At 51.5% G+C, this 270,225-nt stretch overlaps 82 protein-coding genes across 82 annotated transcripts in view; 39 read left to right on the forward strand and 43 right to left on the reverse strand.

The window, feature by feature from the left end:
- Positions 1 to 321: 321 nt before the first annotated feature.
- Positions 322 to 2,329, forward strand: KD926_010284 (putative mucin; the record flags this gene model as incomplete). Its single annotated transcript, XM_053095755.1, has 3 exons — positions 322 to 783; positions 841 to 1,114; positions 1,176 to 2,329. 3 exons carry the CDS (start codon positions 322 to 324, stop codon positions 2,327 to 2,329), a joined length of 1,890 nt encoding a protein of 629 aa, XP_052959942.1.
- Positions 2,330 to 3,068: 739 nt separating this feature from the next.
- On the forward strand, positions 3,069 to 4,284 carry KD926_010285 (mitochondrial 54S ribosomal protein uL15m; the record flags this gene model as incomplete). The annotated part of the gene is made up of 2 exons (XM_053095757.1): positions 3,069 to 3,403; positions 3,570 to 4,284. 2 exons carry the CDS (start codon positions 3,069 to 3,071, stop codon positions 4,282 to 4,284), a joined length of 1,050 nt encoding a protein of 349 aa, XP_052959943.1.
- Positions 4,285 to 5,264: 980 nt separating this feature from the next.
- Positions 5,265 to 7,202, reverse strand: KD926_010286 (serine/threonine-protein kinase; the record flags this gene model as incomplete). The annotated part of the gene is made up of 1 exon (XM_053095758.1): positions 5,265 to 7,202. The coding sequence occupies one exon, from the start codon at positions 7,200 to 7,202 to the stop codon at positions 5,265 to 5,267; it is 1,938 nt and encodes a 645-aa protein (XP_052959944.1).
- Positions 7,203 to 8,381: 1,179 nt separating this feature from the next.
- Positions 8,382 to 11,018, forward strand: KD926_010287 (SH3 domain protein; the record flags this gene model as incomplete). Its single annotated transcript, XM_053095759.1, has 7 exons — positions 8,382 to 8,409; positions 8,468 to 8,809; positions 8,938 to 9,090; positions 9,144 to 9,217; positions 9,269 to 9,635; positions 9,699 to 9,853; positions 9,915 to 11,018. The coding sequence occupies 7 exons, from the start codon at positions 8,382 to 8,384 to the stop codon at positions 11,016 to 11,018; spliced, it is 2,223 nt and encodes a 740-aa protein (XP_052959945.1).
- Positions 11,019 to 11,827: 809 nt separating this feature from the next.
- KD926_010288 (uncharacterized protein) lies at positions 11,828 to 12,892 on the forward strand (the record flags this gene model as incomplete). The annotated part of the gene is made up of 3 exons (XM_053095760.1): positions 11,828 to 12,192; positions 12,327 to 12,619; positions 12,684 to 12,892. 3 exons carry the CDS (start codon positions 11,828 to 11,830, stop codon positions 12,890 to 12,892), a joined length of 867 nt encoding a protein of 288 aa, XP_052959946.1.
- A 433-nt stretch (positions 12,893 to 13,325) lies between these two features.
- On the reverse strand, positions 13,326 to 14,282 carry KD926_010289 (NAD(P)-binding protein; the record flags this gene model as incomplete). Its single annotated transcript, XM_053095761.1, has 1 exon — positions 13,326 to 14,282. The coding sequence occupies one exon, from the start codon at positions 14,280 to 14,282 to the stop codon at positions 13,326 to 13,328; it is 957 nt and encodes a 318-aa protein (XP_052959947.1).
- Positions 14,283 to 15,056: 774 nt separating this feature from the next.
- KD926_010290 (uncharacterized protein) lies at positions 15,057 to 16,006 on the forward strand (the record flags this gene model as incomplete). Its single annotated transcript, XM_053095762.1, has 2 exons — positions 15,057 to 15,377; positions 15,437 to 16,006. The coding sequence occupies 2 exons, from the start codon at positions 15,057 to 15,059 to the stop codon at positions 16,004 to 16,006; spliced, it is 891 nt and encodes a 296-aa protein (XP_052959948.1).
- Positions 16,007 to 17,173: 1,167 nt separating this feature from the next.
- Positions 17,174 to 18,460, forward strand: KD926_010291 (PQ loop repeat protein; the record flags this gene model as incomplete). The annotated part of the gene is made up of 1 exon (XM_053095763.1): positions 17,174 to 18,460. The coding sequence occupies one exon, from the start codon at positions 17,174 to 17,176 to the stop codon at positions 18,458 to 18,460; it is 1,287 nt and encodes a 428-aa protein (XP_052959949.1).
- Positions 18,461 to 19,836: 1,376 nt separating this feature from the next.
- lcb2 (putative serine palmitoyltransferase 2) lies at positions 19,837 to 21,858 on the reverse strand (the record flags this gene model as incomplete). The annotated part of the gene is made up of 1 exon (XM_053095764.1): positions 19,837 to 21,858. The coding sequence occupies one exon, from the start codon at positions 21,856 to 21,858 to the stop codon at positions 19,837 to 19,839; it is 2,022 nt and encodes a 673-aa protein (XP_052959950.1).
- Positions 21,859 to 23,291: 1,433 nt separating this feature from the next.
- KD926_010293 (acetoacetate--CoA ligase family protein) lies at positions 23,292 to 25,452 on the forward strand (the record flags this gene model as incomplete). The annotated part of the gene is made up of 2 exons (XM_053095765.1): positions 23,292 to 23,513; positions 23,593 to 25,452. The coding sequence occupies 2 exons, from the start codon at positions 23,292 to 23,294 to the stop codon at positions 25,450 to 25,452; spliced, it is 2,082 nt and encodes a 693-aa protein (XP_052959951.1).
- A 466-nt stretch (positions 25,453 to 25,918) lies between these two features.
- Positions 25,919 to 27,688, forward strand: KD926_010294 (mitochondrial-processing protease subunit alpha; the record flags this gene model as incomplete). Its single annotated transcript, XM_053095766.1, has 2 exons — positions 25,919 to 26,017; positions 26,093 to 27,688. The coding sequence occupies 2 exons, from the start codon at positions 25,919 to 25,921 to the stop codon at positions 27,686 to 27,688; spliced, it is 1,695 nt and encodes a 564-aa protein (XP_052959952.1).
- Positions 27,689 to 28,057: 369 nt separating this feature from the next.
- KD926_010295 (mitochondrial import receptor subunit TOM22) lies at positions 28,058 to 28,976 on the forward strand (the record flags this gene model as incomplete). The annotated part of the gene is made up of 3 exons (XM_053095768.1): positions 28,058 to 28,169; positions 28,381 to 28,670; positions 28,923 to 28,976. The coding sequence occupies 3 exons, from the start codon at positions 28,058 to 28,060 to the stop codon at positions 28,974 to 28,976; spliced, it is 456 nt and encodes a 151-aa protein (XP_052959953.1).
- A 2,482-nt stretch (positions 28,977 to 31,458) lies between these two features.
- Positions 31,459 to 32,232, forward strand: KD926_010296 (uncharacterized protein; the record flags this gene model as incomplete). Its single annotated transcript, XM_053095769.1, has 1 exon — positions 31,459 to 32,232. The coding sequence occupies one exon, from the start codon at positions 31,459 to 31,461 to the stop codon at positions 32,230 to 32,232; it is 774 nt and encodes a 257-aa protein (XP_052959954.1).
- A 171-nt stretch (positions 32,233 to 32,403) lies between these two features.
- KD926_010297 (uncharacterized protein) lies at positions 32,404 to 34,570 on the reverse strand (the record flags this gene model as incomplete). Its single annotated transcript, XM_053095770.1, has 5 exons — positions 32,404 to 32,415; positions 32,487 to 32,739; positions 32,803 to 33,625; positions 33,679 to 34,101; positions 34,174 to 34,570. The coding sequence occupies 5 exons, from the start codon at positions 34,568 to 34,570 to the stop codon at positions 32,404 to 32,406; spliced, it is 1,908 nt and encodes a 635-aa protein (XP_052959955.1).
- Positions 34,571 to 37,231: 2,661 nt separating this feature from the next.
- On the forward strand, positions 37,232 to 38,990 carry KD926_010298 (putative MFS sugar transporter; the record flags this gene model as incomplete). The annotated part of the gene is made up of 5 exons (XM_053095771.1): positions 37,232 to 37,266; positions 37,325 to 37,665; positions 37,722 to 37,959; positions 38,011 to 38,531; positions 38,590 to 38,990. The coding sequence occupies 5 exons, from the start codon at positions 37,232 to 37,234 to the stop codon at positions 38,988 to 38,990; spliced, it is 1,536 nt and encodes a 511-aa protein (XP_052959956.1).
- Positions 38,991 to 40,168: 1,178 nt separating this feature from the next.
- Positions 40,169 to 42,118, forward strand: KD926_010299 (allantoate permease family MFS transporter; the record flags this gene model as incomplete). Its single annotated transcript, XM_053095772.1, has 5 exons — positions 40,169 to 40,553; positions 40,647 to 40,742; positions 40,817 to 40,917; positions 41,071 to 41,342; positions 41,476 to 42,118. The coding sequence occupies 5 exons, from the start codon at positions 40,169 to 40,171 to the stop codon at positions 42,116 to 42,118; spliced, it is 1,497 nt and encodes a 498-aa protein (XP_052959957.1).
- A 73-nt stretch (positions 42,119 to 42,191) lies between these two features.
- Positions 42,192 to 44,806, reverse strand: KD926_010300 (uncharacterized protein; the record flags this gene model as incomplete). The annotated part of the gene is made up of 3 exons (XM_053095773.1): positions 42,192 to 44,028; positions 44,233 to 44,578; positions 44,683 to 44,806. The coding sequence occupies 3 exons, from the start codon at positions 44,804 to 44,806 to the stop codon at positions 42,192 to 42,194; spliced, it is 2,307 nt and encodes a 768-aa protein (XP_052959958.1).
- Positions 44,807 to 46,026: 1,220 nt separating this feature from the next.
- Positions 46,027 to 47,596, reverse strand: KD926_010301 (uncharacterized protein; the record flags this gene model as incomplete). Its single annotated transcript, XM_053095774.1, has 6 exons — positions 46,027 to 46,124; positions 46,189 to 46,393; positions 46,468 to 46,635; positions 46,687 to 46,706; positions 46,788 to 47,241; positions 47,318 to 47,596. The coding sequence occupies 6 exons, from the start codon at positions 47,594 to 47,596 to the stop codon at positions 46,027 to 46,029; spliced, it is 1,224 nt and encodes a 407-aa protein (XP_052959959.1).
- A 1,279-nt stretch (positions 47,597 to 48,875) lies between these two features.
- On the forward strand, positions 48,876 to 51,027 carry KD926_010302 (uncharacterized protein; the record flags this gene model as incomplete). The annotated part of the gene is made up of 8 exons (XM_053095775.1): positions 48,876 to 49,055; positions 49,106 to 49,147; positions 49,204 to 49,230; positions 49,290 to 49,362; positions 49,428 to 49,720; positions 49,787 to 49,856; positions 49,916 to 50,053; positions 50,609 to 51,027. 8 exons carry the CDS (start codon positions 48,876 to 48,878, stop codon positions 51,025 to 51,027), a joined length of 1,242 nt encoding a protein of 413 aa, XP_052959960.1.
- Positions 51,028 to 52,362: 1,335 nt separating this feature from the next.
- Positions 52,363 to 53,675, forward strand: KD926_010303 (ribonuclease H family protein; the record flags this gene model as incomplete). The annotated part of the gene is made up of 3 exons (XM_053095776.1): positions 52,363 to 52,567; positions 52,736 to 53,107; positions 53,188 to 53,675. The coding sequence occupies 3 exons, from the start codon at positions 52,363 to 52,365 to the stop codon at positions 53,673 to 53,675; spliced, it is 1,065 nt and encodes a 354-aa protein (XP_052959961.1).
- A 3,298-nt stretch (positions 53,676 to 56,973) lies between these two features.
- On the reverse strand, positions 56,974 to 57,330 carry KD926_010304 (uncharacterized protein; the record flags this gene model as incomplete). Its single annotated transcript, XM_053095777.1, has 1 exon — positions 56,974 to 57,330. The coding sequence occupies one exon, from the start codon at positions 57,328 to 57,330 to the stop codon at positions 56,974 to 56,976; it is 357 nt and encodes a 118-aa protein (XP_052959962.1).
- A 1,250-nt stretch (positions 57,331 to 58,580) lies between these two features.
- On the reverse strand, positions 58,581 to 60,271 carry KD926_010305 (basic helix-loop-helix domain-containing protein; the record flags this gene model as incomplete). Its single annotated transcript, XM_053095779.1, has 3 exons — positions 58,581 to 58,833; positions 59,087 to 59,607; positions 59,672 to 60,271. 3 exons carry the CDS (start codon positions 60,269 to 60,271, stop codon positions 58,581 to 58,583), a joined length of 1,374 nt encoding a protein of 457 aa, XP_052959963.1.
- A 1,225-nt stretch (positions 60,272 to 61,496) lies between these two features.
- KD926_010306 (uncharacterized protein) lies at positions 61,497 to 61,900 on the reverse strand (the record flags this gene model as incomplete). Its single annotated transcript, XM_053095780.1, has 2 exons — positions 61,497 to 61,533; positions 61,593 to 61,900. The coding sequence occupies 2 exons, from the start codon at positions 61,898 to 61,900 to the stop codon at positions 61,497 to 61,499; spliced, it is 345 nt and encodes a 114-aa protein (XP_052959964.1).
- A 1,153-nt stretch (positions 61,901 to 63,053) lies between these two features.
- KD926_010307 (putative nucleoside hydrolase) lies at positions 63,054 to 64,748 on the reverse strand (the record flags this gene model as incomplete). Its single annotated transcript, XM_053095781.1, has 6 exons — positions 63,054 to 63,680; positions 63,743 to 64,039; positions 64,119 to 64,153; positions 64,222 to 64,391; positions 64,476 to 64,579; positions 64,713 to 64,748. The coding sequence occupies 6 exons, from the start codon at positions 64,746 to 64,748 to the stop codon at positions 63,054 to 63,056; spliced, it is 1,269 nt and encodes a 422-aa protein (XP_052959965.1).
- A 265-nt stretch (positions 64,749 to 65,013) lies between these two features.
- Positions 65,014 to 66,072, reverse strand: KD926_010308 (aldo/keto reductase family protein; the record flags this gene model as incomplete). The annotated part of the gene is made up of 2 exons (XM_053095782.1): positions 65,014 to 65,307; positions 65,368 to 66,072. 2 exons carry the CDS (start codon positions 66,070 to 66,072, stop codon positions 65,014 to 65,016), a joined length of 999 nt encoding a protein of 332 aa, XP_052959966.1.
- A 336-nt stretch (positions 66,073 to 66,408) lies between these two features.
- Positions 66,409 to 66,636, forward strand: KD926_010309 (uncharacterized protein; the record flags this gene model as incomplete). Its single annotated transcript, XM_053095783.1, has 1 exon — positions 66,409 to 66,636. One exon carries the CDS (start codon positions 66,409 to 66,411, stop codon positions 66,634 to 66,636), a length of 228 nt encoding a protein of 75 aa, XP_052959967.1.
- A 553-nt stretch (positions 66,637 to 67,189) lies between these two features.
- KD926_010310 (uncharacterized protein) lies at positions 67,190 to 68,439 on the reverse strand (the record flags this gene model as incomplete). The annotated part of the gene is made up of 5 exons (XM_053095784.1): positions 67,190 to 67,248; positions 67,325 to 67,471; positions 67,534 to 67,815; positions 67,879 to 68,043; positions 68,109 to 68,439. The coding sequence occupies 5 exons, from the start codon at positions 68,437 to 68,439 to the stop codon at positions 67,190 to 67,192; spliced, it is 984 nt and encodes a 327-aa protein (XP_052959968.1).
- Positions 68,440 to 69,706: 1,267 nt separating this feature from the next.
- On the forward strand, positions 69,707 to 72,153 carry KD926_010311 (uncharacterized protein; the record flags this gene model as incomplete). Its single annotated transcript, XM_053095785.1, has 2 exons — positions 69,707 to 69,892; positions 69,952 to 72,153. The coding sequence occupies 2 exons, from the start codon at positions 69,707 to 69,709 to the stop codon at positions 72,151 to 72,153; spliced, it is 2,388 nt and encodes a 795-aa protein (XP_052959969.1).
- A 289-nt stretch (positions 72,154 to 72,442) lies between these two features.
- Positions 72,443 to 73,475, reverse strand: KD926_010312 (uncharacterized protein; the record flags this gene model as incomplete). Its single annotated transcript, XM_053095786.1, has 2 exons — positions 72,443 to 73,026; positions 73,160 to 73,475. The coding sequence occupies 2 exons, from the start codon at positions 73,473 to 73,475 to the stop codon at positions 72,443 to 72,445; spliced, it is 900 nt and encodes a 299-aa protein (XP_052959970.1).
- A 667-nt stretch (positions 73,476 to 74,142) lies between these two features.
- On the reverse strand, positions 74,143 to 76,107 carry KD926_010313 (fungal specific transcription factor domain-containing protein; the record flags this gene model as incomplete). Its single annotated transcript, XM_053095787.1, has 1 exon — positions 74,143 to 76,107. One exon carries the CDS (start codon positions 76,105 to 76,107, stop codon positions 74,143 to 74,145), a length of 1,965 nt encoding a protein of 654 aa, XP_052959971.1.
- A 765-nt stretch (positions 76,108 to 76,872) lies between these two features.
- Positions 76,873 to 78,045, reverse strand: KD926_010314 (Aldo/keto reductase; the record flags this gene model as incomplete). Its single annotated transcript, XM_053095788.1, has 1 exon — positions 76,873 to 78,045. One exon carries the CDS (start codon positions 78,043 to 78,045, stop codon positions 76,873 to 76,875), a length of 1,173 nt encoding a protein of 390 aa, XP_052959972.1.
- A 2,364-nt stretch (positions 78,046 to 80,409) lies between these two features.
- KD926_010315 (fungal specific transcription factor domain-containing protein) lies at positions 80,410 to 82,409 on the reverse strand (the record flags this gene model as incomplete). The annotated part of the gene is made up of 5 exons (XM_053095790.1): positions 80,410 to 80,665; positions 80,726 to 81,301; positions 81,363 to 81,541; positions 81,609 to 82,078; positions 82,130 to 82,409. The coding sequence occupies 5 exons, from the start codon at positions 82,407 to 82,409 to the stop codon at positions 80,410 to 80,412; spliced, it is 1,761 nt and encodes a 586-aa protein (XP_052959973.1).
- A 1,193-nt stretch (positions 82,410 to 83,602) lies between these two features.
- On the forward strand, positions 83,603 to 88,152 carry KD926_010316 (ABC transporter CDR4; the record flags this gene model as incomplete). Its single annotated transcript, XM_053095791.1, has 3 exons — positions 83,603 to 83,905; positions 84,035 to 84,263; positions 84,341 to 88,152. 3 exons carry the CDS (start codon positions 83,603 to 83,605, stop codon positions 88,150 to 88,152), a joined length of 4,344 nt encoding a protein of 1,447 aa, XP_052959974.1.
- A 1,691-nt stretch (positions 88,153 to 89,843) lies between these two features.
- KD926_010317 (HIG1 domain-containing protein) lies at positions 89,844 to 90,750 on the reverse strand (the record flags this gene model as incomplete). Its single annotated transcript, XM_053095792.1, has 2 exons — positions 89,844 to 90,627; positions 90,710 to 90,750. 2 exons carry the CDS (start codon positions 90,748 to 90,750, stop codon positions 89,844 to 89,846), a joined length of 825 nt encoding a protein of 274 aa, XP_052959975.1.
- A 670-nt stretch (positions 90,751 to 91,420) lies between these two features.
- KD926_010318 (transcription factor SPN1) lies at positions 91,421 to 92,924 on the reverse strand (the record flags this gene model as incomplete). The annotated part of the gene is made up of 4 exons (XM_053095793.1): positions 91,421 to 91,673; positions 91,732 to 92,210; positions 92,267 to 92,349; positions 92,399 to 92,924. 4 exons carry the CDS (start codon positions 92,922 to 92,924, stop codon positions 91,421 to 91,423), a joined length of 1,341 nt encoding a protein of 446 aa, XP_052959976.1.
- Positions 92,925 to 94,089: 1,165 nt separating this feature from the next.
- Positions 94,090 to 95,572, reverse strand: KD926_010319 (putative nucleoporin; the record flags this gene model as incomplete). The annotated part of the gene is made up of 3 exons (XM_053095794.1): positions 94,090 to 94,197; positions 94,260 to 94,915; positions 94,978 to 95,572. 3 exons carry the CDS (start codon positions 95,570 to 95,572, stop codon positions 94,090 to 94,092), a joined length of 1,359 nt encoding a protein of 452 aa, XP_052959977.1.
- Positions 95,573 to 96,714: 1,142 nt separating this feature from the next.
- On the forward strand, positions 96,715 to 97,714 carry KD926_010320 (coiled-coil-helix-coiled-coil-helix domain-containing protein; the record flags this gene model as incomplete). The annotated part of the gene is made up of 4 exons (XM_053095795.1): positions 96,715 to 96,734; positions 96,990 to 97,217; positions 97,336 to 97,468; positions 97,616 to 97,714. The coding sequence occupies 4 exons, from the start codon at positions 96,715 to 96,717 to the stop codon at positions 97,712 to 97,714; spliced, it is 480 nt and encodes a 159-aa protein (XP_052959978.1).
- A 797-nt stretch (positions 97,715 to 98,511) lies between these two features.
- On the reverse strand, positions 98,512 to 99,880 carry KD926_010321 (acyl-CoA-binding domain-containing protein; the record flags this gene model as incomplete). Its single annotated transcript, XM_053095796.1, has 4 exons — positions 98,512 to 99,460; positions 99,531 to 99,603; positions 99,689 to 99,802; positions 99,865 to 99,880. The coding sequence occupies 4 exons, from the start codon at positions 99,878 to 99,880 to the stop codon at positions 98,512 to 98,514; spliced, it is 1,152 nt and encodes a 383-aa protein (XP_052959979.1).
- A 2,183-nt stretch (positions 99,881 to 102,063) lies between these two features.
- Positions 102,064 to 102,702, forward strand: KD926_010322 (uncharacterized protein; the record flags this gene model as incomplete). Its single annotated transcript, XM_053095797.1, has 1 exon — positions 102,064 to 102,702. One exon carries the CDS (start codon positions 102,064 to 102,066, stop codon positions 102,700 to 102,702), a length of 639 nt encoding a protein of 212 aa, XP_052959980.1.
- A 362-nt stretch (positions 102,703 to 103,064) lies between these two features.
- Positions 103,065 to 104,839, reverse strand: KD926_010323 (putative GABA permease; the record flags this gene model as incomplete). The annotated part of the gene is made up of 3 exons (XM_053095798.1): positions 103,065 to 103,983; positions 104,051 to 104,611; positions 104,736 to 104,839. 3 exons carry the CDS (start codon positions 104,837 to 104,839, stop codon positions 103,065 to 103,067), a joined length of 1,584 nt encoding a protein of 527 aa, XP_052959981.1.
- Positions 104,840 to 106,736: 1,897 nt separating this feature from the next.
- On the reverse strand, positions 106,737 to 111,352 carry KD926_010324 (putative jumonji family transcription factor; the record flags this gene model as incomplete). Its single annotated transcript, XM_053095799.1, has 5 exons — positions 106,737 to 108,696; positions 108,822 to 109,875; positions 109,946 to 110,865; positions 110,927 to 111,024; positions 111,095 to 111,352. 5 exons carry the CDS (start codon positions 111,350 to 111,352, stop codon positions 106,737 to 106,739), a joined length of 4,290 nt encoding a protein of 1,429 aa, XP_052959982.1.
- A 3,746-nt stretch (positions 111,353 to 115,098) lies between these two features.
- KD926_010325 (carnitine acetyl transferase) lies at positions 115,099 to 120,785 on the reverse strand (the record flags this gene model as incomplete). The annotated part of the gene is made up of 9 exons (XM_053095802.1): positions 115,099 to 115,226; positions 115,296 to 117,227; positions 117,292 to 117,321; positions 117,387 to 117,743; positions 118,660 to 119,054; positions 119,507 to 119,685; positions 119,730 to 119,785; positions 119,843 to 120,138; positions 120,202 to 120,785. 9 exons carry the CDS (start codon positions 120,783 to 120,785, stop codon positions 115,099 to 115,101), a joined length of 3,957 nt encoding a protein of 1,318 aa, XP_052959983.1.
- Positions 120,786 to 125,458: 4,673 nt separating this feature from the next.
- Positions 125,459 to 127,215, forward strand: KD926_010326 (carboxypeptidase cpdS precursor; the record flags this gene model as incomplete). Its single annotated transcript, XM_053095803.1, has 5 exons — positions 125,459 to 125,534; positions 125,590 to 125,735; positions 125,795 to 126,215; positions 126,273 to 127,013; positions 127,106 to 127,215. The coding sequence occupies 5 exons, from the start codon at positions 125,459 to 125,461 to the stop codon at positions 127,213 to 127,215; spliced, it is 1,494 nt and encodes a 497-aa protein (XP_052959984.1).
- Positions 127,216 to 127,933: 718 nt separating this feature from the next.
- KD926_010327 (uncharacterized protein) lies at positions 127,934 to 129,508 on the forward strand (the record flags this gene model as incomplete). The annotated part of the gene is made up of 4 exons (XM_053095804.1): positions 127,934 to 128,057; positions 128,141 to 128,244; positions 128,310 to 129,188; positions 129,254 to 129,508. 4 exons carry the CDS (start codon positions 127,934 to 127,936, stop codon positions 129,506 to 129,508), a joined length of 1,362 nt encoding a protein of 453 aa, XP_052959985.1.
- A 202-nt stretch (positions 129,509 to 129,710) lies between these two features.
- On the reverse strand, positions 129,711 to 130,154 carry KD926_010328 (uncharacterized protein; the record flags this gene model as incomplete). The annotated part of the gene is made up of 1 exon (XM_053095805.1): positions 129,711 to 130,154. One exon carries the CDS (start codon positions 130,152 to 130,154, stop codon positions 129,711 to 129,713), a length of 444 nt encoding a protein of 147 aa, XP_052959986.1.
- Positions 130,155 to 131,499: 1,345 nt separating this feature from the next.
- Positions 131,500 to 138,002, reverse strand: KD926_010329 (uncharacterized protein; the record flags this gene model as incomplete). Its single annotated transcript, XM_053095806.1, has 12 exons — positions 131,500 to 131,945; positions 132,000 to 132,489; positions 132,585 to 132,909; positions 133,780 to 134,332; positions 134,394 to 135,899; positions 135,985 to 136,102; positions 136,161 to 136,518; positions 136,750 to 136,789; positions 136,845 to 136,938; positions 136,989 to 137,417; positions 137,563 to 137,856; positions 137,910 to 138,002. 12 exons carry the CDS (start codon positions 138,000 to 138,002, stop codon positions 131,500 to 131,502), a joined length of 4,746 nt encoding a protein of 1,581 aa, XP_052959987.1.
- Positions 138,003 to 138,563: 561 nt separating this feature from the next.
- KD926_010330 (MBL fold metallo-hydrolase) lies at positions 138,564 to 139,412 on the forward strand (the record flags this gene model as incomplete). Its single annotated transcript, XM_053095807.1, has 1 exon — positions 138,564 to 139,412. The coding sequence occupies one exon, from the start codon at positions 138,564 to 138,566 to the stop codon at positions 139,410 to 139,412; it is 849 nt and encodes a 282-aa protein (XP_052959988.1).
- Positions 139,413 to 139,541: 129 nt separating this feature from the next.
- KD926_010331 (transcription factor with C2H2 and Zn(2)-Cys(6) DNA binding domain) lies at positions 139,542 to 140,795 on the reverse strand (the record flags this gene model as incomplete). The annotated part of the gene is made up of 5 exons (XM_053095808.1): positions 139,542 to 139,748; positions 139,911 to 140,090; positions 140,154 to 140,479; positions 140,532 to 140,631; positions 140,697 to 140,795. 5 exons carry the CDS (start codon positions 140,793 to 140,795, stop codon positions 139,542 to 139,544), a joined length of 912 nt encoding a protein of 303 aa, XP_052959989.1.
- Positions 140,796 to 141,137: 342 nt separating this feature from the next.
- On the forward strand, positions 141,138 to 141,734 carry KD926_010332 (putative isochorismatase family hydrolase; the record flags this gene model as incomplete). Its single annotated transcript, XM_053095809.1, has 1 exon — positions 141,138 to 141,734. One exon carries the CDS (start codon positions 141,138 to 141,140, stop codon positions 141,732 to 141,734), a length of 597 nt encoding a protein of 198 aa, XP_052959990.1.
- An 86-nt stretch (positions 141,735 to 141,820) lies between these two features.
- Positions 141,821 to 143,326, reverse strand: KD926_010333 (uncharacterized protein; the record flags this gene model as incomplete). The annotated part of the gene is made up of 1 exon (XM_053095810.1): positions 141,821 to 143,326. One exon carries the CDS (start codon positions 143,324 to 143,326, stop codon positions 141,821 to 141,823), a length of 1,506 nt encoding a protein of 501 aa, XP_052959991.1.
- Positions 143,327 to 144,533: 1,207 nt separating this feature from the next.
- KD926_010334 (WD40 repeat domain-containing protein) lies at positions 144,534 to 145,755 on the forward strand (the record flags this gene model as incomplete). Its single annotated transcript, XM_053095811.1, has 4 exons — positions 144,534 to 144,787; positions 144,868 to 145,245; positions 145,308 to 145,659; positions 145,720 to 145,755. The coding sequence occupies 4 exons, from the start codon at positions 144,534 to 144,536 to the stop codon at positions 145,753 to 145,755; spliced, it is 1,020 nt and encodes a 339-aa protein (XP_052959992.1).
- Positions 145,756 to 145,978: 223 nt separating this feature from the next.
- On the reverse strand, positions 145,979 to 146,945 carry KD926_010335 (SDR family oxidoreductase; the record flags this gene model as incomplete). The annotated part of the gene is made up of 2 exons (XM_053095813.1): positions 145,979 to 146,379; positions 146,507 to 146,945. 2 exons carry the CDS (start codon positions 146,943 to 146,945, stop codon positions 145,979 to 145,981), a joined length of 840 nt encoding a protein of 279 aa, XP_052959993.1.
- A 509-nt stretch (positions 146,946 to 147,454) lies between these two features.
- Positions 147,455 to 148,814, reverse strand: KD926_010336 (WD40 repeat domain-containing protein; the record flags this gene model as incomplete). The annotated part of the gene is made up of 4 exons (XM_053095814.1): positions 147,455 to 147,709; positions 147,778 to 148,443; positions 148,537 to 148,702; positions 148,774 to 148,814. The coding sequence occupies 4 exons, from the start codon at positions 148,812 to 148,814 to the stop codon at positions 147,455 to 147,457; spliced, it is 1,128 nt and encodes a 375-aa protein (XP_052959994.1).
- A 381-nt stretch (positions 148,815 to 149,195) lies between these two features.
- On the forward strand, positions 149,196 to 151,327 carry KD926_010337 (putative G2/M phase checkpoint control protein Sum2; the record flags this gene model as incomplete). The annotated part of the gene is made up of 4 exons (XM_053095815.1): positions 149,196 to 149,218; positions 149,285 to 149,320; positions 149,408 to 149,648; positions 149,927 to 151,327. The coding sequence occupies 4 exons, from the start codon at positions 149,196 to 149,198 to the stop codon at positions 151,325 to 151,327; spliced, it is 1,701 nt and encodes a 566-aa protein (XP_052959995.1).
- A 1,298-nt stretch (positions 151,328 to 152,625) lies between these two features.
- Positions 152,626 to 154,192, forward strand: KD926_010338 (uncharacterized protein; the record flags this gene model as incomplete). Its single annotated transcript, XM_053095816.1, has 5 exons — positions 152,626 to 152,838; positions 152,983 to 153,065; positions 153,136 to 153,280; positions 153,346 to 153,381; positions 153,446 to 154,192. 5 exons carry the CDS (start codon positions 152,626 to 152,628, stop codon positions 154,190 to 154,192), a joined length of 1,224 nt encoding a protein of 407 aa, XP_052959996.1.
- Positions 154,193 to 154,916: 724 nt separating this feature from the next.
- KD926_010339 (putative nuclear RNA binding protein) lies at positions 154,917 to 157,148 on the reverse strand (the record flags this gene model as incomplete). Its single annotated transcript, XM_053095817.1, has 1 exon — positions 154,917 to 157,148. One exon carries the CDS (start codon positions 157,146 to 157,148, stop codon positions 154,917 to 154,919), a length of 2,232 nt encoding a protein of 743 aa, XP_052959997.1.
- A 1,348-nt stretch (positions 157,149 to 158,496) lies between these two features.
- Positions 158,497 to 160,279, reverse strand: veA (sexual development activator VeA; the record flags this gene model as incomplete). The annotated part of the gene is made up of 2 exons (XM_053095818.1): positions 158,497 to 160,073; positions 160,132 to 160,279. 2 exons carry the CDS (start codon positions 160,277 to 160,279, stop codon positions 158,497 to 158,499), a joined length of 1,725 nt encoding a protein of 574 aa, XP_052959998.1.
- Positions 160,280 to 166,367: 6,088 nt separating this feature from the next.
- KD926_010341 (putative DNA repair protein (Rad57)) lies at positions 166,368 to 169,728 on the forward strand (the record flags this gene model as incomplete). Its single annotated transcript, XM_053095819.1, has 4 exons — positions 166,368 to 166,394; positions 166,458 to 167,568; positions 167,683 to 168,160; positions 168,231 to 169,728. 4 exons carry the CDS (start codon positions 166,368 to 166,370, stop codon positions 169,726 to 169,728), a joined length of 3,114 nt encoding a protein of 1,037 aa, XP_052959999.1.
- Positions 169,729 to 170,850: 1,122 nt separating this feature from the next.
- Positions 170,851 to 172,339, reverse strand: KD926_010342 (oleate delta-12 desaturase odeA; the record flags this gene model as incomplete). Its single annotated transcript, XM_053095820.1, has 2 exons — positions 170,851 to 171,260; positions 171,340 to 172,339. The coding sequence occupies 2 exons, from the start codon at positions 172,337 to 172,339 to the stop codon at positions 170,851 to 170,853; spliced, it is 1,410 nt and encodes a 469-aa protein (XP_052960000.1).
- Positions 172,340 to 174,415: 2,076 nt separating this feature from the next.
- On the reverse strand, positions 174,416 to 178,994 carry KD926_010343 (putative TMEM1 family protein; the record flags this gene model as incomplete). The annotated part of the gene is made up of 4 exons (XM_053095821.1): positions 174,416 to 175,081; positions 175,205 to 176,278; positions 176,333 to 178,881; positions 178,955 to 178,994. 4 exons carry the CDS (start codon positions 178,992 to 178,994, stop codon positions 174,416 to 174,418), a joined length of 4,329 nt encoding a protein of 1,442 aa, XP_052960001.1.
- A 660-nt stretch (positions 178,995 to 179,654) lies between these two features.
- Positions 179,655 to 184,084, reverse strand: KD926_010344 (putative membrane-tethered transcription factor (SPT23); the record flags this gene model as incomplete). Its single annotated transcript, XM_053095822.1, has 4 exons — positions 179,655 to 179,786; positions 179,842 to 182,338; positions 182,416 to 183,314; positions 183,383 to 184,084. The coding sequence occupies 4 exons, from the start codon at positions 184,082 to 184,084 to the stop codon at positions 179,655 to 179,657; spliced, it is 4,230 nt and encodes a 1,409-aa protein (XP_052960002.1).
- A 4,719-nt stretch (positions 184,085 to 188,803) lies between these two features.
- On the forward strand, positions 188,804 to 189,940 carry KD926_010345 (lytic polysaccharide monooxygenase auxiliary activity family 9 protein; the record flags this gene model as incomplete). The annotated part of the gene is made up of 1 exon (XM_053095824.1): positions 188,804 to 189,940. One exon carries the CDS (start codon positions 188,804 to 188,806, stop codon positions 189,938 to 189,940), a length of 1,137 nt encoding a protein of 378 aa, XP_052960003.1.
- Positions 189,941 to 190,420: 480 nt separating this feature from the next.
- KD926_010346 (putative RNA binding protein Ligatin/Tma64) lies at positions 190,421 to 192,541 on the forward strand (the record flags this gene model as incomplete). The annotated part of the gene is made up of 3 exons (XM_053095825.1): positions 190,421 to 190,441; positions 190,541 to 191,399; positions 191,454 to 192,541. 3 exons carry the CDS (start codon positions 190,421 to 190,423, stop codon positions 192,539 to 192,541), a joined length of 1,968 nt encoding a protein of 655 aa, XP_052960004.1.
- Positions 192,542 to 192,958: 417 nt separating this feature from the next.
- On the forward strand, positions 192,959 to 193,321 carry KD926_010347 (uncharacterized protein; the record flags this gene model as incomplete). Its single annotated transcript, XM_053095826.1, has 2 exons — positions 192,959 to 192,977; positions 193,095 to 193,321. The coding sequence occupies 2 exons, from the start codon at positions 192,959 to 192,961 to the stop codon at positions 193,319 to 193,321; spliced, it is 246 nt and encodes an 81-aa protein (XP_052960005.1).
- Positions 193,322 to 193,827: 506 nt separating this feature from the next.
- Positions 193,828 to 195,069, reverse strand: KD926_010348 (tRNA maturation protein LHP1; the record flags this gene model as incomplete). Its single annotated transcript, XM_053095827.1, has 2 exons — positions 193,828 to 193,939; positions 193,994 to 195,069. The coding sequence occupies 2 exons, from the start codon at positions 195,067 to 195,069 to the stop codon at positions 193,828 to 193,830; spliced, it is 1,188 nt and encodes a 395-aa protein (XP_052960006.1).
- A 1,966-nt stretch (positions 195,070 to 197,035) lies between these two features.
- Positions 197,036 to 199,426, forward strand: chsD (chitin synthase D; the record flags this gene model as incomplete). Its single annotated transcript, XM_053095828.1, has 3 exons — positions 197,036 to 197,062; positions 197,114 to 197,280; positions 197,350 to 199,426. The coding sequence occupies 3 exons, from the start codon at positions 197,036 to 197,038 to the stop codon at positions 199,424 to 199,426; spliced, it is 2,271 nt and encodes a 756-aa protein (XP_052960007.1).
- A 1,182-nt stretch (positions 199,427 to 200,608) lies between these two features.
- hsp88 (Hsp70 chaperone Hsp88) lies at positions 200,609 to 203,143 on the forward strand (the record flags this gene model as incomplete). Its single annotated transcript, XM_053095829.1, has 5 exons — positions 200,609 to 200,683; positions 200,808 to 200,839; positions 200,961 to 202,398; positions 202,459 to 202,770; positions 202,832 to 203,143. The coding sequence occupies 5 exons, from the start codon at positions 200,609 to 200,611 to the stop codon at positions 203,141 to 203,143; spliced, it is 2,169 nt and encodes a 722-aa protein (XP_052960008.1).
- Positions 203,144 to 206,575: 3,432 nt separating this feature from the next.
- On the forward strand, positions 206,576 to 213,983 carry KD926_010351 (nonribosomal peptide synthetase 1; the record flags this gene model as incomplete). The annotated part of the gene is made up of 2 exons (XM_053095830.1): positions 206,576 to 207,007; positions 207,072 to 213,983. The coding sequence occupies 2 exons, from the start codon at positions 206,576 to 206,578 to the stop codon at positions 213,981 to 213,983; spliced, it is 7,344 nt and encodes a 2,447-aa protein (XP_052960009.1).
- Positions 213,984 to 214,853: 870 nt separating this feature from the next.
- KD926_010352 (MFS transporter) lies at positions 214,854 to 216,418 on the forward strand (the record flags this gene model as incomplete). The annotated part of the gene is made up of 3 exons (XM_053095831.1): positions 214,854 to 214,946; positions 215,007 to 215,416; positions 215,491 to 216,418. The coding sequence occupies 3 exons, from the start codon at positions 214,854 to 214,856 to the stop codon at positions 216,416 to 216,418; spliced, it is 1,431 nt and encodes a 476-aa protein (XP_052960010.1).
- Positions 216,419 to 217,869: 1,451 nt separating this feature from the next.
- On the forward strand, positions 217,870 to 218,922 carry KD926_010353 (aldo/keto reductase family protein; the record flags this gene model as incomplete). Its single annotated transcript, XM_053095832.1, has 2 exons — positions 217,870 to 217,927; positions 217,982 to 218,922. 2 exons carry the CDS (start codon positions 217,870 to 217,872, stop codon positions 218,920 to 218,922), a joined length of 999 nt encoding a protein of 332 aa, XP_052960011.1.
- Positions 218,923 to 219,046: 124 nt separating this feature from the next.
- KD926_010354 (uncharacterized protein) lies at positions 219,047 to 219,655 on the reverse strand (the record flags this gene model as incomplete). The annotated part of the gene is made up of 1 exon (XM_053095833.1): positions 219,047 to 219,655. The coding sequence occupies one exon, from the start codon at positions 219,653 to 219,655 to the stop codon at positions 219,047 to 219,049; it is 609 nt and encodes a 202-aa protein (XP_052960012.1).
- A 1,859-nt stretch (positions 219,656 to 221,514) lies between these two features.
- On the forward strand, positions 221,515 to 223,538 carry KD926_010355 (Zn(II)2Cys6 transcription factor domain-containing protein; the record flags this gene model as incomplete). Its single annotated transcript, XM_053095835.1, has 3 exons — positions 221,515 to 221,659; positions 221,747 to 223,044; positions 223,107 to 223,538. The coding sequence occupies 3 exons, from the start codon at positions 221,515 to 221,517 to the stop codon at positions 223,536 to 223,538; spliced, it is 1,875 nt and encodes a 624-aa protein (XP_052960013.1).
- Positions 223,539 to 223,751: 213 nt separating this feature from the next.
- KD926_010356 (gelsolin family protein) lies at positions 223,752 to 224,942 on the forward strand (the record flags this gene model as incomplete). The annotated part of the gene is made up of 1 exon (XM_053095836.1): positions 223,752 to 224,942. The coding sequence occupies one exon, from the start codon at positions 223,752 to 223,754 to the stop codon at positions 224,940 to 224,942; it is 1,191 nt and encodes a 396-aa protein (XP_052960014.1).
- Positions 224,943 to 225,264: 322 nt separating this feature from the next.
- Positions 225,265 to 225,621, reverse strand: KD926_010357 (uncharacterized protein; the record flags this gene model as incomplete). The annotated part of the gene is made up of 1 exon (XM_053095837.1): positions 225,265 to 225,621. The coding sequence occupies one exon, from the start codon at positions 225,619 to 225,621 to the stop codon at positions 225,265 to 225,267; it is 357 nt and encodes a 118-aa protein (XP_052960015.1).
- A 4,490-nt stretch (positions 225,622 to 230,111) lies between these two features.
- KD926_010358 (MFS sugar transporter) lies at positions 230,112 to 231,757 on the reverse strand (the record flags this gene model as incomplete). Its single annotated transcript, XM_053095838.1, has 2 exons — positions 230,112 to 230,785; positions 230,839 to 231,757. 2 exons carry the CDS (start codon positions 231,755 to 231,757, stop codon positions 230,112 to 230,114), a joined length of 1,593 nt encoding a protein of 530 aa, XP_052960016.1.
- Positions 231,758 to 233,307: 1,550 nt separating this feature from the next.
- KD926_010359 (uncharacterized protein) lies at positions 233,308 to 236,058 on the reverse strand (the record flags this gene model as incomplete). The annotated part of the gene is made up of 4 exons (XM_053095839.1): positions 233,308 to 233,570; positions 234,054 to 234,217; positions 234,599 to 234,663; positions 235,813 to 236,058. The coding sequence occupies 4 exons, from the start codon at positions 236,056 to 236,058 to the stop codon at positions 233,308 to 233,310; spliced, it is 738 nt and encodes a 245-aa protein (XP_052960017.1).
- Positions 236,059 to 237,154: 1,096 nt separating this feature from the next.
- Positions 237,155 to 240,956, reverse strand: KD926_010360 (fungal specific transcription factor domain-containing protein; the record flags this gene model as incomplete). Its single annotated transcript, XM_053095840.1, has 8 exons — positions 237,155 to 238,047; positions 238,150 to 238,427; positions 238,483 to 238,692; positions 238,762 to 239,121; positions 239,178 to 239,347; positions 239,423 to 239,777; positions 240,272 to 240,371; positions 240,713 to 240,956. The coding sequence occupies 8 exons, from the start codon at positions 240,954 to 240,956 to the stop codon at positions 237,155 to 237,157; spliced, it is 2,610 nt and encodes an 869-aa protein (XP_052960018.1).
- Positions 240,957 to 246,876: 5,920 nt separating this feature from the next.
- KD926_010361 (putative C6 transcription factor) lies at positions 246,877 to 249,524 on the forward strand (the record flags this gene model as incomplete). The annotated part of the gene is made up of 4 exons (XM_053095841.1): positions 246,877 to 247,277; positions 247,340 to 247,451; positions 247,651 to 248,372; positions 248,435 to 249,524. The coding sequence occupies 4 exons, from the start codon at positions 246,877 to 246,879 to the stop codon at positions 249,522 to 249,524; spliced, it is 2,325 nt and encodes a 774-aa protein (XP_052960019.1).
- Positions 249,525 to 252,582: 3,058 nt separating this feature from the next.
- Positions 252,583 to 261,330, forward strand: iml1 (GTPase-activating protein IML1; the record flags this gene model as incomplete). Its single annotated transcript, XM_053095842.1, has 6 exons — positions 252,583 to 258,075; positions 258,785 to 258,926; positions 258,973 to 259,036; positions 259,134 to 259,783; positions 259,860 to 260,137; positions 260,194 to 261,330. 6 exons carry the CDS (start codon positions 252,583 to 252,585, stop codon positions 261,328 to 261,330), a joined length of 7,764 nt encoding a protein of 2,587 aa, XP_052960020.1.
- A 600-nt stretch (positions 261,331 to 261,930) lies between these two features.
- On the reverse strand, positions 261,931 to 265,548 carry KD926_010363 (uncharacterized protein; the record flags this gene model as incomplete). The annotated part of the gene is made up of 1 exon (XM_053095843.1): positions 261,931 to 265,548. One exon carries the CDS (start codon positions 265,546 to 265,548, stop codon positions 261,931 to 261,933), a length of 3,618 nt encoding a protein of 1,205 aa, XP_052960021.1.
- Positions 265,549 to 266,217: 669 nt separating this feature from the next.
- KD926_010364 (pre-rRNA-processing protein ESF1) lies at positions 266,218 to 268,482 on the reverse strand (the record flags this gene model as incomplete). Its single annotated transcript, XM_053095844.1, has 2 exons — positions 266,218 to 268,346; positions 268,419 to 268,482. 2 exons carry the CDS (start codon positions 268,480 to 268,482, stop codon positions 266,218 to 266,220), a joined length of 2,193 nt encoding a protein of 730 aa, XP_052960022.1.
- Positions 268,483 to 268,885: 403 nt separating this feature from the next.
- Positions 268,886 to 270,225, reverse strand: part of KD926_010365 (uridine kinase family protein) — a gene marked incomplete at both ends in the record, with an annotated part of 1,854 nt that continues 514 nt past the window's right edge. Inside the window, 6 exons of the mRNA XM_053095846.1 lie at positions 268,886 to 269,369; positions 269,427 to 269,658; positions 269,712 to 269,753; positions 269,803 to 269,916; positions 269,970 to 270,012; positions 270,111 to 270,225. The exon at positions 270,111 to 270,225 is cut by the window's right edge and continues 30 nt beyond it. Coding sequence (XP_052960023.1) covers positions 268,886 to 269,369; positions 269,427 to 269,658; positions 269,712 to 269,753; positions 269,803 to 269,916; positions 269,970 to 270,012; positions 270,111 to 270,225 — 1,030 coding nt within the window. The remainder of the gene's footprint in view (positions 269,370 to 269,426; positions 269,659 to 269,711; positions 269,754 to 269,802; positions 269,917 to 269,969; positions 270,013 to 270,110) is intronic.

A 270,225-nucleotide genomic window follows, 5' to 3' on the forward strand; every position in this document is an offset into this window, starting at 1 on the left:
TTGCTATCCTACCGCAATCTTCCCTCAACTTTTGTGATATTAACTGCCTCCCCGTCGAACATCGACCTATCCTGTGCTCCCAACTTTACTCTGGACAGGCCTTTCTTCTTTCACTTGGCGGTTTCTTGTTGCAGATACTGGCTGGTGTATTGAATTGCGACTTCTACTACACAGAACTTGAGTGGTGATAATCGATTTGTACACAAGTTGCGCCTTCACAGTGATCGAACCCAATGGGAATACAGTGACAACTTTATCGATCCTACAATTAGATCTCTCTTTTGGAAGGATATCTACCGGAATTCTTTGACATCCTGCCATATGTCTCTCCCGGTCCTCACCTCGCAACCATTTCCTTCTGCCCCTCACCCGATCACCCCCACCATCCCTCTCTACTCGCGGACAGAAGGTTCGACCTGTGCACGAAAGCCGTATCGACAGGAGGTCCCTGATCGGAACTGGACCGCGCCTCTGAGGGACGGTCTGCCAACGCCTCCCAGCGACATGAACGGGGTAGCTTCTTACAACAACATCCCCTCGACCAACTATGGAATCACACTTCCCCCATACGCAAAACAACCCGCATACCCCCGTATGAACTCTTCGAATTCTATGATATCTTCAGCCTCGGCAGCTCAGCCCAAGAGCCAGCCTTCGATCCACGATGCCCCGGCTTCCGAGCCTAACAACCAGAAAAAGGGATCGAGCTCGGTGGCTTCCTATCTGAAGGTTCCACCCTCCATCAGCAACAGCAAAGGAAGTCTGACCGAATTTGCGGCTCAGGTAAGAGGATTCCCTCTACGATATTATGCGGGCAGGGATTCTTAACATATCAAACAGATGACTTGTCTTTTCTGGTTTGAAAGCACGGCTAAGTTGAGGGCCATTGAAGAGCGCTTGAACCCGGTCTATTCTCTCGTTCCCGAAGCAACCCCTTCCGCTGGTTTCCAGAAATGGGTGACGAACATCCTCTCCACGACGCAAGTGAGCCAAAATGTCATCTTGCTGGCTTTGCTTTTCATCTATCGCCTGAAGAAGTTCAACTCTGGCGTGCGAGGAAAGAAGGGCAGTGAATACCGGCTGATGACCATTGCGCTTATGCTGGGCAACAAATGTTAGTTTTCGAAGTATCTCTCCAAATGGTACCCAGGAACGATGAGCTGACCGGTTGACAGTTCTGGACGACAACACTTACACGAACAAGACCTGGGCTGAAGTATCTGGAATTTCCGTGCAAGAAATTCACATCATGGAAGTTGAATTCCTTAGCAACGTCCGATACAACCTTTTTGTCTCCGAGAAGGAATGGAGTCAGTGGCACGCTAAGCTTGGTCTATTCGCCGACTTTTTCCACAACGCACCTTTGGTCCCCGAGAAGAACGAACTGGGACCTACACCTCCAGTTCTTCACATCTCCCCCAACTTGGGCCCGTCGCCTCAGAAACAGCCTTCACCTTGCTCGAAATTGCCATCCCCGCCTGCCCTGGACTCTCTGCGTGCTCCGAACTGGAATATGCCAACCAACACCCCGACGTACACCAATGGACCCCAGCTCAGCAGCCATATCCCTCCGCCGATTTCACGGAAACGAACCCGCGAGGACCCCGTCGAAGAGACTCCATCAAAGAAGATGGCAATGCCAAACGCCAACCCTGCGTCTTCATCGGCACTTCTGCCGTCGTCCGCCTTGACTGGAATGTCGACGTTGCCCCCGGTGATGACGCCAACTTCCGCTCCCACCGCAGGCTCGTCGACTGGAGCCGTTTCTCGCCTTCCTCGTCCTAACTTCCCCCCTTTCTCTCATTCCTTCAACCCAAGCGTGCCCACCTCCATGCCTCAGGTCCCTTCGACCACCGGACGAGCGATGCCACCGATCTACAACACAACCACCAACTGGGTTCCGCAGGTGGCCCCTTCAACCGGAGTCCCTCCTGTCACTAGTGGCATGTACAACTCGTCACTGGCTCTCCCCGACCCTGCAAGACAACACAACAGTCCGTTTGGCGTCTCTTCCGCCGGCGTCTCGCCAGCAGTGTCCGCCTATTCGGTTCACACGCCCCAGACCAACTTGTCCCCATCCTTCTTCTTGGCAAACCGTAACTCTCCGTACCGGCCTGTTCGAAATGTCAACACTCTCCTGATCCCGCCACCGTCGACCTCTCTTCAGCAGCAGCGCAATATTCCATTTGAGCACATGCACTACCAACCCCTCGGCAAAACAGCGGCGGAGCGCAAGACGGGCCTATTGCCATATCTTCACCAGGACGCTTGGCCTCAGGGACCGTTCTTCCCTCCTACCTTCCACTCGAACCCCAACTACTCGACTTAAGAAAGTTGACAACATTTCCAATTCTTACGATCTTGTCTTATGACCGTCCACACGAGCTCGATGCCCATTGATATTTTCTTCAACCTACTGTTTTACCACCATTGTATTATGTACATTTCTTCCCCTTTCTTTTTTATTATTCAACCATTCTACGACATGGCATTCATATGGCGTTTGTTATCATAGACGTGTTCACCCGAAGGACTACTGTTATCTTTCCGGACATTGGGTGGGAATTTCCTGAGACTCGCTCTTTGTGGAGCATAGCTAAGGCGTTGTTTTCTGTTTTCATATATACTTCTGTCCATCTTATACTTGCATTGGCATGTTTAGGTGTTAAATGCCGCTTTCAGGAGCATGGATGGCACTGGCATAAACAATGAGATTTGCATGACCTGATGGTCTGCGCTAGATGACGTTTCTGATAAACAATAATTATTGTGTAAGAGTAGCACTTCAAATTGTCATGATGAGGTAGATGACTTGTCTAAGCACACAAGTCACAGGTTTGTTCAATTTGCAACCACCGCAAACAGCGCAAACATTCTGCCGGATCATAGAGCGGTGAGACATTCCTGTGGCACGCCTCAGGCATAAAAACTGCTCAACCGGCCCGACGTTCCTCCGCCCGAGCATCCAGCGCCAAACAACCCGAAAAGATCCTGTCCCCGTAACTCGAGCCAGTCCAGCGCCGTCCGTCGTCTCCCCGAACCCTTCCACGCAGGACTCGCCCACCAACATGCCTCCCAGGCCTCAGATCCTGTCTTTGCTGCAATGGCAGGGGGCAGCGGTCCTTTCGAAGCCCACCGCCGCGGCGGCCTCTCCGCTGTCGTTCCTCCTCCCTCAATTCCAGCAGCAACAAAGCCGCAACGCTCACATCCTGGCCTCGCTCTCCGATAACCCGAGCGCCTATAACAAGAGGATTAGAAGAGGTCGCGGTCCCGCCTCCGGTAAGGGTAAGACCTCCGGACGCGGTCACAAGGGTCAGAAGCAGCATGGTAAAGTGCCCACGGGGTTTGCGGGTGGTCAGACGCCCGAGATCGTGGTGCATGGTGAACGGGGGTTTAATAATGTGTATGTTTTTTTATCCGCGGGGTTTTCTTGTTTAAAATGGGTCAATTGGATTGGATTGGATTTGGTGGTCTGAATGGAGCGAAGAGACCACAAAAAGACAAGCAAAAGACAAGCCAATTTCTGGAAAAACCACCTTTTGCTGATAGTGATTTTTTTATGACAACAGCCACTCCCTCGACCTCGCAACCGTCAACCTCGAGCGTATCCAGCAATGGATCGACCAAGGCCGAATTGATCCCGCGCGGCCCATCACGATCCGCGAACTGGCTCAATCGCGCTGTATCCACCAGCCCAAGGAAGGCGTGAAAGTGCTGAGCAGCGGCACCATCACCCCCGAGACTGAGACCGAGACCACCTCCGCCACCAGCACCACCACCACTGCTACCAATACCCCGAACCCGACTGAATCCTCGCCCTCCACCTCCACCCCCGTCCTCAAACAACCCATCCACCTCGTCGTCTCGCGCGCCTCGGCGTCCGCCATCTCCGCCGTCGAAGCCGCCGGCGGCTCCGTGACGGCCCGGTTCTACACGCGGACCGCCATCGCCCGCATCATGCGCCGCGAGATGCACCCGTTCGTCTCGATGGCGTGGACCGCCGAGTCCGGCGCCGAAGGCCTCAACCTGGCCGAGGGCCTCGAGGCCAAGGACAAGCTCACCGAGTCGAAGATCATGAAGGAGATGGGCTTCCGCTACCGACTGCCCGACCCCACCAAGCGTCGCGATATCGAGTATTACCGTGACCCTGCGCACCGGGGATATCTAAGCCATCTGCTCAAGCCGATGGAGGGACCCAGTTTGTTCTTCCGGTCGCCGGCAGAGCGGAAGTCTTCGGCGGGTGTCAAGAAGGAGAAGGTCTTGCCTCCGAATCGGGTTTGGTAAGAGGGAACGTGAGAGTGTGTCTTTTTGCATTCTCGTCTGCCTTCCAACGACTACTCGTCCTTCTTCATGGTCTGATGAGGACGTTGATCTTGCTGTGGGAAAGAACTACATGTATAAATATTGTTTTGTTTAGGTTTCTAGTACATGAATGAGTGATTTTCGCGATATCAGATTATCCTTCTTTCTATCTTCTGTCCTCTTGAATGGTATATATCGTTGGTGCTACGGTAAGACTTCTAATTTTTGCTACGTACGTTCTTTCTAGAAACCCAGAGGGAATCAGTAGCTTCGTATACTAGAAAATGAATGGAACCCGAGAGTTGCTGATGGAAACTGTAAGACTCGCAAGGAAGTACGTAGAGGTGAGAAATATAGCATGAGTCGTCTTCGTAGCTAGATACCTAGAGTCGGGCTCAAATAGGTTTGGGGAGCATTGATAGATAGATAGATAGATAAATAGATTGACGGTTTGGTATAGTATGAGCGTATTCGCTCATATAGCCCCTGAGGGCTTAGAAGTATATAGATACATGTGGTTATGAGAAAAGAACAGTAACAAAACACCCCAAAAAAACCCAAACTAAACGCCACGCTGTAGTAATAGTCGTATAAACTAGGTCGTCTCACGCGAATTCGCTCGTTATCCTTGCAAAACAAACCATTGAAAATCCCGAAATAGAAAATGAAACGCCCAAATCTTTATCAAATCCCATCCCCATAGTCATAATAAGTAATGGAAGACCAGTGATAGAGAAAGGAAAAACAAAGACAAAAGAAAGGGTATCATAGATGACCAATAATCCCGAACACCGAGCGCTGATCCATATCGTGATAGTAATAGCGCCAGTCGTGATCACCGTTGGACCAGATTTTGGGTCTCAAAAATTCATCCGAAAAAAGGTAGTTATGCCGTCACTCAACATAACGACGAACCAGAAAGAAAAAGAAAAGAAAAGAGAAGCATTTTAGTGTGAAGCCACTTATAACTTCCAGGCCGATTCGGCCGCGGCATCGTACATAGGATCCGCAAAGTCTCGCATCCAGCGTGAACACAGGATATCTCGAACGGTCCAACGCTTTTCGACATCCATTTCTAAGCAGCCGGTGATCAATTCAAGGGCGGCTTCTCTATCTTGAAGACTTTGAGGGTCCTTTTCGACATCCAACACACTCTCTTTATCCCAAGTGCCGTTGATGATGCGTGTTTGAACTCGAGGCATGAAAGGATCTTGGAAAGGCCGGGAGCCGACGATGGTAGCGTAAACGATCACGCCGAATGCCCAGATATCTACTGAGGGATCCATGACACCATCAGTGGAGAGAAGCAACTCGGGAGAAGCATATTCCAAGCTACCAGCAACGCTGGTGCTGGAGCCAGCAGGACCTATTGATTTGGGAGGTGGTCGGTCTGCCACGTTGTCGTAAGGATCGGGAGATTCGCCCCCGTTGTCCGTTGTCATCCACTCTGACATTCCAAAATCACAAAGAACGAGGTTAGATGCCTTTGTGCCATCTGGCAGCTCGATAGGGTCCAATAGGCAATTCTCGAGCTTGATATCTCGATGAACCACACGAGCGTCCTCATGCAAATACCGAAGGGCACATGCAAGCTGATAGGTATACTTCTTTGCGAGGTTCAAGTTCAGACCTTGGCGGTTCTGACGAACGAGATCAAAAAGTGTGCCGCCAATAGCCAGCTTGGTAAAGCAAAAGGTAGCATAGTCGGTTTCATAGACGGCGTCCAGAGTGAGGACGTTTGGGTGGCTAAGATATCGCCATACTCGAACTTCGTGGTCGAACTCTGCTTGTACTTCGTCGTTTTCCTTCTCGGATTTGCCAGAGATCTGTTTTCGCACAACTTTCACAGCCAAATGCTTAGTTCCGCCACTCTCATCGACTTTGAAAGCCTCCTTCACGGTGCTAAATCCTCCAAAGCCAATCTGCTTTCCGAGGACGTAGTCGGTTCCGACCATCTGACCCTCGTCATCTGGTTGAGGTGCGGGCTCTTCGGCATTTCCCCACATGGAAAGAAACATGCTGGCCGGGGATTTGCCGCTGGAGGCAGTAGAACGGCGAGAGCTATGGCGAGCACGGGGTCCCCTGACCTTGCTTCCAAAGGGGGTTATGGCACTGCCTGACCAGGAGTTGCGATCATCCGGGGACGTAAACGCCTGCATGGGCGATGTCATGCATATGGGCGATGGCAATGCCCCTCGCGAGCCTTCGGGAGGAGTACGCAATTCTTCGGTTACGGGTGACGCAGTCGAAACGGACGTTAAGGAGGTCGGATGATCAATCTCTGAGGTCATACGTAGGTCGTCCTCAGGGCTGGTGGGTAGACTGTCTCGAGCACCAAAGCCCCGCTGAGTCTGGTACCGTCGAAGAGAAGCATTGATTCCCATGGGCCTGGGACCGTGGATTTCATGATCGTCGGGAGATAGTGCGTTTTTCAGGCTCGAGCCCTTGGCCTGAAATCGTTGAGCACGAGTCCTTGAATCTGACCTTGCCAGGGGCTCCTCTAGCGCCCGCGGCCGGCCAGAATCAAGAGTAACGGTAGGGTCAAAACTGACCGAGGGGCGGCGATTTTGGATGAAACTGTCAAGAGGTGACGCGGGGATTGAGTCGGGTTTATGTGGAAAGTCAACATCATCTTCCTCCTCCAGACGGTCCACATCTTGTCGGGGTACCGAGATGGGGGGTGTCGCTGAATGCAAACCCTTCATTTCACTGTTGTCTTCATCAGTACCGCAACGGGGTGCGTGGTAATCGTGAAAGATGCTTGTACGGTCGCCCTCGATGCCATCTCTATCGCCCGACGCTCTCCTGCCTCCATTTTCGTTTAACCATCGATGTCGATTCTCAAACGACGTCTCAATCTTCAAGCCTGCCAACGCGCTGTTCCTCTCTGGACGAGCCATGCCCTCACAAAGAGCACACAGAGTACCTCTCAGTGAAAGGTGGCAAGGAGAAGTTTACGATCTCAATGTGAGGTCGCCAAGCTGACGCATAAACATGGATGAAGATGGATGAAGCGGGGGTTGAAGGGGGGGGTGGTATGATGAGGTGGATGGGTGATGGCGGCAATGGTGGTTGTTAGAGGGTGGAGGTGAGTGGTGGTAGGAGTGATGAGAGAGGGCCGTTTGACGGCCGTAAGAAGCGGACAGAGGTCAAAGATGAAGATAAAGGTCAAGAGAACAAAATTATTTAGGGTGACCGTTGGGTGGAAGCAAAAAGAGTTTGGTTCACGGTGGATCAGAGCGATGTGGGTAGAGGAAAGAAAAGAAAAATTGCCAGAGGAAGTCAGGAAATGAGCAGAGAAGGGCATATCGGGAGAATCCGGAGGCAGTGAAAGGGAAAGGATCGGAAGGGCAGCGGGCGGGGAAGAGCAGATCGGCGTCACGACTGACTAATGGGCAATTAGGCACATGCAGAATGGAGTCACCATGATGCCCCTTGTCCCTTCCGGTATAGCGCGGCGGCGAATGACGGAGCCGACCCACATTATCACCTGATCAGCGGGCCCTCAACCCTCTACCCTGAGCCCTAATTGCTTAGACAAGTGACGCTAGTCCTGGGTGGGGTTAGTGGCACCAGGGACAGTTACCCGCCGGCTCAGGCACGAGACGTTTTAGGAATGGCCTGCACAGACGCGCGCAAGGGGCGCTTGTTTTGGAGTCTCTCTGGAGACCTCCTTTTTTTGGATGTCTCAGAAGTCTGGGGAACTCGTTCTCGCTGTGTTATGGTCGTCGAGCTCTACCCTTCTCCTTTCCGCTTTGGACTCTTTGTTTTTCTTTCCCTTCTTGTTCTGTGAAATTGCTCTGGCAGTATTTCTCCTTCGCCTGGTGGCCTTGCCCTGGCCAACCCACCTATCTTTTTTCTCCCCTAACACGGTCGCCCCCCCCGCCGTCGCCGCTCGTGGCCTTCCCTTCCTTTGTCTGGTGTCTCCGTACCAATCGCGCTTGAGAGCTCGCGACATTCCGCTCGTTTTATTTTCTCTGACGTCGCCTATTTGCCCCCTGTACGATCTGATCATCTGTCGCGGAATTCCACGCCGTTTTGAACAGTCCGACCGGAGCCGATAATTCGTGACCTTCAACATGACTCGGCCCGGGATTGTACGAGCCGGTATGTATACGCTTGGAGGATTGAGATGAGTTTCCTGACGCTAATGTGCCTCCGATAGATACCCTTGACCTCCAAGACCAAAACGCTCCCTCGGCGAAAGACCATTCCAAACACCCCGACACCACCCAGGCCGGCCTAGCTCCCCACCAGGAGAAAACCCTTCGTCATGCCGACCATGATGCGCAATCAGAGATGAAGCACGGTCCTGGCGCCGATGCAAGACCGGTTGACGACCACGCCGACGGCATCGACATATACGACGACGACGACGACGATGACGACGACGATCTAGACGGACATCGGGGTGATATGGAAGATGATTTAGCGGATGGGGAGAGCGATGATCTAATGGATGATGATATGATGGACAAGATTTCAAGCTCCCCGTCAATCGACGATGGTGCGTTACATTTATTTGGCCCTGCTCTTTAGGCTCTGGGTTCTCGACTCCGTGCTTGCCTAGCGACATGAGATGATTTGCGGTGATTTATCGCGAGCTCCTGAACAGCCAAGGCTAATCTATCGCAGAGGATATCAACTTCGAGTTCGTTTATGCGCTCCATAATTTCGTCGCAACGGTGGATGGTCAAGCCAACGCGGCAAAGGGGGACACAATGGTTCTACTGGATGACAGTAACAGCTACTGGTGGCTGGTCCGAATCGTTAAAGATGGCAGCATTGGTAAGAGGGACTCTTTTGATCAAAAGCAAATTGAAGTCACTGACAACCAAAAGGATATCTACCTGCCGAGCATATCGAAACCCCAACCGAACGACTCGCCAGACTAAATAAGCATCGAAACGTCGATGTATGTCTCTTTCTTCCTCTTTTATCAAATCCACAGGTCTAATTTGAACAGCTTTCCGCGACGATGCTAGGGGATAACTCGGAGAAGTCGAAAAATCCGCTTAAAAAAGCCATGCGCCGCAGAAATGCTAAGACTGTTACCTTCACGAGCCCGACCTATATTGAAGCATCAGATATTGAATTCTCCACCGACGACGAATTGGACGATGGTGAATCATTCAATGATGAGGATATGGCGCGTGAGGACGCGGACGAATTACAAGACGGTCACACCGAAGACATTGTGGTTGAGCCTCTTAGGACCAAGTCGCAACGGGACAAGGAATCGGACGACGCCGAAGATGACCATGAGACACAAGATTCTGAACGAGTCAGCCCGGAGAAGCAACGCTCTAGTCAGGAGTTACTTGATGTTGAAAGTAAGGGTCTTTTTTTATTTTTTATCTTTTGCTGCGCTTTGCGAAATATCTAACCGCTTTTAGATGACAATGTCAGTCGATCAAGGAACGGAACCGTACGGAATACCGACTCATTCTTCAAAGACGACTCCGTCGAGACAAAGAAAATATCGCTTACCCCCAATCTCCTTCGCGACGAGGTCAACAACAATGCTGGATCGCCGACCGAAGCCAAGGAGGTAAGAACAGCCTGTGTCTCAGTGAACTGGGGACCTCGTGTACTAATGCTTGTCTTCAAAGAGCCGTGGCAGTATGGAAGCCATCGACAAAGCGCTCAGCGCATACGACAAACAAGGCAAAGACGACAAGAAACGCAAAGACAAGAAGGGCGGAATGCTTAGCGGTCTATTCAAACGAAAAGACAAAAAGACCAGGACAGGCGAAGATGACGGTGAAGAGGCCGAAAAGACCTCTAGTGAGCTGTCTCGAACATCGCCCCAGCCGAAGACATCCTCGGAGTCTGTATCCTCGCCAGAATCCCGGGCTCCCAAATCTTTGGTCGTCCAAAGACAGTCGAGTAAGCTCCAGAAACAACCACCAGCGGTTACTTCGCCCACAAAGCAGAATTCACCACAAGATTCGGTGGCGCAAGAGCCCGTTGAAAGCGTAAAAGGAGGATCGCTCATGGAAAAACCTAAAGCAGATCAAACAATTCGACAAGTCGCGCCCGAAGACGACTCCCCACAATCTCCCGTCTCGAAGCCTTTTCGACCAGACGTTCGCAGCCTTTCTTCACCTATCGGCTCGTCCAGTCTTATCAAGAGGCCTAGTCCTACTCAAACTAGTACGAACGATGTCGTGGAATCACCAATTGAGCCCTATGGAGGGCGACAAGAGGTGACACGTTCCGTGGCCTCTCCGCCGCAGAGATTCCCACCCACTCAGAGTATGGGTTATCGAGACCAGCGAATGGAATCTCCCGTGGCTGTCTCTCCATTGGATGCCCAAGCTTCGCCTCACGCCCCCGGGTTGACGACGGATCTTTCTTCTCCTGGTGGACATTCTTTCTCCCCAGTATCCCCGCCTTTATCACCCACCTCCAACCTCCGCAGTAGTAAATCGATCGATGCACCTTCGTCCCCAGCTTTTGAAACGATGTCTGTCGGCACCCCAACCTGGAGTGACGCCAGTTTGCGCTCATACTTGGATGACGACAACGATATCCGCGATCTGTTCTACATTGTCCATGATAACACGAATGTTCCCCCTGCCGGCCCCGACCACCCCATAACCGGTAGTCTTTTCAAAGACGAGAGCAAGAGACTGAAGGAAATGAGTGCCCAGTTGGATTCGCTGCTGTCTGAATGGGTGGGTCGGAGAGGACAAATCCCGGTTAGCAAGTGAAAACGGCGCCTCTTGGGGGTCTAATTCCTTCGGTATATAGCAGGCTCTTCCCCTTCGACATCGTACAATAGCGGTTGGAATTGACTCGGAATCTTTATATTGGCCAGGAGCTAACGATGTGCTGGACGCATGACATTGGATGGACCAAAGGGTGAACCCTTTTGCCTCTTTTCCTCTGTGCTTATGATTTTCATACATACACCATTTGTTTCGTTCGCTTTTCTTGCCTGCATTTTTTTTTTCTTTACTTTTTCTTTTCTTTTATTGTGCCCGAGTTGCAACCGCAGTTCTCAAGCCTTGCACATTCTTTATGCAAGTCGAAACTGTCTTGGTCGGCTCCTGACAGCCTTGAGGTTTCAGGTCTCGCGCAACGGTTCGCTCGAAGGCATTGCGAACAGTCTCTGTTCTCTTATGTCAGTTCATATCTCCCGGTCAGATATACACCTCCTGTATACCCCCCTTGTCACATATACTTGCAGTCGTGTTCATTATTTTTTCTTCTCTTTCTCACTCTTCATTTGGATTGTTTTCTTTCTTCGTTTCATGGAGACATGTTAAATTCGTGTGAATGTGATCTGTTTCTCACATAGTATTTTAACCAGAAAGAAATACACAGGAATCCATGATTCAATAAATCCGTGCCAATTCCAGTCTGATGTAATCGAGGGGTTGTCGTGCGGGCTGGTCAGCTGCTTCCCCCCTGGCAAGTCATGCACCGAGTCATTAGACAAGACGATCCCGACTATATAACCCACACCCTTCTCTTCACCTCCCATCCACACATCCTCACCCCCTCTTTCACCCTCACCATGTCCGACCCATATCTCCAACAGCCTCCATACCCGGGAGCTCCAGCCCCAGCAGCTCCCGGTGGCGGGAACGCCGCATACTATGCGCCCCCGGACAGCGTCTACCAGAACCCGCCGTACGACTACGATCCCCACCAGCAGCCCTACGCGCAGCAGGAGGGCCCACCCTACGACTACAATAACCATCACCAGTACGGCTCGCAGTACGATCTGTCGCAGAACAGCGCCGTCCCCAGATCCTATCCTCCGCCTGTCCTCCCGCCTCCCCCGATGCCCCAGCCAACGGAGTATCTGAGCCCCGTGTCAGCAGAGTATCCGCCGCCGCCGGGTAGTCTTCATCGAACGGGAAGTAATGCGGATTATTAGTACGTTTTCATCTTGTCTTTCTTTTCCTTCTTTTTCTGTCTTTTATTGTCACTACCATTTAGTGCTGGATTCGACTCCCCTTGCCCAATTCATTCACTAGGTACTTATCCAACTAACTCCAAAACACAAAAAGCGACCAGCACCCTTCCGATCCCAACTTAACCAACCAAGAGCACAACGGCAACAACAAGCCCGAAGACGCAGACCGAAGCGCCGCCCCCGACGGGGCCGACGAAAGCGAACGTAACCTCAGCGGCGCATTACTCGGTGGCGCGACGGGCTACTACCTCGGCCATAAGAAGAGCCATGGGTTCTTAGGCGCCGTGGGCGGGGCCTTGTTAGGCAATTATCTTGGCGATAAGATGAGTGAAAGTGGTGGTGGAGAGGGTGATGATGACGATGCGCGCTCATCGCAGCATTCTGATGGTCGGCGCAGGAGGAGAAGACATCGTCATTCTCATTCGCATGGCAGTCATAGCCACAGCCATAGTAGCCATGGACATCATCATCACCACCATCACCATCATCATGATGGACACCATGGACATCAGCGACATCGGAGTCGGTCGAGACATAGTAGTCATAGTCATGGGGGGAGTGATGCGTGGTAAGGGATGTTGGGATCGGGTTGGGTTGACAGTTACAAGGGTGGACACTAATTTGAATGATGGTGGAAGGGTTATGATGACGACTTTATGACTGACTTATTTTCACATTTATGATTCTACGATTTAGATGGCCTCTGATTTTTTGATCTTGTTGTTGGTTTCGGGAGTTTTTTGTGACTTTCGGGCTCACTGTTAATATGCTTCGTTTACATGATGACATCCATTTGCACTTTGTTTAATACTACATATCCAGATTGCTGCTTTCTTTCCCTACGCTTACTTGAGATAGCGTCTGTTCCAACTCAGCCGTGGGACACTCAGGCAAAGCCGAGTAAAGTAGCAGTCCAAGGGAATAACAAATCAAACACCAAATCTGAAATATTCAAAGGTTTATTTTGAGCCTTCCAGATGAAGATTGGTTGGTAAATCATGTATCTGATTCTGTTCCTATCTAATGTAAATTCCAAAATAGTAGTTGGACAGTATATTCGCCCTTCAGTCACGGCTGAAAATACACGGGTTCTTTACTCCTTCAACATATCCTCCAACGCCTCAGCAGGAGTACGCTTGGGCGCAGCGAGCGCCAGTACTTCCTCACTAGTAGTAGAAACGGAGCACTTTCCCTCCCAGCACGTCTCCAAAGCATTTTTGATAGAGGACACAACGTTCCTAGACTCATTGGTTCCCGCGAGCCGGAGGTCCACGTGCGACTGGATTAGCGATATGTCCTTGAAGCTAACATCCTCGACCCGTGTTCCGATGTGCTGCTCAACCAAGTCCACAATTTGAGCCCCGGTGAGATCTTTCGGTCCATTCAGCACATATCGGGCCTTGTTGTGTGCAACAGTATCATCCTGAGCTAGGAGATGAGCCGCAAAGATACCGACTTCCGCGGGATCAATGATGCCAATGGGCGCATCTTCGGTGGCCAACAACCTCAAGGTGCTCTGCTTTCTGGTCTTGCGGAAGTTTTTGATCATCTCGGCCGCGGAATAGAGCCAGAGTTGGGAAAAGACGTTCGGCTGAAGGGAGGTCCACTGCAAGGCGCTGAATTCCGGTGAGTCTAGAAGAGCCTCGATGGCCCAGTGGGAACGGGGATAGTAGGCATTACAGTCCGGACGGACGTTCGCGGCGGTGGTCGAGATGCGTATAACGTACTTGACGCCAGCTTTGAGGGCGGCATGGTGGAATGTGGATTCTTCTGCGAACTGGTTCGGTTTGTGGTGTGGTGCGATGAATGCTCTGGTGACGTTGTGCTCGCGCAGCCAGTCGGCGGTGATTTCAACCCAGTTTTGCTCGATCACCTCCACTCCGGGCAATTTGGTGAATTCGCGCGCTACTGGACCATCTAGAGAACGGGTAAGAGCAATGACCCGGTGGTCAGATAAAGTACTGCTGGATTCTAGCAGTTTTGGCAGTGTTTCCACCACGCTTCGGCCGGTGTTGCCGGTTGCGCCGGCGATGAGGATGGTGGGAGCCATGACTGAATTGGAGAGGCAAGAATGCTGTTCTAGCAAGAAATTGTATGGTAAGATGATCAACTATCTAGAGGTCGTAGAAGGCCCTTTTATCTTCAATATTCACGTGATATTCATGGCCGATTCATGGAGTATTCCGCTTCGATAGAGATCTTCGGGCATCTAGATCTTCTGCGAAGACCATTGGTAAAGCCGTCGGATATCCCAGATGTCGCAATCCTACTCCATACTTGTGAACTAATCAAAATTCATAAGCCGTGATCGATAGTAATCTAATCCCATTCATACTTCCATTTTACTCACCATCGGACCCTCCCACCGGACCCTCCCGCCGTAGTCTCCCACCGCTGCCACTCCGCCACCCACACCACTGGGCAGTAAGTAGTTCATGTTGATGCGAGGTATGGATACCAGAAGTCGCCGTATGATATCGCCTGAGACATTCGATTGTTCCTTTCCGGGCTGCAACGCAAGTTATCGACGCAAGGAACATCTACTATGTCATCGAATGCAACACAATCAGCCCCAGTCTTTCGAATGTTCAGTCTGCAATCGGACCTTTGGGTGTAAGTAATTGTTGACTACTCCTAGTTGCGTCTAAACAGTATTTCTAACGTTGACTTTCCTGCATTAAGTGATACCCTTCGCCGACACATGCGGCGGGCTCATGCGGTCGACGAACTGCCTTCTCAGATAAAACGTTCCTGTTCACAATGCCGAAGCCTGAAGTCTCGTCGTGAAGGTGGGCCGCCATGTCGCGAATGCATTCGCCGTAAAATGCTCTGTTCCTTCGACAGCCCAAGGTGTACGAATCACCAAGAATCGCGCCGTCACTTGGCTGACAGAGTACTGGAGCCGTCGCACGCCGCATTTGCCCGGCCTGAGAGGAGAGATCGACACTTCGTCGATCTCTATTTTGAACGATTCTACCCCTACTGGCCATTCGTTCATCGCGTATCATTCAATGTATCTCGTGAAACGCCTTTACTCACGCAGTCAATGATGGACATCGGCCTGTGGGCGAGCGGAGAGCAGAGCGCGCAGCGCGCCACACTCGATCTCCACAGGACGTTGGACTTGGCCAATCATCAACAAAGAGTAAGTGGGTATTACTCATGCCAACTGAAGTCCGCCTCCACTAACAGCCAAGTCTGTAGGAAGTATGGGATGCTTCTATTGCAGAAGACGCCGGCAGCACATGTTCCTGGCCAATCGCGACGTACCAGGCGATCCTATTGCACGTTATGTTCGCTATAATGCGTCAGGGCGGTTCCTCCGTGGGGTTTGACTTGAAGCTTGCACTTCCCCCTGCTGATAGCCAACTCCTAGATTCCCTTGTAGGGAGTTGCAAGCAACTAGGCATGTTCTACTATCCAAACATCGTTGCCCAGCATCTTCCAGTGTCGGTGACTGAAATTGCCTGGGTTGGTATCGAAGAGGTAAAACGATTCAACCTGACCCTTTACAAAGTCCACAAGATGTTGAGCAGGTGGGAACCAGGAGCTGGCCTTGCAGAAGGCGACACTGTGCCCGAAGCATCAGGCAGAGGCCTCGCTGCGATCGATCTACAGTTCCCAATGCCCACGAATAACCGGTTATGGAACGCCGCGAACAAGAATGGATGTCTGCGCCCAAATATGTGGGCCATTTCACGTTGGAAGACGCCAAGGAAGACGAATGGATCTCCAACTCGGCAGAACTTGTTGCACTATTGGCCTAGTACATAGAATCATGCCGAATTGCAGAAAATATGCCAGAATTTGGGCAGGGACCAGGTAGCTCAAATCCACCGGACTGCTGCTTATGAGATTTGATCATGGTAGAAAATCAGCCAACCATGGCGTTAAGTGCCTCACGACTGTCAAGGCAAACTGGTTTTCTATCGAGCATGGACTGGGCCGGTGGGATACATCCTGGTTGTACTGTTATCGGGTGGTTGTAGTCGCAAACACGAACATACTATGACATCACGATGTATTAATAGTCATCATATCATGTTGTTGGATTTCAGAATTTTTTTTCTGGCAAACACGGCCTACTCTCTGAACCTGTTTGGCTCGCCCAAGTTAGGCGAAGGTCCAATAGCAACCATGCCACGAAGCCACAATCCCTATTATTTGCGTAACGACGCGTTCCTCGGAGATACCACTCTGGTATCACCGCCTCATGTAGGGAGCGAAAAAGGGGAATGCCTGGCAAAACCCCTTAGATGATTGGCTACCAATACTAAGCAGGAAAGTGGTATGTGATAGGTAGTAAGACATTCATCAGACTGGTTCCGCAACATGGACCAAGAAATTCTCAACACTGGACACATTCTAGGATGATGGGAGTGTAACTGTATTCACCGTTAAGAATTGAGGAACAGAACATGAAGCATCCAAGGAGTGATGCAGGTACGTTGAGGCTTGAGACTCAAGTCTTTTAGGTAGGACCCTAAGGCACGTGATCGATAGCGACGATCCGCCGGCAATCGGAGCGGGAACCCACCGAAGCCAATCAGGCGGCGCGGATAGGGAGGAACTGCTTATCAGCCCCAGATGACTTATCGGGCGATCCTGAGGATGGCACTCGTGACCCGAACCCATGGGGTGTGACTCCTTCCTCCCTCCCTCCCTCCGTCTCGCTCTCTTCTTACTAACTTGTTCCCTTTCTTATAGTCTTTGTATCTTCTTCCTTGTTCTGACTTTCTTTAGACTTTCTTCTCATCGTCTTCCTTCTTTGCCATTCTCTAGAGAGTTGCCTTCGCCGTTGTATAGAGTGGACTTCCGTCTAAGTATCACCAGTCAGCCGCTCTTCGACGTGTTCGTTCTGCTTTCTATAACTTGATAATTAACTATACCCTCCGCTTGCCTCCTATTGAAGACGACCATTCAGACAATATCCCGAGAAAGATGCCTCCTCCTTTGTTAGACCAGATCGTTCAGACCGCTCTTCCGCAACATTGTGAACCGTCATCGCCATTGCTGGCCGCCCTTTCTTCGCACCTGCATATCTGCATTCCGACGCCCTTGGCGCTCATATCGTCGATCCTAGGGACATTGAGTATTGTCTCGTGGCTATTTGCCCAGCTGCCTCAGATCTACAAGAACTTCCAATTGCAATCAACGTCAGGCCTGTCTTTGTTCTTCCTCGTTGAATGGTGCCTCGGTGACGCCAGCAACCTCGTGGGCGCCTTGCTTACCCGCCAAGCGGGCTGGCAAGTCATCGTTGCTGGATACTACGTGCTGGTCGACGTGACTCTGGTGTTCCAGTACTTTTGGTATACACACTATAAACGGCGGGGGGATGATTATGGCGAGCTGTCATATTCACATCATGATGACGGATCTGGCAGTGTCTTAGACGGGGTCTCCTTCTCCGAGGACTACTCGAGCGCTGGTGCACGTCTCTCAGCAGCAGCCCGCCCGACAGACATTAAAGATGCGAAGGATCTGAAGGCATCTGGGCTGACGGGCGGCCAGTCGCCTTCCTATTCCAACGAGAAAATGAGCTCTTCCCGTCGATCGGTTACTCGCACTGGTAGTGGCCGCAGCCTCCCAACGAGCTCCACTCGCACAGTCTTACTGGCATCTATGCTGTGTGCCGTGCTAGCAAATGCAGCTCCGACGGAACCGGAAACCGGCTCGACATCCAATCGGATTGACCTTGAATTCATCGGCCGCATCATTTCGTGGATGTCGACGGTCCTTTATCTCGGTTCCCGGCCGCCCCAACTATACAAGAACTACTGCCGGAAGAGCACATCCGGCCTGTCTCCTCTCCTCTTCATGGCTGCATTTGGCGGCAACTTCTTCTACTCCGCTTCTCTCCTAACCAACCCGAACGCCTGGTATGACTTTCCTGCCTATGGCGGTGGCGGATGGGCGGACGCCGACGGCAACGATCGCCTCGAGTGGGTAGGCCGTGCCATCCCCTTCTTCCTTGGAGCGTTCGGGGTCCTTGGTCTTGACGGATTCATGGGAGTACAATTCCTCATATACGGCTCCAATGATGGAGAATCCATCATCGAAGTTGAGGATCCCAAGCGCGGCCGCAGTCACTGGACACGCGTCCGTGGATGGATGAGGGGCTGGATTCCCTCCGTCTCCCCCGAACGCGAGATCCATCATAGTAACAGCACTACTCACGAAAGACGAGCTCTTCTAGACGAAGATCGTGAAAGATACGGCACTGTTTAACCTGCTTTACATTATTCTTTTTTTTGTTTTTTTGCCTCTGCCCTTAGCAGAGAAATGACTATCTCATGACGTAATGACTCTCACCCACGGAGGTCTTGTTTGCCTCTGACGTTTTCGGTTTACTATACATATACTGTTCTCTTGTTCATTTACTGGTCTAATCGGTTTTGGTTATCACCACTTGCTTGGAAGAGGAGACGTCTCATCTAGAGATCGAGATCAAGCATTCTCAAGTCCACCAAGACAATTGGCAATTTGCATCAAGGTTTTCGTGTCTCGATACATACATACATAGTTCGGCGTTCGCTTCGGTGTCACACTGACTGTGACTTTCTGTCTTCAACCTTTGGAAATTTCTCATCTTCGTGTGCTTTTTTTTTTTTTTTTTTTCTCTTTCTTTCGCCTTGTTGCATGCCTACATAGCCCGTGCGGTTTCGGTTTTCGGGAAGACGGTTTCTTCTGGGGGGTCTCGTGTCGGTAGAATCAGGATCTTTTATTTATACTTATCTTATACATACGATAAAGATGGTTTCCTAATACACTGGAGAGAAATGTGTACGGATAATCTCATTCATATCTCCATTGCTGTATTCAACCGTCTGGCAGACAAATTAAAAATCTTGTTCATAATCTGATAAGCGATAAGCCTAACCTGATCAACGGATAAGGACACTGACTGGGCAGGGAAAGAAAAATCAAAGGTCAATATTAACAAATCATCTAAATTAATTATAAACGCTTGAATGCAACTCTGACAACCTTATGTGCCGTCAGATGTCAGGTCCCGTTCCATTTCCACACTTTCATCAGACTCATTCATTAGGATACAATATCAAAAAGAAACAGAAAGAAAAGAAGAAAAAAAGCAGCCCCGAGACTTTTGGTTTAAACAATAAGAGACTGGCTCTAATCGCAGCCCTCCAGCACTTGGTGGGGTAGAATAGCCAGCAGTATGTGTCTATAAAGTAACAGTGAAGGGCAGGGGCTGAATATGAAGAAGGGAAAGGATAAAGACGGAGCACGACTGAAATCTAGTGGTAGAACGCCAAGAGAGATCGGTGAGCTTCGGGATGAGAAAAAAAAAGCCAGCCAAGTTAAAAATCGCTCGAAAGGCATGTATTGCATGTTCAATGGTCCATGATTGCTTGAACTCTGGGTAACCCTCTCACGGCATCAGTAAAATGAAGTAAAACAGGTAGGAAGGGAAACCACAGAACAATCAGAAACTGATCGTCAAAAAGGTACATAAAATGGCGAAGATATGGAAGAATATGCGACGCGGCATGACCAGCATCAACCGAGTCCTTTGGGAAGTGATGTGAAAAGCGAATCTCCTTCCAAACACAGGTACAAGCAAGCACCAGATGGACTAGGCCCTAAAACAGTGGAACCTTGACATCCTGCACACCGCGCTTGATGACATCCTCGACTTGCCATCGGGGAGGGTGCACAGTCGCAATCTGTTGGCGATGCCATTCTTTCTCCATCTCTGGCGGCGGTGCCGAGCCCTCGCTGGAGGGCAGAGCGCCACCAGCGACGCCCGTTGAGAATTTCAGCTGCAGAACATTTCCGATTTCGTCACACGCCGTAAGAATGCGATCGAGATCCTCTTTAGTGTGTGCTGCCGAAACGCAGAAACGGGCTCGAGACGAGACCAAAGGCGTAGCAGGATAGCCCACCACGACAACAGAAATCTTCCGCTTCAACATCTCGTGGGAGAAAGCGGGCATCTTGGCAGGATTGAAAAGCAGGACCGGAATAATGGGAGAATCGTCGTGCCCGTAAACAATGAATCCGAGACGCTTCAATCCAAGACGAAGATACCGAGAGTTGAAAGCCAAGCGCTGTAACCGCTCCTCACCCTGACCTGGCACGATCTCCCCACTGATGAGGCGAAGTGCGGACGAGATCTGGGCCAGGACCGCAGGGGAGGGGGATTCGCCATACACAACTCCGGAGTTGGTTGAACGGAGAGTATCAATCATCGCCTTATCGGCTGCAATGTAGCCTCCGTTGGCGCCAAAGGATTTGGTGAGGGTACCCATGAGAATATCAACTTCACTGGTGTCAATGCCAAAATAGTCACAGACGCCACGTCCATTCGGTCCAATGGCTCCGATAGAGTGCGCCTCATCGACAAACAGGTTGAATTTGTAACGTCGCTTCAAGGCAATCAAACCAGGTAGATTGCACATGGACCCTTCCATGGAGTATAGACCCTCAACGACGACCAAGATATTCTTCCAGGGACGGTGAGTACGCGGCTGTCCTTGGCTGATGGCCTCCCGGAGCCTGTTCTCCAGGTCTTTCATGTCATTGTGCTTAAACATGCCGATGGATGCTCCGGAAAGACGCGCTCCAAAGCGGATAGATGCGTGGTTCAGCTCATCGGAAATGATGAGACAGCCCTTGCTCACCAAGGCAGGGAAGACATTGGCGTTGGTACCGAAACCCATGGAGAACACCATAGAAGCCTCTTTACCGACAAATCTAGCGATTAAATCCTCGAGCTCGTTGTGGAGATCCTGCGTTCCGGCTTCGGCACGGGTACTGGGTGCAACGATGCCATATTTCCTAACGGCCTCTTCGGCATCATCGGCACACGGGCCTTCCGACTGAGCAAATCCCAGATAATTGTACGAGCTGAGGTTAAGCGTGTCAGTGGTCGTTCCGGTGAAGTGGAAATTCCTGTTATGGTCATCGGTGGTGCGATCAATCAAGGTGATATATCTTCCGGGAACACCGGTGACCGGGCGCTCAAAGCAATCATTGATACGCAGCTTCAGTCGGCGAACGTAGAAGTTGTCGAAATCACTGTTCAGCGCAGCGTATCCATTCCGGGGCTTCAAGTGACGGTAGTTTTCTTCGCGGAAGCGTTTTCCGAAGAAGTCGCGAACGTGTCCGAAGGCAATTAGGATTAAATAACTGATGTAGGTGGTAAGGAGGTAGTAATACGGAGGTTCGTCCATGATGGGTTCGGGGAAGTCCCCGCCGGGATGTTGACTCGAGTAACGGTGACTTGGATGACCGATCGGTCCGAATTGAGCGTGCTGCTTCGCCAGGCGGCGAGCCTCCTCCGGCGAGGGAGGCTGAAAGAGAGTGGTGGGCGGTTCGTCCATGTTGGGATTATCTGCCGTCGCAGTAGAGAGAGAAATGGTTGGCAACGAAAGAGACGCCGAGCTGATCGGAGGCGCAGCAGCAGTTCCACCGGTTGTTTGCAGAGCCGCTTGGGCAGGCGACAATTCAACTTTCGACTTAGGCGAGGTCGAAAAGAATTGGGTCAAGCGGTTCGGTTTGGAAGACGCTTTGATGGCGATACCGCCCTTTCCGGAGGCGGAGGAAAAGGACGGCGAGGTGGAGGAGTCGTTGGTGGAAGAATTGGCAGATCGACGAGGCATCGCAAGAAACCGGCCGAACGGGGGAAAAGGATGAAGGTCGCGCGACACCGACGTGATAGACAGAGCGAGACTCCTGGGTTTTCGGAAGGACAGGAATAGCAGGAACTACTCGAGAGGGCACGAAGCAAGGCTTTTTATGTTTTCCAACACAAAAAAAAACAGCGATTTTTGTTATTGTTTCGGGCCTCTTCTCAATGGTGCCAGATCAACGTCAATCTGAACGAGGCGCAGGCAACGGGTCAGTCAATCAATTCCGATGAACATGTGGATCAGGATCAAGGAAGCCGATCGATAAACACCGCGTGAAGATAAAAATAAAATGCAGAATAACAATCAAAACAAGGCGAGGGTGGGGGGGGAAAGAAAAGGAGGGAAGGAAGTAGCGAAGGGGAAGGCAATAATGGGGGAGACGAACAGACGAGGGAGCGAGAGCGAGAGGGAGACACAGGAGGGACTCCGAGAAATCCGGATTGGATTGGTACTGGTAATTTGCCCGGCACGTGGAGGGACGTTGGGGAGGGCACAGAGCCCTGCAACGAAGAATGGGTCGCAACCGACGGGCGAACCTCGATGGTACTAAATTGAAGGACGCAGCCTGCGTTTGAAGCAGCAATTGAGGTTCAGGGAAGAAGGAAGAAAGAAAGAACGGAAGAAATTAATGTTTGAATGAAATCGAGCCCGGATCCGGATCGTGACATGGAACTGGGTCCGAGAGAGCAGAAGCAAGAAAAAGAGAAAAGAGAGAAAAAAAAGAGTGGAGCGGGCGACCCATGCGGTATTTTAATGGTATGATGTGGTATCCACCTCCCGTGTGTCCGTATTTTAGCGGCTGATCAGCTGTGGGAAGTGGTCACAGAACGGTAAGATTACCACCCCCTGGACCGGTCCAGCATAAAACTTGTGAGCGGACCTCCATGCAAGGTACCCTGCCCCTGATCAGGCAGCTTTTTTGATTCCTGAGGCATGACTTCTGAAGTCATGCCTCAGGCCATCTTCGAGTGCCTTCCATTCGAACGGATTGTGGTCCTGACAGGCCCGCCCTTGCCTCCCATGTCCCTGCCTTGATACCTTAACTTCCCCAGTTCCCAACTCCCAACAAACGCCATCTCGGAATTTTCCGCTCCAGAGTCGGGGAACTCGCCTTGCTGGATTCCCGCGCTGACTACCGCGCTGACTAGTTGATAGTTCAAATTTAAAAATGCGTCGGCACCTGCAATTCGGGCCCTCATTAGTTTAGTGTGCTTTTTTTCTTCAAATATTCCTGGAAGGTCCATCACGTTGCCTCGGCGTCGGTCACTGACAACGGAAGTATATATTCTCGGCCCGTGCCCCTCAATCCCTGCTTTAAGGGGGCAAATTGACCGATTATCTTCCGATCTGTTAGTTAAATTAAGAAAGAAGCCGATTGATAAAACGACCAGACAGTCGTGACAATGCCATTCATTGATACCTCTCCCAGTTCGAAAGAACTGTGGCGCCACTCCGCTCCGCATACCACGCAAATCTATGACTTCCTACAAAAGTCCAACCAAACCTACGGAACGTCGCTGACCAGCTACGACGACCTGTGGCAGTGGAGCGTGTCGGAGCCTGCCAAGTTCTGGGAGCATGTGTGGCATTATACTGCTATTAAGGCTCACAGTCAGTATAATGCAGTGAGTAGTCCCCACAGAGGGGCAGCATTCGGGCCGTGGTTGCAAGATTAGGTCAAGGATTCATCTAATGTCCCTGCAGGTGCTGGATTCGGAACAGGTTCTCTTTCCCAGGCCTAACTTCTTCGCCGGCAGCACACTCAATTTCGCCGAGAATCTACTTTACCCAGCCTCATCGCCCGATGAAAATGCCATCGCGATCATCGCCGCTACCGAGGTTGATCGGGAATCCATCTCGTGGAAAGAATTACGGGATCGCGTGCGGCGATGCGCCAATTCACTAAAGGAAGCCGGTCTGCAACCCGGGGATCGAGTGGCGGGATTTTTAGGAAATCATGCGAACACGGTCATTGCAATGCTAGCGACCACTTCCATCGGAGCTTTTTGGACAGGCGTGTCCCCTGATACGGGCGTCCATGCAGTATTGGAGCGTTTGGGTCAGATAGAGCCCAAAATCTTGTTCGCAGACAATGCGTCTCTATATAACGGCAAAGTGCACGGGACAAATACCAAAATCCAGCAGATCATTCCCGAGCTTCCAAAGCTGCAAGTGTTGGTCATTTTCGAGACCGTGAAGTCTCATGGATTCAACCTTGAGGAAGTCCCCCAGACGCAGGCGAAAGTGTCTACTTACGACACTTTTCTCTCCTCAGCTAGCAATCCTTCCGCTCCTCTTGAATTTACAAGTCTTCCCCCTGACCATCCAGTCTATATTCTCTACTCATCTGGTACAACGGGGGCACCCAAACCCATCGTGCACGGCTCTCTCGGAACGTTGTTGCAGCATAAGAAGGAGCACGTGCTTCATTGCGATATACGCCCGGGAGACCGTCTGTTTTATTTCACGACAGTCACTTGGATGATGTGGCACTGGCTGGTTTCGGCACTCGCCAGTGGCGCTACCATCGTTCTTTATGACGGCTCCCCGTTCCGACCTTTCGACGCGGAAGGAGGAAACGGAGAGATGGCTATGCCACGACTGATAGATGAGTTGCGAATTACCCACTTTGGAACGTCGGCAAAATACCTGTCTGTTCTAGAACAAGCGTCCCTCAATCCCAGGACGCACCCGCATCGCCCAGTAACACTGAAGTCCCTGAGGGCAATTTTCAGCACGGGTTCTCCTCTCGCCCCATCCACATTCGAGTACATTTACTCCTCCATCCATCCCGATATCATGCTGGGATCGATCACTGGAGGCACAGATATCCTGTCATTGTTCTGTGGCAGTTGCCCCATTCTTCCCGTCTGCAAAGGCGAGATCCAGTGCCGTTGCCTCGCAATGGCTGTCTCTGTGTATGACTACGCTGGCAATGATATAAGCGCCTCCGGCGAACCCGGCGACCTTGTCTGCACGAAGCCTTTCACTGCGCAGCCGGTGATGTTCTGGCCCCCCGGTCCTGTCGGAGCAGAAAAATACCGCAAAAGCTATTTCGACGTCTTTGGACCGTCAATCTGGCACCACGGCGATTTCGTGCGCCTGAACCCGCAAACTGGGGGTGTGACCATGCTGGGCCGAAGTGATGGTGTCCTGAAACCGGCCGGTGTCAGATTCGGAAGTGCAGAAATATACAATATCCTTCTAAAGCACTTTGCGGATGAGGTTGAGGATTCCCTCTGTGTGGGAAGAAGACGTGATGGAATTGATACAGATGAAACCGTTGTCTTGTTTGTAAAACTGGCTTCGCCTGCTGGATCATCTACTTCTATCTCTTCGGACCTAGTAGCGCGGATCCAAGCAACAATCCGCAAGGAGCTTAGTCCTCGCCATGTCCCCGGCATAGTGGATGCCTGCCCCGAGATCCCGGTGACGTCCAATGGCAAAAAGGTGGAAAATTCCGTGAAGCAGATCGTGTGTGGTTTGAATATCAAGATTGGAGCGAGTGTCGCCAATGCCTCTTGTCTTGACTGGTATCGTTCCTGGGCGGCAGAGCATCTGTAGAGTACAATTTTGGATTTTCCTTATCTTGTTATTACTGAGATTACATTTTGGCGTGTAGAGTCCTGACAGATTGATAGATAGGTTGGTATGGGATAGAAGTTGGTTTCCAAATGGTAGATTTGGGGAGAATTAGTCAACGGCGATTCTAGATCTCGGATTATTAAAGAATGCACTACTCTTGTTGCCACCGCAGGATAATCAAAATTGATTCTGATGATTTTTCAAACCATTGGTCTACATCTGATTACATTTATTATTAGTTAATTAGCTCTCCAAAGCCCAGAAACCACTGGCCAAAAACCAGAGCTCCCATTCACGCGCGGACACCTGATTAGATAAGCGAACTCCGAGTCTCCGGGCCAAATCCTTGCGACCAAAACCTCCAAGAACCAGCTTCTTCTCGCCAGACGGGGATGACCAATTTGATTTGAACCTACCTGTACATTTCATATATCAAACCATCACAATGCGTCGCTCTGTCTTACGGGCCGTGGAGTCCGCAAAGCCACTTGCTCGCGTGCCTCGTTCGGTGTCGAGAGGCTTTGCTACTGAGGCCGGCTCCAAGGTAAACCAAACCGAACACCCAGGCCATGATTTGTTGGGGTTTCTCTTGATCTAACAAAAGATTTACCTCTGGTAGGATCCCGCCGAGCTTGAACAGATCACTACGCTGCCAAACGGCATTCGCGTCGCCACCGAATCTTTGCCCGGACCCTTCTCCGGCGTCGGCGTTTACATCGATGCTGGATCCCGATATGAGGACGAGAGTCTGCGGGGTGTGAGCCACATCATGGATCGACTGGCTTTCAAGTCGACAAAGACGCGCTCCAGTGATGAGATGCTTGAGACTCTCGAGAATCTGGGCGGCAACATTCAGTGCGCTTCTTCCCGCGAGTCGCTGATGTATCAGTCCGCTAGCTTTAACTCCGCCGTTCCTACAACCCTCGGCCTGTTGGCGGAAACGATCCGTGATCCGCTCATAACTGAGGAGGAAGTCCTTCAGCAATTGGCCACGGCCGAATATGAGATCGGAGAGATTTGGGCCAAACCGGAGCTTATCCTGCCCGAGCTGGTCCACATGGCGGCTTACAAGGATAACACACTGGGCAACCCTCTGCTATGTCCGGAAGAGAGGCTGGGAGCAATCAACAAGGCCGTTGTCGAAAAGTATCGCGAGACTTTCTTCAACCCCGAGCGGATGGTCGTTGCGTTTGCCGGCGTGCCTCACCAGACGGCTGTTGGCCTCACGGAGCAGCTTTTCGGCGACATGAAGAGTCATCAAGGCCCTAGCTTGTCCGGCAGCGGCGTTGACACCACTTTGTCAGAAGGCCAGGAGCCCACTGTTCCGCAGTTTACTCCCACATCCACTATCTCGACTCCTGCTGCCTCCCAGAAGGCGCAGCCTAGTCTCTTCTCTAAGCTACCCTTCCTGAAGAACCTTTCCACATCTGGCTCCAACGAGGCCGTCACGCCATCGGAATCAGACTTGACGAGTCCTTCGCGCTACACCGGTGGCTTCCTTTCTCTTCCGCCGATCCCTCCGCCCGCGAACCCCATGCTTCCTCGGTTGAGCCATATCCACCTCGCCTTCGAAGCTTTGCCTATCTCCAACCCCGATATCTATGCTCTTGCCACTCTTCAAACCCTTCTCGGAGGAGGCGGATCGTTCTCTGCTGGCGGTCCCGGCAAGGGAATGTATTCTCGTCTTTACACAAACGTGCTCAACCAGCACGGATGGGTTGAGAGCTGCATTGCGTTCAACCACAGTTATACCGACAGCGGAATCTTCGGAATCTCTGCATCCTGCAGCCCGACCCGCACTACGGAGATGCTTGAGGTTATGTGCCGCGAACTCCAGTCGCTGACCATCGACTCCGGATTTGCGTCCTTGCAACCTCAGGAGGTTAACCGGGCGAAGAACCAGCTGCGCTCCTCCCTCCTTATGAATCTGGAGTCGCGTATGGTTGAGCTGGAAGATCTCGGCCGTCAGGTCCAGGTCCACGGTCGCAAGGTCGGCGTGAAGGAGATGTGCGAGCAAATCGAGGCACTGACCGTGGAAGATCTGCGCCGGGTGGCACGACAAGTCTTCGGAGGCAATGTTCAGAACAAGGGACAGGGTACCGGTAAGCCGACTGTGGTGCTGCAGGAAGGTGAACTGGAAGGCTACAAGCTTCGTTCATTCCCTTGGGAGGAAATTCAGGAGCGCATTGCGCGGTGGAAGTTGGGCCGGAGATAAATCTTGGAGATGGAAGCGTCGCAGATAGACACACGATTGTACTTGTTGGAATGTATACTATAGAATTGGGGAGGACGACTGGCGTGAGAATCTTTAATTTTCTCCTCTCCCTGTAATTAAGCGGATTTATTATGATATTAGATCTGAGATATTATTGAGGTATGAGGCGGTCGCAATGACGCTCTGTAGTTGGCCGAAGCTCCTTGCCGCTTTAGGCGCGTTTGGGTCGGGAAAAAAGTTGGAACGAACTTCAAATCCGCCGTCACCCATCATTCTCCGTCCTCTCGACTTCCATTTCCACCACGACCCCCGATCACCCCAACCCTCTCGTCGACCCTCCACCTCCCGTTTTAATTCACCACCGTCACAATGGTCAAGCTTACCGAAGTCGAGGATGAGCATTTCGCTCAGGAGAAGCCCCAGACCACCAAGAACAACGTCCTCTTGGACTCGGATGACGAGGAAGACTACACTGACACCGGTTAGTATCCTGGCAGTCCTGGAGCGATGGAATTACCTAGGGCAATCATATCGCCTTTCATTCATTTTCGATTCACGTCCCAACATCGCTATTCCTATCCGCGACATATCATGCTTTTCCAACATCCGATCCATGCCTACCTATACATACCCTCAATTACGTTGATGAAATCATAAAAGTTTCTTTTTCTGACAATCGCTATGAACTGCAGAGTCCGAGATCTCGAACGATGAAGAGATCGAGCTTGAGAACGAGGGCCTGTACGAACGTTTGTCGGCCTTGAAAGATATCATCCCCCCCTCCGCCCGTCGCTCAGTCAACAACACCGTCTCCTCCGTCACTTCCTTCACAAAGTCCACAGTCTCCTTCAGCGGCAAGGCGCTGTGGATCATCAGCACCAGTGCTTTCCTCCTCGGTGTCCCATGGGCCCTCGCCTATGCCGAGGAAGAGCAGTACATCCAGATGGAGCGTGAGCAGGGCATGATTAAGGGTGCCAACGAGGTATGTTCACAGACAATGTGTTATTTCGCGTCATCACTATTGGCATTACTCGGCTGCTCCGGTATCATTGGCGGTGGCTATCATCGTGCGCCCGATGATGGGGATGACGTGAAAAAAACTTTTCCGTCAACAACACCGCGCCAAGAAACCGGAACACGCGACTTTCAGCGCTGCCAATGCAGTTCTATGCCATCTGTGCCGTGTTTTCGTTAAATAGGTCGCGGTTGGAGTCTAACAAATATGTCGTTGCAGATGCTCACGCCCGGCGCTCCCACGGAAGAGAAGCCGGCCCAGCCTACTTTGTAAATGAACTTTCCTATCGAAGATGAAGATCGCAACAGGTGAAGAAGATCAACCTTTATACCTCGCCATCACCTACTGTCTTTGTCCGAAGCCGCCTGTTGCTTTTGTTGTCTCGCATACGACGTCATCATCTGCCTAAAGCAGATCTGTACTAGTCGACTGGGACCAATACTCAACGAACCGAAGATTAATCATATTAAAAGAATAACAAAATCCCAAAAAAGCACCAACGAGCATTTGTCTTACTGCAGCGTTGCATGGTAGTCTGGTTGGGGAAACAAAAAGGATGTACAAGAAAATTTTCGGGTGGGATGTTCCTGCGTCTTTCTCGGGCAATGGCAGGTTGGACACGATGGTCATGGATATGGTATCCCCGCCCACCTGTTTCTTTCGGAGTCTTTGGTCTATCTGACTTGCTTCTTTCCTCTCATGCCTTCTGGTTTGGCTGGCGTGTTGGACCTCGGGCAATGGCTGTATTTGTATAAGTGATTTCCTATTTCTTTCAATTCGTTTCGTTATGTCCATTGTTTATCTACTCTATATTGATCTCAATCTCTCTGAATAATGGAATGTGAATGATTCTAGAGACGATACATTCCACCTCAAGGTCCCGTGCTGGTCGGAGCCTGTCGTTTTGGCTGGAGTCTTCCGTTTGATGATCTTTTGGTTTTTGGTTTGGGTGGTATTTCATTCACCGGCCCTTCCTCTCTTCCTCTTCTTTCCTATCTCCCTCTCTCTCTTTCAATACGACCAAACGCGACGACATTAACTTCCTTACGCCTTGAAAATAGCCTTTTTGGGGCGTACGAGCTTAAGGTACTTCTTTCCGCTACCCCGAACCTCCAATTACTCTTCTATGAATTCATCCCCGCCTACAAGACCCTCTCCATGTATGCATGGGTTCAACCGCTTCAGGGAATTGAATATTATCAATTTGATTTTTCGATTCTAGCGTCTGCATTGCACCAGGTGCCTGCCCTTCAGGAGCTTCATATCTGCCACCATACTTCATGGCCAGTATATACTCACCCACCGGCGCTGAAGTTGTCCCTAGCGTTGTTGACAAGATTACGGAAATTGGCCATTCAGCTTCCACTTCTAATATGGGGAATGTTTTACAAAGACCCCTCCAAAGACCCCTCTAACTTAGATTCGTTCCCACCGAGTTTAGAATCCTTGACAATTCTAGACTGGGAAGATGAATGCGACGATTATTATGCTCCAGAGATCGTGGATAGGATGAGGCCGTTTTTAGAAAGTAGGGGGAATTGAAAGTCGGCATTGAAAGAGGTATTCATGGCGCCAGTGTATGGATTCGTAACCGAGGAAACTACACCGGGTGAAGGTTTTGCAACGGCGTGGGAAGAGTGGGAGGACCTGGGGAGGAGAAATGGGGTTTTGTGCGGCAAGATGAAGAAATGAGAAAGGGGACTTTTGGTGGCATATTAATTGAATGGTTGGACAGGCCTTAGTATTGTTGGTCTGGGTCTTGATGGGTATGTTAAGAATGGGTTTGGCTATGTCTAAAGAGATACAAATTGGACTACCTGCAACCAACCGAGTCCTATTTCTTTCAGTTCGATTCGTCATGTCCATTGTTTATCTACTTTATATTGATCTCTGAATAATGGAATGTGAATGATTATAGAGACACGGTATTATCTATTCTGGAGATCTGCTGGTCGGAAGGCAGCCGTTTTGGCCTGAGTCATCAATTTGATCATTTTGATTTTTCTATATAACTTGCTCTCCACGCTTTCGGGTTGATAACTCCGTCAACATGAATCTTCCATTAGAATTGTTCTACGAAATAGCTGATTATGTCTCTTCTAATGACTTGAAAAACGTTGCTTGCACCTGTCGTTGTCTGTACCCGGTTTATATCAATCGGTTATATCGTGACATCCGATTCGTCAAACACGAAGAGTCTCCTATATATCTATACCGGCGCATTTGCCTTCTCGTGCGGACTCTTGTGTTAGATTGATCTTGACGAACCCTCGTCCACATATTTGAGATTCACTGGGAAGTCAGAGAAGGCGATCGACAAATTTACTGGGGTCTGTGTCCTCAGTTCAGCCAGGACGACCTCCGGCAGTTAAAGGCGCAAATTCTCAAGGAGCGACTACCAAATGCGCACATTCCAGGTGCGAGCACATGGCGTAGTAACCTGGACGATGGAGATGTAACATCTATCATTGACCTGGCTCTATCAATTATGCCAAACCTCAAATCCCTCTACCTGGACGTTGACTTCCACGCCTCAAACTTCGGCCTCTTTCATTTGACTCAGTGTGCTATCTCCTATCTCCAATCCTAATCCCACTTACCACCTCCCGAGCGGTCCCCCATCGTCTTCACCAATCTCAAACATGTCACCTACGCTCCCATTGTCGTAGACGTCTTCGCCAAACATCGCTGGTTTGACCGCAACCTCATCCCCACACTTTTCTACCTCCCTCGCATTGAGTCCATCACCGACATAATGCCCTACCACCCCGGCTTCAAATGGGACCAGCATGCTGGCTTAAATTCTGCCTTCCAGTCCCGACCAAACGCCACAACTCTGACCTCTCTACGTCTCGAAAACAGCCTCATTGACAGCAACACCCTTGCGGAGCTTCTCTCCGCCACTCCGAACCTTCAATCCCTCTACTACGAATTCAGCCCCCCCTTCAAAAGCTTGACTGTTATTGAGAGGTGGCAGAACCCTGCTCCAGAGCCTTGGAGGTTCGATTTCCATGCACTAGCGCTTGCTTTGCACCAGGTGCCTACGCTTCAAGAGCTCTGTATAACAATTAATTGGCATGCCAATTTCACCGGGCCGAGGGAGTCGATGCTCGAAATCTCTTCTGAGTTCTCGTCTCTGGCACCGTTGACGAGATTGCGGAAATTGGCCATCCAGTATGAATTACTATTGGGAACGGGGCCGTCCGTTCACTCGACTTGCTTGGAATCGTTGCCGTGGAGTTTAGAATCTTTGGCGATTCTATACTCGTTTGACACGGACCATCAGCTGGGCGAGGACTGGAAGTTTGCAGAGTATATGGATAAGATAAGGCTGTTTTCAGAAAATAGAGGGGATGGGAAGTCAAAATTAAAAGAGGTATTGTTGGAGCCAATATTTGAATTTATAGACAGCGATACGCCGGATGAGGATTTTGAAGAGGCATTGGAAGGGTGGCAGTATTTGGGGAAGCGCAATCGGGTGCGATGTGTCGAGGCGGACCCCTTTGATTGGGATGATTGGATTAGCTGATCTTGATTATATGCGGATAAAACAAGAATTGAATTACGCGCCAATAGACCAAGCCCCCATATCAAAGCATGCAATCGCCAAATGAACCACAAAAAGAGACTTCGGTAGGGTATCACGCAACGCAGTTTAAACAAAAGTAAACGAAACCAAAATCCTCAATATGCAGGTAACTCATCCAAGAGTCTAGATAGCACGGATTGACATTAGCACCTGGATGAAATCACGCATATTGAGTAGAAGGAATGTATACATACCGTAGATTCTCTCGCCGTTCTCAAGTTGATATGGAAGTCTCGCCAGAGCTTCTTGACCTCGCCGCCCTCGACCATATCACGAAACGCCTCGCTGGCGTATTTGGCTTTGCGTTTCTGGCTCCAGTGGCCGCGTTCGAGGACTTTTTCGTCGGAGACGTGTCCTACACGCGCGAGGTGGTCGACGACCCATTCGTTGAGGTGGAAACGCCAGTGCGTGAGCGTGTGAGCCATTGTGGCTCGGCCTTTGCAGTGTCTGGGGGTTTGAACATGTAAGTGTAAGTAAGAGTGAGAAGTATAGGTAGGGAAACGAAGTTACCTTCCGAGATAGAAGCGGGTGTTTTCGTCTGGTAGGACGTGGCCGTCCCTGTCTCTTTCTAAACCGTCGTCTTCTTCCTCTTCATCGTCGGACTGTTCCTTATCGCTGTCTGAATCTGCGAGCGGTTCCAAAGTGTCGAGGGAATACACTTTGCCGTAGAATTTGAGATCCGCAGATGCGGGATGACCGGATCGTTTGCATGCGTCACAGGGATGGTTCTCGGTGGTAGGGAAGGTGGTTTCTTCGAGATGCGGCCGCGCCATGAGGGCCCGACAGAAGTCGGCGTTCCAGACAGAAGAGATGAGTTGGGAGCCGGTACGACCCTTGACCTCGTCCTCCAATTTATCGAACGCAACTTTGTAAATGGCGCTGGAGCGAGGGAACGCGGGGAAGAGCTGATTCAGCACCATCCACTCCACCGCGTCTTGGAAGTAATCCTTCAATTGCTTATAGGAGTGTCGAGAGAACTCGATGGGCATTTCGTCGAGGCCGGCGGGGACACCGAGTTTGTCGTCGTCATCGTCATCGAGAACAAAGTCTTTGTCATAGCGGTCGAGGTCTTCGTTGCTGGCGATCTCGGACTCGACGTCGCTGTCTTCTCTCGCGAAAGGGATTTGGGGTTGTCGAACAGCTTCTTCCTCTTCGTCTTCGGCTTCGCTCGAGTCATCTTCGGATGATTCCGTCTCATCTGGCTTCGGTTCTGATTGCTCTTCATCTGTCTCTGTCTGACCGGCTCTGCGTCGACGCAGTGCTTCTAAGTGCTTTTGTCTCTGTGCCCTAGCCGAATTTGCGACTCGGCCTCGAGTGCGAGATTGTGTGACAACTTCGACAAGTCAGGTTTGAGCACAATCGTTGCCAGAGATTATAGTTACTCACCGGAATCCTGAAGGTCCTCCAAATCCTCCTCTAGATCAAGTTGATCTTGGTTCCTGTTGCGACGCGGAGTCTGAGGCTCTTCCACGCTCATGTTGCGGCGACGCCGTTTTACCGGGGACGAAACAATAGGCTCATCCGACTCGTCCGAGCTATCATCAAGAACGATCGTTGCGGGCTGAGCTGGACCTCTTCGCAACTTCCGACGAGGCCGGGCCACCACACCCTCCTCATCATTGTCCTCTTGTGCCGAAGGGCCCGCACGGGTCGGAGATTGAGGGCTCGAACTTTCCGGGGAAGGCGACCTTTTCCGCTTGACGGCTCTGTTTTTGCGCACGCTTGATTGTATCTCCAGGTCGCTATCGCTGCTTTCTTTGGCCGGGGATATAACTTCGGGCGTTTCACTTGGGGGCGGAGAAGGATTGCCTGTCGAGTTTTGGTGGCTTAGCAAGCGCTTCTCGTTTCCTGAAATAAAAGAATGTATTGTAGCACACGTACGGCTCTTTTTTTCCTTCTTTTCCCTCCGCTTCTTTTTCTTGTCCTTTTTCTTATCGCCTTTCTCACTTTTCTCCTTCACCTTCACTTCGTCTTTCACCTTCTCCTTCTCCGCCTCTTTCGCTTTCTTGTCCTTCTTGCGCCGAGGTTTCCGAGACTCATCTGTCGGAACCTCACCGTTCTCTGTAGACTTATCCACCACAAACGGATCAGGAGAAGCCTTGCGCGCAGAACCCATATTCACTTTCGAGCGCGTAGCCGGAACCGTAGGCCTGGACGGATGCCCATATTTCAAAGTCGCCTCGCGCGCCATTTCGTCATTTTCATCGTCATCGGTCGGTAAGGCTATCGGCGCGAAGGAAAGCCGAGTTTGTTTCGCTTTGCCGTATGTGCGGGGCATCTGTGGGGTGGAATGTATGAACACGGGTTTTGCTGTAAGATAAGAGAGTGATTGCGTCTGATTCTATGTCAAGTGTAAATTGAGGATTGGGTTGGGGAGGATTGATGAGGAATGTAGGTAGAGAGGGGCACGGATGAAAATCGCGGTGCGGAAGATCAGATCGCGATAAGATCGCGTTCCAGTGTCACGAAGGCACGTGATGTCATAGTATCCTCAGTGGACTGGGGGGTGTCACTTAGAGGTCTTATCATTTATTCAGAGAGTAGATGAAATTATTTGAGAAGATGGAAATTCTTGACGTTCTGTCTAGGAGGAGTGAGGATCTGATTGTCTCCTGGTTGCTGTGGATTGCGATTATTATTCACATCGGTCTCATAGACTGGTTTAATGAGCCATATGAGTGATAGTAAGGAAGAGACAACGGTTTCTTGTTCGTTATTTCCGATTACCCTTAGACAAATTTATTGGACTCGTTTGTCTTTCAATTCCCCCTCATAAGTTGGCTGTATCGTGTCGATTCTTCTAGTCCCGTGCGTCGTGGATGTTATGGATTTTGACAATGTGGATGATGCCCATCAAGGTTCCTTCTATCATGGATATTATCAGCTAGATAGCGAGGTCAATTTTTCAAATTACATCTAGAATGGCTTCATAGGATTCAGTCCATAGAATTATTGAGAAAATGACACTTTAGTCTCCTATAGCTGAATGCCACAATCTCGACACTCCCTACCCCTCGATTGCTACGTATTAGCATATCGCATGCACCAAAAAAAAAGCCTACTACACTCGGGTGTGATGCTCTCTCAACTGAAATAGCCCACTAAATCCCGATTATCTGGAGACTTGGTGCTCACTTTAAATCGAATTCGCGATGGTGAATGATACAGGTAGCAAAGCGTAGGAGTATAAGTGTAAATTGATCAAATAGTTTGTTCTCCGTGCGGAATTGCCTGGAATGAATAAGTTCTACGAGAAAGTGGTCATCTCGTAGGGGTTTGTGGCGTATGGTTCCATCGGATCTTGTTTTGACCACTCAGGTTTGATAATGAACCTGACGGCCCTGGAGCTGGGAAGTTTCAAGGGCAGGCTCCTGCAGTACTATCTGTCCGTTTTTGAACACTTGGGAACAAAAAAGAGAATAAGAAAAGGGATCTCGCTCCTATCTCTAATATCTGCTTGTTTGTCTCGATTCCTGCCACTTCTGTGATTTCCTGAGAGGACAAGTCCAGCAACAGAGCCATATATTGCGGTGCGGAGAGCCTGTCGGTTCGCCCAGAGACGTGTTACCAAGCGAACGGAACACTTAGCGTCATCGCAAAAGAGGGATTAGGCTAGGATGCTTTCTGGTGGCCAACTATTCGCAACAATCATTGAGAACACTGATGAATCTCTCAACACGATGAATTCCTGAAACTGTATGCGCATGGTCCTCGGAGGTCAATCAAATTGGCCTGGGAGATGAACTCGCACAGATGCCCTGCAGGAAGTGGCGAGACTCACGTCGGTTAAAACCGAACAATTAGCGTGCAGATTTTAGGCTAAAGAAAGCCTAGTCTCTTGGCCCCTTTTGAAATTGTACGGTGTACAAACATGTAGGTGAGTGGCAAGTCCTTCGTATTGTCACTGACGATAAGATCAAGTTTTCTGGCTAGACCTTGAGCTGATATATTCCTTCCGAAATCTGGACAGGGCGAGACAAACCGAGAGAAGATGAAAAAAAGATGTAGTGAAATGAAAAGAGGGAAAAGAAGCGGTCAGCCAGTCATCATTCGGAGCACTCTAACAGCCCTATCCAAAAGCTGGGCGACAAAATTTCCGATGACCTGAAAATATCGCGTGTAATTGCTTAGAAGGCGTCCTTGGCGGCGAAGAAGCACACGGCAAAGAAGACGACTCGGCGAGGCTTGTCCGCGGACATGTGATCCCATCCCGTGACTCTCCTCGACAGTAGGTAACTAACTATTCTAAAGTCCTGATCCTCTTTTCTCTCCCCATTCTTCCCCGGCCCCCCAGACTTTCTCACCCCAGGAAACTAATTGGATTCTAGGCTCGACTCCACCTTCCTTTTCCATTGGTGGATTCGGCCTTATCTTTGCATCCTGTGATATCTGCCTTTGATTCGTGGAAACCGTCAAGTGGGCTCCTGTCGCCGGGCCAGAATTTCCTCGAATCTCCACCCCAGGTTACCCCATGGCACCACGATGCCCTGCAATGGCCCCCGTAATGGAGGTCCCAATATCTGGCTTGGTTCGGTTCACCCCAGATACCCCACCAGTCAGAAATGTTGGAGCCGAAAGCTCGACCGCTACCACGAACAAGCTAGGATGTTAGTGCCACCGGGGAGGCAAGTCCTTGGTGTCTCTTGGCTTTCAGCGTGGCTGGATGACTGAAATTGTAGCGAACGCTCGCTTAGCTTTAATATACGGTTGCTCCCTCGTGAATGTCTCGTACTGCTCGCATCTTTTGGGGTTTATTGATACCCATCTATTCCTAGACATCGCAGCACTGGTGTCTCTTTGGCCCATTTTGTGCCCATTTCCCTCGTTGCGCTTGCTTTTTTCTTTTTTAAGCTATAATACGGTTGAACATTCTGCTATAATCTTTTTTCTGTGTTGTTAGGTCTGACTGTACAGTTAAGGCACGAGTAAAGCGCACATAATGGGATTTCTAACATCCAAGAGAGCCTATAACTGGTTTGTACACCGTTCATTTCATATTCCCCGCATTCAGGTCTGATTCGATCTTGTATAGGTTCATCTCGCTGGTTGCGGCATCATGCATGGTGCTCTATGGGTACGATGCGTCCGTATACAACTCGGTGCAAGGGTCGGATAACTGGGTGGAGTACTTCAATAACCCTGGTCCAAATATGATTGGTGGTGTGAACACGGCCTACACCGTGGGTGCCATTTTCGGTGGATTCTTCCTGGGAGGACCCATCGCCGATTTTCTTGGTCGCAAGTTCGGTATGGGAACAGGATGTGTCCTGGTGATCGCTGCCACTTTCATGCAAACCTGGGCTCCTCGTGGTAACATCGCATGCTTCCTTGCCGGGCGATGCATCATTGGTGTGGGTCAAGGAATTGCCTTGAGTAAGTCAAGTTGCCTTTTTACGCTTTGGAGCTACCAGCTAACTTGGCGGTTGCAGCTGCGGGTCCGATTTACATCGGTGAACTGGCGCCAGCGGAAATTCGTGGAAAGATCATGACCTTTTGGCAGATGTTCTACTCCGTTGGATCATTCATCTGCTTCTGGGTAGCCTATGGGTGTACTGAGCATAAGGAAAATCTAGGAGAATGGGATTGGAAGATGGTTGTGATTTTCCAGCTCCTTGTCCCGGTTTTGATTCTTGCTCTATTGCCCACTATTCCTGGCTCCCCTCGATGGTAAGAATGAAAACATTATGTTGATCGAATCAACTATTGACAACTTTCTAGGTTTATCCAACGCGGTAACAACATTGAAAAGGCCCGTGCTGCTCTTATGAGAGTCCGAGAAACCGAAGAGGAGGTTGAGGATGAGCTTCTCAAAATCCGAGAGGCCATTGAGTACGAGAAAGAAGCTATTTCTAGCGGCTATTCCGCGCTCTGGAAGGATGGGTCTTTGCGGAAGCGAATGGCCCTGGCTCTTGTGTTGAATGCCGGCCAGCAGATTACCGGACAAGGCACCTTGAACACCTACTCGACCAAGATCTACCAAAAGGTGTTCGACAGCGCCGGCCAGATCGCTCTGATTAATGCTCTCAACGCTACCTTTGGTATTATTTTCACGCTCAACGCCGTTTGGATCATCGATCGATTTGGACGCAAGTTCCTTCTCATTGTCGGTGGTATCGGTATGGGTATTTGTATGATCATCGTTGCGGCTGTCGAGACGGAAACCCCTTCACCGGATGGAGCCAAAACGCAACCAGTCGGGATATCCATCGTGTTCTTACTCTTCTTGTTTATTTTCTTCTGTAAGTCTGCTCGATATCTGACATTCCCCCTGAGAGCAACCTACTAACAGAGCTACAGATAAGCCTTCCTGGGGTGCGACCGTGTGGATCTGGACCTCGGAGATCTTCTCCATGAACGTCCGAGCCCAGGCAGTGGGCATGGCCTCGCAGACGCAGAACGTCGCCAACGCCATCTTCCAGCAATTCTTCCCCATCTTCCTCGACAACGAGGGATTCTATGCCTTCTACATGTTTGCCGGTATCAACTTCCTCCTGGCGGTGTTCGTGTTCTTCTTGATCCCGGAAACCAAGCAGGTCCCTCTGGAGGAAATCGATGCCCTGTTCGGCGGCGCCAACCACGCCACGCAAGGTCAAGACTATATCCTGAACGAGAAGCAAATGGCTGTCCACCAGCAAGAAGCGGGTGGTGAGAAAGCGGATGCCGTCAACGTTGAGGATGCGTCTCAGCGGTACAAGTGAGTTTGGGGTCCCTGTGGCATGTAATCGATACCAGACGCAAGGGTGCGTTGTATGTGTTCAAAGTAGTGAGCATATAGTGCTGCAAGTGCTATATAATATGAAGTCTATCAATAATATTATCCTGGTTCACTTACAAATGTGTAGGTCTGTAGGGGCCAGTGTAAAGTGGAGTCTACCCCGGATTCTAATGTTCTTGCGGAGAAATGCGGGGAACGTGGAGCCCGAGCACGCTGACTTGTTCCATCGCGAAAGTCCAGCCTAGAAATTCAATTTAACATACCATACTTGACTCGTATGCTAGACAGGGTCCTTGCATTCGAAGAACCTCCAGACAAGTGAGCCAATCTAACCAACCCCAGCCTCCTTTCTTCCTCCTACAGAGAACAGCATGAACCTACGAGGCGGAACCTCTTCCGCCCTCGCCAAGGAAAGTGTCCTGACTCGCTAGCTTCCTGCATCCTTCCACATACTAGCATAGGATCGACATCCTCAGGTATGACAGGACGTGGAATTCCTCCGCACCGGGAGGTCCGGGAACTCTCCTTGCTATACGAGATGAAAACGGACTGACGGGGTCGAGATCCTAGAGTTGTATATTGAGTTATGTTTTTAACTGGTTTGTGATTCAATGTATGGCTTGTTTGGTGGTCCTTGTGGGCACGTTTGTGTGCATCTTCACAGCACGCGTGTACAGAGCTCCATTTGTAGGGTGCCCTCCAGCTGGGCCTGACTATTTAATAGAACTCGAGCGGGCAAATGCTTGACAGATGCATTCCTTTTAACTTATGCTGGGTCATGCGTACCTTCAGATACCACTGCACGCAAACTCGATCAACTCTCCCCGCCGCCACAACGAAACTCAATCCTTTATACCCGGTAACTACCACTCGACACGGACTGTAAGCGCGGAAACTCGGCTTTCAAGGCGGAATTGATGTAGATCGCGGGGACAGTCCCTTCCAAGGCTTTATCCAAAGAGGGGATGGGGTGAATTTATGCAGGAGAGTAAGGCCAGAAATATATAAGAACCTGTTAATTGAACCTCTTAAGTTACACAAGGCGGGGCAGGCAAAAGTTAGTACTTAATATAGTTATTACCAGATCTTTTCTCTCAGAAGATTCGGCTTCTCCTCTACCTCCATCTGCTGCATTTATCTAAACATCCCATACTACTAACGATGCCTCTATTACCCACCACCAACCCCAACCACACCAAAGACCCCCCCGAATCCTCCACCATCGAAGACATCGCCCTCACCCTCAAGCCGTCACACAACAACGATCCCATCGACCCTGTCGCCGAAAAGCGCCTTCTCTGGAAATGCGACCTCCATGTCGTCCCGATCCTCACGCTCCTCTTCATGTTCGCCTTCCTCGACCGCATCAACATCGGGAACGCCAGATTGATGGGCCTCGAAGCGGATCTGGGCATGTCTGGCCACCAGTACAACGTGGCGCTGTTTGTCTTCTTTATTCCGTACATCCTCTTCGAGGTGCCGAGTAATATGCTGCTGAAGAGGATGAGGCCGTCGTGGTGGTTGAGTGGGATTATTTGTGGATGGGGTGGGTTTTGCTTACTTTCATTCATTCATGCTCCGTGTTCCGGGGTTGCTTGCCTGCCTGCTTTTTAACTACGAACTGACTCGGGGGACTTAGGCATTGTGACGATCTGTCAAGGTGTCACGCGTAGTTTTGCCGGTCTGGTTGTCTGTCGGGTTATTATTGGGTTATTGGAGGCTGGGTTCATGCCGGGTATGATACTCACCTTTCACTATACCATATTCATTTATGTTTGATCTACTAACTGACTGTTTGGAATGACTCAGGCTGCGTCTATCTCATCAACATGTACTACCGTCGTCATGAACTCCAATGGCGTCTGAACGTCTTCTTCAGCGCAAGTATCTGTGCTGGTGCGGTTAGCGGCGTACGTCTTGCCCTGTCCGTCTTGGTTGCCTATCACTACCACTACCACTACCTATCACTACATCTAAGGAGGATCCTCTATCCAACCCCAAACCCAACCCTAGCAATATAAACCCCTCTAGCTAACATCCCCACCCAAAAAAAAATAAAACAGCTCCTCGCCTACGCCATCAACAACATGGACGGCATAGCCGGATACAGCGGCTGGCGCTGGATCTTCATCATCGAAGGCCTCGCCACCGTCGTCCTCGCCATCACCGCCAAGTTCATCATCGTCGATTGGCCCGAGTCAGCCACGTTCTTGACAGAGACTGAGCGTGCTCTCCTGATTCGTCGTTTGGCGGAGGATCAGGGCGCGGCGAGGATGAATCGGTTGGATCGGAAGTCGTTGAAGAGGGTGTTTTCGGATCCGAAGGTGTATCTTGGGTAATTAACTTTCCTTTTCCTTTACTCCCCCTTCGTTTTCTATTGGGGATTTATATTCAGGGGGTGATGAGGGGGCTAAATAGAAGGAGGAAGGGAGTTGAAGATGAAAGACTAATCTGTTTGCTCAATGCAGTCCCATCATGTATTTCGGCATCGTCAACACCGGCTACGCAGTCTCGTTCTTCGCACCCACTATCCTCCACCAGATGGGTTGGACAGCCGTCCGCGCTCAAGTCATGAGCATCCCGATCTACGCCATCGCGATGGTAACCACGCTAACAGCCGCATGGGTCAGCGACCGCCTCCGCCACCGATACGCCTTCACACTCGCGGGCTGTCTCGTCGCCACGACAGGCTACGTGATCCTGCTCTGCCAGACCCGCGTACCCGTCGGGGCGCGGTACTTCGCATTGGTAGCCATCACGGGTGGCGGGTACCTGACGCAACCAATCCTGATGGGCTGGTTGAGCAATAATATGGCGGGTCACTATAAGCAGTCGGTGGCGTCGGCGATGCAGATCGGGCTTGGGAACTGTGGGGGTCTCGTTGCGAGTAATATCTTCTATCAGGAGGAGGCGCCGGCGTATACCACTGGGTATGGGGTCAGTTTGGGGATGACGTGGATTTGTGGGATCGCGTGTGCGGTGTTTTTGGCGTATTTGGTGAGGGAGAATCGGTTGAGGATGGGTGGGGGGAGGGATTATCGGTATAGTTTGCCGAGGGAAGAGGTGGAGAATTTGGGTGATGGGTATCCGGCGTTTCGGTTTACTTATTAGGGATATTTGGAGGGGGGGTGTGGGTTGTTTTGGGGGCTGTTGGTTCGGTATGATTGAGTTTGATGTATTTATTTCACTGTCGAGTATAGACGGTCGTGGTCTTGGTAGATCCGTTCGTGCCAATCACCGTACACGTCCAAGATGAGATAGTCACGCCCTCCAGTTGGAAGGCATACTCGTATCGAGGACCCTGGTCATCTGCATCTGCAGTGGCATGCACCACATATTTCTCGCTGTCTTTGTCCAGCTGTGCCGGTGCGAGACAAAATCCATGGGAGAACTGAGATGCCGAGTGGGGATCTACAGTTAGATCGACATCCCATATGCCGATATGCGGGTTTGAGCCCTCCCTAGCGAGTCGATAAACTGACCTAGCTATCTCATCTGAGCTCTGCAGGCGTTCCTCGCTGATGTACTCTTTTTCGTACTCTTGACTCGACGGATACCGGGGATGGAAGGTCGTTGTTCCAGAAATACGATCCTCGTTGATGGAAGTCCGAGTGAACCGCCAGGTCCCATGAAGCGCTCTGAATGTCGCCGATGCCATAGCCAAGCTAGACGATCCGGGTTCGGGAAAAAGTGTTCCTCGTAGTGAGTTGATCGTGGTTGCTGCCTCCCTATGCATGCTCTTGTCCTCTTTGCAGTTCTCGTTCGTATAACGAGCCGGGATCACCGGACCAGGCCACTCCCCAGTGTCCAGCGGAGATCGAGACACTCGCACGTCCCTAGCAAACGACTCCATCAACCCGACATAGTCACCCATGGGAAATTGCAGGGTCGATCCGGCTCTGCGAAAGTCACGAACTGTCTGTCTTTCCTGCCTCTTTTTCTCCACCATCTCGGCTGAAGAGAGTTCCGGTTCTGACTCTGATCGAAACCAACCCTCTGCGACGTTTCGCGCTTGCATTTCCATCACGCCCCAATAGGGTCCTCTGTAGAACCCTACAAACCCAATGTCTGGTAGCTGGGCATTCGTGCTTCCTTTCCCGTCAAGAACGACTGGGAAGAATGCATCAGTTGCCGAGTACTCCAGCGTCGCGAGCACATCAGCAGGTAGGAAATCGAGGGATGAGAACGGCGCGAATCCCGTCGCCGTTATAATTGCAGCGACATCATCTAAGGAGGTGGTGTTACCGTCTGCAGATTGTATATTGATTCTCGCCTTGCCGGTCTCAGAGACATGAGCGGCACTGACTCGACCGATGGTCGTACGGATAGACTCTGAGCGCACATATTCCGCATAGTCGTCTCCGATTCCGATCCATGATGGCTGGATTGGTTCACTCGCCCCATTATCTAAACTGAACACCTTCTCTCCGACGTTCTTGTAGTCGCTTCCCAGCAGAGCCTGGAAATATTGATTCACCTTGGTCACTTGCTGTGCCGAGGCAGGACCGAACCCATACTCAATCGGTCCAGGAGGGCGTCTCGACAAATCATAGAAGACTAGATCCAGGGGCAGGAACTGCATGCTGCCATCTTGCGTATCTGTCTGTGGCGTTGTGTGCGGGAGATAATACGGCACTGTCCAGAATGGCCGCGAGCATATATGGTGCACTTCGTATGCCCTTCCAGCCTGGGAAGATACCCCCGGCGTGAAGTTCATCGATGACAAGTGCGTTGCTAGCGCAGACGCCGTCTCGACACCTGACATACTCCCTCCGATGACGATTAACTTGCCCCCTTGGGAGCCTGCTCGCTCGAGAAGCCGCTGCATGTCGCCTTCATTGTGCAGAGATGAGCTATGGACAGTCTGGGCAGAGAAGTCGGATAGTCCGGGAATGTCGGGGATATGCGGTCTCGAGAAGTATCCCGACGCGACGAGGAGGTAGTCAAATTCTTCCGAATGCAGTTCTTGCTCTTCAGTCTCAGCCGAGCTACCCTTCTCTTCCTTTTCCTTTTGATGTTCCCTAGACTCGACAGTTAGCCAACATCCTCTCTCTCCCCTCTACCTCAAGTCCCATCAACTAACCCAACACAAATCACCTTAAACTACTTACCTCTCACAAACCCACTGCACAATCCACCTCGCCCTATCCCCTTCCATCTCCCTCACCGTCCCAACAACTCTACACCCCAGCCTCACCTCCCCATCCCTCTGCCCCTTAACATACCGCCCCGCATAACCCCCAAGATACCTCGCCACCTGCCACGCCTGCGGAAACATTGGAACCACACCCCCTCCCTCCTCACGAAGCACAGACTCCCAGGCCCAATCCGAGAACCCCACCGTAAACCGGCTCAGATTCGTCCGCATCATCGGATCGATCAACCCGCGAGCCGCTGCTAAATCCCCATCCTGATTCGTCCGTCGAGTGCTGCTGCTGCTGCTGCTACTGCTGGTAGAAGGCCATAATCCGCCGATCGATCGCGCTTTGTCGAAGATCGTCGCGGAGAAAGTGCCTTCGGGGTAATTATGGAGGAGGGTTTTTAGGGCGACGAGGCCGGAGGGTCCCGCGCCTATAATTATCTTAATTTTTCTGAGGGAAGGGGGTGGGGGTTGTCTGTTTATGTAGGTAGGTAGATAGTACCTAGGTAGGTGAGGGAGGGAGGGGTACACGTACCAATTATGGCAACTTTTTTGGGTCGGAGCATCGCATCTATCGAGCTGGACTGTAGACGGACGGGTGAATTGAATTTGATGGTGCTCAGAGTTGGGACTTGATATGGAGTGGTGGGATGGATCATGGATGGTTGTCAAGTGCTGGGCGGCTTGCAGATGGACGGACTGACCCCTCATTCGCTCGAGGGACACACATCCCTGCACTTTTTCGTGACTCCACATGGAATGTCTATAGAAAGTACAAGGCACGTTGTTGGGTGCTGCCTAGAATAAGCAGAATGTCAAAAGAAATAAAAATACATTAGGCAGCTATTATCTTGTTCTGAGAAAGAAGGCCTTTTTGGAACCCGTACGTAATATTAGCGAGTGTTGGTGCACAAAAAGATATATTTATGCACGTATACAGACTTGATTTTCTAGAATTAATGACTTTAGCGCTTTAAATAGCTGCTGCAGTCAAAAAGCAGAGCCTGTGGATCAGGCAGAAGTTAATGCCATCTGCAGAGGTCCTGCTAATCTCCATGACCTATCCTATCAATTTGTGTGTGACCGGGAACCCAGCAGACCCGTACAGAGCCACCGTTAGTGTAGGTACGGGAATCTCTCCCGTGGGTATCACGAAGGTCACAATCCGTGACAGTGGGATAAAAATCACATGACTGCGAAGCGCTTACATAGCCTGTTTCAAGACGCCCGACCGAAAAATTAACCTCAGCTCATCTGCAACCACCAGCGACGCGTCGTGGCGCGCGGGTAGTGGCCGGCAGTGGGCGGTCGTCCCTGATCCCGGGCACGGTGCCCGGAATAAGAACATGGTATGAGTATTCGAGAGAGCACTTGTAAATCTATCCTAAGCACGGTGCTTAGAATCGCCCGTTGGCGAGGATGGAATCTGAAGTGAAGCTTGAAGCTTCTCTGTTGGTCCGGGTTGGAGGAGATAGGATGAGCACGTGATCTACTGGAGTATTATGCCACCGGATTTATGCGCGTGGATTAGTCACCTATCTACTTCCACAACAACAACAATCCTACAGAGTAAAATCAACTATTATATAAAAAATGCCATTGACAATCTGTGAGCATTAACTAGGTGCAATCAGTTGCACGCCACGACATGACAATACATAAAGAGCGTGGGCACTATGGAACGATAAAGACAAGAACGCATTTCAACCAGTGACATGAAAACCCTGGAATACTACCTTTGGCCTCTTTACGAGATGAACAAAAATACGTACTAATATATTCCGAACGCCCGTTCTAGCGTCAATGATCACAATTGTGTGGGGGGCTGGCAAAAGACAAATGACGAACAGCCCAAGTTCAGAATCACCCGAGAGTCGATTTATTTTTTCGAGTTCGCTTTCAACTCATCGTAATAACTCTGGAGATCGGTCTCCTTGGGCGCGTCGGTCAGGTATGCGACCTCCTGGTATTGCCGTGCTGTGGCGTGTTAATGATCCTGGTTTCCATAGGATTCGGATGTCAACACTAATGGTCTACTTACTATACTCTCGGAGGTCATTCCACTTCCGCCGGATCTTATCCAGTTCGTTCTTTGCTATGCTGGGATAGTCGATCTCATCATTTTCCTTGTTGAAGGCGTCGTTCAGTGCCTGGAGCATGGTCCCCATGGTTTTCCATGCTCCTTTCAACTTCCCGAGCGTCGTGATTGCAGGTGTAAGAACGTCACTGAGGTCATGGACTTCGGTCTGGAAAGTACAGTTAGCACATAAAAGGGAGAGCGTCAGCAGGTCGGGTTCGGGGATGAAAGGTAATGACCAACCTTCATGTTGGTGACATGTCCTTGCACCGACCCTACAATTCGAATCTTTTCCTCGTCCGAGTTGATGATATCCTGCAACTTCTGGATCGCGTCCATTAAATCGGCAATCTCCCCTTCCATTACCGCAGTTACGATGGCAGCGGCGATGGCACCGACGAAAGGGCTTTCCTTGAATTTCAGCCACGTTCAACTCCAGGGATAGCACAGGATAATACGTACATCCACTCGTAATACACCTCCTGCCTTTCTATGAGGCGGTCTAGATCCGGGGTAAGTACGGGGCATCGATTCTCAAATAAACCATCCCGATATAAGCTTACCTGCATCAATCTTGCCCTGCTTTGACTTGATGATCGCCGCCTGCTTTTCGATGTCCGCCTTCAGACTCTCGATATCTCCATATTCCTTCGTCAATATATTTTCCAGCATTCTCTCATGACCGCTCAGGTCTGTGCTGTATTTCGAGCACCGCGTCTGGAACGCACCGAGCTCGGTCTCGACCGTCCCGGCGGCATCTGCGAGTTTGGTGCAATCTTTCATCTGCATGCTCGTGTACTCTTTGACCAACTCCTTCTGGCTATTCTTTTCTTCGTCGCTCGTCGCCTCATTGTAGGTATTGACGGCCGCCAGCATCGCCTCGTAGAACGAATCACCCGCGTCACCGCCGGCGTTGTCGCAATACGCCCAAATTTGGCCCGCAACATCAACTGTCTTGGCCCAGGTGCCCTTGTTGCCGCTTTCTTCGCGCAAGAAATCGTTGCAGTCACTGTTGATCTGAGATGTTCAAAAGCAGGGTCAGAGGGTCTTGCTCGAATACCGCGTCTACCCTCGTCCTGAATGTACAACGTACGGTTTTAAAGCTCGCGAGCAGACTGTCCACTGCAGTCCAGACGTCTGCGGTGAGTTCAGACTCATTGGTGAGACCCATCTGAACCTGGTAGTCAGGGCGCGTTAGAGGAAGCTTCCGGCCTGTCTGGGTGAATCGGTTCAGCGCCGCCATGTCGCTGCGAGCCAGGGTAAAGGTCTTGGTGCCGTCATCGTCGTCGGTTGCGCTATAGTTATCCTCGTCCTCGAGGTACTGACCGAGGGGATACCAGCGGGTTGGGTCATCGGCAGGTTTGTCGGACATCTTGAGACAGGGGAGGGTAAGGTACTCTTGATTCTCGAGATCAGGGCTTGGGAATCTCAGGCAATTGAATTGGAGACTTGGTTGGTGTTGAAGAAGATGATGAGTAGAGAGAATGGCGCCCTTTTATGCCTAAATTGCACACCCTAGCCCCCTCCTACTCAGTACAATGCCACCGACAATGACGTGTATGAGGTGTAAGATGTGCGTCAGGCAAGCCACGAACTGAGATAAACCTTGCGATTATAGAATAGCCCAGGCCCTTAATTCAACAGATGGTGGCGACACCACAAAAGGGCGCAATTGACTCCTTTGGTGGCTATACATTACTCCTATGATACTCTGAATCTTTTGATTAGAACAAGGTCAAGCCTCTTTCAATCTTGTTTCCAATAGCTGTCTGGATAGTCGAGCAATTTCATGTTCATCTGCGTATATCAATTGACAACACAGCCTGAATACACCCCCAGTACAAACACAACTCATAAGATCATAGAAAACAAGTCTCCCCGCCCGAGTTGCATTTTGTTACATTGCATCATGTATGCTGCTCTATGAGATTGCACCAGTCCATGCAACGTATTCCGGTTTTCTCTTTCCTATGCGCAAGCCACAGGCCGGGGTTTTGTTTGCCAGCTGGCAAGGTGACAAGGTGGACAGAGCCGAAGACGAAAATATTGAAGATAGCTGCAGCGATAGGGTGACATTGCAGGCTCGGTACCTTGTTTCCGCCATCAGGATTGCGCAGCCCATGCTCGTCGTGTCTAGGATAAAGGGGCGAGCTGGCGATATGGGTCCTGCATAGGCATGAGACTAGTATAAGCGCAGGGATTATCTGTAGCTATGCGGGGTACTATTCTCAAGTGGAGAAAGCGATTGGCAATAGCATAAGTCCCACACAGTGGAATAGCCGTAGGAAAGCTGAAAGCCTTGGAAACTCAATGCTATGGATCTCTGGATACCGCACGCCTCCCACCTTAGACTCGGATAGAGGGCGTCTGCAGGGCATGGCTCGAGAATATCAGGACCACTCACGAGGTTTCCCGAACGCCCCGAGTGACGCAGCTATTATTGACCTGTATGGGATGTTCGGGAGTGGCGCTCATGTTTCCTTGGAGATGCAATGCCCATGACGTAAATTGCCGGAGTGGTGGGATGAAAGCAAGTTCATTTGACCGTCGCGCATATCAGGGTAGCCCATCTATGTAAACTCCAGCAGTTTGTTGAAACTAAATCGCCTAATTCGAAAAAGAAAAAAGCTGCGTTCAATTCTTCCACCAAAATGTCTACAAACGACGAAGACTTCCTCACCCCTCGGGGTCTGCTCGTCCAGGGCAGTTTCGTCTGCGATGGACCCTCTTTCAAGGAGTTCCAGGCAGCCGTTGACGCAAGTCTCAATCTGCCATATGATCAGCAGGGATTTATGCGCTGGTGCGGAATATCACTGATGGGTTGGAGCATTGTATGACCTCTACCACACCCCTGTTTTACTTCGTGCTCAACAATGAGAAGCTCGTCACCCAATTGAATCCAATAGTGGATACCTGTTATACAGTAAGTAAATCTAGTTCTGCTCAGATCCATTGTCTGTTTTGACCTCGGGATATTAGGCTGTGCAAGCCATTCAGTTGCTCGGAGTGAGTTGCAATGCCTTGTTTCATTCAAGAGAGAAAAGACCTCATATTGGTTGTCCTAGTACGCATACAGGGAAGTAGGCACAGTCTGTGACCGTATACTCGATACTTCATCCACGGCGGAGCATGATTACGGTAGGAAGGAACATGGCTATCCACTACCATGCTCGAACACCACCTGCTGATCAAAAAAATGATAGACGCGATGTTCCAGGGTCTGAACGACCTTACAGATGACCCCGACAATGGGGATCTGCGGCAAAAAGTGCAGAAATTGACTGCTGACCGTCTGGACGGTGTCACAGCTCTGGAGAGCAAGACAGATGCTACCTTCGGTCAGTTGAACGAAGGCACGGATGGGGTGAAGAACTGCGAAGACCAGCTCAAAACAATTCTTAAGAACCTCAACGGCTCGGAGTTGGAAGACGAACTCCGGGAGAGAGATCCTGCGGATGACCTGGAGGATGACCTCACTGCATTGGGTGTGATTCGAGTATGACCTTGTTCTTTATCTGTCGATCACTTGAAGTGTATTCATAAGCTGAGGATCTACTTTCAGGAAAAGGTGGCAGCCATGAACATGGAAGACCAGTCAGGAGAAGCCATACACAACATGCAACTAGTTCTAGGTAAGGCCAGTCCATCATCCATTGGCCTAAAGCGGGACTAAGCTGCGTGTAATATGAAGGCTCGGTTCGTGTTATTATAACCGATCTCACGGCTATCGAGGATTCGATCGAGAAAGCCAATGCCCCTGCGAATGAGATTATTCTCGGGCATGAAAAAGCTAAGATCATTAGAAAGTGGAATGATCTTGCAGTGGAAGGTAGGATGCGCATTCTTCAGTGAGAAATAACACTAGGCTGATGAAAACCCATGAAGTTCAAAAATTCAAGGACAAATATCTCTCATAAATCCCCTCACCGTGAAGCAAAGATGATCGCAGAGACATTATGGGTGTATGAGGCTAGTGATGTTTGAAGTGATAGGATCCAACTAGTATGTCTGATCGACGAGTGGGTATATTGAAAGAGATGCGATTCATTATCATCCTGGGCTGTTGGGCCTTCTTGAGAATAATTTCAGTTTTCCTTTTTTGCTCTTCTTTTCCTCTTCTCTCCTTTGTTTTTGCCTTACAACTACCTACTATAAGCAGAGCCAGAATTATCCTCCCTTATCTACGGTCGAGAATCCAAGATTGGTCAAGCGCCAAGTCAGTAGAATGGAAAAATCAAATACTTTTTATAGCTTTCTCGATCCTATAAAAATACCTCAGACCCTGTACAAATGAAAGATGCAAACCCTAGAACCTAAACAGTATTAAGGAAAATATTCTCAGCTTGCACATTCCCGAAAAGACACAAAACCAAGCCTCTATCAGGTGAACTAGATCTTCTCAAGCAACAGCTTCGCACCGCTGCTGGCAGGCCCAGCCTTCTTGTTATCCTTCCCAGAGTCCACGGCCTTCTGCAGTGCCTTCTTGTTCTTCTTCAGCGTCTTCAACAACTCGTCCTTCGTTTTGAACTCATCCGACTTCGCCAGAGCCGCCACCACGAAGGTGTTGGAGCCGGTGGCCCACGACATGATCTCATCTTCGATCTGCTAGTACAGGAGCCCGTGGATGTTCAAGACCGGCTGCACCTTCTCCACGGCCTTCTCGGCGGGCTTGAATCGTCCACCCTGGACCAGAGACTTCAACAACCGGCCCACGAACGGCGAGTCCTTGGTGTCGGCTCTGGATTTGGCGGCAGCGGCAACGGCCGACAGAGTGGCGCTCTTGTCTCCATCGGCGTCGAATAGAACCTCCGAGGTGAATTGGCAGTCAAAGCTGGTCTCAAGCAACGCGTCTGCACGGGCAGCAATGAGCTCGAGAAGGTTGGTAATTTATGTAGGATGGTTGACCAGGGAGGGTAGGAGGAAACAAGCCTCATCCCTCGTCGTGGAATTTACCACGAAATATCACGCGAACCGGGCTATTCGGGAGGGGCTGGTACTGAACGCGATTCACCACGAGTGTGTCCTGTATGACAGGACGTGTAGGCTCAAGCAGTGTTATAGATGCCACGAATACGGTTACATCAGACCTCAGTGCGACGCCGAAGAGCGATGCGGATATTGTGCAGGAAAGCACAATACCAAAGAATGCATGGTGAAGGAAACCGACCCCAAGCCGGCACCGATGTGTGTGCTATGCAAAGGACAACACAGGGCATGGAGCGACGCTTGTCCACGGAAAAGGAAGGAAATGACTAGGATAGAGCAAGCGCGACAGAATCGACCCGTCTTTTATCACGAAACGGACGATTCCGGAAGATCAGCGGTAGGAGCCCGCGTGGGAACCCAGACGCATGGCTCGATACGGACGTCAAGTCCAGCGGGAACACAGAATGACCCTAGCACACCAGTGGACCAACAGAGCATAGCCTCCAGTCAACCGCACTCATACGGCCTCAGGAAAGGCATACAGCCACCTACACGGATAACGGGAGAGGAGTGGCAGACGGCGCATAAGAGACGACGCACTATCGCACGCCGAGCTCTTGCCGAAAGCTCCACGAACACTAGAAGAGAAAAAGTTACGATACAGTCCGATAAATTATCTCCAGGGGAAAACATGCAGCCGATCTCAAACTTCTTCGAAGCCACACCTCCCAGCCAGCAATGAACAGGTGAACCACACTGTCAATACTACAGTACAATGTCATGAAGTCACGAGACAAGGTGATGGCGACCCTGTTGAGAGACAGGAAGGTTACCAGCTACGATGTGTTAGCAATACAAGAACCCTGGAGAAACCCGTTTATGCATACAACTTATCATCCTATTCCACAACACTTCGAACTGGCGTACCACGATCACGAGAAAACGCGGGTCTGCTTCTTCGTCAATAAGAGGATTGACAGCAGCCGTTTGTCAGTCACACACCATACTCCAGACCTAAGCTCGCTACGTCTACGCCGGGGAGAAGAAGAGAGCGAGGAGACCGTTATTCATAATATATACAACCCAGTCCCTACCGTAGAGCCGACGAACAGTGCCCTCCCCGCGCTCCATTTAGCGATGGGGCAATGGCAGCAGGCAGAGCAGATCGTCGTAGGAGATTTCAACCTACATCATCCGCATTAGGGCGGCTTGATGGCGCAAAGAGCAGACCCGGAGGCAGAAGAAACACTCCGGTTGATTGAGGAATACGATCTCGCTCTCCTCTATGAAGCAGGAACGGTCACTTACCGAGCCCGAGGCGCAGAATCGACCATCGACCTCTCCCTAGCCACGCCCAGGCTCGAATTGCTATGGATTGCAGCCAGCAGAGCCAGAGACCAGGTACGGGAAGCACGTGGTGGAGAGGCCATAGGACGGGGCCATACTCGGCTAGGCTGGCGCCCCTGGGAGTGGAGCCCGCTCCAGAGGATTGACGAACTCGCCATTTAGAGGCTAGGACAGGCCAATTTAGAGAATCTGGAATACATCTAACCATACATCGCGGCGCCCTACTGGGAACCACCAGACGTGACGATCGATGAGAGCGCGGAACAAGCAATAACAGGCCACAACAACCTCACAGGCTACGGCCAGTCGGCTATAGCGTTGTACACAGATGGGAGCGGGATCAGCGGCAGGGTAGGAGCGGCAGCAGTATGTCCGCAATACCAAGAGACACGGACAGCCTACATGGGCGAACAGCTGGAAGCCACAGTAAATGCCGCAGAACTGCAAGGGATCTTCCTTGCCTTGATTATCATCCTAAGGCATCGAAGCTACCAGGCAGTGGTCTTTACCGACAACCAGGTGACTTTGCAAGCTCTGCAAAACCCGGGAAGACAGTTTGAACAGTACCTTGTAGAAGCAATTATAGTGGCTCTGAACATAGCAAGGGAAGGTGGGCTCACTGTACGTTTTTGATAGATACCGTCACACAGCGGCGTAGGCGGCAATGAGCTGGCTGATAAAGCGGCAAAGGAAGCCACGGAATGGCGGCAGATTCGCGGACATCGTGGCAGGATGAAAGAAGCAATGACCGCAGTAACAGTGCCTCGTCCGATCCAGTAGAGACTTCTTCGTTCGGCGGTAAAATTCAGGATCCGGGAGATAACAAATACCCAGTGGGAAAAGGAGTGGCAGACGAGCCTGCACGGGCGGACAATATACGAGCTGACACCGACCCCAACCAGACGGGTTTTGAGAATATACCGAAATTTTCCTCGCTCCCTGAGCACGGTGATCGTGCTGATGCGCACGGGAAAAATTGGGCTCCGACACTATCTATACTAACGCGGGATACCGGAGATGCAGGACGGAGACTGCCGCTGCGGGAGGGCTACCCAGACCGTACAGCACGTCCTCCTCACCTGCCCACTCTTCAGGAACTTACGCGAACGATACCTGGCGAAACCGGGAGGAGGATTCGAAGGAGGAGGAAACGTGAAAACGATACTGAACACGCCTAGGCTGGCGGTCCGGGCGGCCAAATTTATGCTACAAACGGGGCTTTTTGGGCAATTTGGGGCCGTACAACAGGAAGAAATAGAGGAGGCAGAGCACTGAGGTCAATGGGTATATAGATGTTGAAGAGGACTTGGGGAACCCTGGGCAAATGCCCAAGTGGAGCCAAGCCCTCGATTTATGCAGACATCATCATTATTATTATTTATTCATACCCTGACCCCTCGCCTTAGGCGATATGCAGGATGCTACTATCACTATACTATTTATTGCGTCTTATTTACAGTGAACTATTACTTTCCTGACGAACTTGGAGCCTCGTCAAGGCCTCTGTTGGCCGTTGCCTGGTGTTCTGTTCTGCGCCCTCGTGGCGTGCGACTTCGAAATCTCTGCGATGCCTCTGCAAAGTCCAGTACTGCCCCTAGGACGCTGACACTCTACGCAGTATCCCCTAACTTACCTTCCTTACCTTGACCTGCTCCTCCCAGCATATCTGAAATGTTGTTAAACGCCTCTCCGATCTTCCGTCACAATTCTTGGCGTAGCCCTCTCAACCGTAGGCAGTCAATCAGTACATAAACTACCGTTTCTGTTGCTCCAAATTCACACTGCTCGTTATCGCGGAAGTCGTGTTGCTTGGCGTATGTGGCAAGCCACGAGTGGCCGGTCCGAAGTTGGGTAAGCAGGTAAGCTCGATTGCGAGGAAGCGAGTTATACAGGCGGCGCGTGCGGCTTGCAGGTAGGGTCCGATTCATGCGCTGGAGGTGCCCTCCGTTCTTAGAGGTCTTCCATTCATGTTCCCATTCACTTTTAATCTTGTTGCAGATGAAAACCTTCTCTCGCGATAGAAGATGCTGAAAGGGATAGTTTTTTTTCGCACCTACCGTTTCCTTAACCAGACGGTCCGCTGTTTCATTCCCAGGGTTACCGCAGTGTCCCGGGACCCATTGTAATCGCAGTGGGATTCCTCGCGCCTTTAGCTCTGCGGCAGACTGATGAACAGCTTGGATGATTCGCTGGCCCGATTCGTTCTATGAGTTTGCGATTACTTGCAGCGCGGACATACTATCGCTGAGTATTGTCGCTGGGCCTTAAGTCGCAGTTGTAGTAGCATATTTCTTCCGTATTAGTTGAAAAACCAGCCCGATTGCATAATAGATTGCTATGAGCTCGGCCGCGTAAACCGACCAGTATTCCATTGAGCCGATACTGATTTGTCGGGACTCCGTTATCTGCCGGTTGTGGTTAAGAGCTACTGCTGCGGCCCTTAGTTGATTCCCTTTTCCTGAAGCGTGTGACGTCCTGAGCATGTAGCAACCGCCCTATACCAGGGTGTTCGCATAGTTTGCACGGTCTGGTTCGTTTGTCCCACGCAGTGGGTTTGTTTACTGCTTCATGCAGTAAATCGCTGTTTTCTTCTTCTTCTTTCCTCAACCTAGTGTTTCGTAACTAGCCTACAATAAAGATCATTTCTTCATTCCTGAAGTTGTCACACCGAGAGCCAGTTTGGGTTTCCTAAAATCTACGATTCCTCTATACTACCATGCGTAAGCTATGATATCATATCAGTGATTTCCGTGCGAAATTTTGTATGACGTCTACTTACATGTACTACGTATCGACTATTATGCCAGCCATGCCTACATGTTGCTTGTCCATCGTAGTATTCTAAATCAAGGCTTAGACAAGAAAGAATAATGCTTCATATAAGGGATTTACTCCGATTAGAATCAATCTGTTAACCCTCCGTACTGTAGATATCAAACCATCCAGGCCAAGATAGCTACAAATAATCAACACTGCGTCATAATATTCGAATCTTAGTCTTTTACTTGGTATTGTTAATCCTCAGCATTATGCGTTCTAATGGGGAAACATTAGCATGTCATTCTACCCGGTAGGTATTCAGGATCGAAATTCAGAAAATGTCTATACTAGACTAGCGCTATTTGGTGTTCCGAGGATTTCTTGACTCTCGAGATATCCTGGGCTGCTCCCATGAATATCTGGGCTTGTGCTGTCTTTCGATGGAGAAAGCCCACAAAAATGTTTGCCATATTGGTGCAGCGCGGTAACTATAACATTTCCCTACTGGGGAGAAGGCCGTGGGCATCAGAAGGGATAATAGCTTCACTTATTCGTCATTTTCGTGATGGCAGTGCTGGGTTTTTAAAGAGTGTAGCGGGCAAAAGTAAACTAGGAGTAAAGAAACTGGTAAAGGGAAGGTCGCTAGTTGGGGTACAGTTTATTGAGGTTACTCGGTTAGGGCACTCAGTCTTTCGCTCACCCCGTGCTCAGTGGTCGCCTCAGGCCACTCAGGGCGTGCTCAGGTCTACTCAGTGAGCAAAAAGCGGCGAGGGGTGAGAACTAAAACAGAAAGGGAAAGCTTTCAACCTGACTAGAAAATCAAGTCTGTATGTCTATGGTAAACTCAAATAACCACCTAGGGAACCTTGATCCTAGAATTACGGCTGCAACAGCACTTAATAAATCAAATAAGCCTTTCGAATGCTTAATTGATAAGTAGGTAATTGAGACTGCAAACAGGAATTAATTTAAGGGATTCCCCATGTAATGGATTCAGTTCGAAACCACCCCTAAATTACTGCCCGTAGCACACAAGAAGTTTCATTGCCAATTCTTTTTCTCGCACCAACTCCGGCAGAATAGACAGAAGAAAGCTCCTCTCCCAGCCAACGGAGTGGAGGGAAAAAATCAAAAAGTGATGGCCCGAGCCGCGGATCGAACGCGGGACCTCTCGCAGATATGCTTGGGTGTAACCCCTGGAATTGTTGTTAGTAAGGTCATTATTTGGATGGTTGATATTGTGGATAACATACTAAGCGAGAATCATACCACTAGACCACCCGGGCAATGGATTCTTTTGCTTTCCATATTGGGACTCTTGAAAGATACAGGAGTCGCGAGGCCGGTCGTTGGTTTGTTGATGACTGGCATGCATGATTAGCCGTGTCGTCCTTGCAGGCTCAGCCAGGCCCGCATGCGAAACAATGCATGCCAATGGCGGCTGTGTTCAGCCTGATGACGTGACTATCCAGGACAAGAATGACTGTTTATCTTGGATCCGGATTGAAGTGAGACATAAGCTGCCTGTCTTGGCAGTTTAGTCCATACTCCGTATGTATAGTCATGCACGTTGGATGTCCGATCTCGGGTAGAATATGTTATGTTGTCTGAGACTGACTGTTTCGAGTATCTCGATGCAGATGAAGTTGGTAAGGCGGTCGGTCCCCTTCCCCCCTTAATACCATCAACGGTACATCCCACATCGCATCCACATGATCAATTCGAAACCTGTTCCAGCCAAGCAGACACCGATAACTCCCTGCTATGTTCGTTGGGGTGGCAGGCGTCAGTGAACTCCTGTTCGGTGACGAGGGTATCCACATTCCGCTCCGTCAAGGGGATCTTGTATCGACTCTTCTGCTTGAGGAGTTGTCGCTCGGCGCGAGCGGACGATGACAGTTTCGAGAGGGTATTGCGGATGCGACGAATGCCTCCGCCCGGGAAGTAGGAGATGCGAGGCGGGCCGAACGGCGTGTCGACTTTCCAGGGATCCTCGGAGACGAGGGAGCGGGTGTTTTTCTTGCGTTGTTGCGAGCGAACCTTAGAAGGCATGCTGGCGTTGGATGATTCCATTTAGGGTACGAGGGGGGAGAAGATCATAGTTTTTTTTGTTGTTTTTTGATCAGGTAAGGAGAGAAAGGGGAGAGAAGGAAAGGAAGGCAGGATGGGAAAGGGGGATAATATATCATACGTCAGGATACGGGCGGGTCCCAAGTCCCAAATGAACATGCGGTGCGGGGCCAGAACTGGTCTGGGTCGCATTTCATTTCCTTTCATTTCCTTTCAGAAAACAGAGGCTCTCCCACGGAACTAACGTGCCGAGAAGGGTAAACGGCATGGGTACTTCACTCAACACGGTAATCGCTGCTAAAGTACCGCTTGCTTGGCGCCATCCCGGGGTAGGGCCCATGCGTGGGTCTACGCGGAGGTCTCGCAATAATCCACCGGTCGATTGTTTCGTTCAATGAGTCTGGTCTTTGGTTGAACCAGCTGACTTGTCACTTACCCAAACTGTGTATGTGGCTGCTCACAGAAAAAGGCGAAAAATGTGGCCCCCAAAAGAAAACAGCAACCAAAAAAAAAGTTCAAAGTGAAGCGAGAACCGGGGAGGAGGATGAGGTGGGCGGCCATCCTACGTCATTGGCCCGTCGGACTAGTTTACTAATGGCTAGTCGACCATGAGGTGCTGATCATCGAACAATATGATTTGGCTCGAAGGGATAGGACTGCCTACGAATGCTTGGTGGAGATGTGTCGCTTGGCAGTTGATCTGGCGTATTTTGAGATTAAAGCACCGTAGGTAGCTACGGAGTATACGTACTCCGGTCTCAGGTTACACGCACCGGCATGCCCGCGCATCTGGATTGGTTTCTTGTATGCTTACTCCTCGAGTCGCACCGGTGGCGCATTTTACCTTCGTCTTTCACGCGAGGCAATCGATTATCGATGTACATCCACCGTACATCCTACTCCGATGTACCCCATGGAGTTAACGCAGAAAGGTCATTCTTGGCGACAATGGATCGACAAACCGGACTGGACTAGTTGCCTTAATGCCTTCTTTTCTTTTCTATTTTCTGACCGTCGCAAATCTCAAGAATTCCACGTATGCTTGCCCGTTCTAGCTCTAGATCAGCAAATAGAAATTGACCAGTCCTCCCTGCTCAATCACCTAACCTACCGATAGCTAGACTCATTCATACTCACCAACCACTCACCTCCGCGGGCCTCAATGCTAAGCCGGCGACCAAGGCGGGCTGGAAGGCGGCCAGAAGGAAATGGAAGACGGCGGGACTGCGGGGTCTGCGATTGGTGATTTCCCCTCATTGGCGCATGCCCTCGATCCCCTGCTCCTCCTCGCGGTGCCGATAGGGTCGAGCGTCCGTCGCAGCTGACATCAGGTGGTCACACGTCGATGATGCAGCCTGCATGACTGGGAATGGTCCGTCGGATGCCTCGGCTTGGGATGTGGACGGGCCATCGTTGCGAGGTGGTGGGCTCGGCCGGTGGTGCGCCCGTGTGTGATTTCCGGACCAGGAGATGCCACCGTAGGTTTTTGTCATCGGGGGAAGTTGCCTGTTCGATTGGAACTTTACTCGGTGTAAGCATTACGAGGGAAGGGTATTCTGGTCCGAAGCGATTTGGGTTTATTGCTGGAGCTTAAAAGTCTCTTGATTATGGTGTATTTAACATCAGGAAAGGAAGCGTCCAGGAAAACAGAGAACTATTAATTTTGTCCGAGATAACCCCACCAAACAACCATAGGCTAATTCATCAGAAAAGGAAACAAAAGAAAAAGAAAAAGAAAAAGATAGACTAAGAGATCAACAGATCGCGGACACTCATACCCATTCGTCTCCGGGGGTCGTGGACGGAGTACTCCCGATTCTCGAGCGGACCGGAAATGGAACCGGACCGCTCGCCCTCTACCAAGCTCGTGGTCTGTCGACAGTCCCGATTCAGCATGAGCAGCGCGGCAGATGCTTCGTGATCCACGTCGGCTGAGGATGGGTTGCGGTATTGTGGCTCGATCGAAGGCGAAGATTGCATGGGCCCCAATGCGGGACTGGGAAGAACCGACGGAGCTACCTCCGAGGGGAGGCCCGTCGACGGCACATGGCTCCGAGGAGAGAAGACCGGCGACGTTTCGGTCATCTGATTACTGACGGGACTTAGCTCTGGAGACACCGAAGCCGAGTATGTGCTACCAGCGAATTCCGGGAGAACTTCGGGAGACGTTGGCGAAGGAGGCCCGGGCGGCATGTGCTGGCGGATGGGCGATTGCTGACCACCTGCCATTTTGAGATCCTGAATACATTGCTCTAGATAGGTGACATATTCAATGCTAGCCTGGATGCAGGAATCAGTTAGCAATGACGGGGACTAAGCAACTAACATCCAAGATCCAACGTACCTGTAGAATGGAGAGTTTATGCATATCCTGGCCTTTACAAGCCGGGATCATGTCTTTCAGAGTGCCGAATTCCTCGTTCATTTTCGATCGTCGTCGCCGCTCGATCAAACTGTGAGCGGTCTTTCGGGCAATCTTGCGACCGGCGGCGCTGGTGGCCGTGGGCTGTTTCTTTTTGGACGCCGCCGGTGACGCATTGCCGGAATTGTTGGCAGCGTTCTTGGTGCCCTCCTTGGCCGATGATTTGTTGGAGGCGGACGTCGTCTTGGGCGTACTTTGGGCTTTGGGCTTCATCTGAATGATCTTGCGAGTGCGAGTGGGAGGCGGGGGGAGTTCAAAATCCTCCAGGGGTCTCTTGACCCCGGCCTGACGAGTCAACGGTGCCGTGCGCCCCGGACCGAACTCGGGCGAAGTTGGCGATGCAGGCAGGTAAGCGGAGGAGTCGGTCTTGGACGACCTCCGACTGGCAGCGTTCGGTAGCTTGGACGGACTCATTGCAGCCGGAGGCAGAACAAACGGATCTGACCCGTCGACAGAGACTTGTTCCTTGATGATGAGCTCCCCGGACATGGAGGGAGTGGGCGGGAGACGAGAACGTGACATGGTTTGGCGAGTGTGCGACAGCCTCTGGATCTCGATGCGTCGTCGGGACGATTTTAGAAAGAAGAGGTAGTATTGATTCCCAGCAGGTCGAGTGTTGTCATCCAATGAAGGCAGCAGGTAGCACAGATGCTTAGAAGGATGTACGTTGTACAGGATTGGCTAGGTAGTAGGTAGTAGATAGGGTAGTCGAATAGAGCGGATAAGAACAGCCGCTTAGGGCGAGACCAATGACTCTATAAGAAGGGGAGAGAAATGAACGGGGTGTAGGGTGACGAAAGACCTAATTAAAGGGCATCCAAGAAATGGATGAGGCATAGTGGAGAGAGGGCGAGAAAGAGTCGGGAAGTTATTATGTATGCAGGAAGTGGATGATCGACGGGGGGGGTGGAAGGTGCCTCCAGGTGCAAGACATTTACTCCGTAGCTAGTATGGAGTAGTGACACTAACATCGAGCTCCCAGTCCGGCAGAGGGTTCTCAGTGTCGCGTGCTGGACGAGCCCACGCGGTGACAGGGTGGTCCCTGATTGGCGGGCAGGCCGAAGCACGAGACCGAGGCCGTGCCTGCCTGAGGTATCCAAAGGGGGCGCGTGCTCAGCCGGGCGCTTCTTACGGGCGGACCCGATCCAGCCCTTGCCGACTCCCTCAACCCTTTCCAACCTTCTCGACCTGCTCGAGTCTTCGGCACGAACATCATGTCCCCGTCGCCCGCCCTGATTGGTATCCGGTATACTGCGCAATGGACCATGGAATGAGTCCCTAGTCCCTACTGCTGAGGACGGCCCTTTTTCGTGCCATTTCGTGTCTTTTTCCGGAAATCTCGACTTGGCTTCACATTCAGTCCTATTTTAGCCGAATTCAAATACACAAAAAAATAGTCAATTCAACCATGATCACCGCTGGGCATAACTAATCAATAAATCAGATACAATACAATGCATGGCCTCCGGTCCAACGCCAGGCTGATTCCGTGGGCTTTATCTATTTGCCGCCGTAGCTTTTGTTCCATTTCCAACCCCCCTTTTCCCACCCCCTAGTTCTTCCGTTGGATGTCCCGTCCAGACGGGCATCCGAGCACGTGCTCCTCCTCCCCCCCGACACTGGATCCTGGGCGGTCCCTGATGGATTCCTTTTGCCACCCAGGCTGGTGTACTCCGCTTGATGCGGAAATAAACCAAGTGCCCCGTGAAACGTGCGCGGCTTTTTTTTTTTTTTTTTTTTTTTTTTTTTAGCAGCGGTCGGTGCATCCGATGTAGGTGTCCCAGCTATGTCTTTGGTCAGCAAATGGCTCGCTCGTTGATGTCACGTGTGGTGGTTTACTTACCAAAAGTCTTCGTCCTCCGGAAGAGCAACGACGCATGCTTGGGCTGCGACGGCACAAACTGAAGGGCAGCGGTCGATCCGGGGATCAAGGCTCTGGTCCTCGTTGGATCCGTGTCGGGCGCCCCCGGAGCCGTTGTTGGGCGACATGATCTTAGGCCAGTGTCTCATCGGCGCGTTCGCCGTCGTGTTGGTCTTGGCGGTCTCGATCTGAGTCTCCCGATGAGGCCCGGCTTGGTCTCCGGTTGGCCTGGCAATGCTGACGCCCGCAAGAGCGGCGATAGTGGCGACGATGAAGGTGTTGAATTGCATGGTTGCTTTGGAGGTGATTGGAGGAAGATAAAGAAAGGTTCCTAGAGAGGATCTGAATGGAGTGGAAAGAGATGTTTGTATAAGAGGGTTGGTTTTTGATTGGTCTGTTGATGAACTGTGAAGAGTGATTGTTGCTGATGAAGAACAGAACCTACTTCATTTGGCCTCCTTATATAGCCGTCATCGCAGCAGCACAATCGCGGTGGATGCGGTTCACGATGGCGGGGATCTCAACCCCAGCCTCGTTTCTCTTACATTTAATGTCAGAGAAAACCACGATCATTCATGCAGCATTCCTCGCGCCCCTCTTGGTTCCCTCTGAACGGGTACAGAGCATGCTCATTGGACCGGGAGCATTCCATATGTGTGGCAAGGGCCAATCATAATATACTGGCCATTCAGATCCCACACCTACGTCGCTCTCAAGGGCTGGCACATTCCAATTGGTGTTCAAGTTCAGCGTGAACTGTGGCAAATGGCAATTGTGGTTGTGGCCGGGAGTATCTGGTTTCCGTTTTGAGGCTGGAGTCAACGTCGTGTACTTCATTGAACGATTGCTTTGCATTGCACTCTTGCACATGTCTCCAACACGTGTTAAAGGCCTAATAAGTCTACAAAGGTACCGCGTCAAGAGGCATGGTGTCCACACAGTACGGTTTTTTTAGATTAGCGGAACAGCCACATTGAGGCCTTCTCAACAGCCCCTGAAGTAATTCTAAGGGATTGAAATGTTGTAGAATAGGTACTTCGTACTCCGCATATACAAGTGGATACCTTCCCCATATTCCGCGTGTAACAGACTAACAGCAACAGAGATGTAGCCTCCCCCAAGCCCGCTGAAGGGATGACATTCCAGGTCTTGCCAATTACTGGGGGTGGGTCCCTACGATGTCGATCATCTCCGTCGTCTCCATCCCAGGACCGCTGAGGAATGAAACCCGCCCCTTATCAACATGCTCATTTCTTCAATGCATTAATCTAATACATCATATGTTATGCTATGCATAACTCTTCATACCAACCATGGAAACCATGACGTCTCTATGACTGAATCTATATACGTTGAAATCAAAAACTCATGTATGTTTCCTTTTCTCCGAAGGGATATGTTCCAATCTCCCGGAAACTCAGCAAAAGAAACCCCCTTCTATGCCTAAGTGAACAACTTCGTCAGGAGAACCTCTCCAAAGTTGTGCTCCACGGGCGACTGATCCATCCGCCAGATGCGGTTTCCATGCTTCGAGCTCAGCCAGAGTCCATGGTCACTGGGGTTTTCCTCCTCTCCTTCCATGCGGTGACGGTCCCGTCGGTCGACAACACACAGGCCTCGCGTCCACTGTCCGGTAGTCTCAACTCGAATGTCTTCCGGCGACGTGACAGAAGGCTTCCAGCCGTCGTGGTCCGCCGTAAGAGCGTACCACACGCACACGGGATCGTGTAGACTGAGTTCAACGTCGTCTCCAACCTGTCCCTGATGCAGTCTTTCAACGGTGCTAAAGGTATGGGCCATGAAAGCGGCAGACCACTCAGCCAATGGAGAGCCCTTCTCCAAAAGAGGGGTGACAGTCTGGCGGAACTGCCCACGCTTGATTCCGTGACGGTGGGTGATGTCCAAAGGGAACATCTTCACGGTAAGCTGTCTGCTTAGACTAGCAGGGTAGCCGGCCAGACTGGCGCTGGCCATGGGCATTGCGGTCCGGGGAGTCGGAGACGTAAGGGCGTAGACTCGGGCCGCGGCGAACGCATCGGCATATGCGTTGAATTCGGCACCAGGGGTGACCTGATCAATTATGTCAGCTTTCTCCTTCCGCCCCCTACATATCTCTGTAGAAAGTAACCTACATTACCAGGCTCATTGATGGCGCCTCCCATCACCACGACCTCCTTGACGCGCAAGAAAGCCTCGGGGTCAGCGGCAGAGGCCAACGCCAAGTTCGTCAACGGGCCCACAGCCACCAGCGTCACCGTGTCGGGGTCATTCTCGCGCAAGACGCGAAGGATCTCCTCGTGCGCTGGGCGCTTCGATGGAATGAACGACTTGTGCGCGCCATCGCCCGCAGGAACGGGCTTGATATCCGACGAGTCCGTCGACGGGTCGAACATATGCTCCCACGTCTCCCGGGGAGTCAAATGCGGGTGCTACAGTCTTGTTAATTATCCGGCTCAACGCACAAACAAACCAGAAATCAAGACGCAAGGGTGGAACTGTGAAACATACGCTGGCATGAATACCTCCCAATCCATCCGTTCCATCTACTAGGCATTAGCATTGCGCGGGAATAAGAACCTTAGAACACAGGGGCGTTGGGGGCAAGGCTTACGAAAGTAATCCGCCAACATTTTCTGATCCTCCAAAGGATCCTCGGCACCTACCGCCACGATAGGAGGGTGGGCTCGGAGAGCTCCGAAGCCCTCAGGCCGACCCTGTTCGCGACGCCACTGCATCTCGCGCTCTAGGATATGGAACATAGAGACCGCATTACGGAGACAGCTATATTTGACGGCGTTAGTTAAGCGTGCGTTCAACATAGACAGGCTCTAGGTATCAACTTCTCCGCCCTTGACACTCACTCACCTTTTCACTTCGATGTTTCCGAAAGTCAATGAGATCAAGAGCACCTCGACCTCCTCAGGCGTAGCAGATAGCGCGAGCAAAAGACCCAGGATATCATCAATTCCCTGAAAGAAACGTCAGTAATTGCCATTTGCATATAACCCGGGGTAAATGGTAAGACGCGGGGTGGATTTGCATGGCGGGGAAAGGAAAACACGTGGGTACGACTGTTCTATTTCAAGATCCAAAGCAACTTACCGGGTCAGTGTCGATGATGATCTTCTTGGGTGCCATGGCGAATGCTGAGGTAGATATTGGGTTTCCAGAGACTGAGTAGGATTCTGTACAAGCAGAGGGGAGAATAACTGGGATGAAAGAGAAAAGAGGAGATGGGTTTATATCTTGGAAAAAAGTGGGATGTCTTGGCGGTTGCTGATAAGGCTGCTTAGTCAGGGTTAGTTACATTAGATCTGATGACAATACAAGCCCTACATTGATCTATATTTGACTTCATTCACAGACAGTATATCAGTCTACTACTTAACTGACAGAGTAGGGTTTACGTCCAGAGGGTCTCATCGCTCATTCCGATGATCTGACGATCTCCCACAATCTCGATCGATGCAATAACCGCGTCCAGCGCCGCCTTCTCTGCGGCCGACAGCTCTATAACGCCACAGTTTTCCTCCACTCGCGAAGTAGCCGTGGCTCCCGGGATAGGAATAATCTTGCCACAGTTGCCCTGGTTTGAGTGCGAGCGGATCCAGGCAAGAGCTAATTGCGCCGGTGTAACGCCACGCTCTTTGGCAATGATCTTGACCTTGTCGACCAGTTCGAGGTTTTTATCGAAATTCTGTCTCTCATTAGTTCCTCTACGTTGAATTGAACTGGGTGCTATTCAAACTCGACATACCTCTGGCTGGAATCTACCAAACAGATGTCGCACGTCACCCTTGGGAATATCCTCCAGCTTGGTGACCTCTCCCGTTAGGAACCCATAACCCAGCGGAGCGTATGTGAGAATCGTCACACCATGCTGCTTGCACGCATCTGCCACGCCGTTGGTGAGCATCTCAGTACTCCACAGCGAAAACTCGATCTCCACAAAACTGACCTGGCACACAGCAGCTGCACGATGAAGCGTCTTGGCCCCGACTTCTGACAGGCCCACGGCATCGATTTTCCCCTCCTTCACGAGCTCGTTCAGAGCGCCCACGGTCTCCTCGACTGGCACCTCCTTGTCTATACGCGCAGGGCCAAAGACGTTGATTTTCTTGAACTCGCCGAGGATGGTCTGGCTTTCTTCGTAGCTGGCGCGCACACCTGCCCGGTCTGTCTGCGGTTTAAAGGTGACGGGGTCGAAACAGGCGCGGATGAAAAGCTGGACCTTGGGTGCGTCCTCAGGATACTTCTCAAAGTATCGACGCAGCAGCCGCAGCCCTACCGTGGGAGGCTCCGGGTCCATGCCGTAGATAGAGGAGCTAGACCAAATAGTGGCGCCTCCCGCAATGGCGGCTTTCATGGCGGCAAAGGCTTGCTCATCGGGGGTAACCTTGGGGCGCCAGGTCATGCCTAAGAGGCTGAAGCCAGTGGGAGGGATGGAGTAGGAGATAGTCATGTTGTCTATGATAAGCTTGATTTCACAGTGTTTGGGCTTTGGAAATAAGAGCTCACTTGATTACCTCACAGCGACACCCAGCGGCCATGTTTATAGCTCCACCAGGCACAAGGCAGGGTTGGACCGGATTTAGCCCGGGGTTTACTCGTAGTCCGTGGCCGTAGTCCGGATGAAAAGCCATAGTTCCTCGGCATGGAATGCTATTGGAGCTGAGTAGCCAGGGCCGAATAGTGCAGCGCTCAGGCCGTGGCTGTGGCGTTTCCAGACAAAGAAAACGCACACCCCAGCTGGTCGGAAATCACAGCTCAGTTCGTTGAATATACTAGATCCGCAACGATGACCACTCCTGAGATTGCCACTTTAATCCAGCAGATTGACGCCGTGCTGCAAGCGCAGCCTAAGCTGCCGGATGAGAAGCAATGCCAGTTGCGCGAGGCCGGCACCACGCATATCCCAAAACAGATCCAGATGAGAGTCCACATTAACATTGATGATGGTGCCATTCCAAAGGGCCAGACGAATATCACGCACATCATCACTTGCCAGGGCGTACAAATCTTGTAGTCGACCAACGCCACCCCCAAGCAGCAACTGTCAATTCCTGGAGCAGCCCCCCCACCCCCCGCCCACTGTTAGACCGTTGTCGGCGTTCAGCGCGGCGTGGTTGAAATTCTCCATACTTATCATAACTGCATCCTGGACGGCCTCCAGGGTCGCCGAGTAGCCATGTCCATCTGCTTTGGTCTTCTACATGAATTGAAGCTGAATTCGTGCGTTATCAGTCTCTTCCTCTGGTTTAAACGGTCTATACAGGTACTGGAGTAGCCTCACTCGGCTATGTTTGAACGCATGGCAACTTATTTGAGGCTGTTGTTTTGGCTGATCGCGGACCTGAGTGGGTTGAATAAGGAATAATGTCCGAGAGATAAGAAAGAAGGAAGTGGTTCTTGACACCAGATATCCCGACTAGACACTGCACTACCAAGCGCTACTTACTACTTACTATACATGTTTAAAAGCCAAATTAAAATACCATGGAACCCAATCGAGCTCAACTAGATGCGTTCAACGTCATCTACCAAAACCAATCACTGCCTGCCATCTACCCTGAGTCCATTTAGCTGTCCTTGCCCCTTGCACGGCCGGAGCTCCAGTTATTCTCTTTCATGAAGAGGGCTGTAGAAACGACGTTAGTAAAACGTGAACCTTTGATTCCCGAGCAAGAGAGAAATAGAATGCCAGAGAAACATACACAGTGCCAGCATGCCTAGACTATCAACATTGGTCGCGGTTTTGTCAACATTATCTGAGACCAACTTAACGGCGCCGTTAAACTTGTAGGCCTTGTTGACAGTGCCGCCAAGCCAGCTGACGGGTTCCGAGATCGGATGGTCGTCATCTATCCCATAAAGTTAGTCGTCTGGGTCAAGAAGCGAGGGGGTCATTTTTAAGAACACATACAACCGAGCAAGAAGTGTGTCAGCTCATGGAACATGCTATAACTGAGAGGAGTGGCCCAATAGTCCAGCGATTGACTATAGTCACCCGCGTATTTACTGTCGCTCCAATCTTTTGAGGAGTCGTCGTGCTCGTCGATCGTAGACCGAGGCTCCGTCATCTGTGCAAAAGAGAAGGCTGACGAACAGACTTGAATGTATTTGCCCATGTGAGTGATGGCGATAGTCCCCAAGTCATCCTGGCAGGCGGGCTCGCCGACTGGCCACCATTCTTGGGCGAAGGTGTCTAGTTTGTTTGAGGCATGAGCATCTAGAGAGAACTGAAGGGAAGGATAATGGAGCAACTTACCGTAATACATATATGAGTCGGCAGCAGTTCCATCTGTATAGGGAATCTGGATTCGGTTCCCGTTCTCATAGTGCGTGAACCTGGTCAAGTGCCCATCACCGCATAAGAACGGAGGATCACGTGTGTTTCGATTGTCCACATAGTCCTTGAGTGTCTCGAGGCTTTCTAGCGGCAATATGTGAGGAATTCGACAGTCAATAATATAGGGGAAAGAAAGGAGCACTACTCACTTATGACCTTATTCCAGCGGTCTTGCGAGGTCGACTTATCCCCGTCGTTCTGGCCCTGGAAAGTGTTGAATGACTGGACAGTTCGGGTGATATCAAAGTTGTCACCGCTCTGGTCCGCCGCCTTATTCATATAATCGCGAGCTCTCTCGGCTATAGCCCCGACTTCCTGGATAGCCATGGCGATTTCTCCTCGCTTGTCGCCATAGTTGGTCTCCACGCCTTCCGAGTTCAGTCCCCTGAGCGCACCGCATGACTCAGAGAGTTTCTGCGCGTTGACGAATGATGTGCCGAGGCCTAGAATAAGGACAAGGCAACGACGTATGACTGCCATGGGTCGGACTTGGTTTGGTATGAAGCGAATTATTCAAAAGAGTGACAAAGTTAGGAAATCAGATTTGATCAAAAATCAATAGTCATGAAAACAAAAAGAATGCAATGCGTTGGTTAATAGATAAAGATAAAGAACGGAAAGAGGACTCAACGGGCGCTCATGATTCCGGCAAGCATACCTCAAGAGAAGTAATCTAGCATATAAGATTTGATGTTTCGGGGCTGCCCCAGGATCAACAGGGGCTGCTTTGCACCCTGGCCCCCAAATTGACCCGTCATGGCCGTGCTTCGAATCAAGCCTCTTAGGTGCAGTTGGTCCTGGCATTAGTCTGGGAGTCGTTTCCGGTCTCGACAGGACCGGAGTCCGTTCCAACTCCACACGTCGTACTCGAAATGGCCCGTGTGGTTGGTGGCCTGGCAGGATTTGTTGTCATAGATCGTTCCACCATGCCTTTTCCGCCGTTATCCGGGTTGATCTCTGAGGTGTTCGCCCCATCCTGATACACTTCGAACGGGATGAAATGAGGTCATAAGAGCGGGCTGTGCCTATAATGTAAAACACAAGATCTTCAGTTGGATGAGAATGAGGCTGAGGATGACGACGATGGTATAGATCCAAGCATTCAGGCACAGTCAGCCCTAATCCTGATCGGGACTAGCCTCGACCGACGGCGTTTCGTTCCTGACCTTCCATTCTTCTCTCTATTCTCTCTATCTCAACAGCATCGTCATTTCCGCTGTGTGGCACCACGGCCAAGGCTGTCAATCTTACGTCCCACGACAAGCAATCCAAAGTGTTGGGACAATCCGTCTAGACTTGCATCCGTCTTGACATGCGATACTCCACACTCCGCTTGCTCGCAGATTGGGATCGACCCACCCAGTCTGACTGGCGATTTCACTGTAAAGCTTTTACTTTCGACCCCAAATTGATCGCCGAAATTACGATTGCGGGCTGCGCCATTTCCAGGGGTTGAAACAATTCCCCAGTCTGCTATAATGATACATCCTGTTTGATTCCAGTTGAAAATAGCGCTCTATGAGGAACCCCTTATATTATTGATCGACCTGAAGAGATGGTCTTCTCTTGGGAAGCCTGATGGACAGCCATTTTCTATTATAAGAATACTAGGTCCAACTCACTCCTTACCTGGGTTCTCCATTGCATAGGTACTGGATACCGTCATTCGTTAAATTCAGTTTGTTACTACCCTCGTTCCCTTTAAGCCCAGTCTCTCCTTTCCCCGGTGGATATATCCCTATGAAGTATGTCGTTCTTTGGGAGTCTACTGGGCCTTAGTCTTGTGGTCGGCAGCAATGCCATCCCAGGACTGCCCCATGGCTATACTCTCGTTCAGTCCACCGATTTGGCCAAATCTACAACTTATGACGAAATCGGATTCTACTCAACTGCAACAATCCCCGGAGCCTCTCCTACATTTGTTTCAAGATATGTATGCATCCCCCCTGCCCCCAATGGCAATGATAATTAAATACTAATCCTGTTATGCAGGATGCCACGGTCGTTAGTGGTAAAACGCTCCCTCTCGTCACAACGACTGATGACGCAGGAGCACCTGCCACTTGGATCGGAGACTGGAATACGAATTCAGCTGGCTCTTCAGCCCTAGTACCTGTCCAGGTTTGCTCAGAGGTTGCGCAACCGTTGGACGGTAGATCGAAGCTGGTACAGAAACGCGATTTGGTCTGCGCAGACGTGTCTGCTTCTACTTCTACCCCCGTGCAAACTACTACCCCCCAGTCTCCGACCTCGACGGGACCTACTAGTACAAGCTCTGCACTCACCCCAACAAGCCCTTCGTCAAAGCCAAGTTCTCCGACAACCAGCTCTCCGACTACCAGTTCTGCGACCACCAGCTCTTCGCAGACTACTACAGAACAGTCAACTTCATCGAGACCGACCCCGTCGTCGACCCCTTCGTCGCCCGCAAAGAGCCCAACCTCGAATGGCTCCGTGCAGAGCTCTGCTACCGAGAATAGCTCTGAAAGCACTACTCAAGATTCGACGGCGACTGCACAGTCAACTTCGACAACTTCGGGTAGTAGTTCTCTCATAAGCAGCAGTACCACACCGACTTCCCCTTCTAGTACCCCGGGTAAAAGTACGGAAAACTCAAGCTCGAATCAATCCAATACCGCATCGACACAAAGCACTGGCGACTCGACTGCTACCACTGGTGATTCAGCCGCTACGACTGACGCATCCACTACTACTGCTGAGAACACGGGTACTGCAACAGACAGCGATTCCACAACCCAGTCGGCCACTAGTGATGACAAGGTCACCACAACAATGACCTCCGAGCCCACTGGCTTCAAGGCTTCTACAGTAACCCACAGTGGCTGGACCGACGACTTCATCCTGACCACTACCGTTGGCGGCCATGAGACTGAAGTGCCAGTTCTTACTGATTGTGGTGACGATTGCGGCGGCGATGACGATGACGATGACGATGACGATGACGGCTCTATCATCTTGTGGGGAATACCGATAAAGACCGGAATCCAGTACTCGCTGCCTAAGCTTCCAAAATTCCACTTCCCATGTATCATTAACTGCGGCAGTGGTGGCGGTGACGGGGAGCCTGGAGCCCCTGAACAAGGTGATCCAGATGACGACGACGACGACGACGACGACGACGATGACGATGATCACTCGTCAACCAAATCGAGCGAGCAGTCTACCACTTCTGAAGCTACTACCTCCGATGCTACTACCTCCGACGCTACTACAACCTCCGAAGCTACAACCTCGTCCTCATCATGCACATCGGTGATGACAGTGAGTGATTGCATAGTGTCATGTCCTGCCACGGAGAGTTGCAGCCAGACATGCTTCAGTACCATGACGGGCTGTGATGTGACAGGCACAACCTCTACTGCTACCGCAGACGTGTGTTCTTTCACAAACTCCGACTACCGATGCCGCAACACGACGGCTCCCACCCTAACCGCTGGAATTGACGAGGTAGTCACCTATACTAGCGTAGGCTACGACACTGCCCTAGCCGAGAGCATCGAGGAAGCCCAAGAGACTCAGCCTACCACCCTACCCTGGGCGAGTGATGCTGGGACCGCTACAAATTCGGCCTCACCCTCGCAGAGTGCGACTGCGACTACAGCGACACAGACGCCTGAGTCGACGGGCTTTACTACCCTTGTTTCTCCGTCCCGTTCGCCCTCTTCTAGCCCAAGCAATTCCCCCACGTCAGCTTCATCGACCATCCCACCCACCACGACCGACGAGCCGACCACGACCGACGAGCCAACCACGACCGACGAGCCAACCACGACCGAAGAGCCGACCACGACATCGCTGGACCCCAGTCCCACCGAGTCAGCCAGCTGCTTCCCGACGCATGGCGAGCATGATGAAGACAAAATCCTCGAAGTCGTGCAGCCTGACGGATCATACTGGTGTAACCAGCCGAACGAGACATTCTTCGATCACACGGATCCGACCTCCCCCGCCGGTAATAACATCATTAGCGCCGGATGGACCCTGGCGGACGATGCACCGGAGGAGTGTCAGAATCTGGGTGATGATGCTAATCAATCGCTGTGTGCGGACCCGTTGAATCAGATTGTGAGTGACTGTCCGTGGAATGGTGGGTCGATTAAGAATGTTTGTGGCGAGTTCTGGATGCAGACTTGTACTTTGAGGTTGACTTGTGATGTGGGAGATCCGCAGTAGTTTTTGTATAGTATGCTTTGATTATGTAGGGGGGATGTAAATGGTTGCGAGTGCGAATGTGAATATTTGACTTTTCTGTTTGGATATGAGATTATTGCTATACTCATGTTTAGGGTTCGACTCTACTAGATAAAGAAACAGATACATGTGTCTGGATTCCCACGTTTAGGGGTTGACTCGACGAGATATACAAACAGATATAAACCCCTGTATTCCTAGTCAACCCCTCTAGAAAAAAATAGCTCAACTAGAAAACACCACCAACCAGGCCTTCATAAATAAATCATCCTTACAAACTCCCCTTCCCCGTCTTCCACATCCTCAACTTCCCAAACCACGTCTCCATCCCCTCCGTCGCTCTCTCCTCCCACTTTTCCTTCAATAACTCTGCCTCCTCTCTCCGCGCCCACTCCTCCCGTCTCTCCTTCCCTTCCCAAATATCCAGCATGACGTACCACCCTCCCGTTCCCGTTCCTGTTTCAGCCCCAGCCCCCAATCCATCTCCCCCTTCTCCACTCCCATCGCCACCCGACCCTTCCGATACAATGGTCCCCCATCCCCCAGCCGCGCCCAAACATCCATATCTCAGCTGCTCGCCCCTCGGAAACAAATCCTGGCGCGTGTATTGCCACAACGAAGGAATCTGGGCCTTCTCGGCGGGGTCCATGGTGGTGGGGAACTTTGCGATGGTGAGAGCTGTCACTGGGTAGGGTGGGGTAGAAATGCTTGTGGCTGTGAGGGGTGGGTGGGTGGTGAATTTCACGGAGATGGAGCTGCGGATGAGAGAGAGGAGGATAGGAGAGAGGGTTTTTGTGATTGATGAGAGGGCGGATGGGGATTGGGATTTGGTGTGGAGGGTTAGGTCGTCCCAGTCTGGTTTTGGTGGGTTAGATCATATTATGTTAGATTTGTTTTGCTGGGTAATGGAGTTGAGAAGAAAGTAGGTAGACATAGGTATAGATACCCAGGGACAGAAAGGAAAGAAGGAAGGAAGAAATAATCTCACCGATTATTAGAAGAACCACATCATCATCACCACCTTTAACACCACTTCCCCCCTCAGCTCTACCCCAATAGAACCTCCCAAGCCCAGGAGAAGGCTGAATCCCCTGTTTCTCGGACCCGCGGATCAAATCAAGAGCCTGCGCCCAGAGTTTCCCTGCGGAGGTTGACGGATCTTCAATGGGCGTGTTGGGTCGGAAACGCAGGAAGATGATCTCCGTGATGGCGTTACGGTCTTGGATATAATCTGCCTGAGTGGGAAGGGCTGATGCAGGCACTGGTGGTATGGGGAACGGGTGGATTGGGTATTTGTATGGCATTGTGGTTGGATGGTGGATATTAGAGAAATGAAGGTTGATGGTAGGACTGTTTTCGGGGTATTGATTTTCGAGTTGGAATGGATGATTTCTCAGGATCAGGATCAATGGCATCGTATGCTATTGCTGGGCTATATATGCTCGGTCCAGGAATAATGTAATCGTGTCAGACGGTTTCAGGTCCCTGGTTTAGGTTGTTAGCGCAAGGCTGTGGCTTATTTTGGGTGAGATCTACCTGTGGAGTACCGCTAGGATACCTGGGTGAGACGATGACGTCGGAATTGTAGACAGTGGGTCGATCTTGATATTTGCAGAGGATGAAAAACAAAGAGAGAAAGAGAGCGGAGGATCATTGAGAACAAGTGATAGTCCACGTGATTGTCGTATGGCCAGCCACCTGCCTTTTTGTGTTATCTGTTAACAATTTGGGGCCATAATGAAGTTGAACCTGGTAGGTGAGGGGATTTTAAAAGCTCATTGGCATAGGTAGGTACTGTCGAATATCCTTTATTTCCGAATACTACACAGTATGCATGCACACTACACTTGGAAACACCACATTGGATATAGTTCACAGAGAACTTCCAGGTATAATTGATCGCAGATGCATGGATCTGGGAGAGTACTACTTCATGCTATGATTGTTTGCAAAATTCACAAACAGAGACCCTTATGTCCCATTGTCCATCGATACATAGAAAGCACCTCTTTCCGAAGAACCTGAAACTCGGGATCGAATGAGTCCGGCCGCCTGACGCGATACAGAATGGACCTGAAGGCTTTGCGGAAGGTTTTCTACAGCATCTTCTGTGTTAGTTTCGAACCGAGGTTTTGTGTGCAAAACGTCAAATTGACTAACCTGGAAGTCCGTGCTCAGCGTCACGATAGCAACCTCGTGTGCGCGAATGATCACCTCGCAGGCCTGCTCGACTGACTCATTGGGTCCGATCTGGGGCATTCTCTCCGCGAATAACAAGAGCACAAAGCTGCCGTGGAAAAGATATATGCCGAAGAGATACGGCATGAAGGAAAGCTCCGAGTCGACGCTCAGAATGTCACTGATGCATTGGGCCGCGGCGATGGAGCTTGAAGCACACTCCGAGAAACTGGGCGAGGCGATCCAATTACCTGTGTCCTCAAGCATGGAGATGGCGTCCCATTCGCCGTGGAGGAGGACATAGAGAACTTTGATGATGTACGTTGAGTAGGCGATTACGAGCTGCGCTCGCGTGTTGGTGGGAGACCCTGGGAGGGTGTTGTCTGCAAAGTCTGCGAGACTGGATTCGCAGTGGGAGAGGGTTTGTTTGATGGCGTCGAGGTAGGATGAGTTGTCGATCGGAAGACGAGGGTGGTGGTGCCGCAGTCGGAGGTCGATGATGTCTCCAAGGATGGCCATGAGTGGAAGGAAGTATTCGAACAGCCCGGGTCCGGATATAGTCGTGGATGGGCCGTAGGTGCGACGTGGGAGTAAATCGAGAGGGATGGTATCGAGGTCTTGCCAGATGTCCTCGGGCAGGGGACCAAGGACATGACATTCGGCGTCGAGAATGTGTAGTGATCCGTTGAATGATAGTGCCAGGTGCCTGTCTAGGGCGTATACTAGCCAGAAGGCTCGCCGTCGTTCTTCTTGATCTTCAATGGTGCTGGAGGAATGTTCGGAGATGTCGCTATTTCCAGCTATGCCCGGTTCGGTATTGTATCCGAGGAATTTGACTAGACCAACGGCTTTGTTCCACCATTTGAGACAGTCAGCCTTGAAAACGCCTCCGGAAATGACTACAGTCAGCAGAGTAAAGGTCAACACGTCGTCTACCGTCGGCTGTGGACCAGTACTGAATGTTCGTCGTGCCTTTTCCCCTTCATAGCTGCCCACACTCAGCATACAGTCCTCCTCGAGCTGCCAGCCTCCTGCCACCCGGTGCCAGTTGTCCGTGTCCCTTAGGCGCAAATGGGACATGGCGAGAGAATATAGATGGTTGGTAATACGCTCCCGAGCCCCGGGCACGTAGTAGATACGACTGTCAGCAGTCTGGGCAACGCACCAGAGCATGGTTGCCAGCAATGCGGGTGATGTAGGACGCGGTTTAGTTCTATGCAGCAGCGACTTTTTCCGCAGAACGGTAGTGAGAACGTAGGGGCTGTGGGTACTCGAGAGAGAGTTCCCGGGCCCCGAAAAAAAGGTATCCAACAAGTCGCAGGCCTCATTTGCAGACATGAACCCTTTCAGGCCTGGCAAGATCCTTTCAAGGCACGGGTAGCGACATGGAATAGGCTGCTGCTGCCCATTCTCGTTGCTATTAGTAGCACTGGGTGAAATAGGAAACGCGACAGGAGAAAAGGAATCTGCTTGCCGGAACCCGAATGTTGAGCGCGAGTCTGGCCCGTTGGGTAAACCAGTCCGCTCATCATGAGCTGTTCCTGGTTCTGTCGGCGGAAGTTGTAGCTGCCTGAACCTGTCGTCTTCAGTGGCAGCTAGGTGTGATGATAGCGGTGCCATGCCCATTGAAGTGATGGACTGGGAGCGATGTCGCACCATGTCGCCATGCGCACCATAGCTATCGGAAGATAGTATTGCGCCCACTGTGGATCTTTGGCTCTGTTTCGATGCATTGCTTCTGCGACCGCGCTTTTTCATTTCACGGTTGTATTGACATGACAAGCTCAAGCCTGCTAGAGTTAGGTATTCACTTCTGGGTCCAGGGCAAAGAACTGTTATAGCTCACCAACACAACGTGTACTAATGACATAAGGACAGGTTGGTCAGAACTAAAGAATATGCGAGAAGGATCTGATCGTACCACGGCGCATGGCCATCGCAGCGCATGCGCGAGAAATTACACTGATCGCAAGCGCGCCCGATCCTCCTTCGGTTGTTTTGAGCGTTCTCTGACGAAGACAAAGATGGGTCCATATTCCCCACGACGCGATCGAGATCGTTGATTAAGCAGTATCAAGCACCTGCCGTACGCTAGGCAGTTGTCTTAGGTAGGTCCCGGAGAAACAAAAAGACGGGCGAATGGGTGGGTTAGCGTTCAATGGAAATGAAATCAACCACGCCAGAGATGAAAATGTGGGGGAAAGAGAGGAGACGCATACCAAGCATTCGAGTCCGGGGGAAGCGTACCGCCGAAGATGAGGAGTCCCCAGTGCAATTAGCCTGAAGAACCTCGTCTTAGCGTGATCCTCGCCTTGGCAGAGAGGGGGCTGGTGGACTTTGGCGGAATAATGCGAAAGATGGGAAGATGTGAGAACAGAAGGAAAGCCAAAATCTAAATTCTAGGGCAAATATGATATGTACCAAAATAACATGAAGTATGTCCAGTGCGGTCGATCTTGAAGGGTCCTGATCCATAGCATCTCCGCACATAAAACAACCAGAAGGTAGCAAAAATATGTCGGATTATTTATTCCACCAAGCAACAGGATTGAAACCAATGGACCAGACCAGCATAGGCAGAGATAGTATCAAAACTGCGAAGAACTCGCGACGCCGCCACAGGGACACTTTCGACTCCTTCTTGCCCGTCTCAAAGTCGTATTCCACCCATTCCCCCAAAATTTCGCGGACTTTGTGGCAGAGCCCATGATCGACTCGTTCGATTTCTTCGTTAATATCCTGCAGGACAGAAATGTCCGGTTCATCTGATTCGTGTTTGCTTTGGAAAATGGTCTGCGCAGCGTGTACATTGCTTTCAATGTCACTGAGCGAGCAGATTCCCAGAATAGTGTGGACGGAAACCCCATTATTGGACGCTCTGTTTGCCCTGGCAAGGGAGAACCGAAGTGCAAGGCCAGCCAAAGTCGAACCTTGCTTTTCAACCCAGTTTGAAGACTGCTTCACCACGCTGCGAAGCCCATCGGGCGCCGGGTGCCAATCCCCAAGCTTGCCGGAGGGCACGTCGCCAGCTCGCAATAGACCCGATGCCAGCGGACTCGAACTGCATATCGTAGAGACTCCGGCACCACGCAAGGCAGGGATACCATACCGCTCCAATCGGGTGTTCTGCAGGGTCATTTGCGCCCAATTCTGTACAATGTCGAGGGGTCGATTGTATTGTTTCTGGACGGTATGTGCAATGCGCACCAGACGGTCTATGGAATAGCCGGAAATACCCACACATCTCACTTGGCCTTTTTCGGATAACTCGAAAAGGGCACCAACGGCCTGGATGGCTTCCTCCATCGAGACAAATTCAACGTCGTGGCAAAAAACAACATCCAGGTAGGAGGTGCCCAGTCGATCTAATGACCTTTGGACCGACTTTTGAATACACTCCGCGGAGTAATCAAACTGGTCGGCGGATATTCTGCCGGCTTTGGTCATCAAGATATAATCGCTGCGGGAGTATTTGCCGGTCACTTCGGGGCTGGCAAGTGCTTCACCTAGTAGTTGCTCGGATGGCTCGTAGTACGGTGACGTATCAATTGCTTTCATTCCCACGTCGAACGCCCGACGAATAATCTGCGGAATTGGAATGCTCTTTGGATCTGGATGGATTTGGTAACTAAACCCAGCACCACCGAGAATAATCGGGGGAAGCTTCAGTAGGCGGGAATGGTCTGGCGCGTCCATCGTGCGATCGGGCTGGTCGATTTCCATGATTCCTCGGCGTGTATCCCTGACCCGAAAGGTGATTTCTGAGGTGTTATAAAAGCTGGAAAAAGTTCAACCTTTGCAAGTGAGCGCCGGTGTTGTTTATCACACTGCCGGACCGAAAACGACCCCGCCTGCAGGGATTGCCTGGAATTGACCGATTCGTGGTGGATCAGGAAATGTAGGTCCGAGATAGCGGTGTTTCCTGCCGCACTAGATGTGACTGCTCAGGAGTACTTGATTAGCGTGCTGGAGGTGGATGGATGAAGACCGGATGAATTACAGAAGGCTGAAGAGCGCGAAAGTCGCCGAAGGATCGGGGAAATGCGCCAATCCTGCCTAAATTGCACGAGTTGAGGCAATTAAGCCGAGAAATCACCCTATTGGTCCCCGCATCCCCTCCCCGCCCCATTTGGGGTTGACGCCATTCATACCTTTATAGTATACAAGGTACTCTTAAGGTGGATGTCTATAAGCCCCACAATGATCATAGTCTCGATAGTTCGCTCGACAGAATGTAGATTGCCGAGCTAATACCAGGAACGGACCGTTTTTTCGTGTTCACAACTCGCCATTTCTCTTGGGCAGATTTCAGTCACTTATTACAAGACTGGATGACTGGGTCTATCCTTCGATTCGGGTGTGTGTTCGAAAACTCTTAAACCTACTTCCAAAACCTGACGGTCTCGAACTCAACAATCGTCTTCGGCATGATCTCTGTCAGGTAGTGGTGGGGCTTCAGGGCATACCACCTGATCGGATTTCTTTCGACTGGAGAAGATTAGGCTGGTTTAATCGTTTCCAGGGCCTGGTCCAAGGATGGACCGGGGAAAAATGGGGATTGGTGGCCATTCACACCATATATGCGACCCTTATCAGATGGAGAAGTCAGGGTTTTTTGGACTTGCGTAGGTTTTAAAGCCGGCAAAAAGACCCATGCATCCTTGCTGACAGTTTTCAGACGTGCGGTGAAAGCCGATCGGCTGCAGTGCCCTTGCCCTTTGCAAATAAGCTTTCGCGAATAATCAAGAATCCCATGCCAGCGGGTGAGACGCCTGGCAGGCATCAAAGTATGCGAAGTCAGGGCTCTAGCAGCTCGTCACCGTCGACTGCGAGGAAACGTGCGAGCCTTGCTCAGCGTGTGGAGATTCTCACACTGCGAGTTCTACCAAGTAAGTAGCAAATAGGTCATGGCCATACGACGCCACACTGATCAACCACAATGCGAAAAGTTTGATGACTCGGAATATGCTCTCCGAAAGAGAGATGAGTGTCCTGACATACACAACCATGACTATGACTACAATCCAAAGCCGATGCATGGTATTCCCCCCATATCCGCTCACGAGTTCTACTCGCGATTCTATGCATGCTACCGACCAGACCCATGGTCGGTCCACTTCTTCCATCGATGTAAAAGAGCCAGTTCACACTCATGTGAAATTCTCGATATGCTGCCCAAAAAAAAAAAAAAATACGAGCTGGAAGAGGGTGGTGATCAGCGAGAGGCTTTTTGGGGGATATATGCGCGCGAGATGCCCTGCTTTCGGGTGGTGGTCATCTATAACGTTCTCTGCATACTTTCTCTCTTGATATTTTTCTTTTTGTGGCTGTTCCCACTGGGTCACGGTGGAGACTTGGAAAGCGCTGCTGTGCCGTTGTCAAGCATGCTGGGGATGGAGTATCTTTCTTGGAAGCCTGCATGGCGGTAGAGCGGGTATCATGCCGTAGTTGGTTGAAGGCTGGAGATGTCAGGCACTAGATTCATCATTCTTCTTCTTTTTACCACCGAGAAGGAAAAGCGATAAGCATTAAGCATTAAGACTCGACCGGAGTATCTTCTTTGCTAAACATAACAAACATTGTATACTGTTTTACACCCCTTGTCCTACACGAAATATGTTCCGTACCTGATATCAAACGTGGAATCTTACAGTGCAGGAAATAAACAGCGGTAATTTCTGGAGTCTAATTAGGAGAAGCAATACATGTCTAGATTTCTCTGTAGTAATGCAGACATTAACAGCGTCGTCGAGAGATATTTATATATTGGACTTGGGCTGTTGCCTTCTTCAAACTAAGAGTCTTCTTTTAATTACAAGAGGGCTTTCGGGTGATTTGTGACTGCATATCATTCTATACAAGTAGAATATAAAGAAGATTGCGAAGCTACCGGAAGTGGAAAAGTTTGAAGAAGACTGGGAGGAATTTATATCCCGGTACAAACAAGATGGGATGTTGACCAAAAGTTAATGTCAATTGAAATGGCATTCAACACACAGTACACTGAATATTATTGGATATCAACTCCTATACAAGTTTCAGGATGATGCATGATGAGAATTATATTGTCATTGATTGGTGTTGAGGGTCCTTCGCGGCCTGCTTGATTGCCGCCTCCGCGACGGAGCGGTACCGAGCGCAGTACTGAACTAACCGCTTGACTCCTTCATTAGGAGTGCTAAGAATTAGAGATGAGAGAAACTCTTCCACCTGTGATATTAGTTTCATGTCGTAGACTCGAGAAGCCTCATTGGGATTGCGCAGGATGCCGAAAGAGAGGGTTTTCGACGCGACCATCGCATAATGGATGAGAATTCTTCAATCACGTTTTTGATTAGCATGCTAAACCTATTTGATAAACTGGGCGTTGCTTTACCCGGTTGTAAAGATGTTCCCTGTCGGCATGTACTTCATCAGATGGATCGAATCTCTCGCTGCTCGAGCGCAGAGTGACGCCGACATGAATACGTTTGAATTCGATGGTGGAGTTGTTGACGTGAAGAGGCCGATTTTCTGCGTCAAATCCATTCCCTTGATAAGTTCTTGAGTGACGATTAGGCGATGCATTGAAATTATGCAATTGAAGTATGAGTAATGCGCTAGGAGAAGGAGCCCAAGCTCTGGTGACTCGGGTAATAGCGAAGGGAGCCGAGAGTCTGGTTGATATTGGGATGGAATATCTGCTTTCCATCGTTGGAGCTCCTCATCTAGCGAGGAAATCGCAGCTACTGTCTGGGCGAGAGGTCTGTCTGTGGCTGCAGCCGAATAGAGGCGCTTGTAAACATGGCCTTTGATCACGGCAAGTTTGCAACAGGATCGGAATACGTTGAAACTCTCTTGGCCATCCTTAGTGGGTATCAGGCCAACTTTATCGGCGGGGAATTCAGCCGGTAGGTTTACCGCAATGTCTTCGTCCCTCTGTGAAGGAACACATCCAAATCGAAGTGAAATCCTAGAGTATATATTAATGTGGATCTTCGGTTTAGAGTGAAGGAAACCTGATTTTGGCATACTCTCGATCAATACTGTAAGAAATCCAGAAAATTCTCCGTCTTTGCTCCAGTTCTTCAGGATCCAATGCCAAGCTGTTTTCATCGGTTCTCTCTAGCCCAATCTGATGACCGATATTAATGGCAGTCGAGATCAAGAAGCTGCAAGGTCGAGCGCTTGGAGTGCCCAGGAGGAAGAATGTCTAAAAAGAATAACACAACTTAGAGGGTGGTTTTGATAGGGTAACAGTAATGCCGAACGAACTGTACCATTCCGATAAGCGCCTGAACAGCCCACAGATCAGGTGCACCGAGGCAAATCTCGGTCAAAGCCCCCAGGGCATTCTTAATGAAATGCCAGCTTTTTTGGTGATCTGGCTGTGCCACACTTTTATCTTTGATACGCAGGATGTACCCCATAGCGAGAACAACGTTGATGCACGCCCAGCGGCTGGGAAATTGAAGCATAGCGTTTAAATCTTCACTTTCGAACATTGATAGAAGCACCAAAGGCTGAAACAGCGGGCAAAGGACATTTACGGTTTGTAAATAGTCATGAAGTAAAGACATGGCTTCATCTTTTCGGGGCAGGGGATGGAAAGCTTTCCTGGGACATGTCTCGGCGAGCGGGCTGCTTAATGCGCTGTGGCAATGATGATCTAACAGTTCCAAAGATTCCAACATCTCGGGGTTTTCTTGGACATGGCTGGCTTCGTCTCGCGAGAGTATTGTCGGCAGATCTGTCTGGGATCTTAGTTGGTCGTTCTCGCCCAGATTAGTGAATCACCCACCTACAAGGGTTGGCTTGTGAGCGAGATATTGTGGAACAAGATAAGATGCTAGAGAATCTAATAGGGAGTTTTCTATCTCGGGTGAGCTCGTCATGTTTGATTCGGTATATTCAGCTGGAATGGCAGGGGTGCGCTGTCGATGCATTTCTTCTGCGGACCCTTCAAGGTTCAAGGCATGCGTGGCGTGATTCAAATAATTTCCGCCATCGGAATACGAAGAACCCGACCCATTTTCTAAAACAGAGAGATCAAGCCCCAGATGTTGTAGACATGTTTCCATTCGTTGCAGGTTTGATTCGAGACGATTGATCAAAGACAGACTGCATGGCACAAGCGAATCATGTTAACATTCCTCGGGATAAAAGCAATTGGATCGGCGATCGTATTTCTATAGTTACTTTTGTCTTGTTTGTCTGACCCTTCTATTCTTTCCGACTGAACGTGGGTTCACGCCTCTCTCGCAATGAGAGCATCTCGGCCTGCCGTCGGCGTCGCATTTTGGTTTCCTGCGTTGACATACATCACAAGTCTCCAAATAATCACTGTTAGTAATGATAGGGAAAAAAATCTGCCTGGGTAAGAGAGTAGCTTACATTTGGCTTTCCGGGGCTCATCTTGCCGCATGAATGAGATAGATGAGGTGGAAGTGGGCTGTTGCAGGCACTAGGGGGACATTTGACAGCTGATCTCCCGTCTAGTCTATACCTTGGGAGGAGTGCTGGTGGACCCGAGATGACCATACACGTATCGGATACCGGATGCTTTTTGGAAATGATCGGGATAGTTGTATTAACACAGTAAGATACATGGCAATTGCGGATAATCTTAATACATACGTGACAATGTTTGACGGCAGTACGCTGGGGGCACTGTATCTTACCACGTGAGGTACCTCAACCTTAAGATGGCACTAGACCTGATGGGTATCATTCATGGAGTCGGGGGAAGTTTGAATGAATGCCTGAGGTGTTTCTGACTTCACCGGGTCCCTCATCTCCCGATGCCCCGGGGAGGTACAGACATCCTATCCCAGGATGCACCTGCTATGTCATTTTCATTTCACCCGAGCTTTTCGGCCAGAACAATCCGTCAACATACGAATTCTCATGCATTCTCTCCTCCGGGAAGCCGGAGCCATGCATATCTTGTGTACGGAAGAAGAAAGGTTATCCAAGCCAGCCCAGCCCTCATTAGGAAGTCTCAGCCCTGGTATGAATCTGAACTTTTTCTTTTTCTTTGTTGACAGCCGTCGGTCCTTTTCTTCCTTTCCTGCTCCTAAGAGTGGCCCATATCTTACATGCCAGTCTAGGATTTAAAGATCTCGACAGGAAGACCTCGAGTTGCACCTTCTCCCTTTCGCTTAGTATCTCCTATGTGAAGTACATGGACAAATACACCGTCGTTCTCGACACCTCCCTAGTCCTTCTAACTCCTAATTTACACATCTAAAAAGACCAAATACCACGTACCACCATGTCGCTATTGGGCACTATCAACCCGAATCCTCGTCGGTCCCAATCGGTGGTTAGCCATAATCTTCCCCCTTCACCTCACGATGACAATCCAGCCCATGCCTTACCGGAGGATCGAAGTCAGGAAAAATGTGATATCGAGACTCTACAAACGGAGGAGGTCGGGAGAATGTCTATTGTCAGCCATCTAGCAAGGCAGCTCACGCGTCACTCCACTCAATTCTCTGAAAAGGTCATCATCGACAATCCATTCACGGTTAAGGACCCGGAGTCTACGGTCAACCCGCACAATCCAAATTTCAGAGTCAAAGACTGGCTGAAAATGTTGTTGGCGGTCAGACATAACGAGCCAGAAAAGTATCCGGAGCGGACGGCTGGTGTTGCGTTCAAAAACCTCAGTGTCCATGGATTCGGCTCTCTAACGGAATACTAGAAAAATGCACTGAACATCCTGCTCGAGATTGGAACCGTTTTCCGCCGGCTAGTTGGACTCAAGATGCCAAAGATTCAGATCATTCGCGATTTTGAGGGGCTAGTCAGAAGTGGTGAAATGCTAGTTGTCTTGGGAAGACCCGGTAGCGGTTGCTCAACTTTTCTCAAAACGATTGCTGGGGAAATGAATGGGATCCAGATGTCAGACGCATCGGTGCTGAACTACCAAGGTACGTATTCCTTTATATCTTGGATCTCCTCTCACGTGGAATAGTACCCCAAAGAATTAGCTGACAAGGTACGAAAGGTATATCTTCTAAGCAAATGCAGAAAAACTTCAAAGGCGAAGCGATCTACTCTGCCGAGACAGAGATTCACTTTCCCCAGCTCTCGGTTGGTGACACCTTAACCTTTGCCGCCCTTGCAAGAGCCCCTAAGAATCGGCTTGGTGGCGTGAGTGCCAAAAAGTACGCAGAGCACATGAGAGATGTGGTTATGACTATGCTTGGGCTGAATCACACTATCAACACCCGTGTTGGCAATGACTTCATTCGGGGAATCAGTGGCGGCGAGAGAAAACGCGTTAGCATCGCAGAGGCAACTCTAAGCCAAAGCCCGGTTCAATGTTGGGATAACAGCACGAGGGGTCTTGATAGCGCCAACGCATTGGAGTTCTGTAAGAACCTTGCTCTGATGAGTCGGTATTCAGGCACAACCGTCTGTCTCGCTATATACCAAGCATCGCAAAGTGCCTACGACGTTTTTGACAAGGTGACTGTGCTCTACGAGGGACGCCAAATATATTTTGGACCGGCATCCGAGGCTAAGAAGTTCTTTTTTGAGACGGGATTCGACTGTCCAGAGCGCCAGACCACTGCAGACTTTCTCACGTCGCTCACTAGTCCTACGGAGCGTTTAGTTCGACCAGGGTTCGAAGGATACGTGCCTCGTACCCCGGACGAATTCGCGGCAATGTGGAAGAAAAGCAGTTCTCGTGCTCGACTTCTTAGAGAAATCGAGCACTTCGAGGCCCAGTATCCCATCGGAGGCTCTTCTTATGATACATTCGTGAAAGCTCGCCAAGTGGTACAAGCGAACTCACAACGAGCCAAGTCTCCATACACCATTTCAATCTGGAATCAGATCAACCTCTGCATCAGCCGTTGTTTCCAGCGTCTTCGTGGAGATTTCAGCTTGACTGCAAGCTCTCTGATCGGAAACCTTATTATGGCACTGATTCTTGGCTCGATTTTCTTTGATCTCCCAAACAACACCCTCAGCTTCTACTCTCGCTCAGCTTTGCTTTTCTTCGCAGTGCTTTTAAACGCATTCTCCACCTCCCTTGAAATTCTCACCCTGTATGCGCAGCGGCCAATTGTGGAGAAGCATGCGAGGTACGCTTTTTATCATCCTTGCGTGGAAGCTATCTCGTCTATAATCTGTGATGTACCCTACAAATTGATCAACTCAGTTACTTTCAATGTACCACTCTACTTTATTACAAACCTACGACGTGATGCCGGGGCTTTCTTCACCTTCTGGATTTTTTCTATTGTCACATGTTTCACCATGTCAATGGTTTTTCGCACCATCGCCGCCTCATCGCGCTCACTCTCGTCGGCCCTCGTCCCTGCCGCTATACTAATATTAGGCCTGGTTCTCTACACAGGATTCACTATACCCACAAGAAATATGCTTGGCTGGTCCCGCTGGATGAACTATGTCAACCCAATTGCCTATTCGTTCGAGAGTTTTATGGTTAACGAATTTGCTGGCAGACAGTTCCCATGCACAACCATTATTCCATCAGGAGGGCAATATAATGCAGTTCCGTTGAACCATCGGATTTGTTCTACCGTTGGTGCCGAGCCTGGTTCCATGGTGGTGGATGGGACACGGTTTCTCGAGCTAAGCTATCATTATAGCCCGGCGCACTTATGGAGAAACATGGGGATTATTCTGGGGTTCATGGTCTTCTTCTTCTTTACATATGTCCTGGCGACTGAGCTCATATCGGAGCAGAAGTCAAAAGGGGAGGTTCTTCTGTTCCGCCGTGGCCACCAGTTGAAGCATCCTGATAGCGAGGATTTGGAGATCTCCTCGCAGCCCTCGGGGACGGCGGAATCCGCCTCGTCCACTCCTTCTGAGTCTGCGGACATTCAAAAGCAAACCTCAATCTTCCAGTGGGAGGACGTCTGCTATGACATCAAGATCAAAGGAACCCCGAGAAGAATCCTGGACAACGTGGACGGTTGGGTTAAACCTGGCACCTGCACCGCATTGATGGGTGTCTCGGGGGCTGGTAAAACCACATTGCTTGATGTTCTTGCAACCAGAGTGACGATGGGAGTAGTCACTGGCCAGATGCTTGTTGATGGGCACCCTCGTGATAGTTCTTTTCAACGGAAGACGGGCTATGTACAGCAGCAGGACCTCCATCTAGCAACGTCGAATGTTCGCGAAGCCCTTGAATTCAGCGCTTTGCTGCGCCAACCTGCCCATCTCAGCCGCAAACAGAAAATTGACTACGTTGAGGAAGTGATCAAGCTTCTGGGTATGGAGGCTTATGCGGATGCAGTGATAGGTGTTCCTGGGGTAGGACTGAATGTTGAACAGCGCAAGCGGTTGACTATCGGCGTCGAGCTTGCTGCGAAGCCGCAGCTTCTGCTTTTCCTAGACGAACCTACTTCGGGTTTGGATAGTCAGACATCCTGGTCCATCTTGGATCTGATCGATACATTGGCAAAACACGGCCAAGCAATCCTCTGTACCATACATCAGCCTTCCGCAATGCTGTTCCAGCGATTTGACCGTCTTCTTTTCCTTGATACAGGGGGCAAGACCATCTACTTTGGTGAGATAGGCGAGAATTCATCCACATTATCAAGCTACTTTGAGCGCAACAATGCCAAAGCACTCCAAATGGGAGAGAATCCGGCAGAGTGGATGCTAGAGGTCATTGGGGCGGCTCCTGGATCTCACAGTGATATTGACTGGTTCAAGGTGTGGCGAGAGAGTCCGGAATACGTTCAGATGAAAGAGCATCTCGCGGAATTGAAATCTTCTCTGTCTACCAGACCACGGGAGAAACTTGACTCAGAAGTTTTTCGAGAATTCGCTGCACCATTTCACGCTCAACTATGGGAATGCTTGGTCCGCATCTTTGCTCAGTATTATCGCTCGCCCACTTATATTTGGTCCAAAGCCGCTCTATGTATTTTCACCGCCCTTTACATCGGATTTTCATTCTTTCAAGCGAAGACATCTATGCAAGGCTTGCAGAACCAAATGCTCTGCATGTTCATGTTATTAACTATCTTTGGGAATTTGACCCAAATGATAATGCCCAACTTTGTGACTCAAAGATCGTTATATGAGGCTCGCGAGCGTCAATCCAAGGCCTATTCATGGCAAGCCTTCATAACCGCCAACATTATTGTTGAACTACCTTGGAACAGCCTCATGGCGCTTCTCATTTTCGTGTGCTGGTATTATCCGATTGGGCTCTATAACAATGCGAAGCCAACCGATGCCGTCTCGGAAAGGGGAGCCTTGATGTTTTTGCTGATCTTGACATTCCTCCTTTTCACCTCTACGTTCGCCCACATGGTGATAGCAGGGATTGAACTGGCCGAAACCGGCAGCAATGTTGCCTCTCTATTGTTCTCCCTTTGTCTTCTCTTCTGCGGTGTACTCGCTACAAAAGAGGCATTACCAGGATTCTGGGTATTTATGTACCGCGTTTCGCCGTTTACCTATCTAATCTCTGGGATGCTTTCAACTGGTCTCTCTGGGACAAAGGTCACTTGCGAAGAGGTTGAGTATTTGAAGTTCCAACCGCCGGCGAACCAAACCTGTCAGGAATATATGAATCCCTTCCTCGAAATTACTCATAATGGCTACCTGAAGGATCCGCAAGCCACGTCCGAATGTGCCTTTTGCCCGATCAGCGAGACCGATGCTTTCCTACGGGGTATATCGAGTGAGTCCTCAGATGCGTGGCGGAACTTCGGCCTGATGTGGGCATATATTGCGTTCAACGTTGTCGGGACAGTCTTTATCTATTGGTTGGCTCGCGTGCCCAAAAGTCAGAGGGTTTCGGATCCGCATAAGAGTTGAGATGCCTTCGTTCAAACTTGATTTTCCGTCCCATTTACGGATTCCCGATATCACGCGTGTTTCCGCATGTTACATGGTTTTATCCATTTTTGCTGCAATTCTATCTACTATCTCTTTATTTATCTTTTCGGTCATCTATATCCTTCTAAATTTGAATTGTCTTTGTTAACCAAAAAATTCTCAATCGATTGCTAGTCAGCAAAGTAGTCCTATGTAGATGTAGCAGGCGAATTGATCTAGAAAGACTCTTCCAAATATGGAGATCATGAATACTTTGCTTTGGACTAACACCTGACTAAATCTTCTATTAATAATGACTAACATAATTAACTACATTTTTCCTTACTTAACAATGCTCATCTAGCCCCTCCACTGATAGCTACGAAAATTGCGTATGAGGAAATGCCCAACAATCGACTTAACCATTATGCACGCTCAACACCGGCTACTACTAGTGTTACATCCGAGACAACGGCAAAGACCGAAGCAGAAGACGAAGGCCGAAGAAGAAACACACACCGAAGAAGACAAACACCGAAGTGGATATAATCGAAGAAGGTAACCACCGAAAAATGAGGTTCTGTAGAAAAAGGTTAGCCCTACTTCCTTATCTTTCTTCCCTTAACCTTTAAAAGCATAAATACAGATCGATCTCAAGCCATTTATTATCATCATGGCTAGATGCCCTGGCATCACGGTCTGGTACGAAGGACATATCTTGTGGGTGGGCGTTGAAAGGAGATAAAAAAAGGATTAGGGATGACTGCTAGTCAAGTGGACGTAGATTTTTTTTCTGTGAATATATGCAGGTAGAGGTAGGCAAAGACATGATCATTCGGTGATTGCGATGGTGAATCTATTGGAGGTGAGATGCTTGGCTGGCCGGAGACCCATGATGTGCACTAAGCCATTCTGGGGCTAGTGGACCTAACTGCAATCCTAATTTTTGCCATCAATCATATCCTGGTCCAGGCATCCTGTCTGTCGATCTTGGTAGATCTTTAACCTATTTTTATCACTCGATTTAACTGCTATGCATCTGGACATGTAAAACATAACGCACGTGCCGCTCTCAATGTGGAGTGAAGTCCTTCTCTAATAAAGATTTTATCGTGCTTTGATCGGGATCTGGCGTTGCGTTTCTATCTCTATTGTAAGTTTTGTAACTAGGATGGCAATGTACGCAATATTGAGGAACGTCATAGCATAGCCCCCCCAAAACAATTGAATATAAAGAGGATGGAATGCGTGGGTTGAAAAGAAAATGCGCTCAGTGAATAATGAACGAGCCATTCGATTGTGGAGATGAGGAGAGACAGAGAAGAGAGAAGATGGATAGATATAGAAAAAAGGCATATACAGAAATCGTATAAGATGTACACCACACCGTACATCCAGTGTACGTATACAATACCACCTATACATGCAAAAGAATCCAGGAAATGAAGGAAAGAGAAAACGCCATTTCGCCACGCAACTGATGGGACGTGAAAAGAAAAGAAAAATAGATGTCACGATGTATATCCCAAGAGAATCCCAAGTGGAAAGCGAGCACTTTTCCCTGAAAACTAAACAATAATCATCAACATAAGGAGTATTGGGGTTGGACATTCTCCGCTGGTGACGGATATGCAGAATAGAAGAAGTTTGCAGGAAAGGAAAAGCTCAAAAAGCACAATTAAAGCAGAGCTCTAGTTCTCCTTCTTCTCCTCGGTCGCCGGCGCCGGCGATTGGGCCTCCTCCTTGGCAGGAGCAGGAGCAGGAGTAGAAGCCGGAGCGGATTCCTTAGCGTCGGCATGGTCATGGCCGTGGTGGCCATGCTCGCCGTGCTTCTCATACAACGACACGTGCTTCTTCTTCAATCGCTCCTCCTCGGCGGCAACCATATCCTTCCATAGGTCGCCACTCTCGGCGGACTCCTCCTGTTGAGCCTTCTCCATAGCCACCTGTTTCTTCTTCTGCTCCTTCGACGCTTCCAGGAGGCCCTTGCCCCTGCGCTGGTCAGAGATCTCGAAACCGGCAGACGCGACCAGCACGGCGAGGGTCAAGCCCTGGGCGTAGACACGCGCCTGGACGATCTTCTGCTGCCCCGAGAGGTAAGGGTTGCGGCCGACGAGGGCGAAGGAGCCGATCATGGAGGCGATCCAGGTGACGCCGACGATCTTGTACTTCTCGCGGCGGGCCCAGAGCATCGCGCGATCGAGCATGGTCAGCTGGGAGAGCTCCTCGGAGCGCAGCCGCTGCTCGCGGTTCTCGTACCATTGCATCTGCTGGTTGCGCTCAGCCTCGAAGGACCGCGAGGCGTGGTCGGCGGCGATAATTCCCACGAAGGTACCTGACGAGGTCACCAGGAAGGCCTTCATAGGGAGGGTGAGGTTGCGGATGGTGTGGTAACGGCGCGACGCGAGCATGACACCCGCGGCACCGGCGGCAAGACCGCAGACGGTACCGATACTGCCGCCTTTGACGACGGAGCTGTGAAGTGATTGTTATGTTAGTCTTGAGGGGGGAAAGAGCGTGGAGGAGGCGATAATTGAGGCGAGGAGGGGCGACGAACCTGTAGTGGGCATTCTCTTCTTCCTTAGTGAGAAGCTTCATGGTGGGTTGACGAAGGTGGAGTTAACGAAATTGAACGGTGATGATGAGTTGAGAGAAATATTAACAGTGACAATTCGAAGGAGCACTGGCGATAATATATCCAGATAGGATGCGGTGAGATGAGGATGAGAAAAAGAAAAAAATCTCGAAGGCAGGAGATATTCGGAACTTAAGGTGAGCAAAGCCCGGTGACGTACGATGCACGGGATTCCCGACCTCGGGGACTCGCGGCAATAACTCGGAGTGGCTGCTGACAAACATCTCGCACGAGAAGCGCTGACTCAGACGGCAACGTTCCTCCGCGGTGTCGTTCTGGTGACTTTTTCAACTCAACAGAGGTCAGGAAACACCCTTACCGAGCTGCAACCTGGTCGGTCGGGACTTGTTAACCATGACCATTCTTACTCTCGTTCGTAAATCTAGATCGACTGGAATTTTGTCGGAGATCAGGTCCGAACTACTACTGAAAAAAAATTCACTTATCGATGATAACATTATTTCACGACCAATTCACCCAGAGCGCCTTCACTTTCATAACGTGACAAAGGAACAAAAATACAGTGCAGATTTGGAATTCAGAAGGGAGAAAAAAGAAAGAAAAATATAGGGAAGGGACAAAAAAGAGGAAAATATGAAGTAAGGAGCGAATGCGATGCCCAGTTCAACCGAATCACCGCCGCGATCCTGATCCCTTGGATGCAGCAATCTGGCGCGCCCGCATCTTTCGGAATCGGTCCTCTCCGCTGGCTCCCAAGGGACGAGCGAATTTGCTTTCCTGCACCATTGTAGGACGGGGTACCACGGTGTAACTGGTATGTGTGATATCGGCGCGCGCACGGTTGGCCAGTCGAGGAGGAAGCAATTCTCGAGCTCGTGCTTCGGCCGCAGTGGCCTGTGCCGACGGGGCACGAGAGGTAAGTTTCCTGTAATCGTAAGTCAGTATTGGGCTGGAGTCTCCGTCGTCGGGCAATGAAGACATACCTGGGGTCGAATGCAGCTTCCTGGTATACTCGCTTGGAGTAATCATCACTGCGCTGGAGGATAGGACGGGTCCATTCCGCAAGAAGACGCTCGGCCATACGTTTGATACCAGGCTCGGCGCGCTTGCTCTTGGTGTAGAAAACAATCACTTTTCCGATTCCACTGGCAATCAGGGCTTCCTTGTTGATAGGGAGTTTGGCTAGCGAGTTCATCAAGTCACGTTGGATGTTGTAGGCAGGCAGAGAGCCGTCATCGAGCGGTTCCAGGAAGAACTTGACAGCCTCCAGCAAGTTGATTTCGGGGTCGACCAAACTGTTGACGTATTGATTGCGGTTGAGAAGCGACACCACCTCTGGTAGCATCTTGAGCTTGTGCATGGCCGGGTTGCCTTCACGTCGGCTGGTCGCATCCATCTGTGCAGCGTGGGTCATGCGCTTGCGCATGTCCTCGATCTCAGCATCGGCCATTTGCTCCAGGTCCTAGATGATCATTAGTACCAAGTATGCGTTTGCAGGAAATGAATGTAACGACATACAATGCCGTCTTGCTTTTTGAACCGTCTCTTGGTGGGCTTTTTCATTGCTTCATCCATAGCACGATCAAGGGCTCGTCGACGACCTGTTACCGTTAGACATCACATCGGATAATCTTCCCAGACAAAACCTACGGGTCGCCGGGTCCAAAAGTTCCTCATCTTCCACCACCGCCTCTTTCTTCTTCCGCTCTCTTCTTCTCGAGGATGACCCCTCTCCATCACTGCCCTCCTCCAGCTCCTTCATCCGTCGAGTCTTCTTCTCTCGCCGACCTTCCCTCTTCCGCTGGGATCTCTCGCCGCCGCCTTCCCCATCACGCTTGCGCTTATGCCGACCGATCAGTTTCAGATTATCTTCGTCGATCGCTAACTGGGGACGGTCTTCGATATCAACATTCTCGGGGTCGAAGTCTTCGAACTGCGCCTCGTCGACTTCGGAGAGGATCGACTCGTCATCGGAGCCACCGCCCGCTCTCTCATCCGCGTCGTCATCATCCAGGGCATCGTCCGCGTCGGGACTAGCTGGCGCAGCGGGCTTGTCTTCGTCCTCGTCGCCGGCGTCAGGAGTAGGCGCCTTAGCATCCTCGGCGTGATCGTCTGCGCGCCCGGGACTGGGAGCCGCGGTCGGAGAGTCGGGCTTTACTTCAGGACTGGCCGACATTTTTGTTTAGGTGTGTATGGTTAAAACCGTCAATTTGGAACTGAGGCGTCGGCGCTAAAAGGCGCTCCGTGTGTGCTTTGCGCTAACACGGAGCAGAGATGATTGAGTAGAGAGATCGAAGTGAATCGATCGAGCGAGAATTCTAGGATGTATAAACTTTTTAGAATATGCAAGAATGCGTATGAAACAGGGAGGAAGACGGAATAAACAAAGTGAAAGGTGGGAGAAAACAGAGAAGAACGTCGAAGAGCAAGCAGGCAAGTCGCAGCCGCAACGACGACGACAAAGGCAGAGAGGCCGCCGCAGAAATTCCGCCTCCGCGGTGGTCCGTGCCCGGCAGAATCTCAGCCGCTGAAAGTTCGCAAAGGCAAGACAGCAACGTCCGCTCTCATCCTTCAACCTTCCTCTCTCACATTTTCGTGTCTTTTTCACTCATCCCTACACCTCTCCATACACAATGTTTGCCCCGGGTAAGCTTTCTCGCTGATTTACTTGGGATTCAGAATAAACCCGAGCTTGTTTGGCACGGTGTACTAATGCTTCGTTTCTAGGACAAGAACAGCTCTCCAAGGAGCAGATCAAGGTAATTATACCTCGTCGCTTGTCTTTCCTAATACAGTTCAATCCGGGCTCTTAAGTTTCATGATATTTTACGGCTTGTACTGATGGTTTCCAGGCCGGTGAGGCTGAGGCGTGCCAGACGGTCAACATGGCCATTACCGGCGCCGTCTTTCTGTACCTCTGTAAGTCCGACTGTCATGGAGATCACTGCTTTCTTCTTTCCTCCACAACAAGAGCTGACAAGTTATTTCAATAGCTCCCTTCGCCGTTGACTTCGTCAAGAAGTTCCTTTAAACGCTCCATAAACGGGTTGGCAACATGATGACGGAGGTTAGATGGTTTTGTTTGGTCTATTCTCTTGCATAGATCGTGGCAGGTGTATTAATATTGTACATTCGGATTTCTTTATGATGGGATATTAAGTGGGAAAATGACAAAGTGCCACTTATGGTCTTTCTTTTCTACTCTAGTAATGAGGTCTCCAACGCGGGTGAATTTGCAAATCCCAGCTCCAATAACTCCTTGCTCCGGACATCAACCATAAGCCAAAGACCACCTCGCCAAAGTTCGAAAGATTATCATGTATTTGCAATAGCGACAAGGACTAGGAACCGACCCGACCCTGAAGCTTCTGTGCTTCCTCGAGGTCCTTCTTGACCGACTCCATTTCCTTGTGCAGATGCTGGATCTGGGTATGATAATCGTCCAATATCTATAAAATCAGTTAACAAGACGCACAATCTCGAGACACTGAGGAGTGGAATCAATGCGTACCTTCTTTGCAGCCTTCATCGTATTCTCGTCCAGTTCGTCCTCCGCCTGAGATGCGGCACTCGGGCCGGCCCTCTCGATCTCTGCCTGTAAACGTTTCGACTGTTCCCGGATGGCGAGCATCCTTGCCCAGATTTCCTCGGCACGTCCATTCAACGAGGGGTCGAAAACCGAGCGTTCCAGCTGAGCAAGCTTCTTCTTCAATTCCTCCTCCGCGTCGTCCATCGCGTAGCCTCTGTTTCGTAGGACTTGGGTCTTGGCCGCAAGGGCCAAGCAACGCTTGCTCAGCACAAGATGTTTGCGACGGCAGTCGGCGATTTTCACGGAGATCTTCAGGTCATGTCGGGAGAGTAAATCGGTGAGACAATTGTTGATTTCGTGGAGACGGGTCTGCATCATGGTGAGGAAGTCCTTCTGTCTCTGAGCTCGCTTGCCCAGTTCAAAGAAACCCTTCACAAGCACAGGTACGTAGCCCGACCCGGGTCTCTGTCGCAAGGCATCCTCCCACTTCGTATCGTCGTCATCTGCGCTTGGCTGGTAGAAAGGCGCCGCCTCCTCGCCGACATTGTTATACAAGTAGGTTCGGAAGGGGGAAGAGCGAGCGTTGGCGTCCCATTTCTCCCTGACAATTTGCATCTGCATCGGAACAGTTCGGTGTACTACCATAAGTCAGTATGCCACATCTCCCTGTGCGAGTATTGAACGAGACCGAGTCGCTTACCTCCGGTAACCGCACGACCCGGGGACCAGAGACTGGATCCTTGCTGCTGTTGCTGCTGCTGTCCTATCGTCTGTCCTAACTGAGGCTGTTGCTGTTGCTGCTGTGCTTGGGGTTGTTGCTGTTGCTGCTGTTGCTGCTGTTGCTGACCGGCCTGCTGCTGACCTCCAAGCAATGACCCCCCGAACAAACTCGATTGCGGGGGCTGCTGTTGCGCGGTACTTCCGCCCAAGGTTCCGAACGGACTCGAATTCTGTTGTTGCTGACCTCCTAGGCCACCGAACAGAGATCCCGCGGGTTTCGGTGGCTGGGTCACCGCCGATCCGAAAATGGTGCCGGTGCTCTGCTGTTGCTGCTGGGGTTGTTGCTGGGTTGTGGTAGAACCGAAAAGACCACCTCCTGTCGAGCCCTGCTGGTTCTGCGTCTGTCCTCCCAGAAGACCCCCGCCCTGTTGATTCCCAGTGGTGTTCGAGCCGAAGAGACCGCCGGTTCCAGAAGTGCCAGTGCTGCCGAAGGGGCTAGGTTTAGCGACGGCAGCTCCGAATGGGCTGGGGTTGGCGCCCGCCTGAGGCTGAGCTGCATTTCCAAAGATCGACATTGGCGCAGATGATATAAAGTCCCGGCAGTGACTAAGTTCTTCTAGGTAACGTGGTTAACGGCAAAATTTCGTCCAGTCAGTCGCTCGAGCAACAAATGTCGAGAATTTAAATGCTGATGTCGGCGACGGGCTGTGAGGAAATATGGCCGAAGGCGGTCGCTCAAAGTCGGGTTATTGACTCTGCACCAAGTTCAAGTTCGGGGTTATGCAATTGCTCAAATGGATATCGCGGGGCAGCAAGGCCGTTTGGTTTGGGGGAGGGAGCAATTGCGCTGTCGCACCGGGACTGTTGTGATGGACGGCCGCTGCTTTGTTTTTCGCCGTCACGTGAGAGCTATCAAGGTGCTTACCAGAAGGGCTTAGCGCGGGTTCTTCCATCTTATCTAATGCGTCTATGGCCTCATCCTTCTAACAGGAATAGCAACTATTTCATGCCTTCATCGGGTCAGTAACCATTGCTGCCTTCTCTTATTGACTTTTGGGAGAGCTCTTTGGGAGTCGATACGGACTGGAGATCTAATGAGGCCTCCTACATACTAACTAACATGTATCTCGATCCAGTACTAACTGGGTTAACTAGCCAAGGCCTCGCAGCCTCAAGGCTGGCTCTTTATCCCGTTTTTTCTTCCGTTAAGCACTGGAAATCTCCCTTATGAAAGTTTTTCATTATGAAATCTCTTAAATGCGCTTGGCCCCAACTGTTCCCTGCAAAGGCTACACTCACAGCTATCAATATCCCCGTCCCAGAGCGGCAAAGGTCATTATCGAATGTCCTCCACAACGATCGCTCGTTTGACGATTCCAAAACCCAAGTCTTTACTATCATCTAGTCATTCTGCAACCTCACATCTTCGACTCACTTCGTAACCCCACAAATCCCCTTGTAACATACATAGATACCCGTATACTTCCCACCGACATTATGCACCAGGATAATTACATAATCCAGCATAATGAGCATTCCCGCCTCAGGCATAAACCTGTATCTTACCTAATCCCCAGACCATCAGCCAATCACAAGAAAGCAAAAACCGACCACGGCCGACCAGTCAATTCCCATCCGTCACTCCTCCTCACGACCTCATCCACCCCCAATTCCTCCAACGCAATCCCTCCTCCTCAATTGGCCCTAATCAGCAACCATGGCGACCCGGGAGCCCCAGTACGTTCACCCTCTGTCCCTCTTCTTGCACCTCCCTCCCCAACCCGCTTCCCCGGGCGGGGAAGGGGCCCTAGGGAAACAAACCTCGGTGTCGGAAGTTCATGGAACAAGAAAGCGAAAGCTGGAATTGCAGCTGCAGCTCCGAAGCAGACCGTCCCAATGACTTCGAACCGACACCGAAATGAAAACGAGCAGGAAATAAGCGAATCGGGAACAGGAAACAGCTGGCTAACGTATCTCGGACAATGAAAACAGGTTCAACCAGCAAGTCCTCGTGGACACCACGCCCATGCCGGCGCATATCCCCAAGGTGGACGAGATCGGGGCCACGAGTGCGCCGCTGACCAGCGCGGCTTATTTCATCGGGGACCGGTGCAAGGCATATAACGATGACTTCATGAAGTGCAAGATGGAGGCCAACGGGAAGGGCGAGACGGAGTGCTTGAAGGAGGGGAGGAAGGTGACGAGGTGTGCGGCTAGTGTGTATGTGCTCAATCTTTCCACTTTGTTCCCTGTGGTTGTTTTCTGCTCTGGAGGAGATGCGGTTACTTCACTTGGGAGGCTGGAGCAGATCGGAAAGCTAACCTCTACAAACAAACAGGATCAAGGATATCAACACTCACTGCTTGAAGCAGTTCTCAGCTCACTGGGAGTGTCTGGAGCAACACAACCACCACCTGTGGGACTGCCGAAAGGCCGAGCAGGATCTGAATTCGTGTGTTTTCGACAAACTGGTACGTTTCCTCCGACTCAGCGGGCTCTCCGGTCCCTGTCCTCTGTTCGAATATCACATAACAGAACGGATATGAGCTTCAATTCCCCTGCCAATACATCTATCCGAACGGCAACAATTGACTAATCCACCTTCCTCTCACAAACAGGGCCTCAAGAAAACCATCCCCGGCGCCCCCGAGAACCAAGTCCCCGTGCACCTGCGCCCCAAGCAGATCTTCTCCAAATACCCTGGTCCTCAGTTCTAAGCTTGCAATGTGATTGTATTCTGTAATTCGCAATGTATTCAAGGGAAGGGGGATCACAAAATGAGAAAGAGAGCTACCGAGGCCTCTTATGTAACTTTTCCTTTTCTATTTTTTTATAAACTATGGTTTTGATGTTCATCTGCTCTCGTCTTGCTTATCGGGTTTGAACTGGTATTATGTGGTGCCTTAACTGATGATATTGGATGTACCTGTACCTGTACCAGTCTTTGCTCATGTCTTACATTACCTTGATGGTATTGAATTCAAAGGACTGGATTGGACTGGGCTGGCTTCGATGAACTCGTCCGTTTTGTTGTTGTTGTTGCTGTTGCTGTTGCTGTTGTTTGTGTATATATGATTAGCATTTGTCTAGGTAGGTTCAATTGGTTTAGTAGGATGGAATTTCTAGAGATTCTTCTCTCCTCTTTTGTGCTTACTGTTGTCTTTGCTGGAGGGCTCATTCAATCCATGATAGGACGGTTTCATTGATCTAGGTACTGGAACAGGATGGTCTATTCCTAGAATACAGTGTCTAGTAGGTAGCCAACAAAGGAAATGAACTCGATCATGCATGCACAGTTGAATGATACAGGCGGTGTATCGGGCCAAAAAAGGGAGCAGGAACCAAGCGAATGCAAAGGGATATTAAGGGGAACCAAGAATGGAGGTGGAAGTGAAATGTAAATATATATACTTGAATGGAAAAAGAAATGTGGAAGATATATATCCCAAAAAGATCGAATCGCCCTGAACAGACCAAAAAGAATAAAAGAAAGAAGAGGATAGGAAATCTAAAGCTAAACCAATGTATGCACCGGTACTCGTCGGAAGAATTTAAACTTGGCCAATCGACTCTTCACTTCGGTCCAACCGACCCGAAGCTTCTGTTCTAATCGTCGATCGCCGCGCAGTCGCATCCAGATCAGGGCCATCCCCAGGATGGCCAGATCCCAGATGATTTGGCGGAGAGACACCCAGACCAGCCACTTGAGCCACGCCCAGACGCCGGTGCGCCGGCGATGTGCCAGCGCCCGCGTCTCCATCTGTTCGCGCACAGCGGCAATCTCAGCCGTCATACTAGTCAAGGCCTGCTCGACTCGACGGCGCCATCGGCGGTCATTGTCCGGCGGGCCGCGTGGTCGTCGTTGCGGGTGCCGTTGGTCGGGCTCACTGGTTTGGTCGGAGATGGCGCGGTGATCGTATGATTGATTCCCGTCGGGGTCATGATCGTGGTCATGGTCATGGTCGTCGTCATTGTCATCATCATGGTCGTCGGCGTAGATATTATCCTGCGCCTCCGCATACTCCTCGTCCTCGTCGTCGTCCAGGTCATCGTCCACCTCCCGCGTCTGCGAATGCGTCCCCGACCCGGGGCCCAGGTTGGACCCTCGTCGCCGATATACATCATCCGGCTGGCTGACCGGACTCATAACGCGGAGTCTCGAGTCCCCGCGAGCCGTCGCAGTAATTAGGTTCTCGTACTCGGACCGTGCCAATCGCCCTCCTATACTGGCGTAACTAGGCTGCATCAAGGGCGGCACGCCCACCGCATTGACGGGCGACGACGTAGAGGAAATTGAGGACGTGTTGGATTTGATCTGGTCCCAGACGAACTCGAGCTCGGAGACAAGTTCGCGCGCCTCGGGGGTCTGTGATGCGTATCGGTGCATGGTGTCGATTAACGTGGAGATGTAGCGTCGTTTAGCCTCGGTTCGGGAGAGACCTCGTTGGGCGAACCATGCGTCCCTGTGTATTTGTTTTGAATGATCAGATTTCTGGGGTATTCGTCTGCGAAGAGGAATGGAGGTGCAAGTACCATTTCTCGCACTCGGCGTATACATCGGCAGTGTTTCCGATCGGTCGGTCCATCACCCCCTCAACGTCGCCCTCTAGATGTGTGAAAACCAAGTCAGCGGCCATGTCCGGACAGCGAGTGATGTAGAAAATAATTAGAGTGAGGGTGGAGGAACGCACCCATGCTCTGTTTATACAATCCATAGAGCTTCAGTCGCTCCGAAGCAGGGGGTCGAGCGGTACCGGTGCGCGGAATGCGTTTGACGGTATTCAGGGCGTGCACGAAAACTCGATCTGGATCGCGGGTTGAGTTAGAGCCGTACGCACAGCAGAGCAGAGACCGGAAGAGCACACACCCACAGAGTCCGACATCTTGATCGAAAGATTTGGCTGAGCGCGTGCCTCATGAGAGCAGGATCGGGATCGGGCGACATGCGCGGGGCTCCTTCATCGAGACCGCCGGCGCGACGGGAACCAGAGCGATAAGGGGGAAGAAGGAGACGGAAGGGATCGATGGAATCGGCGCATGCAATGTAGGGAGAGGATGGATGGGTGCCTGGATCGGTGGACTGGAATCTGGAATCCGAATGGAGCAACTTCCCCGGATTTCTGCGAGCTGAGACACGCGATGTCGGCGAAGGATTGACGGGTTGGAGTCGGGCGGGGAGGAGGATAAGATGGACTACTGAGCACTGAGGATCCAAGGGAAACGGATGAAGTAAGAGACGAAGGTGGACCAGACAGCAAGGAATTGAGGGGGCGGAAGGGAGGATGACAGGCAGTCGGAGATGATGTGGAGAGGGCGAAGGAGATTTGGTTGATGGATTGATTGATGATTGATGGAGAGTGACAGATGGACCGCGGCTGTCGGACTTGTCGCGTTGACCCTGTGATTGTCGGGTACTCCTCTCTTCTCTCTCGTCCACGCCCCTTCCATCTATCGCATGATGGTTTCTCACGGGATATAATAATCTGCACATGGATCCACCATCTCCACCGTTCGATTTTCTTTCATTTTTCTTTTCCGATGATTTTCAAAGGCGAACCGCCGAATGAGCAATAGACAACAACATTCTATGCTTCGCCCCCGTTCTTAATGCTCCTGCCACCCTGGACCTTCGATTCGACGCAATCATCTGGCCACGGAAACGTGCGAATGAAAAAAAAAACTCGCTTCCGAAAATACTCGAGATAATGCAGATCGTACTCTTGCGCCCCGAGCACGATAGCAGCCGTGTCCGACGCCATCATACCCCCAGGGCTGATAGACCGAGCTAAGACGTTCAAATCGTCACGCCGCTAAACTATTTTATGATGCAGATTTACGCGGAAAGACAACTCGTCACGAAACCTCTGGCGATTTAGCGGACCGAGGCACCGACCTCATGGCTGGGATCAAAGTGAGGACGATCCACCTGAACGCGGATCGCGAGTTAATATCCATGCTGAGACCGTGTGACCGGATACCAACGAGGTCAAAAGAGGACAGAACTAAAGCACCAGCTGGCGGCCGTCAAGGCGCCAATGTCGGAGTGGTTCCCTTTCGCGATGATAAGTGTCTAGTTATTGCTCTCGCGCTGACTAAATTCTCGATTAGTTGGTTTAGAGAAAAGAGAGAAGGGGAAGAACGTCGTCTTGGAATGAATTGTAAAAAACGGATGGAACAGAAAGAAGATCTCTGTCATTTGTTCGTAACAAAGCAAACGGGGGTTTTTGCGAAGGCAAAGTATGTCTAGGGAGCTTTTCTTATTCCTTGTAACAGGCCTGTCCGCTTTGCTCGATAGAACCAGGATATAAAAAGAACGACAAGTGGTAAGGAGGCAAATAAGGCAATTGCGCAAAGTACTCATCGTACTCAAGAAGGTATATAGAAGTATCAGATATGCAATTAGCCGAAGAGCAATCTGCCCATAGCATATATATTATATTATCTTTTCTTTCCCCCCTACCTTAGATAGATTTGCCTTCTGTCTACCACTAGATCTGCGCATCTTGCCTGACAGATCTTGGCATGCCAATCAGCAATCAACATAAGGCGAAACCCGAACACGAAACGGCAATCATTCGATCAAAGCACCGCAAGGATGACCCATGGAAACGTCGTTCGTGTCCCTGAAGGACAGGAATCGGTTGCCGCCAATCAACCAACGCAACAAACAGACGGAGGGGAAGCCATGCGGTGTGAATGACGTAAATCCAACCGGGCAGAGAGGGAACTTCAAACAAAGAAGGAGAATTCCAGAGGGTCAACCAGGAAATTGTAAGGAGGTATATATAATTGCATTGGAGACTAGACGTGATCAATTGATTGTGTCTTCATGATCTCCTAGGATTTTATGACTTTATGACTCGACTTTATCTGCAGACGTGGTTGTGAGGACTTGGGTTTACAATTAGGTTTCTGAGTGAAAGTATGTCTTATCTTCATCTATACTATCTATCTCGATCTATAGGTACATCTATACTAACCATATACACTGTCCTTCTTCAGATCACCTCCCCCAATTCCACCTTCGAACTCAAACTTCAACGCTTGAAAAACAACTCCAACAAAAATGTCAACAATCCAACCACCCCCTCTAACCACCACCACCACCACCACCACCAACAAAAAACCACACACCATCCGTTTCCCCATCTCCTCCACCCAAATCCCCACCCTGAATTCCAACCATACGCACCCCCATCCGCACCGCCATCCACCCTCCACGCTCCTCCATCAACCCTCAGACTCTCCCAAACGATCAATCTCATATACCGCAACGCCAACTGGTACTCCCGTCCCCTCCCCAACTACCATCGTGAACGCCACTGCCACTGCCACGGCCACGGCAGGTAACAGTGGGAGCGGGAGTGGGAGCGCCACCACAGCCCGCCAGAAAGAAAAACACGATGACTTGACCTGCGATCATAAAGTGAAAGGAGCGTTGACGGAGCTGCTGAATGACGGGTCCGTGAAGGCAGATGAGCGGGGGAGGCGGTCGGTGCAGCGGTTTTTGATGGAGACGGAGCGGGAATTGAGGACGCAGCGGAGGGAGAGTTTGGGTGCGAAAGGGAAGGGGAAGGGGAAGCCTAGGGGGAGGACGATAGGGGAGGAGATGGGGGTGGGTTGGAAGGGGCCTGGGAATGGATCCATCGTGAAGAGAGCTGATGATGAGGATGGAGGGAAGGAGGGAGGTGACGAGAAGGGTTGATTGGGATTATGGTTGGGACGTGGTAATGCCCACTGGAATAATATTTCGGGATTGACTTTTTCTTGCTTCTGTCTCTTGTTTATTCAGGCTCAAGCTGTATTCGATGGCGATCATCACGACATTCCTACGTTGACGGACGATAATTGGCCATGGGATAGCGCGGTCCTGCAGTTCAGGCACAAGTTGCATACGGGCTTATGTAGAATGAAGATCCATACATGTTTACGAAACTAAATATCCCGTGCAACTGTAACTCTCCGGAGAGAGAATATATATTGTGGTATCAAATTCCCGCTCATAGGTATGTTCTCTTAGGACTTAAGGTGTCAAATACGACACGTCCAACAATAATATACTCTACGTCAGTTCTTCATCTTCATATCCATCTCGTTCTCATCCCCGTTCTCTACATCCGCCACCACCTTCCCGCTCATCACCTGCGACAACTCAGTCATCTGCTCGCCGCTGACTGGCGGGCCCGTAAAGTGCTTCCGCGCATACACCACGTACCAGCCGATGCTGATGGCTGCGAACCCCGCGAACACCACGCTGGCGTAGTTCATCGACTCGGCGTCCACCGGCAGGGACACCGGCATGCAGAAGAGGACCACGGCCAGCACGATCCAGCAGATCGTCAAGATGTTGATGGCGTATCCGAACCGACCCAGCGAGAACGTCGATTCCTTGATGGCTTCGCGCCCGCGAAGGAGCGAGATGAAGATGGGCAGACCGTATGAGGTCGAGAGGCAGATGGTCGCCACGCCCGTGAACGAGTTGAAGGCGGCGGTCGAACCAAAGTAGATCAATCCGAGCAGGCAATCGACGCTTGCCGAGAGGATGATGGCCCACACCGGTACGTCCAGACTCTTGTTCACCTGTCGCCAGAGGCGGAATCCGGGGATGGCACCGTCGCGAGCGAAGGCGTAGGTGCACCGGCTGGCGGCCGTCAAGGAGCCAATGCCGGCAAAAATCATGATTCCCAGAACAAGAAAAAGTAGACCGAAGCCTCCACCAGTGGACCCCGTCGCGATCTTGAACACCATTCCGACCGGTTGGCCGCTGGCGACATTGAGAAGCATCTTGACATCGGGCAGGACAAACAGGATGGGAATCAAATAGATCACACCGGTAACGCCTGCTGCAAACACGGACAGCACAATGGCTTTGGGGACCTCGCGATGGGGATTCTGCACCTCCTCGCACATGGCCGCGACCATACCGTACCCGGTCAGAGTATAGGCAGCCTGTAACAAGCCGACGAAGAAGGCCCATCCGGACGGCCTACGGGACGTTAATCAGTCAGCCTCCAGTTTCTCATGAACCCCGAGGGCATGAAGATCAAACTTACCATCCACTGGCTGAAGCATCGTAATGACCAAACACGAACGCAGCGTCTCGGCGATCTTTGGCCATGACCAGCAGCGTCACCAGAATGACGATGACGCTAGCCGCCGTCCAGAAGATACAAACCTTATTGATCAAATCCAGCCACTTGGAAAAGAAGATATTGACCAGCGCGCAGAAGAGTATGACCGCCCAGAACATCAACACGGTCTGCCAGGCATTGGCCACAAACGTCTCGTCCCACAGGGAGATGGCGCTGAGGATCAGTTGGGCGCCACCAAACGTGATACTCAGCGTGACGGTCCAATTGCCCACGAGAGTCAGCCAGCCGTCGATAAAGGACATCATGGGCGCCCATTCCTTGGACGAGAGCATGGCGCTCCAGTAGTACACGCCGCCGGCGGTCGGGTACACGGCGCAGATCTCGGCCAGGGAGGCGGCGATCGCGAGGGAGATCAGAGTGACCAGCACCCAGCCCCAGATGACGCTGACGGCTTGGCCGTCGGTGAGGGTAATGTATAGCGTGGTGCTGAGACCATACGGGGCGGCCATGATTGCGAAGGAGCTGTATCGGGTGGAGAAGAGAGATAAGAAGTTAGCGGGTGTCCAATGGGAGAGAGGGCGAAGGCGGGTCAGGGGACACGAGAGATACTGTAGGAGGCAAAAGGCAAAGGGGATGGGATGCTTACAGTCCGAGAACACTCAACATGCTCAGGTTTCGAGGCAATTCGCTCTTGTAACCCATTCTCGCCAACGCCTCGTTGGCGTTGGCATCGACGGAGGATTGCCGCATGGTGCGAGTTGAGAGATCAAACAATGCAATCAAATGTATAGGGGGAGCAGCGATGGGAAGCAATGAGTTGAGACGAAGTGTCGCGAGACATGTCGCAGGGGACAGGAAGAAAGAGAAAGAGAAGAGAAGGAGAGGGAGGGAGAGGGAAGAAAAGGAAGGGTTGAAGAGGAGGACGATCGAAAGAGAGCACAGAGAGGGAAGGCGAAGAAGGGAAAGGATACGAAACCTTAACCCCCCCGCAATTCCTCGTCCATTGGGTCATGTGATAAGAGACACCAAAGGCAATCCAGTCGTAACTAAACCGGCCGCGGACCGAGACCGCGCTGGTCGATCTGATAGTAGCTAGTTGTCAGTCGTTAATCTCATAGTGATAACATAGTCATACCCTCATGATAAGATGCAGTGACTAATGCCCTCGGGGCGATGAAATCATCGGGCGCTGATAGTCCGTCCTGGCCTGGTCCACACGCTGTCCGCGGACTGCGTGCAGGCTGTTGGTGACACAGGTAGAGGAACCAAGTTAGATGGTAGATCCCTCGTCATTGTTAGTATTAGTAGTTACTCTTCACGTTTCTCTGAATTGCAGCCAGATAATCCCCGTGGAGGCGCTCCGACCCGTTGCTTGCGGGGAAATAAGAAATAAGGACAGGACAAGGCACCACTCGCCCCATTTCTTTCATTTCTCTTACTTAACCGATATTCTTCCGGGGCCACTCGATCGACTCCCTCCAACTTACCGGTCCAGCTACAGAAGCTACGGAAGAACACTAGTCCACGACTCCTACAAAGGCACCAGGCTATAGTTCAATTCTTGCATTCACAACTAGAGATGCGACTATGTATTCTCCAACATACATCGCGGGTCACTCGGCGAGTGACGGCTGCCACATCGATGCGCGGTCGCGTAGAAGGACCTCGATGAGCGCCAAGATCAACGTCAGGTTGATGTTTCAAAGAAAGTATGCCCGGTCAGAGGAGGGTGGGGGTTGGCACAGGGAACTGGGGGTATCAAACGTCAAATCGGGAAGGGTACATATGCACATAGAGAGCCAGGACAAGCCGCAGATTGATTCGATGGGGAAAGTGAATTTCAATTGATATATTGTTTTTGCTCTTTTGTCTTTCGGGATTTTTTTCTTTTTCTTGCTGGCTGTGCTGGATGGTGGGAATGTCTCTAATGTACGGGGCGAGGGCGAAAGTAGGCCCTAATGGTGGTTTTGTGTCGAGGATGGAAACAGAGTGCAAGGGAAGTGGGGAGGAAGCTGAGGAACGGGATGGCGGGGACGAGAAAGGGAGGAAACAAGGAAATCCAAGATAACAAAGGGGAAAAGAGAAAAATGATCTTGAAGGACGGCGAGACCCAAGACAACAAGACGGCAGAGGGGAGGAGACGTTGGGTCACAGTGGGCCAGTCCCGGGCATCAACCATGGCTGCCACCTGGTCCTTTCCCACCGCCATTTGCGGGTTGTTCTCCCCCCAGTGCCCCAGAGCCAGGCCGTCGTCTTTCCCATATCTTTGGAGACCTCCTCGCCAACAGGAGAGGGAATGGGGGAAAACAATAATTGTATCAACGAGAGAACAAGGCCGAGAGCAAATTGCAACACACCAAGTCTCGGTCCGAGTCGTAACCAGCCAGCTAGCATCAACTCCGTCGTGAAATAAGGGGGGAAAAAACACCGGTGGGAATGAAGAGAATGATGTGTGAACAGTGATCGATCAGTGATCAGCATCAAGCAAAAAGGCACAAGAAGAACAGAAAACGCCCAGTCATGCAGTCGTCAATCCAGTTAAATCGTTACATGGGTAAGAAAAGATAAAGCAGCTTTTTTCGGTCGCCGGCATGCAAATACAGAAACAAGTGTCGGTTTTTTCTTTTCGGAACAGTGACCAAAGGTGTCAAGGGCTGAGAACGTTACCGAGGTCGTCTGTACCGTCCAGCCCGAACCCGGCCATGTCGACGGAATGCAGAGAACCCGGGCCGCCACGCCCCAGTGAGATATCTGACGAGGCATAGTCATGCTTCAGCCGTTCGTGCGGACCGAAGAACGGTCGGGTCTCTTCGTTGGGAGTGTTTCCGTCGCCGGCCGCCCACGGCCCATGTTGCCAAAACCGTGTGTTCGCTTGTTGGTCGCCAAACAGGTCGTGGTGGTCGTGATGCACTTCGGTCCCGTGGTTGGTGAAGTCGTTGGGAGACTGGAATCGCAGGTGCGACCGGCTGAAACTTGAGCACGGCGAGTCCGCATGCAAGGGGAAGTCCAAGCCCGACAAGGGCATGTCCTCGACCGTCGTGATATCGATGGTGGGATTCTCAGTCTGCTGGGCCAGTGCCGATGCCAATCGGAAATTAGAGGCGGAGCTCTGTCGACTATGACTCGTGGACCGCTCGATGGCCCGTTGCACGAAACTGCCACATGTCTTCAGGATTTTCTCTTGGTCCTCGGGCGACAGACCGGCGAAATAGTCGTTAGCGAGCGACGGTTTCGGCAGCTCGGGCTGGCAGGGGGTCAGTCCAAAAGTCTTTTGGGCATGCTCGGTGAACCCCGACGGCATATCGTACGGCGACAGGTACACGGTCGGAACCTGCTCTTGCTGCTGCTCGAGGTACGCATATTTGCGGGGCAACTTGGCAGCACCGTTCCCGTTGACCGCCGGGAGTTTGGTATTTTCCGACTCCTTTTTCTGCAGCACGTCCAGACGTTCCAGGTAGCTGACGAGCGAGAACCGGAGCATTTGCAACAACCGGTTGACCTCCTCCGAACGCATGTTCAGCGGCTGTACCGGTTGTAATGTCCCGTCCGCGGCTCGAGACTGCACCCGTTGTTGGGCCATGGCGAGCTCCAACTTTTCCAGACCATTGGGCGGTGGCACGGAGCCCATGGGTCCCATCAATGACTCAACGACCAGCTCGGGGCTGACGATGGTATACCCGGCGAAGATATTGGCATGGTCGGTAATCTGGGTCAGCCGGCGGCGAGCCACGAGTTCACGAACGTTGGCGAAGGTATTGGCGGGGAGGTGTTGAGGTTTCTGCTGCTGCTGCTGCTGAGGCGGTAAATGATGGGGGTGATGGCCGTTACTTTGCTGCTGAGAAAGGTGGGAGGAGGACTGATGAGACTTGGCAAATTGAGGATACGGTGCATGGCGGGCAGTTTTAGTTGGCAGGGATCGATAGGCCGACGGCATCGCAGTAAGAGAGGCAGCAGCAGAGGTAGCGGGAGCACGAGGAGGAGGAGGGGCAAGAGGGCGCTGCAACAGGGAAGGGCGGGAAGAAGTGGCAGCAGCAGCAGCAGCAGCAGCGGCGGCGGAGACGGTAGTGGTGGACGTGGCGGTGGCAGGTGAGAGGTGGTTATTGCGGTGGTGTTGGTGAGAAGGAGGGGCAGCCTTAGCAGCAGCAGCAGCAGAAGCCACTGCATAAGGAGGCACCACCGGCAGATGGTGGGGGTAGGCAGAGGAGGGGAGTCGGGCCATCACGGCGCCAAGGGACTTAACGCTGTCTAGGAAATTTGACCGCGGGTTGTGGACGGACACGCTAGGGTTGTGCGTATATTGAGCCCTACATTCGGTGGACGACGGACCCAGATAATACCAGATCTGTTCGTTCTTGTCCAAATCAACCTTGCCCGATGGTGGGGCTCGCGGATTAGCGTTGTCGACCGTCTCGAACTCGGCCCACTGATACGGAGATCGCTCATCGCCAAATGGATTGCCTGCCACCGGCACCGCCGATTCGAACTCCTTCCGGCCCTCGGGCTTCCGAGCCAGGTGGGCAGGCAGCGGCTGGGTACCTGGTGCTAGCACTGCGAAATTGCTCCGTCGGACGACAAGCATCCACCGGTACGGTAATTCGATTACATCCCTGCAGAAGAAGAAAAAAAAAAAGTGAGGCCGTCAGCATCGTGGTTCCCGATTAGGCAATCTCCAAACAAATTCCCCCACTAGGACGGTGGAAGCATAAGATAAGAAAGAGAAGAAAGGACTCACCCTCGTGGCAGCACTTTAACCATCAACGCCCGCTCACTCGGTCGGTTCTCCAGGACCACCGCCCCGTTGATTTCCTTGTCGGCTTGGAATTGCACCAGCTCGCCCACCACCAGTCGTTGCGCCGATTCGATCAACTTACGGTCCTGATCGGGCGTTTCGCAGCCGTTCAACCACGTGGGTTTCTTCTGCCGATGATACTTGCACTTTAGATCGACGCTAGGGATAGAGTACTGATTGCCGTCATCTGCGATCACGCCGACCAGACCCTGTTCCACTTGAACGCCGGCAAGGAGAGCACAGGTGGGGTGGTAGGACCGCGTGCATTTACCAAAGTTGCACTGGAAGCAAGCCCCACGAACTTCCCGGCAGAACAGACACTTCAGGCCCATCCGCGCCTTGGGGATCTTGTCAATGTCGCACACCACTTCCTTACCGGATTCATCGCGGAGAATACTGGTCTCCTCGATGTACAGCGCACAACGCCGGTGAGCATGGGACTCTCCATTCTCAATCGGCAGAAGATCCTCGTAATCCAGATTATTGGGGCACAAGACGCAGGGGGTCTTTCTCGGCAGCTCCACATTGACCCGCATGCGCTTGGCCTTGGTGGTTTCACCGTCGTGCTTTCGCTTCCGACCACGGGTTTTCTCCGGGACACTGCGTGGTGGAGTCAAAAGATCCGAAACTCCCTCCATTTCGTCCAGGTCGCTCTCGAGATCGCCGTAGTAGTAATCTGGAGTTGCTTCGCCCCGCAGCTTGCGTTCGATCTCGTCGACGTCGATCCAGACACTGTCGGCTTCACAGTGGCATTTCTTAGCGACGCGACCGTAGTCCAGCCACTTCTCGGTAGCAAAGTTGACGGATTCAGCACAGTTGTATCCCACGTTGTATCCGGAGTGATATCCATATGGGTAGGTGATGACAAACTCGCCCTCGTAATGGACCAGCCGGTTCACCGTGATGCCGTACTGGGACTTGAGGAGACTGGGAGAAACTAGGTAGGTCTTGTGACGAAGGAACTGGTCGCAATTCTTTGCATCGCTGGTCCAAATACCTAGGGTAACAAAGAGTCAGTGTCGAGTCGCTAAAATATTCGAAATGGACTGGACTGGAAAGGAACTCACTCTTCATGGCCTGTTCAAAGCGAGGAGCATCCTCCTGCGAGATGCTGTACCACTGTTTCGGAGCACCGAAGTGGATGTAGTTGATACTGTAGAGATCCACATCTTCCAAATGCCAGGCAAACGTGGCCTTCCACATACCCAGGTAGAGGTACGCAGTGTTGACACCAGGTACTTTCTGTCCCAGAACATCTAAGATATTGGGCAACTTGGCCACGTTCCACGACGTGGTAATGTTCTCGTCGAAGAGCGATCCGGGCATGTCCGCACCGTACATGGGGTTGTTGAACATCAGGGACTTCCAGTAGGCGGTTTCAAGCTCTTCGCATCGTTCCTGCGTGTAGGCTCCATGGTCGTGGATGCGGTAGTCAAAATCCCGGAAGATTTCCTCGTCCACGTGGTCGACCGCATCCCCCTTGTTGTGTTTTCTCCGCGACGTCACGGATTTGGGCTGTCGTCCCTTGGGCTTTGGCGCGGGCAAAGACTCTCCGTCACTTAATTCCTCCGTCTTCGCCTCGACCGGATTCGATTCGGGGGACACCGGAGTCGGCGGGCCTTCGGGTTTGATCTTATCAAGTCCATCCTCGGTCGGTTCTTCTTTCACCTTGACCTGGTTTGATCGTTTCGGGGGACGTCCGGGGCCGGGGCGACGTTTTTGAGAATCGGACCGCGCAATTTGTGACTTGGGAGCCGCCGGAGCACGGTTGACTCGCTCCTGGTTGCGGCGCCTCTCACCTCTGCGGGCGGGCGGCTGATGACTGCTTTCCTCGCACAATCCCTTCCACTGAGGCAGGTTGTAAGACCGCTGTCGCTCGATATTGGCCTGGGTATAGGTTCCGTGCGAACCGTGGAATTCCTGCATGATCGGATTCTTCACGCGAATCTTCTTGACGGCTTCATCGAGAGGAGGGAGGGAATCGGACCTGGAAAGAGAGCGACAATCAGCGGATATCTTCGGAGTCCACGACGCCAGATCACACTTACCACTCCTTCGGAGGGATGACCTTGATGATGCCGGACCGCATACCGTAGCTTTCCACCTTGTTGATAAAGTGCTGGAAGTCGCGGAACTGGTCCATTGTCTTTGACATCGCAAGTCAGTGGCTGTTGCCCGAACACATATCGAGACTCTGACCGGACCAGGTCACTTACCGGCTTGAACACGGGGATCTTGCCGCCGCCATAATAATGGTCCGGTTCAATCTCATCCTCCTCTTCCTCTACCGACGGCATGTCCGGCGCTCCGGCGGCATTCGGATCCAGCTCGAGATCCGACAGCTCCGATGGGACGCCATCGGGGACCTCCTTCTTGCCGTTGGCGCTATGGGGAGGAGTGATCGAAGCCGCGTCGGTTGCTGGAGGGCCCGCAATTGATTCGAACAGGGGTTGATCAAGCGCTGCCGCCATCATCTCAAGTAAGATGGGAGGGATGAAAAGAAGACTTTTCGGATATCGACAAGGGTGCCGTCGTCGGAAAATGCGACCGCTGATCGACGGCGAGACAGGTTTTCCCAGCGGTCGGGGGAGAGAGCGTTAAGAGGCAAAAGGGCGATATGTCCTGTACAGCGGCAGAGGTGACGTGAGCTTTTTACGTTCTTCTCGTTCACTCCTTTCGGTTCAGTTTTTTCCCGGAGTGACTGTAACAAGTGAAGCACCAAATGCAAGCGTCAAGGAGTTCGCAAAAAGGGGGGGGGGAAGAAGTGGAGGTTCTCCAAGTAGATGGAACGCAAAGCAAGTTGTGAAGGCGTGCGTAAGAAGTTGGATGATCTAAGCTTTTTCTCGGGACGAATTGCAAAGAGGAAAGGCCATCCAAGGTTGCGAAAGCATCAACAGCGTCACAAAGCACGAGATAGAGAAGATAGGGTCAATGGAGGATCGAGCGCAAGCAGATAGACAAGGCAATCGATGTCACTAGTCTTTGCGGTCGGCGTCAATCAATAGACCAAAGGCCCCCTCCTCCAGTTTGAGCGATCGGAAAACAAAGGATTTGCCGTATTGCAGGACCAAGCAGCAGCAGATGCTCAGCAACGAGGGCGCTAGTTCGCCAGCGGGTGCAGAGGCAGAAAAACGATGGGACGCTAGAGGCAGGAGGAAGCAGAAGGGTAGGCGCGGAAGAACCAATCCCAGCGACACGGAAGATCCAAGGTGGATCTGACCAGAGCACGATGGCCTGACTGCGTGTTACAGTTGCGGATTGGAGATTGGGGGGAGGGTGCAGGGAGGCTAGGGGCACGGGAAAAAGGAACACCGGACAGGTTTAGAGTATTTTGGTGACTGAAAAAAAAGGGAATTGATGACAAGAGGGTCATGTAGAGCAGTGAAGAGAGGAAGAGTGATTGGAGGACGACCGGATGGGTAAGCAGCCTGAGCGCCTGAGAAGTGCCTTAAGGCACCAAGCTAAGGTGGCCTAAGGTAATGATGTACCAGCCAAAAAAAAAAAAAAAAAAAAAAAAATTTATTCAAGAATTTTCTTTTTTTGGCCTGCTCCAGCCGCGAGCAGATCACAGCACGCCTCCGGTCCGGTCTCGGGAATAACAACAGGCTTGGAATGAAGGAAAGTATGGAGTACAGAGTACGGTGTGTACTCAGAACAGGCTCACTTACCTAAGAGCAATCACTTGGAGTTGGACTGCTGGAAGTCAGCCCAGACAGACAATGATACTTCCGGAAATTTCAAATGATGATTCAATGGTTCAGGGTGAGGGTGTAAGTAGACAAAACAATGATGTATGTACCTCGAGTATCTAGTCGCCGGACGAAGGAATTGCTCGCTGCTCGTTGCCCGGCCGGTCACGTGGTGCAAATGACTCCTGAAACCGGGTATCTTCCCGTGGTACGGCGGCGGTAAGATACAGAGGGACTGTGAATACTGCCGCAGCTGTAGTTGCCAGCACGGGCATCAGGCGGTGCCAGGTTGATACCGTCCTGGTAATACCTAATACAGCTAAGCCCGATCGGGGAGGCTCGGATACCGGCGGACCAGCAACTGCCAGATGACGTGATTGGCGATATCGACTCTGATTTAGGCGGTGGTAATAGCGGCAAGCGCTTTTTTTTTAATCCGTCGAGACAGTGATGACCGTTAATGTGGTCCTCGACCTGGATTACGGGACATATAGAGTAAGGCAGTGTCTCGAAGTAAAACTACGGTTGGAAGCTGACGTTTCCAGGTCCAATGATACTGCCCCGGTGAATACTACGTGGTAAACCGGCTAAATGCGAGAATGCGAGACAGCCTGAGGCCGCAAGATCTACAATCAGATACGTCAATGCCAACCCCCCTATGCTGTACTCGGTGTACACCACCAGAAACCCAACGGAGCACATCAATCCCCCTACCGACCACGCCCGCTGTACTCCGTACTCCATACATATGTGCCGCAGCTTGACTTGCATATTCCACCAACATATGACCTACCTAGTCTAGAATAGTCCGACCTTAGTGTCGACGACCGGTTTGGACTCTTATTCGCTGTCGGTTGTTTTCTTTTGTGCTCGTACACAGTGTACAGCGAGAGGTAGGTTTTACTCTTGGCGAGTCAGCATCCTCTGTATCAGTCTAGTACGGAGTAGATTATTACTCTGTCCGTCGTAGGGCCAAAGGGGGTTCCAGGTTTGGGGTTGTTTATTTTTTTTTCTATGGATTCTGGTGTGCAGATCGTAGGAGATAACTTCCATCCATCCATCCATCCATCCATCTAGCAACGCTGCCTCTCACGACATGTCTGTCACTCAGGTGTTTATCATGTACTGTGTATGTATGTAGCTGTAAAATCGGCAGACAACTCGCAGACGCAGTAACCCTTAACCAATATCATTTCTAGTAACTCAAGCCAGGAACTTCCATCCAAGGAACAACATACATCTCGATGTACTGTATGATAGACAGACAGACACGCAGACACTTATCCCAACATCGGGGCGGGAAGAAAAAAAAGAACAACAAGTACATAACCTCCGCCCTGCCTAGCGCACGCGAGCAATGTCGTGCACGGAGTAACAACTTAGCACCAGCCGTAGTACACAGTAACTAGCAGTAACACCAACCCCGGTCCCGTCCGTCGACAACCTAGAAGCCCTCCATGTCCACCTAGGTAGGTACGCAGTGCGACCTCGCCATGCCACTGCATGCTCCGTGGGCAAATCACAGACACGATTGGCTCGAACGACCGCGGTACATGCGCCGAATCCATGTCGATGATTGCCCGGATCGAGCAGCCTGCATGGATGGGCCATGGGCCCTGCACCTCCCTGGGTTATCAGCACTCTGTGTTTGATGTGGATTACTTATCTCGGTCGGGTCTGGATGGACTGTTAGTTATGTCTGTGTGTATCACTCTATGTGCCTGGGACGTGTCAGATTTGGGGCTGCAGGATTCATGCCATGCTTGAATCTCGCTCCGTTCGTCCTTTGTTTTATCTAAGGGCTAATATATCTAGTACTATGTTGGAAATAGTCGAAGGAAGATTTCAAGGTATGAATGAAAGTGGACCTTGATAGTTAATCAATTCCTGCAACCAGAAAACTAAATACAAAAAGAGAACACGAAGAAAGAAATGGTTCATCTAGTTCGTCAACAATTCCTTCCAGATGATCGGTTGGGCATCCATTCTAGTGGCGTGAACATTAAGACAGAAAAAAAAAGCCCTCAGACTAGGGCGGAAAGATGCATTGCATGATTATTCGATGCGTTTTTCTGTGTCGCCAGCCACCTCGGATCCCTTGAGTGTCCTACGGTCTCAGACTCACTGTCCTACCGCCCGTGCATGCACATTGCATACATATTTAATAATCATACTTGAATCGGCGGATGACTCAAGCACTTTTGGACTGGACTCGGCTCGACTCGAGCTCGGGCATGGTGTGATCGTGCGGCCGCTAAATCAACGGCCAAGTAGTTTCACGTACGGAATACCTCCCTAGTGTCTCGGAAGTAAGTCATCCTTCCTGCAGATTGCAGGTTTTGCATCTCACAGAATAGCCCTGAAATGAATCGTCATGCCATATAAATAATAAATTGTCATTGGTATCGGTTCTACGGAATGAAGTATACTTGTAAATAAATATACGTGCCAACTGCTAAAACACGGCGCAACCCCTAAACATATGCTGATATCGCACTACCACTCGCGCCTCCCTCCATCTCCATCGTAGTTCAATATTCATTCAATCGGAGTTTCTTTCCGACGAACCGACGTTTCTCAGGCTTATCCCCGACCCGCTCCCGGTCTGCATTCAGCCCTTTGAGTGCATGGAGCAGCATCCCTGCATCGAAGAATCCATCTGATTGGTGCGTCAGTAGCTGTCAGGAGAGGGAGAGCAATAAATCAATCAACAATCGAATAAACTTACATCCACCCATGCCATCGTCCTCCAGTTCTCCGCTGTCCGTTGTGGGCGTCTCGGTACCCCGGGTCGCCTGCATCGGGTCGCCCCGGACAATGCGTCCCCGGCGGTGCTCGCCCGGCGATCGCTCGGCGATCGTTTCCATCTCTCGAGCCCGACTCGTGCGCGGGCTCATGGTCTTGCGGGTGGTCATCCGCAGCAGCTTGCGGATTTCGAACAAATACGTCTCCAGGGTGTGCATCAAGCGGGCAGTCTGTCGGTGTTTGGACGACGCGCAGAACGAGATCGAGTCGTCCTTGATGATGTATCCGATCCCGAAGCCGTCGGCAGACGTCGGCCCGAATCCAAAGTGACGCAGACAAGGGTTGCCGCAGTTTGAAGTCGATAAGATCGTGTTGTTAATCTTGTCCCAACCCGGGTCGCTAAAAAGTGCCGGCGTAGGTGGCGCCGGGCGGATGGCGCGTAGTCCGTAGCTGCCTGATGATAACCCATCTTCAGAGAGCGATGCAGATAGTTTCGGAGAGTCAATAGCGGACCCGTTTTCCACGGGACTGGAATAGCCGTTGGAGCTACCATCCACGCTGTTGCCGGCCGAAGAACCCTCATCGAAAGACCGTTGCCAGAGGCAATACATAGCGTAAAGGTGGCGATCCTGGCCCTGACCCTTAGAACACTCCTTAGTAATCGCCGTATGCTTCTCCGTCGCTTTCCGGAGCGCGTTCACCTTCTGCTCTGGGGGGTTGTCGCCCCAGAATGTCTTGACGAAATCGACGCACTCGTTAGTCACCGTGCGAACTGCCTCCGTCCGGCCATGCAGGAAGACCTTGGTCATAGCTGGCTCGTAAGTGTTCTCGATGCGACCATAGAGTCCGTAGTAGGCGGCTTGGAAGGCCATCTGCATAAACGCATCGGGCGAGAACCCTGCTGATGTGATGAAGTTCTTTCCGAAGCCGGTAAAGTCGAGCACTTGGAACTCATGCTGTTGGAGCAGATCGGAGAGATGAGACTCGGCAAATCGTAGCGCAATGCTAACCTCGGGGACCATGTCCCACTCCAACTTCCGAGGAGTGGTACTGACATTGCCAAAGCTTCGGGGATCGCGTTTGGTCGGGTCGGGGCTAGTGGTTGCCCATAGACTCGGAGCCTGGCCATTGATGGTTCTGGCAAAGCGAAGTATCGTGTCCGTGTAAACGTCACTGGCGAATCGTAACACCGTATGACCATCCACGCCGGTGTGCTCAAAGTTGATACCTGCACTTCCGTTCTGACACACAATGATCTGAAGCTTATCATACCACCGGTTGGTGCAGGTGCCAACTTGCACGCCCTTCACGACCTCGCTTGTCCCGCAGAGCATGTTGGCACACAGCTCAGAAGTACTGTGGGGCTCGGTGTAATCCAGGCAGAGGACGAACAGGGCGGTGTCGACAATATTCAAGCATTCTGCATTGTTGGAACCCTCATCCTTGGTCATGATATCTCTCAATCCGGACCACACCTTGCGGTTCTCCGTGCTGAGTACACCCAAGGCCCCCTTGGCGGCATCTTGAATGGGAGTTTGCTCCGCATCCCCGATAATGACCTGCAGATTCACCGCGATATCCTTCTCGTTCATAATTAGATCGTGGTTGTCGTCGAGGACATCGAACCAATAGAATTGGCCCCGACACAGCACGACGACGTGTTTTGCGTTGGGGTCTTGGCTGATAACACATCCATTGTCCGTGGGCAAACGGGCTGTCCCAAACAGTCTAGAGTACTGGTACATGCAGAGTGGTGTGCCGCGAGCCGTGTCAGGCGGTAGTTCCTCCCGTCTCACGGCTCTGACGAAAGACAATGCCGAAACGACCAGCGACGCCGCTCTGGTGACTTGGTGATTCCGGGCGGGAGTAGGATCATCTTCCAGTAAAAAGAATGGATTGAGGTTCAGAACAACCGCTGCGGTGAAGAATCAGTACATCAAGTGTGGCTGGGAGATTGAGGCTGCGAAAAAAGCACTCACGACTATCGTAGTTGAGGTAAGAGTCGTACCCTAGAAGGAGACGTCATTAGCCACCGTCCGGCAAGGCCCCACATTTCTTCCATCGAATGACATACAGAACTGCTCGATATAACTCGTCTTGGATGACGCATAATTCTTAAGCTTTTCCTGAAGAACGGGGCCATCAGATTTGAGGAAATCCTGCACGGCCGCTCTCGTCTCTTCCTGTTCCCTAGGGGTTTGTAAAGCGGACAAAGCCTCAAGATATTTCTTGCAGGTGCTCTCAAGGTCCGGGACCGGTAGTTTGGGGAGAGAGTCCTGGTTAGCGAACGTCAGGCCCTGCTTCTTGGGAGGGTGGTCGGCATTTGGCGTAACATCCACCGTGGTAGGCTTAATCTTAGGCTCGAGAGACGGCTGAGATCGCGGAGAAGTCATAGCGTTCCCCAACGGCTTTGGAGCCGTAAAGTGGCGAACTGCCATGTTCGAGTAAGACATGTTAGTGAAGAGGATTCTCGGGAACCGAGCCGATGTCAACTAAGCGTAGCGACAAGAGAGAAAGGTGGGGATAGAGAGGAGGCGTAGAGCGCTACGGTAGAAATAGTGACAATCTTGTAGGCAGTATGAGGGCATGGAGATTTATCTCATGACCAGTCCAAATCACGAGACAGTGACCGAGTAGTAAGTCCACGAGGGTAAGGTAAAAGGCAATAGAAAGTAAGCGGGTATAGATGAAGGAAGAAAAGCAGAAACGGGAAGACGAGTTATTTATTGAAAGACCGGGGAGAATATAGAAGGATACCCCTCCACTGTCCGGGGAGCGACTTGGAAAGCGTGGGGTGGAGCATCGTGGTAGACAGTACAAGGCAAGCCGCGGGACGAAGGGAAGAAGAGCATTGGCAGAACGGAGGAAGGGGACGCTTACAGGGGGTGAAACAGTAGTATAGAGGGAAGGTCTGCAGTAACTCCTAGGACCACGGTCGATCGCTTGGACGGGGAAAATCGCCCGAGGGCCTGGGGGGGTGCAGGGAGTATCGGGGGAACGGATGAAGCTTGCTGGCTAGTAAGTAGATAATATCGGACTAAAGAGCTCTGCGTCTGCCACAAGATGCGACGTTCCCAGGATCACAAGCACTATGCGAGCAGATCGCACAGATCAGAGCCGAGGGTTTAAAAGAATATGTATCCCTGAAGACTAAAGTATCCCAAAGGAAGTCGAAGGTCAGAACCCAAGGACCTTTGAATTAAAATAAATGTGTCTATGCATGTGGATTGCCGCTTTTTTTTTCTGGGAAGGCGGGGAAAGCAGAGCCAGAGCCACAGGACTGAACACCGTCATCCAGATGATGACGGAGAAGCGATTGGAATCCGGGCGGCGGGGGTGGTACATACATGCAATTGAGACGAGCTGAAGAGGAGGCGACTGTGAAGGGTAGAAAGGAAGAAAGGAAGAAGCTTGATCGCGACTGGGCTGTATACCCTGCAATGTGCAAGTGCAAGTGGGATAGATCGGAGACCAGGTAGTAGATGACAAACTAAGGCCGAATTGCTTGATGTCGCATTGCAAGTGCCCGAGTGGCAACGCAAGGTGAGATCGAGGATGGAGGCCGGGTGGATGGCCCAGATTAGGCTCGGTGTCACTAGTTCGAGAGCGACCAACGCCAGAGGAGATGACGTTTCGGGCGAAGGGAAAGGCGAGTTTTCGAGATGAGTTTGGTTCGTCTCGACGTTTAAAGCGCGCGGGGAAGGTTCGTGGCCGGTCACGTGGTCCTGCGCCGCATGCAGTTCTACAGTACAATAGTAGTTAGTGTTACAACTTCCGTGTCTACATCCTACAACATCAATCCGTTATACAGACGCATTTATTCAAAGAAATATTCAAAGATACTGGGATCAGAGCAGACTCCACGTCTCATGGATTTCATGTTCATCATTTGGCCGGTCGACCATCTCATAGGTATTCTTTTCCAGGACGCCGATTTTCATGCACCAAGCAGCAGAACGAAACCAATCAAAAGAAAGAATGAGAAGAAAGCACAATCCAGATAGATGGGTCGCTGTCATTGATGTACCGTGACCAATGTTCAAAGTGTAAAATATTCACAAGAGAAGCAGAATAAGATAGCGTCGGGGGTGGAACAGAGATCTCTCAGGCGAGCCCGAGACAGAATCAGATCGCACGACGCGGAGAAGAGATCAAAAGTAACAAATAATCAAAGAAGATTTAGATGACACTGACAATTGCCAGAGGCTTTCTCCATTTTTCTTTCCATTGGCAAAGGCTTTCACAGTATGACTGACAACAGGGGCATCATCCCACATATTAAACTGAAGATTACCATGCACCCTTCGCCCACCGTTTTCCGGTAGCCGTTGGGGATCATGCGAAGGGGGCAGGTGTATGTAGGGAGGAGTCCTCTGTTAGGGTCAAGTTGAAAACATCTCCAGGCTTAGACAGTCACCATGCTTTGTCCAAGAGGACGCTTGACGTTGTCGGCGTATTCACCAGCATAGTTACCTAGAAACGGTACGTTAGAATAATTCTTCGATTTCAGATTCCAAAATATGGACTTACCAGGGGGTCCGTAGTTGCAGACGGTGAACGGTACCGAGGTGGCCGCATCGACGTTGCCAAGGCTAGGGCAGGTGACGGTGGCGCAACCGACTTCAGTGGTGCCCTTCCAGACGATCTGACTGAAGTGGCCCCAGCTCTCGAAGAGGGACATGTCGGGGTCGGCCTTGTCGTACAGGTCATACTGATCCCAGAAGCCCATCTCGTCGTTGTACATCAGGTTGGTAATCATAGCTCCGATATCGCTCTCGGCAACTCCGTATCCAATGTTCTGGCCGTAGTCACCACCGTTGATGCTCCTGTGAGAGAGGTTAGTTTGGCTGTTTCTTCGTCGGCACATGTTCAAGACGGGGGAATCTTACGTGTCATGCTCATAGACGCAGCGGGAGGCAAGAACCTGGGCGCTGGCCGTCAGGTCGGCGGACCAGGTGAGGTCGGTGGCAGAGTGGTTGCTACGGTGGATGTTGTGGTTGTGCAGGATGGCCTTCTGGTAGGTACCGGTGGCAGCGGCGCCCGCGGCGGTCGAGCTCGAGCTGGAGGAGGTCGAGGTGGTGGTGGGTTCGGCGGCAGGAACGGTCCAGGCGGAGCTCCAGGCCGAGGTGAAGGCACCCTCGATGTTCTCAACCACACCTCCCTGGGAGGTGGTGGGCTCGGGAGCGGGAGCCTCGGTCGAGGGCTCGACGGGGGCAGCGGCCGGGGTGGTGGTCGGGACCGGGGCGGGCTCCGAAGTGGTTGACTCAACCTCGGGGGCGGGAGCGCTGGAGACGGACTCGGAGACCTTCACCTTCTGCACGGGGGCCGTGGTCGGGGCCGCGGGAGGCAGGGGAGCGGTGATGGTGGTGGTCACGGTGACGATGGTCCAGTCGGTCTCGTAGGAGCGCTTTTCCATGGGAGAGGCCATGGCACCGGCGGCGCAGAGAGCACCCAGAAGCATAGAAGTACGCATGATTGCTGATGATGTGGATTTGTTTTCACGAGATGTCTCCACAGGTCAACTGTGAGTTGATGGATCAAATGACTTCGCCGGGAAGTTGAAAAAGAGAATGAAGTTTCTGGTATTGAGCAGATCGACTGCGACAGGACTAGCCGTCAAGGAGGGAGAGATAAGATGGTAGGGTATGTACGTGGGCGGTGGGTTTCCAATATTGACAATAAAGAGTGACAGCCGTTGGGAACACTTTTTGAAAGAGTGAAAAAAGCGTGCCAGTGGCGATGATGATAACCAGATGGAAACTGAGGCCGGAGAGAGAGAGAGAGCGGGAAAGGAAGATGAGGGAGAAATAAGTGATAATATAGTCTGGAGCGACTGGATCCTTCTAATCACGGGAAAGGAGAGGGCGGCGTACACCCAGTGGGGCCATGCGATCTGGCAATAATTAAAGGCAAATAATTAATTTACGGTCGGGGAGGGGATTGGAGCTTTCGGTTTTGACTTTTTGGGCTTTTCAGGATACTGTTCCAGTTCCAAATGACGGGGTCGATCTCGGTTCCGTCCTCGAATTTATGCGCCCTCAGCACCGCGGTCGCCGTTTCTTTGAGACACGATAACAATGCTGCCCGTATTCAAAGAGCCTGCCGTGAAAGAGAAACGTTCAGGCGCTCTGGAGCGGCTCTCTTTCAGTCTTTTGTTCCCCCCCTGGATTGGGGCCCGGGTTGCTTTCCCAACCACAAGCGCACATACCGGAGATCGCCTGGCATAGTCTATCTAGTCTATAACCTAAGGAACCCGTCCCTCCTCCACTCTGTTGGCCGCACGGCAAGAGGCAGCATTCCAGAGGACCACCCCCAGCGTATCGGCCTCACGTAGGAATCCTCCAGCCCTGACATTTGATAAAGCGCCGAACGCCCGTCAGCCAAGGATGCCAAATCCTGAACGAATGATCGATAATTTGCTCATTTCCAACGTCCTTCATCTGACGGAACACTGAACACTGAACAGAGTCAATGAGGATATGCCGTACCCCTGGACCCGCTAAACCCCCTCGGGACAAATCACCTTCCCACCGTTTCAGGCACCGGCAGCTACGGGGCCAATCAGAGGGCCAGACGGGGCTAGCGCGCATGGCCCCACTCAGGGGACAAGGTTTGATGATGTTTACCCTCAGTAGAGTCAGTCACCCAGCCCGGTCGCTGCTCCTCGATTTAATCTATTTCGTCGGATCGGATCACACTCTAAGGTGTGATCCCAATTATCATTTATATTAATCCTAATTACCAACCTGCACGCTCAACGATCCACCCGCGTCCCCGTCACGCTCCGGGGCCTTCTGGACGATGTTGCGAGATTTACTGGAGGAACGTGGCGGTCTCTACGGGAGACGGGAGTCCCTGCTGTACCACTGTAAGGTACACAGGTAATTCTCCTATCTCCGGGTGCTTGTGACGTACCCTCGTCTCGGGACCACAGAACCATGGGTGAGACAGGCAGTGTTGATCGGAGTGATCGAAATAAAGGACAAAACAAAGCCCCAAAAAGAGAAACCGGTCATTCTCAATGACTAGTAAACAGCACCCCGTAACTGTCGGAGTAGGAGTCTGCCTCACTCCCGTCAGCCATCCTGACGGCGTCAAAGGAGACCGCCACCAACCGTTCTGAAATCCAGGTTTTCGAATCAAAAAGAAAAAGAGGAAAAAAAAAAAAAAACCCAAAATTCTCTCCCACTACCCTCAATTTACCCTCAGCACCAATCACGGGCACGCCAGACGGAGGGGCGCAAAATGAACGGGCCACATCCAGGGGTCGCGAAATGATTAACCGCCAAAACTTGGCAATTCGGCAGCTCAGGCTGGAGTCAATGGGCGCCCGCTAACGTTTCACCTTCCGATTCCTCGTTGCCTCCTTTGTGCAACTCGGAGATTTGCCCACTGCCCGCCATGGATCCCTCCTAAGCGACTTTTGTTCGCGTGTTTGATCTTTGATGGTTATCTTCCCTTAATTTTCTGAGTTTTCTGGATCTTTACCTACTGTCCTCTGCGATGCTAAGCCTTCTAGGCTCGGTTTGGTCGTCCCTCCACTCCCCAACCCACACGCACGACTCCATTCGCCGCATTCCTCGGCGGTCCAGACTCCTACGGAGTACTACCTGGTCGTCTACCGTGCCCCATCAACTTGGGCAATGAGTCGTGTGGGCTTGGTGTCATTGCCGAGCCTTGGCCGGTGATGCCCATTCGACGACCCTTTTCCTTGGCTGTCCGGTTGACAGGTCGGTCTCCCGACGCTATCTGATTGTTTTGGTTTTGGTTTTGGTTTTGGTCGGATCCGTCAACAAGGATTCTGGTTCAAGGGAAAACTGAATAACCAAAGAATACCTGAGTTATGAATGGACCAATGGTTCCACGTGCCTGAATTCTGAACACTCCGGACGGTCGCGCACGTCAAGCTGTCACCGACTGGCAGTATTCGGTTGCCTTGGACTACCTATGGACTCGTAGACTGCTCTCTACGGAGTCCATCTCGCAGGCTCACATGTTTTCGAACCTCGTTAACGGATAGGCATTCCAGCTATCCGTACTAATTCTTAGACGAACTTTCTCATATTGCGTATTAATATAAGGCTGTCTCCAACGCCCTACCAAAATGCCTGAGGCCATTGGCATTCCGTGAAAAAATATCCGGTTCCCTCAGAGCGACCCACAGCAGAGCTCGTGATCACAGCCAATCAATCTAACATTTAATGACGACTGTCGAGGTACAGAGTAACACGGACGCAAACAAATACCTAGTGATGAAACGTTATACGGGGCTCTGATCTATTTGATTCCCGCCCGCCCGCCAGCCTGGACCCTACCGCCCGCAATGCAGAAAATGAGGTCATTTAAGATGTGTCGCGTTTCAGGCCAATATCCCGGGCGCTTGCTCCAACATCGGGATTCGGGGGTAATAAGCCTATCGACCATTCGATCAATCAGTTCATTTAATTCTGGTTGTGCCAACAATGAGCAAAACCAAAAAAGGAGCGTTGTCTCCCGCGGGCGGGGATCACCCCAGTAGCTAAAGTCGATACCTCAAGGACCAGACCACTTGTCAGCGTCTAGACTCTGGACTCCTTGTGCTCTGCCTCTGGCCTTTGCTCTCTACACCGACAGACTCCTTGGTCTAGATTGTTGGTGGGTAATCCTGCTGCCTCAATCTTCCTTTTTAATTTCTTCATCCCCAGCGACCACCTGAACAAACACTAAAATGTGCTAGAAACGTCTACGGGGCGCGGAAGCAGCGGTGGGTTTAGCTAGCCAGTTTAGACTCGACCCGTCGGCTTTCTCCTGAATACTACGCTGTACGGTGTAGATCATCCAAGAGGATATGTCCACGAGCTTCCGTAGGTCTGTGCCTGAGGTTCTAGGCAATTATTCGATGTCATAGCTCGAGGGCGTGACTGAATGGCACAATCACAACTTATCCTTTCCTGATATCCTTTGCGCGGTTTTCTCAACCGCAGGAGCTATAAGACAGGGCGTCATGGGAGCGTCAATACGGGTTCTAGATCCGAGAAGTTAAAAAGAGAGGTTGGACAAGGGATGCCCGAGTTCACCCAGGAGACGGGCTGATCCTTCGAGACGTCCTCCCTGCCTTGGGGCCGTTCTACATAGCACAGGCAATCTAGATAGGTACAGTTGCAGGACGTTGTAGACAACGCGAACGAGTTGGATTACTGGATTACAAACCACGAATTCCGATTTATATTTAAAGTCTGATAGCTGGGCTTAGTGAGAATTCCTAAGCTAAATTATAGACATGGGAGATATTCAAGATAGGGAGTGTCAATGAAGAACAGCACCTCCGATATGTACGGAGAGCTCAATAGCTCCACCCCTTGCATCGAAGATCCGATATGAAAGGAGCAGATCTTTTCGTTGACCTTTAATTTCAACAAACGTTTGGCTTGCCATCATCTAAGGTGTTTGAATCGCCCGTGCCTTTATCCCTAACCAAGTTAGAGGAGACCCCATCTTGGCTTCAAGACACCCTAGACACAAATTTGCCACCGAGTGAGCATGAGCAACATCTGGACTTTCTTATATGTATGTACCTAGCTATTTTAGTTCCTCTCCGACACCAAGAGAGAGAGAGAGAGAGAAAGGAGGGCCGAAACGACGGGTGTGACCTCTCTCGAAGATTTCCGCTCTGGGAAGGCCCCATGTTCTGCCTCAGGCTACCAGTTTGTTAGACATTCCAGGAATGTCACTCTTGTCGGAGCTCCTGCACGGGACATTTGTGCGTGTTTGAACTGTCTCACCAGCCCTGATTCAATATAATGACCCTGGATTAATATGTTGAGACTGATATCAACAGTGACATCCCTCTTTCCTAGCTCCATCCCTATTTTAAACAACATTTCGGGCAGTCGGAACTAACTCGCCAATTATCGGATTGGAAACTGAGCGACCGGCGCAAGGGGTTCGATATGACCTCAATCCAGTTGCCCACGGGTTTTAACCCCTTTGACTCGCAGCGAGGGATTCTGCCGGATTTGTAGGGTGGGTGGGCTCGGTCAATGTAACCCCCAGCTGTTGACGGGCAAAGCTGGATGAAATAAAGGGAACGTTGTCGAACTAGATACTGAGCACTTCTGTACTGTCAATCGAACCTTCAATGTTGTTGTTTATTCACAGAAGCCAAAGATGCTCGTCAGCGCTTTTTTTCTGCTGGCCTCAGCAGCCGGCGCATACAGCTCGTACCTTACTCCCAAGACGGAAGGTAAGGAGGCAGGCTGTCGGGTTTGAAGTGAGACCTTCATGGCTAACAAACCTAGAATATGCGGTCAACGGGACGAACTTGCCAGATATCGACTTCGACATCGGTGAATCGTACGCCGGATATCTGTCCAACAGGCCGTCGGGTGACTCGAATCTCTACTTTTGGTTCTTTCCATCCACAGATCCCGATGCTTCTGATGAGGTAACTTGCCAGTTCCAATCTTGCTCTAGACATATTCCACAGCATACTGACCTTAGCAGATCACTATCTGGCTAAATGGCGGCCCGGGATGTACCTCTCTTGCCGGATTGCTTCAAGAGAACGGTCCATTCCTTTGGCAGCCCGGCACTTCAGTCCCGTTCCAGAACCCATATTCCTGGAACAACCTGACCAACATAGTCTATGTGGATCAACCAGCAGGCACGGGCTTATCATTGGGTCCCGCAACTGTGTGGAATGAGGACGATGTGGCGAAACAGTTCATCGATTTCTGGAAACGTTTCGTGGATACATTCGACCTGAAGAACCGGAAGGTTTACATCGCCGGTGAAAGCTACGCCGGCATGTATATCCCGTACCTTGCCTCTGCCATGCTTGACAAGGAGGACTCGGAGTACTTTGATGTCTCCGGTGTCTTGATGTATGATCCACTCTTCAACGAACAGAACTCACAGATCAATCGTAAGATACAGCCCCAGAATATTGATCTAGTGTTTCAATACTGACCTCTATGGCAAGCTCCTGCGGTACCCATGGTAAACTACTTCAAGCCAGTTCTGGGTCTGAACAACACCTTCATGGATCAGATCAACAGCCGTCATCAGGACTGTGGCTACGCCGATTTCATGGACCAGGCTCTTCAATTCCCTCCAACGGGCACCCTTCCGCCTGCTCCCAGCGCTGACCGACCCGGATGTGACATCTGGACCGACATCCGGGAGGCAGCCACTTACGTGAACCCGTGCTTCAACACCTACCACATCACCGACTACTGCCCTGTCCTTTGGAGCGTAATGGGCTTCCCCTCCACCGACGCTGGTCCCAGCAACTACTTCAACCGCAGCGACGTCCAGAAAGCCATCAACTCACAACCCATCGACTTCCACGCCTGCTCAACGGGCGAGATTTTCCAGGGCGAGAATAACCTTGACCAGTCCCCTCCCAGTGCTCTGGGGCCCTTACCGAGCGTGATTGAGCGCACCAACAACACCATCATCGGACACGGACTACTCGACTTCGTCTTGATCGCCAACGGCTCACTGTTCGCAATCCAGAACATGACCTGGAACGGGCTCCAGGGATTCCAGGAACCCCCGACGGAACCGTTGTTCGCCCCGTATCATCCATTCTATGGCAAGGCGTCACGCCTAGATCCCGACGAGGATCAACCCCTGACTCACGACGCTGGTGCCGGATTCTTGGGTACTGCGCATACCGAGCGCGGTTTGACCTACACCACGGTGGATCTTGCCGGACATCGTAAGTATAGCACTGTCTTGTTGACCTCCTGCCTTCCCAACTATATTCCATGACAGTCAACAGCCACTGACTCATGACGTTCTCAATTACAGAGGTCCCTCAATACTCTCCTGGTACCGCGTTCCGACATCTTGAATTCCTGCTCGGGCGGATTGATAGTCTTTCTGAAATCACGAAGACATTCTCTTCTGGGCTCGGATAAAGGTCAACAAGTATCTTTGGATGGTTTCGTGGATATGAGACTGGGCGGTGTTCTATACGCCATGTGTTATAGGTATTCTCTTCACGTACATTATATGTTGGTTTCTTTCTGGGATGTAACTTTATTTTATGGATTGAATAGAAGAATTTGATAATAGGGAGATTTTTAGCTTACAAGATATACTAATCACCGCATGAATGTACTCATTCGGAATGATCTCGCACAAAATTATTGGCCAGACAGAGCAGAAGCACTCCACTCAACCCAAACTATGTGACATCCTATCTGGGACTAGCGGGAGATGAAAGGCACTTGGGCATTTCCTCTTTGGGCCACGCCTGCAACTTTAAAGAATGAATGAGCAATGATTACTGGATCGACTCGGCAACTTAGACTTGCAATGAAGCTTGCAGACAGAAGACATGTCCTTGTACATATATCTAGGCAAAATCGAATTTCCCCTTCATGTCGAGCGATATATAATTGAATGTCTACTATACATCCTACTTACTCAAAGCTCTTGGAATCAAAATTTGGTTCGCAATCGATTGCTTGGGTCTGGCTGATCCACAAAAACCCTAATCCAGCGATCCCATCCCCTCTCTCCCTTGAATAATTTCTCTTTTTCTCCCTCGCGCGTCTTTAAACTTACGAAACCCTCGTGTGTCGAGTCGCATTTTGCGCCTGCGCCTGCGTCTACGTCGATATATCCTTGAAAATGCCTGGTGTATCGGGCATCGACGTGCAACCGAATCCGCGGTATCTCTTCCGCCAACCCGTGGCGCTGCAATGGTTCGAGAATGGGAAGCTCGTGAAGCGGCAGGAGGAGGAGCGTCAGGCCGGTGAGTGTGTGTTTGGCATTTCCCAATAGAAGAGCAAACAAGCCATTGCAGAAATTAATGCGAGTTGAAACCTTTCCACGCAGGACGCTTCGAACTCTTCCTGGATCTTCTGTATGTTGCTATATTGGCTAATTTCGCGGAGTCGCTGGCCGAGCATATCACGGGTGCGCGTCTGGCGATGTACATTGTAAGGCAACCCAATGCGCTGTCAGTTTGATGCGGTTTGGACTCACGCCACGATCTCAAATATAGTTGATCTTTGCTCCCTCCTGGCATGTATGGAGCGACCTGCGCGAATTGATGAATTCGTTCTACAACGATGACCTGCTGCAACGTGTGCTCATCCTCTGGGTCATGGCCGTGCTAGTTGTCTACGGAAACAACGCAACCCTCGTGGATGAGGATCTCGGTGCCATGCGCGCCACCGTCGCCGCTTACATGATTGCACGACTCTCCTGCAACGCAGCTCACCTTTTCTATTCGTTCGCTAGCTACCATCACCGCGCGCAGCAGCGACTCTGGTGTCTTCTCGCTACGCTAGCTCTCTGCATATACATCCCATTGTACGTGAAATCCGTGCCGATCCGTGGAAAAATCGCCGCAGCGACTGTAGGCATCGTGGTCGAGCAATGTGTCTGGATCTTTTGCTACTCGCCTGCCGCGAAGGGCGTCTTGAAAGCTCGCTATACCACGGCCGTGGATATTGCACATGAGATTGACCGATTCGCGGCGTTCTATATTATCGTGCTGGGCGAGTTTCTGTATCAGATTGTCGTGGGATCGCCGGCCGCCATCGGTCTGAACTTGGGTTTGCTGCGTGCTGTCTGGACTCTTGTCATCGCATTCTGCCTGAACTGGTTGTATGTGCACAATGATGGAGCGCTGAATGGTACTCACCCGATGCGATACTCGGTATATACGGCGTTTACGTGGATTTCGCTGCATCTGCCACTAAGTGCGAGTCTGCTGGCGAGCGGACATGTGGCGGCTGCCAGCGCGGCCGAGGACCGGTTCGGCGATGCGGAGCGGTGGTTGCTCTGCGGGAGCTTGGGTACTGGGATGTTCTGTCTGTATGGACTAGCGCTATTGTTCGAATGCAAAGATGAGCCGGGGACGTTGATTATGGGCAAGGTACGCTGCTTCATGATGGCCATCAGGAAGATACTCGAATGTTACTGATCAAATCCGAACCATAGCATCTTCGAGTCATCATGCGCCCTATCACCGGTTTGATTATTGTTCTTCTCGGCCTCACCGACTCCCTCGATATCACCTCCACGATTTCTATCCTCATGGCTCTGGTCGCATTTTGCCTAGTCTGGGAGAACGTCACATCGCTGCGCCGCGATGCCCAGATCTGGGAGCGGTGGGAGAATACCCAGTATCCAGAGGACAGGGACGATATCGTGCCCGTCGTCAGAGAGGGTTCTGGAAGTTCCGGGAATGCATGAACTCTTGGGCCTCAAGAGATGAAGGATGTTGAGAATTGAATGGTGAAAGAGTGGAAAGGTTGTAGGAAGAATGAAGCGTACGAAAAAGGGAAGAGCCCGTCAGGTGCACAACGGCACGTGATCCCATCTCTCTCCACTATAAAGTAATCTGTTCACTTTTCTCATTTCCTCTAAATAAAGGACCAGACCATGTCAGATCATGTTAGATCGTGTACAACTCCGGTATTCCCTCTCCCTGATGGTGATGCCCAACCGGTATCCCCAACTCAAAATCCAAAGTCCCATTCTTGAACTGCCACATCGGATTTGGCCACACATGCGAATCCTTAGGCTTCGGCGGCCCTGCCTTCCTTTTCTCCCTGCCGATCTCCCTGCTCTTCGCCCACTCCATCAGTGCCCCATAATGCCGACACTGGCGGTTGATGTTGAAGTCCGGCCAAGGTTCCTCCTGGTGCTCCACGTACGACATGGTGAATATCGCCGGGCCCGCGTTGCAGAGGATGAATTGGACCAGCATGTCGGCGCAGTGGCCGAGGTGGATCCAGCTTTTAGGGCCTTCGTCGTGTCGGTGCTTCTTGGGCGTGTAGACGGGGTACTCGGTGAAAGCTTTCCCGCGGAGCATGCCGACGCAATGAATCTCCTGCATTCGGGTCTTCAATGAGCCAGGGGTATCATGGATGGCATTGCATGACATGGGGGACTGAGACGGGGGAGAGCCAGATAGGAAGGGAAAGCCATAAAAAAGTCCCGTTCATCATGATGGTGAAGGATGGGATTTCAACCTCATCGAGGATAGGGGCTGTTGTATAGGTTCGGGTCAGTGGAGGATTCTATAAAAGAACAGTTTACAATAGAAAAGGGTGTTTGGAAGCGCCTCATTCTTCGTGGAGCTCAGGTACGAGCTGAAAGTCGTGGCAAACGAAAGAAACATCGCCAAGTAATGAGGAAGACGCAGACTATGAGGATGGTATCCCGACAGATGGACCGTCGGCGACCCCTAGAGTGAACGGCACAGACTGGACATGGCTGATGATTCAAGGCCTGTCCTTCTTCAGCTTCCGATTTCATGGCCTCGTAGTCTCCGGTCGAAGATGGACGAGAACTAAACAGTCCTGCCAGATGATTTCACATGTTGAATACGTTGGATGGAATTCTATGATTTATTCATTTGTCTGAGGGAATAAGAGTATATAGTACGGAGTAGCACATAACTAGAGAAGAAAAGACTGGGCATGCTCTTGTGTCCTTTTTTGGTTTTCTTTGGCCCTGGACTCTTTCAATTTTTTATTAATATTTCTATTTGGTGTTCTTTTTGGTTGAAAATTCGGTCAATATCCTTTGCGTCTTCTCATGCGAGTCTACCTAAAGGGCGCCGTCGACGAAGCTGGACACCGACACACAGAGGTGGACCCGATGTCAAAGTCTATTAGAACATACATGCACAGCTTCCGAAGCCCATTTCTCTTTCGGTCTGAGAAAATCCCAAAAATGAGCCTCCCTAAGGGCAAGACAAGGGACTGTGTCAGCCTTACCATTGTGGGACCTGGTTGCCATGCATGCAGCTCTGAAAGCAAGGGGCTTAAGCCAACGGAAAAATGATATCAGATTCAAGATATGCATCTGATAATGGGGTTGAGTACCAAAGTGAAAGAAGTTCGTTGGTATGCCTTTCTTCGCTGTCTTACCACGGGACGTCACCATACTATGGGATAGCACTTAATCGAACAGTCGTTACCTGCAGTACTGTTACTACTAGAGCATTCAGAGTCTATTTATCTAGACAGGTTTAATGCTTTCTTGGTGAAAATCTCTTGAAAACATCAAGAATAATAAGAAACATTCAAATAGGTATGGACTTGTATACTGCAGGCTGTTATGCTAAAGATCATTATTAGAAAGGTTATAATCGCTTGAAATCGAACTTATGTCCAGGCATATATAGTTCAGTTTGTACATTAATTAGAGATAAGTTCCTCACAGTCCTTCTGCAATCATATTCTCAATGATTTCCTGCGTAAACCGCCACAAGAGAGGCGACTCGTTAATGTGGAAGGCTGACCCGTCCAGAACGTATTCCTCTGCCCCTGCAAGGATTTCAGATCCCGATAGAACCCCGAGCGAATGGCCTCTGAAGACACGTGCGTTATGAAGGGTGTGTGGCTCTCAAGCCGCACAAATTCCGGAGGAGAGGCCGATTCGTCACCCACCGCGTCTTGCAGGCGCCGTGCAGATCGCAAAAGCTCGTCTTTCACATATTCCTCGGAGACCGTGTGGTTCGCACCGTATTCCATCTGGTAAACATCAGGGATCTTGGTGGCAATGGCCCGGTAGGGGGCCGGTAGAGGGGCTAGATCATATGCCGCCCCCGGATGGCGGTTCTTGTAGGCGGTTTTGTTGGAGGGCAGGCCGGGAATGTGCACCAGGGAGGTGTAGTAGCCTACGTTCTGGAATTATCGGAATAGGGTCATTTCCTGATTGGTCAGATCAAAACCGCGTAGGTTGTCGAGCTGAGGTGGGATGGACACCAGAAGCTTCTGGGTCTGGAGTAGAATTTGTCCCTGGGGCCCGTCCAAGCAGACGCTGACGTTGGAAGGGGACTCGCGCGCGAGCGACGAAACCCGGGTGGAGAGAAATACCTCTTCCCAAAGGACATCCAAGGCGTTGTCCAAGATCTCGCGGTTGTAATTCTGTGTCCAGATGAAGTTGGCATCGATCATTCCGGGCCCGATGTGTTTGAGCACGTAGATGGCGGGCAGATGTAGGATATCGCCCATGGCGACCCACACCACGGGGAGGATTCCCTCGATCCTATGTTTCTGGATAAACTCGCCAAAGGGGAGAAGAAGATCCTCGGGGACGGGGTCCGGGAGATTATAACCCTCGTCGAGATAGGCGTACTCATCCAAAAGCTCCCGGTAGCGGTTGACGCTTTCCTGCAGACTTGTCGACGAGTTGAGCATACTTGCGTCTACCAGCTTCTGCTGCTCAAAATCGAACACGGCACTTTCGCCCCGAGGTCGCCACGGGGCGTGGGGGAAGTTGGAACCTGAAGTCGCTGGAAGAAGTTCCTGGTTACCTCGAGGTTTTGGTATTGGGCCACCCCGTAGTCAACGGCACGGCCGAAAGAGTCGATGTAGGTGTTGGTGTGGCCGCCCAGAATGGGCTTCTCCTCAATCACGGCCACGCTCTTTCCAAGATCGTGAAGTTCCACTACTGCGAAGGTTCCGGATGCACCGCCTCCAAGAATACAGACGTCTTTCGTGATTACTTCGCGAGGATCGCAGGAAAATCCCCACGTCGGAGAGGCGAGCAGAATACTTCCGAAGGAGGCGGTAAATGCATACTTTGGCTTCATCGTTGGAACGTTGAGCTGGCGGGCTCTTAGGAAGGAGAGGCTCGGTCTATAGATGTATGAAATAGGCACGTGTTCTCACTCTTATTGTTACTGCTTTGGGGCTGCTATCTTTCATTATTGGGCATCCCTTGCTTGAGCGAGGGCCCCTGAACTGGACGAAATGAAAAGAAAATAAGCATTCTGATGCGATTGACGAGGGTGGATCGTACTAGCTAATTTCAATGAAGGAATCCTTTGCACCAGGACTAAATTTCTTTTCTAGGCTTCTTCCCGATCAATTGTAGTCGAAACTCGAAACCGAATCACTGCCGTCGTGCCTGCCCACGATTATGACTTCATATTTAAATGACATGAATCCTAGCCTAGAATATTTGCCCATGTATATTCAATATTTGCGACATATCGATGCTGGAATTTCTTGTAGGTGGCATCGCACATCGACTATTAGTTGCCATAGAGCGAAGGTGGACATGGGCAAGATGCATACTTCATTTCGAAGGAAACGTTTCCAAGCGGGACTCACCGCATACCCACCCTAGCCATCGAAAGTGCTGTAGCACTGTTCCCTGTTGAACGGCAGTCTTAAAGGCAAGGGAAGAAGAGACGAGTCTATGTTCATTGGAATAAAGGGCTATGATTGAGCTGTTGTTGGTTGTCTCAGGTAAAGAGTCTAACAATACCAACGACCCGCAGGGATAAGGGAAAGCACGAGCAACACAAGGGGGTCGGAACCCCAGGGAATAACAAAATACAACCTGAGCACGAGAGTATTTCATACTACACAGTTTGCAATTGAATCAGTCATTGTGTTCAAAAAACGCATTCAAACAATTATATATCCATCTCCCTGCATGTTCCCCCTTCGCAAATAAGCAAATAATTCTTAGCTGGGTCTGATGGCTTGAGATCTTTGAACAGAGGGTTTCGGCTCCTCAACCAGAAGGAGGGATTGCCGACAAAGTCGCTCACATGCGACGGGCGGATATCAAGGAAAGAAGCCGTGGTCGTTGACGTAGATAACGCGGGCCCGGCTTCTGACCGAATCTTTTGCACAAGTAAATCTCGTACGGAGGTCGGCTCCTCAGATTTGCTGAGAAGACTAGATGATGGTTGAGGTGCAGTGGTGATAGTAGCAGTGCTGAACACGCCTGTGATGTTGCGCGACCCGGCTTCTAGGCCGACGATCGCGTCCAGTAAGCCGACAAAAAGGAACGGATGCTGGAGAATTTCCACGGCAAACGAATGGCACGTTTGGCGCGAAAGTGTACGATACTCCTCGTCTTCAAGTAGGTTAGCCAGGCGCAGTAAGTTGCGAGCAATGATGCCGTTCACGGACGGTGTGGCCGACTCGGTTCCTGTCTTTAATCTGAGTAGAGGGCCGGGCATGCCTGGTGTTGGCGTGGAAGGCGTGCTGTAGTACCCCGCTGGCGTTGATCCGACATACGCCATGAATTCTTGATTCAGAAATTCTACACTAGCAGTTAGTAATGATGACTATCAATGATGTAAAACGGGTATGGTAGGGCATACTCTGTAATTGCTCGGCAAACTGCAGGTAGCTGTCATCAAAAGTAGTCTCGTACAAGTCCAACAAGCCAGAGATGAGATAGGCGTAATCGTCAGCAAATCCGGGGGTGTCGCCCCTCGCTCCATCGCGGTAGACACGCCAGAGTTTCCCGGTAGGTTTGTCGAAAAGGGTGTTCTTGATGAAGTTTGCTGCCTTGATTGCAGCATCCCGGCATTGGAGCGCCTTGGAGCTTTCAATCTGTTCAAAAAGTGCACTGCATTTGGCGAGTGCTCCAATGGCCAAACCATTCCACGCAACAATGACTTTGTCGTCCAGGTCCGGTCGCACCCTGGTTCTCTCCCGATATTCGCAGAGCTTCTGCTTAGCAGATCGAATGATTTTCACGACTTCATCCTCCCCGAGTCCAAAATCTCGAGCCAGCTTGCTAGGCGTCACTTTGACCGATAATACATTTTGGTTCATGAATTCGTCGTGTGGGTCATTTTCCGGGGCAATGTTTCCGTCAGGAAGAACACCCCAATGGCGAGCACACACCTGCGCATCTCGCTGGCCAAGCACCTGAGTCAGTTCTTTTAAGGTCCAGACATAGAACGCGCCTTCTCGCTTCTCCGTGTCATTGGGTGTTGGAAGACTGTCGGCGTCTTCGGACGAGTGGAATGCGCCCGTTTGCGATTGAATGGGACTACTTGTCAAGTATGTAGCCAAATCATAGACAGCACCCAGCAGTTCGGGGTTGTGCGTGACTTTGAATGCATCCACATAGACGTCCAAGAGCTGAGCTTGGTCGTAAAGCATTTTCTCAAAGTGAGGCAACAGCCAGTTCGACGTGACACTGTAACGTGCAAAACCGTGACCTATGTGGTCTCGGATCCCCCCGCGCGCCATGTTGATAAGCGTATTGACTGCCATCGCGGTAGCCCTCTCGCATTCCTCCTGCCCAACAACATCTGACACGGCGGCTGGATAAGTTCCCAGGCGGAGCAGGAAGCTCAAGTTCGTAGGTGTCGGAAATTTTGGCGACCCGGAGAATCCTCCATGTATGGAATCGTATCGCGAAACAAAGTGTTGATAAGCCTCCTCTAGAAGTTCAATGTCCAAGTCCTCGTCCGACGGTCGGTCCCCTTGGTGCGTATGCGTTCCTTCTTCGGCAAACTCCCGTAGCTGTTTTGTGATTTCTTTTGCGCTCTCACGACACCGTAGCTGTTGGGTTTCCCAGACTTCTCGGAGCTTATCCAGGATATGGACAAACCCAATAGTCTCATTTCCGGGTAAGCTAGAAGAGCTGGGACCCGGCCAGTAGGTGCCGCCAAACACCGGTTCAAGGTCTGGGGTGAGAAAGACATTCAGCGGCCAGCCGCCCGAGCCGGTGGTTGCTTGGACGTAATTCATGTAGACGTCATCGATATCCGGTCGCTCTTCACGGTCAACCTTGATGGGAATAAAAGATTCGTTCAAGATCGACGCTACTTCTGGCGACATGAACGATTCCTTTTCCATAACATGACACCCTGTCGTACATTAGTTGAATATTCTACCCATGTTGACTGGTCGCGGTTGAAGGGGGGGAAATAAAATCAGATAAAAAGGACATACAGTGACAGGCCGAGTATCCGATGCTCAGAAAGATGAGTCGGTTATGTCGCCGGGCCAAATCAATGGACTCGGCATCCCATAACTGCCAAGCTACAGGATTATCCATGTGGCCCCTGACCTTTTGATCAATCAGTGTCATTCATCTACAAATTGCGATGGGTCGGACGACTGCTCACATATGGGGATCGACTATGGTGCAGTCGGTTGACCAGCTTGGGCTCCGCGTCGGTTCCACCGGCATGCAAGTGCACGTCCATCGGGGCAGCCATCCTGCAAGAGGAATAAGCTAGGATCTCAGTTGCTGGGAAACGATGAATGGCAAGATCGCTCGGTCGCGATCCGAGGGCCACCGAAGAGGGGCTAAGAGGGGTGTGAATGTGATGAGTTGAGAAGAGACGCAGCCGACCAGTGGGAAAGAGTCCGAGGATAGGGAGAAGTCCAGGGACCACGAGGCAGGCAGCTAGTGGTAGTTGGAGAGGGGACAAGTGGGATGGATGGAATGATCGGGGCTGGACGGGAGTAGAGACGGTTGGACTGAGACTGTTAACTGTTAAGGCCCGCATCCGGGAGATCGGCGTCTGCTGCGTCATCGATGGCCGTGTGGTCACGTGTTGCATTATTATATCAGCGTGCACATCTCTTTCATTTGTACTCCGTACATGTATGTACATATTTCTAATATGATGACCCTTAGACTTTCTCTATCCTCCCCATCGAACGCAGCGCATCCCCTCGACCGTTCCCCGCGTGTGGAGATACTCGAACTCTCCGGCCGTCCGAAGCTCCAGTCCGATAGCCGCTCCGACTGCGAGATAATCAGTACCACAAACATCTACAAGAGCGTAGAATGCATGACTTACATGTTGCAGGTACAGAGCAGACGAGCCAGGCAATCGTCAAGCATGACTGAAGCTCATCTAGCCCGACAACCTCGGCGACCAAAGGACCAACAGCCTACCATACCGTTAGCTAATCGCCTGGAATGGGCGAAAATCTCATCTCACCGTCCAGAATGTGCCGAACAAGACCCCAGCAAACAATGCGAAACAGGTGAGGGCGGCATATGTCTTCGCAAAAACCCACAACAGCAGACATAATACGCCGCTGGTAAACGAGGCAAAAGTGGTAACATTCAATCTGCCAACCCCGTCACTGAAAAAGCCTACCGCAGGACGCCCAAACATCTGTCCGATATTCATCACGGCAGTGACAGTCGACCCTTGAGTAGCAGTCAGGCCGATGCTTCGAGCGTAAGTTGCCAGCGAAAACCAAATCACCATGAACCCCATCACGCTAAAAAGGCCCCAGGCGATAAAGAGCCGTGTCTCATATCTCTTTCCGAGTTTGAAATTGATCGACAGCCCTGGCCTTCCGGAATTGTGTGTTGGGCTTCGATCACGCAGAAGCAGTAGACAAATCGAGTTCACAACGAGCTATACGATCGCTAGAATTCGGTATGACCAGCCCCTACCGATATTATCTAGCATGGCATGAGCTGCAAGCGAGTATACTAGTCCGCTAGTGCCAGTTCCGGCTGTTGTGATACCAGCCGCAAGACTTCGTCTCTTGCTGAACCACTGCGGAATGATGGCGGCTGTCGAGAGATACTGCAGGCCGAAAACAGACACCTTGACTGAGATACAGTTGCCAAATCGCTGTGCTCCAGGATGCTCCCAACAGAGTTGCGGTCTCAAACAGGATACCGAGAGCTATGGTAGCCTTGAGGCCAAAGCGACGGTGAATCGTTGTAATCAAGGGCGATATCACGAGAGCTTGTGAAGCAGACAAGCCTCCAATCAAGGCAAAGGCAAGAGCTCGACTATGCGGGAATATGGAATGGGAGGTGAAATATTCCAGAAAGACACCATAACTCTATACTTGGTCAGTTGGCGGGTTGCCATTCCAGTTGGACGATAGTTACGTACGGAAAGTATTCCCCAGACGTGGGCATTGTTCCAGAAGACTGCGAACACGATGACCCATCCGTAACCTCCGTCAATAGCATCGGTGGATGTCATGATCAGGAGCTCTTCGCAGTGATCTCAGTCTTATACCAATGGCAGGGACCAAAAGCAAGAGAAAACGAGATGATCGCTCAGTTAAAGGGAAAGAATATCGGAGAAAAGACCTCCGAGACAAGAGGTTTTATTAATAAAATCAATACAGACTAATCCCTTATAGACCCGAGCCTTTCTGGCCGATTAATAAGGCAATCGAGCCTCCTGTCTTCTATCCCACATCCCACGGCGCATCTCCCACCGGAATCCCAAGAGCCGTATCCACCACAGCTGCAAATGTAATCCTAAATTCTTCTTATTCAGAACTACATCTCCTGAGACATCGGTCTGCTCTTTGTCAGGAGCTTATCAATTATTATGTTACCTTGATTCCTATATCCACTTGTTTCATCAATTTTATTAATGTCCCGGTGGGAGACGTCCACCCGAACCCACCAAGGCCGAAATTGCGCCTATCCAAAAACCATATAAACGACCGATCTTCTCCATGAATTGTCAAGCATCATCATCAATATCGAAATCTATCTTGAGCTACAATCCTCTCAATCATCCATACCAACCATGTCTTCATTCCAAGGCACCATCTCCATCACCCACGTCACCACCGCCACAGCGATCATCAACATCGACGGTATCCGATTCCTCACCGACCCCGTCTTCTGCCCCGGCGGCTCCCAATACATCTACGACGGATGGTCCAAGGCCCCAAACCTGAAGGACTTCGGCTTCAAAGGCCGTCCCCCGGCAGGTATCCTGACCAGCACCGAGGACCCAGCCCTCCAACTCCACGATCTCCCTCCCATCGACGCCGTGCTGCTCAGCCACGAAGACCACGTCGATAACCTCGACCCCCTCGGCCGCCAACTCCTCGACGGCCGCCGCGTCTTCACGACCCCCGACGGTGCCAAGAACTTGCAGCCTCGCCCGGGCGTCGTCGGCCTTCAACCGTGGCAAACCGTCACCGCGAAGATCGCCGGCAAGGAGTTCCGTATCACCGGTACCCCCTGCAAGCACTTCCCCGGCGGCGAAGTCACCGGGTTCATCCTGGAGGCGGAATCTTTCGGGAAGGGTCCGAATGGGTTGCCGAATGCGGTGTACTTCTCCGGCGACACGGTCTGGATTGATGAGTTGGCCGATATGAAAGATAGGTGGAATATCTGGGTGGCGGTGCTGAATCTGGGAAATGCGCTCTTCTCGCATCCGAACGGTATCTTGCAGATTACGTTTGATGGGAAGCAGGCGGCGCATTTGATGAGGGCGACGGGAGCGGAGATCATGGTGCCGATTCATTTCGAATCGTGGGAGCATTTCACGGAGCATAAGGCGGAGCTGCTGGCGGTTTTCGAGAAGGAAGGCGTGCAGGAGAAAGTGCGGTGGTTGGTGCCCGGGGTTGAGACTTCGATTGTTTGATCTACCAGTGCTTTGGCGTCAAAATGTAAGAGATAGTAAATAGACATAAAAGTTTAGACTTCGGTTATATGGACACAATGCGTTGTATCAAATCCTGGTGTTTTAATGAAATTTCCAAGGGTGCCAATATCACTCCAATCCCCAGCCTCCAAGCAGCTCCTCGCACTCAGATATCCACCTCCTAGATTGACTCCTCCCTGGATCCGCATCCCTCCTAATTCCCTCCAGCAAGTACGAAAGCTCTGGATTTGATCTCGCCTCCCATAGATGGTTACTATTCGGCTCCGGAAACTGCAAATCAGATAATCGTAGCAGCTTGGCACGGTCCTCTTCCATCTGAGAAGCGCAGCAGCATAGTCTAGACACTTTATACAGTGCCAACCCGTACCGCTTGATTTCTTCCACTCCGACCCAGATACACGTCACGGACTCGATTGAACGGTATCGGCCGAGCATCGCCGGGTAAGAGAATACGTGGTGCCTGCGGCATGTACTTACGAGGGCAGTTAGGATTTGATAATCTGGTGTGAAGAGTGGGATCCTGAGGGTAAGTGGGCGGGCTTGCTGCGGTGCTATTATGAGGGAGAAGATGAGGTAGAGGAGAATGCCCTGGTATGTGGCTATTGGCCAGGCTGAGGAAAGTGTGTCAGATTGATTGGGGAGGTATTCCCATGTTGTCTGCTCAATTCTGTCAGTCTAATTTGGGCCTAGGTGATAAGTTGATGAGCTTCCTCAACTGACTTGTTGTTCCCTTATACACGTCCCCAGCCATCGATGCAAATCCAGCGCCATCTGCCGATTGGCATCCTCGCCACTAGCCCACAGCCCGATCATGACGACCGAGTACAACAGCAAGGCAGGCTCATGCTCTACGCTGAAGGTCGCTCGATGCAAGAATGGCCATTCGGGGTGGAAATTCGCGAAGTAGATGCGCACATGTTGTTGTATATCGACTGGGCCGCCAAGTCGGTCGAGAATCGATGACTGCGCTGGCTCCGTCCTCGGTTGCGATTCATCGTCCCCGTCCTTGTCTTTCGAGCCAGGTCGATTATTGTCGAACGAACAATCTAGGTGTTTTAATTCGCAATTCTGGCATGGGTATCCACCGCAACAACGCACTTTCGCCCCCCGACACGGTCGACAGGCTTGCGCAGAGCGGACGATGTGGTTTTGTTCCTGCTCTGCGTGGTCTTGTCGAATGTGGCGGCGCAGAGTATCGCTGATTTTGTCAGTCCTTGTCAATGGTTTTCAACACACACGACTTGGATATATGAGGTCAGATACCTTCGAGAAAACTCGCGGTTGCAGACCGGACATGAGGACCGTTCGCCTCGATGCTGCGCTTCGTGTCGGCGAAGGTGCTCCTTGCGTAGGTAGCTGCATTTGCAGGCGGGATGACGACAGTAGAATCTCATATTACGAATTTCAAGTCCAGTCAGCATGAAGGAGTTTAATATCTAGAGAAGTAGAAGGGGCGAATATCCCACCGGTATCCCACCACCGGTATCACATCGGCTCCCACCGGCTCCCACCGGCATCCCACAGTGGGGACGATTAGATAACCTTCTCTTCTCGCTTTCTTTCTCTATACATCCCCGCATTGCATCATAAATACCCTTCTTTCCTCCCTCTTTCTAGCTGGTCATTCTCATTCTGGTTCTCATTCTCAAACCTACTTCTCTTCAATCCCATATATTTGCCAATCAATCCCACCAGAAATTCAAAATGTCCCCCCTCTCCTTCCGCCAAACCATCGGCCTCCCCCGCTCCACCGCCACCACCCAAGACTCGACGCTGATCATCATCGACGCGCAGAACGAATACGCAAAAGGAAAACTCGCCGTCGAGCATGTCTCCGCCAGCCGCAAGGTCATCTCCGACCTGCTAAACCGCTACCGCCGCGGCGGGCACGACGGCAAGAACATCGTGCACGTGGTGCACGAGACCCCGGCGGGCGCGCCGGTGTTCACGAGCGGCACCGAGCTGGCGCGGGAATTCGAGGAGTTGACGCCGGCGGCGGGCGAGAAGGTGGTGACGAAGAATTTCCCGAGCTCGTTTGCCCAGACGGATTTGCATGCGTATCTGGGGGGGTTGGGGGCTGTGGGGAAGAAGATCGTGTTGGTCGGGTATATGGCGCATGTGTGTGTTTCGACGACGGCGAGGGCGGGGAGTGAGTTGGGGTATGAGGTTTTGGTGGCTAGTGAGGCTGTTGGGGATCGGGATATTCCTGGCGTGAAGGCGGAGGAGTTGGTCTCGACGGTGCTGAGCGAGTTGGATGATGCGTTTGGGACGGTGGTGTCGGCGACGGAGATTCAGGGATGAGGGATTGGCTCTTGGTCTTTTACGTTGTCTGCTTAGGAAGTGAAAGGTATATATTGAGTTTTATTTGAATTATATGCAATTTCATATCATGTCATACAATCCAACAGGGCAGTCTCATCTTCAATGAGATTCGCAAAACATCCACCGGTAAGCACGTCTTCCACTTCCTTTGTTACGCTTCGTATTCTCTCGATAGATACGGCTGCAATAGCCCATAGCTTTTCCATCGCTTTCAATGTCCCGATATTCAATCCCAGGTAGGGACGCACTGCACTCGTCGTCTGCGGAACCTCTATCGATAACACAGCCAGTTGAATCACTGAGCTGAGAACCAATGTGCACACGAAGAATGGGGTATGTCCAACAACCGAAGGGGACAGCGAAGCCAGCTTCGAGAGTCCGGTCGCCGCAGCGACAACCTTGGATGTATGAACCTGCGGGTTGAGGGTAATCGAGGAGAAACTCGGTGGACTCGCACAGAAGATTCGACCTGTAATGGGCAAAAACGCCAGGAGCGAGGATCTGGGGAAATTTAGATAGATAGCGGCACAATGCATAATCATCATCGCTTGGAAAGTCATCTGTTCTAGTTCGCCGGTGAGTTGCAGGAGCGGGCGATTGTAGCATCGTGACTGCACGCGGTGGAGCCACGAGGTGATAGTCGCGTCGAGGACATCCATCGACTCTTGCGAGGTATGACTGGTGCCGGCGAGAAGACATCTGCGCAGAATTACCGCTGCTTCGACGCGGTACGCCGAGGAGGATAAGTCCGCGTCGTCATGAAGTAACGCTTGACGGTCCAAGTCGCTGATCGTGGTCAAACCGCCGCCCGAGAAAGACCCCGTGTAGTCCTCTGATTCACAAGGCAGCGGCACGTCGGGTATATCGAGAGTAAATTGAAGCGATCCTTCGACCTGCACGGCAGCCAGGAGGGTATCGAGGATAAATATCTCCCACCACGTGCGTCGCGCGCTCTCTGCTTGCACAGGATCATGCGTCTCCAAGGCATCCGAGAACCCGCGACAATGGAGACCGAGTTCGAGGCTGCATTGAATGGCCTGAGCCATGCATATTCTGGCTTCGATGGGATGTAGGCGGGCGTGTAGAATGATGGAAAGAAGGAGTAGGGCTTGGACCTTGACCATGCCGAGATCCGCTTCGTCGACGTTTGCTCGTAGAGAGACCGTGCGATCTGGTACCTCGCTGATCAGATAGTGCAGACCGATGTATTCGACCAGGCTGACGAGGTAAACCGGCGGAGCAGACTGGAGGAACACATCGTGAGGGGCCAAAAATGGATGTGCTTGATGAAAATGCAGGTAGTATACGCCGACGAGATGTTTGCTGACCATCCCGCAGTCAGTGTCAACAGCACCGAGTGACTCGACAGGCAGTAACGAGTCACTGGGGATCGGACCCGGCCGACATTTGCGTCCGCGGCGAGAAGGTACAAAATAACAGGAGAGATTCAGCGTCCTGCATCGACCACAGCCGGACATGTTGCCGTCACATTTGAGGTGTTTCTCGCGACAGTTCAGGCAGGCCACCGCAGTCGACGAAATCGCCGCCGGGTTAAATTGACTAGGTTCCATATTGAAGTTGAGGTTCAGCTAGTCTCGGTCAGAGTCGAGGGGACAAATTCATTAGATATTCTGCGACTTGACCGGGTAAGTCGCCGAATTAGTGGGTCGGCCAGTCAGTTAGGGTTTCCGCAGTCATTCTTCTGGAGGGAGAAAGAAGATGAAGGGAGTCATGGTCTACCAAAGGGAAACAGATGAGCAAGCTATGTCCATGTGACGTTCATACTCCCTACCCGATGGTGCAGGAGTCTTGCTATGGGGGGGAGGGCGCCCTCCTCCCTATATTGAGCCCCTACGCCGCGATCGATCCCCTGCACCGACCGGGTAGGGAGGGGGCCTTTTTATTTCCTCCCTGAGAGAGAGGGTTTCATTATTCCTGTCTTTATTATTATTCTTTCTTAATTCTAGTCTTTAGAGATTCCTACACCTCTAACAAGCAACGAGACAGAAGAATACTACCAAATGAAACAGATGAGCAGCCTAGACCCCAATTACGTTGAATGGGCCTGCCCGATGGTGCAGGGGTCTGACAGCGGCGGGAGGTTGTCCTCCCACGCGATCGAACCCCAGCACTGTCGGGTGGGTTTTTTCTACCTCCTCTGAAGAGAGGGTAGTAGGTAGTATTCTTTCTGTTCTTTTTCATTTTTCATTTTTCTTCTTCTATTGGGTTTGGGGTGAAAATCAAGTACGGAACAAAAGAAGATACTCCGTACGCAGGAGACTGGGTATGGGGTATGAAGTCCCCTACTCCATATGCTTAATTCTGGCGAGTCCCTTCTGTCACCCAAGCTTGTTTATGTGGATCCCCTAGGATCAAGCCATCGTGCCAAAGGAACCTGGAAACGAAACCCGTGTTGAAGAGTTGAGATGATTCAAATCGTGAGGATCGAGTCCCCACCGAGTGACGTCAATCCACTCCCCCGACGCAAAAACATCACTATGAACTCAGTGCCTTTCACACGGAAACAACGGCATGCCGTTTGCTCTTTGGCGCGTTGACTTGACAAATGAATCGTGTTGAGTCAATCACGAGCTGCAAGGCTAAAAGGAATGGATTATCCCGTTGCCTGACCCCAATAATGTGGCGGTGTTGGTAGTGTTAGGCTGTTAGATTCGATCTAAGAGATAAGAAGCCCCTGGTCCGTCTTCTGTTTCGTCATCTCATCCTTCCAACTCTATCATCTTCAAGTTTTAGAAAATAACAGAGAAATCGTACACCATGGCTCGTCTCCTCTCTGAACCCGTCGTCTCAGACCCGGGCAGTACAGCCCTCGTAACAGATCTCTCGGTCTCCCCAACCTACATTATCGTCTCCTTAGATAACTCCGAGATCCACGTCTACGATACCCAAGGCAACAAGAAGCACGTTCTCAAAGGCTCCAAAGGCGCCGTCTGGTCGACCGCCGTGCAAGGCGATCTGCTCGTCAGCGGAGGGACCGAGTCCGACATCCAAACCTGGAACTTATCAACAGGGTAAATAGATCTTCACGTCCCTGCAGCATCTGTATACATGTACCGGAGACTGATTAGAGGAATTGGGATCGACCCTTCAGGGAGCCCGGCCCCATCTTAAAAGGCCATACGTCTACCGTGCGCGTACTTCGCTTCCTCGACGGCACGCAGACCCTGTTGTCGGCGTCCCGGGACGCAACGATTCGAGTTTGGGATGCCCAGACTGGCGAATGCAAGAAGGTCTTGGACGGTCATTCCGGCACCATTCGCGGTCTCGCGGTCTTCCCGTTAGGAAACGCCTTCGTGTCCGCCGGAAGTGACGGCGTCGCGTATCTCTGGAGCACCAAGGACTTCTCCCGTCTGCACAAACTTGAAGGACACGAGGGGGCCATCTACTGCGCAGCGGTCGATTCTCAGGGTGAGTTGGTTGTCACCGGAGGGCTTGATGAAACCGTGCGCATCTGGCGGGCTGAGAACGGGTAAGTCGAAGAAGAAATTTGTAGCTTATTGCGAATCCATATAGTTAATGTTGTATTGACAGGGAATGCCTCGAAATCCTTCACGAGCCGGCCGGTGTCGTTGGTAGAGCCCGGATCTTGGAGGATTCAACTCTGATCACGGCCGATTCGGCGGGCTTCGTGCACGTTTGGTCGCTTTATACCCCTGCGCGTTTGGTCTCCAAATTGAAGGCTCACGAGGACCCCGTGGCAGCCTTTGACGTTCGCGGTTCCAGCCTGGTGAGTGCCGGCGGTTCAATTCTACTGAGTGACATCGAGAGCGGCAAGACCATCGCCACGATCGATGAGACTGCACACACGGTGTGGAAGCTCGCTTTCGTCGAGGAGAATAAGATCGTAGCCTTGGTAGCTCGGGATGCGAAGCCGATGATCGAGGTATGTGCAATGGCTTGAGCTGTCAGTTGGGTCGGAAAGCGAGGCTAACATGAAGAGCAGATTTGGGATATCAGTCAGGGGCCAAAGAGCAGTTAATGCTCACATGCTGGTTGTGTCATGATGTTTACAAGCAAGCCTGTGGTATTCGTAGATAACCCCTGTTCTGTTCATAGCCAAATATATTTCTACATTAAAGCGCTCCATTGTGATCACCAAGAAGACCAGTAAGTCTCATTTCTTAATCCGCTGTACCAACGCATCCAGCCCATGTCCATGACATACCATCCGATCCTGAGCACAACATCGTCAGCAGTGCCCTCTAGGCAGTAGTAAGAGCAGTAGAACCAGTGCAAGAGCTCACCGATATCAATCTCGGCACCACCGCCGAAACAATCCTCGCCACTAAACATCCAGGGCCTCTCCACAGGACAGCTCCTTTCGAATTCTCGTTCCCAAGCACATCGTCCACAATCGATTCGGCGAACGCCCCTATCGAACATCCCTTCGGTCCTGCCATCCCGGCTGCCCAGCGCGCGATGATATCCTTGATCGCTAAGTAGCGCGAGGGACCCAGTAGGTTGAACTCCGGTTCGTTGCCGTGGAACGAGGTCAGCACGACGCCGACCATCAAGGTGGCCACCGTGACTCCGAGAGGCGCGAGCTCGAGTCGTAGGGTTTCGGAGAGGGTGGCCAGGGCGGATTTGGAGGAGTTATATATCCCTACAAACCCAGAGTGGGAAATCAATGAGTCGAGGCACAAAGAAGCAAGACCCAGTCACCATAACAAAGCAATATCAAACCTCGTCAAGCTTCAGACAATGAGAAAATCAAAAGGAAGCATACTCACCAACCCAAGGCGCATTCATCACCGCATCAGCACTGCATACGTTCACCACCCGCCCACGCCTCTCGATCAACAGGCCCGAGAACGCCTGGACAATACGAACCGCGCCCCAAACATTCGTCTCGTACACCTGCTGCGCCGTCTCCAGGTCTGCGTCCAACAGCGGCATCGTATATCCCGACCCGGCATTATTTACTAGGATGTCCAGTCCGGCTCCGTGATCCTCGACTGCCTTGGCGGCTTCCGACGCAGACGTAGTCGATGTGACATCTAGCTGCAGCGGGGTGACGTTAGGGAGGGAGGAAAGGGAGACGGGTATCTTGGATGGATGGCGCGCAGTGGCGAAAACGTGGTGGCCCTTCTGCGCCAGAGCCAGAGCCAGAGCAGAGCCGATGCCGTGGGCGGAACAGCCGGTGATGAGGATGGTTTTGGTCGGGGACATGACCGGGCAGGATAGGACGGGGCAGGGTAGGGCAAGATAGATAGGATTGGGTCGCTGGAATTCAGGGGGTTTCGTTGTTCAGGTCGGTTGGTCAATTAATAAAGTAGTTGTAGGGGAGTCAATTGGTTTCTTGTCCGACGTGCGATGCGTCTCTACGGGTATGGCTTGACTGCTGTGTCACCGTGTCTGTACGACCCTTCAGCTGCGAGGGCTGGCTCATATTGCAACCTGCGGATTGCACTGCAGTCGACATTCACGGCGTTGCATCAGGGAATCGGAGTTTCGATGCGCGCAGGAAAAGCAGTTCTTGTTACGCCCAAGGTACGACGGCAGCTTAAGTCTGGACGACCTGCATGAACTAATCGCTTGTTTGCTCTTGAATTTCAGTCTTTATAGGGATCCCTGTCCCTTGTCCGTCACTGCTTATTTTATTACTGTAGCTAGAGCCGTTGGGGAAGAGAGAGAGAGAGAGAGAGAGAGAGAGAGAGAGAGAGAGAGAGAGAGAATCATCACTCTTCTTCCATCAGCTCGGCCAATTCTCGCTCTTCTTCCTCCGTCAGCATTGACCCCGAATTCTGTGGTTGTTCATCTTCTTCGGGCGTGGTCTTCTTAGCCCTTTCCACCGCAGCCTGGATATCCTGGGGGTTCAAGGACCACTGTCGAATGGTGGCATCGATACTGACGCTGACCACCGTCGACCCCACGAGCGCAAGTCCAGTGACTTCCTCGAAATGACCCGAAAATGTGTGATGAAGTTTTCCAGTCTAATCCCCAGTAATGTTAGCAAGACCATACATTAAGACTTAATATTAGGAGGCAATTGATCACCCACCGATCGGTTCCACACTCGGACCTCCTCATCCCTGCAAGCGGTGACGATCCATCCGCCCTGTTCGTAAACAACCACATCTCGCACAAAATCGGGGTGAGTGAGTGTGAGATTGGGCTTCCATCCATCTTCTCTCACGAGGCATTTGGTGGTCTTATCCGCCGACGCAGTCCATAGATCGCCATCGTGGTCAAAGAAGAGTTTGTAGACGTTGGTATCGTGAGCCAGCAGAGCATCGGTGCCGGTGAGATCTTTACTTCCGTTAGAGATATCGAATTGTCGGATTTCGCGGTCACTGCCGGCGCTGAACACGATCAGTTCCTGGGAATCCGACTCCAGCGAGACGGTGTCCACCTGGAGGTCCTGGATTCCCTTGACGTGGCCTTTCAGCACCGAAATACGCTTCCCTGTGGCGATATCGAAAACCAGCATTTGAGCATCGGCCCCTCCGGAAATGAGAACGTCTCGGCCATTGAGTCGGGCGCTGGTGACGGATTTTACGAAATCGGTATGGCCCTCATATTTTAGCTTAGGCTCCCTCGAAGTCACATCCCAGCTCCAAATCAATTTATCCCAGCAGCCGGCAAACAAAGTCCGACCGTCGGGGCTGAAGCAGAGACTCGTGATGGGAGCCGAGGGTCCTTTGTAAATGGCGGCCGTTTCACCTGTCTACAGAAAAACACACAAGCACCAAAGGTACTTTAGCTACAAGTACCCCGCGGAGGCATCCAGAGATCAAGCCAGGACACCGGGCACACCTACTTCAAGTATAACCTTCCTCACGGTGCCACCACTCTGGGCCACGAACACGGCGTCGGAATTCACGGGATCAGACTGGACGGCCAGGATTTTACTCTGTAGCTTGATAGGGGATCCATTTGTATTCCGAGACTTGGCGTCCCTTCGCTTCTGCTCGTCGAGGGCGGCCCTGAAATCCAGGGAGGGGCAAATATCAGCGACGCGAACCGGAGGAAGAGAAGCGGTAGCAATCAGACGAACGTGGTTTGAAAGAAATCATCGGTATGGGAGGATTGAGGCATGGTGACTGCCGATGGAATGATGAGAAGTGGACAGAAGTCAATTGAATTGGATCTAGCGAGACTATGGGAGTGTAAATCGTATTGAATGGTGATGGAAGAAGGAAAAGCCCAAGTGGAGCCATGACGACGGAAATTTCAGGCAACCTGCGCGGGGAGCTCCTACAGTCCGCCGTATCCCGCAAGCTTTTCCACCACAAAATCCTCGCTTCGTCTTCTCTCTTCTTCTCTCCCTTTCTCACTTCCTCCCCTTCCTATTTATTCTCTCCCTCTTCCTCCCTTTCTCGCGTTTTCTTTCTCTTTTTTTCTTCTTCCTTTCTTCCCTCTCTCATTGTTTCCTCCTCCCTCTCTCAGCGCGATTGACGCGCAGCACTCCCTGTCAGCATGGATATGAACCATTTAATAGGGTCAGTCTTCTGCCTACTGGTCTGAACCAGGGTTTGTGCGGCTCGGCTGGAGTTAACACCTGGCAGTCAGCGGTTCAACCTGATCTCCAAGAGTGACATTCGGTAAGTTCAATTCACTTTCCATTCCTGCTTGAGTTCGATCGCTCTCTGCAAACTGTCGTTCTTGTCTTGCTGACCTGACTGCCCTAGCTATGTTGGTACTTTACACGAGATCAACCCCGAGGCTTCAACAATAGCCCTCGAGAATGTTGTTTCTTTCGGTACCGAGGGCCGACGCGGTAGCCCCGCCGAGGAAATCCCCCCTTCGAACAGCATCTACGAGTACATTGTGTTCCGTGGTAGTGATGTGAAGGACATTAGTGTCGCTGAGGAGAAGGAAGCCCCACAGCCTGAGCCTCCTCAGGTGCCAGATGATCCTGCTATTCTCGGAGTGAGTGATACCTCCCTAGCGAATCTTTCGCTTCCACCTATTCCTGCATGACTGGTTGCCCGAGTCCACCGATCGACCCCTGGTCGGTCACCAAATGATCTGATGATGAAATATTTCGGATGTAAATACACAGACCTGTTCCGAGAGCGCAAAACCATGTGGATATTTCCGTTGCCTTCCTTCTGATATGATCATGGACTCGGCACCTTGCTCAATACCTGTTGAAAAAAAAAAGTGAAACCATTGTCAAGATGTTTTGCTAACTGTCCGTGAAATAGAGCATGTCGCGACCGGGACCAGGACCGGGACAAGGACCACCAGGTCCGAGCCCTCAGGGACTTCCTCACTCTCAACCTCCTCAGCAGCCTCAGGCACCTCGTCCGGCTCCTCCTGGCTATCCTCAACCTCCCCAGTTCCAAGGATTCTATCCTCCCTATGGACAACGGTTTGGAGCGCCTGGATTTCCCCCCGGACCGGGATTCCCCAACATGCCATACGGTGCCCCACCGGGATGGTTCCCCCCTCCAGGCCAAGGCTTTCCTCAGGGTCCTGGTCAGTTCCCGCCCCCTCAGATGCCTATCGGTCCTCTTGGCCAGCACGGGACGCCTCCGCCTCAGCGTCAAGGACCTGTCCCCGGTGGCCCTATGAACGTGCCCAAGACAACGTCTGAGCTGCCAGTCGGAGACAAGCCCGTGAGCAAGCCTGCGAGTCGTGACGGTACACCTGGACCAGGCGCGCCGGCGCAGGTGGCTCCTACTCCTCCCGTGGAATCTAAGCCTTCGGTGGCCGAGGCTGTGCAGGCATCCGCCGCTCCTGTCCAGGGCTTGCCCGCCGGAATGAACAAGGTCCCGCCCACTGGCCCACGGAACGGTCGCGTGCCTCCGGCCATTCCCATCGCAGTCCCCACCAAGGCACCTGTCCCCAATGTTCCGGCAGTCCCAGGCAATAATGCGCCTCAGGGTTCGGCACAGGCGGCGATTACCGAAGCCACTCGGGCGGCCACTGCAGCGGTTGCAGCCGCCATGGCAAAGCTGCCTCAACCTGGTGCTCCCCAGCAAAAGCCTGGGCCTGTTCCCGTCGATAACTTGACGCGGCAGATGGCTGAAATGAAGCCTTACGATGGCGCTCGTCCCCAGCGTGGTGGTCATCAGCACCCTCGCGGCGGACGCGGCGGTCATCGTACCCATTACCAGGGACAGAACAAGAAGGTCGAAGTCCCCGACACGGACTACGATTTCCAGACGGCCAATGCCAGGTTCAACAAACAGGACTTGCTCAAGGAGGCCATTGCCACCGGCTCCCCAGTCCACGAGGCCGAGCCTCAGATCCCGGACGGCGACGGATCAGAAGCTGCCAGCGTCAGTGGTGACGTCACTCCCTACAACAGGACCAGCTCTTTCTTTGACAACATCTCGAGCGAGGCTCGCGACCGCGAAGAAGGAGCTGGGGGCCGCGTTGGTGGCCGTGAATGGCGCGGCGAAGAAGAGAAGCGAAACATCGAAACCTTTGGTCAAGGTAGCGTCGATGGCTATCGCGGTGGTTACCGTGGCCGTGGTCGTGGCCGAGGCTATGGTCGTGGTCGTGGCGGTTACAGCCGCGGCTACAATGGTCGGGGTCGCGGTGGCATCCGAGGTGGCCGCAGCGTCTCTCAATCCACCGGCGTTCCCACCCAGATCTAATGTCCCTGCGATGATGCTTCTCTCTCCCCTCCTACAATTTCTTTTGCTTTTACATGATGCACTTAGCGATGAATATGTCCCCGCTCCGGAAGTGAATGGATCCTTCCGCGTTACCTATTTTCCTTTATTTGATTTGTGATATCTTCTGGCGTCTGATGGTAGCCTGTCACGGATACTTCTTGGCATATTCCCCCTTGTCAAGCTTTCTTACTTTTTTTTTTCTGCTTGTTTTTCGGAGCAACAACATAGTATCTGGGTCATGGCGGGCATGGGGAAGGTTCATGCGGTGTCGACTTCGTGGCGTTATTTTTGAATTTCGAGTATGGGCAGGTTGCGGCCTCAATAGCGTCGCTCATATATCCCTCCATCTGGACGATGATCATGTTTTGTCATTTAACATCCGGTGCATTCGGAACAACATCAGCACAAGGGCGGCCCGGAGGCATTTGTCAATTGACGGACCGCTTCCTGTTCTTGATCTTTCTGATCTTTCTCATTTCTCTCTACTTGCAAGTCATGTACAATTTCTCTTGGGACCTTGGACTCGATGTACAGGCCACACAGGACCGGAGCACGGCAGGCGGACTCATTCTGTTCTGTATCATATTGTAAGAGATTTTACTCAAGGTTCGACCGTGAATGAAACCCGGAGGCAAAAAAAGAAAAAGAAACGAAAAATTGAAGACCGGATTGGTCTACCCACGTTGTTCCACCGAATCTGCCATCCTCTGTAGTGCGTAATGTGTGTAACGTAGCCGATCGTCGCCCCAGATATCCGCTCTGGAGGGAACCACGGATGGGGGACTTGACTTGCCTGGGATGACTTCAAGGACAAGCGGGGACTGGCAGGCTCATTGATTCCCCCACTGGGATTTCTCGTTCTGCCATTCATCTTGCATCCATATTTCATTCCCTCCCCAACAACCTCGCAGGATTACCGAGTATGAAAGGTGAAAAGAAGAGAGATGCTTAGCACGAAGCGGAGAACGAGTCCGGTTTCCCCCCGGCCGAGACCACCCGATTGGCAGTCACGGGGTTGGAGTATCTCCAGCGTCTTCGGCTTTGCCTCCTCCCTCGTCCGTCAGTCCGTCATAATCCCTCTGCTGGCCGAGGTGGATCGAGGTCTCAAGAATGCGTTCATTGACTGTCGATCACCATGCTCACCCCCGCAAGGGTATCCTCTCTCTCTCCACTCGACCCAAACTTTTTCATCTTCCCTCCTCCATCCCCAACTTTGCCCCAGAAATCCACCACCCTAAGAAACTATATAAAGCTCGCTTGCTAGTTCACTGTCGAAGATGGCTCGTGTGGCAGAACGACTCGGCAAACTGGCTGAAACCCTGACATCTTTTTCATCCTCTTCTTCCTCCAATTCCTCCGAGATGTCCGTTCAAGCGCCTGATAACCTGCCCTGGAACCCCAACTGTGCGCGATTTCCCTCTCGCAAGGAACTCCCCAAGCTACCGGGTGCTCCGGAGGATGCGGCTTGGGTTTGGGGTAAAGATGATGCGGTGAGTGGGCTATAGATTCGTCCTCTCTGTACCTTCGGAGGCATTGTATCTTCCCAATGCGGGATTACAAATCAACTATAATTCATATCTGCCATGATGTCACATCACCAATTAACTTTGTACGTTAAGCTGACTTATGTCCAGCTCGGTCGATTAAATCTCTTGACTCCCCAGAGAGTCAAGGCTGCAGCGGGTGATATTCAGACCGGAGAAATGGTTCGATTGGAGTGAGTCTTCCAGGATCATTCTCAATTCCGTCCATGCAAGATGGGTGGTTAACCGTCGGGGAATTGATAGTCTCCCTTTGAACGTCCCTGAGAACCCGGCATTTGGACGTGAGCAGTTCCAGCACCATATCAAGTGTCTCATTCCCGGCGTCGCCTATGATGATACCTACACTCTGAACACGCAGAGCGGCACCCAGTGGGATGGTTTCCGACATGTACGTATTCTATGACACTGCACGGACATGATCACCTAGGGACTAAGCTAACAATACCACTCCAGTTCGCCCATATTGACTCTCAGACCTTTTACAATGGGGTATGCCGCTCTTTAATCTACCACCTCACCTAACATTGTCCATTCCCCCCTAACAACTCCCCAGACCACAGCCGCCGACATCCTCGGCGACGACGCCAACCACCGCTGCGGCATCCACGACTGGGCCAACCACGGCATCGCCGGCCGCGGCATCCTCCTCGACTACCGGGCCTACGCGGAGAGCCAAAACAACAACTACGACCCGTACACTGCGCACGCCATCACCTTCTCCGACCTCCAAGCCTGCGCCGCCTCGCAGGGCCTCGACCTTCGCCCCGAGTCGCAAGGCGGCGACATCAAGGTCGGCGACATACTGATGGTCCGCTCCGGGTTCGTGCAGCGCTACCATGAGCTCAGTCCCGCCGCGCGCAAGGCCGGCGGCGAGCGGCCCAAGGAAGAGCTGCAGTGGGCCGGTCTCAAGCAAGAGGACGCCACGCTGGACTGGCTGCACGATTGCTACTTCGCCGCGCTGTGCGGCGACTCCCCGACTTTCGAGTGCTGGCCGCCCGTCAAGGAGAACGGGTACATGCATCAGCAGATTCTGGCGCTTTGGGGCATGCCGCTCGGCGAGATGTGGGATTTGGAAACGTTGGCGACGAAGTGTCGGGCGGTTGGCAAGTGGACGTTTTTTGTCACGAGTGCGCCGGCGAATGTTGCGGGTATATTTTCTCCCTCTCTCCCTCTCTCCCTCTCTCTCAGTCTTGGCTTTCTCTGCTGTCTTTCGATCTGTGGGAGTTCATGGGCTAATGTGGATTCGTTAATTAAACTAGGTGGTGTTGGCTCTCATGCGAATGCAACTGCAATTCTGTAGGTGAGGGTGCGAGTACAGCATATTTCTGTAGGCTGTGGTGCCCATTCCAGTATATATCGTTGTTTATATCTTATGAAGCATACGAAACTCTATCAATCCTATATCAAGTTATCTTCTGTGGGATAACAGATCATCGCACGCGCCTTAGTATCCTAACAACTTCAATTTAAAATCGAAGACAAACATTCGTGGATATGGATCTAACCACAGGTATACATCCACACAATATACCTAAGTATTCTACGCTCACCCCACAAACACCCTCCCCTCCCCATTAGATTCCATTTATATTCAGAAAAAGAATCTGGTATTGTATTCAAGAATCATCACATCATTAAATTCGTTACATGACATAAGAAAATCATTAATCGATTTGTCCATCTTCCCTCCCGGGGGGTTGTCAAACCGGTGCCTATCGTTTCCGGCTGGATTCAGAAATGGTATCGTATCAGATAGGCATCGGAGAGAAAAGGTAGACAAATCTTCCCTTTATTTTGTGTTTTCGGGGTTTCTGTTCTGAACAGTTCATGTTCGTTTCTCCTTGCGTTTCCTCCTGGTCGAGTCATGTCATTTCTCATACCCATATCCATTGGTTACCGTTCAAAAGTCATAATAGGTTCCTAGTCTTATGGTCGTAATTTCGTCCCTGTCCAAAATGGACAAAATAGATAGATGCCAATATTCAAGTTCACAACCAACCCTCAAGCAAGAAAAATAGATAACCTCAAAAGATATCATCCGGCCACCGGAACGCCTCGTCCGTGGAAATGATGTTCTCCTGCCCTTGCCCGTGATACTTCTTTCCCCGTGCCTCTCGCTTCTTACCCATCTCTTTGGCTAACCGACGGTCGACTTTCGCCGCTGTGGCGGCTAGGTCCTTGGGGATGGGAGGCACGGGCGGGATATAGCTATAGCTTTGGTTGTATCGCGACTGGTCTTTCCGCTTGGTGGGACTGGGGCTTGGACTCGGGGTGATTTGGTCGAGGTCAAGAAGAGGTTCCTCGTTCTCTTGGTGGTAGACCTTGGTGGCCGTGGTGGCGTCCAGCTGAGGTTGTTGGGTCTGGGTCTGGGGCTGGCTCTGGTTCTCTTTGTCTTCGGGGTCAGTGTGGCGGAGGATGAACTCGTCGGTGATGGTGTTGGAATCGCAGCGGAGGTTGGCGCGGCCTTTTTTCATGCGCAGAGAGGGCGTCCGCGTGTTGTTGGCGGTTACTCCCGTGCCGCGATTCCGAGAATTGGATGCTCGTCTGCGCTGCGAAGGTGATCGCTTGCTGTGGGATCGGAGCGGCTGGACAGATCGTCGTCCTCGGTCTTCTCCCGGCGAGCGGCCGCCATTGGAGTCTTCTTGATGCTCCTGATCGCGGGTCTGTTTGCGTTCGACTGAGCCGGGACTGTCCTGTCGGACCATCTTGGGTAATTTGGGCTTTCGAGACGGTGTGAGGTCGGTGTCGTAGTAAGACACGTTGGCCGCGGGACTCTTTTTCGAGTTCGACGCATCGGCGTTGTTTGTCTGGGACATCTTCTCTGCCCGTGCGGATTGAGGGTCGGGAGATTTGCGCTTGCGAGAGGGAGGACTGTCCACGGCCAAGGACTGCGCTTTGGACGCGCTCGCCGGTCTAGGGGTCGTTTGGTTGATAATCGGCTTCTCACTCGTAGACGGAAGCTCTGCAATTTCCTGGTCCCCGTAAGTCAATTGGGCGTCCTTCGCAGGGGAGGCTGACGCGGCTACTCCTGATGCAGGTAATGATGCAGCCCGGTGCTGTAGGATCCTCTCGGACGGAAGCGAAGGCAGCATTCCGGGAACAAACTTCCGCGAATACGGCTTCTCCGCGCATAAACTTTGCGACGGTAGATCCTCCTCGCTCATGAGTTCCTGGAGCTCCCGGCGCGCGCGTTCAAGCTTCTCCTCGAGATCGCTGACTCTCTTCAGCAGTTTGGCCTGCCGTTGGAGCTCCTTGCGCGACTTCTGCCGCCGCATTTCAGGGAAATCGGCATCATCCGATCGCCGCCCGGGAATCAGAGACATCGCTGGAATCCCCAGAGACGACCTGGCCTTGCGCAGCTCCTGGAATGAGCTCCGAATCGAGCCGCCAGACCCGATACCTTCGCCGGAACTCTGGCGCAAATGACGACCCGCAGGTTTGTAGTCCATCTTCTCCTGTATCGACTTCCATGTCTGATCCGGCAAGTTATGAGACGATGCCCCCTGTGCGCTTTGCATGTAACTCCCCTTCACTGTGCCCTTGTATCCCGCCTTCTTCAACTCCGCGTAGGCCGCTTCCGCGCGCGCCAGCGTATCATCCGACGGTTTCTGCGTCTCCGAGGGACCCTTCCAGATGTCGGAGACATTATGCAGCACGCCGAAGGGATTAAACGCCGACGCAATGGCCTTCCCAAACCGAAAGATGCCGGATGGTTTGTGGCTGGGCTGGCGCCTCTCGCGAGCCGATTTGCTATTGGCATCTCGCAGGAAAATACTCGGCGGTTTCTCGCTCACGCTGTCATTCATATGTCCCTCCACGAAACGCGACCGACGCCCGCGGTTCCCGGCTCGTCGGCCGGTTGTTCGCGGAGATCCGTTATTCGAACCGGGGTTCTTGCTACTGTGTCCGTGAAACGTCCAGCGATGACCGGTGGAGGAGGCTGCGGTCGCGGCGGTGGTCATCTCCTCGCCCTGGTCGAAGGGCCAGTCGTTCGACCGGCGACGCTTGGCCGAGTGGGTGGATGGCGAACGGGTTGTTGTCGGGAGCGGTGTGGCGCCGAGTTCCTCTTCAGCGTCGTCGAATTGTCCGGACTCCTCAGACGAGAGGTCCAGCTCGTCGTCATCATAGTAATCGCCGCTGCTGCTGCCGCGCGAGTGTTTGCGGGAGTGGGTGAGCGGAGACGCATCGCGACTGCACATCAATTGAAGGGAGTGCTGCAGCTGATGGCTCGGGTCGACGTCCATGTCCGGTAACATCTGGATTGGAAAAGAGAGACGGGCGAATGGTAAGCCAATGTGTCTGAAACCGTGACGGCGGCGACGCGCAAGGGAGAGAGACACAAGATGGAATCATAGAGGAAGGAGGGAGAAGGAAAAGAAAAAGAAGAAAATGAAACGGGATTGGAACGTACCTCGGCAACGGCCCTGCGCTCCGTCATCCCTTCGCTCGCAGGGTTGGTGTAACCCGCGCTGCTGTGTTCAGTGGGTATGCACCTTGTTTGTTTTCCGCTCTTTTCTTTTTCTTGTTCTATTTTTTCAATGGGACCTCCACTCTCCACATGTCCATAGATCGATAGGTGAAAGATAGATCGATCGTGGCAGTGGTCGGGACAACGGAGGAGGAGGAAGCGGTGTAGAAGAGGTAGAAAGAGAAGAAGAGACAGAGGAGGGGACGGTGATTGTTGATTGTTGATTGTTTACATTGTTGGTTGCCCCTTTGGGCCGTCGCCGACATGCGCCAAGAAAACGGTCTCGGCGCTTCTACTCCGTCTGTCATTCCGATCCTTGACTCTCGGTTGCTCGCATTCTCCCCATGCGTTCCTCCAGCCGATCCTCATCTCACACCGTACGGGATCCTCTCTCGCCACGTGAGCCTTGTCTCACTCGCCCGTTTACGTTGTCTACGTTGTCTACGTGGCTTGTACTGTGCTGATACATGATGCATTTCTAATTCCATGGTTCTCTCCGGCGCGCTGCCAGACTCATGACTTAGAGGAGCAAGAAAAGGAAAGATCAAAGGAATGCATCAGGGGGTTGAATTTAGTAGGAATTCGAACAGTGCCGGAGAAGAAGGCTTCCTAGACTTTGAAAACGCTTGTTTGCAATGCACCCAGATGGCACGGTTTAATGACCTGGAACCATCCATGCCTGACAAGCTGCACACAACACACATTTATTAGTGTAGAACGCAAAATTGCTATTCAATGCAAATCAAACCTGCAGGTTACAGGTGAGCTAATAGAAAGCCGCTTAGGACGAAAAATGCAAGAGAAAATATAATGCCATTGTGCAATGGGAAAAGGGACTGAAACAACCCGGGGAATATTTGGCCAAGCACATGGGAAATAAAAATTAGAAAGAAAAAAATGTCTCATATACAAAAAATAAGAACAGAGGAAAGTGGTATAAATGTCAAATCTGGTGTCGTCAAAGGATGCTCTCAACACGATGCTCTCAAGACCAGAGTACTGTATAAATAGAAGAAAATAAATCCAGAAAGAAACAAGGCCAGCCGACGACCAGTTTCGCCAAGACGCCGTCCTATGTGAAGCAAGCGAGTTTAACGATGCAAATGCAAATGCAAATGAACCCATGAATGCAGTCTTTATTGAAGCGCGGGAGAAATTTTAGTAGCCATCCTGCCGTTGGCTCGCTTATATGCCATCTCGTCTCGCGGATCGTGATAGAACGATACCCGACTTGCGTCAGACGAGCTGCGACTGGGAGCGTAATTCTCCGTGTCTGGTCGCATGCCATTGAAGAGAGGACGATCTTCGTGTCCAAATGTGTCGCCGTAACTCCGCTTGGACACGCTGTGATTGGTTTCCCACAGGAGCTTCTTGCTAGTCAGATCAGAGCCAGGGCTCTGAACCATCCCATTTTGGGATTGTGTCGAATTATGCGGGTATTCTCCGCCCAGAGACCGGAGTGGCGGGAGTGACGGAGCAAGAGGGGTCTGGGATCGAGGAGCCGGGGGTTGTATGATGGATTGGTATGCGTTGGGATCAGACGAGCGGGTCTCAGAAGACCGTTGCACATTGAGAGGCTTGGGGGGTTCCGGGCAAGGAGGCAGTTCTAAGCGAAGAGGAGGGAGAGCAGTCTTGGGATACGCGGAGCGCTCATTTTGCACTCGCGACTGGGGATACGAATACCCATTGGAGGCACCGTCGTATTCCGTACTGACTGATGGGTTTCTTGCATGCGAAATCGAAGGACGAGGGGAATACACATTCGTAGGCGTCGTTGCGGGTTGGGTTCGAGGTAGATGAGGCGCCGGATATTGGGTCTGCGTGGAACCAAACGCCAGATGCGACGGATACGTTGGGGTGTGAGAGGGAGGTGGAGGTCCGACCGGCGTGGGGGTAGAAGCTTGTGTCGGAGCAGGGGCCATGGGACGTGGGTACGACTGAGCAGGCTGGAATCCATAGTCCGTTGCTGAAGGGCGTCGTTGAATCCCAGGACCGTAGGAGAATGTAGGATCGACGGTGCTGATGCTGGTCGACCGAGGACGCTCAACCGGGTTGGCGGTGTACGAGTCAGGCGTGGAAAACCGGTCAGATGATCGATACATTCTCTCCTCGTCGTAGTCATAGTCACCGGGACGTTTATCACCCCTGCGTCTCATGCGCACGTCGCGTCTAATTCGAACGCGACAGCCTTGTTCCGCAATGACACGGCTGATGTTGGTGCTTGTCGCCAGCCCGGGGAACTTCTTGGCGCTGTACACCTGGAACTGTTTCGAGACAACATCAAGCCGGAAATCCAGGGCTGACTTGGGTGACGAGGGTTTCGCCGGGTTCGCGTTGGGCGTCGAATTCGGTATCGGAGTCCCTTCCGTCACATCCTTGCTGTCCTTGGTTTCCTCGTATAAATGGAAATTCAATCGATAAAAGCCCTCATGGCGCACTGAGAGGTCCGGGAAGATGAAGTAGCCCGCTTGTTGGGGACGATCCAAATAGGCGATGCCGGCGACAGGCACTCCCGTCAATACAGGGCAGCTCGGGGGCGGTGCGTGTCTACCCTGAGCGATGGGACGAGATGCTTCTAGCGTGGCGAAGAGGAAGAAATTGGCGTTGTAGGCAAACGTGATATCGGTCTTGTGGTTTTCATCACTCGGGTCGGATTCGAATATCCGCAGTTCAACCACCGGGGGAGGATCTACGGGGCGACGGTCCGCCGAAGCTGGTGACAGTTAGCCATTTAAGTCTACGTCGATTTCATCGAGGTGCTTCTTGCGTACATTTGGCGCCTGCACCGCATGCCCTGGCACGCTCAGGATCTTGAATTATACTCAGCCTGTAGGTAATCGTCTTGCCCTCGCGCGTGGTCCTACTGACAGACGACACCTTCTCGTTTGCCGGCGGCGTCAAAGGAGCTCTGGTCGCCATTTTGAAGCAAGGCTGCTGGGTGATAATCAGCAAGTGAAAAGCATAGATACCGTCATTGGGAATCAAATGCGGTAGCTCGTGTGGTTGGAAACCAAACAGGATACGGGCATCAAAGAAGGGGTCAGGTGTACCGAAATAGCAGGGAACTAACTTACTGAACAATTTTATACAAACACTAAACGAGTGTCCGAATCGCGGCAATTGTATCCAGATGGGTCCAACGAGATGGGCCCTTCTTTACCTTCGAACTGTGTTTTAGAGTTCCCACGCCGATGATCGATTAAAGCCGCAAGCCGACCATCCAGTGCGAAAGATTACTGAGAACTGAAGCTTGAATGTTTGGTAGGCGACAAGCGCGAGTGCTTGTGGGGTCGCCGAGACTGCGAACAAAGAAAATAGAATTGGAGAAAAGAGGGAGAGGAACAGCCGAAGAAAAGGTAAAATAAGCTGGATCTGTTGCCGAGAGTTAACAACAGAAATCCCAGCGAATTGACCCGTTCGGGTTTCGAAGGAAAAATGAATAAGAAAAGGTGGATGGAGCGAAGGAAGAGAGAAGGAGAAGGAAGAAGAGGGAGAAAGACAGAGAGAGAGAGAGAGAGAGAGGATCGAGTAAGTGAGCAAGGAAGAAGAAGAAGCGGGAGGGGGCAAAAGAGAGAGAAAAGAAAGAGAGTCAGCCGTAACCACTCTGACTATGGCGGACTAGTCGTAGCTATACCCAGTGAACGCAGTACCGTGTACGCAATGTACTGCTAGTAACCCCGGTAAAATTACCTTTGCTGCGGCCCAGTCCCACACCCGGGTTCCTGTCTTACGGGACGACGGCATGTCAAACCCGCGGGATGGAATCCTATCAGAGCGCTGTTAATGGCCTAAAAGGCTAAAACTGCCCGGTGGCTCGACGGGGGGATCGCTGGTCCCGATCTACCCCGTAGTCAAGGGTTTCTTCTCACTTTCTCGTAATCCATATCTACTATATGAAAAGGCGTCCGAACTCAGAAGAGTAAGAAGATATTGCAGGTACCTGCGGTAAGTACGAAGATGCGCCGCGTATCGAGAAACCGTCTTCCCTTCAAGTAATGCGGGCTCGTCCTACACACTAAAGCTGCACTACTGAGCCAAAGGGGTGGGTATTGGGTCAGCACGGATACGAACTAAAGGGCGGAGGGGGGGGGTGCTTGTCGCGCCTTGGGGTCATCAGTCATGGTCACCATGGACCGGTGCTCATTGGACTATGATAACTGCGGCCGGCTGGGCTCTTGGGACACGCCTTGGGAAGTTGGGAAAGCGGGACTCGGGGAGGGGGGGGCCAGTTGGACTGGGAACTGGGAACTGGAACTGGGAATTGGAGATTTCAAATTAATCGGCAAAAGCTAAAAGAAACAAAGCCCTAAAAGGGCAGGTACTAAAGCCAACGGGACTGGCTTATCGTCGGACCCGACTCCACTCCTTCCCCACCCTGGAAGTCTTGCCGGGATCCACCCGACCTTTTCGTGTATTTAATTTTAATTCTAAGGAGGTTGGAGGTTGGCAGGTAACCTTCGGGGCCAAACTCTGATGGGCATAGCGGTGCTGCACTCACCGGAGGCAATCACCAGGAGTCAGGGAGGTGTGTCCGCCGTTGGTGTTCTAGGATCATGCGATGTGCCTAGTCCAATTGTAAACTTCTCCAAGCGCCGGGCCCTAAGATCGTAATTTAATTGGCATGAAAAAGTACAGCTGGATGGTCCGCCCTGGTACGTCCGGTGTCGATACTTTTCTATATATAGTAGGATCACTCTTGAACTCGGTCGCGACTCGAGAGGAATAGACTTTGGCCGGGACTGATCAGCGATAACAATCATACTACTAACATGATAACATACTCTGTCAGAGATCAGCCATGGGAAAAACGGTCGCAATGTCCCGTGTAGTTTGGTTGGTCCGAAAGCAAACAGTAACCAGCGACCGAAGCCCCCGAAGATTCACCACGGGTTTCCACTACTGCGCTTAGTGGGACATGGTGTCAACTGTCAATCTCGAAGCGAGCCACATTCCTTTTTCTTTTTTCCTTTTTTTTTTTTTTTTTGTTAGTGGACAGGGAACACAGAGTTACTCGGTAGTCAGTACGCAGTACACAGTATTGAGTACTCCGTGTACACCGTCCTGAGTATGTAGTTACAGAAAAGTCCATGTTTGTCATGCTTCGGAGTAAAGGCGAGGTAGCGATGATGCAAGAAGTGCCTGTGAAACAGGTGTTCACCGAAAGGCAACCAGCGTGTGTAACCATCCCAGATCGATGCCCCGTTTCATTCGAAATTAATCTCCGGGATTTTGCCCAGAGGCAAGTCCCATACCCAGCCCGACGGAACACCCAACGCCAGAGGCCTGGAAAGGACGGATGACTGAAGGATTCGAAAGTCAGCCAACCTGGCCCATGCTTAGCTCGTCTTTTCTTTCCAGGTGCTCGCCATCCCGCAGATTCTTTTCTGCACCGAACCAGGCTAGCGATGCTTCCGGCTGGTTGGCCTTCGGCCTGTGTGCAACCTGTCATCCGACCTGACCAGTTCGACCTGAGGTAGATGCCATCGGCCGTGGGTCTTTAATTCGTGTCCGTCTGCGGTTTCTACTCCGGAGACAATCCCCTATTGATCCTTTGACTTTCTTGGATACCATTTCCTTCTGTTTTGTAACGACGATACCTACGTCCTGAAAACCCGCAACGCACAGGCAGCATTTACCCACCTCGTACGGAGTACACATAGTCACGATGCATACCGAGACGAAGGGCTCTGGACTTGATCCAATCGCGTCTGCCGGGGAAATAACATCCAAGGTTTGGGGGTCCAAACATGCGCCCTCGAAGGAGACGTGGTACCTGATAAGTGATCAGTCTCGATCCGGCGGAGTACTCGAGACCAAGAGTACTTTTGTTCGATTCCCCTAGAACTGGATTGCAGTACGAAGCACATGAGTAATGGCGGCTATTCATAAATAAGCGAAGGACTATCGACTGACATCTGGATAGTATATACTCCATCGACTTGAACGGTAGAGAGTAGACCGATAGAGAACCGATAAACTGATAGACAAAGACGATCCAGACCCCCAGGGCGATCCCTGCCTGAGTTAGAAGGACCCGGGGTTTGAACAGGAAAGCAAATCCCCTCAGGAGAATTCGATTTCCGCACTATGCCCACCCGGGACTAGTGGGGCACCCCCTTTCAGTCACGGGTCCGTCACTCCGTCAGGCGCCGCCTGGTCCGTTCGCCCCCTCCGCTGTCACTCTCTCCTCGGAATGAGTTCACTAATGGTCATAATCCCATGTTATTCGACCGCGAGTTGGAGAGGTTTCAATGCTCGCCCCACATCGGTCCGCACCGGATGGACTGAGCGGCCCCATTCGTGCCTTTTTGCCTTTGGCCTCTTTGGTTTTGGACTTGGGGGTTCGGTTTATCCGCCGTGCCATCCACGGCCGGGCTCTAATTATCTCTACTCAGTAAGGAGTATGGACAGGGTCTGCACTGACAACGTGAGCACGGTTGGAATTGCAAGGTTCTACCGTTTCAGCCGGCACTAAGACATGCTCGGTGTCCTGACTAACTCGCTGTTGGTCACGAATGACATCCAAGTCGTCCTGCATCGTGACTTGATGAACCAAGGTTGCTTACTGCTTACAGCTACCTAACGGCGACAAGCGCTCTGGTGTGGTACCGAGCCAAATGCTAGGCCCACCAGGTAAGCGGCGGTCTTCTGCACTTCTGCGTTTCTGCAGCAGGACGACGGTCCCACTGACCTGGTGTGACCCCGAGTCACTTCGCTTAGCACGACGGTGACCTCGAATAACCACTGACAAGAGGGTCGACCTTCTTTCCAGAAGATCGTCATCCCAGATCGGCTGGTCGGAATTGTCGATTTGGGGTTGGACAGGAACACAGCTTACGGTTTGTCTAGATCTCGGTCTGAGTGACCTTTCGCTTATTGGTGAAAGATGGGGGGAAGGAGGGTGGGAGAACATGGGGGATCCCATTAGGGTAATATTTCGATTTGGGGATGTTTTTATTTTTTTTTCTTTCCTTTCTTCGTTTCCTCTGGACTGATCTTTTCGTCGGGCTGATACCGTCACGGAGGCCCGTACTATTACAGGACTGACTGCATAGTGCATCATCCTACAGAAGTAGGGGCCCCAGCAATGCTCGGCGCATGTCCCTCGCAGTTTTCGCCATCATCCCAGGGTGGCCGACCTCGCCTATAACCAGACTGTCGGATCTACCCGCATGGATCTTCGTGTCGGGTCGCACGGGTCATGTGTAGGTCCCATTTCGAAGTCTCGGACTCCTAGGGGAGGCAAGTAGAATGAGATCATTCTTTATTTTGCATCGGACGGATCCATCACCTGGCCATGATTTTGCCCCTGGTATGGGGGTGAGTCCTTTTTTCCCTCTTTCATTGTGTTTACCGGGCCTACGCTCGCTTGTGGAATGCATCGAATGGCCGATACCACCCAGTACCACCCAACAGGGTAGTATGACGCCGGAAGTCCGATGGTTTCTCGTGCTACGAAGCTGTCCGCCTGCCGTTGCACATACCAGTCGTCAGTCTCTCCCTCATCGATCAGAGACGTCGGTTTGCAGCCGTCAATTTAGATAGGAATTGCGTGTCTATTGCATTCTTGGGCCCTTGGGCTATCTCCGAAAGTGGTTGATATAGCCAATAATCGTCAGCTCACATTCTCGCAAGTCTGCCATCAAGGCGCAGCAATTTGCCTAGATTGCTAGCCGACTCGTGAGAAAGTCCGCTCTGTTAGCGAGGACCTGGGTTGTTGCACCAGCCTCCAAATGGCATCAAAAGAACTCGAATGAGCGTGATCGGAAGTACAGCTTGTCCTACGCGAATCGGGATGTTAATTGTTATTGATCATATCCCAGTAGAATGGTCAACAAATAATCGATTCGGGCGCCTCTATCTATCCCATGCAGGATAGATCCCGAAACCGTCTATCAAGTCACTTGGCTGCATAGGTTCTAGCAGACCGTTATTTGTCTGGGGTATCCAGTGTCTAGTGTTTAGCGGACAACGATGCGCGCAGTACGGAATACGGAGTAGGATATTGGCGCTCCTCGATTTGGTTTTTGTGATACATCAACTCACCCACGACCCCTTTGTCTACCACCACAAAAATAATAATAGACGAGAGGGGTCAAAGGGAATGGAATCATGGAGTCTGGTCTCCGGTCTTGAGATCCACCTTCGCACGGAGTACAAGCCAAGCTAGTCGAATGGGTCAACTCCGTATGAATGATCTCATTGTACGAGGGCGACGCTATTCATTCATTATTACCAGCAATGGAGGCAGTATTCGGTCGTCATCCTTGGTCTCTCCCCTTCTGGGCCATGTTCTCTGCTCTCCCTGATTGTCGCCTCGAACATAATCCATTCCAAATCGTCCCATGCAAGGTGTCCATCGATCACGGTACCTATCATTCCTCATGCCATCATATCCATCTATCTATCGACCCCTCCTCATGGATCATGATTCATACGGTTCTTCTTCACCGCTTATTTCATGGACCTTATCCGTGACCAAGTACGGAGTACGGAGTACTTTATCCACTCTTGCAGGATATTTCCTTACCTTGTGTCCATCACTTAGTTACGGAGGAGTATACGCCAGAGTATTGCACCCATGCATCATAGGCCCCTCGCGGCCAGTCCTCCTGAAGCAGGTAATCGAGCGAGATATGCATGGAACTATAGGTAAGCAGACCTACATGTGCATAAATATTATACATGTGCACATACCACTTCTCTGCCCTCACATACTCGTGGAATTACCATCCTTTCCAGGAGGGTTCGCGTGGGCTCCGTCACCTCCTTGCGACTGAAGATCCGAAGATACCTACTAGATCGAGCAGTTTTTGCGAATTGATGCAGGAGATGAAACTCTAATGGCTGCCATTCGATAGCGCAGATCGAAAGGAGATCGGATCTCAATCGGTCGAGCTAAACGGCGTTTATCAGGGAAGAGATTCGGGGCGATCATTCGGATAGATAATAAATCATTCACCTCTATAGCAATCAAGTAGATTACCACCGTTCTGCTCTCACGAATATGATCGGTGATCCTGTGCTGGAGTCAGTATGAAGCATATCAAATTGCATTGCCATTGAGCCCGATGGCGACAGACACACGGATACTCAGTATGACTATGACAATAATATCGACCATCCCCAACAAGACCAGCCACCATCGATCGCGTTAAGACTTGAGAACTTGCAATGCGGTGCTCCCGGGGAAGCGCCGTCGTTTCAGCCCCGGCGCGAACGAAATTCGCCCCAACAAATCCATCCCATCGCCGAGAAATCCTCACGATCGATTATTGTTTCATCATGGTCGCACCGCATCGCAGCCATGTCGTCTTTCGAACCTCTACGGCCCCTAGCAAACAACATCTTCCTTTACGAGCCGAGCCGGCTCGCAGAGGCAGAGGCCCGTCGACCTCGCGATGACCCTCCGCTGATCATCCTGTGCACTTGGGTCGGCGGCGCCATCCCACGGCATATCAATAAATACGTCACGACTTATCTTCACCTCTATCCGCATTCATGTCTTCTGCTCATCACTACGCATATTCTTGATATCAGCGTGCGCTCCTTCCGCGCCGTGCGAGCCCGTCTGAAGCCCGCGAGAGATACCATCCGTCGTATTTTGCAGGCTGAGGGTGTCGGTTTAGGTGACGGCGACAGCGACAGCGCCAATGCCGAGTCCAGACAGAGGGCATTACTTCACGTCTTCTCACACGGCGGCTGCAACACAGCTGTCCAGCTCGCTCTGTCCATGAGCGACGACACCGACCTGATCGGGAACGGCGGGTTACGCCATCTCCCTCTCCAAGCCGTCATCTTCGACAGCTGCCCCGGGGACGATTCCTTCCCGCGCATGTACAACGCAGCGGCAGTCTCGTTCCCCCAGGCTTTTCCACTCGGGTTCTTGGAAAGCGTGCTGCTGTACCCGTCCATGGCGGCGATCTTTGGACTGCAAAGGGCCGGGCTCATGAATTCTGTAAGGCGGTTACGGCTGGAGATGAATGATTCAGCGGTCTTCAGATCCGCTAGGCGCTTGTATTTGTATTCGAAGGCCGATGATATGGTGCCGTGGGAGGCTGTTCAGAGGCATGTGGAAGAAGCGAGGAGGCAGGGTCATTGGGTGCAGGGCGAGCTGTTTCGGTATAGTCCGCATTGCGCGCTGATTCAGGAGGACGCTGCACGGTACTGGGGGGCGATTCAGGCATTTTGGCGGGGGGATGATGTTGGTGGGAGAGAGAGAGGTCGTCTGAGGAGTAAACTATGACCTAGATATAATGTACATTGTACATACATTACATATAAACAATCGATGAAATGCAGGTTGGACAAACAACCCGCAGATCGGCTCCGACGGCCGACCGAAGCCACCGACGGGAATGACCTCACAACTTTCGGCTTCGTCCTTTTCCCTTCTCCCATGGATCTTCTATCAGTCCTCCCGGACTTTCCCACCAAACCCTACGCCCATATCCTTCCTCTTCTCGAGCGAGCCAATCTTAACACGGTCGACTTGATCACCATTGATGTTCTGGAAATCGCCAGGCGCGCCCACGTCCCTCCAGCCGACGTGCGCCGGTTGTCGTCGCATGTCGTGAAGGCCCTTCATCACGATGTTGGCTTCGAGGAGCCTGCGGTTCCGGACGCCGCAGAGCCACCCAGCTCGAGTATCAACTTCGAGGCGCCCCTGACCCCCGGGTCTTCCAATAGACTCGATCTCTCCCAATGGAGCGCCATCAGCACCCTCGACCCCGCGCTGGACGCGCTGCTGGCTGGCGGCGGAATTCCCACGGGATACGTTACGGAGGTGACCGGCGAGAGGTGCGTTGTGTCCCTTTGTCTCTGCGAATAGATTTCAGGTCCAGGACATCAGCTAAACGAGATCCAACAGTGCCAGCGGCAAAACCCAATTCCTCCTGACCCTCCTCTTGTCCGCCCAACTCCCTGCTCCCCGGGGTCTAGGGAAATCCGCCATCTACATCTCGACCGAAGCGCCGTTATCAACGCCGCGACTCTCGCAGCTCCTGGATCACAATCCGTATCTCTCGACCCTACCGCGCGACGAAGCCCCCTCGTTACAAAATGTGCTGTCCATCAATGCAATGGACCTCGAGACCCAGGATCACATCCTGAACTACCAACTCCCCGTCGCCATCGGCCGATATAATGTCGGCCTTGTGGTCATCGATTCCATCACCTCCAACTATCGCGCCGAGCACACCTCCACCAGCATGCAGGGTCTCACGACGCGATCGGGGGAACTCGCGCGACTGGGTCAATTGCTGCGCAATCTCGCCGCGAAAGAGGATATCGCGATCGTGGTGGCGAACCAGGTTTCGGACCGGTTTGAAGGCCCGGAAGGGCCGGCGAATCCGTTCATCAGGAACGCAATGACCGGTATGAACTCGTTACCCTCGACACCGCAGCAACATCTTCAACCGCCGCCGTCGTCGAACCGCAATGCCGGGGCATCCCCTCTGCCTCGACATCGACCCCCGGAATCGGGGAATATCGAACTCGCCCAGCATAACGTCATCTTTCCACCTTCGTCGCCTGCGTCTTCATCACCGTATGTCAATGATGACGATTGGCTGCCGCCGCCGACGCAGCAGCAGCAGCAAAACTTCGACGGGTCCTATCTCGTCGGAAACCCCGTGCGCAACGAGATCCTCAGTCTTACGCACCAGCAGCGTTTCTTCACCGGATGGGGTGATGATCTTCCGCATTCCTTCACGGGAGGGTACTTTCCTGGCTCTCAGAAACCGTCGTATAAGACGCCGGCGCTGGGAATGGTCTGGTTAACTCAGATCGCATGCCGGATTACTTTGAAGAAAGAGGAGCTACTGGTCCCAATGGACCCTTTGTTTGAGCTCCCTAATCCGCATTTCAAAGTGAACCAGAACCAGAGTCTTCCCGCAACGAACCCAGATGTGTCCGCGCATCCAGCAGAGACGAAGAGGGAGACGAGGAATGGGACTTGGACAGAGAATGAGACTGAGACTGAGAAGCACGACGACGGTGACAACAAACCCACACACGAAACAATACCATCCAACAACACCGCCGCCGACCAACCCTCTCAACCAGAGTTCCCCCCCAACCCCGTTCCACTTCCCACCGAACCCGAATCTACAACCAATCCAGAACCTGTCGCTGCTCCTGTCCCTCCACCTCCTCCCTCCGCGCCCAACCCCGCCAATCCAAGCTCTCAGTTCCAGAGTACTTCATTCCCGCCCTCCTCGCCATTACCACCGCCCGATCGTCCGATCCGCCGTACCATGAAACTGGTCTTTGCGCCGTGGAGTGCCGGCAAGGTCGTGGAGACGGGAGACATCCAGGACGAGGTTGAATTCACGATCGAGAAGGGAGGGATGCGAGGGGTTATGTAGACAGAAGATGGAGGATATAGGATATAGGATGGGATGACAGTTATACCGATTTCAAAGATCTAGAAGAATTGACATATTCCGTATGTATGGACTCCATACCCATAGATTGGAATACCATTTGAAATTAAATCAAGAATCATTGGATCTATAATCTTTTGTCCTTGATCCCCTCTACTTCTGATACCTTCTCCTCTTTCTCCCTTCGTCTCCACCATGACCCCCAATAATCCATATGGATATTCCACCCCATTACTCATCTTGGGATACCAACTCCCTACCTACCTAACGACTCATTCGTGTAACGCTATCTAGTTACCAGGTTACATCTTCAATCTGTTTTCCGCTTAGCCATGACGTCGTCGGATTCGGCGGGTCGCGCGGGAAGCCGAGGAGGAATCGAGAAAGAAAGAAAGAGCCTAACAAAGTAGCACGATGCATCCGATGCTGTTAGTGTCCCCGCATTTTCGACCCGGTTTCGTGTCTGCTGGTTTTTTTCTTGTCTGCCTTGTTTCCTTTCTTTCTTTTCTTCTCTTTCTTTCCCTGCCTGGTTTTACCTGTTCGTTTGGTTGACTATTGGACTTAACTGACCTGAGGTCGCGTTATCCTATTCGACTCTTTTACTCTCTCTCAAGTCTTTCGGTTTATGTCTATGTCCACCTACCTGCTAGTGTCTAATTCCAAGGACATCGGCTCGTGTCGGCTCTTACGACTTGAGAAACTGAAGAATGCATGACAAAAAATGAACAATTCTAATTCTCGCTGCTAAAACAGAAACCACATGACGAATATATGCTATGAATTATGATTCTTCAAAGTTTATGGCCAACAGCCAGGCCTCCAGACAAAATTCTCCCCCATAATTAACGACCATTAAAGCATGTGAAACACATGAACAATTCTTTCCGCCCCCTATACGCCTTCGAAGCTCGAATCAACTCGCGATGATATAAGTTTTGTTTTTTTTTTTTTTTTTTTAAGTCGGGTTCGACGTTGCTCTATGAGATGACAAATCGAGTGTCGTATTCCGTGGCCCTGTTTCGATCCTGCGACAGCACCGCGAAGTGGGGTGACAGAAGAATTTCTTTCCACTCGTCTATGGGTGAACAGACAAAGGCAGTTCGTCTAGTTGGCAGAAACCTTAGCGGGAGGCACCCCGACGCCGTTGGTGTTGCGGTAGAACAGCACTCCCTCAGCCTCGCCCGTGGCACCCTCGGTGGGTTCAACCCACTGGCAGACGCGAGCGCTGCTCCACATGGCCTTGAAGAATCCAGTCCAGCCGGTGTGGGCCTGGGTACGGTAGTGCTGGCCCATGACCTTCTTGATGGCCTCGCTGGCCTCGTCGGCGTTGTAGAAGGGAATGTTGCTGACATAGTGGTGGAGGACGTGAGTCTCGATGATACCGTGGAAGATGTGGCGACCGACGAAGCCGAAGTCGCGGTCAATGGTGGCGGCGGCACCACGGGCGAAGTTCCACACCTCGGGCTTGTAGTGGGGAAGGCTAGGGTCGGTGTGCTGAAGGTAGGTGATGGCAACTAAAGAGATCGTTAGTATCAAGTTGAATTTTCGGATTGATTCGGGTCTCGTTCAGAGCTAACGAGGGACAGAACTTACCGAGCCAGTGGTTGACCCAGAGGTAGGGGATTCCATACCACACCAGCAGGTTGAGCCAGCCATGAGTCGAACCGATGTAGTAGAGAACGCTGCCGACGATGGCGAGACCCAGGTCACTCAGGGCGATCAGCTTGGCGTCCTTGGCCTCGTACAGGGGGCTGGAGGGGTTGAAGTGGTTGACGCCGCCAAAGTAGCCGTTCTTCTTGCCCTTGCCACGGCCCTCGGGCTGACGCTCGTGGTTGTTGTGGCCGGTGACGTTAGTGATCAGGTACATGGGCCATCCGAACAGCTGCTGCAGCAGGAGGGTGCTGGCCGTGGCCAGAGGGGTCTCCTCCATCAATTCGTTCAACTCATGCAGGGCCTTGCCAACGCGAGAGGCATACTCGTCACGGGTCTTGGGCACGAACACCATGTCACGAGCCAGGTTACCGGTGGCCTTGTGGTGCTTGCCGTGAGAGATCTTCCAGGAGAAATAAGGCACGAGCAGAGACGAGTGGCAGATCCATCCGACGGTGTCGTTGAGCACTTTGGAGGGGGAGAAGGCCTGGTGCCCACACTCGTGGGCCAACACCCACACGCCTGTAGCAATCATGCCCTGCACGACGGTGTACAGCGTCCAGAGAGCCACACGCAGCGGCATGGAGGGGACGGTCTCGGGAGTCACATAGTTGTGGAAGACATAGAAGATGGAGCCCAGCATAGCCACGTCCCGAAAGACATAGTACAGACTGGTGGCCGCGGACCGTTCGAAGCAGTGAGCGGGGATGGCGTCACGAATCTGCTTGATGGTGAAGTCGGGGATCTTGAACTCGTTGCCATAGGTGTCCAGCATCTTGCTGTTGTTGTTCTCCATCTCGGAGGCCATGGAGGACAGCGAGGTGGACGAAGGCGAGTGACGAGGGCTCGCCAGAGGAGAGACGGAGACCGAGCTCGGCACGGAGGAATCCGTAGTCGGGTTACGGTGCAGCGCCATGCGCTTGGGGATAGCAGTGGAAGACATCTTGGAGGACGTCGAGGTCAAGGGACTAAGATAAGAGTCTCTGAACAGGATTGTCAGCAAGGTGTCGTGGTCAAGGATGTGGTCAAGGGTCCATGTGATTGAGAAAGCAAGCTGACGGCGGGACAGCAAGGAAGGGAGAGGAAAGTCAGGGTGAGCAGTCCAGCACTCGGGGGTCTTTTCAAGACCAACGAGTGGAGACCAGGCAAGTTTAAAGCTGAGCAAGCTTACCAATGGATGGAGGATGATAGGAGAAGGTTTTGAGACCAAGCTTCGTGGGTGTCCCGGCGAGGAGGGGGATTGGAAAGATAAGACGAGGAGATTGAGAGAACAGCTGCTAGGGATAGGATCGAATGTCCTTGTCCGAGCCACTGGGGGAGGGGGAGAACAAAGAGGGATTGAAGACAGCTGAGGAGAAAAAGAAAGAAAGCAGCTGAAGGATGAAGAAAGAAAGGAGGAGAAGGAAGAAAAAAGACGACGATCAGCAATGGACCTCGAGAAGGAATTGAAATTCTATAATCCAGAAAACAAAAAAAAAAAAAGAAAAAACTTAAAAAGGCAATCGGCCAGAACTGGCAGGCCTAGGGAAGGAAGGCACGACGGAGCGGGTAATTTTCGTGTCTCGCCAGGGGAAATCTGCGGCATTCCGTTGGGGCAGCGCAGAGTCCTCCCTTTGCCTTTTTGCCTCCTGGAACCCTCCACTGAGTCGGTCAGCTTCAGTTTCAGTCAGCACCGTCTGCCGAGGTCTTTTTTTTTTTTTTCTTTTTTTCGTCTTGTTCAGCCCGTCGCCGGCGTAAGGTTTGCGACCTGCAGAATCACTGCGGGTTCCTCTGCAATTGCCGCCACGGTGACTGGTGCAGCCTCTGCAGGCGCATCGGGGGAGACACGCCACTCGCCTTGCGGTGGGCAAGGTGGACACTCTCTCTACGGAGTCCTCTCTAGTCTAAGTCTAACCCACGGTTCTTCTACAGAGTACCTGTCAATGGAGAGTACAAAGTACGGAGTACAGAGTCATGGACATCTGGTTGATGTTTGCTTGGGATTAGGCTGATTGCGTATCGTGTATAGTCTCACTCGGAACCCGACTCTGACCAGTCAGTCCACCCGTAATGCATACTACTCCGACAGAGGAGACTCCGTGGCGACGTGGACACTGGACACACTAATCGATAGGAATCGATCCCTCGACTTGAGTCAAATAAGGACCCGAGACTGGGGAACGCCGCCGGCGTCGAGGTCACCAATGGGCAACCTCCCAGGCGCCAAGGGGCTCCACTGCTGGCGATCTTGGCTTCTCAACAATTCTTTTCTTTTTGATGTTTAGCGTTCGCGTTAGCGTTTCCTTCCACTGATCACTGGGGTTGACCCTTTCCTTTCAGTTGGCTTAGACTACGTGCGGTGCTCACTCTCACCCTTCCCGAGGTATCATAAGCTCACTGCCCTTGGATCAGATGCTCGGAGATCGTTCGGGTTGCATCGTGCCATTTCACATGTCTCGAGTCTGGCTCTCTGCTCGACGAGTGAGAGGAGAGGACGCCGTAGATCGGGATACTTTCCGGATGAACTCTCTACTCTGTACGATGTACTCCGTGGCCTCTACGCAATCCACCGGAGGCGAGCTGAGGGTAATTGATATCAATCACAAGAATAAGAATATAAATAAATAAAAAAAATCAAGCACCATCGACATCAGTAAGGAGATTCAAGGCATGAAATAGAAAGCCGTCGGCCACTCGAAGGAGTAACAGCGGGGGACAGGCAAATGCCAATCTTGTTGGGGAAAGCAACCGCCATTTTGTTGAGATTGGGACGGGTGGGTGGGGCACGAACCATTTTTCTTTTTTTCTTATTTCTGCCCATTTCATTGAATTTCTCCCTGTCAACCGGACGGGCGCTAAGCCGCTAACGAGGTAAGCCGTCGGGTAACTTGGGCCTTTTGCCCGCTTGCACTGTTTTGAAGATTGTATACTTCATACCATTTCATATTCTGGACTCTGTAAACATCGTAGTCACATCTTGTACATATATAAATATATCGAAATCTATCGCGCTCGCTCTATCGACAACAACCACGATCATCTATACATGCACTCGTCGCTCCGAATCGATCAGCCACGCTCCCCCGTGACTCCCGCCCGACAGACTCAGGCTCACCGTCGTCGACCGCAGATCTGGTAGCACCTGCACCGTCTCGCCGTGATTGCGATAGTCCACCTCGCAAGCGATCTGCCTCCGCTGCAAGCCCAGCGGTCCGCTGATTCCTGCGGCGGCTGATGCTGCGGCGCCACCACCGCCTGGTTGATTAGTAGTGGTGGTGGCTGGCGCGCTCGTACTCGCGGCCGGAACGTACGTGCGGATCTCCACGCCCGGGAGAAGCAGGTGGCCCGGTTTCTGGGGCAGGAGCATCACGGCGAACGTCGACGTCTCGCCCTCGTCGGCCGTGAAGTTGCCGCGTCGTCGGCCACCCACGAGCCAGAGATCCGGGTTGGCGTGGATCTCGTACGAGAATTCCAGCGGACCGCCTTCGTTCTCGCGATGCTGCGGGGAGCACCATCGTCGGGTATGTCGTAGGCTGAGCTCCGCGGCGATCATCTGCCCCACGGCCGCATGTGGTGGCTGATCGACTAGGTTCGTGAGTCGTAACTCCGCCGTGTGCACGACCTGAATCTCGGGGATGTCCACGGGGATGACAATATGGCGGCGTGGAATGGACGGTTGGTCGGGGAGGCTGATCGTGGGGTGGTTCTGGTGGCGCCCAAAAGAATTAGCATTCCAATTTGTAGATCTCAAATAGGAGATAAAAAGAAAAGGTAAGGGGGGACCTGAGTGGGGACGTAGGTTCAAAAAGAGTATGTGTAAATCGCTCACCTGGTGCCATTCTCGGAGCCATGCTTTCAATTCCTCCATCGGCTCCTTCAGCGTATCCAGCAACCCTTCCCATCGCACGCTGCCATAAGGCAACGTTTCCACCTCGCGCACCAGTCCGACGACCTCCATCTCTGACGTCGACAGCTGCGTGCGGAACGCCTCGAGCAGATGCGTCAGCAGCAGCGCCGTGTACGGTCGGAACTTGCTCTCCGTAATACTCCCTCGGAAGGTTTCCTCAATGGCGGTCAGACACTCGTCATCCACGCAGGTGAAATCCACGCTGAGCCGGAGAGACTTTCGCGACCCCGGCGACTGCACGCTGTCTTCCCGCTGCTGGATCTTGTACAGCAGCGAGGCAGGCTGTTTGGGGAACACGCTGAGCGCCGTCGAATCGCCGATGTTGGACTGCACCTGGTAGATGTCCGAGCTGGGGATGTCGCACTTCAGGATTCGCAGCGGGATCATCATGGCCGGGCTGACGGTGAAGCGAGAGAACAGCACCCGGTCTTTGAATGTGTCCTGCACGTTGACGCTGATCGGAAGGCCCGAGTTGACGTTGTGAGTCGAGCAGTAAGAGAACCGCCCCCGCGCAGTCTCGTAGCCCACTTCCGCACGAGCCGAGAGGATCGTGTGATGCTCCTCAACGGTGTACGGAATCCGGAACCGAACGAACGAGTCCGGCGCCAGATTGGTGAACTCAATACTGCCGCCCTCGCTGTTGGCCAGGATCTTGATTTCGCCTTCCACCACCTGGGCTTCGGTGATGCGCAATCGTAAGCCGGCCGTGGCAGGCCGCACGCGGATGTTGCCCGTCTTGATGTCGTTCCACCCGCTGTTCAGTACCAGCTCGAGCGTTCGCATTTCCTCTAGGTTGATTAGATGGGGTGACTCGATCTTGGCCTGAAGTCCCCGAGGTGGTGGGTAGCAGAAGATGGAGGGTCGGTCTTCTTCGGCGTCGACAGCTTCCCTGAATCCAATGGGAAGAGCCGCGTGCTTCCCTCCTCCCCAGGTGAATAGGATGTTGCGCGCTCGCACTTCGACCCGGTCAACAAAGTACTTCCCTTGTAGCGTAGTCTAGGCCTAATGTTAGTGGGTATGACACAAATGAGGTTCGGCTGGCGAACGTACCGTGGAGTCGACTAGGATCTTCGTCGGGGACGACTTGATGGTAGTCTTAGTCGGCGCCTCGATCCAATGCTCGCTGATCTGACCACTACCGCCACTGACCAGTCGAATCTTCATTGAATCGATGTTGATCCGTTTGCCCAACATGAATCGTATACCGAGCCGCAACCGGAACCCATCTTTGTCTTCATAATGTAGGATAGCCGGGTTCACCTCTAGATCCGCGAAGAAATCTGTCAGTGGAGCGGTAACCTCCTTCTGTAGCGTGCTAGCCACCTCAAACAGCTCATCGACGTACTGAGACGCCAACGTTTTCTCGGCAAATATCGCTGAAGCATCCAGTGTCTTTTGCCGGGGGCTTAAGTACGACTGTGTATAGATCCCGAATTTCGCCAGGAGACGAAGAATCACCCGGGTGTACTCCTCTGTCCGTTTCAGCTCGCGGAGGCATCGCGCATAAAGCTCCAGCATGACCCCCTCCAGGACGATCCAGCGTTTGCTGCCATAGAATGGGGTGATCTGGTGGAAATAAGAGGCCGCAACGCCGTAATCACTCTGGCGGAATCGCAAGAGAGCCATGTCGGCAAGGGCCATCTGTGCCGAGTAGGAGCGGTTCGCCGTGATATGATGCCGATACATGGAATCAGTAAGGGTCTCGTAGTGGTGACGGAATGACTTTCTCGACCGAAGAGAGGCAGTCAAACTGGGTAGATCGACGCCAGAAAGCGTGCGAGCAGGTTGCGATTCTTCAGCCGGCTTCGGAGTCTCGTCATCTAGTGACACCTCGTCCATATCCGAATTCGTGTCTTTATCGTCGAAGAGAAGGTCGAGTTTTTTCCATTTTTCCTCCCACCCGCATCGCGTGGCAATCTCCTCCAACTCGCGCCGAGCCATCAAGCATAGCTCCCCTCGTCCGGATGCCAGCTGCTCGGATCCTGTTCTAGGGGTTATCGGCGGAGCGAGTTTCGGTGCATCGTTACTAGAGCGCGAGTGGACAGACATTATAGCATCTGGCGGGCCACTTTCCGTGTTCGATCGAGCAGGGCGTGTTGCATTTGGCGTCACTAAAGAGCTCGACCGTCTAGGGAGGTCGGCCTTGGTCTCCGCAGATGCGCTGCCGTCCACCGCTTTACTGATGGTGTGCAAAGAGGATTCGGGAAGCACAAGGGCTGCAGTGTATGTCTGGGATAGGATTTGCTGCGCAGCAGCATAGACCCATGATGAGACCAGGTTGTTGATTACATCCACTTTAGCGACATTGTCCACATCAGCGAGTCCAGTCTCCAGGTCGTACCGAAGGGTTCGCGCCGCGAGACTGATAAATTCCGTAGATCGCTCGCAGATCTCGGATAAGAGCAGCATGTCCTCCGGTTTCTTCGGTGCCTTAGCCGGCTTTTCATTGACATCCGGCTCGCTGTTCACCAGAGAAGGAGCCCTGGCCGCCCTCAGAAGCAGTGTTACCTGCCTGGAGTAGAGGTATGTGCGGAAATCGAAAATGGAGATATCGCTGGCCAGGATCTTCTCTCGATAGGACTTCTTGTTGGAATCAATGGGGAAATCCTGGGCGTTGAGGTCGGGAATCGGGACTGGTTCGTCTTCATTCTCATCCTGATGGAATGATTCCTTGGACTCCAGAGCTGCCTTGGCCTTCTCCTGCCAATCCTTGCTGCACATCAAGAAAGCGCTGCCATGCTGTTCGCTGCTACCCTCGAGCTGCTCATTGATTGCGGTATCCAGACCGACCGCTAATTCATCGTATCCGAGTAACGCATCCTCGAACAATCCGACATTCTCAAAGCCCCTAGCCAGCCCTTCCTTCAGTATGAAGAACGTACAGAAGTTCCATCCCGGCAAGCTCCGCTGAGAGTCTTTCTCCTTGATGTCCTCCTCGTATTGTGCCACTCGGAGATTGAAAGACGTCAAGATCGCATTCTTGGTTTTGTCCACGAAGTCCTCGATCTGATCAGCAAACTCGGGCGGCTTTTGCGGACTTCCGGCCTTGGGTAATCGCAGCTGAGCGACACGGTCCACCGCCGTCTTCGAGGCGCCGTTGAAATCTGCCTTGATCTTCTCGAGTACTGTTGTCGTAGTGCGGCCCCATTTCGAGGACGAGGCTGCCTTCTCCGTGCCGTCGCCGTCCTGAACAACATGCAGAATCAGCCATTCAAAGGCATCGTGTTTCTCCTGACTGCTGGACGGAACGGAGGAATGCGACATTGATGCATGGTTCTTGATCCATTCGCGCAGGGCCTTCCTCGCGGTACTCTTGTAGGTGTCATTATCGTCGCAGCGAAGGAGGAAGATTTTCAGGTAGGGCGTTTGGCGCAGGCCAGGGATTTGGTGTCGCCGGTGCGTTACGGCGCCTCTGGTGGTGTCACTGGAGGACTTGCGCTCATCGGCTTCATTGGCGGCTGGCACGAAGCCAATGCGAAGGGATTCGATCGACCGGACGGGGCGCGTGGGGGATTTCCAGTGGAGGTTCTTGAGCGGGAACTTGTCGGCGATGACAGGCTGGACGAGAGAGAACAGTCCGGAGGGATCGGTATATTCGACTGGAGCATTGCAAGCGAGTGTAAGCTACCCTGCGTTCCATCTTATTCTCCGGGGCGGTCTTTTTCTACCTACCAGTGACACTGCTCGAGCCCGCCTGTGGTGATGGGTCCATTTTCCCCGAGCGCTATCCGGGATAAATTGAACAACTCCAAGGAATCATTCCGTTTTGGGGATTCGGTGAAGGGAGGGACTTTGGGGGGTGGTAAGGACTCGAGAGAATATCAGGGGACGGGTTGTTGACGAACGGTCTTCTCCGCGTTGCGGCTCCCGCGCCTCCATGTGCCTGGTCTTGGCACCATCAGACAGGTCTACACATACAATGCAGGATGTAAGAACATTCAAAATTCTGAAAAGATTCTGACTATCATAATAGAAATAGGGGGCTATATACACGCGCGCCCATAAATTGTATACACATAAATACATTCACCTAGTATTCAAGTCCTTCATATCACAAAAATAGCCTTCTGGAAATCCAATGAACGACTTTGTACAGCATGTCAAATCAGTAATGCAATCCAATCAAGATCAAAGTGTCATATCCCATCATTATGCAAGTAATCGGTAAAACAAAAGAAAACAGGCCCATTTGTATCGCCCACTCTGGGGACATGAACGCCCTGGCTGAAAACAACATTCCAATAAAAAGAAAAGGGTCGGGTGCACGGAAAGAAATATGGTGGAAGGGGAAGGGGGAAAGGAAAGGAAAGGACAGGGGGTCAGGAGAGAACAAGATGGAGTTGAAGATAAGAGATAAAATAGGAGAGAAAGATTAGACCCCGACATCCAAGGCCCGCTGCGCGTAGCGGGACTTGACAAACTCGACACCACTTGAGAACCCGTGCCAGATACCTGGAACGTAGCTCCGAATCCATGCGCCGATGACCAGAAGCAAAAGAGGGATCTGTGACGAAAATTAGTGTCTGGAAGAAAACCGCCCAGGATGTTAAAGCACTTACCCAAATAAAGTAGAGGTTCCGGTCGTTACCAAGTCCCTTCATTCTCTGAGCTTGCTGTTCTCGGAGGTGCTTTTGCTGTTCACGAGAAATCACTTTACGGCCAATGCGGATATCCTTGAGATCATCCTTGTCGTGTTTGGCCGCGGGAGTCTGGGACGAACTGGCTTGTTCGGTGACCTGGGCTTCGAAATGCTGGTCCAACGCTGCCTCCGTCGCTGCTTGCAGCATGCTCGTTTTCTTGAGTTGCGCCGCTTCTTCCTCGTTCTCCTCTTTACGTGGATAGAGATCTTCGTAAGAGGGTAACTCAGTGGTACTAGGCGCAGAGTTGCCCGTCAACATGTCCCACCAACCGTCCTTCGCCGCCCTGGCGGACGCTGGCCGGTGTGGGACGAGGTTGGTAATGCGTCGCATCATCGGATGGGCCTGGTAGTCGGGCAAAGCCGGCATAGGCGGCAAAGCAGGCAGGTTAGGGAATGCATTGGAAACGCTCTGCTGGAATTGGTTGATCTGGGCTTGAAGCTGGTTTCGCCAAGCAACCAGAGCCGCGGGAGGGGAGTATGGTCGTGCATCTTCCTCGGGGGCGGATTGCTCGGGAGGCGAGATCGGAGAGGGCGCATCTTGATGAACACTTGCTCGTCGGGATACTGTGAAGCTGACGACATCCTCTTCATCGGTCTCTTCCTCGTCCTCCGAATCATCAACAGCATTATCGAAGGAGCCTGAAGAAGACTCCCACATGGAATGGAGCGAGGCCGAGCTGCTGTGTCTGCGTCGCGATGAGCCCAAGGACCCAACACTGCGCGAGCGGTAGTGACGCGCAGGGATTAGAGCTGCCTGGTGTGCCGGCAACGTGGTAGCCAAGTCAGCAGGAGTGAATCCTCGGATGCTACGAGCGTTGACATTAGCACCGGCCAGGCGCAGTCGGTGGACGATGTGCGCATGGCCGTTCAGGGCTGCCAAATGCATGGGCGTGTTGCCAGTGCTATCCTGCACGTCCGGGTTTGCGCCTCTAGCCAGGAGCCCAGCAACAAATCGGGTAAGTCCCAGAGAAGACGCAAAATGAAGGAGAGTTTGGCCGGTTCCGCCTCGGCTGTTAAACTTGGGTGGGCGTGGGTTGTCATCGAGATCGATAAACTCAAGATAAGAGAGCATTTTCGAGTCTAGATCACTCAATTTACCCTGCGATTCCAACCCAGGGACTTGGCGCTGATGACCGCCAGAGCTGCCCTGGAAATCCTTCGGAAGATTGAACATGGACTTCGAGTCGCTACCCATGATCTGCTGGGCCGTCTGGAACGCGTCTGCTTGGCTTCCAAGTTTCTGTCCAAGGATACCCAGGGCAAGACGGTACATTTGCAGCTCGCGATCATCCACATAGCGGAAGAATTGTTGCTGTTTAGGCATCAGGGGCTGAGCTGGCTGCAGTTGACCGAACGTGGGATGCTCATGCTTGAAAACGACTGCCACCATTCCGGGATGAAGTGAGGGCGGAGTTAGGCAATTGAGGCATTTATCGCCCCAAAACGTGGTCGTTGTGGCAAGCGTATCGCCGAAGACAACCTCCATTCCAGGATAGAAGCCACTTCCTAGGAGCGTTACTTCTGTCCCTCCCGTGATAGAACCCTCGGCGGGGACCAGCTTGTGAATGACGGAAGGTAGTCGGTTGCCAGCGTTAGTTATAGGCGGCCACATGGGAGTCGAGGGGCTCGGGCCTAATGAGATATTGAGACTTTGGTCTTGGAATGTGTTGCGAGAAGAACCGCCGGGTGTTCCGGGGCGGCTCGGCTGAGCCGAGTTCGGGGCGGACATCAGCTGCTGCTGAATGAAGCTATCCAGACTTTGCTGCGCGGCGGGGTTGAAAAACGGGTTATTGTCGCCGCTCCCAGGTGTCGGTGGGCCGTTCGAAAATTGATTTGGCATGCCAGATGAGGTCACAAAAGGCCTTTCGACGGGGGAGGCAAATCCACGGGGCGCCGAAAACTGCGTGTCGTTGCCAAGACCCGATGCATTGGAGACGCCGGCAGAGGGCTGCACGCCTTCAAGCTTGGTCATGGTCAATTCCGACGGGACCCTTCCGGAGTTGCTATGTTTGCGCCGCTTGGTCATCGGTCCCTGGAAATCGTTCGGTGATGTCTGGCGGGAGAGACTTCGAGAGGGCTGCGGATTGGAGGGCCCAGCGCCATTGGCCTGGTTTTGGGGCAAAGAGAAAGAGCCCCCATTAAGCTGATACTGTGAGTTGAACCTCTGCTGTAAACCTTGAAGATCCGTTGCTGATGGTGACGGTGCTTGCTGGGGCGTCTTCCCCTGGTCAACGCTAGGACCAGACGGGAAGACACCAACGCCGGGGAGTTGTGTCCCATCCGGCAAAGCAGGAGAAGGACCAGGGGCAGGAGCCGCCGGCGGCGCATGAGTCTTGTGGTCATCGGTGATCATGATCGAGTTAGTAATTGCTTGCGCAATAACATTGTCTTTGTAGTCCTTCACCGTAAAGATAACCCTGCACAGAAATATGTCAGTCGAAGAGAAACGGAAGAAGGGAGAAGGAGGGGAAGGAGGGATCGTAAGATGACGTACTGGAATCCAAGTTTCTCATTCTGGTGCCTGCAATAACACGCGATGCGCATAGGCAATTCGACCTGCATGGCCCCGGCAGGAATGATAGGCCCCGGGGTGTCACCATACCCCGGCATGGCGTTTTTAGACGGTTCGGTCCACTCTTTAATCTCATTTGTGTTGAAAACAATGACTCTTTTCTCTTCGTCTTTTTGGAACAACTCGTCTTCCTCTGGCTTTCTCTGCTTCTTTCGAAAAGCCCGCTTCCGCTCACGCTGGATGCAGCCAGTACAGATTTTCACTTCGCCACCATCCAGAGGCTTTTCGTCTTCCGGCAAGTCACTAAAGGTCTGAGGACTCGAACTCGACGCACGGTAGCGATCCTCGCCTCTAGCTCGAGCAAACGCCTTCCTGAGTTTCGTTTGATCCTGCATCGCACTAGTACAAACAAGACTAGTGTGCAATTCGACGACTTCGGCGGATCGTTCGGCGGACGCAGGTGCGAGGAATTTCGGTTTCGAGATCGTATGACTAGGTAGCCTTACTTTCTTAACACCGGCGGGTAACGGGAAGAGCGTCAATCGGATGGGGATTTGTGTTTCCACGCGCGACTTAAGGGACGTCGGATGAACGGTCAACATATGACGCTGAGGGGATTCCGGTTTAATTGTGCTTGGTACTGGAGACGGCGCAAAATTGAGACCAAAATTAAATGCGTTGGGCGTGAAGGTCAGACCATGGCTCATCGGGGAGCTGCCATTCATATTGATTCCACCAAAGCTTTCCTCTAGAAGTGAGGAGGGAGAGTGGGCTACCCATTGATTTGAAGGTGATTTTCCTTTGACAGGGAATTTCGAGGCCGAAAACGGGGACGGTTCTTTGGCGCCGAGGTTGAAGTAAGAGGATCCCGTTGAAAAACTCTTTAGAAACAATCCAAGGTTAGCGAAAGGGGTTTTGTGTCATATGCGCGATGATGGGGGAGACTTACCGGGGATGAAGACTGCCTAGCGGTGATATTAGACGCGCTGCGAAAACGGCTCTTCGAGCTCCTTTGCGACATCGGTTGCGGAGGAGGATCGGTCTTCAATGGACTCGGGCTACTGGCAGCACTTTCGAAATCGAAGGCGGAGTTCATCATGACATTCTCAGTGGGATCCGACTCCGCGCCAAATTGGCCATCGATGAGCGACACGGACGGATCAAACGAGAAGGAATCATCCTCTTTGACCGGCATCAATTCGGGATTAATCCAATCCTCCGTTGTGTAGCCAAAAGGCATGTTGGGGTTCTCGCTGTACACGGCGCTCGAGGCGAGCGAGGCAGTTCGAATATGGTTCCGCGGCGACTCTGAGGAAGAACTGCGACTCGAATCGTCGGGGGATTCTGCGGGGGAGTCTGATTTCACGATGCTAGGCCGCTTCAGCACATCGGCTTCTGGGTAAGGTCGCTTCACAGACAGCTCCGCCGGCGACAAACACGTCGAGTCCGAGTCGGTGACAGTGCGGGAAGAAGTGGAATGGGCAAAAAGGTCGTCGAAGTCGCGGCCAGCACTCTCGGTCGTCCCGGACAGGCCCGACGGGTCAAGAAAGTCGAGATTGGTATCTTGGTAGACCGCCTCCATATCGTCGTCGACAACAATCGGGTCCAAGACGGGGAACACGGGCGAAGAGGCAGCCTCAGCCGGTCCCATCCTTGAATGTCCGGGGAGACGCGCAGGACCAAGGGGGTTGAGGAGGTCTACAGCGCCAGATAGCTTCCTCTTAATGGTGTCCCAGATCCAAACAAATCACCGCGTTCCAAGACCCGATCGTACAACCAGGACAAAAGACGGTCGGCACAGAATTGACCGGGTCAGGCGAAAGATGAAGGTCGCTCACGACGCACAGGTCCAACCTTTCGGACTGACAGCACCCCTCATCGATCGAAATAAATCGCAACAGGAGTCGGAAGATCTAGCGGATCGACGGATTGAGGGGGAGGGTGAGATTATGCTCTGGGGAAGAGAAAAGTAAGGTAAGGTGGGCGTAAGGGCGGAGACGGGGCGGCGCAGTCGTCCTGGACAGGGAAAGGGGAGAAGAGGATGGAAAAACTAGAGAGCGGCGAGGCGAGGGTCGGAGGCGGTGGGCGCCAAAAAAGGATTATTGATTGATTGATTGCGGTGTGATAAGTAAATAATGGTGGATTGTAGGGACGAGGTAGACCTAACTCCGTGAGAATGACGGTGGGAGTAGGTAAGTCGGGGTAAAAAGAGTAAGAGGAGTAGTATTCGTGACTCCTCTCTCCTCTCTCGCCTTCTCTGCGTGTCTTTGTGAGTAACTCAAAGAGTCGCAGAAAAGACCCAAAAAGAGTGCGATAAGCCGGCAGCCTGGAGAAAGGGGCATGGCCACTTACCGTACGAATATGAACACGATGTACCGTAAGTTACGGGGCAGGGGTCATCCCGTCTGCTGCTAAGCCCGACAAGGCAACGGCCACACATAGCGGTCGGAGGAACTCGACGGCCGAATGCCAATTCCCTCAACTGACATCCTCTGATTGGGTGCCGCTGTCAAATGATGACTCAGGAGATTGCCCAATCCAGACTTAGTGCCGTTGGGGAGAGTGGTAGGTACCGTAAAGTCAGGTATTGTTACAGGGCAGGTAAGCACAGCCACGTCGTGATACCGATGACTAAGATCCAGTTCCTCAACGGATTTTCTTCGAATCCCAATCTTAGCTGCCTTCTTCGTCTTCGGGCGTGGAATACGATGATCCCGGACGTCTTCCCTTGGTTGCTCTACAGCTGTTCACCTGCAACAGGACGCCAACGACACCCCTTCGTCATGCTCGTACTACCCAAGGCGGTACCTAGTACATTCTTCCTAGGTAGACGTCCGGGGTTACGCCATCCCGCCTATCGTTGACGCCCGTGGGGCACGAGTGCCTCCATCTACCTACCGAGTTGGTAATCTGTACCCCGATGACTGGGAGTCTTATTGGGTAGTACGACTGTACGAGGCAGGGGATAAGGCGCCGTAACGTGTTCTCACTGATCTGCTACTGAGCACAACGTCCGCTGTCTTGCCCGCTTTATCTTCGGCTGGTTTGAAATAATGATAAGCGCCGTGACTAGATATTTGCCTTAGATGGCGATGGTCGGTCTGACAGCCTGCATCTACTCATGGCGGAGAACGAATCATTGGTTCTCTGCTCCCTACTGTACAGACCTGACAGGCCCGGCTGCATGCCTTACAGGGCCGGCCACTCCGTCGTCGGCGATCACGTCTCTTTATCGGTCGATGTCGGAGAGAGATACGAGTGCCGCTTCCTGGTTCGCTCGCTTCCAGAGCCCATAGCGATCGTTGCAGAATTTTTCTGGTGGTTTACGTTCGGTGGCTGGGCCGATCTTGGAAGGAGTCGTGGGTAGTTGGTTACTCAGTAGATACTGGTAGATCCGCTTGCTTCTACTTCGTACTGTAGTCTTTTGTCATCATCATTGGTAACAGTTGATTTATTCCGGATCGAGTCTTGCATTGTCCTCTGGACTAGAATATATATGCGGCAGACCGCTCAAGAAACCTCTCAGTATCGGATTACGTTTGACAGTTAGAAACAAGATGAACAACTTTCATAAGTTCAATGTCAATACTTGTTGAGCAGTAAGGTGTACCTTTACACAGTACCTAAAAAAATATATGTCTTCAGGTAACCCCATCTACAGCCCCGGAGTACTGCGCAGTAATTGATACTCACGTCTAGACCAGTTCGACCAAATCTAGACAATCTTACAATGTTTCTTGCATTACCGCTGCTGTAGTGCATCTGCACGATGAGGGTCTTAATCAGGGAGACCATTCAAAAGCAAGATGGAGAAAGATTCCTAGTTGATCCGTCAATGACATTTACATGAAAAATCATAAGTCCGAATGAGACTTCAGCTATCGGAAAACTATACCTTCTAAGTGGCTATCTAAAAATATACTTTGATTACTTCCAGTAGTAACCGATCTCTGTGAGATATGGAGTACAAAGTCAATTTCGGCCCTCTCATCCGGCATTATATGCGACATTGGTAGTCACATAGGTAGTATTCCGCTCCTTATAGCGTGCACACCTAAAACTAAAAGAGACCGAGTACTTCGTAGTGCGGCTGGATAGATACTTTTGGGCCCGTCAAAGATATAAAGAGCCAAACAGAAAAGTGTCTTAAATCCACACAGGTCCTGATATATGAACCTTAAAATATACAACAAGGAGAGCCACTTAGTGAGTGGCTGAGTGACCAATCTAAAGAGGCTCCAGATAGGTTTATATCAATCTTGAGCACTGGTAGTTGCGGCCTTTGTTGATTTGTTCGCAATAATCTCTCGCCCGAAAGGTCCTTGCCACTGGGCCTGCTCAACTCCGGAGTATGTAGCAATAATATTGATTATTCCCTGCCAGAATGTCTGGCTGTCACCGGAAATGACGGCCCCCATCTTACTCAATAATCTCGGACTTTCTAGAGAAACATGGGCGCTGTACTCGGCGGATACAACTTCGGCGTTACGGGAAAGAAGCCTAACCCGTGGATAGGGTGAAAATCAGAAGACGACACTGCCGGACCAGCTTTGCGATTTAAGCATAAAACGCATTGGAATTGGTCGGATGCCCACAGTCGTTTCATATGTCGGCGTGTATCCGGAAGCCCTACGAGCAAAAAACTTGGACGAATCGCAACGAGGCCCCAAGCGGATTCGAACGGACGGGCCTAGGTCAGACATGGCGGCAACGCTAACCGTTGGATGTTTCAGTCCAAGGATGTGATTGACGATAGTTGCAGGCTGCCCGGATCACAGTCCCACCCATAGATTAATTTAATATACACCGTAGCCACCTCGTTGGCGGCTTCTCCTGTCTTAGATAAAGCCGAGCGCTTCGTCGGGGGGGCGTGTCAGGCATACGAAAGGGGGGATCCCTTGGCCCGGACAACTAAATGAAAGCAATCAAGTCAATCAATCAGGATGGCAGCTAATGTCGTCATTCTCGTACCTTTTTACATTTTCTATGGTCCTCGACTGGATGAACAATGGTAGCCGACGCCACGGGTAAATCAATTGGACGCTAATGGGGCCTAAATCGTAGGCAGACCACCGTTAGATATTGCCAAGGAGGGTCTCGATAGGGGCTCCTGCAATTTAACGGTTTAACCCCTAATCTCCATCGACGGGATGGAATCATGGCGCCATAGCAGGAAAAGCAGGGGGAATTTGCTAGGCCGGTCGATGGAGTCCGCTTTATATTGAATCCACGATGCAATTAGCGGTTTCACGGGCAACGATGCCGCAAGAGGGAGCAGACTGACATTATCACGGAGGGAACAGCCTAATAGGCCGCGTTGTCTAGACTAATGCCTCGAAGTAATTTGCCTCACTCCTATAGGTAGGCATTAGTAAAGAAGAATACTCCGGAGAGAGTCGTCGGATGGTCAAATGTGAATAGTTCATAGTAAACAGCAGTCCGGATCGGGATCAGGGCAAGGCAAGGCACGTGGAGCAAATCCGATTTGGCCGACCGCCCGATTTGCGCTCATCCAAGTTCTAAATTCCTCTTTCACGAACTACCAAGACCTTGGCTTCGCTGCTCAAATCTCCGCGCAATTAATGTTGACTGGGATCTTTCGTCATTCAGGCGCGAATGAAAGGGTAATTGCTCCGAACCACGAGGTAGAAGTTTTCATATTGACACTTGGCAGGCTGGAGAATAGCTCATACTCCGAAACCTAGACTGTCGCAGGCAAGCGCCAGGAACGGGGCTCCACCCCTGACTCGCCATGGTCAGAAAGAAACCCTGCTTTAGTGAGCCTTCAGTCTTAGGGCCGTGGATGCAGTCTTCGTTCTGGTCGGTATGGGCAACGCTAGCTCCCAAATAGTCCCCCGTTCCTGGTGGAGTGGACTCGTTCTTCAACGCTGGAACTTACCGGCGCGTCCTTGGACAAGGCCCCGGTGCTTGTCTTTCATCAATCTCAGACTCCGTGACCTTCTCTCGACCAATCTCCACCTATCAGAGGGGCTCCGAACCAGTCAGATCGGAGAAGTGCTGTCAGACAATCTATCAAAGTGCCGCATTAACGCCTGCGACGAACCTTTCATTAATCATTTGAAGCACACCGTCCTGGTCTGAGCGCCGGCGGGGGGAGTTTGGACGGACAGATGAACAACAGCCATAATCATATAAAAAGCTGGTCCTTCACGATGCTGATCCGACTTCTCTTTCTTTCTCATCACCACCGCATTCATTTCTTTCCAGGGTCTCAGAACCTTCCATTCTCTCATTTTTTCTCTTTTCGGCTTCATTGATTGAAGACCATTCTTTTCGTCATTCTTTATTATCCACCCCATTCGGTCTCTTAACTCGATTACGCTGTGCGTTAATCATCTTCACATACAACATGTCTATCGCTAAAATCGCTGGTGTTGTCCTCGGATCGGCCGCTCTGGTCGCCGGTCACGGTTACGTCTCGGGCGCCGTTGTTGACGGCAAGTACTACGGAGGATACATCGTTAGCTCCTACGCCTACAGCGACAGCCCCCCCGAGACCATCGGATGGTCCACCGAGGCCACCGACCTGGGCTTCGTTGACGGCAGCGACTACTCCAACGCCGACATCATCTGCCACAAGAGCGCGAAGCCCGGTGCCATCTCCGCCGAGATCGCTGCCGGTGGCAAGGTCGAGCTGCAGTGGACCGAGTGGCCCGAGTCTCACCACGGCCCCGTCATCACCTACCTGGCCAACTGCAACGGTGACTGCTCCAAGGTCGACAAGACTTCGCTCGAGTTCTTCAAGATCGACCAGAAGGGTCTGGTTGACGGCAGCGAGGCCCCCGGAACCTGGGCCTCCGACGAGCTGATCAAGAACAACAACAGCTGGACCGTCACTGTCCCCGACAGCATTGCTGCCGGCAACTACGTCCTCCGTCACGAAATCATCGGTCTCCACTCCGCCGGCAACAAGGACGGCGCCCAGAACTACCCCCAGTGCTTCAACCTGAAGGTCACCGGTGGCGGCAGCGACAAGCCCACGGGCACCCTTGGTACCAAGCTCTACAAGGATACCGACGCCGGCATCCTCGTCAGCATCTACTCCAGCCTTGACTCCTACAAGATCCCCGGCCCCGCTCTGTACTCTGGCGCTTCTTCCAGCTCCGGCTCCGGCTCCAGCGGCTCTGCCAGCTCCAGCGCTGCTGCCACCACTGCTGCTGCTGCCTCCACCCAGGCTGCCGCCGGTGGTGCCCAGACCAGCACTGCTACTGCTTACCAGACCTCGACTGCTGTCGCCAGCGTGACCGTCACCGGCTCCCCTGCCCAGCAGACCAAGGTCCAGGACGCCGCTACCACCACTGCCGCCGCCGCTGCCACTTCCACCGGCAGCTCTGACTCCTCTGCCCCTGCTCCCTCCGGCACCAGCAGTGCCAGCCTGACTGAGTACTTCAACTCGCTCTCTGCCGACCAGTTCCTCAGCCTCCTCAGCGAGACCTTCTCGTGGCTGGTCACCGACAAGAAGCACGCTCGTGACACCTCTGCCTAAATCAATCAACTAGGTCACAGAAGACCGGGTTTTGAACCGAATCGACGTTCGTTTCCTGCAATCTTCAACCGGAAGGTTTGAATCTACTTTCTACCCATTTTAAATAATGGATCCGAGATCATTACCTGTGTAACTAGACAAATTTATTTTTTGGAACTTCAAGCCTCCATTTTATTTCTTCCCTGAGATCTGTCTGAACTGTAGTACATCATAAAACATAATTTATCATATGTACAGTATGAAGTAGAATTCATGGAGTGAGAAGAAAGACGAACCCAAATGACGGGAGGCGGGGAAATGCGGCCGATTGTTGTTGCGGCGCCTTTTTGAGTCAAGCATTGCATTTCTTTTCTCCCCTCTCAAATGCTCAGCCCTTCTGTTCTCTGCAACACTCCTCGGTCCACGGGTGACCGCCTGTTTCTTGCTGTATAGTTCATTCCGTACATTTCTTGTGTCCTTGAGTCACTGCCATCTTTCGCCATGTTCAAAAAGAAGCCCACGGTTTGCGATCCCTCCCCCGCATTGCTTCTCCGACGGAAAACAGAGAAAGAAAGCAAAAAAGCATTTCGCGATAACAAGAGCTAATTCCATCCGCCATAGATCAAAAACCTTTCTCCTCTGCGGTCCTCCGACCGTCGGAAAATCGCCGACCAAATCATCAGCGATTACAAGATCGAGATTCCCTCCAATACGTCGGCCGAAGACTCCAGCGCATCAAACCCCGCCGCGCCCAATCTCACCACCATTCGAAATGCGCTTCTACCCGATAATTCGTTGTCTGCGCGCTTCACGACGACGGCGGGGCCTCAGCTGAAAGAGGTGCAAGGCACCGTGTGCGTCGGATCACATGGGGGCAGCGAGGAACGGATCCTGTGGTTCAGGCTGGACCACGGCCCTGGTGCCGACGGACGCCTGTACCCCACCGTCTATACCCTGTGGAATAACCCCAACATCGTTCCGCTGGTGCATACTCCAAATTTCGTGATGCAGAAGTTGCGTGGAGGTGCGGATTTGATGACGCCGGGTCTGGCGAATGAGCCGCCATTTCCGGAACGTGCGGTCAAGGGCGCGGTGATTGCGGTGGCGAGCCTGGACCGACATACGGTGCCGTTGTTCGTTGGGATTTGCGAGATTGATATCTCGGCTCTCGGAGAAGTCCAGGGCACGAAGGGACATGCGGTACGGGGCTTGCATTGGGAAGGAGATGAGCTGTGGGCGTGGAGTGCATCTTCCCGGCCGGGACAACCGTCTCCGGAGTATATCAAGGGCTGGGATGAGGACCTGGAGAGTGAGGAGGAGGATGCCGAGAAGATCCAGGAGGGCGTTGATGATCTGACGTTAGCTGAGAAAGACGCCAATGAAACCGAAGGGCAAGAAGAACCTCTAGGCGAAACTCCTGAGGATCAGCCCGAGGAGGCAGAAGAGGCAGCTCCGGTGGAAAAGGAGCCTTCTACGAAAGGTATTCTCAACATGCAATCTCCGTTAGTACTTCACAGATGCTAACTATGCGCAGAGATCGACGAGGCCTTTGAAAAGGCATTCCTCTATTCCCTTCACAAGCTCAAGCAGGACAATCCCTCATCTCCAAACCACGGTCTTTCCCTTCCCATCCAACCTTCCGCTCTCATCTCGAATATGATCACACCGTATCTTCCTATATACACGGCACAGCAGGCGCAATTCTACCTCATCAAGAAGACGAGCTGGAAGAACGTCAAAAAATTCATCAAGTATCTAGACAAGCAGCGATTGGTCAAGTCCAAGGACCGCAATGGCCAAGAGACCGTCATATTGGACGTGGATTTCAACGACCGCCGCGTGGAGCAGTTTGTTCCTTACAGACTTCCCAACAAGAATGCCCTCGAGGGCTCTGGAAAGACTGGCGCCGACGGGAACAAGAAACCGGTAGCGAACGATGGAGGAGACCCTGCCGTCGGTCAGACGCTCACCGTTCAAGCGCTCTACCGGCCAACGCCCAAACTCATACCGACCATCTTCGCACCGCTATCCACCTCCGATCCCAAAAACTACCACAAGTACCCCGACGTCTCCAACGCACTAGATCAATATCTTCAGGCCCAGAACCCCCCGATCGTCAGCAAGGAGAACCGCCGCATTATCAACCTCAACCCCTTCCTTGCCAACACCATCTTCACATCCTCCTCCGCCGAAGACAAGAGCACCATTGCCCGCGGCAAGACCACTCGTGACGGTCTCCTGAAGCGAATTGTGGAAGACAACAGCCTCATGACCAGGCATTATGTGATCCTCCGAGCCGGACAGACGCTGGCGGACGTGAAGCCCCGGCCTGGGGCAGCCCCCAAGGCCAATGTAGTCCTTGAGCGCCGAACGGGCTCGAAGACCGTCACCAAGGTTTCCAACCTGGAGGTGTTCGGGATCATCCCCGGGTTGCTGGCCGAGGAGCTGCAGAAGAAGTGTGCCAGCAGCACCAGCGTGACCCAGGCGAACAGCGCGCCCAAAGGAGTCATGGAGGTTCTCATACAGGGTGACCAGCGACGTGCATTGGAGACGGCGCTGTTACGACGAGGGTTGAAGGCGCAATGGATTGACACGGTGGATAAGACGAAGAAGAAGAAATAAATATTGATGCTATAGAGCACCTCGGCATCTGTCGGCTGTAGATATCCCGAGATGGTTCAAGAATATGTACAATTTCCGCACATTTTCAATGAACTACCTAATGATGTTGAACATAATTGCATAGGACAGTAATCTCGACATATTCTCACCGATCTACTTCCATGTATCCCGAATAAGATAGAACGATCGCCATCGACCACTTTACCCGATCTTTCCAAAGGATTGGACTCGGAGGCACCCCGATTTCTTCCCCTCCGCAAATACTCCGCAATACTAATTAAACCCTTCTCCATCTCCCCTCATCGATTGACTCACTCACTTTCAACTTGCAATCTATCCATTATTTAAACCCCCATATCCATACATCTCTATACACTTTACAACAAAAAGCAGAAAAAGAAGAAAAAGAAGAAAAAAATGCCCGTCTACCACATCGGTTTGTCCCTTTCCTTCTCTCTCCCTCCCCTCCACCTTCTTTCCACCTACCCAACCCAACCCACATATCCAAACCAAACCAAAACCAACCTTACCCTAACCTAACAACCCGCAAAAGTCCTCTTCCGCCTCAAACAAGGCGTCACAGCCTCCCAACTAGAAAACTGGTCCCGCGTGTCCCAAGCCATGGTCGGCAAGATCCCAGGCCTCGTGTCCCTAAAGACGAACCAGCCGTTGCCCATCTCCGTGCCTCGCGCCAAGGGCTTCGATATGGGTCTCGTGGCGGTCTTGGAAACTCCGGCCCATGTTGAGGGGTATGCGGTGCATCCGGCGCATTTGGAGTAGAATCCCCCCCACCTGGTTTTGCCCTCTTCTCTGTTTGTTAGGTTTGGGCTAATTTATGGCGATGGGGTAGGGTTCATAAGTTGAGGGAGGAGCTGTGCGAGGATACGTTGGCTTATGATTTGGAGTTTTGATTTGCTTTGTTTTAGTGTATAGGATGGATATGGATCGAGAGAATAGAAAATGTAAAGGTGAGGAGACATCATCCTAACAATGACTTTTGGAGTTAGGTCTAGCACAATGAAATAATGAATTCAATAGAAGACAGTAAAATTTTTTTGGAAAACGCCATTCCAAATTCCAGTAAACCAGACGAAAATATTCCTTTTTGTTCGAGATCGCAAGCAAGCAAGCAAGCAATCAAACCATGCTTTACATTCATTCCCTTTCTTTCTTTCTCCGCCCTTGTTCATTCGTGGGGGAGAAAGCGAGGGTTTGGTCCGTCGAGGGGATAAAATAAGATACTAATTGAAACAAAAGGGAGGAAAGAAAACTATATCTGGATATCATTACTCCTTCACGTCAACCTTCTTGGAAGGGTGATCGCCGTTGGCGGACTCTTCCTCGCGACCACGCTTCTGGCCCGACTCGGTCGAGGTGCTCTGGATCACGGGGACACCACTAATATTTACATGTTAGTATGAATCATCATTGAGAGGGAAGCACAGATCTTACCGAGAATCCTTCTGGATCTCCTTACGCTCCTCGAAGCCCTTCTTCTGGTCCTCGGAGCGACGCTCACGCCAGTCGCGCTTGTCATTACCGCCACGACCCCGGCCGCGACCACCACGGAATCCACCGCGCCCACGGCCACGGCCGTTGCTGGGCTTAATGCGGCCGGCCTCGATGTCACGGACCTTCTCCTCGCAGTACTCCTTCTTGCTCTTGATCAGCAGATCCTGACCCTTCCACTGGGGCTTGGGGTCCAGGGCCAGGAAGGCCTTCTGCTTGTCCTCGCTCTCGAACTCGACGAAGACGCTGCCCTTGAAGGTCTTGTCATGCGCACGGCGCAGACGGATGGCGTTCGTAGGGCCGTGGGGCGCGAAGAACGATTCGATCTCGAGCTGGGTGGTGGGCCCCTCCTCGCCGAAGCCCTTGACGTAGATGCTGCGGTCCATGGCCTTGTCCTCGAACACCTTGACGATGCTGGGGTCGTGCGAGTCCTTCACCGACTCAGGCAGCGGGGTCTTCCGGCGCACGGCGGTGTCCTTGTCAGTCAGCTCCAGGGTCTCGGACGTCTTGAGGGCCTCGACGATGGCGCTGAAGGGCTGGAAGCGGCGCATGCGCTTGAAGGAGTGCAGGAGCTCCAGGGGCACGGCGTGGTTGCTGCTGCCGCCGACCTTGCCGAGCAGGAACTTGTCCATGGGCAGGTTGGAGTCGGAGAAGTAGAATTCGACCTGCTTGCGGATCTCGACGGGGTCGTCCGTGATCTGCTGCGAGCTGGGGTCGAACTTGGCGTTGTTGCGGCGGTTGTTAAACCGATCGTTACGGCCTCGGTTGTTGTTGTTGTTGTTGCTGCTGCGCGAATCGCGCTCCTGCGTCTTGGTGTCCTTCTTCTCTGTAGCCTGCTCCTCGCCCAACTTTGCGGCCGCGGCGACAATGCGAGCCTCCTCGGCATCCTCCGTAGGGGCCTGCTCCTCCTTCTTCTCAGTGCCATTAGCGGGGGCCTCGCCGTCGCCCTTCAGCTCAGCCAGAACGTTCTGGACGTCCTGCGTCGCCTCGGCGTTGACGGTCTTCTGTTCGTCGGACATTGTGTATGTGTGTGTGGCGGGTGACTCAAAAGGTCAAAGGATTAGGGAAGAGGTGAGAGTGATGATAAGGGGGAAAAATGGAATAAAATTAAAAACTGGAATTTTCGAAAAGCGTTAGCAGATCTGACTCATAATAGTCCCGTAGTAAGCGAGCAGTCGCAAGGTGAGGACAAAAACAAGGTAAATGAAATGCAAGCAACCAACGTAAAATTGTCGCAGGAAGCTTGCCTCTACACGCGACTCACGGCCAATGCGGGCGCGCCTTCAAGATGCAAGGATGGGGGGAACGGAAGAACGCTGAGGAAATCCATACCTAAGGTGAGGAAAATATGAATGGAGATCAGGCACTTGTGAGCAAATGTCGTTCTTTTATTCCTCCGGAGTAGCAAGAGGGGAAAACAATTCAGAGAAAATTAATTCATGCGCGGCGGGGGAAATTTTCTTTTTCGATGCGGAGCTGCGGCCACGCTCGACACCTGAGGCACCCAGGCAGCCGCTGCTTAGGTAATAATCTGCCGCGTTGGGTTAGCGCGTCCCGTGCCTGCTCTTCTCGTGCTGTAAACATCTCCGGAGTCAGGACAGTGAGAGGGTCTCGGAGAAAAGTACATCGAAGAAAATATCTGATGACATTGGGCTGAGACTAAAAAATCATGTTGAGAGTTGGAAAAGGGTATTGGTGACTGAGCGGGCGTGGTGTGGATGTATCAACTCTCATTGTATAAAAGAAACATTATATCCACCACCGGAACTCGCTGCGTTTAGAGCTACAAAATAGTTTAGATCTGTCTTTCCAGTCAACCCTATCAGAAACCACTGTGATACTTATCATAGGCAGTTCTTGTACACCCTTATGAGACAGGTTTACTCTTGAACTGCAGTAATTCGGAGGGGGTATCTCTACTCAGCTAGGATCAAACAGAACTTCCTATCTCCTACCAATATCATCCCATCCCAGACTTCAGATCAACCATGAGCGAGATCCCTAACGAAGTCTTCATTTTCAACCTGACACACGAAATGATTACTATTTATGTTTCTTTGCTTGCGCTTTGATTCGCTTTGCTCCGAGACTAAATCCTTCCAACTTTCGAGATGACCAAGCAGACGAACAATATTGAGGTGAACTCGCGTATAACAACCCCTCGAAGCCAATCTAGTCGATCGGGATATTTAGATTGTGTCTTTGGATTACTTCCTTGCCCTAGGTTATCTGGCTGCTACAAACTCAGGGCAGGGATCGAAGCTTGGTTGGATTTGAGGGCTGCGCTACCAGGAACCCCCTACCGCGAAGGGCTCGTCTCACGGATCCAACAAAAACAAAAGATATCGTGACTCGGCAGTATGGTTTATTTCTCATTCCCTCACTCTTTCTTTCACCGGCGTAAGATATTCCGGTGTTTGCTGGGGTGCTCCTCGCTCTGCTGCCCGGTAACACAGAGTGCCTGCCTCTTTTGGTGCAAGGCCAACTGCCTTCTGGCGACTATGGCCCGTCTAAAGGGACGCCCACTATCTCAATCGCGTGGGTGAACCTGGCTTGTACCTCGACTATGTCAAATACAGTTCCTATGTCTTAGTTTGCATCAGTCTTCTGTGGTATAGCATACTGTGGATTCTCGCTGTCTGAAGTGAAAGGAGTTCTGATTCAAGCCACCGGGCTTTCAGGTAGGTCTGGCCATGTCGTCGTCGATACGCATCCAGGGTTCAGGAGCTGACACCCATTCTTTGAAGCACGGAAACCCCTAAGAACAGTTATCGGCTTCCTGAAATGACTACGCTTGGATTGCCTCTCCTGCACAAGTCTCGTGGAAAATAACAAGCGCGTGTCCCAGATATCGGTCAAGTGTTTTGTCTCGTCGTCACTCGAACTTCGCGTATTGCCTTTCTTCTATATATTTTATCTGTTCCGCGCGGAGATATTTTCGTTGGTCATTATATCATAAACGGCATTTCACACAAGACTGTCGCTATGGCAGAATCATGGCGTACTCACGATGTAAGTCAGGCTTTGGGCCACTCAAAGTCAATTCTCTGACGGTGTTTCTAGATTGTGTATCTAGCGGTTGTTACGCCGGTGCTTTTAGCGGCAGCCTTTGAGTTGCTTCTTTTGCTTGCTGCGTTCTTATACTGTCTCGTCAAAGTTTTCCAGAAAGCGGATCGCTGGAGCAGCCAGGTTCTTGCCGTTACTATGATGGTTCTTATATTGTTGTTCAGGTAAGGCAGGCAAATGGTGGAAGAACAATATTCAGAAATGGATGCGATGCTGATGATAGTTTCGTCAAGGGGCATATTTCTGCCGGTTCTGCTCTTTACAATCCCCTTTCCACGGCAGGTTTCGCGGCATTGGCCTCCTGGCCTAGTTACTCCCGTCCAATGGTTTGCCCTTGGGGCTTTCACAGTGCTGCTTGCTGTACCCTGGTCTGTTTGCGTCGCCAGGCTGATCATAACAACATCATCGCGGCGGCCGGAAAAAATAAAGCAGGCTTTTGCCAACCACACCGCGCCTAAGGTTGTCATCGTCATGCCAGTATACCAGGAGCATCCTTCGGAATTGATCAAAACCATTGAATCGGTGGTCAACAGCGAGTATCCGAAATGCCGTATCCATTTGTTTGTTTCATACGACGGAGTCTCCATGGACGAATCCTACCTCCAGGTCATCCACCACCTTGGGGCTCCGATATCATTGGAAAGCTATCCGCAGAGTATCGACGTGACCTACAAGGGCGTTAAAATTACGGTATCTCGCTTCGTACATGGGGGCAAGCGACACTGTCAACAACAGACATTCAAACTTGTCGACAAAATGTACTTCGAATACAGCCAGCGGCACGATGATTTATTTATGTTGTTCATTGATTCCGACTGTTTCCTGGACAAACGTTGTTTGCAGAACTTTGTGTACGACATGGAACTCAAGCCGGGGCGCAAGCGCAAAATGCTAGCAATGACGGGCATCATCACATCGACCACTGAGAAAAACAAACTGTTGACCCTGCTGCAAGATCTGGAGTATATCCATGGACAGTTCTTCGAACGGTCTGTGGAGTCGGGCTGCGGCGCCGTGACCTGTCTTCCTGGCGCACTGACAATCCTCCGATTCTCTGCGTTCCGCAAGATGTCCAAGTACTACTTCGCCGATAAAGCCGAGCGATGCGAGGATCTCTTTGATTATGGGAAGTGTTACTTGGGTGAAGATCGCTGGCTCACCCACCTCTTTATGATCGGCGCCAAAGAGCGCTACCAAATCCAATTGTGTACGACTGCATTTTGCAAGACAACCGCAGTCCAGACATTCTCTGCCCTGATGAAGCAGCGACGACGATGGTTCCTCGGCTACATTACCAATGAAGTTTGTTTGTTGACCGACATCAGACTGTGGAAGCGCTATCCCTTCTTGTGTCTCATCCGGTTCATGAACGATATGATGCGTACAACCACGTTGCTCTTCCTCGTTCAAACGATATCTCTCATCCTGACATCAGGCCGACTTCACGGCTTACCTGTCATCATCATAAGCGTGTCTTTGGTGCTCAATTATTCGCTCATGTTCTATCTGGCGATTAGACTCAGGCGCTTGAAGGCTTTGCTCTATTTACTGATGTTTATCCTCATGCCTCTGTTCAATTGGCTGTTCCTGGTGTACGGCATATTCACGTCGGGACAGCGCACGTGGGGAGGCCCTAGGGCCGATGCCGCCAAAGCCGATAAATATATGACTCCTGAGGAGGCAGTTGAGCGAGCCATGACCCAGGGCGACGAGCTGAATGTGGTGGTCGACACTTTCCGGCACAATACTGTAAAGAGAAAAGTGCCCGTCCACCCTTCGGAGAATCTCAGAGGACGATTTTCTGCTTCTCCGCGGCCTGGCAATTATCCCGTTACCATTGTAGATGGCACCGGGATCCCTCTAGCTAATGCGATGACACCTCTTCCCAGTGTACCACGGATAGGTGTGCACCCAGGCGGTTCTTCCGAGACAGTATTCACGTCGGATTCAGAATCAACCTCCATGTCCCTGCCACTCCCCGTGGAAGGCACCAGGGTACTTCCCCAGAGCTCGATCGCATGTCACCATACGAGCAGCGCAGACGAAACAAGTCTACAAACCAGTGGATGTCGCGAAAGACCCCAATTGGGACACCGGAGCACTCATGAGCTTTCTCTGTCTGTGGTTTCCACTCGAGAGCTGACGGATGGGACACTTCGCACTTTGTCCACGCCACAAGAATCCGGGCATCCGCCCACCTCCAGTGTTGCGACTAGACTGTCTCGAATGGTGCAGTGGCCTCGGCCGGGACGTCGAGCAAACAGACCGACGCGGACCCAGATGCCAAGGGATCCTGAGCACATGGTCTAATACCACATGAGCAAGCCTTCAGGACGGAGTTGGAGATTGCCACGTAACCGGACATCCCACCGTGTTGACAGGCCGAAACCTCGAAATATACCCGGGATCGACAGGGTATGTCAGGTCAAGGTGGATCGATGTTCGTTCCTTTTCCCGGCGTTCTTCCAGACCATCGTCTCTTTTCTTTGTGTGAGTGGTTTTTTTTGTTATCTCCTTGCGGCATTCATTCTTGTTATTACCTTGGAACAGGTTGGTATATTTTGTTCTGGTTTTTCCCCTAAGCGGGGCCATGATAGTGGGACTTTTTTTCTTTCTTAGTGGGGAAACAGGGGGGAAAGGATGACGGGTCTTCCCCAAGACTGATGTAATTAGCAGTTTTCATAGCTTAGGAATTAGGAAATCGGAATGGTCGAGTGACTCGCAAAGTACGGAGAAAGGTTAGAGCCCAGCAGGGGATGGTACTTCGTAGGCATTGCCGGGGCTATGGCATTAGGTAACAGGGCTGGAGCCCGGCGCGTCAGGCACCCAATGGGAGCAAGCGATGAGCTAACATTGGTTCACATTTGTTAAAAAACTCTGTCGCTCTCTCTCTCTCTCGCTATCGATAAGCTGGCCTGAGGTTTTCCAACCCCGCCAAGGCGGTGAGGCCCTTTCTGCAGGGCCCACCGGGTGCGGGCGGTGGGAGGCGGGAAGAATCCAGCAGCAGCCAGAAGGTTCGAATCGTTTCAGCGGCGCCGCGGAGCCTTCATTTATTGCGCTGCTACTTCTGCTCCGGATTTTGTATTTTATTGTGAATTATAATTGCTCCAGTGATTGTTCCGAGTGATACCCTCCCTCACATCACGTTCCACCCCATCCAGCGAAACAACTGGATCGTTGTTGCGCATCGAATCTTCCTGACGAGCCAGAAGAGCCCACGTCGGGCCCTACTTAGCCACACCGATTCGATCACCGCCCGATAGATTAGTGGCGTTTGGTCCTGCTTGCAAATTATTCTCCCCTCCTCTTCCGCCGCCGCTCTCGCTCTTTTCCCTGGACTCGGGAACCTGCCCAACCTATTTTTTTTCCTTCCCTCTTTTCTCTTCTTGATACCACACTCTCACTCCCTCCTCCCCTTCCCTACTTACCGCATTTTCTCCTCCCCTCCCCTCCCCTATTCTCTCCCTCATATCACAGAAATCTACACAGACAATGAGTGTTGTCGGAATAGATTTCGGTGCCCAGAGCACCAAGATTGGTGTTGCCCGCAACAAGGGTATCGATATTGTGCGTATCACACTTCCCTTTTACTAGCCTCCTTCAACGGTCGACCGTTGGGCCTCTTTTTTTTTCCCCTTTTCTCTGGCACCCTCCCTATGGATAACAGCGCTGACTTCGCTTTGTGTGTTAGATTACCAATGAGGTTTCGAACAGACAGACTCCGTATGTCCTTTCATTCCCCTCCCCCACCTCTCCGTCATCTGCCAGAGTTCACAGACTAGGCGTGACGCTTGATGAATTAGATGAAATATAAGAATCAAACGCTGACTGGTATTCCCTGCAGTTCCCTTGTCGGGTTCAATGCCCGCAGCCGAGCCCTCGGTGAGGCCGCGAAGACGCAAGAGACTTCCAACCTCAAGAACACGGTCGGCAACATCAAGCGGTTGATTGGCCGCTCCTTCAGCGACCCCGAAGTTCAGCTCGAGCAGGAGTACAACACCGCTACCATCTGTGACGTCAATGGCCAGGCCGGTGTTGAGGTGAACTACCTTGGAAAGAAGGAGAAGTTCTCCGCCACTCAGCTCGTGGCTATGTACCTGACCAAGATCCGCGACACCGCCGCCAAGGAGCTGAAGCTCCCTGTCTCCGATGTCACCATCAGTGTGCCCGCTTGGTTCACTGATGTCCAGCGCCGGGCCATGCTCGATGCCGCTGAGATCGCCGGTCTCAAGGCCCTGCGCCTGGTGAACGACACGACGGCTACCGCCCTCGGATACGGTATCACCAAGCTGGACCTGCCCGGCCCCGAGGAGAAGCCCCGCCGGGTCATGTTCATCGACATCGGTCACAGTGACTACACCGCTTCGATCGTCGAGTTCCGCAAGGGTGAACTCAACGTCAAGTCGACCGCCTATGACCGTCACTTCGGTGGTCGTAACTTCGATCGCGCTCTGACTGAGCACTTCGCCGACGAGTTCAAGGAGAAGTTCAAGATCGACGTCCGCACTCACCCCAAGGCCTGGTCCCGTACCCTCGCCACCGCCGAGAAGATGAAGAAGGTCCTGTCGGCCAACCCCGCTGCTCCTATGAGCATCGAGTCCCTGATGGAGGACGTTGACGTCCGTGCCATCGTCAAGCGTGAGGAGCTGGAGGTCATGATCAAGCCCCTCCTCGACCGGGCCACGGCCCCTATTGAGGAGGCCCTCGCCGAAGCCAAGCTCAAGGCCGAGGACATCGACCACATCGAGATGGTCGGTGGCTGCACTCGTGTCCCTGCCATCAAGGATGCCATTGCCAAGTTCTTCGGCAAGAACCTGTCCTTCACGCTCAACCAGGACGAGGCCATCGCCCGTGGTTGCGCCTTCAGCTGCGCCATCCTCTCCCCCGTTTTCCGTGTTCGTGACTTCTCCGTGCACGACATTGTGAACTACCCCATCGAGTTCACCTGGGAGCAGTCGGCAGACATCCCCGACGAGGACACCAGCCTGACTGTCTTCAACCGTGGCAACGTCATGCCTTCCACCAAGATCCTCACCTTCTACCGTAAGCAGCCCTTCGACCTCGAGGCTCGCTACGCCAAGCCCGAGATGCTGCCCGGCAAGATCAACCCTTGGGTTGGCCGTTTCTCCGTCAAGGGCGTCAAGGCCGATGCCAACGATGACTTCATGATCTGCAAGCTCAAGGCCAGGCTCAACCTGCACGGTATCCTGAACGTCGAGTCCGGATACTATGTCGAGGATATGGAGGTTGAGGAGCCCGTCCCCGAGGAGGGCAAGGGTGATGTAAGTTGTTCTTCTTTTGCGAATGCCTTCGAAATTCACTTAGCTGACTCTTCTCATCAGGCTATGGACACCGATGCTACCAACGGCGACGAGCAACCCAAGAAGACCCGCAAGGTCAAGAAGCAGGTTCGCAAGGGCGACCTGCCCATCTCCACCGGCAGCCCCTCCATTGACGACACCGTCAAGGAGGCCTGGACTGAGCGTGAGAACTCCATGTACATGGAGGACAAGCTGATCGCCGAGACGGACGAGAAGAAGAACGAGCTCGAGGCCAGCATCTATGAGCTGCGCGACAAGCTCGACGGAGTGTACTCTGAGTTCGCCAGCGAGGAGGAGAAGGACAAGCTGCGCTCTAAGCTCACCGACCTCGAGGTAAGATAATCTTTCTCCGCAGTAGAAACCAAGATCAGTGTACTAACCAACTTATCTGCAGGACTGGCTGTATGAGGAGGGTGAAGACACCACCAAGTCCGTGTACGTGGCCAAGCTCGATGAGATCCGCTTCATCGCGGGCCCCATCATCCAGCGTTACAGGGAGAAGGCCGATGCTGAGCGCCAGGCCGTCCTGAAGGCTCAGGAGGAGGCCGCTGCCAAGAAGCGCGCTGAGCAGGAGGCCCAGCGCAAGGCCGAGGAAGAGGCTAAGAAGGCCGAGGAGGCCTCGAAGCCCGAGGGTGACGCCGACATGAAGGATGCTCCCGCTAGCGGTGATGCCACTCCCTCTGGTGAGACCGAGGAGAAGCAGTAAATAACTCTTCTTCCCTTCCGTTATCACTAGATTTCGTTTCTTTTCTTTTTTTTTCAGTTCGTTTGACATGGAAGACGACGACTTGCATATGCAGCTGGATGACAATGGCCATGAACAATATCAAATTACGTTAAACACCCTGATGTTTTTATTTTCTTTTTTCACTTATTCACTTTTTTTTCCCCTTACCTTTCTTGCTATTCTTTCCCCCTTTGTCTGTGACCACGATGTGGCAATGCGATGTAGACGAAATGATCCCGGGTTTCTCGTTTAATATTTTTTGGCGTCTGGATGTATTTGATTGACAAGGTCCCTTTCTTTCACACCGAACATCCGTCATCAGCATCGTTCGAGAGACCAACAACCGCCGGGACGCAAGCGGAACGATAGAACGGGGGGAGAGAGACCTGTATGAACGACTTTCGAAAGACTTAGATATGACCTGCGGATAGACTGGCGAAACAAAAAGTACCTGGAAGTGAATACAAGGCGCGAAATTTGTGTTTCATGAGCATATCTCCATGCGAGTAAAGTTTGCTTTGTAGATCGTAAAATGTTGTGTCCAATAGAGGTTCGTAGCAACTCGGATGGGGAGAAGATGAGTAAAGACATGGGGATGTGTTGAGAAGAAGATGGTCTGAGCAAGGAGGTATCATCTGACTTCTGGCGATTTGCTCTCCGCTCTTTGTTGCAGTTTTATGTTACATTAAATCAAGCTTTTTAACATCAACAGTCCTCGATGGTCTAACGGTCATGATTTCCGCTTGTCACTCAATAGAGAACGAGCGCGGGAGACCTGGGTTCGACTCCCAGTCGGGGAGTCTTTTTCGCTCTTGGTTTTTGGTCCTTTAACTATCTATCTATATCTGTCCAGCAGCTTTGCTTGTTTTTTAACCCCCGTGAGACGCCTCGTCTACAATGCCAACGTTATCCTGGGTCTTCTGTTTTACGATGGTGCAGTCAGTCAGTCTCCTGATTCTTTTCCCTACTTAGCCCGTCGGTCTGCGCTGCGTTATTGGGCTAAGTGTTACCTGGATGGGCGTTGGTTTCTGGATATATTCTTAAGACTGGGGTTTTATATAATTAGGCCGGGCTTCTTCATTTAAATCGAAGTATCAAGTTCATTTCTCCGTATCCTCCTCGAGGCCTCCATTCATGCGCGCAACCCAGAGTATGTCTGGTCTCTGATACTGTTAGGCACCTGAGACATACCTTCGGCAATGCAAGCGGCTGCTTGCTGTGGGGTCACGACAGCCTATACTTTGCCTAGCCCTCAATTTCCTCTGGGTAATAGGGATGTCAAATTTTTGTTTTTTTGTTTTTCCACCCATTTTTTTTAAGAACAAAAGTTCTGGACCGAAACCCCACTATTTATACTGTATAAGTACTATAGATATTCTGCGGGATCTTGTCAAAATATATATCTCTGTATAAACGTTTAATCTATAATAAAATATCAGTAATTGTGGAAGATCCCGATATTCGTATGAATCCGGGAGATTCCATCTGTCAAGGTGCGGGCTGGCGGGGTGGTAGAGCTGATGGCAGGCAGGCGAGCAGGTAGGCTGATAGTTCACAATATCTCTGAATTGCTACAGGGTCAAGCTATCTACAGGCTTATAGACAAGACGTAGCTCGAAGAGCTACAACAGGATCTTCAGGCAGGCGGGAGATATGCGGAGCCCGGAACGGATAATATAGCGTTCCGGGCCACGCCGAGGGGGTGCCTCAGGCACCCTAGGTCTGCACCGTGACACCATCTTCCTGCCATCCCCCCCCCCCCCAAAAAAAAAAATATGCGGTAGCGGTAGTAGGTATGGTCACGGTGTGTAGGAGGACCTTTGCAGCTGGCATTTCTCTCTTTCTCTGCATTGCAGAGACCCTTCCCTTTTGACTGAAGCAGCTATTAAACGCGCCGAAGTCCCCTATCTGTACATAGAACCAGCAGCTAGTTAGTGACGCCCAGGGCTTACCCCCTGGCGGCCTTTGCCCCAACAGGGGACGGTAGGACACGTGCTTAGACAGTGTCACACGGCCGTAAAATATAACAACAACAACAACAACAACAACAACATGAGTGACTTGACCTATATACTTCCAGCATGAACTTAGATTCTATACTGATTTAGAAAATTCCCCACCATCAACACAGCCTAGCATCAAAATATGAAAATAGCTAATTTGATGATAACATGGAGACTCCAATTACAAACAGTATTTCTTTAATTTCACGATGGGAGTAGATGAATATTGACATCTACCACGAACAAGACCGGAACAGGTGTAAAAAACATGTAATTTATCAGCTGAATCATTGAATTATACATCCGAATCGGGAGATTTATGCATCAAATGGGCTAGAACGGGTCGCGGGGCCATGCGGGCACCCCGGGCGGAACTGGGTGTTGGGTGCCCGCCCTACGGGCTCTGACGGGCGGGCTGTGCCCAGGTCTATCTTTACTTCAACAAGCTCATACCGTCAGGAATATTCTCAGTTCTAAGCTATGCTTAGGGCCTTACACATGCCATAACTCAGATGTAATTCCAGAGCGTTGAAAACTGGTGGCAATAGGTAATTTAGATTAAAAGGCGTGACCGACGTATTCATGTGAAGATCAGGCCCTAGCTGAAGGGGGTTTGGGGGCTCTGTATACGTGTAACACGTGAAAGCCGTGAACACTGCGATCGCATGCTTCTGCTTTCGCTTGGGTAATGAGTCCATGGGTCTCATTAGGGGCCCAACCAAACATGCAATTGACTGGGAGAAATGGGCGGTGAAAGGCCGGATTCGATACCTAGCTAAGCGTGAGGAAAGTCTTGGAGGTGCCAGTCCTCATTAACATATACCCAGGCAGGATAGTGATGGGAGACCAGTCGTGGGCGTCTACTGTAATTTCAGCCCCTTTTACTTCCCGAACCTGGGTCCACTTATGCTAAAGGCGTCTAATGAGAAATGCCCCATGATCTATTCGCGGAGTAGGCCGTGGAGCGCTTTATTTTGGTAGAATTGGCCCATATACTGCCCTTAGTGAAACTTGAGCGCCTAGGGATGCAACAAACTGATGAAGTGACGCAAGAAAGTCGCGCGATTTGGCGTATCAAACTGCAGAGACTATTGAAGAATTGGGCATGTTCGAAACAAATGAGAAAACATTTGCCAGATATGCGAACGAGATCGACATCGCGATGTTACACGCCCTGACCCCTGCCTCAACACATGCATATAAAACTGCGGTCAGATGGTTCTCTTTCTCTAAGTGAGATCATACTTCACAGTTTCCAGTCATTTGTCTCTGAAAGGAGGAACCTTTTCGAGTCCCAATCAACCGGTATATATTTCTCTTTTTTCCCAGTGATATAGCGCTCTTCTGATGTCCGTACAGTGATAGCTTTTAACAGAGTCTCAGTTCAAAGATTTCCCGCCGTGACACCATGACGGACGATAGCCAGATTCCTCGTTGTTGGATGCCATGTCTTGTCCCACGAACCGGCGACTTCGAGAGCAAGATGCACGATGGAGCTGGGCGTAGAACCTGCACCGTTCCAATAGAAAGGTCTTGGGGAGCTGAGATAACTCCAATTGGTTTCTTGAGGTCTGTGCAAGCTGCCTGGGCCATCTTGTTGCGATCGTATACGGCAAGCGACGATGTCTGTTTCCGAGTAATGAAAGGGGAAAGACCAGCTGCCTCGACCCAGCCCGTCGTCTATAGAGCAAGCTTGACAGGTTCGACACCAGTGCTGTCACTTCTGGAGCTGGATGCTGTTACGGTGCAGCATTTGTCCAATGGATCTACCGACAGACTACCGTATAATACGGCCATTTACTACAATGATGACAGCGGCCTATCAGAGTGCTTGAAAGATGTAAGTCATTATTTTCGATGGTGTCTGCATCAGGAGTATTATCTAACAAAGTCTTTCTGTGCAGATAAATATCGCGGTTCGAGTTCAATACAATAGGACAGAGCGTGTTGAGTCTATGGAGCTTGGCTACAAAACCGACACACTTTCTCATGAGCAGGCTAAGATTATTGCCAAAACTTTGGTCCATCTACTATCAGAAATTCAAAGTCACTCAAATGCGACGATACAGGATATCAGAGTCTGTAGTGCCGCCGACCTTGATCGCATGAGAAGATGGAACAAGGAGTTTACTGGTGACTTCTCCACTGCCGAAAGATCTGTTCACGAGGTAATCTTGCAAAAATGCCACGAGAGGCCGAGCGCTGTGGCGGTGTCAGCTTGGGACGGTGACATAACATATGACGAGCTCGACGGATTGTCTGCTGCCCTGGAAACCCAGTTGAGAGAGGCTGACGTGAAACCCGAGGAGTTTGTTCCTCTCTATTTCGAAAAATCTAAATGGGTGCCAGTGGCAGTTCTCGGTATTCTCAGAGCTGGAGCTGCATTCGTCTTACTGGAAACTTCTCATCCGGTAGACTGGTTGCAAAAGATATGCGAGTCTATTTCTGCGACAGTCGTGCTATGTGCTCCAGATTCCCTGTCCATGGCTAAGCAGCTGGCCCCAACAGCGATCCCTTTGAGCCTGGACCCTAGTAAAGTGGACTCACAAAGGAGCCGCTCGGACGGATTGTGCCACGCTTCTAGTCCCCTGTATGCTGTCTTCACTTCGGGAAGTACGGGGAGACCAAAAGGGATTGTCATGGAGCATGGTCCCTTCTGTACCTCTACCAAGAGAACTGTGGGTGCGCTCGAAATTGGACCGAACACACGACGTCTGCAATTCGCCTCTCATGCATTCACTATGTGTAATCGTGAGGTTCTCACCACACTGATGGTAGGTGGATGTCTGTGCATTCCGTCAGCACACCAGCGGATATACGATCTGGTGGGGTTTATCAACCGTCATAATGTTAACTATAGCTATATGACGCCATCGACGGCCGTTATTCTATCGCCCGAGGCGGCTCCCGGCATTCGAGTCCTGTTGTTAGGTGGCGAGGCTATGCAGCCATCTCTTCTTGCGAAATGGGCTGGCAAGGTGAAACTACTGTACGGTTACGGTGCTAGTGAAACGGCTGGGGTCGCAATTCTTGCCTCTGATATAGGATCCGACTGGGATCCGCATAATCTAGGCTTTGCTCGTGACTCAGCCCTCTGGGTGACGGAAGTTAACAACCCGAATCGATTAGCACCGATTGGCGGAGTAGGCGAGTTGCTCATTCAGGGAGAAGGCCTTGCCCGGCATTACATTGACGATGAAGAGAGGAACCGTCGTGTTTTCCTGCAGGGAGTGGAATGGTCTAACGGTTTTTCCGAATTCCGTTTGTATCGTACCGGGGATTTGGTGCGTTATAACGTGGACGGTTCCATCCGCTACATCGGACGAAAGGACAGTCAGATAAAGATCAATGGCCAGCTGGCTGACATGAACCACGTGGAACACGTGGTCCAGCGATGTATGGAGGGTCTCTCGCTGGAATTTCAACACGTTGCTGCTATTGCGGTCCCGGCAGCAGGCGGAGGCTCAGCAAAGCGTCGGAGCCTGCAATTAATGGCCATATTAGGTCACGGACCTCAGTTGAAACAGGATGACCAGGATACTACGATCACCAACCTGGAAAATGGTTTTCCGGGCTTGAGTACATCGCTGGAAAAAGTGCTGGCTAACTACCTGCCCCGATACATGATTCCAACTCACTTCGCGTTTTGCAAGAACATGCCGATGACGAAATCAGGGAAGATGAATCGTCCCAAGCTCACTGAGCTAGCGGTTCAGGTCCTCGCGGAAGCTACCACAGAGCACAAGGACCGATACTCAGATAGCAGAGAAGAGCGTGCTCTGAAAGATGCATGGAATGAGACACTGGGGATGCTGCCTCTCCTTGGAGACGACTTCTTTCGAAAGAGCGGAGATTCTATAAAAGCTATACAACTCAGCGCACGACTCCACGAAGACGGGTTTGTCTTGACCGTTGTCGATATATTTAGGGAAAGGACATTTGCAGCTATGGCGACGGCCCTGAGAGCAATTTCCTCCACGGGTATGCCGGAACCGGCACCGCCGCCCTTCTCTTTGTACACCGCGGATGCAAGTGTTTTAAGGGCCATTTCTGAGGAGTTGGCAGTTGGCATGAGTCTTATTGAGGATCTCTATCCGTGCACCCCAATGCAGGAAGCCCTGGTGGCGTCTTCCGTTAGAAATCAAGGGGCAAGCATAGCACGACACGCCTGGACATTACCAAAGACAGTGAATTTGGACATGTTCAAAAAGTCCTGGTCCACTGTTTGGATGTCAAACCCTGTCCTCCGCTCGCGCATCGGACGAGTGGGTTCTCGCATGCTCCAGGTTGTAACACGGACTGAAATGCCATGGAGGGTAGTCAAAAGCCTTGACGATCCGGAACCGGTAAGCAGCGAGAGAGGGCCTCTGATCCGGTTTGCGGTGACTCTGGAAAAACCATCACGTTTTCAGCTTGTTATTCATCACGCCGTCTTTGACGCATGGTCCTTGAGCCTTGTGTGTAAGCAGGTGCAACATGCATACCAGGGAACGCAAGTCGCATTGCATTCTTTCAATCGATTCATCCCCTATCTCCGTCAAAATGCTGGGCTGGCCTCAGCTCTCTATTGGCAGGAGGAGCTTGGTGGCTTCAAAGGGTGCCATTTCCCCGAGTCCCCAGCCGGTGCAACTGTGCAGGAAAAGTCCATGATGACAGTCGCACATTCATTCGAGACAGAGCTGGCAGGTGAACTGGGATTCACTGCAGGAACATATCTCCGGCTTGCATGGGCAATTGTGCTGAGCCAAGAAACAGGCTGTCCAGATGTTGTTTTTGGGGCCATTGTAACTGGACGCAGTGCAGCCATGGCAGGTATCTCCAGTCTCAGTGGACCTACATTAGCCCTAGTGCCAGTGCGTGTTCAGCTAAGTCCCACTGTCTCGGTCGATTCAACTTTGCAACAAGTTGAGGAACAGTCATTTCGAATGATTGCCTACGAGCAGACAGGGCTGCAGCACATTGCAAAGGCTGGCGATGATGTTGAAGCGGCTAGTAAATTCCAGAATGTTATGGTCATTCAACCGCGCCAACGCATGGAGTCAATGCGATCCGGCCTGTTCGCTCACCCCGTGGATAGGAAAGCAGACTACTTGCTCCCCTTTACGAGCCATCCTTTCATGCTTGTTTGCCATATTGGTGAAGGAAGTGTATCTCTTGAAGCGTCATTTAATTCCTGTGTCGTCTCTTCGGACAATGTCCGACGTCTTCTTCGACAACTCGCCCACACTGTTAAAGAGCTGATCAGGAGGCCACAAAGTACCATTGGGGAAATCTCGCTTCTCCCTGTCGAGGACCGAGAACAAATTAAGCAATGGAATAATCACGTCTCATCAAGCTCTCAGACCTCTGTTGTGGACCTCATCCGACGCCGGTGTCAGACACAGCCAGATTCAGTTGCGCTGTGCGGAGCTGACTGCTCGCTGACATACCAAGACCTTGATCGATTCTCAGCCAACTTTGCAGCATGGTTAAAGGCGAGGGGAGCCTGCAGGGGACAGTATGTGCCTCTCATGTTCAAAAAATCCCCCTGGGCCTCAGTAGCCATGACAGCAGTTCTCAGAACTGGCGCTGCTTTTGTCATGTTGCCTCCATCGTACCCTTTGGGGCGTCTGAGAAGCATTGTGTCAGAGACCGAGGCACAGTTTATTGCTGCCTCCCCTGCGTGTGCCGAGGCTAGTCGTCAGCTGTCTGGAAACGTTATCGTGCTCGACGGTAAAGCGTCCGAACATCCGCCTGAGGGCCAGCAATACTCCAGCGCTGCAGCAGATTCAGCCTTTAGATCCAATGATCCTGCGTATCTTGTCTTTACCTCGGGTTCAACCGGCAAACCAAAGGGTATTGTATTGCACCATGGTGCAGTCACGACAGGGATTGCAGAGCGATGTCAGGGCCTTCGGCTTGATTCGTCAAGCCGCGTTTTTCAGTTCGCTTCGTACGCCTTTGATGTTAGCATCAATGACACTATAATGGCCCTTGTTACTGGTTCTTGCCTCTGCGTGCCCACTGAGTCAGAGCTGCAGGATAACCCTAGCCAAGCAGCGTTTCAGCTTAGGGCAAACTGGGCTATGGTTACACCATCTATCATCCGGTTGCTCGACCCGACTGTGGCATCGACATTGAGAACTTTTGTCGTTGGTGGAGAACCTTTGACACTTGATGTTGTTAAGAAATGGGAGCACCATGTTCGTATTATCCAGATCTATGGCCCCGCTGAATGTACAGTCCTGTCTACGATCCAAGCAGACGTTACATCAGACTCAGAAATGCGGAATATTGGAAAGGCCGTCCACTCGGCTTCTTGGATTGTTGACCCACACGACCATGATCGCCTCCGACCCATAGGAATGACCGGTGAATTGCTTCTGCAAGGACCTACAGTTGGATTAGGATATCTCAAAAATCCAAAACAATCAGCCGCATCATTCGGCTCATCTCCTCAGTGGCTACAAGAAATGTCTGCCCCGAGCAGCTCACACGCGATCTATAAGACCGGCGATCTCGTCAAGTACGGCGAAGACGGAAGTCTGTTTTTCGTAGGTCGCAAAGACCTGCAGATTAAATTCCGTGGACAGCGCCTGGAACCCGCTGAAGTTGAATCCAACATCATGTCTCTGATCCCTGCCATAAAAGAAATCATGGTTGAAATGATCCAATTCAAAACGCAAAGCAGCCGAGAAGCTCTGGTTGCGTTCATATGCCCTGGGTCAAGTATGAACTGGGGCTTCTCAGAGGACCCGAACGGGAACTTAGATCTTCTCACGCCTGGAGGTTCATTCTATAACGATATCGCGACGCTCTCCTCCCAGTTGGGTGAGCGGCTGTCCTCTTACATGGTCCCAACCATATTTATCCCGCTTAGGAAAATGCCGCTCACCCTCACAATCAAAGTCAACCACACACTGCTGCGAGAAGAGATTGCAACATGGCTGCCAGAAAAGATCAGTGCCTATCGCCCACACAAAGCGTCCCAAGCTGCAGGACGCGGCCCAAAATCGGCGCGCGAAGAATGCATTTACAAGCTCGCGTGCAGCATACTAAGCAGAGATGACCAGAATGTGTCAATGGACTATGATTTCTTCAGTCTTGGTGGAGATTCTATAACCGCAACCCTGTTTGCTTTGGCAGCGAAACGAGAAGGGATACGCATCTCCGTCAATGATATATTCCAGCACAAGACCCTCGCACAGTTAGCTCAGAGCACAGTGATTGAACGGCCTCAGTGCAAAGAGCTAAGCCATGACCAATCGCTTGCAATGACCCAACAAATACGAAAGCTGATTGCAAAAGTTCTCAAGCTTAATGAATCACAGGTCACCAACAGCAGTGATTTCATTGACCTAGGTGGTGATTCCATAACATGTCTTGAATTGGTAGTGCAGGCGAGGCGAGAAGGGATTCTCATAACCGAGCAATCTGTATTTGAAACCCCGAGGATATCGAGCTTAGTGAGAGTTGCGAAGGTCAAAGCAGGCGAGAAATTCAACGAGCCATCGCAGAGACTCGTTTCTGTCTCTGACGAAACGCTCCGGAAGGAGCTGCCGGCTGATGTCTTTGCGCATGTCGTCGAGGTTTTACCCACTACACAGTTCCAGCGAATGAGCAACATTGCGATGAACTATCGCTATTATCGAATTGCCCTACCCGTTCGTTTCGACAAGTCGAGGCTTCTGTCGGCCTGCCAGCAGCTTGTTCATAGGCATGCAATTTTGCGTACTGGTTTCTTCAAGCTCAGCTCCGGGGACGAGGTTCAACTTGTTCTACAGCCTCGAAAGGTGGCCGTGCACGAGCACCATGCGAAAGACTTGGACGAGCATTGCTGGCAGGATAACAAAGTGGCGGATTCTCAGAACTGTGGAAAGCCGCCGTTTCAGGTGCAATTGGTGACGGTGCCTCATGGCCGTGTCTTTCTTGTCTTCCGACTCAGTCATGCCTTGTTCGATAGGCTCTCAATTCGTTTAATTAGCGAAGACATATCCAGCATCTACAGCAGACAGCCTTTACTGCAAACCAACCCACTATCAGTTCATCTCCGCGCAGCACTCGCGCTTCGAAACGACGCCGCATTCAACACCTGGCGTCGAGTATTAGCGGGATCCGAAGTAACTCGGCTAGCAAGGGAACGGTTGCCTGTTATGGAGGAAGCGACGCTATGCAAGGAGCCTGCTTATCTGGTGAAAATTGAGAAACAAATCACCCCTGTCGTGCCACCTTCCGGATTCACATTGTCCACGTTGTTGAAAGCAGCCTGGGCGACGACGCTGGCGGAGATCTTCCGACCGCATGGCACAAGTCTAGCGGGCTCTGGGCAATCGAGCAATCCTCCTGTTGTCTTCGGCCAAGTTGTACACGGACGAGGCGTGGGAGTACCACATGAGGACCGAATTCTCGGGCCCTGCATTAGTATTATTCCCGTTCGCGTTGATGTTGACCACACAGCACCCCGTATCGATCTTTTGCGCCAGATTCAGCAGCAAATGGTCGATACTATGCCATACTCCACTCTAGGCTTTGATGACATCCGCGACAATTGCACTACATGGCCAAAGAGTACCAGACTGCCGAGCTTTTTACGAGTTCGCAACTACCAATTCACTCCGCCCTGCTGGTTTGAAGGGGTCCCCTGCGAGGCCATCCACTATGGCATCCCTAATAAGCCTTCGCCGTCGGCCAACGTCCATGTTGTACCCTCGTCGACCGAGCTTCATGTTGATATCACGATTTCGAGTCATATGCTTGGCCCAAAGCAGGTGAAATATATTGTGCATCATTTCTGCAAGACCATACAATCGTTCGATGCGGGTATACGATCTGTCTAGAAACCAAGATGGGCCCAACTGAGCGGTATTTGAAACATCACCAAGTCTATCATCTTCAAAGATGGGGGTTTTTTACACAAACAGGGAATCAATAAATTGCCTTGTTGGATTATCGGTTACGGTTGTGTTTGGAATTTCAAAAGAGACGGTGTTCAAATGAGTTAGTAAACCATTTGCCCTATCTCATACAAAAACAAACTCTGGTGCTTTTTTACAGTGAACAAATCATAATGTAGACAACACAAGCAGGGCTCTTTTGTATCGGCCATTTGCTCTGTGTTCGGGAAATTTCGTCAGGGCTAGTTACATGTTTGTTCAACGTAGGACTCAAAATTTAGAAATCCCAGGCACTTCAACACGTGAAATCCGGCTCTCATTCTTCCCCAATTAAATATTTTTCATCTGACACACCTTCTTGCCCATGGCCGAACCACTGGGTAGGTGCCCACTTAGAACAATTAGTTAAAACGTTATGGGAGCGTCAGCTTGGTGGTGGTACTATACTACCTGGTGCATGCTTTTTTTTTCCCCGCATTTGCAGCAAGGGGCTGCCAGCCAGGCGTACTAGCAAGGAGATTGTTCGTCTTTTGCTCATGATGAGCAATCACGGACCGCATGTAAGATGTGATGGCACATCCTCCGTACCCACACACGCCTATTATTTTACTTCGCTCTTCCCCCATTTCTGCTAAGCGATCTTGCATCTCGGCTTTGTTATGTCGTCCAGACAAGGGATGAAAAGCGCCCCTGTCCACCACTGACACGTCCTCAAGACTTTAATAACAGGTTAGATGCCGTGCTGCACAAACTATCTTCGCTGGGAGCTTTCTAACTTTCCTTCTTCATGTAGAAACGTCAACATCAAAAAAAATGCAGCAATTCCCCGCTGCAGCACACCATGTAGCTCAGCACCCTATCACCAATGATTCTCACGTTCTGGGCGAGAAAGAAATCTTGGGGACGGTATGTTATTCTAACTCCTCCGAAGAGCAAAGTTAGTCCGGCTAATACACTCACGTTCAGCTCACCTGGGAGAGCCGTAACGCTCCCATCAATTCCAGGCAGTGGCCACTGAGAAAAAAATGGGCGACAACATCGATTGTCTCAGCTTTCACTTATCTATCCTCAGTATCCACGCCTATGATTTCCCCAACCTTGGACCAGATCGGGCAAGACTTGCTTCTGACAACTGAAATTCAGCACCAATTAACAATGTCGATCATCGTCCTTGCCTTTGCTGTTGGGCCCGTTATTCTGGCGCCCCTGTCTGAAGTGTATGGACGCTCGCCCATGTTACAATTAAGTAATTTCTTTTTTCTGGTCTGGAATGTTGCGTGCGCATTCTCCAAGAACAAGTCAGAGATGTTTGCTTTTCGGTTCCTCAGCGGCATTGGCGGGAGCGCAGCGATGGCCGTTGGGGAAGGCACTGTCAGGTATGAAGTTCGCCTGTCTATGCATAGTCTGTCTTTCAAATCTCAGAAAAGATTAACGACCACACTGGCTACAGTCACTGCTGGGAGCCAGAGCGGCGGGGAACTGCAATTGCCATATACAGCCTCACACCTCTCCTGGGTCCTGTCATCGGTCCCATATCGGGTGCATGGATTGCCGAGAAATCTACCTGGCGTTGGGTCTTTTGGTCAACAAGTATTTTTGGCGCAACCGTCCAGGTCCTGGGTCTCTGCTTTCTACAAGAATCCTTCGCTCCAGTTATCCTCCAGCACCATACCAAACGCCTCGGAGTCCCCCTGCAAGAAAATATCGAGGCCACAAAATCCATCCCAAGGCTCCTGGCCCTGGGGACCTCCCTCATTCGGCCAGCTCGCCTGCTGACCACCCAACCGGTAGTTCAAATGATCGCATTATACATGGTCTATGTCTACGGCCTGTTTTATCTGTTCCTATCGACTTTCCCGGGCGTATGGCAGGGGGTCCACCACGAAAGCACCGGCATCGCCGGCCTGAACTACATCTCCCTCGGTGTGGGGTTTGTGCTCGGCGTTCAAATTGGGGGTCGCCTGAAAGACTTAATCTACGTGACCCTGAAAGCGAGGAACTTCAACCGGGGACGACCAGAATCCCGAATCCCGCTCATGATCATCGGGTCTTACTTCGTGTCGACGGGGATATTCTGGTACGGGTGGAGCGTGCAGGCCCGGGCACACTGGATCGTGCCTAATTTTGGGATCGCAGTCTTCGCCAGCGGATGCATCGTCTGTCTGCAATGCATGCAAGCGTATATCGTTGACAACTATACGCGCTTTGCAGCGAGCGCGATGGCCGCCGCAGTGGTTGTGCGCAGTCTTGCGGGGTTTGGGCTCCCTCTGTTCGCGCCGTATCTGTACAACAGGCTTGACTACGGGTGGGGAAATAGCGTGTTGGGGCTCATAAGTATCGGACTTGGGATTCCTGCCCCTCTGGGGTTTTGGTTTTAGGGAGAGAAGTTGGAAATCTTCATAAGTTTATTCTTAGCATGGGTCATCTATAACCAGAAAATGGCGCGCGGGACGAGAAAAAATAAAGAGCTCACTTGAGAAAAGGTTGCATCTCGCTGGCTCTTTTCAAAACAGAATATGTCGTCTCCATCAGCCGTGTTAACGCATCCCCTTTCAACTTCATATAACTCGAGAATGGCTCTCTGGTGGGGACATTCAAATTCATCTTGGGCAAAGTAATCGTCTCAGTCGTTTGAAGACGACCCTGACACTGTAGGTTAGCCCATCCACCAGAATGACTGCTATATCGGTTGAATCTGCGGAAGAATTCCCTGAACATACCCTTATTGATGGGCCGCCTGACCGTGCATTCTTCGCGCTCATCCACTTTGGAAAACTTAGAATCTTGGGGTATTAATCTCTCTGCATCCTGATCTGAAGCAACGTTAGCGGCTAGAGCGTCTTTAGGCACTGGAATATATATCAGATTCTCACCTTCGCACTCTACATTGATCATCCTTGGAATCATTTCATCAAGGTCAATGACCTCAGAGTGTATGGTAACTAACATGTTTCCAAGGTATCAGTCGCTGCTGTTTAAGATAAGCCGGGTAGTAAAACCACCTTTGAGGCTGCTAGAGTAACCTTGGAATGGCTTCGAGGAATGTTAGGCCCTTTGGAAGTATAAAAGCGAACTACTAGGCGGCAAGGCCGCAGACCAAATGATTTAGCTTAAAGGATCATTGCGATAAATCTTCTTTTCTTTGAAATCTTCCCGGAATGTATCAGCTGATATACTTGCATTGTTAATCGATCATGGGTTCAGCACACCATGGATATTCATGTCTTGTTGTCCATCCTCAACAGATGATGGCTAGCTGGAAACTATGGTGACGTCAATGATCGCGCTCAATTCATTGCAGGTCTACGTGTCGAGCGTGCTTTTTATATAAATGATAAATCGCCGAACGAAAGATTTTCTCACTGCAATTAGATCTTTTAGATCAATGAGATTAGTTATACTTAGTTTTCTCTGGTGGAACTTTGAGCAGGACTCTAGCTGAGTATACCCCCCAACTATCGATAAAATGATGTATATCCCTGGACAGAACCAATGACCAAATTCGGACATATATGAGCAAACCTTCGGGAATTAATTTATTGGGCTAGTTATAATCACATCAACCGGCAAAACGGCGCGAAGCTGACGAGATCTCACGTCGGGCGTCTTTAACGCCGGTAATGCCGCGTTGCCACCGACCACAACAAGCCTTCGGAAATAACGCCTATTCCCAGGAGAACCATGAAGATGTTTGACTTGATCTATTTTTTCCCGTGCACTATATAAGGACGAGAGCCACCCAATATGTTGTGCTGTATTATCACGATTGAACAAGACCATAATCTACTCTTGTACAAACCTCTCCTGCTTCCCATCCAACCACCAAATCATGGCAAATAACAATGACCTCAAAGTGGTGTTCGGCGCTATGACATTTGGCAAGCCAGGTAACCTCAATTACCACTTCTTAATTAGAGAGGCACGTCTAACATCGCTATTAGATACACTTGGTGCCCGCGTCCACGACACCCAAGACGCAGCAGAGATTCTCGACATCTTCCAAAGCCACGGCCACAATGAGGTCGATACGGCGCGCATCTACGGTGGCGGATCATCCGAAGAAATTTTGAATGCAGCTGAATGGCAAAAGCGCGGTCTAGTCATGGCCACGAAACTCTACCCCAGCACTGCAATTTTCGCTGGGAGCTACACGCATCAGCCAGACGATCTCCGACGCGGACTTCTCAAAAGCCTTTCAGCCTTGGAAACAGACGAAATTGACCTGTTCTATCTGCACGGTCCAGACCGAAATACGCCCTTTATTGAAACACTCCGCGAGGTTAACAGGCTCCACCAAGATGGTCATTTCAACCGCTTCGGTCTCAGTAATTACATGGCCTGGGAAGTCGCGCAGATCTGCGAGATCTGTAACTCAAACGGCTGGATCAAGCCGACGGTGTACCAGGGTGTCTATCATGCTTTGCAACGCAGCATTGAGCCAGAGCTGATCCCCTGTCTCCGCAAATACGAAATCTCGCTGTATGCGTTCCAGCCATTGGCCGGCGGGTTCTTGACAGGTCGGTATACGCGGCATCAAACGGAGTTCGAGGCCGGATCGCGCTTCGACCCGAAGATTCTGCAGGGAGCGATACATCAAAAGAGATATTGGAATGATGCGTACTTTGATGGGGTGGAGGCCATTTCGACTGCGGCTAGGAAGTATTGGTTAACTGTTGCGGAGGTTGCTTTACGATGGTTGAAGCACCATTCCTTGCTGAGGCAAGAATTTAACGATGCGATGATTGTGGGTGCGAGCAGCGTGAAGCATTTAGAGAGTAACTTAGTGGATTTGGAGAAGGAGTCTTTACCGGATGATGTTGTTCGAGCGGTGGAAGATGCATGGACTTGCGTTAGAGGTGTTGTGCCCCCGTACTGGCATTGATTGAATCTTTTTGCGTGGTTGTATAGAAAGAAATAGAGCGCCATGATATAATAATGACAATTGGAAATTTCTCATAACCTAGTATTTTTCCGACTATTTAGTGACATTTCATTGAACAATCCATTCAAGTCCCCTTCTTTATCGTCTGAGACTCTAACAATCTCTTCAGCGCAGATGTCTCGCCCTCCAGCTTTGAAGCTTTGACTCTCCACTCCTCCCGTTCCCGTTTGACAGCCTCCAATTCGGTCTCTAGTTCGTTCAAACGATCGAGTCGTCGCTGTCTATACCGACGAGCCGCCACGGTGTTCGTCTGGCGTTTGGCTATCCGTCTAGTGGATTCTTTTGGACACAAGTTTGCTGGCGGTGACCAACCGGTAGAGGGTGTGGATGAGTGTGCGCTGTATGAGCTAGGTCTGGGAAATCCAGAGACTCCCAAAGCCGCGCCCGGCGCAGCCGTTGCATATTGACTCGTCGATGCTACCTTTGGAGTCCCTACCGCCGGTGGAAATAACAGCGGAGAACAACCATTGGTAGCATATTCCCAGTCCCGTAGAGCCGAGTCGGCGAACATCGAATCCGGAGATGAGCCATGGAAGTTAACAAAGGGACTTCCTGCGAAAGGAGGCGTAGAGGAGTCAGGAGAAGACATATCGGACCAAGGATAGGGATCGGGAAGTCCAAAGAATGGTTGGAGGGCTTGTCGTTCGTATTGTTGCTGGAAGCTAGGCGACATCAGCGGCCTAGACGACCATGAAGGCGAAAGAGGACCCGGCGACAGCCATTGTGATATTTTGGAGGCTGGGTCTCACGACCCAAATCAGGATGAGAAAGAAGAAGACGAAGATGAGGGACACCGGTTGTCTGCTGGGCGACGACGTGGATCCGATGGTGGTTGATATAGAGGTAAATGTAGTAGACCGTAAATAGAAGAAAGAACGAGGTAATCAGAAAAGAGAGACTGAGGCTAAGATCTTTAGCACAGGCGTAATTGAGCCACATTTGGGGTCTACTCTGAAAGTTGGTATAGGAATTGAATACTTTCATCGCATCGTGAACCTGCAGTGTGTTCTTGAATATATACTTATTTGAGAATGGACCTCGTCGTTCGAGCTCCGACGCCAGGCCACGAGAAATGGAGGTTCAATACTAGGAAGAAAAAACCCTAGCGAATTAATTTGTTCAAAATGAACAACGCTGATCAAGAGACAACTTCGCCGTGCCAAAAAGCTCCGACGGGGATTGACGGGAAGGCGAGCGACCAGGGCATGTCCGAGCCAGCTTCCTCCGTGCCTTCGCCTGCCGGACCCTTTCATCCTATTATCCATTCACCCCTTGAGTCCGTTCATCTCGATATTTTATGTTTCTGGATAGTCTCATCGAATTTTCAACGACCCTGGAAAATCTTTACTCAATCCCCTGATGGGCGATTAGAATCGGCGACCGTGGAGGACTGAAAGTCTTAGCATTCTAAAAGGACCCCCTTGGAACTGAAGAAACCGAGTCAATTCCACGCTGTCGAAGGGTAAGTATGGGCCAAGTCATATCTTCGAGATGAATTGCAAGCTTGGTGATGATAATAGGGCCCTGTGATCATTCACGCGTCGATCGCCAAGGATGCGCGTCTCCGAATATAAGCTGTCTTCACCCTTCATACGACAAAACGGAGTACGATACAATGGGTTCTTAGAACATTCTACACCATATACAGATTATTCTGTTACGAATTTTGGACCAGACTAGACAGCCCTCGGAGATTGTTGGCCTGGTGGGGATCACGATGTGCCCACTGCCCAGCGTCCAATATGTGAGACCTGCGAAGAAAACAACCACCGACCATTTTCTCTCGCTCGCTCGACGTCTAATGTCCACTGCTGCGCGCCGGTGCATGCTGTTATTGCATCGTGCTACCTACAATTTCCGGAATGCATGAAAGAAAGCATCTTCCCGTTCCTCGTCAGATTCAAAATTGCAAGGCAAGAGAAACAGACGGGCCCTGAAGTCCTTGTCCGGGTCTAATGCTAGAAGATTGAAACTAAACAATTAGACCAACACACGACTGGCACACGGGCGCTACCCCGACTCACCGGCCAAAGTCGGTTCGTTAATCCCAACGAATGTTCGAGGGATGAGTTTCTACCGAAGCAAGTACCAAACGTCTCTCCTTCGTATGGTATAGGGGCTGAATCGCAGAGCGTACTACATACTGAGCAGAGCTCTTGAGATGGAAAATTCTCGGTGGAATAAAATATCGTCGCAACTACGAGTACACCCCTGGGTTTGTAACGGTGGGGGCCAGAAATATACGACTCTATTTCGCTCGGCACGGAGACTTCTCGCGTCAACATACCACCGCGCTGTCCTCTTTTCGGAATGAGTTCTAAGACTAACTAGAACTATCTCGCCAATTGGTCGGAAATCACCCTATCCCTGTCATTTTAGGGCCCTTCTCACTGCCCCAAATTCACGTGCGGTTGTCTGTCATTGGAACCCAAGGAAGCGTTGCTACAGACACACTGGCCATTTGACGACCCCGAACCTCTCCACCGGCACGGATGGCATTTGCCTCAAAATTATCACCTACTTCATACTGTCATGTCGGTCGCTCAAGGACCGGAATCAATTCGGTCGGACTTACAGAGCGGCAAAGATGAGATCGAGATGAAAAAGTCGCCTTCTGACGAGCAAACCTTAGATATGGACTTCCGTTGTGAGATTTGCAAAAAGTCCTACACCCGACGTATGCACTCTTCGATTTAAAACCCAATAGGCCTTTATAGGTCCATTGACGTTTCGAGATATCAGGACTAAGAATTTGACTTTGTAGCTGACCTACGAGATCGTCACCGACGACGATGTATCGCCAAAGTGGGCCAGGAACGCAGGTCCAAGCGGAAATCCTGTGATAGCTGTGCGAAGAAGAAGATTCGCTGCTCTCTCTCCCGTCCTTCTTGCCTGCGATGCGCTCAACTTGGAATTCTATGCCAGTATCCCCAATCTCCCGTTTCGGCGCGAATTGCTGGCCAGGGGGAGTCAATGATGACGACGAGTCAACCACAGCCGGCAGAACTGGGTGAGACAAACGAGCCATCTGGTGCTGTGGGCATGATGGACGTCTTGCCGACCACTGCTCATGCTCAGTCCCAGGATCTGCAGGCCGGCCATCTTAAAGTTTTCTCAGCACCTATGTTGGGTTCTGGTGATCCGTTATCTGCCTCTATGTGGAATGATTACGACTTCTCAGATATGCAATTCATAGACCCTGCATTAACCGAGGACTTCTTGTCTTCCACCAATGCAACGGGTATTGCCTCCTTGCCATCCAACGATGCCATTCCAGCTCTTTCGGATTTCCGGTCAGCAGAGAGCAATTTTCTCAGCAACGTGGGTTCTCTACACAGTGGACCATTGTCGTCCGCTCATCCAATGTCTGATGGGCGTTCTAATTCAGGATATGCTTCAGCTATCCAGCAAAATGAATTCATTTCAGAGGAAGAGGGGACTAGCCCATCCGGCTTGACAGGGCCATTGGAAACGTTCTCACCTTCAAATATATCGTGGCACGACAATTCCACGGACGGAGAATCTTCAATGTCGGCGAAACTGACCAGTCGTCTCTACAGTCCGGCCCATCTTATTTTCGCGCACTCATTCACGATTGGAATGGGACCGGACATTTGCACCGACCCGACCAGCCTCTGCCAAGATATGCTAGGCCATCTTCGAGAGTATCCCGGTCTCGTGCTGGATCGGGAATTCTGGTCCCCGTTCGTGCATCATCGCTTATACCGCTGTTCCCTAGGCGGAATGGCGGAACCTATGGCCAACGCGCTGGCCTGCGTGGGCGCATATGCCAGCTGCGCGGGTTCCAGTTTCGGGTTCGTCAATCGCATGATTAACGAGGAGCGGGAAAAGCTGGTGCGCAAATTTCACGGCTACACCGACACCCCTGAGCCGTGTCTGGCGGCCCTGCATGCTGTCTGCATTTATCAGATCATGGGCTTGTTCGGGGATACATTTGTGCCGGCAGCCCAAAAGAAGCCGCTGGCCGATGTCGAAGACGAGGATCGACGACGAGGAGAGTTTGAGAAGGAGGCAGAATTGCATAGCTCGTTCCTTTTGAAGGTATTATTGATCTTTCATTCCCATACGGATAGGAGTTGTTCGACTGAACTAACAAAATTAAGATGACCCGACACCTGTCCAGTCTGCATGCTAAAACGCTATACGTCCACCATGAGGACGAGAATGACTGGAATCAGTGGAAGTTCATGGAATCCCTACGCCGGAACATGTTCTTTGTTCACATTATCAACATCCTGGAGTCTAAAGCGCGGCAGCTGAACGAGAACTATTTCGAACCGCTCGGGGACGACTTGATCTTTGGGATTCCTTTACCGGCCCCTGAGCGCATGTGGCGAGCGTGCAGCTCCGAGGAGTGGTTCATGGCTCGCGCCGAAACACTGGGCTCGGAGGACGATCCGACTACTCGACCGAGGACTCTGCAGCAGCTGAGGCAGGCTGTAAAGAGACGTCAAGTCGACATGTCGTCGTTGCTGCCTGTGACGCGCATGATTCTGGCGTCTGTAATCATTGTGCCCCCGAGGAGTGGGCTCTAAGGCCGGACGAGTGGGTGGCTACCCCTGAGATTAGGGAGTATTTTTAGGAATTGGAGCAACTCACCATCTCCACTGTGGCGGATGATGGTTTGCCCGATCGATTTGAGATCACGTGACTGGCCCTGCGTCATCGGCCGCTTTTAATAGAAACATCCTCAGCCCCAAAAACATCTCCGAAGTCCGAACATACAAACATACAACATTCAACCCAACATGCCTCCCCACGAAGGACTAATTCACCCCAAGGAATACGACATCAAAGACAGCAATGTCGAACTGATTGGATCCGATCTCGACCACCAGGTCAAATACAACTCGGCCGCCTCAGAGCCCGCCTGGAACAATGGCAAGGTGGGGCAGGAGCCGGGGCTGCTGATCTGGCGCATCGAGAATTTCGAAGTCGTACCGTGGCCCAAGGAGCGGGCGGGCGAGTTCTACGACGGCGACAGCTATATCGTCCTGCACTCATATAAGCTCGGCGATGACAAGCTGGGCCACGACATTTTCTTCTGGCTCGGCAGCAAAACCACTCAGGACGAGGCCGGCACCGCCGCTTACAAGACCGTCGAGCTCGATGAGTTTCTGCACGGCGAGGCGACCCAACACCGCGAGGTGCAGCAACATCCCTCAGAGGAATTTACATCGCTGTTCCGCCGCATCTCCATCCGATCCGGCGGCGTGCGCTCGGGCTTCACTCACATCGAGGAGGCACCCAAGGAGGAGGTTACCACGCTGCTGCGCATCTTCAAGCACCCCGGTGTGGGCCGTATCGATTCTCTGATTGTCTACGAGGTCGAGCCCACTTGGGAGAGCCTGGACGACAGCGACGTCTTCGTCCTAGACAAGGGCGACAAGATCTGGGTCTGGCAGGGCAAAAGCTGCAGTCCCATGGAAAAGGGCAAGGCGGCGCAAGTGGTACACGATCTCACTCTCGCCAAGCACGTCGACGTCGAGGTTCTATCTCAGCTCGAAGCCCGCTCAAAGGTCATCGTCGACCTACTGGGTGGAAAGGAGATCACCCAATTATCATTCCAGTCCCCGCGACCTTTCTCGTCCTCTACCAAGCGAGCACCGGCCGACAACGACGCTAGTCCCCAGAAGCTCTTCCGTCTCAGCGACGCTTCGGGCAAGCTATCTTTCGATCTGGTCAAGGAAGGAAGTCAGATCAAGCCCTCGGATTTGGATGAAAACGACGTCTTTCTGTATGACGCCGGGAATAGAATCTGGGTCTGGCAGGGTTTGGGGGCCAGTGCCAATGAAAAGGCCTTGTGGCTCAAGGTCGCTCAGTCATATGTTCGCTGGCTCCAGGAGAGCCAGGAAGGTTCCGAGGCTCATTTCACGCCGATCGCGAAGGTCACACAGGGGCGTGAAAATCCGGCGTTCATGAAGGCGATCGCCGCATAAACTTGTTGGGTGGATAAATGTACACTGGGATATCGGACGGACATGAGAATATTTCTACTATATGATGCAAATAAGAACAAACCCATTTCTTCAATATTCGTACTCCTGCCTGTCTGTCAATCATCGGAGCTTCATCCCCATCTGCAACTCCCATAACTTCCGATCAAACCTCTGTTCCAACAAAGTCCTCGCGTTCCCCGCATACATGAACACCCTCCCCATCAACCCTTCTGGTTCTCACCCATCCATGAAATCAATAAAACAGCTCGCGACTCTATACGCTTTCGTCTCATAATACGCCAACTTCTTCGCCTCGTCCTGGCTATTGACCAGATACGCCGATCCGGAGACGATCTGTTCTTGCTCGCCGTCGATCAACGCTGGATAGTCGCCCCATCTGGCCAGCGCGTAGCCTACGAGCTAGGCTTTTCGGAGCTCCGGCTCGTCGGCCAGGTCGAGGATTCTTTGGAGCGTTGATGGCGTGGTCAGCGGGCCGTAGAAAAAGTAGGAGATTGGGTATTCCGAGGGGAAGGGCGCGGGTGTCCTCTTGTGGAATGTTGGTTAGGTAGTCGGGTGGTGCGGACGCGAGCATCACTTCGTAGGGTGTTAATTCCTCCTTGGGCTGTGAGGCTTCATGCTGCTGGTCTTCGGCTTGTTGGTTCTGGGATTTGTCGGACATTGGAGGGTTGACTAAGGAATTAAATGGCTAAGAAAATGGACAGTAAAGAATTATTTGAAAGAAAGGTAGATGTATTACTGTATAATATAAGTGAGAGAGAAGGTAGAGAATGGCAGCGCCTACTGCCTAAATGCATCTATCAGCGCCAAATAGACAATGGCGTCATCTATCCTGCGAAGTATAGGCTGTAAATAAAAGTTGGTAGATTCTCTATATCAAGCTCAGTTAATCAACTACTATATTCATAGTTGCTTAAGAGACCAGTTTTACACAGGAACGATAAGTCCTATCACTCTCTAGGTCTAGTCCAACAGAGTATTTTCGCAACTATAATCGCTACCCGTGAGCGGCAGCTGGAAAGGATCAGGCATAGATTCGACTGTATCTAGTCTTAAGCTCCAAAAAATCCACAATCCAAAACCACACACCAATGCATAAATCGCCTTTGGGTGCCTGAACGGGGTCGCAAAGAGGGTTGATCGCTGCCGGTACATTGCTAGCTGGCCTGGGGACTTTGATTAGCAGGGGCCTGACAATAATCTCACAAATTTATGGTACCTAGGTTCTTTCTAAAAGTTAAACAGTCCGTCACCAAAGAATGGGCCGAGACCCAGGGGGTTTTTAGTTCCCCCACGAACTTGAGCTTTCCAGTCGCATCCATAATACTGCCACGTCCGGGACTCTTGAATAGTCCGCATCTGTCGCGCGGAAGGCCGGGAAGTAGATAACACGCCATCTGACCTCGATGGCGAATTTCTGGTAGAACCCAAAATTCGCACCAGGTACAAAAAAGAAGCAATCCGTTTGTTATGAGTGATTGAAGATATTTGGCAACGCAACTGTGCTGCAGAAAGTTTTCTTCAAACCCCATAGGTCAGGCATCGACGGTTGCAAGCTTTCCTAAGGTTATGAGAAACCTCTAGGTTAGTGCTGGGTCGACAAGTTGAACTCTTCGATCAGTTCAGCATAATTAATTCAACTCCTCCTCTGCTCCACTCGTCATCCTCAGTGTCGTTATTCGTTCAAAAATAGCGCTCGTAGGCTGGTCTTGGTACGTTCAAGTTCTGTGATTCGGTTGATCAGCCTTCTTTCTCACTCTTTTCCAGTTTTCCATGCTCTTTCGGCTCGTTCTCTTTTTGCGACAGTTGGCGCAAGCTGCTTGGATATGAAATATCTTAAGTCCCTGTTTGAAAGACAATGCTCTGTTCAGTACAATGACTGCTGTTTCCTGTTGACAGCTATACTTGCACATTTTGGTATACATGCCATGGGATTGTGCGTTGTCCCATTGAATGGCGCTTCCATTATATTAACTAATATTAAGCATTGCAATGAGCAAGCTCTCCAATAACAATACCATCTAATTCTCTGTACTGGATCGGAGTTTGTCAAGCATGAGAGGCTCTGGCAACTCTGGAGCAGGGTTCATGGGGATTAGGTCCATATTATTTCGGAGGACGTCCTCCCAGTTGAGGGTAATCAATTGTTTCGCGTAATTCTTCGGAACTGGATACATCCTCTAATCCATATTAGCACTAAATAGAGCGAATTTTATGCATTAGGATTACCTTTCTGCTATTCTCTTCCTTTTTCTGGAGATAGGGTCGTACTCGTGGACCTCAACGAAACCAGACTCCAGGTCAACATCACCCTTGATAACTCTTTCAAGTTTCGCAATAATCGACCTGGATATTTCCCTCGGATGCTTCTAGGAGGAGATCGGCGTCACTAAATAACTTCTCATACGGTTCATTGTACCCGACTTCGAGCGCAATGCTCGGCCATGTCCTATCAGGGACAATAACACAATCGGATATCTTGCCGCTACACTCTCAGTACAGGATGATATAACAGGCGAACGGGTAGGCGACTTACGTTCATGGACGAGTGTTAGGAAACACAGGATGTAGGGGGAAGGTGTTGTGTGTGAAGTCCGAAAGGTCCCTCTTTTCATGTCGATCAATAAGATGCAGCGGGCAACTATGGATCACCCCTTTCGAAGCCTTTGTATATCACAAAGGCCTATCGGTTCTGAGGGATATCCACAATTCAGAGCATATCAATCCGTAGAATTGAATGCAACGAAGTAATCCATCCCTTGTTATTCGGAAATCTTGGATTTTCTGTCTGTGCTCCGAGCTAATGGCTGAGAAACTAAGGTGGTTCTTCGTGGGCTGCAGATTCTTTGAGAGACTCCTATTAGTGCTCGACATTGTATAATTATTTTACTTCCCATATTTGCATGCCCGATCTCATGTGCCTCAGTAGGGGCCTTTATTATAAGCATCCTGATGTCGGGAAAATGTGAATCTCACTTGACACAATGATTCAGAGCGATTCTCAATGTCAAACACTCTTGATGAGACATGTGTGTAAGCAAAGTGTCGGCTGATACCCTGAGTCATTAGCTTTTTATGCGCTATGAGGACAGTATTTCTGAGCTTGGAGAAGCTTTGGTATGACTACGCGGGGTACAGTTCTGTCAGAACAAGCTCCGATGGATCTTTGATTGTCTTTCGATCGATTGCCTTGTTTGAAGATGATGGAGAATGGTTCGGGGAGGGAAGTTCTTTAGCTCTGTGGGGACTTCTTTAAAAGTCCCGTTTTGTTGACGATCAGGTCCGAGAAATCGATTGTTCTTCTTCCGATTTCTTCTTTGCCGCACAGAATGTACGAACCTCTGGTGGCTGCGATAGTCAGACCACCATAATCCCCCTTCATGAGGATAGGGTATCCACATAGCTTTCTGCCTTTCTTTGGTGTGCCGTTGAAATCGAGGTCGCACGGCCAATTCTCGTTTCGGGCCTTTTGAGAGACCTTCCTTTTGTCCCTTGCGTACAACTGGGAAGCCCGGATGCTTATATGACAGATATTGACCTTCGTGGTCTCTACCAGGTAGGAAAGGAAAGCGCAGATTCTCGACGAAGAGAATTAAAGATCGTAACATACTCCGAGTTACTGTAACAGAATTAATTTTCCCAGTCTTTGTCGCAGGATTTGTAGTGGTCTCTTTTTCCTAGAAGGAAAGCCAAGGCGGCGTGGCTGGCTTTTTGAGGAATGTCAATAGGCTGTTGTAGGCGCTTATCCCGTCAATCCTGTTGGTTAGGTCTCAGACACAGGTGCTGTCGATGTTTGGAATCATAGACCTATCAAAATCAAACACGGAATGCAACTTCCACATATATCCCAGAAGTTGTGTTATTCCATGTGACAGCCTCTTTCGCTGTTTGGCTTCAACGGCTATAAGATGCGTGACTGTCCTCTGATAAACCATCTTGGCGCGTGAATTGATTTTGCCTGGTTTTTCGGGTGCCATAGTGATACCACTTTTCCACGTGTAGCTGGCGCAGGTTTTCAAGTTCCTGCTGGGTGGAAGACATCGTCGACCGAAGGGGCCACGGAACTACCGCGCGAATCAACAGATGCGTTATAAGCATAAGGGCCACGATAATTCTGCTTTGTTTGTGCAGCAAGGCCCGTATCGTACCATGCGTAAAAATGGCTCGGTATTCCCATGAAGGGCGTCTCCATGTCTGGCTGTTCCGACTCTTGTCGTTGGTGCTTTCTAGGCGATGGACATGACTTATGGTTGGCGTAGCGAAAAACATGCGTGGAATGGAATTACCAAGTTTCTTCTCCTATTCACCCTCATTGTATTGTTATCACCGATTCGGCCGCATAGAACATAATTGCCACCATCGGGGGCAGCCACAGGGGCCGTGGCAGGTGCGTTCATGTCTTTTCGGTGCCCAACTTCCAAGAAATGAAGGCACCGATAACAGCATGGTCGATTGTCATGATGAATGATTATAAAAGTAGGTTGTTTTGCTCAACTTCCCGTAGCTGGGGCAGGTATGCCCATTCGAGGATGGAAGTGTTGGAAAGGGGAAAACGAAATATCATTTCCCACGGAAATTTGGATAAAAATCTTTTCTATGTGTTTAACGGAACATCCCGCCGATGTCAACGAATTAATTCCCACTTATCATTTCATGTGCCTCGGTAGGCACCTTAACAATGAGTGTCTTGATATCGGAGTAGTAAGAAAACCTCACTTTACAGATAAGTTCGTATCTATGCTTCATAACTGAATCGAAGAGTATCGGGTCTGGTCAGTGTCAATCAGTGGCCTGTCCGCTGTGAACAACTGATCGTGAGGATTCTGATGAGGGATCAAATTAGAAGCTTTCGTCATATGGAGAAGATATGGAGAAGAAAGAAGAAAAACTACGTGGGGGGATAGACGATTCAAGGGAATGTCTGGGTAATATGCATTGCAGTGATAGTTTGAAGAATGTCTTTCACTGCTACGAAAGTTAAATTCACCAATTTCGAGCAGCTCGTTTTTAAAAAGATAAGCTCATACATATTCACAGACGATCTATCTGTAGAAGGTTCTATCAAAATCACCGCAAGGAAAGATCTCAAATCTGCCAAGCCCTCCACTCTAGGGGTGCCATACAAGTAAGCCCTAATCGTAACCATGATATTTATAAACCCTCCTGCACAGCCATCTTCCGACTCTTCCTCAAATCCCTCGCATATTTCACCCCAAACCCATGTCCAAAGACCTCCCCAATCTCCTCCAAATTCAGCCCCGACACCTCGGGATAAAACAATACGATGGCCACCCATCCTACGCCACACAGCGCCGCGTAGAACCCAAACGCCCCAGACGGAGTAATCGATTTCATCATGGTCAGAAAGGTGGACGAGACGATCAGGTTCGCGCCCCAGCAGCAACACGACATATACATAGTTCCCATGGCGCGGACCTCCATGGCGAAGAAATCGGCGCTCATCCACGCCGTGTTCCCGACTGAGACGCCGTAGAAGATCACGAATAGGATAATAAAGACAAGGACCACGATCGCGGGCGCCTGTATTTGTGTTTCCTTTAGCTCTAGCGTCTCGGTGTCCACAGGGATGAATTTAAAGGCTACTGCCGTCGCGACGAGGGAGGCGGACATGCCCCAGGCTGTGGAGACGAGGACACGTCGTCGTCCCCACGGGTCAACGACCATCATGTTCACGAAGGTCATGATGAGGTTCGTGCCGGAGACGACGATCCCGACGGCTACGGGGTTGGCGAACCCGACCAGTGCGAACAGCGTCGAGGAGTAGTACATGAGTGTGTTGAACCCGGACATTTGCGAGATTACCACTAGTAGGATAGTCAGCAATGATACTATACCCAGATGCGGATAGGCAACGTACTTAGTCCACAGGCGCATACCAACGCTCGGAAATACGCCGGGTTGGTATGCAGCTGCTTGATCATTTGCAGGCGACTGCGTCCCTCGTTGTACGATCGAGCCTCCCGGACGGCATCTTCGATCAGCCGCACTTTCACGGCCACTTGCTCCGGCGTAGCATGTTTGAAGATGCGCTGCAGAACCTGTCTCGCTTCCTCGAGTCGGTCATGGTATATCAATTGACGGGGTGACTCCGGACAGAACGGAAGACAAGCTGCCAATACCAGACTCGGAACACCTCCCAGTCCAACCATGTATCGCCATCCGTTGTCCACGTTGGCAAATGCAGCGCCGATCGCATAGCTGATCACCTGTCCGCCCGTGATACTCACATTGTTCAACCCGATCATGCGACCACGATGCTTCGTCGGTGCCAGTTCCGCAATGTACATCGGCACAATCATCGCCGCCGAACCGACTCCAAACCCGACGATCAATCTGCCCACAGCCATCTGCGCCAACGAGTATGCCGCCGCCTGGAGGATCGCGCCCACGGTGAACAGAAAACACCCGACGTAGATGGTATCCTTGCGACCGAATCGATCGGCGATCAGTCCGGCGATGATGGCACCAATAAATGCCCCGGCTGAGCACAGTGCCGTGATCATCTCCTTCTCGCTGGCGGACAGGTCATGGCCCAGGTCGTCGTGCAGGTAGACCAAAACGGCGGATATGATGCCCGTGTCGTACCCGAACAACATGCCGCCGATCGAGGCTGTCGAGGCAACGAGCCAGATGAATCGGCCGGTGCCCATGTCCTCGGTTTCGTCTGTCGCATTGGACAGATCGGGCTTGAGGACTTCGATGTGACATTCTGATCGTGGTTTGTCGTCGCTGTCGCGGTCGTCTTTGGGCAGGGACTCAGTAGTTTGTTGGTCCATTGTGTGGTCAATCTCTCACCAGTATCAAGAACAATGTCTTCAAAAAAAAAAAACAATAACAAAAGGGATATGAATAAGAAATCCTCAATCTAACTTCCACTAGGCCCATAACCCACGTACATATATATACTCTTTTCCAAACACTCTAACATACCCAATCCTCACCATGACCCGGGACAGTCCAATACAATCGAGCAAACAGCCATCGCGCCGTCTTTTACCCAACACATCAGATCCAGTAAATCTCCCCGGATCCAGATTGTCGATCAATGCGGGGAATCCCCATGGGGTGTCAACCTTGTCCAACCCTTCCTCGATTCCCATTGGATCTTCTGTGATGCCAAGAGGGAGGGAATGCCGCTTGTCTGCGCGTCTGGCCAGAGTATTCCTCTCTCTGCCGGATTCTGTTCACCGAGGGATCCGGTCAAACTATGGTGCCACCTGCTCCAGGGTGTCTTCATTAGCCGATGAGTTATGAAAAGGAGAATGGCTGGCTGGACGGGTCGATGACATGCAAGGGTTGCTCTGGGGATGTTCGGAATTCACCTACCCTTGGCAAGGGCTTGGGGGTCTTGTCTCGGTTTAGTCCGGTGTTTGAAGGGGTGTATTGCCGGACTCTCGCCGTCTTACATGTCAAAGTCGGTTTGGCCGAGGGTTGAGGGTTATGGACACGGCTGGTGAGATCGAACGGGCGCCTTGGCTACGGTTATACTCTGGATGCGAGGAATGTGTCGCAATTTGATTTCCGATGTGGCCATTGCGACTGGGTGCGATTGTGCATTTTTTTCGACTTGACGTACGGAGGGTTTACCGAATTACAGGATTTCAAGGCACCAAATCGGCGTTTGGTTGCTTGTGCGTGGCATTGCGTCCGCCGTTAACGACTTGAATTATCTGACTGAACACGGAAAGTTGACGGCTATCTGCAGTCAAGCCATTGCCGGATTTTATTACTCGTAGGTGACAAGTAAGCGCCAGGGGGTAATCAAATACTGTGCATGGTCTATCAAATCCCAGGCTACACATTTAGGCCTGTCTTCGTTGAATGTCGATGGGATGATTCTAGAAGATTATAATGGAACTTTTACTTCCTGGTAAGAAAAACAAGTATATCTTCGACCCAAATAGATTATATATTGTCAAAATATTATAGTCTAAGGAGTCCAGTCCTTTCTGGGGCATATTCAAGCAAACATTAGACCTCCTCCTCCATCAGTCTTCCCCAGTAATTGGCCCAAACCAACCTAATCAAATAGAATCATAAATGTCAAATACATTATAAGGAATGACCAGGCTGCAGGTCCATTCGGAGGAAAGTAGACCTCAAGCCCACGAACCAAACCAAGCGACCAAAAACAGCAAAAGCGCCCCCCGGGGCATTTACACATCCAAATCGATCCCTTCTAGCCCTGTTCGCATCAACAGCAGTTAGCCATCAGTCATAAGCCAAGCAATAATCCAGCAAATACGAGTAGAATATCGCATACCTCAACATCTCCGAGACAGACTCAGAAGTCACAGTCCCCTAGAGAGAATAAAAAGAGGGGAATTTAACGACCAGCGCCAACACCGACACCGAGGTGAGCATCGGCAGCAGCGTCGGCGTTAGCACCGATTCCGATGCCAGCGCCGGGAGCAGGGCCGTAGTACTCGGGACGGTAGTACTCGGGACGGCGCCAGGACTCCTCGGCCTCGCGGTAGTAGGCAGGGTCGGCTTCCTTCTTCTCGAGCTCGACGGGGTTCGCGGCCGCGAAGACGGCCAGGAAGGCGGTTGCGAGGGCGGAGAAGGTGATGAGCTGCATCTTGGTGGTGGCTTTGCGTTGGTTAGCTTGGGTTGGTTGACTTGAAAGTTGAGAGGAAGGAAGGAGATGGGTACGTACTTGGGAAGAAAGAGAAACGAAGGGGAGGCGTCAACGAAAGACTTGGACTTGGACTGAAGATAAGAGAACTGGAATTGCGATGGGATGAAGAAAAAAAAGACAGTTCTTGCCGGATATCAACGACCTTTATATACCTTTTCTGTTTTCCCTTTCCCACGCTCTCCGAAAAACACATGCACATCCCCCATCGCGGGATGAAACTCCGGAGCACGATTCCCTAAACCTGATCTACGCGATCCTACCACCTGTTCGCACCTTTTCGGGATGTAGAAAGGAACAGGAAGGGATTGACAGACCAAAATCCGTGGAAAGAGGTTGAATTTTGAGGCGTCCCAAACTTGGGCCGGTAGGGCGGGAGCTTAATCGAGGGTAGTGAAACACGGAGTGGTAGGCGATTGTTTGGGCATTGGCCTTACCTCCCAATAGGGGGACTGTTTCTAGATAATATTTCGGTTTGAATTGGTCAGTTGGATGGGGGGACTCCGGGGTCCGTTTCACTGAGTCAAGACTCAAGTTAGAGGTGCCCGATAGGGCGCTATTCACATGTTGATCCAACTTCTGGGGCAGGGCCTGGTCGGAGCTTTGCCGATCTTGGGGCCTGCTCTGTCTCACTACCAGGCAAGCTATTTTTCTTCCTTTAGATAAATTTTTTGTTTTGATAGCTAGCAATATCATTGTTATCGGAACATTGAACCGTCTTTAGGGATAGGGATAGACCGGCCCGAGGATTTACCAGAGCAACGGACACCCCAACTCCACTACCTTACCAATAATGCGATATGCAAATTATGAGCAAGAGTAATATCATGGGGCACAGGTGCAGGAATATACCGCACTCATTAAAAGTCAGCAGAAACATCCGCCTTCAGACTAACCTCTCCCAAACTTCCAACTCCCGAACACATCCGTACCAAAGAAACTTGTCAATCAATAATCTGTCACATCGCAAACCAGAACTCACCACAGAACGGCACCCTGAGTCGGAGAAAGTCTCACGGCATGTGAACCGACGCCGGTTCTGAGGTGCTGGAAATGGATTAGTCGCATCTACTGCATCGACCCACCGTTCTCCCGAGGTTCGGATAAGTGCAGCTTGTTTCGGTAAAGGTCTAGATCAGATCTCAACGGCAGACTTACATAAAAATGCTTGTCGGATTCGGGGTCCTTTGTTTGGTAAGCCGATTCTTCTGTGCATCCCCTGTTGATCAAACTACTGTTGCTATTATTAAGTCGCACGGAGACGGGATAGTTATCCCTCAAGGGTAAGACAAGATCAAACAATGGACACGGATGATCAACCGTGGTCGAATAACTCTTGATATGATTGACTTTTAAAAAATTTATGTGTTCCTAAATGCATCCATAAAATGTCTAGAATCAAGTTACTCTGACCACCGATACAGGGAAATGGTGGGCTCTTGCGAGATATTATAGTCACGTCTTCCGACTTCAAGCATGCCTGAAAGAAAAAAAAAAAGTAGAAGCTTACGATACGTAGCATATACACCTACGCATAGTCTGCTTGAAATAATTTTCATATGTTGGGTGGGAATCCCTGATATTAATGCATTGTGAAGATATGTCTATCTAGTAATATGTCATACGCTTTTGAGATATTCCTCTCTCTCCCTCTCTCTCCCTCTCTCATGCTGAAACTCAGATGGACCGGTCTGTCTCTTCTTCTTAACATGGATACTGGATTTGTCACGCCGTCTATTCCACCACTCGCGAAAGATATAGAAAGATAAAAGCCCAGACCCTAGCCGAGCCAGCAGGTAGGTAGGTAAATAGGTAGGTAAAAAGGCTCTGCCCAGTATCTATCTGCAAGTCGCCCACTCCTGAGCATTTGCCAATACCTGACAGTGACGACGATCGCGGGTGCACTATCATCGAAGCACATGTATCAGCGCTGTTCACATATAACCCATGCATAACAAGTAGTTCTTCAGACTTGAAAGAGAATTGGGAGGAAGGTGGTATACATACAGATCGATACTCATGACAAGGCTTGACAACCCTGCTCCAATCGTCCGAGCATTTCCAGACACAGTCATTGGTTCTGCTGCGGCAGCGCTGGTTTCACTATTAGTAAACTGATTCTTTGTTCGGTGGGTTTGTTTGCGTTGCGAAGGAGGGAGGTGTGGGCTGGACTTGGTTTGGAATTGATTGACTTACTCCAATACATTTGCGTGGTTCGAGACTGTTAGACGGGGCGTTCAAGTTCGAATCCTTCTGGTTGTCCAGATCATAATCGTCATCAAAGTCGGGATCGGTCATGGTGCCCGGGAGGCCTGGCTCGTCGTCGTCGATGGTCAGTCTTTCGATGTTCTCGAGATTGTCTTCAGTTTTGGCGGCAGTCGCGAAACTGGCTGCAAGAGACAGGAAAGAAACGAGAAGAAGGAAGTAGAGAAAGAACTTCATTTTGAAAAGGATCTGGTGTTCTTGTGCGGAATACTATCGAACGTCCGGTCAAACTGCGTAAGAGAGAAGATGGGGGTATGAAGTCGAATGAATATAGACTGGGATATTCAATGGGAGAGATAGAGAAATAATAGACCGATTGTACGACATGGTATATACTATGATGGTACCGAGGTGGCTGAGAATTAGTGAATAGAGCGGATAGTGCCCTTGCAAGTGTAGAGCATTCCCGGTTATTCCCCTATGATAGCCGGATGACTGGAAGCGATGTCATTCCACACGTAGACAGGAATATGAAAAGCGCCACTTTGTTCCATTTCACACTGAAGGTGAGGCTATGCTGGAAGTTCAGACTATTCACCTGTGGCTCTTTTAGTTTGAATATCTAGAACCTCATACATTATGGTCTCGGTATGGTTCTATGGTGTTACTCCCAGGGTAGATGGGTAGACTGCATGTTGCCATTACAATCTTTGAACGTATACGAAATCAACCAAACGATAGATATATAAGCAAAATGAGTCAATGGGTATAAAAATGTCTGAGAAAAGAGAAACGAGGTAACGAAGAGCGAGAATCGACTCGAGTATAAAGAAACCTAAATCTCACTCAGCGACATATTTCCAACTATAATGTTAAATGGATTACATAAAGGAATGATGAACGGAACGTCTCGTTGAGCATGGGAAATGGAAGTGTAGTAGAGAAACTGAACCCGCTTACTACGGTTGGCTTTGAAAGCTGGCCGTCGGGACAAGGATCATACACGCATTTCAGTGGCCATGTTCTACTTGAAATAGGCATATAATCCACCTAATGCAAAGCTCCGCCGACAAGTTTCAGGTTAAATGAACGACATGCAGGGCCGCGTTACACTGATTCAAGGTTTCAATTATAGTAGCCTAGATGGTATGGCAAGGGAAAGGACTAGCGTGTTCAAAAAGACTTGTATTAATATGCACAAGAAATTGAATATGTATAAAAAGTGTAACCTGAGCCCAAATCAATACATCATGGATATACCACATTTTGAACCAAAAAAAGGAACCTCCGAGCTCCAAAACGAAACCAAAAAACAAACCCCAAATCAACCCGTTTATAGTGGTACTGCCGATAACGCCATCCATCCGTTCATGATTTCTTCCGTAGTTGCATCTTGATAGGTATCCAGCCATGAGAGCCCTGTGTTGTCCGGTGGACAGAGCTGTGCGGGTTGACTCCCATCGCGCGATTGCGGAGAGAAGTACGGTGCCGCCACGTGCATCGTGGCCTGCGGGTTTCCCGGAGGCATCTGGACAGGGCCAGAAGCAGGCATAGATGACGGTACAGATGACGGTACAGATGACGGCACAGATGAAGGCACAGACGGAGGCACAGACGGGGGCACAGATGACGAGACAGACGATGGGACTCGGGCCTGGGCCGGAAGGCCATCCGGCTGTGCCAGACAATAATTCCGATCGAACCATTCATGAATGTGCCGCAGCCATTGATCATAATGGTAGTATACATCTGGCTCACCCGCCTCGTCCATGCCGTAACTGGAAAGCGCCTGCATACGCCTCCTGCAGTTGTGAAGAACCACGGGCATGTTGAGCGCATCGCACAGCGGTCCAACCCGTTCGTTTCGATAGAAACACGGGTCGGACGCCGCTACCGCTAGTTTTGCGGAGATAGCGAGAATGAACCCGATCTGGACCCACTGCATGTAGCTGGTGTTATGTTCCACGCCGACCGGCCAAGTCAAGACGGAATCAAAGTAACGTTCTGCGGCAATAAGCCCGCGGCAGAGCGAGTCGACTCGGAACGGCATGGAAGTAGGGAGCATTGAAGGCTCTCTTTGTCGTCGAGGATGAAAAGATGGCGGTGCATCCGGATTGGAGGTTGTCGGAGAAGGGTAGTTGTAGGATGATATGGGATGAAATTTATCGAACAAACTGACTTGGGTCAGGTACAACTCTAAGGTGTGGAGTTGCATGCTGATTATGACTATACGGGCGTTAGATACGTCACCACCGTTTGTGGCCCGAATTGGGCACATCTCCTCAGAGGGAAAGATACAGGAGTGTGGGGTGATGAAAGTCTACTTACGGCAATTCGTTTTTGTAAACGATAGCTGGGCCTTGAAGTCCTCCATCTCTTGTCGAAAGTTATAGATGTGACGTTCTATTTCTGCAATCCGGCCTTGCATGCCTGGTGGATGGCCAACCGACATCTCGTCAATTCTCTCGAGAACATGCTGGAGCCGTACGAGATGGATCGTAAATTGGTCGCTTGGATATTCGGGATCTTGTGCCAATTCCATGGCGAATCGCTCAATGTGGGGAGTCCAGGGGAAGGTGCACCGCTTCTGCATTATTATCGACACACTGTGGGGGGCCCGTTAGCAGACGGTAGATGCCATTAGCAGCGCCTATAACGTACCATGACGAAATCACGAAGCATCCGATGACTGCTCTCTTTTCATCCCGCGCAACCGCCGCCATATGAGACGGGGACATTTGGTTGGGCCCGAACTCTGATCGAGAGCAGCTTCGTAGTTCAGGGGGTCGATCGAGCCACATATCAACAACGATACTCAATGACAGATGGAAGTAGGTCGTGAACTGGCGTGGCTGGTATAGATATTGTGACCTATTGAGATTCATTAGCCGATCTGGCTTGAGAAAAGTTTCCCAGGATTCAAAGTGGGAGAAAGCCTACCATCCGAGACTAACAAGCAACCCCTGCAGAAGTTCGAAAGGAGAATCTACCAATCCGAACAGCATCCGTTCCCTTACCGCGGTCCGGAACTCATCCATGAAAATGCGTCGCAGCGAGAGGTTCTGGTACAGGGAAACCGTAAGAACCGCCAGCAGTAAGAAAGGTTTCTGTTCGCGCAACTCTTGCAGTGTCGTTTTCTCGGGGATGATAACGAATGGGAAGTGCGGCATCATGGTTCGACGAAAGCCGTCCAAGAGGGAAGCGGCATGGTCGAAGGTGATGATCTCTCTGGAGATCACATCCTGCGACACTCGTGCCGGCTGTCCGGATTCCCCCAGTGGCATGGTGTCACCGTCCACGCTGGGACTGGATCCGGCTTGGGATTCATTGTGTATTTGACCAAGAAGTTGATTTACTTTCCCTTCGAGGGCTTCGATGCGCCTATAACCAGGAGAAGATGGATCGTGTAAGCCCGTGTGATCTTCTGGCGGAGTTGCGAAGGCGTGGGAGTGGGGGGAAAGGAAGTCGCCTTACGTTTCTCTTTTCGCGGGATTGTAGCGGGAGCGGGCAGGACGGAAGTAACAGTCTTTATTCAATCGTCGACAACTAAGGCAGGAATCTCGAGGTCAGTAATCACGACGCCTTTGAGGAGGCAGCGTACAGCTGCGACGGGAAGAGGATCACCGACCGGTCGCAAACCGGAGAACCGGGAGTGCGCAGGCAGCGAATCTTCGCACGAACACAAGTTTCGCAGGTCTTCACCAGAGCCTGCGATGAGGCCGGTGAACTTGAGGCCGATATCACCATCATCAAAGGAAGTCCATTCCACGTGGCTAGAGCCCGGACAAGGACGCGGACAGGAGAGGCCGCGATGCAGGTAGGCAAGAAGTTTATTTGGAGCGGCGGACAAGCGGACAGCCGAGTCCGTGTGAGGGCGAGTTGGGTGGGGTGGGTGGAGGAGGACACTAGAAATAGGAGGCTTGGAGTTATTTTCCTCTGATTTCCCTCTTGAGGGCCTGTAGACTTGAGCAGAAAATCCAGAGGATGATAATCCCGGTCATTCAGGCGCTCTAAAGACACAAGGGTGTGTTAATTCGGTCCCCACCCTTTTGGTCGCATCTCCACGGTGGTCCGATCACTTTTCGTTAGGATTAGTTATTTTGAGTTGCGAAACCGCCTGAGAAAAAGGGAGGGAAATGGGGGCGACACGGCTACTGATCCTGCCACGGACTGCCGAATGACTGAAAAAGTGAAAATGAAAAAAGTCAGTTTTTCTCGTCAATGTTTCCCTATTTTCTGCTGGCGCAATACGGGCGCCACGGATACGCCGGTCTTGGCACGGCTTTTTTTTTGGATTTTCGATTCTTCAGCTGCAGGGAATCCCCCGGCCTGGGTTCAACGGCTTCTTGCCATCCTGCAGCCCGTCTCCCACGTGCTCCCTTGGGGCTTCTGAATGATCATGACGATGACCATATTCATGGTCGCTCTCTTCCCAGTTCTCAGTTCTCACTGATCGAACATCTCCGCATCGGTTCCACGGAAACTATCCGCCGACCGACTCAGCTGATCCGGCCGGCGCTTGACCACCTTCAAGGCGTCGTCATGGCCAGCTTTTATTGAACCTTACTGTGTAGGGATGACAAGGCGACAAGGAGACAGGGATGGTCAGATGAACTCGGCGATCGGTCCAGGTCGGTCTTCCGGGGAATACGATCTCACTGCGTCAAATGCTTGACGGAGGCTAACTCTTCATCCAAACTTTTTTATATATCTCTTGTTTTATGTCTTAACCAGCGCTAGTTATCATTCTTGAGGAACCAACCCATTCAACGGCTCTTCGTTGCCGCCACCGTATGTGTCCATTATTGGGCTGTGAGCGGCCTCGGTTCCTTCCCCCATCTCAACAAACAACCGACATCTCAACAGCCCCTAAGCTGAAATCATCACGAACCCAGTCCCTGAAAGGATACAAGAATAGACCCAGCGTTGGCCAACGGAACGGCCCGGACGCGGAGATGTGTAGGGCCCCGTACGATCCTGATCGTGGATTCCTCGTCCCCTTGCGTTGGATGCGAGCGAATCATGCCGTACACCAAGCTGCGACGACCCATAAGTCTATCTGAGATGACATGATGAACGGAGACGGGATTTCCAATCGTCCTGGGTGGATAAGGCCGTGCTTCCTTGCCGTTCATCCTGTCGGTGGATCTTGTATAGCCGTCGATATCATTTCTTATATCGACTTCTTCGGGGGCGGGGACGGGGACGGGGTCGTGCAAATCTCGACACGCCTTGGATAGTCAGGGACATGACTTGATGACTACTCTGTAGTGTTTGCGTTTTGGGGCTGTCCCCTCGCTCAAGCAACGCATTTCTAATCAACTATCGCAGCCAGTAATACGTACCGTGCTACCAACACGGCATTTGCATGTTGGGGGGAGGGGACTAGCTACATACGGTGTAACTAGAGCTCATTCATCTCGTAGGGGCCACAACCTGACGATACAGCCTGCCCGTGTCGTTTATTCCCCTCCCTGCAGGACGATCGACGATCGCAAGCGATAATTTCGACGTTCAAATGTTCAGTATCTCCCCCCGAGGATAATAATCGGGTATTTTTGATATGCCAAAGGATTCAAAGGAATCTCGTACAAGGAAAAGGACACGGAAACGGAGTGATCCCTGCCAGTCCGACTTGGCGACGACGCGGGCTGCGCACTACTCCGTAGTCTCGCCATCCCGGTTAGCGCTGGTCTCCCACCAACTCGCCTAGTTTCACCCTCGCCCTGGTTGGGCGCGGTTTGATTCATCATTTTTGCTTTTTGATTCCTCTCGTCTTTTGTTGTGCGCCCTTGGCTGACGACTGACGACGAGGTCGGCTGTGTCACTGTTCGCGGTCTAAAATTAATTATGAACATCCGAGATTACCTATGACGACTGATGTTTCTCGTGCGGGGGTTGCAGTAGGCGTCCCTTTCGACGGCTTATCAATCCGGATTAAAATCAAGACAGATGCAACAAGTAAATCTATCACTTATGTCGACGTGGCCTTACTGTGTAGTGTTTAGTTTGAAAGTCATCAAACAATATACATGTACATACATATGAACGTATCCATCCGCATCTTCATGCCTGTCGAACCACCGATCTAGATAGCAGATCTTCATCCTGTCAGCTCCATCTCCCGAGATCTATCGCAGGGTTCCTCATTGGGTACCAATTTACGGCACGACGGCGCAAAAAATTCAACAATGCAATTGTTGTCGCCGCACTAGACTTGCCTAGAGTGAAGAGCCGCGGATTCTTCTCCCCGGTCCGTTGGGGTTTTTATGGGTTTCTTTGAACGGTAATTTGCTCGAGCTGTCTAGTCATTTCGTAGATTGACCAATAGTGCATGTATGCATGAAGCTTCCGGATGCTTTATACCGGGGTTTGGAGCCCTGTACATAGTTCCTTTCCGGATAAGTGGGCTGATGTAGGAAGAAAGTGATCTTGTATAGTGTTGCATGCATAACAGTGCTACGGCTTGGGACATGTACCTCAGGCATCTAAAACTTCTGCATGCTTGTGGCATATTGCTCCTTTCCTAGCACGTATGCCCAACTCGTTTAGACAAATTAATAGTGAATCATCTATATCTACGGGTTATCAACAACTGTCGAGTATTGTCTAACCTGAGTTTCGCTGGATATTTGTCATGCAGGCTCTACAGGATGTTAGATATGACCAGGGTTCAAGTGGTCTAAGGTGATGTGTGTGGGAAAAAGTGGTCGATGGGAGGTTTCGTCTAGCCGGCGTAGAGGAAGAATTGGGTACAGTGAAATGCTCGGTATGACGGTTCATTGGTCGCACCTTTACGGCAGTATGGGGTCCAACCCCCCCTAAGAGTAAGATCTCGACGGGGTCTTAATGCCTTTAAAGAGGAACAGTGATAAGCGCAAATCTTGAGCCCGGGATCTTCGCATGAGGCGCTCATGAGGCGGGATTAAGACCTTGAAGGTATACTGACTACTAGTAACCTGAGTACTAGTAATAGATGGGTATGAGGACCTGTTCAGCAAGCTGTATGCCGGACAAGTATTGTGTTGTTACTTTATTTTGTTGATATCGGGTTGTAAGAGTCAATGTAAGCAAACTCTAACCCTGTTCTACCATTGACGTCTCGTCTCGGTACGTATGGAGGTAGTTCTGCTTGTAGAAGATCTAGGTGCAACAATTAAAATACCTACGAGATAAAATAATCAGTCTATTGTGTGAGATGTTTTGCTCATTGCGTATTGGGGGTTGAAGAGCAGAAGGTTCTATTCCTATGGGTTCCTGCATAAATGGCCAGGGTGCCCGAGGGAGAGCCACGTACTCGAGGAAGAAAACACATGACACAAGAGACGCAATAAGAAAATTAGATGAGTCTGGTTATCTGAAGCCGAGAGAACCTGGATCATTTGCCGATAAAGCGGGTTAGTTAGGGTACTTCGTCTTTCTACATCCACGATTGGGCTGACGTTGCTTGATGGAGATGAAGCATATGTCTTCGAGACCTTGGTCCGTACAGCTCCCTTCCTTCCACAATCATAGTTATTAAACCGAATGCTGTCCGGTAAACCTACCCCTGGAGTAATTTATTACCCTAAAGGCACTTCAACCCCCACATTTATTTGCGAGCCCCCGTAAGACCACGATTATGTGCAGACTCATTCGTAGGCTGGATCTGCTTCCAAGGATTCTTTCCGGAATGATTCAGGAATGGACCGAACCGTGGCCAGTTTGCTGGTTTCTCTGAAACGTGAACAGGGGTCAAGCGCACAAAATCAAGGAACCGCCACATTCCTACCTAGTTCTAGATGGCTTCAGCTGTTCGACCCCGGTCTCTCGCTCGTAACCCAGGCTATATATCACATCCATATTCCGGTCCGAGAGACCGCATTTCAAGTAGAGACGAGCATTTTGAGTCTTTTCTGGTTGTATGCGACCGGTCCCTGTACGGCGGGGAAGCCTCCGTATTGTTGGCATATCCAAAACCGGCGCAGTTGGGGTCTTGGGTGCACGTGTGTGAGCTCGTATGTTGTCGATCGACGACTGTTTATGGCTTGTAAAAGGAGCCTGTCTCTTATGGGTCAAACATGCACCAACTGATCCTAGCCGGTAGGAGGATCGGTCTAGGCGTAGTGAGTAATGTCAGGAGAAATCCAGGCGGACAACAGAAACGACATGACTCGGCCACAATCCGGAGAACGGAGAGGAGTGTCATGCGATAGATGGGAAGGAATTGTTGCAGAGCCAGCTCAGCTCAGAAATCCCAACCGGTATTCTGGACGTGGCTAGATCCAATTCGGGGGGATCCAACACCCTCAAGGCAAGTGACACCGATTGGCCAGTTAATTTGACCGTGAAATTCTCACCTATCATCGGGGAATATTCTCACTTGATCGGCAATGGAAGAACGAAGCCTCATCGGCCGACGGTGGCAGGGCAAGTCTGGACGTTGATGAGGAAAAATAGTTGCTCCGGGGCAAATTGAGAAATGGAAGTTTGGTGGCGAGCGACTGCCTTACTTAACCCACTTGTCTCCCCTGCGGAACCTTTTTCCTTGCCAATAACGGGAAACACCCGACGGGCCTTCGGCACGGGGCACCTTAACATTGACTTGACCACCCTTGCCAGGCCATTTGCTCTCCACAACATTTCCTCGTCGGTAGTCTCCCGCGACTCTTTCGCGATTCTCGCCATCGCCCCTGACTGTGGCAATTATATCACCCGTGCATTCACCACTGTATCGATTGTTTGGTCTTGTCTGTCGGTCTGTTTGTTGACAGCTCCTTGACACCCTCTCCTCTTGGGGCTTCCTCGCGGCGACTGTAGGTGGGCATCACAAAGTATCGTGAGGGAATGCAAGTCATTCTCACGCTGTATCTTCAAACCCTGTGTCTAGCTTTCTACGATGGTTCAAGCTGTCTGAATCCGAATAGGGAATGCATATCTCGATAGCCAACTCGTCAGTACTAACCATTCAGCTCGGACGAGGTCCGCTGGATAAAAACCCCAATTTCGGCATCAAATCCGGGTGGCAAAGACACGGATGAGCCCAGGCTACTGAATCAGCATTTGCGGTTGATTCAATCTATCTGCTGAAGCCACAATCACTAATCATCATCAAAGGTGTCGCCATGTCTTGTGCATGATTATGGACTGTCTCAGTCCGATGCCCAGTTTCTCATGGCGGCAAAATTGCATTTCAGGCGGACAAGTGCAGCAATATAAGTTTTCATATACCATTTTCCATTTCTTTCTCTTCGTCTCTCCTGTCTTGATGTTTGGGAGATGTACGTAGCGCCACGAAATGATTCAGTGAAGAAAAAATGCTCGTCAATCGTCTAAGCGTCAGTCCACATGCACCTAACTTGACCTGCCTCCTTTCATGTCATGGCAGCATAAAATGCAATAAGTTTTCTGTGGGTATGCTCCGCGGGTATCTATGGTCTTCGTTTCTTTGCCGTCGACTTCTTTTGCCATGGTTCTGGGTGCATGATGTTCGCTTCACGGCTGACGAGTATTAGATCACCGTCTCGCTCAACAATAGACATCATGATCCTCCCAGGCTAGCGAACCCTTACCTGTCAGAGCAGAGATGTGTTGAACAGAGTGCAATGCTTATGCCCTCTCTTCATGTGTTTTCTGTCCTCTGACGACCCCCTCTCAATGGAACCCTCTAGCATAGTATCATATTCGGTGGTCGAAAAAACGCCGGGATGTCCCTTTTTTTTTTTAAAAAAAAAAAAAAAAGGTTTCGGTGGACGTCAAAGGCTAGGGTCGCCAACAGCGTTAACCCAAATGTGGAATCGAGTTTGAAGACTGAGTCACAACACCATCGGAGGTATAGGCGAATAGAGGACAGGATGAGCTAAAATGGGGTTGCACCGCTTCCTATATACACTGCAAGTCAGCACATGCGTGAGTGTGATTGTCGAACTCCCCCCTGAACACCTACAGGATCGGACTCAGGACAACCATGTCTTCGTGATCTCTCTCAGCTAAATAGGCTCCAGAAGCTCATCCCTTCTCTCCTTGCTCCAGTACTCGGTGCCGCAGAGACTTTCTTTTCACCCAGCGGAGAACATCGTTGTCCAAGGCAGTTTAGGTGCGAGCGGAAGAAGCGGAACAAGCGTCACCGAACGATTCAAGGCTGATCATGACACTTCACATCATGGCAAAATTTGGGGATTCGCTATCCTAGGGCCACGCACAAGCGGAGATTGCGAAATTTGACAAGCTGATCATTGTCTTTGACAATCAGTGATGAACAGAGGCAGTCATGATCCGAGCGCTGTTCGAGGCACAATGCTGTCTGGAAATTGCGGCAAGATTCGTGAAGGTTCGTTGTCGTCTTTGCGCTTATCAGGGGGCAAGGAACGGATGCGTCAATCTGTGAATGCTTCGTGCTTTCGAGCCGTGGGGATGGCAAATGACGAAAGAAAAAGAAAACGAAAAGGTGCCAGTAGGTAACGGTCGGATGATCGCTGGTACGTGAGGCTGTCTCAGGAATCCCCCGGCAGCCTTGGTATTATTTTTATTATTATTCATTATTTTCTTCCTTTTTTTACCTCACACCACGCTTTTTCACCATACAATTCCCCCTCATTTGATTTTATTTTTCTTATTTCGCGCCGTTTCATCCATCTTCTCTTTTACTTCGTTCCACTCCTTCGACCGACTGAATTTGGTGTGCCACATCACGAAATCCCCTCCAAGGGGGGGACTGATAAAAAACCGATTTGGCTGTACTATCGATGGTAACAGAAAGTCGGAAGCGATCCGATTCCCGCCCGCCTAATGCCAAAAGGGCACACGGCTGCGACTTCCAGCCTACCACGGCTCGCTCTCTTACGGATCTGGGTCTCCCAGCTAACACGCCCCGTTTTATATGTCTGTTCTATGTTGGTACTGCGACGGCAAAAAAAAAAAAAAATCGAGGCTACCGATTTCCCGTGCTTACGGTCACCCAGTGTTTGCTTCGAGTCGGACTAGTTGTTTAGTGTGTCCTTCTTTGAGTTGTGCGCACTGTCCAGGGTACCTAAGGACGAAAGAGGTGTGGCAACCCAAATTGCATCTTCTGTGACCATGAGTGACCCGAATCAACCGCCCTTTCACTATCATCCCTACCAGTCTTCTGCAGAGTATCATGAGAATGAACCAAAGCCTTTCTTTGGCGGGGCCCCCCCCGGCTACATTCAGACCCCTCTTGGTCCTCCGAGCAACTACGACGTGATATCTGGGCCTTCGGAACCCAGCCCAAATGCTTCTCGGGTCGTATTCGAAGACGGATCTCTTAACAAAAAGGTGCAAATTCCCAGGTCGGCAAACTCCAGCACATGGACCACCAGCGGACGAGTTAGTCGGGCGTGTGAGAACTGCCGCGAGCAAAAGGCAAAATGTAGTGGACATCGCCCAACTTGTCAGCGATGCCAGGAATCCGGGCTTCAGTGTTCATACGGTGATCGGAAGCGGGAGAAGATGGCCAAGTGCGTTTTGTGATGATTTTTTTTCGTGGTTTGCTATCGGGAATTCTGACGGTGGGTATCAGGCAACTCAATGATCTGACAACCCAAGTCGAGGTGTATGAGGCTTTACTGAGAGAAGTCTGTTCTAAATTGGACTCGCAGACTGTCGAGTATGTCGAACAGGTGATCGGGAAAGTAAGAAGATCCTTTGTTATCCTGTCCTGTTTTCTCCCGTCCTCCTTTGTTTCCCCCGCGTGCGCGCCCCCTGCCCTTCCCTTCCCTTCCCTTCCCTTCCCTGGCCTGCCCTGGCCTGCCCTGTCGTGGCACCGCGGGCCGCCCCTTTGTATTTCTTCCCCCCTCCCCATCTTGGCTCGGTCTAATTCGAAACCTATAGCAAAATCTCAATAATAACACTTCAGCACCTGATCGCAGAGGCTCAACGATATCCTCAACTTCCAGAACAGATGCTTCTCTCCTTCAAACCCCTAATCCGAATACCCTACTCGGGGGCTTAGACTACACCAACGAAGATTTCAACCGTGATGAGAAGGTCCAAGCGATAGGGTTCGTAGGGGAACACTCGGAAATTGCCTGGCTACATCGGCTGCAAAAACTACTCGATTCCTCTCATCCAGCATCTCCACAAGAGCAGTCGGGTCAGCCATCCATTGCGTCTTCAAACTTCTTTCTAGATGACTCCGAAGTCCCGATTAATCAGGATGCGGATCCTGGGCGGCGACCTCCACAGGCAGTAGCTGACCAGCTAGTGGACATCTATTTCAATGTCGTGAATCACTCGTTCCCTATCATCGCCAGGTCGCTGTTTTTCGATCAATACAAGCTCTTTTATGCCCGTTCGGTACGACCGGGAGATAGATGGCTGGCCATTCTAAATCTAGTGTTTGCTATTGCGGTGAGGTATACTCGTCAAACCCGAGCAGGTCTGGGGGAGGCCGTCGATGACGACCGCACATACTTTTCTAGGGCGTGGAAGCTCAGCATGAGTGGTGCTGCACTACTAGAGCATCCCAATCTACAGCAGGTACAGGTGGAAGGTCTTATATCATTTTATCTCTTATCTATAGGCCAGGTCAACCGGTGCGCCCTGTTTCTTCTGTCCCCTTTCAATCTAGAGAACTCCTGGCTGATGTTCCTTTCGCTTTTCTTTCACTTTCCAGGTCGTGGCGCATCTGTGGCGTAGCTTTACGATCCGCTGGCACAATGGGGCTGAACCTTCGGAACGAGAGCAAATCGCTGAACCCTCCGTCGAAAGAAGCACGTTATAGGGTATGGTGGTCTCTGTACACACTGGACCTCACTCTTTGCGTGATGACCGGCCGCCCTCCGAGTTGTAGCGACGAATTTTTCACTACACCACTTCCGGCCCCATTCGAGGAGGAGACTTTCAAGGAAGCAGTATACGCCCAGCAGCTCATGAAGGACAACGAGGCACGGGGCATCTTCATGGAAACCCTCGGTCTGGGTCGCTCGGGATACTTAGCCTCCGACACCGCGTCGCCAGACACTTCCGACCCCTTGCTCCCTAGCCTCAGTAAACAGTGCGAGCAGATTGCCTCCAGTGCTGTCGAGGCTCTCGAACCCAATTCTTCGCTCTACTTTCTCCACGTGATCGACCTGGCTTTCATTGTGAGGGAAACGATTGACACGCTCTATGCTCCAGGAGCTTCTCGGATGTTGTGGGGGGAAATAGAGATGGCAATTTCTACCCTAAACGGAAAGCTAGACGCTTGGCTCACAAGGCTTCCGGTCGCATTTCAGTTCACTCGGGGTACTCGGGAGTTTGAGCGAGAGCGAACAAATATGGCATTTTATTTCCACAGCGCCAAAATCCTTGTCACGCAACCGTGTTTCAGCCGTGTGACTCGACAGGGTTCGGGAACCGACATAGCGGGCAAATTTTGTGAATCAACGGCCATCGCATGCATTGACCTGGCGGTTCAGATGCTCGAACTTGTGCCCGAGCACCCGAATTTTTCCTGGATCTATCGCATCTCTCCTTGGTGGTGCATGCTGCACATGCTTATGCAACCGATTACCATCATTTTGACTGAGCTACTACTTGCAAAGCCGGACACAACCAAGCGCAGGAAACTGTTAAGAGTTGTTTCCAAAACGACCCGCTGGCTAGCCGAGCTTTCGACTAAGGATCCTGAGTTTGAGCGGGGCGAGAAAGTATGCAGAGAACTGGTTACCCAACACGACCCGCAACTTGCAATGGAAATATATGGGGACCGTGAGGGACGCTGATTTCGCGCTAAGCTTTCTATCCTTCTCGTGCTCATATAACTCGGTCGACCATTCGTGTCGTGTGATCGTTTTCAATCAGTATCAGCGACGGGCCCATCATTGCTAAAGAACTAAGGCGCGCCGACGCGGAGTCTATGAGAATATCGCCTTACATCTACCCGGTACCTGCCTCCTCGGTAGCGTGTGACAACACCCGTCGTCATATTCGATCCCGTCGCCGTTTATAGAATGCTTGACATCCGGTGAGTATAACCGTATGGGGTTTCATGTTTTTAGCCCATCATTCATCCGTCCATCTCGACACACCCGAACGGGTTTTCTTTAGCCCTTTTTAGATCGTGCCATGTCTCAAGAGCTGCCAGTTATGCTTCTACTAGTACAAGACTGATATTTTGTCTCACATAACATGTGGTCTCCACACGAACGTAACTTGTTCTCGAGGGAAAAAACCAAAAAACGAAATGGCATCAGTGCCTAGCCAGCCCACGATGTATAACTAAGACTCGTTGCTCCCCTTGCACAGTAAAGGCTGGCTGAGACACGAATTCTACATAACTAACGGAGTATATTCCAGGTCTCCCTTGATATGTCGAGAAATCAGAGCCGTTACCATTCTTGATTGAATATTCGCCAGCATCCCGAATCTCCCTGCTCTTCTTTGTTCTGAATTTTACTTTTTACTTTTTTACTTTCTCACTCTTTTCTCTATCTTCTTCTTTATCTTTCTCTTAATCAGAGAGGTATAACATTCCCCACGAGGAACCAAGTAATTGCATCTCTCAAGACACCTTCACTGGCAACTGCAAATAATGGACGCCGTGGACATCGTGGGTACTCCGTAAGTCCAATCTATCAGTGGGTCTATCCCCACCACCACAACTCTCGCCATTCGCTGGCAGTCCGATCCGTGGCGTTCTATGAGGCATTCTTACATACGCAGTCGTAGTCTAGTTATTGACCAGACTACTGATTCCTGGGCCTGCTTGCTATCCCTTGCTGCATCTTTGCTTGGGCACTCATCCCCTTGCGTCTTAGGCTTCGCGTTGACGACCAAGACGTTAGAAACATCGTATTTTACTGATACGATCCTATAAAAAATCGTTTCAACTCCGTATTGTGCACCAGCACGCCTGAAAAAAAAAAAATTTGGCACCTGCAAACAACTTGTCACCGCGGCCGCTTCCCCAGCACAGAATGTGGATCACTTCGTCATTCTGGAGAATGTCGGAATATCATCGGTTGGCGTTCGGCAATGCTTCGAAATTTGAAATTTAAACCAGATGAATACCGAGGAAGTATCCACACTGTGCATTCCCCGTTACGCTACCCTAACTGACGTACTGGGAAGAAAGGGATTGGGAAAGAACGACACCATTGCCCCTGCATACAAGGCATGCTATGAAATTAATTGACAGGCTGTAGATGACAGGATCACTCGGACCATAGAGCTCCTTTACATTTCTTTGTTTCGGCAGCATCTTCTGAGCATCCCAAGTCGAATGAAAGAGGGATTGAAATCCATAATGATCAATTTTCGACCAGTCGGAAAAGGGGAAATGATATGCACGTACGGAGTACGGAGAACGCCCATAATTACGCTAACCGAGCAAGTAATAAACCAACATCATATGAGTTTACATAGTACTTTCTTATCCATGACTAGTATCAATACTATCTTTTCATTTTTCAGACTCGTCCAGAATGTGAGTTTCATTCGCAAAATTAAGGCCGGAGTTGAGAATCAATCTCTATCTACATCTTACTCCGGACTCCGGACCACCTCATTTCACGACCCATGGTTCACATTTCCAAGCCTGGTCCCTCGAACCATTGCCGAGCGCCTCACTCCGCCGAGTCCCGATAAAGTTACCAAAGATTTGAAATTCTGGAAGATAGACTGCGATCTCAAGCACGGACAATTTCTGCTACTCAAATCAAATCTCGTCCTCAGCTCCCAGCTTCTCTTCGAATACGGAGTACACCGAGTATTGGCGCCATACGGAGTACTCCGTGGAGCAGTCCAGGGCACTTCAGAGATCCAACCTCACGAACGGCGCCTTGCGTTTGTCGACTGCGGAGTGCAGTACAAGATTAACAGGCGGCGGATCCGCATTTCCATAACTATACCAGGCTTATCCACATGAGCAGACGAATTCCAAATCCCGGCCATTATAGCTGCAGTTGCTGAGATGAAGGGGCATTCACTGGTGTGTTGTCGCTCAGCAGTGTCGCATGTACTGCACTCTAGCGAAGGGAGGTGTCTGGGATGGTTGTTTCATGTTATCTTAGTACTTCGTACACCGTAGGCATCATTTATCAGGTCACTCTCATCCGCTGCCATCGAGGTGTTCCATCAATAATAATGTACTGCATGTCGTTGATGGTGTTGGCCAACGCTGCGACGCCATCTTCTCCCCCGACCTTCCATTCTCGCTTGACGTCTTCTTGATCAGCTTTCAGCAGGTACTTTTGCACTTGCGTTCTTGATAGGTCGTATGTGCGTAACAATAATATATATTGTTCACTTGATCCCTGGACGCCCAGGACCCGTGGCAATAACAGCCCAGATTAAATGGCACCACAGGCGGTTCATCTGACGTGGAAGGACCCCTGCTGTTGTTTCGGTTAGGTAAATATACATGATGATCGACGTGGTGAATGCAATATGATGTCCACCGGACGCAATTATGCATCGGTGTAAGACGCTCATGACTCGCAATGAAAGCACGTCGTAATGGCGCCTCGGCGATCGACGGATGAGTTATGCCTCAGGCATGAACTACGAGCGGATGACGGTCGCCGCCACACCGCCTGCTCTTTCCAGACTCTCCCCCGTGTGGGGAAAAGCGAGTCCAACGGGAGGTTGGATTCGGATTTCATGGATAACCTCCGATCGACTCGTTCCCCCCTCTCTACCTTCTCTCCCCCCCCCTCCTTCGCGCCGAGCGATTATTGGCTGTCTGTCAGATGCATTATTATTAATGATCTGATAGTTATGATACACATCTAGTTCTAAAATGCAATTGCACCGGTAGAGAGGATGTCGTTGCGCGGTCCCATGAAGCGTTCTCACCTTAGACAGGTGAGCGCTGCTAGTTTGGACACGCTTTCCACCTCGCGCTCCTTGGGCTCACAGTCTCACAATGACGTTCTCGGTGATCGTCCGTCCACGCCGGAGGAGAGGACTGTCCGGTTGCCCTCGATCGGTCTGGATCGACGACAATGCTCGCTCTGGGTTCATGATGAAACCTTCTCGAGAGAGGAGATCCTGTTCAATCCCGCCGCCTTCGGTGACACCGAGGTGAATGTGGGCGATGTCGTCGAGATCCTCCCTGCCCGGTATCCTGGGGATGGTGCGCATCCAGCGAAGACGGATGCCGGTTCGAGGTCGTTGCGCGATAGCCATGTGGAATCCAGCTCGACCCTTCATTCGGACCCCTTGTCGAAGTTCAAAACTCCGCTGCAGAACCGGTGTCTCTTTGTGGTCAAGCTGCTGCCGCACGATATCAAGACCCGGCATCCGAAGCTGGAGATCTCGGTGACCACTAGTATAGCTAACATCTTCGGGTTTAAGAATCGCTCGACCGTGCACATCTCGATCGTGGATCGTGCGCAGTGCGCCGCGTCCCATGTGGACATTTCATTTCGCGATCAGTACATGGTTCGCTCGGACATGTGGAGACTGGTCATGTCGGAACTGGCTGAGAAGATTGTCTACAAGGGCCAAAAGATCGTGTTCATGGGTAGTATCAAGGCAACCGTAAAGAATATCTTCATTCGCGAGAAGAAGGCGCTCTCGGGCTTTTTCTCCCCGCAGACCATCCCGGTGTTTCGCAGCGAATCGGCGAAGTATGTGCTGTTCATCCAGATGTCAAGAGAAATGTGGGATTTTGATTCCGAAGGCACGGGCGACATCCTCTTCAGCCGGGTCATCAACGGGTTCTTACCGGAACTTTTCAAGCGGTGGGCCAATACCGATGCTAGACATCTAGTCACCATCGTGCTGTTTACACGGGTTGAATACGATGCGTCGGCCATGGGAACTTCGACCACTCTCAGCTCGGAGAATCTGAAGAGCATGTTTAACCCGAACCACGTGCCTACGCGAGACTTCTATCGAGTAGTGGTAAACGATATGGCAAGTGGCCATTGGACCACGATCTTGGATGAGCTGAAAAAAGACTTCCGGTCATTCTTGCGGGATGTTTCAATCCTTCACCATAATCATGATGCCGATACTCCCACCGCCAGCGGCGCCAAACAAACCTCGCAGGACCAGCCGCCAATCATCGCAGGACGACCGAGTACCGCTCTTCGTGGCAATATTCTCGAGGCAATTCACTTGGCGTCGTCACATCTGGCGTACGATCACATAGATCGGGACATGGTGCATACAGGCACGTCTATTATAGTCATTACTCCCGGAAGTGGTGTTTTTGAGGTGTCATATGAGTCTTTGGCATCTACTACAGAGGCTCTCACCAATCGCGGGATCGCCATCGATCTGGTCTGCCTCAGTCCTATGCCCCTTCACTCCGTGCCGCTATTCAAATACCGAGAGCCTGTTCGAAGACCGTCGGGCTCCTCGTTTACTGAGATCCAGAATGGTGGCTATTCTCCCGAGATGCACTCATTCGCTAGCTTGGTGAATCGCACAACGCATCTTTCTCCTAAATCGGTCTTGCATGACTCCCTTCCGGGAATGGGTTTCAAGAAGCCGTGGTCCTCAGGGTCTCGAGATTGGAACTACGGGATCCCTCACTGGTTGGACATATCGTACTGGAATCCTGTAACGTACAGGGAAGCTCGACGGATTTTGAAGAAAGACCCCAATGCACCGATACCATTCACGGTCACCAGGAAATCCAAATTGTTTGTACCCAGGGTTCGAATGTACGAAATTCAAATGAATGGTATCATGGAGAGTGAACAATCTAATATTTCCATCCCTTATCTCCTGGAGGGACAAGGTACCGCCCGGGGACCCAGTGCTGGTCTCAGTATGAGCTCCGGCACTCTGGCTCCTACTAAAGCTTCTCTTACTCGCAATTCCTCCTTCAGGCATCAACTAGGTGATAGCCTACGGCCCGAACCATTTCTTCAAAACATGCCGAATCCCAAGGACGTGATGATGGCGAAGTCCAAGAAATTCGCACCGAGTTCGACGCTCGCGTGGATGGACAGCTACGACGATACCGTGTTCCATCCCTTTCCCAAACGGCGCCAACGCCGGAAGCCTGTAAAACAGAAGCGTCCAAGTGAACCCGATGTGCAGATCTCCAGTGCACATGACCGTATTTCAGCTCGATCAATCTCACATCTTCGGAAAAATGAAACCGATACCAAAGAGCGCGAAAATACCGTCATATCCGAGCCTCGGAACATTGACGGGCCATTCGCAGTTCCAAAGAGTCCAGTTTCTACAAAAAGCGCATCCCCCAAAAAGCCTGCCTTAAAGTCAACTTCTTCATTAAAATTGCCGCGCATATCGCGAACGATTAGCTTTGCTCTGCGCGGTCTGACTGCCGCTCCACCTCGAGCTCAGGCGAGCACCGAGGTCAATGTAGAGCATGCGAGGGGCATGCCAACGTCAAACCAGAAGAAGATCACGGGCGTACTTGCAGACAACAAAAGTGCAGATTCTGCGAGCATATCTGATAGTGCATCGACGTCCACCGTGATTGATACTTCTGCCCCAAGCCCCACACCCCAAAAGTCCATCGAGAGTTCCTCTATGACACCCACGCGACCAATTTCTATCAAAGTGCCTCCCAAACAACCCGACGAGAACTCGGAGCAACCAGAACGTACCGAGATTCCAGAGTCCTACTCAACAACCGGCACCGAGATCCCCCTCAATGAAGATGCCCGTCACGAGGCTCAGTCGAGAAAGCGTGGTCCTAGGTTTGAATTAACGGTGAGCGGCGGTTCGCGCGGTGGAGCACCCAAATCTCCGCAGAGCAAAGCGCTGGCTCCCTGGGTTCGCTCGGTCAATCCATGCAACACCCCTCGAGATGTCTTGCGGGATACTAGTTGGTTTGGACGCTGGCAACATGCCTATCCAAGACCGCCCCACGTCGCTGTTGTCAAATGGAAGAGCTTAAAGTCACCTGCCATTCTACCACTCACGACGGAAGAATTCCCAAATGCAAGTGAACTTGCGTCGGACTACTTGCAAACACCATATCGTGTCTTCCCGAACGATGATCCTGAGGGCACTGAAGCTCCCAAAACTCGCGGCCTGCTCCTGCGAGAGATGATCTCTCTTCGTCTCTCTCACGGATTCCAGATCGTCGTCGGAAAAAATGTGGCTGAAGTCTCGGGGCAGTATGCGCTGCAATCTCCCAACGTCTTTGACACCCAAGGATTAGAAAAGGACGGGGCCTATGTTTTCTTGTCGAAAGGGAACACTATCCACCGGTTGATCTGTATTGATAGTGCAGAGATTGAAGTCACACGGTTTACTCATCGGGTTTCTTCTTCTCTCTCGTCTGAAAAGCGGCCTAATTTCAGCATCTATTCTCCGGCCATGCGCACAATATTGAGTCCCGAATATAGGATCAAGGACATAAGACTCGACTCAACTACCGAGGAGTATAACTGGAACTATGCCGATAACTATGTTGCCGGGCATAGAGATTATTTGTTTAATCCAGCCCAGCAACTACAATTCTGGCGTGTACGTTACGTGCTCATACCGATGCAACTGCATGTTGGATCCCGTCGGCATATCCAGTCTTTCAACGAGGATAACGAAGAAGAAATTCATCTACTCGGAATCAACCAACTCACTCATATATGGCAACGACACAAATACGTCCCCCCGGAGGAGAAGAGGTTCGAGAGCTCCAACAAAAAGAGAGATCAGAATCCCCTGAACATCATGTATCAAACCCGGAACCCACCTGAAGTGGTTGCGGCGGAGCTGGATCGAATCTTGCTTACGGACCCGGGTCTGGATAATTCCCCTGCGCAACTGTTGCCCGAGTCAGAGTTACTCGAGCGCTCGAGTATCAGCCTTTCGTCGTTGGCACAAATTATCCAGGGGGATAAAGGTGTCCGAATGATGGACCGCAGATGGCACTGGCGATTGCATTACAATTGTTTCATCGGTTTCGAGCTCACTACCTGGCTACTTCAAAATTTCCGCGATATTGACAGTCGCGAGGAAGCAGTTGAATTCGGCAACGAGCTGATGAAGCATGGTTTGTACCAACACGTCGAGAAACGACATAATTTCCGGGACGGTAATTACTTCTACCAGATTTCTAGCGAGCATCGGATCTCGCGTCCTGAGTCTCGCGGCAGCTGGTTCCCTCAGATCCGAACCGATAAGTCGGTTCCTTCTACGCCGGCCGGCGAACGTCCCCGAGACTCGCCCGCTAGCATTCCCAGTGCTCATGCTAGAACAGAAAGCACCGACGAGCCCGCAGTGCAGACGCCAAATACTCCGTCCAAAACCAAGAACAAAGCCACGATCATGCTGTCGAAGTCTATGAAATATGACGTCGACCCGCGCAAACGATCCAACCGACCCGAGGTCATCGAACTCCATTACGATCGGCTGCATAACCCGGATAACTGTTTTCACATAGAACTCAGCTGGATGAACACGACCGCGAAGTTGATCGAGGATACCGTACTGTCATGGGCTGCTACGGCGGAGAAGTTCGGGCTCAAACTTGTGCAAGTCCCGATCGCTGAGGCCTGTGCCATTGACGAGACGCAACCGTTCCGAAAGCCCTACCTTGTCCGGCTCACCACCCCCCCTCCCAAGGCGCCCGCTCCTACGCTGTTCCACCAAGGATCGTTTTCGCAGCAGGGTACCCCCGACCGCCATTACTTCCAGAAAGCACTCTTGCGCAAATTCGAATTCGTCCTAGACTTCGAAGCGCGGTCCGCCTTCCCTGCCGACGTGGAGGTGTCTTATTCTTGGGGCATCCCTGACTACCGGTTTCCGCAGTACATCCACCGATCTGGCAGCGTTCTAGCACAGATTACCGACGAGGGAGATTTCCTCTTCCTTGCCAATCGGCTAGTCAGTACACGAAGCGTCGCCAGCCGCGACATGCCTCGACACGACCGGTCCGATCAATACCGAGCGAGGGCAAGCACGTATGATCCTATCGATCGGGTATCTCCTCGCCTATCTCCCATCACCCGCCCGATCCACGACCCCAACAGTCCCATCAGCCCTCAGGGTTCGGCCAGCATCGATTCGGCTAACCTCTATCGCGCCCCTGAGCACATTTTGAGCGGGTTCGTGGACTTTTGCAGCGACTCGGCCAAGCTGGAGCAATTCTACGGCGAGTCTCTGATCCGACCGGTATCCACCAAGGTCGAACCGGCCCAGACGCCTCTGATGGATTCTTCCATTCCTTCACTTGAATTGCCGGCCAGCGTTGTCAGCCATCATATTTCCCCTCCGCCGGCACTCTCTCGAGGAGTACAGCACTCGACGATTTCGTCCTTGGATTCGATCGCGCGTCCGCGAAAGGACCCAAGTGGGCATCGGAGTCCGCGAAGTACCGGACTGCGACCGGTTCGATTGGTATGATGACGGGTTATGTATTATGACAAGGATGTACTACACTATCTGTCCGTTATGTAATGAGTTAGTTGATCAAATTCATGTCTCCAAGGTACCTCTATCTCTGTACAAGAAGACTGGGCTCTCATGAAAGGTTTTCCCATGAAAGGAAAGGAACACGACTGGGCCTAATGGCCTGAGGAACCAGGCAATAAGGCCAAATTAGCCGGATACAGGCTAAAAGGCAAATACAATCCAAGGTTGCTTGGCATCTCCACCGGCTTCCTCTGCCCATCCAACTCCCTCCTTCGATTCAGCTTCCCAATCGTCCCTCGCTTGCCCCGCGTTAGCTGCCATTATTAGACGACTGAGGGGAAAAGAATGGCCCTAGTCGACCACGCTCAGTCCTGGCCTCGGACCTTAGCCCTTTACGGATATGGGCTCGACAATAGATTAATCGGCTCCGCGCCTGGTTTATCCGGTGCTTTGGGGAATACCGACTACTTAAATGGCCCTCCGGCGGGGTATTTCCTCCGAGCTTGGGGGTCTTCAATTCATCCTCTTTTTGTTTTCTCTCTTCTTTTGTCAAGCACAATTGACCGATTGCTCAATTGCCCAGCATGAAGTTCACCGAGGGAATGTGGCGCCTTCGCGTGAGTTCATCCCAGCTTCTCCCCATTCTTCTGGCTTGGTTGCAATTCCAGGCCAGATTGGCTGACTTTGCGTGCAGGAAGGCATTCGCATTGACTGGATGAACAATGTCGAGAGACTGAGCGTTGAGAATGACTCGGTCGATCTCCTCTTGAATAAGTTCCAGAGACATCGTGGAGACACGCTAAACTCAGGTCCGCCCGTCCCGTTATCGTGGAGTTGTGTGGGGGAGGTTCAATGGCTGATCAGCGATTTTATCTTCTTTAGCGGCCATCCAAGCTCATGTCACTTCTCCATTGGAGGGTGTTATCGGGGTGAAATTTTGCCATTGGTATGTGATTTTGATCTGTTTCGTTTTTGGTGTTGACCGCGTTTCTACCGTTTCCCTATCGTTCATCTTCTCATTTGTTTTTCTCTCTGCACAATAGGGCGGGCGAAGTGGACAATGGCCCTCACTACAAATTGGCCTCTTCCTCCGGTCACACCAAGATCCACCACGAAAAGAGCAAGACGCTGCAATACAGCAGTGGCCCCCTAGACTTGAACATCAAGACTGAGCCGAACGAGCTAGACTTCGTATTCTCAGGCGCCAAGGGCAAGCTCACCGGTCACTCGTGGCGATCCATCGGATACATCGGCGACCAGACGACGGAGAAATCCCGCTGGGACGATGGCATCTTCTTCGAGCGTCAGGGATACATGCTCGCGGCGCTGGACCTGGGTGTCGGCGAGCGGGTCTATGGACTGGGAGAGCGATTCGGGCCCCTCGTCAAGAATGGACAGACCGTCGACATCTGGAACGAGGACGGCGGTACCTCGTCGGAGCTGGCATATAAGAACATCCCCTTCTACATCAGCTCGAACGGATACGGTGTCTTTGTGAACAACCCCGGGAAGGTCAGCTTGGAGATTCAGTCCGAGCGGACTACACGCGTGAATCTCTCCATCGCTGGCGAGGAGCTTGAATACTTTGTCGTGTACGGAAGCACGCCCAAGGAGATTCTCAACCGGTATACCGCCTTGACGGGTCGTCCTAGCCTGGTCCCGTCGTGGAGTTATAACCTGTGGCTTACTACCAGTGAGCGGCCTTTTCATCCGAGATCCCTCGTTGTCTACCTAGCCCGACGCTGACCCTTGTATTTTCTTATCTTCAGGTTTCACTACCAACTACGACGAGCAGACCGTCACCGGCTTCCTGGACGGGTTCCGGGACCGGGACATCCCCCTGGGCGTCTTCCACTTTGACTGCTTCTGGATGAAATCCTACCAATGGTGCGACTTTGAATTCGACTCCGAAATGTTCCCCGATGCCCCGGGCTACCTCAAACGATTGAAAGACCGGGATCTCCGCATCAGTGTCTGGATCAACCCCTACGTCGGACAAGCATCGCCGCTCTTCGCGGAGGGCAAGAAGAATGGTTATTTCATTAAGGTGATTCCCCTCTACCCTTCCATATCACCGCAAAACATCCTAACACACGCACACAGCGCACTGACGGCTCCGTCTGGCAATGGGACTACTGGCAAGCCGGCATGGCCGTCGTCGACTTCACCAACCCAGACGCCTGCGCCTGGTTCTCCTCGCACCTGAAGCGCCTCATGGACATGGGCGTCGACAGCTTCAAGACCGACTTCGCCGAGCGCATCCCCTACCGCAACGTGCAGTACCACGACGGGTCCGACCCCGTCCGCATGCACAACTACTACACCCTGCTCTTCAACAAGGTCGTCTACGACACCATGATCGACCGCTACGGCGCCTCCCAGAGCCTGCTCTTCGCCCGCAGCACCGCCCCCGGCGGCCAGATCTACCCAGTCCACTGGGGCGGCGACTGCGAGTCCACCTACGAAGCCATGGCTGAGTCCCTGCGCGGCGGCCTCAGCCTCATGCTCTCGGGCTACATCTTCTGGGCCTCCGACATCGGCGGCTTCGAAGGCACCCCGCCGCCCGCGCTGTACAAGCGCTGGGTCCAATTCGGCCTCCTGTCCTCGCACTCCCGTCTCCACGGGTCCTCGTCCTTCCGTGTCCCCTGGATCTACGGCGAGGACTGCAGCGCCGTGCTGCGCGACTGCGTCAACCGCAAGATCCAGCTCACCCCGTATCTCCTCGCCGAGGCCCTCCGCGGCCACAACGAGGGCGTGCCCCTCATGCGACCCATGTTCCTCGAGTTCCCGGACGACTTGACCACCTATCCGCTCGACACGCAGTACATGTTCGGTCCTAACTTGCTCGTGGCGCCCGTCTTCTCGGAAAACGGCTCCGTTACGTTCTACGTGCCGCGTACCCCGGAGGACGACGCTGGCCGCTGGATCTCCTGGTTCGACCACAGCAAGTCCTACGAGTCTGGTCGCTGGTACACCGAGACGCATGGTTTCGAGACCCTCCCCATCTTGATCCGTCCCGGGTCGGTGACCCCGATCAACGCGAAGTTGAAGGCGCCGCAGGGCGATGCGCTGGATGGGCTGGAGGTGCTGGTCAATGGATCGCTGCAGGACGAGTTCAAGCTGGATGTGGTGGATCCGAGCAACACGGGCAAGGTGTTGAAGGTGGTTACGGTCGGGGTCAAGGATGGGGCCGTGGTTGCTGATGATGCCGGGGTGAAGGTCACTTCGGTGGGACGGTAGATTGTCCTATGTCCATCCATTTGCCCGTCCTATAGATCTATAAAGTTTAGTTTAACAGAGTCAGTAACGATATAGTGGAAACGTTCAATGAATGATCACGGTTAGTATCTATGGCAGAGTGTCATTCTTAGGTACCGTAATTCTCGGGTTAGAGTTAAGTATAGTTTATTTTACGATCTACAGAGAAAAAACCTTCAATCTTTAAAATCTGACATTCGAATATTAATGTATGCATTCACAGCTATGATGACTGACGTGACTGGCGCTTCGCATCATCACTCATGCTCGTATATCATGAGTCAGTCATGCATGAATCAAAAATAGAAAACATATGGGTATCATGATGTTCAGCAAGAAAGGTAAAAAGTCAAGAAAAGATCCAACCACCAGGTGGCCAAGACTTGGTCATGTCATGGGAAATGTGACAAGAAACAGAAAAATAAACGGGGAGGGGGGCGGGGAGAAGAGAAAGAGATGAAAGAGAATAAAAATGGAATAGGGCGAAAGAGAAAAGAAGAAGATCGACAAAGGTAAGGGAAAGAAACGTAAAATCAGCAGTCAACCCCCTTTCCCTTAAAGCTGACTAAACCGATGCTGAAGTTACCATGCTTCTTCAACATCAAGAAGCCATTTGCGCACTCCCTCTCTCAGTGTGTTGTCCGGCCCAGCGAAAGATCGCTTGCGCTCTCGGTCAGCCAAACCAAGTTCCCCGTCGACATCCTCTCGACAGTGCTCGGCAGTTACGCTGCGAACAACCTCTTCCAAGGCACCCAGCACCAACTTGCGGCATTCTGTACGGGGAACTTCGAGAGGAGGCACTTCATCCCGGCTCACGGCGTCCGAGGTGGATTTGTCATCTCCCTTGCGAGCTCGAGACGGCGAGGGAGCCCGCGTGGGTGCTAGCGAGGAGGGACCACTCTGGGCGAGGACTCGTTCCAATGCATCAACTAAGGTGCCATCCAGATCCATGACGGGCTCCTCGACGAAACGTTCCTCAACTTCATTGGGATCGTACCCATCAAGGATGGAATGAACAGAGGTCCTGCTGGAACCGGTCCCGGGTGTGAAGAAGTTCGTAAATTGAGAAGCAGACGTAGAGCCTCCCGGGATGTGTCTCGGAGTTGATGGATGAGAAAGCACCGACGGTGAAGACGGAGTCTGCCAGGCGTTGCCAACAACCTTGCGCCTCAAACGCAGGCGTTTCACGGTAAATGTCCTGGCATCCGCAACCAATGTCGTCGCAACATCGACCCATCTTTCCGATCCATCCACATCGCCAAATGACGGGTTCGGTGTTGGTTCCGCCTGCATGGCACGCTTAATATCGGCCTCTAAGTTGGCATACGGACGGACAGCTTGAAGCAGGAAGTCCTCGTGAAAGCTCTTTAACCAGCCAGCAACATTCACACTTGGTCCTTCATTGTCTCTAAGTGGACCGTGGAATCCAGAACTGCTGCTGTGCGTGGAAGCTAAGGCATCAACACTGGTCACTGAAGTACGCGTCTTCTTCGGAGAGGAGATGGTGGAGTCGCCGGACGAAGAGAGGGAAACGAATCCGGGTAGCGGAAGGTCCACATCGACAACTCCATCATCCCCGCGCACGGATAACTTCAAGGAAGATTCTCTAGTTTGATCAGTCGTCGAAGAAAGATCGGGTGTGTCTTCTTCGAGACGCTGGGAACTTGAAGAGTGAGGGATAGAAATGTTGCCACTAGTAGACGTCCACGGAACAGGTTCCTTCGGCATAGTGACCGATGCTTCTTGAACCATTTGGGAAAGGGTGGGAGGGCCTCGTTTTGGTGGACCTGCATAGACAGAGACGGAGCGTTGGCGAGCTTCGACCTGCGAGGCAGCCGGTTCTGAATCCTGGCGAGTCCACAGGCCAGAGAATAGGTTGCCCCATCGGCCACCAGTAGATGGGAGACTGTTGTTGGTGCAAATCGCGGAGCTATCACTTCTTCGCAAATTCTTGAGAAGGTTCTCAGACGCCAAACTATCATTACTTTCAGCCACAGCGGGATCCGCACCCTCCCGTTCGGAGCGACTCTGAGAGGCAAAGTGTGGCACCGGTACAGTCGTGCTAGGAGTGGCGGTAGACGTCGTGGCTACCCCGGTATTTTTGTTGATCCGGGGATCCTTTGCATGCATGGGCACGGCGATGGTGCGGATGGAACGTGCATCGGACCCTCTCCGGCGTGAGCTCGTATCCATCGGCCCCACGGTGTCTGTCTCATCCGCTGAGCGGTGCGCAGTCTCGGTAGACGAAACACTGACGGATCGTTGGTGTGGATCTCTATCATTGAGAGTGAGACGTTGTGCGCGTGACCGCCGTTCGATGGCCCTTCGCAGGGACTCCTGCCGGAGGACAGGTACATTGGGGGGACTTTGTGAAATTGCGCGCGTAGAAGCCGATGTACCAGGCCGAAGGGGGGAAGGGAGCGGCTCAAAACGCTGTTTGGGTGGGAGGAATGCAGCTAGCAGGAAGATCAGACGGCGAGCTGTCATTTTATCTGGTGAAATAATCACAGTACGATTTGCGAGAATGGGATCCGCCTCCTGTTGCTGGGCCTTCTGCTGAAGAAAGTGTCGACGGCGATACCAGTCCGGACCTAGAACATTGAGCCACTCGGTGTGGTTCCCCAGAAAAGCCGTAATGAGAACCAAGAAGAAGAAGCTGTGCTCTTTATCTCCGAGGCTGCGGACAATCGACCGACCTTCCTCGCGCCAAACACCCCACCGACTCTGTCCGGTCACGACATGCGGAGTTTGCAGCGCGGTACTGATACGACGGGTGCTTCGAATTGCCTCCTCTTTCAGTTTCGAATTCACAGACAATATGTTTGCCGGCAAATGGATTATGGTTTGATTCGTGCGTTGCATGTTAGGGGCTTTCGCCGGCTTTGGATGTGCACCAGAGGACGCGTCCACCTTTTTCAAGAGGAAAAGAAGTTCCTTTCGTGAAAGCCTCTCTAAATGCGAAAGGGCACGATTGATGACGTCCCATTGATCCACCAGCAGATCGATCCGCTCATCCAAGCTAGCCGGTGGCGATGCCATTGATAGGCTATCATCTAGAAAGCCAGGGCGCCAACGATAATCCGAATCCAGCGAACAAGACATTCCTGGTTTGGGCGAGTCTGCACCCTGGGTGCTAAACCGGGAGACGGGCCGGCCAGTATTGCGACCCAAAAGCGGAATCTGAATCGTGATCGCCACAGCATACATCGGGGTCTTCTTTTCCTTGATTTTCTTGCGCTTGGTGATGTCGGGAAACGGAAATCCAGGTTCACCGAATGATTCTTGGTAGTAGGATGCCGGCATATCTGGTTTGTCGGGGGATGCATCACCAGTCTCCGGCAAGTTGACGCTAAACATTCTCGTTAAGAGGATCGTCACCTTGGATGGCGGCTTGGTATCGTTGAGGTGATTGGGGCTTGCGAATTCTGGGCTTCCAGTAGTATGTGCCCGAGACATGTGATTACGGGTTGTTTGATTTGTGGTCGAGGCATTTCCAGGTTCCTCATCGGCGGATATGATATGCATCTTCGTCGAAGAACCCCGATAGCTGAAAGCACTGCTGCCAAATATGCAGTTCAAGAGACTTGTGTCGTTAGAGTCAGTCGAGTGGCGTGAGCTACCAGCATCATGAAAGCCGCCGGCAGGTGCAAGAGTCGAGCTGCGGCCACGGGCGCGCATGAAAGCGCCGGAGGAGAGGGGAGGAGAACGGCGTGTTTCCGCGGCGAGTGAAAAGGGACTCGGGTCGACCACTGATGCCTGAGACAGATAACCTCGTCGAGCCCCTCGGGAGAGAGTCGAGACCGTCCGAGCATGTCTTGCACCAGAGCTGTCCAATGGCGGAGGATCCAACCCAAGACCATGGGCGTTTGTCTCCGATGCGCGAGTATCCAATAAAACACAAGCATCCTTATCTCCTAGGGCATTCTGGGCGATGATGACACGAAAATCCTTCATTGGGTCCAAGTCCACCCCAACCCCTCGGTCATCGTAGGCACCGGCCGATGAGGCATTCGGAGAATTCACGGTGGTGTGGAGGGGGTATGCATAGGTGTTCGAGTGGCGGAGAAGGCTCGCATCGGGAAATAAGAGGCCAGAGGTATGCTCCTCTTCCGTGACGGATTCAAGCTGGTGGCCATTCTTGGTGGAGTAGGCCGCAGGATTCAACGTGGACGCTGCGCTGCTTAACAACCGTCCGAGCATGGTGACGGAAACGAAAAATAACGTACGAAAAGCAGAATAAAAGGAACGAAGGAAAGCAGTGGAAAAGAAAGAAAGAAAGCAGTTAAATTAAAATGAACTGTAGTTACCCATTCTTCAAGCCTACCGAGCAACAACCATGATCAGAGGATTGAAGAGCCACTTGGGAAAGAATTAATGTGCAGTAGAGGTGGCGGTAGATGAAGACAATTGAGGGGTACTTTCCCAAGCAGAGTGGGACCGATCAACGTGGATTCAGGGCTAGGACCCAAAACGGATGGGTGAGGCAGCAGAGCAGCAGTGAATTGAACACCCGAGCCGGAGCAATCAGAGCAGGGAGTGGATAGAGAACGAGGGGGAGAGGGCGAGGGCGAGGGAAAAGGGAAGAGAAACGAAGGGAAGATCGGAAATGCAAAAGGGCGGTGAGGGAGGCACATGATCTCAGCCTCATCGCATGCAGCCGGACGCTTCGGTGACACAAACCACCTCATCTTGCAGACCATCCTGGCCGAGGATTTCCAATAGGCGTCCCTCTTGTCCTCCAGGGTTCCCGGTTCGAACGCGGAGAAATGACTCAGAGAACATGCTCGCTTTCGATTGATTGAATGGTCATGATTTACCCTAACTATGGTATCCTGCTTTTACTAATTGACCCTCCATCTAGTTAGTTACCTAGTGCTGTGCCTTCCGCTTCACTTTGTCCACCAGACTCTTCAGTTCCTCATTGCCTTGTTGAGGCTTGGAAGCATCCTTCTTCTGCTTCTTCTTTTGCTTCTTGTCGTGCGTAGGACCCTCGTCTTCGTCTCCGCGCTCGTCCCGGTCCCGTCGCCGTTTGCGTCCTTCGTCCAGCAATGCCTTCATACCCGATGTACCCTTGAACCGAGGGTTGGTCGGGTCGATCGCATATTCGTGGCTTTCGAACAGTCGCGAAAATCGAGGGTCGCTGACTTCCATCTGGAAATCATCCTGGATCTCGGGAGCCGGCTTGCCCTTGTTCTTGCCCTTGCCCTTCTTCTTTTTGCCGGCTTGTTTCTCGGCCTTCTCGATTGCGGTCATGTCGAAATGCCGGATGCCCTTGTTCTCGTCGTCCATCATCAGAAGCTCCAACTCGGCACGCTTAGCCGCTTCCGCCGCCTCCACTGCTTCCCGCTCTGCCTTCTTCTTGCGCTTTTCCTCCTTGCGGCGAGTTGCGGCGGTCACCTTCTCACCAGGATCGTTGAAGAAGGGGTCGTTGAATCCCAGGTCTTCTTTCTCTCCTTCAGATGCATCCTCACCCTTCTTGCCCGACTCCACCACAGTCTGATCCTCGTCCTGCTCATCCCCATCTCCTTGTTTGGTCGCCTTGAGTTTCTCCTTTCTCCGCTTCTTTCTCTCGCGCTCTTTGCGCACGTACTTGTCAATCGTAGACTCTTCCTTTTCGGGCTCATTCTCAAAGATTCCGTCCTTGTTGGGACCTCCCGCAAGACCAGAAGTGAACGTAACCTCCATTTCACCGACGGGTCCATCTGATTTGGACGCGCGGGACGGCTCCGAGCTCAAGCCCAGAAGGGCTCGCATACGCTGCCTTTCGTCCTCTTTCTTAGAGATCTTGGTGCTCTTTCCATCGCCCTTCGTAGTGTCGACAATCTCCACGCCCCCCTCTTCATCGCTCTCGTCCTCATTGTCGGAGCTGTCACTTGCAAGATAGGCTTTCAAGTCGTTCTCGTCGATGTCTTTCCGGCTGCCCCGGAAAGCGCGAGCCTGGGCTTCCTTGCGCGACTTGTCCTCCATGTCCCACGTCAACTTGACTTTGCTGTGTTGTAAGGCATCGGTGACGAATTCGTTGGGCTGGTACCCATCTGGGATCCGGCTGCATTCATCCCGGGGTTTGTCATCGGAGAAGTCGGTTTCTTCCGGCACGAAGCGGAGGTCGAAAAAGTTGGCACTCGACAGGTATTCAGCTCCATCCACCAGGTCATAAACATGCTTCGCAGCTTCCCTAGACGAGAACGTGAGGATAGCATAAAAGTAGCGCAAACGTTCCAGCTGGTACTTTCGTAGCTGTGTAGAGTTGAATTCCTCGCCCTTGTCTTCCTTCAACATGGACTTCTTGATCTCTTCGTCGTCCTCGTCGGATCCAAACTCATCAAATTCCTCCTCTGAATCCTCATCGGACTCGCCATCCTTGCCAGAAGCAAAGATCTCCCGAGGAGGACCCTCCGCCTCCTCTCGCTCCATCCGTTCCTTTCCAAACTCACTTGGGTAGACCGCAACATTCAGAACACGGCCACCGGTGGGCGCGAAACTGGAAAACACTGCCATCAGATCCTCCGCCCGGATGTTATCCCAATCCAGATTCACCACGGCAATCCGCTTGGTCACATCGCCCGTGGGTATACCGGCCTGTTCCTTGTCGGGGAAGTCAAGCTCCTCACCCGCACCAAGCTCGGCCTCGTCCTCGTCGTCTTCTTCGTCACTAGTTTCCTCCTCGGACGAAGAAGACGAGAACCCTCCATCTCGCGCGGGATCGTACGATTCGGCCTTTTGTAATTCCCTCAGGACTACGTCGTCGTCCTCGCCGCTGACTTCTGCTTCTTCGTCGTCTTCATTGTCTTGTTCGTCCAGCTGGTAGAATCGTTCCAATTGCTTCTTCGTGTCGTCGCGGGCGAGCTTGCGTCCGTAGCGGTCAACTGCGGCGTTTCGAGAAAAGTCCTTGTCGCGCAGCATGTGCGCGAACCGCTTGTCGAGTTTCACATGGGTCTGGCGTTTGCTCGGAAGACGATACCGAGGGTCTGTTTGGATATTGGCAAATCGGGGATCCTCTGTAACACGCAGATGTAAATGTTAGTTCAAAAAATGCCCTTCAACAGCGCGGAATGAGCGGACGGGCTTACTGATGACAGAGTCGGCCTGGTCTTTGCCAGCGCCGCCCTTTTTCGATTTCTTCTGGTCAGGCATTGTGACGAATCACATGCAAAAGAAGGAGGAAAGATAGAGTCGATTCAATTGTGTTACACAGCTGAATATTGTTGGAGGAGAGGGAAGGGAAGAACAAAAGTTGGATTGTCCAACGGCAGAACAAAAAAAAGGCGGCCGATTGAAAGCGACGATAAGGATAATTTTCTGCGAGGAATGTGGTCCGTGCGCTCCTCCGCCGGAGGCTCCCCTACCGCCAGCATATTTAGTTTGCTGCCGCCGATCTCATTCAATTCCTTGGGTTTGGGAGAAATACTCCGTATGTAAGAACGAGCAACCTGTAAATTCCGAAGTATGTACTAGTCAAAATATATGTAACTGTATGCGCATTTCATATGCAACTCCATCACATGTACCGGACGTGTGGTATCAATGCTTCAAGAACTCAGCACCCAAAATATCTCTTCTCTATCCATCGGGGTTCACGCTCCTCTTCAATCCGTCCCACGATAACCTTCAGGTTAGGGTACACCGTAGTCAATCGCTTAAGGCCAATCTTCCCGGCGGCACATGTCACGAAGACAATTTTCTTCTCTTCCACTCCGTGATCAATCAATATGCGAACGGCCATCAAGGCAGCGCCACCACTGGCCATCTGGGGATCCATCAGCATAACGGTAGCATGGGTTTCAATGCCGTCGGGTAATTTGAGGTAGTGCAGCTCGGGCTCTTCATTTCGCGCATTTGTCTGGATAAGAACACGACCCGTAATACAATCAGGAATAGTGCGCTTGAGAGCTGTCTCGAGACAAGAGCCTCCTCGTAAGACTGCAACGGCAGACATGACACCTGCCGGGTTCAGGCCGTTGTATGTCGTTCCTTGAGGCGTTCGCACAAATGAGGGGTCGTACGCCGCGCTGTCCAGAGCTCTGTTCCAATAGAGTTAGCAACTGTTAAATTGGAGTTAAATGTTCCACGCAACTTACTTCTCGATCAGCAAAGAAGCCAGACGGTCAAAGTAGAACACAAAGTCAACCTGCTCCGTGTCCGGGTTCTGAAGGATTGTGTTCATGCCAATGAACTGGGGCGTTTGAGGCATCATCAAAACATTCGGAGAAAGCTTCAACTCAGAGGCGATCTTTTTCAGCTCACGCAGGTCTGCACTGTGCTTCTCTGATTTCTCCTCAAGTTTGCGCTGGATGTGTTTCACCACCATGTCTGGATAAGTGCATCAGTAGGCTGCAACGATAGATATGAGCGATAAGCCTTACCAATGGCTGTCTTGTTCTCAATACCTCGGGGGATAATGATATCTGGGTCTGTTAGAATAATAGATCGCGTTGTTTCGGACTACATCCTCACCGGAGACAGATCGCTGGGGTTCCACATAGTACTTGTATGATGGTTTTACGTATTGAAACCATTGTTTAATGATTCCATCGATGTCTCTTCCTCTCTCTCGAACATCGCGCATGACTAACCCCCTCTTCCGTTAGAGCAGTTTCTTCAGATCAGAAAAGATGACTCACTTCTGCGTCCCAGGCAGACATCCATGTCTGCCTCTACAAAGATCTGAATAATAGCTGGTCAGCACCTTGTAGAGAATAAAGTAAGATAAAATAAGGAGCAGGGGTAGAACGACTCTTCAACTACGCAGGTGGATATCCTACCTTAACATCCAACAGGTCCATGATCCTTTGATCATGCAAAGCTAGAATACCCTCCAGGATTAAGACTCGAGGGGAATAGAGAGTGGTCGTATGAGGCTGACGTTGATGTTCGGCG

This window comes from Aspergillus affinis, assembly GCF_023601865.1.
Source record: "Aspergillus affinis strain CMG 70 chromosome Unknown NODE_7_length_541545_cov_85_609384, whole genome shotgun sequence".
In the NCBI taxonomy this organism is placed as follows: domain Eukaryota; kingdom Fungi; phylum Ascomycota; class Eurotiomycetes; order Eurotiales; family Aspergillaceae; genus Aspergillus; species Aspergillus affinis.